Source organism: Lynx canadensis, chromosome A1, assembly GCF_007474595.2.
Source record: "Lynx canadensis isolate LIC74 chromosome A1, mLynCan4.pri.v2, whole genome shotgun sequence".
NCBI lineage: Eukaryota > Metazoa > Chordata > Mammalia > Carnivora > Felidae > Lynx > Lynx canadensis.
In genome coordinates, this window is record NC_044303.2 from 98,759,603 (window position 1) to 99,047,960 (window position 288,358).

A 288,358-nucleotide genomic window follows, 5' to 3' on the forward strand; every position below is an offset into this window, starting at 1 on the left:
TTTTTTTTTAATTTTTTTAATGTTTATTTATTTTTGAGAAAGATAGAGCATGAGAGGCAGAGGGGCAGAGAGAGAAAGAGACACAGAATCTGAAGCAGACTCCAGGCTCTGAGCTGTCATCACAGAGCCTGATGTGGGGCTCAAACTCATGGAGTGCAAGATCATGACCTGAGCCGAAGTCAGTGGCTCAATCGACTGAGCCACCCAGGCGCCCCCCCTTTTTTTTTTTTTTAGGAGCATCTTCTGGAGGAACGTTGCTTGGAACACACTTAGAGAATTGCTCTTCTAAATCCAATTTTCCATATTTGTCATTCTTCTCATCTAAGGATACTGAATACTTTGCCTTCTTCGAACCTTCTGGCACTACCAGTTTGCTTGGGATAACTCTGGGTCCGGTGTGGTTGCCTTAGGGTTCTGTGCTTAAAGAAGGGCCCAGCTACCTCCCTAGATTACACCAGGGCCAAAGATCTATTTAGGAAACATGGTGTTCTTCTGCTTTGAGCATTGGAGGCAATAGAGCCAAGTGACCTGCATTAACCCAAATCTCCTCTCATTGAGCTGACAAGGATCCTGCCTGGCACTAGAATTGATCCGTGGCATTAGGACCAAACCAAGAAAAAAATGGCAAAGCAGATGATTTATATTTTAGCAGCCTCTTTCGGTGTTTTTTCCTTCTTCTGTCATCCCCCAATCTGCCATGCTCTCTGGAACCCCTGGGCAGCCTACTTTCTTGTTCCGAGCCTTCCTCTGCAACACAGCACTTCTCTGCTGCTTTGAAATGACCTGCCTGATGAGCCACTGTGTTTATGTGCTGTCTCTTCAAATATTTAACTAAATGACAGTGAGTGAGTTGTTTTTTTTCTAATGGCTTTATCACATGAGAAGAAAAATAACTGGAACCGAGATGACATTACAGAAGGGAGAATCACAAAAGAACACAGAAAGTTAAAACCAAACTGCCTTCAGAGAGACATGATAAAGACAAGTAGGGAAGTTTGCCCTGTAGAACCTACACAAATCTCAAAACCTAGAGGTAGCCATATCTACCAGGAACCACATGGAGCTAAAACCAAGGGCGTTGGTCAAAACCAGAGTTCTGTAGACCTTCATAGTTCATTACTATCTCTACCCCAGAAATCTAGAAGTGGGCATGCACTGTCCCTTCCCCACAGGTGAAAGGATTATTCTCTAGAGAAATTTAAAGAGCTTCAGAGGGAAAATTCTTCCAGATATCCATAAATTAAATGGGGGTAATGAAAAGCCTGACTTATTTTATAAGTTGACTATAATGAAATCAGTGCTTCACAAACTTAAATGTGCATGTAAATCCCTCACATCTTATTACAATGTGGATGCTGATTCATTCATTCTGGGGTGTGGCCCAAGATTTTGCATTTCTAATACTTCTGCATTTCTGCCCATCGGTGAGCCATACTTCAAGTGACAAGGCACTGGATAACTAACTGCATATGTGCTCAGAGTAATCAGTGATTGCTGCATCAGTTTAAATATGGGTGGACAGAGGAGTTACCAGCTATTTGAAGGAAGCTTCTACCTAAACAACAGAGACCCCAGACCAGATAGATACTAGGATGAAGAAGAAGAAAAAGGAACATCAAGAATCTGGAGAAGAGATTGTTATGTAGAGAAGAAAATACTTTTCAAAAGAGTGAAAAATAGAAACCCCCTCTACATATTGTCATAGAAATACGAAGGTTATGAAACTAGAACAAGAGTCTAGGGAGAAATGGAAATCAGCAAGGAAGAAAGGAATTCTAGAAATTTAAAATATATGATAAAAATATCATTAGAAGTAGTGGAAAATAAAACCAAACAAGTCTCCTGGAAAGCAGTGTGTGTACACACAGGCACACGCACACACACAGATGCACACATACAGATGCATGCATGCACATGTGCACACACACACTCACGCAGATGCACACACATGCACACACACACACACACACACACACCAAAATATTGAAAGTAAGAAAGAATAGTTGAGAAATTAAGAATCAATCCAAGAGAGCTAACACCTGAAAAATGGTAGTTTTAGCAAAAGAAAAATGGAAAGAAGGACATTATGAAAGAGAATTCTATAAGCAAAATAATTGGAACTGAAGGGATGAGTCTCCAGACCGGAAACGCTCACTGAATAAGACGCACTTCAAGACACAGCAATAGGATGCACAGCAGGGATGCAAATTCAACCTCAGAATGTAAAAGATTGTGTCATAATGTAATAAAAATCCAGATAAAATATTATTTCCAGCCTAGAATTCTATGTCCAGATCAAACAGTAGTCACTTCTTATGAAGTATAAAGACATATTTAGATACCATGACTAAATAACGTATCTATGCATTTGTAGAAAGTTTCCAGAGGATATGCTATTGTTAAATGAGGTGTGAAACCAAGAAAGTAAAAAGACATGGGATCCAGGACAAAGGTAGCTCATTAAAGGATACGGACAAAGCTAATCCTCCGAGATCATGAGATTGAGAATCCCAAGTGGACACATGGGTGGCAAGTCCACCAAGCAATAGGTTGAATTAGATCCAAAGAATCAAGGACTCCAGATGATGGATCTCAAAGGGAGGAAATATAAGGAATGTAGTTGAAAATGTAAAAACTAGTAATAGGTGCGGTGAATATTTCATACTTCTGAGAAAAGTATAAAAAGCACATTTTGGAAAAACAGTGAAGTAGGTTCATGAATTGTAACAAATGTACCACTCGGGTGAGGGATATTGATAATGGGGGAGGCTGTGCATGTGTAGGGGAAAGCGGTAAATGGGAAATTTCTGTATCTTCCCCTCAGTTTTGCTTTGAACCTTCAACTATGTAAAAATAAATAGTCTTCACCTTAAAAAAATGAATGAAAACTTTGGCAATTATTAATTCTAGGAAAAGACGATGAGAGATACAGGTTTGGAGAAATATTCATAATGAACATTTGTAGTGGTTTAAACTGTGAGCAGCACCTTTTGTAAAGTCAGTCATAATGTTGTCACTGACTAGTAGTTTTGCAAAAAACAAATCTGTAACAATGTAGGAGGAAGGTGGAGAGATTATATGGGTGAGTGGAGCATTTTCAAGTTAAAACATCATCCACTAGGGCCAGAAATAAATAGATCATTCATAAGATCAATGAATCAAGAAATAACAGCATAAGCCTATTAATTAGAAATACAGAAATAAATACCATAAACAATAGATAGAAGAGTTGCTGGTTGTTAACTCCAGGAAGCAGAACTAATGGTTGAGAAGTTAGAAGGAAACTTTATTTTTCAATACAAGACTTTTAGAGGTATTTTTTAAAACTATATGCATTCATTACTATGATAATGTAGTTAATTTAAAAATAAACAAATAAAGCAGTAAGGTCCCTTTCTTTCTTTCTTTCTTTCTTTCTTTCTTTCTTTCTTTCTTTCTTTCTTTCTTTTCTTTCTTTCTTTCCTTCTTTCTTTCTTTCCTTCTTTATTTCTTTCTTTTTTAATTTAGAGAAAGAGCATGAGCAAGGGAGAGGGTCAGAGGGAAGGAGAGAGAGAATCTCAAGTGTGCTCCACGCTGAGCATGGAGCCCTACGTGGGGCTTGATCAAGCAACCCTGGGATCATAACCTGAGCTGAAATCAAGAGTCAGATACTCAATTGACTAAGCCACTCAGGTGCCCCAAGGACCTCTGTATTTCTGCTCTGATGAAGGTGGAGACTTCAATGGGGCTGGTTAGAAGGGAGCCACCATTTCTTGGACATACTTGCCAGAAGTTATCTGGGTGCAGGATGATAAATGCTGACAGACTTGCCCTCCAAGGAGAACATAGCCCTCTGATTGGTGGCTACAGGGAGAGGAGCTCTGTTCTTGTCTGTGCCCAAATGCAATGGAGTTCCCCTTTTTTCTCCCTGAGTTGGGAGGGAGGATGGAAGGAGTAGGTCTTAGTTCAAATAGTAGCTCATTTTTCTTATAAAGTGTAGTAGATTTTAAGAAATCTTTCTTCTTTTTTTTTGGTATTTATTCATTTATTATTTTTCAAATATAATTTATTGTCAAGTTAGCTAACATACATTGTATAGAGTGTGCTCTTGATTTTGGGAATAAATTCCCATGATTCATCGCTTACATACATCACCCAGTGCTCCTCCCAACAAGTGCCCTCCTCAATGCCCATCACCCATCTTCCCCTTCCCCCCCCCCCATCCACCCTCAGTTTGTTCTCTGTATCTAAGAGTCTCTTAAGGTTTGTCTCCCTCTCTGTTTGAAACTATTTTTTCCCCTTCCCTTCCCCCATGGTCTTCTGTTAAGTTTCTCAAGTTCTACATATGAGTGAAATCATATATCTTTCTCTGACTGACTTATTTCACTTAGCACAATACCCTCCAGTTCCATCCATATTGCTCCAAATGGCAGGATTTCATTCTTTCTCACTGCCAAGTAGTATATCATTGTATATATAAACCACATCTTCTTTATCTGTTCATCAGTTGATGGACATTTAGGCTCTTTCCATAATTTGGCTATTGTTGAAAGCACTGCTCTAAACATTGCGGTAAATGTGCCCCTATGAATCAGCACTTCTGTATCACTTGGATAAATTCCTAGTAGTGATATTTCTGGGTCATAGGGTAGTTCTGTTTGTAATTTTTTGAAGAACCTCCACATTGTTTTCCAGAGCAGCTGCACTAGTTTGCATTCCCACCAACAGTACAAGAGGGTTTCCATTTCTCCACATCCTCGCCAGCATCTATAGTCTCCTGATTTGTTCATTTTAGCCACTCTGACTGGCATGAGGTGGTATCTCATTATGGTTTTGATTTGTATTTCCCTGATGAGGAGTGATGTTGAGCATCTTTTCATGTGCCTTTTGGCCATCTGGATGTCTTCTTTGGAAGAGTGTCCATTCATGTCTTTTGCTCATTTCTTCACTGGATTTTTTTGGGTGTTGAGTTTGGTAAGTTCTTTGTAGATTTTGGAAACTAACCCTTTATCCAATATGTCATTTGCAAATATCAACAAAACTAAAAGGAAACCTTTCTTCTTTAATATGCTTTTAGAACAATTTCTCGACTTCCAAGGTTGTTTTTTAAAAATAATTTTCACCAGTTTCAATGGGGAGCAGGTCTGTAGAACTCCTCAGGCTGTTCTATCAGAAATGGTTCTCTAACCAGCTGTGATTTTATATCAGCAACTCAAGTTCTCTTTTCTTTTCTTTAAAAATGATAACAATAGAGTCTACTTTAAAAGGTTTCTGTCAGTGTTAAAAATAAAATGGTTTTTTTTTTAATGTAAAGTCTGCATATAAAGTACTTATTTAACATAATGTTTGTCTTATGGAATGCATTTTTTCAAATAATTGTTTTTATCTCTAGTCAATATGATCATGTGTTTTGCACTCATTCATTCACTCAAATATTCCTTGAGTAGAGCTATATATGTTATTCCAGATGGTAGGAATTTTGAGCAAATCAAAGGAGATGACTTCATAGAGCTCATAATCTAAGGGAGGAGATAACTAAGTAAACAAATTAATATATAAAATATCCTGAAGTCCTAAGCATTATATAGAACAATGAAACAGGTTAAGTAGCTAGAAAGTGTTGACACTACCAGATATAGGCAGTTCCAAGTACTCTTTTTTTCTCCATTAAAATGTCAAGCTAATCTAAAATTTACGAATTTTGGCATCTGAATGCCTTTTGAATTTTGACAAAAGTCTTTTGTCAATTCCTGATTCTCAGTCTTGGACTTAGAAAATATAAAGATACACACATACGTGGGGAGTCTGGGTGGCTCAGTAAGTTAAACATCCAACTTCGGCTCAGGTCATGATCTCGCGGTTTGTGGGTTCAAGCCCTGCATCAGGCTCTGTGCTAACAGGTCAGAGCCTGGAGTCTGCTTCAGATTCTATGTCTTCTTCTCTCTCTGCCCTGCCTTGGCTCATGCTCTGTCTCTGTTCCTCAATAATAAATAAATGTTAAACACACACACACACACACGCACACACACACACACACACACACACACACAATGCTTAGCATAATAACTGTTAGACATTACTTCTACTCTTACAAATTCAAACCTGCTTAAGAGTGGTGGACACAGGCTAATAGGCTCTTTTGGTCACTTCTAATTCTGTACTTGTATGACATAAAGACATCCTATATATATGAACAGAAATTCAGAGAGCGAGGGTGAGGGAGAGACATTACACTAGAGATCCTATAAATCCTATAAAATACTACTGGAGTTAATAGTATTGTAGATGTTGGAATTTATTATTCTAGTAAAAACTTTTAAAAAGAGAAGGAAATATAAAATGTAGTATAAATTACTACTTAAGAGAACTAATTACTAAATTGGTTTCTCTGCGTTAATACAATCTCAAAGGGGACAATATCTCTTGGACTATTCATTCTAAACCACAAACAGAGATTCTCTTAGTATCCAACATTATCAGAGGGTTGCAGTTATTATTAAGATATATGTCCTAATCTCAAGGAGTTTGTTTTATAGTTGAATGAATAAAAAATACAGAAAAAACTATGTAAAGTTCATATCCCCAGGCCAACAGCACAGGCATAGTGTTAAGACAGAGTAAGGACCATAGCAGTTCTAATGCCTAAACTGTTGCACATGCTTCCATCTCATAAGAAGGTGGGTGACTTAAGGGGCAAGGATGATTTGCTGGATGTCTCCTACAGTCTTGTCTTACTCCTGATTGCCCTGATAGCTCTCCGAGAATGAGGTGTTGCTGGAGTAGTCCACGATCTGCTGTTCTGACTACTAATTCCCCTGTGCATCAGTGGGATTGGGCGATGGGGAAGCGATGCTGCTCCAGGCAACCTTCCCTTGCCTTAGGCAGGAAGTTGTATGCTGAGAACTTGGGCAGAGAAAGTTGGCAAGTTTTTGCGTTACTGGAAAAAACTAGGGAGTTTCGTTGCAAGGCTGCCGTTCCCTCTGAGACAGCTGCTGTGTTCCACAAAGCCATTACCATCATCACAGCTGGCTACCGTCATGCATTGCCCTTTTGTTGCAACAGGCCCCTGACAAGTGCTCTTTTCACTGCTTGAAATAGCGTATTTTCTTCTCTCCGTACAGCTTCAGGAAGTTCTGGGCTGCGGGTTCCAATCTTACCTCTAATTCTTGAGAAATTATCAACCTTGTTGCCCCTTCAATTGCTGGCCATGGCTCACCTAAAATATCCACGCTCTCTCCCTTGTCTAGAATTTTCTTAGAAGTATATCCATTAAACACCCAAATTACTCTTTTGGAGTCTCACCTCTCCCTTGGGCAACTTTCAGTTCTAATCAACCAATCCCTTTCCCCAGTGCTACCAATAGACTTAATTTGAGAGGTTAAGAAAGGACAGAATTGATCTGGAATACATTTGGAAAGCACAAACGGCAGAATTTAGTGATCAATTGGATATGGGTAATGGAAGATTGGAAGTAGTTAAGGGCAGCTTCCTGGATGCTGGTATAGACCAGTGGTAGAACACAAATGATAGGATGTCAAGAAGGTGGGGAGCCAGAGAGTCAACAGGCTTCACTCAAACCCAAGATTATATTTGGAAACTCATGGCATCTGTCCAGCTTCCAAAGGGCAGGGTACAAGTAGAAAGAAATTTGAGTTCTCCCAGCACCATTTGTTAAAGAGGCTGTCTTTTTTCCATTGGATGTTCTTTCCTGCTTTGTCAAAGATGAGTTGGCCATACGTTTGTGGGTCTAGTTCTGGGGTTTCTATTCTATTCCATTGGTCTGTGTGTCTGTTTTTGTGCCAATACCATGCTGTCTTGATGATGACAGCTTTGTAGTAGAGGCTAAAGTCTGGGATTGTGATGCCTCCTGCTTTGGTCTTCTTCTTCAAAATTCCTTTGGCTATTCGGGGCCTTTTGTGGTTCCATATGAATTTTAGGATTGCTTGTTCTAATTTCGAGAAGAATGCTGGTGCATCAACTGATGAATGGATAAAGAAATTGTGGTATATATACACAATGGAATACTACGTGGCAATGAGAAAAAATGAAATATGGCCTTTTGTAGCAACGTGGATGGAAGTGGAGAGTGTGATGCTAAGTGAAATAAGCCATACAGAGAAAGACAGATACCATATGGTTTCACTCTTATGTGGATCCTGAGAAACTTAACAGAAACCCATGGGGGAGGGGAAGGAAAAAAAAAAAAGAGCTTAGAGTGGGAGAGAGCCAAAGCATAAGAGACTGTTAAAAACTGAGAACAAACTGAGGGTTGATGGGGGGTGGGAGGGAGGGGAGGGTGGGTGATGGGTATTGAGGAGGGCACGTTTTGGGATGAGCACTGGGTGTTGTATGGAAACCAATTTGTCAATAAATTTCATATATATAAAAAAAAATAAATGGAGTCATCTAGGAAAAAAAAAAAGAAAGAAATTTGAACAGGATATTGGCAGAAAGGAAGAAATCATAGGCAGTAAGAAAGATGACAATTGCTTTGATCAGCCCTGTCAGTTCATGCCACCCTAGACCTACGCCAGAGCTTTCCCTTAAGTGATAATAATCAAGAGTCCAGGCCAGGAGAGTCATCTTATGTTGATGTGGAAGTCTTACTTGGTAATAGGCCCATGGCGCCTCTCTCTTGAAAGGCTGAAGTAACATATAGAATGGAAATGAGAAGGTGGGAGCTATAGAAGTTGGAGATATGTGATCTGAGAATGAGGACATGAAGTTTAACATTTCAGAGATGGGGCTTCTCTGGATTGTGTACAGACTGGCCTGGAGGTAACGGACACTGGAAATACAGGACATCAAGGAATTGGGAGTCTAATATATTGATTGGGTAGGGCATTCTCATGGGGGTTTGTATTAAACAGAAAGAAATAGCCAAGAACTATGAATAAAGCAGGTGATTCAAAAATGCCAGTGGTAAGTAGGGTAAGTGGAGTGCAGTAAATTATGGTGAGGATAGAAAGAATGTGATATTCGACCCCAGCCCTGTCTGGTAGAACTGTTCGCGGTGCTCTGTGTCTGTACTAATCAAATAATCGCCAGCAACCACATGTGATATTGAGCACTTGAGTAGGACTAGTTTAACTGGGGAACTAAATTTTTAATGCTGTTTAATTTAGTTTTAACTAAGCTTAATTTACATGACCACATTAGGCTAATGGCTATCATGGGGCATTGCAGTAGCACAGATTTGGAAAAACAATGAATTGGAACCGTAAGGGCAAGGTAGTATATTGCTGATCTCACCGCCAAACTGGAGCACAGAATACAAGTGAAACCACAGTGTCCTCTGTCTTTCCAGGCATCTTACTATCTCTCCTACTCCTTTAGGTGTAGAGACCAAAAGAGAAAGTCATGTTTGGGGAGCAGAGAGTAATATGTTGTGGATAATTATAAGCTCTAGTTAACTAGGTGCTGTTGATAAATATGTGTTATTATAATCTTTCTATATGCTAAATTTTTCTGCAAGAGTGTCTTTTAAGTTTCTATATGTACAGCAGCAGTTCACAAAGCTTGGTCCATGAATGTGGGGTGTGGGGGACGTCCCAGGATCCTCTAAGGGTGTCTAGGTTATCAAGACCACTTCCAAAATACACTGTGACACCATTTGTCTTTCTTCACTGTGCTAACATTTGCAATAATATTACAAAAGATTTTATAAAATGGTAGATAAACTTGGTACCAATCAAAGCATTGGCACCAAAGTATATAAGTAATTACTGTATTTTTCACTGTCAGGCACTTGAAATTGAGAGAGAGGGAGAGAGAGAGAGAGAGAGAGGAATTTTACTTAACACTTTCTTTAATTAAGCATTAAGGTTATTATTTTTATTAAATCATTATTCCTCAGGGCACCTGGGTGGCTCAGTCAGTTAAGCATCCAACTTCAACTCAGGTTATGATCTCAAGGTTTGTGAGTTCGAGCCCTATGTCAGGCTTTCTGCTGACAGCTCAGAGCCTGGAGCTTGGTTCAGATTCTGTATCTTCCTCTCTCTCTGCCCCTCTCCCACTCATGCTCTGTATCTCTCTCTCTCTCAAAAATAAATAAACATTAATAAGCAAGCAAACAAATAAATAAATAAATCATGACTCCTCTTGATTCAACTTTTAAATAATCTCTGTGGCTAAAAGGGAAGTACACATAAAGCATTTATTCTGGACACTGAAATACAATGGTTTTCCCCAAAACATGGTGCAGTTCTGTAATTTTGAGGTGAACTGGCCACATTTTTCAATGAAAATGCATTTGAAAGAATAACTGAAAGTTAACATTTTTCAGAATTGGGTATATAGCAGACATACTCTGAAAAATGAGCAAACTGAGCTTCTCACTTCAAGAAAAAGAACTAATAGTGTGTGTTACCAATGCTAAAATTTGAAATTTGACATAACTGTTGGAATTCTCAAATGTTTTTTTGTTCCAAATTTTATTTAAATTCAAGTTATTAGCATACACTGTGGTATTGGTTTCAAGAGTAGAGTTTTGTGATTCATCACTTACAGATAACACCCAGGGCTCATCCCAGCAAGTGCCCTCCTTAGTGCCCATCACCCATTTAACCCATCCCTCACCCACCTCCCCTCCAGCAATCCTCAGTTTGTTGTCAGTAGTTAAGAGTTTCTTATGGTTTGCCTCCCTCTCTGTTTTTATCTTATTTTATTTTTCCTTCCCTTCCCCTATTGTTCATATGTTTTGTGTCTTAAATTCTACACGAGTGAAATCATAAGGTATTTGTCTTTCTCTGACTGTGGGAAATTCTGAGAAATTTTTATTTGCCACTGTCGACTTGAGCATTTTTCAATGCTTAAAGAAATTCTGATAATGACTGGGATTTTTTTTACAATGTATAATGGAAGGTGTCAAAAATGGAAAGTTCTGCATAAGTCTAGAATATTTTCAAATGACCAGTGTATAGTGTTTCATGGTAATTATCAAAGTGCAAGACAAGCCAGTGGCTTTTAATGAAACAGAGTAAGAATAATTCATTGATGTGGTTTCAGATTGCACATTACAACTAACTTGTAAGAGTTTACCACTTGTTGAGTGTTAGTGTAATATTAAAGAATGATATCCTCAATTATGTGATAGGGCCATTAAAATTATCTTTTCTTGGGGAGCCTGGGTCGCTCAGTTAGTTGAGCATCCAACTTCGGCTCAGTCATGATCTCAAGGTTTGTGGGTTTGAGCCCCACATTGGGCTTTGTGCTGACAGCTCAGAGCCTGGAGCCTGCTTTGGATTCTGTGTCTCTTGCTGTCTCTGCCCCTTCCCCACTCACGCTCTGTCTCTGTCTCTGTCTCTCTCTCTCTCTCTAAAAATTAAACATTAAAAAAATTAAAAATAAAATAAAATTATCTTTTCTTGTTTGAATATACATTTGTGAGGCAGGATTTTCTTCACATACTTCAATCAAAACAACATTCTGCAACCGACTTAATGCAGAGCAGATACAAGAAGCCAACAACATTCTATTAAGTCAGAGATGAGATTTGCAACATTGTAAAACAATGATATTCTGACTTTTTAAAATTTGGCTGTTTTCTGTAAAGTATATTTTTATGTGAACATCTAATGGGTTTTTATTATTTGAAAATTAATTTAAAAGTATAGTACTAAAATACTCAGAGATAAAACTCACGTGAACAAAAGCTCCTCAGGGTCCTCACTTACTTTTAAGAGCATAAAGTGGTCCTGAGATAAAAAAAAAAAAAAAAAAAAAAAAAAAAAGTTTGAGAAATGCTGACCTCGAAAAATCTCATTGATTCTTATAGAACCTAGCTCAAACCTGAGTTTTAAAAACCTTTTCTCTAGCTCCCCAGTCACCCTCTCCCTATTCTGTGTTTGTATAATCTTTGTATGATACATGCATAGAATACATGCCTTTCCATGTGTATATTTTATGTATGAAAGAAACAAAGACAGACAAACTCCTACACAGGCAGAATCAGGTAAAACTTTTTGTATAAAGTACAGACAATGGTACATGTGTGGGCAAAGACAAAAGAGCCAGTGGATAGGGAGAAGAAAAATTAAAAGAAAAACATAGGATAATGAAGCAAGAGCATTTGCTTGATTTTTTTAAAATACTGTTTGTGACAAAGAGCCAAGGTAAAAGAATTCACCTTAGAGAGCAGGAGCTATGTTTTTCTATCTATACTGAGAGAGTTTAGAAGTGATAAAAATTTAGTATTGGTGAAATGACAACTAAGAAGGATGAGAGAGATCATGTTGAATGGCCTCATCCTTTCAAAAAAAAAAAAAAAAAGGAAGCTCCCCCATTTACTAAAAGAAAAATAGAAAGGGGAGCTTAGAATCATGGCCACACGATCATCCTAGCTTGGAAACCAACAGAGATGAAATAAAAAATTTTACAGCATGTTAGAGGGAGTGTGGCCAAGGTTAGTGACTTCAGATGTTTGTTAATACCTCCCCGACCCTTCCCTAACTTTCTCTTGGGAAGTAGGACAGAGAAAGCTACTGAGAGTCAGAGTTAAGTTCAGAACCAACAGAGATAAAGCCATGCAAAGGGAACTAGTGAGCGCCCTGGACAACCATGGAACTGTCAGCTATGAAGGAGTTTTAAAGAGGGGTTGGTGCGTTGGCTTTATTTGGCACATTTGGCTGTCCTGTTTTGTTGCATTTTACATTTGGCTATACAATAAGCATAAGGCAAATTATATAAATAATTTACTCTGGCAAATAATTGGTGTGTCTTATAATTTTTGATGTCTAGCTAATGTCTAGTTTAATTAAGAATAATGAGCAACTTTACTAATTATGACCCTAATTATAATTCTTTTATGGGGATAAGGAGTCCTTAGGGTAAAACAAACCCTATGCTTTAGCTCTAAGAAAATGGTGTTTCAGGCTGGCACACTGTGGAATCTCTTTCAACAGCAATCACCCTTACGTGGCATTGGTGAGGGTAACAGAGCTAATGTAAATAACTTAAAGTCTTTTATAACAGCTATAAACTAGATCTCATAAATTAAGCACCATATTGTTTTTGCTTCTTTTGGAAATTGACCAGTGTTGGGTTTCCATCTTGTTACTCAAAAAGGAGTTAACATACAGGTTTATGTATGTCCACCAAAACAGACTTTTGATTCCTCTTCTAATTAGCTGTTAAACCTCCAGTGAGCATTCCTTGACTCCCAAGGCTAGCTAGATGCCTTTCTCCTGAGCTCCCATAACATACTACGTCGACCTCCTTCTTGTATCTTATGCTATTATAAGCAGACATTCACTTTTCTGCATCTCTCAGGCAAAAAAAAAAATTCCTAAAGGCCAAGATGTGTATTTTATTTATTATGTCACCATCAGGGCAAGACACAGTACCTGGGAAATACTAAATAATTTGCAAATATTTTTCATCAAACTGAACACACAAAAATATAAGAAAGGACTAAAATGAGTCTCAATAGCTTTCACCCAAGGTGGTCTTTCCAAGCTAAATAAAAGGCAAGGTGACACACAGGGACAGGTTTCAATGCTTCTATTTGCAGATGCAAACCCTATAGCTCTTTAGTGAGGCTGCAGGAGGTTTTGAATGAAGTATCACAGAGACAGCTAGTATATCAATGTTCCTTTATTATTTAAGCATTTGAGGTCACGTGTTATCTAACATACAGTCATATTTTTTGCTGAAATATTTGAAATGCTGTGCGTCACCTTCATCCTAAATGGGGACACTACTAGCCAGAGAATCTCTAAAACCATAGTTTTATAGGTAATATTTATAGGTAATTTTATTTTTTTAAGTTCATTTATTTATTTTGAGAGAGAGACAGCAGGGGAGGAGCAGAGAAAGAGGAAGAGAGAGAATCCCAAGCAGTCTATGTACTGTCAGCACAGAACTGGATGCTGGGCTCGGTCCCACAAACCGTGAGATCATGACCTGAGCCAAAATCAAGAGTCAGTCGCTTAACTGACTGAGCTACCCAGGTGCCCCTATAGGTAATTTTAAATGATGCTTTTGAATATACATTACATGCTGTTAACACATTATTCACTGGTTATAGTAGAATATATATAATAGGGAAATTCTCCTTCCCTTCCCCACTGCCCAGCCATATGGCTCAATACACTCAAGGCAAGCAATGATAAAAGATTTTATAGATCATTTGTAAACTGGGAAATTAAGTTAGGTAGAATATACTTTTAAAATATATTCTCTCTTCTCACCTTTCCCTCATAGTGCATACACCTGGCCCAGGCTGTGTCACATTTTAGATCTTGTTTGAAAAGTCTCGTACTTAGCAAGACCTTTCCCAACCTGTCATTTTGGCTTACTCTCTTTTATTATTTGATCCCATAATATCATATAATTTATCTTTACAATATGTATCATACCCACGGGTTAGTATACAATGTCTATCTTTTTTTTAAATTTTTTTACTATGTATTTAATTTTGAGAGAGAGAGAGAGAGAGAGAGAGAGAGACAAAGACAGAGCATGAGCAAGGGAGGGGCAAAGAGAGAGGGAGACACAGAATCCGAAGCAGGCTCTAAGGCTCTAATCTGCCAGCACAGAGCATGATGTAGGGCTTGACCCCACGAACTATGAGATCATGACCTGACCTGAAGTCACACACTTAACCAACTGAACCACCCAGGCTCCCCAATATCTGTCTTTTCTACTGGACTATAATTTTCATAAAAGATGGGGAAAAATGTGTACCTTACTTTCAGGTGTGCTCTTACCATTACACCTTACAGCAGTTTGATACATAATAAAGCCTTGGTGAATGAATGTGAAATGAGTAAGTGTGGGTTAATCTATAAGTCCAATCCAAAAAAGTGAAACAGTACTAGGTCTTTCAAAAAAAAGAGAATAAAATTCAAGGAATTGTTGACATAGTGATAGAGTTGCAGGTGAATCATTCAGGGATCATGAAGCAAACCAAAGATTAATAACAGCTGGAAACATGACTTGGCTGAGAGCAGATGGCACAGAGGGAGGAGGCAGTGATATCAGATTCAAAAGTTAAGCTATACAAGGGGATCTAGAACGATGGCCTGCAGTGGCTGGGGCCGAGAGGTATGGGCTGTTCTGCATGAGCTGAGGAGACCCAACCATTGCCAAAGACATTGCCACAGTGTCTAACCATCCCATAAGAGAGGAAAAAAGACTCCACTTTCTCTTATTCTCACCTTCCTGTTTTCACCTCTGCCTAAATCTACCGAGAAGCCATTTGACAAGAGGCAGAAAAATGGTGCTCCCTGTGTTGTAGAACAGAGTTAGGGGGAGAAGTATAGAAAAAGGGTTTAATTAGGTAACAAAATTACCCAGGACAAATGACCCTAAACTACCTGGCTGACTGATTTCCTACAGAGCCAGCTTGTGGCCAGTAGGACACAGAATACTTCACTGTAGATGAATTCAGTATAGATGTCTTTCCTGGCATTATTTATTTCAAGGGAACAAGGAGAAAAAGACTTCTCTTTGAAAATGAAAGTGTTACACAGGCATTGCATGTCTACCTACTCATAAGATGGCATGGTGTATGGGAAAACATATACTAAGTAATTAATAAAATGGATTTTATCCTTACACAAAAGAGAATCATGGTAAGAATAATCATTTCTGATGTGTAGAGTTTGTAAGGCTTCTAGAAACAAAAAAATAGAATAGCAAAAGTATTTTAATTCTTAGTGGGAAACATTTATAGCTTCTGTGATGTAAAAATGTGTGGGCATAAAAGATCCTATGTTTTTTTGACATCAACTTTATGGTCCAAGTAATAGATTTTAGCCATCAGAGAAAACATTCCAGACCCTTTTTTCATTGTTTCATTATTAAAGAGCTGGAAAGAAAATGAGAAAAATAGTTTGTCAATTACATAAATTTGGGGTGTTTTTAATAAGTAGTCTCTGTCTCTAGAATAAAAGAAAATATTGTTGGGGTAAGAAAGTTGGACCCCAACTATTGGTGAAAAAATTACGTGTCTGTGTGTCTGTAATATTGGCAGAAAGTATCCAGGGAAAGAAGCAAAAATCACAGATGATGACTTATTATTTTCTCCTGGTAGAACCTCCTATGGAAAAAAAAAGTAATGCAAGACAAGTAAATTATTTGAACTTACACTACACAGGTAATCGAGTGGTGTGCTTTAAATTTCTGGGCACCTGATGCAAGCTCACTAAGTAAATGATTGATAGGTTATACAAAATATTGCAGGTGGGAAATTTATTAGAGTTCATAAAATGAAATGTGTTCATTGTACAGATGAAAAATTGACACCAAGAAAGGACAGAAACATATTCAAATTTATAGGTTCATGACAGATAATAGTGTCTGCTTTTTGTTTTTGGTTTCGGTTCCAAGAGTAGTAGGTAAGGTATTGAATTTGCAGTTAGTCTTAGAATTAATTCAGAGCTGTGTGACACCATGCAGTTAAGTTCTTTCTGCCTCAGTGTTCTCATGTGTACACGGGATAAGCATTACAGAACTTAAGATGTTTATAAGGATGGAATGAGCTAATGCATATAGATCATTGAGCAGAGTGCATAGTAAGGACATGATAGACATTATCTTTTTCTTGTTCTGCCACGCCCAGACTCTCTGTCAAGCACATATTATCATCCTAGGATTTGAGTTGAAAAGATGGTCTAAATCTCTATCGTGATTCCTCAGGAGGGAGGGGGTACAGCAGTCATTCATACATTCCCGTGATATTTTCTTCAGAACCCATTCTAATATCTTCCCACTGTCATGGTGCTACCATTGTGGTTTTCTTGTCCCAACCCACAATCTAGATTTATTGTTTCCTGATTACTTGTATCATCTAAACTGAATAGGCTACTCAGCAGCAAACTGACCCCTGGAATCTTTAGTCTATTTGGGCTAAGAACTTTGTAATTAGGCCTTACTTAGGCCTTACTTAAGAGATGTGGAAGTAGGGAGAGTCAATGAGGACAGCACTTCTGGCTACATGGTTTTTACACCGGGGCATGGGTATGAGTGACAGTGGTTATCCTGTGCCACATTGGTTAACACAAAATATGCAAGAAAAGGAGGTGTTCAGTGAGAGGCTTTGTACATAATTGGTGCTCATAAATTTCTGTTATAATAAACTGGATTAAGGGATATAGAGTTGGAATATGTTCAAGGCATGGTTTTTTTCTCAAGGGCGTAGAAAACATATCAAGGACTTTGAAAATGCTTATTTCAATCAGATGTGGGTCCAAAAGACCTATATTTAGGTATAGGAAGTGGAAATATATGAACTCCCAGATTCTGCTGAGCCTTCTAGGCCTGTGGACTTAGTCTACTCTGCCTTATTAGAGAAAAATAGTCACCCTTGTTCAAAGGCATAACTGTGGCAAGTGCCTTTCGGAATAGTCTTCACCTATTCAGGATTATCCCTCCACAACCCTCCTTGCTACTATGCCAATAATTTTGTTAAATCTGAGCATGACTCGAAAAGGGAAGAGTTCATGATTTGAGGAGAAGAGAGGATTTTTTTTTTTACCAAAGGAATTATCAGACCTGGCTAATATGACATGCCTAATATGTGCCAAAAAGAATTGGAGAGTATGCCTGTGACTGGAGACTAAAGGTGCTGAACCAGAAGGAACAAGAATATAATTGTGGACAAGAGAAAGTTCTCAATTAGAGGCACTTGTTCCATGCCTCAGGAATAACACCTTGGCACAGGCCTTTGGAAATGATTTTAATATGCTTTTTAGATGACTCATAAACTTGCAAAAGGCAATGGCTCACCTTAAGTGAGTTAGAGATGGAAGAACAGCTTTGGGAGAGTGCGCAAAATGGATCTATGGGCTCAGAGAAGATCAAGTGCTAAAATGAATCTGGTATGTAAAATTAGAAAAGACCCCAGTTAAAAATGTCAAAGCAATAAGGGATGTGTTAGTGGATACCAGCATTCCTCATTACCTGAGTAATGGCTGTCCTCTGTAGGACAGGATTGACAGTGGGAAATTCTGTCATTCACCAAGGATGAGAAATTCCAGAGTAGCCAAGGTCAGGGAGCAGCACTTAACCATCAGAAGCCATATGGGTACAATGACCAGAAAGAGCATCCAGGTCAAAATGGCAGCCTTGAGACATCTGACAGCCGGCTCATCTTTGGAGGTGGCTCCTAAAACATGGTATACTTAGAAGCAACCAACAAGGATACATATGCCTTGACAATATGTATACATATGTAATTGCCTTGGTGGTGCAATTCATGTTTAAGAGCTCTTGATGGGACCAGAGTAGGTCATAGTAAGAGGCGATATTCTTCTGAAACTGTGTTATGGACTGACTGTGTACCCCCAAATTCACATGTTGAAGTCCTAACCCCCACTGTGATGGTATTTGGAGATGGGGCATTTGGGATATAGTTAGGGTTAGATGAGGTCATAAGGTGGATTAGTGACCTCACGATGTGATTACTGCCCTTATAAGAAGAGACTCTAGACAGGCTCACTCCCTTGCTCTCTGTCTCCCCTGTAAGGACATAGTGAGGTAGATGGAGGCCACCTACAAGCCAAAAGAGGAGGCTCAGTATGGCTATATCTTTCTGGCATCTTGATCTTGGACTTCCCAGCATCCATACTGAGAAATAAATGTCTCTTGTTTAATCCAGCAAATCTATGGTATTTTGTTATTGCCTATTTTCTTTGTACTCACCTGCGTTCCTCATATCCTTCCATGTTCCCTCTGAGAGTACTCTCACAGTCAAGAATCTCGGGGCGCCTGGGTGGCGCTGTCGCTGTCGGTTAAGCGTCCGACTTCAGCCAGGTCACGATCTCGCGGTCCGTGAGTTCGAGCCCCGCGTCGGGCTCTGGGCTGATGGCTCAGAGCCTGGAGCCTGTTTCCGATTCTGTGTCTCCCTCTCTCTCTGCCCCTCCCCCGTTCATGCTCTGTCTCTCTCTGTCCCAAAAATAAATAAACGTTGAAAAAAAAAAAAAAGAATCTCTATCTCAGACTCTGCTATGTCAACCCAATTTAGAATAGTAACGTTGATTCACATATTTATTGAGCATATACCAGTGCCAGACATGCCCACACTAGGTATGAAGTGGTGAATCAGACGAGCATTTTACCTGGCTTCACAGGGCTCAGAGGCTAGTGATCTCATTAGCATTATTTACTAAGTATCTTATTAATGGAATTTGATAGTAATTTATAAGAATACTTTTATTCATTTCATAATATATCTTAAAAGTTTCATTAAAGTTTCTGGATGTGTTTTGATCAGAGAATACACCATATAATATACTACTTATAGAAAATGTATTTAAATGTATTACTTATTAAAATATATTAATATGTATTATACATTTCCAGGAATATTCAAAGATCAAGTATATTACTTGACTTCTCAACCTGTTCTTGTCTTATACTTTTCTACTATTGTTCCGTAGGTGCCATACTCTCTTATTTCTCACTGATATTTCTTTTTTAAAGTCCATTTATTTTGAGAAAGAGAGAAAGTGTGTGTGTGTGTGTGTGTGTGTGTGTGTGTGTGTGTGAGCTGGGGAGGGGAAGAGAGAGGAAGAGAGAGAATCCCAAACTCTCTGCGCAGAGCCCTACTCAGTGCTCAGTCTCATGAACCCACGAGATCATGACCTGAGCAGAAATCAAGTCCGACGCTCAACCACAGGTGCCCCTCTCATTGATATTTCTAAACAGGCTTCTTTTAGAAAAGTATTTCCGCTAGTTTCTTTATTAAATTATTTCTCCAAGCATCCCCTTTATTATTTTTCAAGTTAATTCTTTTACGTGTTTTCAGTATTCAATCACAGTCCCCATATTCTTTGGTTCTCTCTCTCTTTCTGCCGCTCCCCATCCTTATTTAAGGAGATATGCTCCCCATCTCAGTGTTTGCTGATACTCATGGAATATCAGTTGCCCTGTTCTTTCCACATTCCTCTTGGGTACTATTGAGGATGTGAGTGCACGTATCAGGTATAACCATAAGGCACATTATTATGTATGAGTCCAGGCTAATTCTTGGCCTAAGTACTTAGTTGGTACTTAGTTGTAAGAGATGGTCTTATTTTGGGTGACTCGGTCAGTTAAGTGTCCATCTTGGGCTCAGGTCATGATCTCATGGTTTGTGGGTTTGAGCCCTGTGTTGGGCTCTGTGCTGACAGCTCAGAGCCTGGAGCCTGCTGCAGATTCTGTGTCTCCCTCTCTCTCTGACCCTCCTCCCTTGCACTCTGTCTCTCTCTCAAAAGTAAATACACATTTAAAAAAAAATTTTAGGGGCGCCTGGGTGGCTCAGTCAGTTGAGCGTCCGACTTCAGCTCAGGTCATGATCTCACGGTTCGTGGGTTCAAGCCCCACGTTGGGCTCTGTGCTGACAGCTCAGAGCCTGGAGCCTGCTGCACATTCTGTGTCTCCCTGTCTCTGCCCCTCCCCCACTCATGCCCTGTCTCTCAAAAATAAATAAACATTAAAAATTTAAAAAAAGAGACAGATGGTCATATTTTATACTCTGCTGTATTCTTATACATCAAACTTCTCTAAAGTCCTCTTTATGTGAAAGCATACAATTAATTTCTAGTGTGCAGGGCTGTGTCGTGGTCGTTTCCTTGCTTACTTAATTTTACATCTGAGGGCTCTACCCTCCCACCCGGGTTTCAGTTTTCCAGCACTTATATCCCCTCTCCCCAAGGCCGCCCTGTTGTTATCTGTCAGCCACAGCCTCTGTGTGGAGGCTGAGCTATGCAGGTGGACATTCACTTTATTCTGATCACATTAAGACGAAAGGCTCAGCAGTGGCTAAGATTGCTTTCACCTAATATTTTGGTTAGAGGTTAGGTATCTAATTTTGAAAAGAAAATTTAGGGAGGCAGTATCATCGAACCCCAGGAGGAAAAAAAAAACACCACAAAACACTTAAAACTACAATCAGCCAATTAAATCTTGAGATTTTTAAATACAGTGTTAACTTCTAGCTACATTTTTCCAGAGACAGACACAGGTCACCAGATACTCTGACAACCTTTCTTGGGAATATGGTGAACAACACCCCACCGTCTCCAAGCCCCAGTGAAAATCTGGCCAATGTGTCTTTTCATGTCTTCCATTTTCTAGTACTACCGCAGAGACTGGAGGAGTCCAAAAATATATAAGTCTATAGAAAAACATGGAAATGCTGTCAGATACTGCCCAGTGTAGAGTTGCATATGTAATTATAACATATTCGGATGAGAGCACTTACATGGGCAGAAGAAGCCAGCATAGCATGAAAAGAAACTTGAGCTTCTAATAGAGTTTCTAAAATAATTAACATATAAGACAATTTAACTATGTTCTTTTCAAGTTAATTAGCAGTGTGTTTGACTATTCTTACATGAAAGATATAACCACAGGAATTAAAAATAATTCAACTGCGCTTTAAAACTATTTATTTGCACCTATGATTGTGTTGTCTAATCTATTTTATTTGCCCGATAATGCTTATGGAAGAAATAATTGGCGCAACTTATACAAATTAAGAGTGTCCAAATATATCTAATAGCTTAGAAAAATAATCTGAACGAGGTATGTGTGATGGGAAAGTTATTTGCAAAATTTAAATGTGAGAGCTGAAGAAAGAAAGCCATAAGACAAATATAAAATTTTGTGCACTTGTAAACATATGTTACTTTGATCATTTAAATTTGCCAAAATTCTGTGCAGGACTAATATATAAGTTTTTACTAAATCAGCTGGTTATGAATGCACTCATATTCCACGGTATGCAAGTGGATGGGAGAATGAGCCAGGGGATACACCCTATATTGTAAACACACACACACACACACACACACACACACACACACATTATTTTCCTGCAATGACTATCAATTTAGGACTAAAGCTGGGACCCTAGGTCACTCTTCTCCTAGAGTGAAGGACTTCGTACACATTTCATTTATATTCTTGCAAGTAGGGCCCTAACTGGTTGGCCAGCCATACACAGGCAGACATGTTTTGAGTTCGTAGTGTATATAATAAGGCAGGGTGAGGTAAAGCATGGCACTTCCACATAGGGTAATTTGACAAAAGTTTGATGAAAAGGCAGTGGACATGTTTTCTCAGAGTGTAATAAAACCAAACAGTGGTGCAGAACGTGAGAAGTCGAGGTCTGAAGGAAAAATGGGAAGAATGGAATAAACAGAACCCAGGAAGGCTTTTATGAAAGGCTGTGACTTGGGGACACAGCCCACCCTGCAGGAAATATGCCAGAGTAATCTTCCCTTCGTCCCTCTCACCTGAACCAACGTGGAAGGCAGAGAACAAAGGACTGCATGGATGTCGTCCACACAGGCAAGTCTCCTGTGCACAGATCACTGTAAAAACTAGTGGACTTTTGTCTGGTTTCACTAATTCAAACTCTTGCTCTGGTGACTGACTGCCTCATCAGGCTCCGTTCATCACTTGTCTTAGCCCTTACCCACTGTCCAGCACACGTTTTGTGGTCTCAGAATCGATGCAGTAGAAAGTGGGGTGGGGGCTCCACTTTAATTTCATATCTTTCCTAGGAGTTATTCTTACAGAATTGACTGAAAAGGTTTTAATGTGTGTATTATGTCCAAATCAAAAGAATAATATTAAATTAATTTCAGAATATGCAATGTATGACTGGATTTTGTGAACCCCTATAGATTGCAATAACGTTTAAGCTTAGAAATATATATGTTGTCAGGTAGAAAAGAAGTAGCTTATACCTCTACTAGAATCAATAATACGTAAGTTATTGATTTGCATGGTGCAGCTCTTATTTTTTTTCAGGTTTATTTATTTATTTTTTGAGAGAGAGTGGGGGAGGGGCAGAGAGAAAGGGGGAGAGAGGATCCCATGCAGGCTCAGCACTATCAGCGTGGACCCCGATGTGGGGCTTGAACTCACGAACCGTGAGATCATGACCTGGTGGAAGTGGGATGCTTAACAGGTGAGCCACCCAGGTGAACCATTGCAGCTCTTAAAACAAAAAATAATAAAAATCCTAGGTCAGGAGCCAGTTGAATCCAGTGGTTACATTATTGCAGAATTTCGTTCACTGTGTGGTTTCCACACCATTCCAAACATCAAAGTTCACTTGGCTAAAAATTACCTGGCATTCAGCTTATCAAAGAGAAGTTGACTGAATTTTACCTTGTGCTGCAGCCTGGTGATGTGCCAGTGGAGTCTAAGTCACACTTTCTGTTCCTGTGCTGCTCTACGGAACAGCTTAGAAATGTCAAGAATGTTACTGAGCTGCCACTGTGTCAAATGCATGGTGGAAAGTACATGGAAAAAAGCTTTCCCTTTTGTTTTCCTGGTTGCATTAATGGATTCTGAGCTCTTTTATGGCTCCAGATGGGCAGCACTTGAACAACTGCTTTTGTTTCATATAAAAGATTGCCATGCCCTTATGGCAGGAAAAGTCCCATTTTTATAGTACATACTGTTCTGCTATAGAATTATTAACCCAAACCTTTGAGTGGATTCAGTCTTATGCTTCAAAAAATCTGACATAGCCACTGTCTTTGAGGTTTCTTGAATAAATCTTGGTCTGAATCTGAGAATGGGAGACTTTTCCTTAAGTAATTCAAATGAAATAGAACCTTCCCAACCTCTCCCTCTCCTAGTCCCAAATACCCTGTAGCGAATAAAGATTGAGCTCAGTCATCAGGGAGCTAAAAATAAGCAAGCAAATTCTATCCTGACCTAATGCAGAAAATACACTAGTTTTGGCTCGGAAAGCAAAGAATATTAGAGGTGCACAGTACGAAAGGCTAGGAGTTTGGAAGCTTTGCACCGTAGGAGAAAGCTCAATGAGCAAGGATGAGGACACCTGCATTCTGCTGCTGGTTGTCCCACAACAGTTGTGTGATCTCAGTGAAGACTCCTAACCCTAGGGGCGTCTGGCTGGTTCAGCTGGTTAAGCCTCAGATTCTTGGTTTTGCCTCAGGTCACTACCTCGAAGTTCGAAGGTTCAACCCTTGCGTCAGGCTTCTCACTGGCAGTGCAGAGGCTGCTTGGAATTCTCTCTCTCTCTCCTTCTTTCCCTGCCCCTTCCCTGTTCATGCTCCCTCTGTCTCTCTGTCTCTCAAAATAAATGAATAGACTTAAAAAAATTCTTAAAGAAAAGAAAAAAGAAAGAAAAACCAAAGACTCCTAACCTTAAATTGAGGATAACAGTACTTCCCCGTTCTAGTTTTATTGCTTGAGACCGAGCATCAAGGGAGATGTTGATGTGACATTGGGAAGTGGGTGGAAAATAGTAAAGGTCTATACAAATACAGCATGAATAAAAATAACAGAGGAGAATTTGTTACTTGGCAAAATACTACAGTGTAAAAATACTACAGAAACACGCACACAACACGACTTCCAATAAAGCCCTCCTATGCCAAATAATCCAGGTCCACAGAATCACTTCTAAGGAAAAGTGAAATATGATCAAGAAACTTTTGGAACACATGTTACTAAATTGTGTTCCATGACGTTCTTTAAGCAGAATACTTACAGGTGTCATGTTAAAAAGAGAAGGAAGGGAAGGAAAGGAAAGAGAGGGAAGGGAAGGGAAGCGAAGGGAAGGGAAGGGGGAAGGAAGGGAAGAGAAAAGAAGGGCGTAGAAAGTATGGGATTCCATGGTTAAATAGAATAAGTTTTGAGATTAAAATTTAACAGATAAGATTTTTCAAAGTTTAATATCCTGATTTTTAACTTTGTCATATGTAAGAGGGGTACGTTGTATGCAGTGTTTCCCAATTTTTTAAAAAAATTGACACTGCTGGAATATACTTTGAAAAATTGCTGTTGTAGAGGGGTTTACTTAATCAAGCAGTTCTGGAAAGCAGCCAAGTCCTGGAGCGCTGGAGGTAGCAGGTTCCTTGATGCACAGAGAACATCCATCAAAACAAACACACGAAGAATAACAGCGACTAACATTTGTTGAGTAATTCACAGATTACAAAACATTTCCACATAATTATCTCCTTTGATTCTCCATTCACTTTTGCAAATAGGTATGTAATCACACTGGCAGATACAGAAGCAAATGGTGGTGGAGTTTCAGTGTCGAAGATCACAGAGCCAGTGACAGAATATGAATTTCAAACCTAAGATGTCTAACGTCACATCTACTGAGTTTTCCCCGTTGCCTGCTGCTTGATTGTTTAGAAAGAATAAAACAGCGCTTTGTACTAGTCTTTAAAAACCCAAAATAAGGGATAGAGACTTTTCCTTCTGTTAGATCCTAAAAACCACACAGGGAAGTGGTTTTTAAAGGAAACACTCTGGGGGCTTTTTAGATATCTGGACAGTTGATATGAATGGCATTTAATGACACCATGCTGTCCCACTGTGCTGTGTGGGAAAGGGCTGAACCGTTTTCAAACTCCCTGCTTAAGTACTAGTTGAGCTGGTGCTCAGAGTGCTGAAAATATAGCCTAAGAGGACTTTATCCATGGTAATACTAAGCAGTTTTTACAAAAATTATGTGAAAAGCTAAGGAATGTAGAAGGCGTTATGATGGGGGTGCCACTGTGGAATAAAGGCACTGTCTTAAAATTGATCAACACTGAGCATTCTTGCCTATTAATTATAGCATTTACAGATACGTGTCGAGTTGAAAATAGTTTCAAGGAATTAGAAGTCATTGGAAAGGAAACAGCTTGCAAGTATGGAAAAGGATATTGAGAAAATTTTAGCAAAATTAGAGCCAAATATTATTAAAATAGCAGAGATATCAAGGCTTTGATCCAATTTCGATAGTGACAGGTGGTTAAAAATATTTTATATGTTGCCATCCGTTATACATATATTCAAGTTTGAAACCTAACACTCAGAAATCTGTTATGAAAAGTTACATACTATTTTTTTTTCTGTATTATCAAGTTAACAGTTGCTTTTCTATCTTATTCTGATACTGTCCTTGGAGGTCTTGCCAGCTTTTCTAGGCCCGCTCACATTACTGCTTCCTTTTTCTAATCTCTGCTGTCTTTCAAAGGATATTATCATCAAGACCTTTTAAAGTACTAGAGATTGCCCATGGGCCTCAAGATGTAGGGAGTGTTTAAGGTAGGAGAGATGGTTTTTATGATCCCTCATTATTATACAATGCTTTTTGAAAGAGCTAGTTTGGGGACAGCTACTGTTCTCTTGACCTATTTGTATCACTCGAGGGTTCATGTATGACCAAGTATCAGGTCTGATTCTAGTCACTCCTTGATTCTGTGATCTCTGACTAATCGTGTAATCTCTCTGAACTCAGTGTGTGTATCCGTAAGATTAAAAGATTTGATTCTATGGCTTCTAAGGTCATTTCCAATCCTGAAATCCTAAGATTTTCTACAATGCTATAAATGAGTGTTTTACATTAGGGTGTGGGCATCTGGTTATTTTGTGATGTTGACTATTCTTATGCATGAACTTTGATAATAATATCTAGTCTTTAAATAGTGTATCATTTACATACACACTTGAACTCTGGTTTCCTATTAGATGAAACATTCATTTCACTTATTTTTCTTTGAGTCCATGGAAATGCATCACTACCAGATTATGCACGGCTTTTTTTTTTAATGTTTATTTATTTTTGAGACAGAGAGAGACAAAGCATGAATGGGGGAGGGTCAGAGAGAGGGAGACACAGAATCTGAAACAGGCTCCAGGCTCTGAGCTGTCAGCACAGAGCCCAACTCGGGGCTCGAACTCACGGACCACGAGATCATGACCTGGGCCGAAGTCGGCCGCTTAACCAACTGAGCCACCCAGTTGCCCCTATGCATGGCTTTTAAGTACATTTCAAAACCTATTTGAATGAGCATTTGCAAATAACATATACTCAGAATCTTAAAATCAAAAGCTTGATGTATTTTGCACTGATGTATTGAATTAGTTGCCAGAGCCTGTGGCTGATGCCTCCTTCTCCTTCCTGAAAAACCTATGGATTATTTCCAATCTAGCCTCATTATTCTTCCCTGGTTTAGGCCCTGAGGCTGTATCTATTGCACACCCACAGCAACCAACCTAACTGGGCTAACTACCGTCTCTTTCTCCCTACTGCTTTCTGTCCATTTCAGAGGAATTTAACATTCAACTTTACAGCTTGTGTGTTGCAAAACCTCTGGAGAACGTTCTTCATGTATACGCTCTGTGCGTTAGCCAGACTCCACAGCTTACCTCAAACACTTTTTAAGAGATGACACCATCCTCATATAATTCTAGAACTCCTCTGAGATGGGTAATACCTGTCTCAGAGAACTCTGGCTGCCATCACAAAAAAACATGGATGGTGTGGCTTAAACAACAGAGATTTATTTTCTCATAGTTTTGGAGGCTGCAAAGTCGAAGATCAGGGTGCCAGCAGGTTTGGTTCCTAGTGAGAGTTTTCTTCCTGGCTTGTAGACAGCTGCCTTCTCACTGTGTCCTGACATGGCAGGGCAGGTCCTTGCTGCTTGCATGGAGAAAGAGAGGGAAAGGGACTGGGGGGGGGGTAGGGGTGGGGAGGGGGGAGAAAGAGATGGAGGGGGGAGGGAGAAGAGGAAGTGTGGGTGAGAGAGAGGTATTGACAGAAGGCTTCTTAGAGCATGGTCACGAATCCTGAGATGAAGGCCCATCCTCATGACCTCTTGTTCCCCCAGTTAGCTCCCAAAGGCCCCATCTCCAAATAACACTGGACTTAGGGCTTAAACATCTGAATTTTGAGCAAACACAAGCTTTCAGTCAATAACGTTTTGCTCCAGGCCCCCCAAATTCATCTCCTTCTCACGTGCAAAATACATTCATTCCATCCCAATAGCCCCCAAAATCATAACTTAGTCCAGCATCATCCTTAAAGCCTAAAGTCCAAAGTCTCATCTAAATATCATCAGAATCAGTGTGGGTGAAACTGGAAGTTTTAACTCATCATGAAGCAAAATTGCTGTTTCGCTATGAACCTATGAAACCAGACACATCGTTAATGTGCTTCCAACATACAGCGATGGGGCAAGCATAGGACAGACATTCCCATTCTAAAAGGGAGGAAGAGAAGGAAAGGGTGACGGGTCCCCAGCAAGTCCAATAAATAAATAAATAAATAAATAAATAAATAAATGAAGGCACGTTTCATCAGTTGTTAAAGCTTGTGAATAATCAGTCCTCTCTGGTTCAGGGCTCTGCCTTACTAGCTGACTGCGGCAGTGGTCCCACCTCTGTGGCTCTGCTGGACTGGGTTACACCCCCAAGGATGGGGACAGCCTGGCCCCATGGCTTTGAGGGATGGACTCATGCTCAGGTCTTTGGTGGAAGCCTATTGAGCCTGTTAAAGCCTCAGTGGTGGCCCGGATGCTCTCCGAATTGCCTTTGGGGTCATTTTCCCCCTTTCTTGAAGGAGAATGCATGTTCACATCCTAATAGCTCTGTGACCCAATGCTATAGGATCCAAGAATCTGACCGCCTCCCATCTCCAGTTCAACCCATTGCCCTCCCCTTCAGTTCAAGCCAACTGTGTTCAATTCCTATAATCTATAATCTCTTTGTTGATTGGCCAGCCACACACATGGTGTCCTCTTTTGAATGTGTTTGTTTGTTTATTTGTTTTTGCAAGACAAGGCTAATAGTTGTCTTAATGTTGAAGTTCTGGTTCCTTTTTATTTAACAATTCTTCTGTCTGTCTCTTCATCTGTCTCTTCAATTCATCTGTCTCTTCAATTCATCTGTCTCTTCTTGTCTTATACTGTAGGCAACCAGGAGGAGGCACACTGCTCCTTGGATCCTTTCCCCAAATCTCCTCTGTTAAATATCTAATTGCATCGCTCCCAAGATCTGCCTTCTAGGAAACAGGAGAATATCAAAATATTTCAGCCAAGTTCTTTGCCACCTTATAAAAAGAATCGCCTTTCCTCCAGTTTCCACCAACGTGTTCCTTATTTCCATCTGAGACCTCACTACAATGGCCTGTAATGTCCGTATTTCTACAGACATTCTGTTCTTGAGTTTTTATGCTTCCACTCCAGCATTGCTCTTTCTTGGTCCTCACCAGACTAGCCCTCATATCCGTAGTTCTAGCATGCACCTCAAAACTTCCTCACCAAGTTCCAAAACTGCTTCCACATTTTAACATATTTATTCTAGCAATGCCCCACTTCTCAGTATCAAAATCTGCCTTCAAACCACCATATGACTCAGTAACCCTGCTTCTGGAAATACATCCAAAGGAAATGAAATCAGGATCTCAAAGAGCTCTCTGTATTCCCATGTTTGCAGAAGTATTATTCACAATAGCTAAGACATGAAACAACTTATGAATTGGTTGGAAGACATTGGATGGAGACACGGAAACTCAACAAATGAGTGGGTAAGGAAGATCTTTCTCTCTCTCTCTCTCTCTCTCTCTCTCTCTCTCCCCTCTCTGAATAATGGAGTATTATTCAGCCATGATAAACAAACCCTGACATTTGTGACAAGTTGTATCAATCTTGAGAGCATGATGCTACGTCAAACAGAGAAAAACCAAAGTGCCATATCATTTAAAAGTGGAATCTTGGGGCGCCTGGGTGGCGCAGTCGGTTAAGCGTCCGACTTCAGCCAGGTCACGATCTCGCGGTCCGTGAGTTCGAGCCCCGCGTCGGGCTCTGGGCTGATGGCTCGGAGCCTGGAGCCTGTTTCCGATTCTGTGTCTCCCTCTCTTTCTGCGCCTCCCCCATTCATGCTCTGTCTCTCTCTGTCCCAAAAATAAATAAACGTTGAAAAAAATTTTAAAAAAGTGGAATCTTAAAAAGCTTAACTCATGGAAACAGACAGTATAGTGGTGGTTACCAGTGGTAGGGAATGGCAAAAAAAAAAAAAAAAAAAAAGGGAGATGTTGGTCAAAGGGTACAAACTCAGTTATGAGTAAGTTCTGGGGACCTAATGGTACAGCGTAGTGGTTGTAGCTAATAACTCTGTATTACATGAAAGTTCTCAAAAGAGAAGATCTTAAATGTCTTCACTGCAAGAAAGAAATGGTAATTATGTGACAGGATGAAGATGTTAGCTAATGCAAAGGTGGCAACCGTTTTACAATATACAAGTATTTCAAATCATCACATTGTACACCCTACACTTACACAATGTTATGTGTCAGTTACATGTCACTGAAGCTGGAAAAACAAAACAAAATCTGTCTTAGCTTTGGCTTCCATAACAGAATACTATAAACTAGGTGGCTTAAATAACTGGTATTTATTTTCTTACAGTTTTTGGAAGTTAGGAAATCCACGATCAGTGTGTCAGCCAATTCAGTTCCTGGTGAGGATTCTCTTCCTAGCGTGTCAGTCTTCCCCCAGTGGCCTCACATGGCCTTTCTTTGGTGCACACTCATAGAAGGAGACATCTCTCTCTCTCTCTCTCTCTCTCTCCATCCCTCCCTCCCTCCCTCCTTATAAAGCCATTAATGCTATTATAAGGCCCCACTTTCATGGACTAATTTAACTCTAGCTACCTCCCAAGGGCCCCGTCTCTAAATACCATCACACTGGGAATTAGGCCTTCAACATAGGAATGCTTTGGGCACCTAAACATTCAGACTATAACAATATATATTTGAAGTTTAGGTTGAGGCTTGGGCGAAAGCTCGTGGACTTTTGATGAGCAAGAGGGATAAAAAATGGAGGTAGTATGCGGATTAAATAGAGTAGTGGCTTCATTATGGATCCCAATGATTGTATCACGGTCCACTAGCTCAGAGTGGAAAGGTGTCTGAGTCCTTATTCTCAGCATTGTACAGAATGCTCTAGACTAGAGCATTGCAGAGTTAGGTCATTCCATCCCAGTTTTCAGATAAGGAACTAAAACTACATACTCTGTCTGGCCATACACAGTGGATGGCATTCCTGGCCACCTTATACCAGGCAGGACTTGGCTTTATATGCCTGAAGGCCAGAGTATTGCTTAAGCAGAGGGAGGGTACAACCACTGCCAACTTCTCCTCTCTGACGTTATCAAAACCAGTAATTGTTCTCGGTTCACCCTTACTTTCTTGGAAGGAACAAAACAAAAACTAAGACAAAAACTGAGGACCCTTAAACTTCTAAGAACAGCAATTTCCAAGTATCTATGAAAATTAATTGGACGCATGAATGAGAAGTTTCAGTGATCTTGGTACTAATAGGGTGTCTTGTTTTCTACTAAATGATCAAGTTTTCCTTGGTTGTGGCTGAATCGCCTTCCAGGGAAAGAGACTGCTAAGCTATTAAACTGTGCAGAGTGGCAAGTGGCCAAGTCTTAAAAACACCTCTTTGGCACGTCTGTAACAGTCCTGGAGTATTGAAAGTCTCGGGTGCTCTGTTCACTTGGCCCAGAAGTTTGAAGCTGAGAGGCAGAATGAGATGTCAGGCACAGGTCCCAGGGATTCAGGATGAGTGGAAACTCCTGAGTGGAGGAAAGAGGGTAATTGTTTCAGTATTGCTTCCACATGTGGTGGGGGCAGTTCAGCAGCTCTGGGCTGGGTCAGGTCTTCAAACCTGGGACCCTGAGATGGGAATGGATGAAGGGTTCTTGGCATGGGTGAACTGAATGTCCAATCTAAGACTTGAGTGAAGCTTGCTTTGGGAAGCAAGAACAATTTAAAAATGTCAGTCTTTAGGAGGGGCCTGGGTGGCTCAGTTGGTTGAGTGTCCGACTTCAGCTTAGGTCATGATTTCACCTTTTGTGAGTTTGAGCCCTGCACCAGGCTCGCTGCTGTCAGCCCTGAACCCTCTTCTGATCCTCTGTCCCTCTCTTTCTGTCCCTTCCCCACTTGTGCACACGTTCTCTCTCTCATTGTCAAAAATGAATGCACATTAAAAAATTTTTAAAGATAAAATGTCAACCTCTAAGTGTGAGAAAAAAATCAAGGTATGTGATCCAATTAAAGTCTGTATGGTGGATACCTATTTTTCCCCCCAGGGGCACACCTCCTCTTTTGGAGGAGAAATAGGGCACAGGTACAGATGACTTGATTGAAGTTGGGCCAGTCACTGTACTTTTTGCCATCAGTTTCCCCCCAAACAGTGCTGATTCATATGGGGTCTTTCTTTGTGTGAATCTGAAAATGATTTTACTTCCTGAAAACACTTTACTTCCATATAAGAAAATTATCATAATATACAGATTTTGTTAGAATAACTTGTTTTAGTGCCACCTGCTGGAAAATCATGGTAATAAGTATAAAAATGTAAGCATTTTCTATAAAAATGGCACAACTCTGGTAGCAGCTTTGCACCCAACTCAGTCGCAGTGATTGGCTCATGTGTCCATAGCCTAAGCTAGACCTATCAAAGTCGTCTCCTGGGCACTTGCCATGATGATCTTTTTCTTTTCTAGCTGCAAAAGTTGTGAAAATGTGAGCCTTGACTTACCGGTGACCATGTTTTAACTTTATGTAGGAATGAGCTTAAGAGAAAGAATGCACGAAAAGAGGGTGGGATACAGGGACAGAAAGACATAGTCCCAGTGGTCTCAGAATTTCTGACTCCAGTCCTACTCAAAGACATTTCTATCCATACTTTGCTTTGGCTATGAAATAATTTCCTTTGTTGAGTTAAGCAAAAGTTCAGTTTCTGTCACATGGATAAAAAAAAAAAAGCCAAGTATATATTGACTTTGGATGTCAAGTAAAATAAACTGACTACAGTTGGGAAAGAGGGCAAGATTAGATACTTTGAGTTAATCTCGGTTTTTATATTAGAGTCATGTGTGGAGTTAATCTAAAATTGTTCCTGCTAGGACTGTGTCATGCTAAACCTAGTCGTACATATCCTCCGTAGTGTAGAGTCGTGCCTAAAGTAGCCATTTAAAAAAAATTGTTGAATTAAAGTCCATTGACTTTAAAGACTTCCATTGAAACTTCCAGATCACGTTTGTTAAACCAGTATGCGTTTATCTATAGTAGGTAGACATCATGCCAAAAGCAGTTGATAAAAAGGAGACATTTCTCCAGACAAATGGAGACCACTCCACAAAATGTATGAGTCAACACAGAGTTCTAGCTCTTAATTTGTATTCCCTAGATATGAAACATTGATGTACCATTTAACTGCCCAAGGCCTTGTTTTTCTCACCTATAACATAAAAAGATAGAACTAGATGATCTTTAAGGCTTACTCTGGAAAAAAAAAAAAACAAACAAGTTTTCTTTTAATCTCTCCAACCAATGATTTTCGGAATGTGGTCCCTTTCCAGCTGCCTAGAAACATGTTAAAGGCAAATTTCAGACCCCACCCCAGACCTACTGGATCAGACACCCTGGAGGGAGGATCTAGTAATCAGTGCTTTAACCAGTTTGAGAACCACTGCCCAGACATATGCAATATACTTATTTAATAGTCAACATATATATGGAGAACTTTCCTAATTTCTCTCAGCTGTGTTTCAGTGACAACATTTTGTCCTTTAGACATCCGTGTCCTTCTCCACCAGACTCCTCCTCAGTCCCCCAGTGAAAACTGTTTTGGTCAGAGCAGTGTCGCCATTCTTTTTTTTTTTTTTTTACATTTTCAAATATCTCTAATAACTTTATTAGATTTTCCAAACAAAAAATAAGTTCCTGCAAAAGAAAAAGAAAAAGTCAAAGCATTAAAAGCGATGTTATATTATGCATATCATCCTTTTTTGAGAATCGATAAGCATTGTTAAGGTAATGAGAATCCATAAGAGCTACTGCCAACAAAATGGAACACGGTATTTTGGAATATTCTTGAACTCTTTGTGATTTAAAAATTATGTCAGTGTCATAACATTTCCTACAGGTTAATTATTAGGGACCCTTCGCAATAGATTACACACACACACACACACACACACACGCTCAAGAAAACTGATAACTGCTTGTAACTAAAAAAACAACCACTAGATGATCTCCTATAATTATCCAATCCTTCTTGCTGCAAATCCCAGAAAATATAGATAAAGAGACAGAAAGAATAAAATGCTGGGTACACGACCACTTCTGTGAATAAGGCTTTCCTTTTTTTGTGTGTGTATCTAAGTGATGAGGTTTGAGTTATGTACCCAATTGCAGCTAGTGCTAGTACATAAACAAATTTATGGACAGATTGATGGTAAATTTTACTATGTGTCACTTTGCGGTGTGGTCCCCATAATTTGGCTTTAAAACTTCATATATGAACCTCTGAGAGAGTCCAGGGTAAGCCAAAGGAATAAATTATGTTTTTTCCGTAAGTGTAAAAAAAAAAAAAAAGTAAATAGACTTTATGTGTCCTTTTCATTCTGCTTCCTTCTCTTCAATATTTTTAACTCTCTTTGTAAGAATTTCTTCTTTAGGCATATTTTACCCATACCTGTTTAATAACTGGAAGATCGTGGTAGCCACCCCTGGTGGGTCCTACCAGCTTTCTAGTTTGGATTTGGAAGTCCCCTTTCACTTGACTCTGTATTATATTCAAATACAGATCTAGACAGGTGACAGCCATTATTTAAGAATAAATTGTGCTATGGATATGGATGGTATGTTTTAGAGCGATAATTATGATTTGATTTTGAGCCAGAATAGTTTAGTTCATTAATACTAATGGATATCTTAGGACAACAGATTTATTTTTTTTTTATCTTTAGTGAAGGAGATTCAGAGTAGCCTGGATATATTCTTAAGTTGTAAGAGTATTCTTTTGTCAGTGGAAAGGAAAACATCCCTTCTTTTCCTCCTCTCCAATGTTCTTGACACTTTGAGTTTTGTGGGCTTCTGTATCTACCTGCCTACAACTGAGAGTCAACAATTCAAAGCTAGAGAAAAAGCATTTTTCCTTTTTTTTTTCTCATGCTCTCCTGCCATTTCTGACCATTTATCTTTATTCACATATAAAATAAAGCTATCATTAAAGATCAGAAATTTCCAGTAGGAGAGTTTGTAAACCTGATAAAATTATTTTTACTGTTACATCTTTATAAAATAAAGAACCTGCAGAGATAAAGGAACTTAGAAAAAAAAAATCTCTTCTCCCTACCTCAGAGACGTTGAGCATATTGCTTATTGAACACTTCTAATTATTTCTTCCTTTTTCTCCTCTCCAATTTTCTTACTGCACACTGGTTCTTTTATTCTTTCCTTATTTTAATTGTCTCCCAGCAGCTCCTGCTGAGACATCCTATCTAAATTTCTATTTTTTTCTTCCGGTGCGTCTTTTTTCCATATTCATATAAGACTTCCAATGATTTTGTCAAGGGAAGGTGTTCAGAATTAAGACAGTGATTGATTACGGAGGGCTTAAGGAAGTCAGAAGGGGAGAAGTGCCAAGATTTTTTTCATCTAAAGAGGCTTGTTGGGACAACCTAGGGTGTGAGAAGCAAAAAACAAGGGCCCTGCTAAGGCATGGCCAAAATGGGAAGCCTATTAAAATAATGATTTGGAGTAGTGTGCACTGAAGACAATAAAGTAAAACCATCCTGCGAGGTCAGTAGCTAATAGCCCATGGGTTTGTTACTAAGGAAATTAAAACTTTAGCTAATGAGAATGGGAGCCACCTACTGAGAATGAGACTGAAGGCTTCCTATTAGCTCTCCTCCCTGGATCCTTTTGGCAGAACAGTCAGAAAGTTATTTCCTATTTAGTAGCGAAAGGCTTGAAATGGAGATTAAAAAAAAAAAAATGATGGGGGAAAAAAAAAGTTGGAGGCAAACTCTTCTTATTCAGCTCTTTCAAGAGGAGATCCAGACAGCGTATCTACCCAAACATACATCAGCATAGGTCATGAAAACAGAAAGAATAGTTAGAGAGAGAGAGAGGACCTGTCCCAGATAAGTACAGCCAAGATGACTCAGTCTCCCTGAGGGATTTTTGGTGTGGGGACGTGAAATTAATACATCCGCTATTAGTTTTGTGGAATCAGCAGGACTAGGCAACCTCGTTCAAGAACTGTGGCTGCATTTCATTATTCCACGGGTGAGGGGTCTTTGTGCACATTTCTCTCTCTGTCTCTCTCTCTTTTCCTGCAGAAGTAGGAACACCTCTGTGTAACTCCCAGATCAACTAGGAGAATGAATGATTGGAGGCCTTCTGAACATACTTGGGTCCTCGATAAACACTTACGGTCGCTTTACTGCCCCTAAACGCAACTCCTGGCCCTACGGGGGGGAGGGGGGTTTCTTTCCATTTTGTCCTAAAGTGTGGTGGGGAACCAGGGCTCTGCTAGAGGGGGAGAAGGAAGTAAGCCGGCTAGGTGTGAGAAGATCCCCCCCCCCCCCCAGTCGGCTGCGGAGACGAGGGCATTTCGGGATGACGGCCAGGGCCGGGCAGGGCGCGGACTTGTGTCCCTGCTCGCGGACGCCCGCGTGCCGGGCGAGAGCTCCCGGAGCGCCGGGCAGCGGGGACTGCAGCTGACGGCCCGGGGCGCGGCGGCCGGGCGGCCGTCTCCGCGGGCGGGGAGCGAGCGCGTGTGTGCGCGAGAGCGGCGGGCGGCGGCGGGAGGAGGCGCAGGCGCGCTGCTCGCCCGTCTGCAGCCCCGCGCCCAGCGCCGCGTCTCGGGGAGTTGATGGCAGCACCACGGTGCGGCCGCCCTGCCGAGCGCCGAGCGCAGCCACCCGCCGCTGCCCGGGGAGCGTCCAAGATGCGGGGGGCTCGTGGCGGCAGCGGCCGCAGCAGCGCCAGGGACGGGGGCGCGCAGCAGCCTCCGCTCGCCCGCCTGTGCTGACCTGCCTCGCCTGCCCCCAGAGAATGTCAGCCAAGTCCAAGGGGACCCCCTCCTCGTCCTGTCCAGCCGAGGGACCGCCGGCAGCCTCCAAAACCAAGGTGAAGGAACAGATCAAGATCATCGTGGAGGATCTGGAATTAGTACTGGGCGACCTGAAGGACGTGGCCAAGGAACTTAAGGAGGTGAGAGGCGCGGGGGTGGGGAAGGAGTTCGTCACCTTTCGCCCCCTCGGGGTTCCGGTCCGGTTCTCAGTGGGGACCGCCAGATTTCTTAACTCCTAGCAAACTATAGAAGGACGCCTGCAGACGGACTTTCCTTGCTCCGGCGACTCCTGAAAAGAGTTGCTGCACTTTTTTTTTTTTTTTCCTTTTTAATCAGGAAGAAATCAACTAGTGTTTTTTTTAATCGATGGACCTGGGATCGTGGGAAGGGCGAACGCGTGCGTGTCTCTGTATCTGTGCCTGTATTTTCGGGGAAGGGGGGCTCACTGGGGGTGTGTCGACAGAGGAAGAAATGAGCAGCCCGGCCGGAGCGTGCAAAATGCTCCTGTCCTGCCCTCTTGCTCCCCCAGAGTCCTTTGGCAAGTCGCTCCTTGCCTGGCAGCCTCCCCAAGCCGGGGCTGGAGGGGGGCCGGGTTCCGGGCCCTGGGCCAGGCCGGGGAGGGCAGCCTGGGGGAAGCTCGGCTCTGGCTCCCCTCCCCGCCTCCCGAGCTGCGCTGGGTGGAAGGCGACCGGGGCTGCAGGCAGGGCAGCCCAGACTTGGGGATGGAGACGGGGGTCTGGGACTTTCTCACTTTCGCAGTTCCTGAAGCATCCCCTGCCCTCCTAACGTCGCTCCGCGTAACTCCGGGCCTTCCCGCCACCCCACCTCCTGCGTTGCTCCCATCTTGTAGCCGCTTGGCTTTGAACCGGGGGAGCGGGGCGCGTGGGTGAGCGTGTGCGCGTGTGTGGTGTGTGTGCACCGGGGTCCTGCCACTTGGCGTCCTGGCTCTTGCCAACCGGACTGTTTGGGTTCTTTCCCGCTGCCCCTTCACCCTCACCCTCTGTTCCACTTCTGGCCTCCCACACCTATCCCCTGTGATCAGGATTGAAAGCAGCCGGGGAGGTGTCGGGGCTGAGGCTGCGTAACTCCGGCGGCTGCTCCAGGCGAGGGGGGTGGGGGGAGGGGTGGGGTCGCCCGCGAGCCCGGCCGGGCGGCAGCTGGTGGCTTCGCGGAGCTGGTGGCCGAGTCCCAGTCCGCTGTTCATCTCCCTAAGGACGTCTGGTGCGGCTCTCGGTCCGGGCGTCCGCACCCGCAGTTGTGCCAGAGCTCAGACTGTAACTTCTAAGGTGGTGGCCGCGGCGGGAAGGGAAGGAGTGGGGCAGACGCGAGGTCCAAAATTGTATTCCTGTTCATGAGGCCAAGTGGGAGGAGACTGAGGGTTGTTTGGATGTCTGGCCTCCAGAGATTAACCTCCTGCATCCAATTTCCAATCCAAACGTGAGGAAAGAGACCCTCCCCTCTCCCCCACAGCCCAACTCCCTTTCTCCCCCGATTTCCCATTACCTCTAGGAACTGAACTCCGCGCGTTACCGAATGAAAATCTGTTAAAATGGCCCATTCATTGGCAGGGTTCGGTTTGCCGGTGGCACATGCCATTTCTATAGGTTGTTCCATAGAGCATAATTGCCACTGAGGTCCTGAGAGTGGAGATTGATACAGATGATCGGTGCAAGGATCTAACTTGTTCGTGTTTGCAGGGCTTTTCTGGGATCATTGCTTCACAACTGGTTGACAGATGGGGAGGTTATGCATTGACATTCAAGTCTAAAGATGCTGTTCGTTTCTTTGTTATTCTTTTATTTGACGTCTTTGTCAGGCTGTGTTTTCATCTGAAACATTATGGCGTTTTAAAAAATGAACAAATTTGAGCATGTTCCTTTTGGCAAAATTTTGTAGTAGTTGAGGTTTCTACGGTAGGAAGTGTGGGAAACCTTTATCAGCAAAGTCATGTGTTTACTGTCAAGGCAGGAGGCTGGAATTAAGAAAAAAGGCAGTCAAAAGTCTGCATTTATGGGCACATGCTTCCTTATGTTACGATGTGTCACTCCACTGTCTATTTTAGACAGAATAAATAAACAGGAACTGCACATGGGCCTGGTTCTGCTTTGCCTCATTATTCTATAGGCTTTTGGAGACCAGATAGATCTACATTGAAACTTTTAACCTCCCTAAGACTCTTGATTAGAATCCCAAAGAAGGAAATCAGAAAATTTGTGGGTCTCTCTTTCCCTCTTTCTGTGTCTTCATTTATTTGAGGCTTTATAAGGGAAAAAAAACCAAAAACAGGTCGTTTATTAAGAGTATGGGAAAACGTAAATAATGTACAACCAAGTAAATGAAAGGATCTATCTTCCAGACAGATCCAGAAATAAAATTTTGACTTAATGCTTTGGAATCTTTGATTGGCTGCCAGGGCCTTTTGTGTAAAAATCTTACCCTGAGAGTGAAATTTATGAATGATAAATGATGTCGTGGGATTGTTAATTACTTCTGTGAGGCTATCATCATCCTAGGTTTACGCACGGAGTTGTATATGCTAAGGCTGAATCTCAGAGCATTGGTCATTTATGTAATGTGAGTGATAGTTATTTTGAGAACAAATATTTATAGGGCATGTTTAACCTATGACATCTTGCAGTTGTCCAGCATTTATCTTTTGAAGATAATACTGCACATGTGATTGAACATATCTTTGATGTAGTTTTGTATGGAGGAGTAACTTAAAACTGTAAAATTGCAAACCTTGTTGGTCTCTAGATCTGTGACTTGTAAACATGAATTTCACTGTTCATCATTGGTTAGATTCAGTATTCTGGCAGTTTATCATTGGTATATATTGAACAAAAACTGTTATATTTAGAATCTAATTCTTTTATTGTCAATGGTATGCCTTTAGGCCATACTCTATCTTGATATAAATTAGCCATGAGTTCTTATTAACTCGGAACAGAAATTAGAAATAAAAAAAGTGATTATGACTAGATCACTTTACCAGTCACCATATGGTATTTGTTTTTCTTTTCTGCTTTTTCTATTCTAAAAGGCAATATTCTTTTTTGAATATTCCATTTTTATTCTTACATAAACTCTGCACCCATAATACTGGACCTGTGTTGGAGGTTATTTTGAAATTGCTTTTCTTTTCAGAAGTTTTCTGGACTTGAGTCATTTGAAAATTCAGGTATTGGAGTAGGTTCGAACATAGTAGTGACTGCTTGAAACACGTTACTAATTAGGACAAAACTATGATGAGTGTCTTCTATGATTAGTTATTTACTGATCATTGCTTCATCATTTATAATTGGATTATATCTTGGAAGAAAAGGAACAGGATTTCTGGAAACTCTAAGGGCAGTTTTATTCTACCCTCGGTATTCAGTAAAATCTTAAATGATTTTCAGAAATAATGAGGATCTTTTGATCTTCTATAGTATAATGGAAAAGCCTTATGCATAATTCAGTGTATTTACTGAGTACCTACTATGTGCCAAGTACTGTCTTATCTTTTCATGGCTACCAAGAAGAAGAATTTATAGTTTCTGGTCTCAGTGACCTCAAAACATCAGTTTGGGATGCATTTTAACTGTCTTTGAACATCACTAGTGTAAAAAGGCATTATTACTGCTTTTAGTGGCCACTCTCACTCTGATCTAATGGGCTTGAGAATAAAAAGCAGAATTGAGAATAAGAATTAGTGTGTGTAGATTTATACAATGATATTTGCTGTGTAGTTAGTAATGTAGCAAGACTTTGGTGAAGAATGTCAAAGCTTAAAAAGGATGATAAGACAGAATTTTAAGGACCTTACAATTTATTCAGATTGTCATGATTGACACAAATGGATCAATGCCACATACAGGAGATCACCTATCCAAGTCTTGAAACTGGATGTATTGAGTTTTTCATGAGGGATTAATCCTTTGGGAGGATGAAGAGTCAAAACAGAAGATTTTAGATCTTTGAGATGTGGTTACAATTTGAATAAGTAGAGAGGAGAAGAAATTAACAGGAAATAGCATTAGGATACAATATTAATTCATGATGCTTTTTTCTACACATTGGAAAAAAAGAAAATAGTGGTGAAACTGGAGTTTTAGGGATAAAATTAGCCATCATTGGTTTATTAGGTGTGGGCATATACTTTTTTTTATATTAAGAAAAATAGAAAAAACTACTTTTTAAAAATAGTTGTCAAATAATCTGACATCTTTGGGTATCGCTTTGCCTATTATTTTATGAAGATCTCACTGGTAAATTGTTTTTCATCAAATACTGTTGTTAATATGGTATCACAGATCTTGTTAGAAAGACACTGAAATACGTAGTAAAGAACCTTTTGATTTGGAAACAAAATTCGTTGCTGCTTTAGCTATATTCTCATTTAGTTTAGACTCATTATAATTTTGCACTTTTTTGCTGTGTTTCACTTTATAATGTGAAGTCATAAGGCTGCTAATAGGTTGAATATATGCATATGTTACATATTTGTTTAATGAGTATAATTTATTAAATTTAAATATTTGATAAATATGATTATATATGTGTATTTAGATACACACATTATATATATACATATATACATATGTATACATATATAATTTATCTATTTATCTATTTATTTGTTGCTAAGCCTTTTAAGCAGATATGTCTCTCATAGAGAACCCAGTTAAGATGAGTTATTCTTTCTGCACCCTGGAATCACTTAGTGACTGGACTACTTAGGTGGGAAGCTATGTCAGTAGTGTGACTGTGGACTGGAAAGCACTCATGATTTTTCTTATGAGGTCATAAAGAGAAATAAATTAAACAAGTTTAATTTTGAAAAGTTTGGAACCCCACTGGAAACGGTCCATTTGGACACTGAGGGAAACAGAATTGACAGAATTAACAATTACCTGCAAAATATTTTTGTTCTTTGGGGTACCTGGGTGGCTCAGTCGGTTAAGTACTCGACTTCTGTTCAGGTCATGATCTCCGGGTCTGTGGGTTTGAGCCCAGCGTCGGGCTCTGTGCTGACAGCTAGGAGCCTGGAGCCTACTTCAGATTCTGTCTCCCTCTCTCTTTCCTCTCCATCCCTGCTTGTGCTCTCTCTGTGTCTCTCAAAAATAAACACTAAAAAAAATTTTAAATATTTTGGTTTTTAAATGTTTTCCTCTTGGGGCGCCTGGGTGGCGCAGTCGGTTAAGCGTCCGACTTCAGCCAGGTCACGATCTCGCGGTCCGTGAGTTCGAGCCCCGCGTCAGGCTCTGGGCTGATGGCTCAGAGCCTGGAGCCTGTTTCCGATTCTGTGTCTCCCTCTCTCTCTGCCCCTCCCCCGTTCATGCTCTGTCTCTCTCTGTCCCAAAAATAAATAAACGTTGAAAAAAAAATTAAAAAAAAATGTTTTTCTCTTTTCAGATGGCTTATTCACATCAAGTTCTGTAGTTTATTGCTCTAGGAAATCCTACCAAATATTTTTTGGTTAATAAGTCCATGCATGTAAAATTCATTACTAGAACAAATTATAGAGAATGATCTCTGGAATATTTTCCAAGTTCCAAAGTTGTGAATGAATGGAATTTCACAGTTCAATCAATTGTACCAATAACTATACTTTTACAACACTATGCAACAGTCCGACTCCTTAAACTCAAGTATATTTACAAAATGCTAAAATGGTTTTTTATTTTTCTTGTCTTAAGCATGATGGCTTAGCATGTTACTGGAAGAACGAATGGTTCTGAGAAAATAAAGATAACCAATAACCATGTTTCACTGTCTCTATTTTCTATGCATTAAAACCATTCAACACTCAAGGAATTAGCTGATAAGAAACTCAAGCAACCTTAAACCAATAAATAGATAATGTGCCTTCAGGCAATAGTGAACTAAATAGATAATAAAACCAATGCAATAGGTTTCATGTTTACCTGGATTATGTTTTTTCTACCTTTGCTGTTTTGAGGATCTCAGGTATTTAAATCAAAATGTAGCAAAAGAGATAGAATTGCAAGTTTGAGTAAAACATATTTTATCAAACAAATTAAACTACAGATCCTTCTATGGAACTAGTTCATGAAAAATTTCGTGGGCAATTTTTGGGAATTAGAGGGCTCGAATTCTAATAGGCGCTAATTCAGTGCTGTTTGAAATGTGTGTAACCTACCTCATGCCGAAAATAGATTAGTAAACAACAAACAGTACTTTTTTTCTTTTAAAAAAGCTTAAAATTTATTTATGTATTTTATTAAGACTTTGTGGGTTTTTTTTTTAATCCAACTTAGGCTCACAGCAAAGTTGAGGTGAAGGCACAGATTTCTGGATACCTCCTGCCTCCACACAATGCATTGTGTCCCCCATTATCAACATCCCCCACTGGAGTGGTGAATTTCTTAACAACTGATGAAGCTCTACTGACACATCATAATCACCCAAAGTCCACAGTTCATAACATGGCTCTTTCTTGGTGTTGTGAAACTTTGGGTTCGGAAAAATGCGTAATGACGCGTATCCATCTTATGGTATCATACAGAGTATTTTTATGGCCCTAAAAATGTTCCGTGCTCTACTTATGCATCCCTCCCTTAAACCCAACCCCATGGGTACTTTGTTTTAAAGAACTAATTTCATTTGTTTTTCTCATTTCAGAAGCAATAGAGTATATGAATATCATAGAAAGTTTGGAAAAAACTAAAAATTACACAGAAAATTAAAATTATCTTTAATGTCAAATAGAAATAGATATGTTAAACATTTTGCTATATTTCCTTTCAGTCGTTTTGTATGCATATTTTTAACATAGATGAAGTCATAAAATTATGAAATTTTATGCAGTGATATTTTTTGCTTTCTTAAGGAGTATTAGATCATAATGATTATATAGATCTGCTGTAAACTACTGTATAAATCCTCTAATGTTGGACATTCTATCAATTTATGAATTTTTGTGATTGTTAAATATCACTAAAAATTTTTAAACTGCTTTGGCAATGAAAACTGCTAAGAGCTAGATTTTTACTCTCCGCCTTAGTACTCTTTAAGTATATTTAGTTATATTAAATCTTCTAATACTCAAAACAGGCATATGAGAAAGGTTCTACCGTTATGCCATTTTACAGATAAGAAAACAGAGGCCAGAGATAAGTCACTTGTCCAAGGTCACTTGGGAGACTTCACTGCCAGGCATTTTAGTGCTAGAGCCCCGACATTTAACCACTAAGCTCTATGACTTTTCCTAATTTGTTGTTGTTGTTGTTGTTGTTTACATTTTCTTAGAAGTCAAGAGTGTAAAAGTGTTTGAGCTTTTGATCCATATTAACAGTTTTCCGGGGAATTTTTACAAATTTTTACTCCCAGCAGCACTATATATAGACATTGTTTCTTTTCTTCTTTCTTTAGGTAAAATTAACATACAACGTTATATTAGTGCCAGATATACAATGTAATGATTCAACAGTTCTGTAAATTTCTCAGTGCTCATCAAGATAAATTTACTCTTTTTTTTTTATTTTTTATTTTTTTTTTTATTTTTTTAAATTTTTTTTTTTCAACGTTTATTTATTTTTGGGACAGAGAGAGACAGAGCATGAACGGGGGAGGGGCAGAGAGAGAGGGAGACACAGAATCGGAAACAGGCTCCAGGCTCTGAGCCATCAGCCCAGAGCCCGACGCGGGGCTCGAACTCACGGACCGCGAGATCGTGACCTGGCTGAAGTCGGACGCTCAACCGACTGTGCCACCCAGGCGCCCCAAGATAAATTTACTCTTAATCCCCTTCATCTATCTCACCTATCCCCTCACCCCTCTCCCCTCTGGCAACCACTGTGTATTTAAAGAGTGTGTTCTTTTGTTTGTCTTATTTGCTTTCTTTGTTTTTTCTTCTGTTTCTTAAATTCCACCTATGTGCAAAATCATACGGTATTTGTCTTTCTCTGACTTTTCACTTAGCATTATGGACCTCCAGGTCCGTCCATGTTGCAAAAGATTTCATTCTTTTTATGGCTGAATAGTATTCCACAGCATATATATCCCACATCTTCTTTATCCACTCATCTATCGGACACTGCTTTTTTAAATTTTATGTGAAGCTAATAAATCTTTTTATTTTTGTTTTGTAGTTAATTATTAATTTGTGGTAACAGTCATTGGTTTTGTGACTTGGCACTCAATTTTGGGCACCAGTCTCAAGTCAGAATTAACAGTGAGTTGATTAGACCTTGAAATTTGCATCATCCAAATAAATATGTGCTGCAGAATTAATCTTGGCTATTTAGTATTAAAAAATGTTGATAAAATACTACTTAGTTTTTTTATATTATGACAGCAAATAAAGGAGCTACTAATACGGGAGCTTACTGATATATAGTATTGTGTGCTGCTGTTTCAAATTAATTGGAAAACTTTTATTTTCTTTTGATGCTATCAAACGGTCTCAGAAGGGATGCAGTATCCTTAAGTTTTCTGAGATGTTTGGAGTTTCATAGCATTCTGCTATGACTGATGAAGAGAAAAGCTTGTTTAACTCTCTACCAGACACAAACTTATTGACCCGACTAAAAGGTCACGTGTATTTTTATAATTAGATTTCTCATGTTATTTTTGGTGATGTCGATTGTAAGCCACCCCTCTTCCCATGTACATAAGGGATACAAGAAATAACCTTATTCTAAAATCTTGTTTTTTTACCAATATAATATTAATAGAAATGTTTTCATTTTATGCAAAGTTAGTTTATTAGGAATAACTGCTTTAAGCTAAAATTCCCTGTAAGATCTGGGAACCTAGAGTAAGTGCTTCTTTGGCACTAAGTGCTAGAAAGTAACATTAATTAAAAGGAGGAAATAGACATATCTAGGTAATGTCCCAGCAAAGCACACTCACAAGGTGGCCTGTCAACTCAGGACAGATGTAGCTTTACATGGCATTTTTATTTTTGAGAATGAAAGAAGATGCAGATTCTAAAGGAAGTGAGCCTCTAGACCCCGCTCTAGGTAAAAACATTGCCAATTTGAAGACAGAACTTATATTTATGATTTTTGTCTTCTCTCTTGCTGCTTTGCAAATGCTACTTCAAATTGGCATTTGGGATAAATGCTTACTTGTAGAATAATTGAAGTGAGCCAAATTACATACCTGTGCCCAATGAGTCAGTTATTACCGTGTTTGGCACACTATAAACAGATTCTCAGCTACAGATAATGTGCGCCATACTTGCTTAGAGAAAACAAATTTAATGATTTCCAACGGGTTCCCTTCTCTAGTACTACACAAAAGCTAACAGGTATGTTGGCCTTTATTTGTCTCTTGCCTAGTATCAAATCTTATCCTAAGATTTCCAACTGTATTCATGCTGTGGAAAAATAACAAGTTAATATCTATATCTATCTATCTATCTATCTATAGGTATAGATATATATCAAACTAATTACCTTGTATCAGTGATTCTTAATTTTTCCTCCCGTATAACAGAGCCCTTTGAAAGTTTGACAAAATCATGGATATTTCTCCTGGAACAAAAGCTCACAAGAAAATAAGGTTTCACAGATACTGAGGGAATCTTGGGTAGGTGAGAACAACTCTGGTGATGAGACAAAACAAATGATTGCTTGTGTGTTTTGTTTTCATTTTTAATTTTCAGGTAGTTACTTGAAACCCAGCTCCGTAATTTTCAAGATCAAAAGTCCTGGGTATATAAAAAGAAAACAAAAGAAATACTGATGGCTGTAATCTGATGGTTTTTGTGCCAGGGAGCAAATGGGTAGTTTATCCACAATTTACTTCAGATACACACACACACACACACACACACACACACACACACACACACTTCACTACTCTCCCCAGAGTATAGAAAGCTTATGTGTCTAAAGGTTATGTGACAGATATATCATATGCAGGACAAAATGTTTCCAGAACTTATTGTAAATTAAGCATATTCTCTTAAAACTGGTCCCAAAAAAGTATTTTTTCCTTTCCTGCATGACATTATTTCATGAAGTAAGAAAGATTTATTGAATACTTGGTTTATGTAAGACACTATGCTGTAGACGATGAAGCATACAATCATGAATAAGCTTAAGGGACTGCACCTGAAGAAGGTCATCTATCATAGGGAACCACCTCTTCCAGTGTGAAAGAAGGCTCTCTAAAGCAATGTGGCAGTCAGAGTGGCCAAAATGAACAAATCAGGAGACTATAGATGCTGGAGAGGATGTGGAGAAACGGGAACCCTCTTGCACTGTTGGTGGGAATGCAAATTGGTGCAGCCGCTCTGGAAAGCAGTGTGGAGGTTCCTCAGAAAATTAAAAATAGACCTACCCTATGACCCAGCAATAGCACTGCTAGGAATTTATCCAAGGGATACAGGAGTACTGAGGCATAGGGGCACTTGTACCCCAATGTTCATAGCAGCACTCTCAACAATAGCCAAATTATGGAAAGAGCCTAAATGTCCATCAACTGATGAATGGATAAAGAAATTGTGGTTTATATACACAATGGAATACTATGTGGCAATGAGAAAAAATGAAATATGGCCCTTTGTAGCAACGTGGATGGAACTGGAGAGTGTAATGCTAAGTGAAATAAGCCATACAGAGAAAGACAGATACCATATGGTTTCACTCTTATGTGGATCCTGAGAAACTTAACAGGAACCCATGGGGGAGGGGAAGGAAAAAAAAAAAAAGAGGTTAGAGTGGGAGAGAGCCAAAGCATAAGAGACTGTTAAAAACTGAGAACAAACTGAGGGTTGATGGGGGGTGGGAGGGAGGGGAGGGTGGGTGATGGGTATTGAGGAGGGCACCTTTTGGGATGAGCACTGGGTGTTGTATGGAAACCAATTTGTCAATAAATTTCATAAAAATAAAATAAAATAAAATGATTGTTAAAAAGCTGTCAATAAAAATAAAAATAAAAAAAAAATAAAGCAATGTGGAATGTGTAAAGGGCCATAATGTTAATTCTAGAATGAAGAATGATGGGAGAAACATTCATGTCACTTACCATTTTAATTGATTTCTTTCTGCTTAGGACACTGCTTAGTAAAATGTGTGGTAACTCCTGTAATGATACCTAGTAATTTGGGGATATGAGCACAAGCCTTTCCAATTCATACATTTGTCGCTTGGTTATTCCATGTTAGAACAGTATTCTTGGATATGATGTTAATATATTATAACATCTCAATTCACATTACAAACACCAGAAATCTCTTTGTGAGACAAATCTCTCCCAGTGTTCTCCATTGCCAAGTAAACATGTATGTGGTTGGAAACAATCAGCAGCCAGTTATTGTTCTCTGTAAAATTTGTTAAAATAAATCATTAATATTTTACATACATTGGGGCAACCAAACTTATGTTAGTATATAATTTAAACATTTTAATTAAATTTCAGTAAAACAGCTAAAAACTGTGACCATGGCTGAAAAAGCTATCTGGGTAACCATTTCTTTTTTACTTTTGATGATAGTGATAAAACAATAATTGAAAACAACTTGTGATTTTTTTTATTAAACAAAATTGTTAATGTTTGTTTTTGAGAGAGGGAGAGAGAGAGAGAGAGAGAGAGAGAGAGCGAGCTAGCTAATGGGGGAGGGGCAGACAGAGAGGGAGACACAGAATCTAAAGCAGGCTCCAGGCTCTGAGCTGTCAGCACAGAGCCCAATGCAGGCCTTGAAGTCACGAACCATGAGATGATGACCTAAGCCGAAGTTGGGCACTCAACTGATGGAGCCACCCAGGTGTCCCAGAAAATAACTTGTGATCTTAAAACTTAAGTATCAGCAATAAGTTTATTCCATTATATAGAATAAAGTTTAAATTTTATTATCCTTTGCTTGGATAGCTGGATGTTTTTGACAAATATTTGGAATTACGTTTTTTTTTTTTTTTAATAATAGAAAATTTCTGAGGCTCTGTCATACAGGGAGGGTAACATCATGTAGACAGGGAAGTTCTCAGCCAGACCAGTTGATTTCATATTGCTCTGCTGTGCAGTATTGGACATGTTTCTTAATGTCACTCTGACTTCATTTCCTCTTTAAAACAGCAATGGTAATGATAATATTACCTACATTAAAGACTCGGTATAGAGATTGAAAAACTAATTATACATAAATCACTTTATGAAAACAGTTCTCATGAATACAGTGAGCACTGTATATGTATCTATAATTATTGTTACTATTCCTTGAATTTGTCTGAGCCTCTTTATCCATTTACTCAACAAACACTTGTTTGGAACCTACTGTATGCCAGGCACTTTTCTTGTTGCTGGGGATATAGTGACCTAGAAAAGAGACAAAATTCCTTCATGGAGCATACACAGAGGTTGGGGAGGGCATGAGGAAGACAGACCAACATAATTGTCAAGCCACGTCAAATACTCAAAATCCACAAGTCCTGTAAAACAAGAGAAGATTATAATGGGAAGAGCAGTCACAGAGACGAGGTACAGTTTTAAATAGGATGGTCCAGAATAAGCCTGGCTGAGAAACACACATGACGATGTCAGAGGAAAAGCTTGAAGGTGAAGGAATATCCTGTGTGTATATGTAGGGGAGCCCTTCTCCAGGTGGGGGGAACTGCAGTCCCAGGGCCTCACGGGAAGCATGTGTGCCGGGTATTTGCTGAAGAACAAGGACTCCACTGTGTCAGGAGCGTATGTGCAGGCATCAGAGGGACACAGGGCAACATGTCTAAGGATTAATACTCTTGTTGGAGTCCGATGGGGGCTTTGTAGTTTTGATCAGAAGAGTGACTGGATCTGATCTATTTTCATGTTTTCCTCTTTACCTTTAATCTCTAGTTCAGGCTTCCTCAAACAAGGCTTTATTGACATTTGGGGCAGAAAATTCTCTGGTGTTGAAGGCTGTCCTATGCATCGTAGGATATTTAGTAGCACCTCTGGCCTCTACTAACTAGATGCAACCAAACATGTCCGTGTGAGAACTAAAGATGTTCCTAGACTTTCCAAATGTCTCTTGAGGAGGTGGAGGAGGAGTCATTGTGGTTGAGAATGATTGCTTTAGCTCTGCCTTCTTATTCCCTGTTACTTAATATTGCTTTTTATTTATTTATGCTCTTACTTGGTGTTTATCCTTCAAGCATTGGGACTTTGTGTTTCTTTCCTATCTTGTATTCTCTTTCTCATCTTTTTAATGAACCATTATCTCTGGGGTTTTTTTCCCTAAATTTACCTGATTCTTTTTTCCTTCCCTGAACTTACTTTTATTTATTTATTTATTTATTTATTTATTTTTATAAAGTTTATTTATTTTGAGAGAGAGGGTATGAACAGGGGAGGGGCAGAGAGAGAATCTCAAGCAGACCCCCCACCGTCAGCATGGAGCCTGATGTGGGGCTCAAACCAATGAACTGTAAGATCATGACCTGAGCTGAAACCAAGAGCCAGACACTTAACCAACTGAACCACCCAGGCGCCCCTCACTGAACCTACTTTTAAAAGGCACATTCTCATTTCCATTCATCACTTCCCCTTATCTCATTTTCCATTCTTCACAAAGAAAAATTAACCTGATGAATTTGAAGCAATTGAACGGCATGTCTATTTTACAATTTGGGGAAAGGAAGAGAGACTCAGAAGGGACAATGGCAGTGGCCAAGGCTAAGTGCTCCTATTCTTGCCACTCATAGTTCCTGAGCAAGGTCAATAGCAACCTTGACTGGAAGGAGGGGCTCTTCACCTCAACTGTCAATGTGTTTAGACTTCTGCTGCCTGTTCCACTTCTATAGAAATAGGAGAGGTTTGAAAGGTGTCTCAGCTCTGGGGTATAGCACGGGTTACAGAATAAATACGGTGATGGTGATGATGATGATGGTGATGATGGTGAAGGAGGAGAAGGAAGAGAAGGAGGAGAATGAGAAGAACAAGAACAAGAACGTGACTGACATCTGTTCAGGTACCAGGAGCTGTTCTGAGTTAATTCATTGAATCACCCTCATTAGTTAACCTGTGAGGCTATTACAAGGTTATTATGAGGTTGCTCTATGTATGGAGAAGCTGAGACAGAGAGGTTCACTCATGGAGAGCAAATGGTGGAGTTGGACTTTGAATATTTCTCCCTTTAAACCATCGTCCATCATCAGCTCCTCACTTTCCAGCAGGAACACAATTTCTCTTCTGTGATCGGGTTTTTAACTTCAGTATCATCTCTTTTTCCTTTCCTTCCTCCTCTCCCTTCTCTACTTCATCTCTCGCTTTCCACTTTCTTGTTCTTCCCTTCTGTCTCCTCCTCTTTGCTTCCACATTTTTTTGTTCCCTTCTTTTTCCTTTGGTTTCTGACCAACTTCTTTGCTATAACCCAAGGTCTTACTCATTTATTCATCAGTTTTCTTTGAATGCCTACTCTAAGCAACGCAATGGAAATAACATAGTAAGCAACGTATGCATGACCCCTCCCATGTGGAACTTACATGTTAGTGGGGGGCCGTCATTTCAAATGAAGACAGAACTAATATTTATTAAGGAGCATCAAGGGCACAGAGAGAAAAGTACATGATGCAACAAGAGCATAACATCACTGATGAATCTTGTATATTTTTGCTAAACAGGGGATTTCACATTGGCTGCTGCCTTCCTTCCCACGGCCACCTCTCTAATCCCTTTGTGGTAAACTTCATGGATGATGTTTTAATAGCCCTACCACTAATCTCTCTCCTTTGTTCTCTGCCAATTCATCCTCTAAACACAGGCGAGATTAATCTTCTTAATGTGCTGCTTTCTTCAGGCCACTCCCCTGCTTAAAAGATCGTACACTATCCTCCTGATACTTAAAATGTCAAATGAACAAACCCAGCCTCCCAGCTTGACATCAGGGTCCCATGTTTCCTATTTGGCTTTATCTCTGGCTTCCCTTCAGTGAGTAACTGGGAGACCATCCCTGACAATCATGACACCATCTCAATTTTTTACCGGACTTGCATTCTATAGTCTTCATGTTTCGAGTCACTGTGTCACTGCTTTGCATCTGCTGGTGTTGTTAACGACTCTTCCTTATTTGTGCCTTTTTCAAAAGATCTAGTAATTTTTTTCTCTTTTAATTACTAACCATGTCATTTTCAGTAAAGCATTTTTAGGGGCATCTGGGTGGCTCAGTCAGTTAAGTGTCTGATTTCAGCCCAGGTCATGATCTCACGTTGTGGGTTTGAGCCCTGCATTGGACTCTGTGCTGACAGCTCAGAGCCTGGAGCCTGCTTCAGATTCTGTCTCTCTCTCACTCTCTGCCATTCCCCCTCATCTCAAAAATAAATAAAAATTAAAAATATTTTTAAATTAAAAAAAACATTTTTAAAGTCTCACTCTTGTTGTCTGTTGAGGAATTTGAACTTGAGGGTCCATTTCCCAGTAATACTTATTAAAGGTGTTGAGGGTTGAAAGCCAGTCATTCCACATATGCAGGAGAGCCTGCTTCTGATTATCTACTCAAGAAAATCATTAAGAATCTTCCACATCTCTTCTATACCTTCACTTTTTCACTCTGGTCCAGAGGATTCCCCTCGGCATACAAATGAAAATAAAGATGATAGTACAATCCTTTCCTGACCTGACTCGCCCTGAAAATTACCATCCTAATTCCTAGTTCCCCTTTACAAAACCTGAGGAGTCTTCTCTTCTTACTATCACCTCTTTGTCTAAACTCAGGCTGTTATTGTCTAAATTCAGGCTGATCAGACATATGCTGTAACCACTGGACCACACCTGCCTCTATCTAGGTTGTCAGTGAATCCTCATTTAATCATACTTGATTTCGAATCCTCACTTTATTTAATCTATTGGCAGCATTTGACAGTCTCTTTGTTTTTTTAAACTTTTTTTTTTTAACGTTTATTTATTTTTGGGATAGAGAGAGACAGAGCATGAATGGGGGAGGGGCAGAGAGAGAGGGAGACACAGAATCGGAAACAGGCTCCAGGCTCTGAGCCATCAGCCCAGAGCCTGACGCGGGGCTCGAACTCACGGACCGCGAGATCGTGACCTGGCTGAAGTCGGACGCTTAACCGACTGCGCCACCCAGGCGCCCGGACAGTCTCCTTAATATTCTGTCTTCACTTGGCTTGAAGAATGCTATGCTTTTCTCACCTGATTTTCCTTTTTCTGTTACCTTTACTTATTCCTCCTCTCAGATATCTGAATACAAATTTTGATCCTCTTTTGAAAAACAAACAAACAAAAAAAACTATTTACACTCTTCTTCTTGGTGTTTGTATTCACTCTTGTGGTTAAATTCCATGTACAGGTCCATGATTTCCAAATTCGTATTCCAAATTCCTGAAGCAATAGCTGTCATGTGAGCTGTGCTCATTTAGCAAATTAATGAATAACTGGATCCCTTCAGACTCTTTTTCCACCAAAGTTCTCACAGACCCAACCATTCCCTTTACTTTCCACTGCATATCTACTAGTTCCAAAGAAGCGAGTTTATAGTAGATGCTTATTAAACAACTTCTGCATGGATTTTTTCATCTTCCAATTACATGTGCTTATAGTTTGTAGGTTGGCTGGAGGGAGCTTTTGTTTCCCCTCCTTTGATTTCAGAATCTACTTAACCACACTAAATGCATCTCATTCAACTCAACCCACATTCTTAACTTTTGAAATGAACAAAGGACCTCCCAGTAATAGCACATACAGTGAATGCTTACTTTGTGTGAGGCAGGCTATTAAAAAAAATGTTTTTTAAGTTTCTTTATTTAGAGGAGGGTAGGGAGGGACAGAGAAGAGAGAGAATCCCAAGTAGGTTCCACACTGTCAGTGCAGAGCCTGACATGGGGCTCAATCCCACAAACCGTGACATCATGACCTGAGCCAAAATCAAGAGTTGGATGCTTAACTTACTGAGCCACCCAGGTACCCCGAGTGTTAAAAAAATATTAATTCCTCAAGTCTTCATGCTTCTAACCACCCAACCTTTGGTTCCATGTTATCCCTCCAAAACGGAAACTCTGGAGACACCTTGTCTCTATAAAACCCTAAATGAAGTGTAACCTCTGGGCTTCACCACCAGATAAAAGTCTGGCTCTGATTTGAAAGTGCCCATTATTCCCTTAGGCTCAGAGATGTCATTTTAAACTCTTTGAAGTGCTTCAGATATAATTCTGCTCTCTTCTAAAAGAATATGTAGATTAAAATGAGAAAGTATGTCTACTTTTTACAGCATTCACTGTGTTTTGCTGCTTTTTGAATATTGTATACCTTTCTTCCCAAGAGGCATTTATAAATTTTAAATTAACTGGAAAATGACATCGAAAAAGGGATAATTGATACTGTTTAAAAACATTTTAATCATTCCACCATGTCCATAAGAAATAACCCAGCAGTTTGTTGCAAAGACCCAATGTTATGTAAAACACCCAAGAACTAGGTAATATCAGTATTTGGCTTCTTCTTCTTCTTCTTTTTCTTTTATGTACTCCCTCTAGTGTTCAAAAGTATGAGTACTTAAAATTAGCCTATTGAGATACTGAAGGATGCACATTAATGTAGAAACAGGGCCTTCTTAACGTTGTTATTGTTGTTGTTGTTGTTGTTGTTGTTGTTGTTGTTGTTGTTTTGTGCAGGAGGTTATATTGTCCAGTTACTGAACTTTCAGTGTATTATATAAAAAACATATTCCCTCTTCCACTTTCCTGTGGCGATCTGGTCTTGTCTGTTTTTTCACGTGTGTATTTTCAGTCCATCTGCTTCAGTGAAGGGAGAATATTGAACTTCTTGGATTCCATCTTTAAAGACAAGACCATATTGAAAAATTGTCTTCAATTTTAAAACTAAACTCTAGGTTTCAGTTGGGCAATTTGGATATGAACAGAAACCTTTTCACATGCTAAATACAAAGTGAAAAAGAAAACCTATATGAACTAGAGAAATGTGTTTGTACATAGAAATTAAAATATTTAAATAGTTGACATCAGATTTCTTTAATATATTGAAATATTATGTAAATGCAATGGTTTTACACTACCTTAAGAAATAACCACAATATCCCTAGGAGTAACAAATGAGTGAAAAGAAGTGATATATATTATTGTCATTTACTATAAAATATTAATGATTTCTTAACACATATAGAAAATAAGATAATTAAATTATTACTATTTGTCAAGTTTTAAAAATCAGAGACTCTTGTTTGAAGTTAATTTTTTTTTCAATTTTTATTTTAATGTTTTTATTTATTTTTGAGACAGAGAGAGACAGAGCATGAGCAGGGGAGGGGCAAAAAGAGAGGGAGACAGAATCCAAAGCAGGCTTCAGACACTGAGCTGTCAGCACAGAGCCCAACACGGGGCTCAAACCCACAGACTGTGAGATTATGACCTGAGCTGAAGTCGGACGCTCAACTGACTGAGCCACCCAGGTGCCTCTAAAGTTAATCTTTCTAAATTACGTATAATTATGTCACTTATATTTGGTTAATGCCCTCCAGTCATTAAAGTACTTTGATACCTACTATTTCAGTTACTCATCATCATATGATATAAAAAATAGACTAAGTTACTTTTAGTGACTCTAGAGATACTGTTTTCTGTCTACTCTGTGGAATTTATGTTCAATACTTGAGCCTTGTTCATACCAGGCTATCTTGTATGCCCTCGAGGACTTAACTTTTTTTTTTTTTTTTAATATGTAGAATATCATGGCACAACATACCTCTTTGGGGTTGTTTCATTACAGACAGTGTGCACCACGTTGAGAGCTTAACATCTCCTTCCTGAAGTCACAAATACTTATAATGTCTAATGAATTCCATTGCTCACCAGTAAGTAGCCTTTTAGGTTACCTGGGTTCTCATAGTCTCCGTATTGAATACTGGGTTGGCCAATAACACTTCTAGGGTATTTTTTCGTAGGGGTTGGGGGGAGGGATAGTTATCAAAAAACTGTCCAAATTCTTATCCATAATGCCTTTATTTTTGTCATTTCACTAAAAAGTGGTCATATCTTGTATAGTGATTATTTATTTATTACCAAACACAGTAAACTCCTATGTTGTCATATTTAGCTCTTTCTTAGATTTGAAATGTTTCTGGGGTGCCTGGGTGGCTCGGTTGATTAAGTATCCTACTTCAGCTCAGGTCATGATCTCATGGTTTGTGAGTTCAAGCCCTGTGTCCGGCTTTGTGCTGACAGCTCAGAGCCTGGAGCCTGCTTGGGAGTCTGTGCCTCCCTCTTTCTCTGTCTATCCCCTGCTCGTGCTCTGTCGCTCTCTGTCTCTCAAAATTAAATATAAATGTTAAAATTAAAAAACAATTTGAAATGTTTCTAACAATATGATATTATTATTAGTTCTTGATCTTGTGACTTCTTTCCTCAGGAAAATTAATAAAGAAAAAGAAATTTAATGAAGAATTGATACCTGAACATAGTTGCGTAGTTGCATAGAGAAAAGAAAAACAGAGCAAGGGTTATCATTCAATGGAAAATATAACAAAAAACTTGTGATGTTTAGAGTTACGTAATTATTGTTATAATATTTAGTGAACTTGAAGGTAGACTGTTATTACTAAGTTGACACAGAATGATGATTGTTTTAAATTATGAAGAAATCTAAACCACTTGGGTATTTTTTAGTCATAAAACTGGATCTCATTTGCAATTATAATACGAAATTGTCTTATTTCATGCTATTACTAACAGTAAAGATATGAGGGCTGATTGAATTCATGTCTTCAAATTCCTCCTCTAAGCCACCCTGTATAGTACTCCTCAACTTAACATTGATCTCAAGTATGTTTCAGCCATAAAGTACATAGCAGACACCACTTTAGCTGACTTACTTTCCTTTGTTATTTGTTAATTTTCAAGATACTTTAAACACACTTTACCAGCCTTTTAAAATATATCATTATAGGGGCGCCTGGGTGGCTCAGTCGTTTGGGCGTCCGACTTCGGCTCAGGTCATGATCTCGCGGTCCGTGAGTTCCAGCCCCGCGTCGGGCTCTGTGCTGATGGCTCAGAGCCTGGAGCCTGTTTCAGATTCTGTGTCTCCCTCTCTCTCTGACCCTCCCCCGTTCATGCTCTTTCTCTGTCTCAAAAATAAATAAACGTTAAAAATGAATAAATAAATAAATAAATAAATAAAATATATCATTATAGATACTTTCCATTATTAGTATAGGAGAAGTATTTAGTACATATGTATGCATGATAACATTGTGTAGGAAGTCTTTGGGAGACTATTTTTTGAAAGTAGAGTTAAAAATGTTAATACAGGGGCGCCTGGGTGGCGCAGTCGGTTAAGCGTCCGACTTCAGCCAGGTCACGATCTCGTGGTCCGTGAGTTTGAGCCCCGCGTCAGGCTCTGGGCTGATGGCTCAGAGCCTGGAGCCTGTTTCCGATTCTGTGTCTCCCTCTCTCTCTGCCCCTCCCCTGTTCACGCTCTGTCTCTCTCTGTCCCAAAAATAAATAAACGTTGAAAAAAAAATTTAAAAATGTTAATACATTAATATTTTCCCTATAAATTATAGAAAGCATATTAATTTTATAATGTAGGTAGGAAGTGATGCATTAACATTGCTGGGAATATAATTAAAAAATAAGATGGTTCTGTAAATTTAAGAAAAGCTTCTTAATAGAAGTGTTACTTCCATGCACAGAATTTGGCTGGGGAAAAAAGGAGTTAAAATTTTGTATTCTTATGCAATTAAGTGAAATTTATACCAGTTTGCCTCGAATATTTCTTTTCCAAAATAAATTTTGAAATAGTCTAATGATTATTCAAATAGATTTTCCTACTCAAATAGGTTTTCATTACTAAAGAGAACAAAGAAATATCCATATTTGATTTAATATCTGATCTGTCATTCTAACAAAAAAGTGAGTAATGGCTCATTTTTTTGTGTATTGCTGTAACTGCCATAATTTTAGTATATTTTAAAATGAAATTTAGCAAGGGAACAGAAATTAGATATAATTATCTAATAAGAAAATTGCCATCCTTTTTTTAATGAGCAGATTCTCCACCAGGCATTTTCTTCTTTACAATACAGATGTATGCTCTATGAGAGTAAGAGCCTTGTATGGATTTTATATTACTTTACTTTATTGGTTTAAAAGAGCAGCTCCTATCAGGTAGTAGCCTAGCAAAGTATATTTAATGAATACCTATAAAAGTAAAGTGTAATAACAGTTGTTTCTTGATAAGTATATAGAGCTATAAAGAGTGAATAAGGAATTTTCAGTATCTTAACATCTATAATTTAAGTCTAATATCAAGTCTCTTTGCATTGCTGTATTTCAGAATCCAGCTATTGTATTGGCTAAGGTAGGCCAGATTATACTGCAATAATAAATGAACCCTGAAATATAGGTGTAACTCAACAAAAGTTTATTTGTCCAATACACTGTGCTCTCCTATGCAAGTTTAGTTTGGAATCTGATCCAAAGAGTCGCTCAGGGACCCAGGATCTTGTGTTCCTGCTATGTCAGCGTATGGTTCCCAGGCAAAAAATAATGCAAGGAGAATATATTGCATTTAATCTGCAAGTGACATAGATTGCCTATGCGTACAGAATCATAGTAACAACCTAAATCAAAGGAAGTGAACTCTTCTCATAAACCCATGTTGAAGAAAATCAGTTGGGATTTGATGAACCCATTGTTGTCTTGGCCACTAGACTCTTTCCAGATTCTTGTGTTTCAGAATAAGGTTTATGGAATGCTCATTTCATTGGATAGGTTTTACACACACACACACACACACACACACACACACGCACACATTCTTATATACACGGAGCATTTGTCAAACTCAATAAATTTGGCATTATTTCCTAAACTTATTGGAGTGAAGATTCTGCTTTTTGGGAGACCATCTGTCAGAATTAGTATTCCATGGCACAATTTGAGAAAACCCTCTTCTTGATCAAATTGGTTGAATAAATCACAAAATATGTCATAAAATAAGAAAGCTCATTTAATGGATCTTTAGCCTAGAGTAAATTTGTGGACACATCACTTGTGAGTGTATCTGTCAATAAAACCTAAATAGAAAAATAATGCACCATTTAGCTTATTGTGAAAGCAACTTTCTGACCATCTCAAGTGTCAGAGCACAACCACGGATCTGAAAATAAGAGAGAAAAGAAATGTAGGTCATGGACTTACGTGATTCTTTTTTTTTTTTTTTAAATTGTTTTTTTCAACGTTTATTTATTTTTGGGACAGAGAGAGACAGAGCATGAACGGGGGAGAGGCAGAGAGAGAGGGAGACACAGAATCGGAAACAGGCTCCAGGCTCTGAGCCATCAGCCCAGAGCCTGACGCGGGGCTCGAACTCACGGACCGCGAGATCGTGACCTGGCTGAAGTCGGACGCTTAACCGACTGCGCCACCCAGGCGCCCCGGACTTACGTGATTCTTAATTACTTTGTGTAGCGATCATGCACTGAAACAAATTTTTTTTTTTTATTCCAGTCAATTCCAGCTTCCTCTTGGTTGGCACAAAATACTAACATGAGATTGTTTTCAGTCCATAGCAAGTTATAGCTACCAAATTAGAAAGTTGCAGGTTTTCTTTTTCCTCCAGAGACTTGTAAACTGGCAGCAGTGTGAAACAAAAGCATCACAACCAACAATTAGGAAAAACCCAGAAGGCCCATTAAAAAGCAAGCAAACGCACAACGATGACTAACCATATTTTTAGTAGGAGAGGATATCTCTCTATTCCACAATTATTCAAGTTCTCCAAATAAAGTTAAATTACCAGTAGCATGCTCTGTTTTGAAAAGACAGGCAAATACATAAAACACTCTAAATGATTGCCATTTCAAGTACTGAAAGTAAAAAATAAGTAAGTTTCATTCCTTAAAACTGTAAGCTTCAGAAATAAGAGATGTTCAGAATGTATCTTTGCTTCTGTCGATGTAAATTAGAAGACAGTGCTATAATGCTGTTTTGAATTTATAGAATAAAATGTGTCATATAGATTTTTATTTCTCATTTTCTCTCTTAATAACATGGCAGTTATGCACTTCTAATTTGCAGTTACAGTGAAATCTTAATTAACTTGCTAAACTGTTACATTTTAGTATAATTTTTAGCCCATTTAGAAAAGTAGATTTTAAAATGTTTCTCTATATCTTGTGTAATAATTGCACTTCTGTATCAATTTGCATCACATTTTTCCTTAAATTGTTTTCCCATAGTTCCCGAAAAAGTATCAAGATAAATAGTGATTATCCTCACTTTGAGGCATTTTCTTTGTAAAAAAATTACAAAAGGACTGTACATATAATTAGGTATACTTTTCATCATATGTTTGTTGGAAATGCATTTTGGATGATGGCAAATGCCATCATAAAGCAGGCATTAATAGGATTATTTACGAGCTTGTAACATCTGCTGTATGTACCTGCTGTGGATTTCCTGAAGTACTATTAAATGAAAGCAATGATGTATCATGCAAAGTATAGACCAACTGCAGTGAAATTGTTCACCATGAGTTACTAGTGAATCTTTTGCATACGTTGGTGTAAACTATGTCTGGATTTAGTATTTAATGTTTTCTACTGTCATATTGAATTTAGCGTGATAAGTGACTTGAAAAGAGTGGAAAATGACTAACTAGGTCCAATGATTAATTTTCTTGGAAATCTCTTAGTTTGAAAATGCCTTAGAAATACTTTACCTTAGGAGTGCCTAGGTGGCTCAGTTGGTTAAACCTCTGACTCTTGATTTCAGCTCAGGTCATGATCTCATGGGTTCCTGAGTTTGAGTCCCTTGTTGGATTCTCTGCTGACATCATGGAGCCTACTTGGGATTGTCTGTCTCCTTCCCTCTCTGCTCTTCCCCCACTTATGTTCTCTCTCTCTCTCTCTCTCTCTCTCTGTCTCTCAAAAATAAATGTGAACACTAAAAAAAGAAATATTGTACCTTAATCATTTTTTTCTTTTCTATATATTTTTTAAGTTTATTATTTATTTTGAGAGAGAGAGAGAGAGAGAGAGAGAGAGAGAGAGAGTGCATTTGGCAAGCCAGCACGAGTAGGGAAGGGCCAGAGAGAGAGGGAGAGAGAGGGAATCCCAAGTGAGCTCCACACTGATAGTGCAGAGCCCGACTCGGGGCTCGAACCCCTGAACTATGAGTTGATTGCTCAACAAACAGCCACCCAGGGGACACTCTTCTTGCATATTCTATATTAGAAACAAGATCTAAGGGCACACACTTTTTATTTTTATTTTTATTCATTTTCTTTCTTTAGACTATCTACTGTATAAGGTAATGGTGTTTCTTTCAAGATCAGAAAGCCTTGATCGCAAAATCCCTTAGGAACATCTGATTCCAATCAGTGAGTTGGAAAGACAAATTATCAGAGTACATGGGACTACAAAAAGTGAAAATGGAGTCAACAAATAATAGCATTCAGTCTCTTTATTCAGCTTTATTTTCAATTCCTATGTGGAAAACACACAGTGTTCAGTTTTCAAACTTTAAGTTTTGGAACCGTTGCTGGTTTTGGTTTGTTGGGTTTTTAGTTGAAATAAACACACAAAAACCTACTGATCATGTGAAGACCACTTGGTACCTTAACTGTTACCCTTTTTCCTTATGTGTTGTTCTTCCAAAGTCTTAGGTAAGTGACATTTTTAAAAATCTAAAATGCGTTTACTGTGATGATTTCCCACTCTTGATTCAGGGTGCTTGTAGTGCCCCTTCTGAAGGAGCATCCTTCTGTGAGCCTTGCTTTGCCTCCTGTAAGTTGGCAGAGAGCAGTGGCGCAGTGAATACACAAAACTACACATCGCTAGTGACAGTTGTGACTTTATAGCGTCCTGGGCATTTCATACCGTGATGCAGGAATTGATGCTCCACTAGGTGCTGCTTCTTGTGTTTCCTCTTTCTTTCTTTCTCTCTTTCTTTCTTTCTTTCTTTCTTTCTTTCTTTCTTTCTTTCTTTCTTTCATTTTTTAAATTTTAAAAATTGTTTTAATTTTTATTTTTTTAATATGAAATTTGTTGTCACATTGGTTTCCATACAACACCCAGTGCTCATCCCAACAGGTGCCCTCCTCAGTGCCCATCACCTACCCTCCCCGCCCTCCCATTCCCCATCAACCCTCGGTTTATTCTCAGTTTTTAAGAGTCTCTTATGGTTTGGCTCTCTCTATATATAATGTTTTTTTTTTCCTTCCCCTCCTGCATGGTCTTCTGTTAAGTTTCTCAGGATCCACATTAAGAGTGAAAACATATGGTATCTGTCTTTCTCTCTCTGACTTATTTCACTTAGCATAACACTCTCTTTTTTTGAAAAAAAAGTTTTTTAATGTTTATTTATTCTTGAGACAGAGACAGCATATGAGCAGGGGAGGGGCAGAGAGAGAGGAAGACACAAAAACTGAAGCAGGCTCCAGGCTCTGAGCTGTCAACACAGAGCCCGAAGCAGGGCTCAAACTCACAAACCATGAGATCATGACCTGAGCCAAAGTTGGATACTTAACCGACTGAGCCAGGCACCCCTTGTGTTTCCTCTTATCCTCTTTTAGAGAAGAATGGAGGAAGTCCTTCTCAAGAGTATATTCTTTTTAAAAAATGTTTATTTATTTTTGAGAGAGAATGTACACAAGCAGGAGAGGGGCAGAGAGAGGGACACCACAGAGGCCAATGTGGGGCTCAAACTCATGAACCATGAGATCATGACCTGAGCCAGCCAGATGCTTAACCGACTGAGCCACCCAGGCTCCCCTTGAGAGAATATTCTTGTGGGGAGGTTGTCACCACCACAAAGCCATTTCAGATAATTTTAGGTTTGAATGCAATGTAAGAAAGCATACAGAGATATCCCATGTACTTTTACCCAGTTTGCTCCAGTGGTAGTATCTTGAAAACTCTAATGGAATATCATGACCAGTATATTGACATTGATATAGTCAAAATACAGAATAGTTCTCTCACCACAAAGATCTCTCATGTTGCCTTTTTATAGCCCCGCCTACTTCCCTCCTGCTCCCACCTGCCCTCTAACTCCTGCCAGTCACTAGTCTGTCCTCCCATTTCTCCTATTTACCATTGCACAGTTGTTATATAAATGGAATCACACAAAATACAACCTTTTGGGAATGGCATTTTTCCCTGTTCATCTTCATCCTCTGGAGACCATTAAAGTTTTTTATCAATACAGTTGATCCTTAACAACTAGTAGGTTAGGGATGCTGATCTTCCCCCAAGCCCCATGAGCTCAAAAATCTGCATATAACTTCTGGATTCACAAAAACTTAACTAGTAATAGCCTACTATTGACCTGAAGTCTTACTGATAAGATAAACAGTTAACTAACACAAATTTTGTATGTTATATGTATTCTATACTGTATTCTTACAACAAAGTAGCTAGAGAAAATAAAGTCACAAGGAAGAACAGATACATTTGTAGTACTGTACTATAAGAAATCTGTGTATAAGGGGACCCACACACTTCAAACCCTTATTTTTCAAGGGTCAACTGTAGTTTTTTTCTTTTTATTGCCCACTAGTATTCCATGGTGTAGATGTATCCACCATACCTCATTTAAGCACTCACCCATTGAAGGACATCTGGGTTGTTTCCAGTTTGAGCTATTGTAAAGAAAAAAAGCTGCTATAAATATGCATGTACAAGTTTTTGCATGAACATAAATTTTTACTGCTCTTAGATAAATGTTTGAGAGTGCAATTATTGCTGGACTATTTGGCAGTAACATGTTTAATTTTATAGGACCCATCAGTCTTCCTGAGTTGCTTTACCATTCATGGTTCCACCAGCAATGTATGAGTGATCCTGTTTCTCTGTGTCTTCACCAACATTTGATGTTGTCACAACTTTTATCTTTGCCATTCTGATAGGCGTTTAGTGACATTTATTGTAGTTTTAATCTGCATTTTCTCTGATGGCTTATTATGTTGAACATCTTTGCATTTGCTTTTTTGCTAGGCATATATTATCTTTGGTAAAATGTTATGTCAATATCTTTTGTCTCTCTTTGAATTGGATTGCTTATTTCTTAGTTTTAAGTTCTTTATATATTCTAGATACTTGTCCTTTGTCAGACATAAGGTTTGCTACTACATTTTCCCAGTTTGTAGCTTGTCTTTTCATCCTCTTCACAGGGCCTTTCTTAAGGCAAAAGTTTTAAAGTTTGATCAAGTTCACTTGAGCAGTTTTTCATTTTAGAGATCATGTTATTGATCTCTTTTCCTAGGGGCGCCCCTGCGTGGCTCAGTTGGTTAAGTGTCAGACTCTTAATTTTGGCTCAAATCATGATCTTAACATTCCTAAGATCGAGCCTCACATCAAGCCTTGCATAGAGCTCCGTGCTGACAGCATGGAGCCTGCTTGGGATTCTCTATCTCTCTGCCCCACCCTCCCCTTGCTCTCTCTCAAAAATAATTAAACATTAAAAACAAACAAACCTCTTTTCCTAGACCCAAATCCTAAAGGTTTCTCTTATTTTTTCTTAATATTTTATGTTCTTGCATTTTACATTTAAGTCTGTGATACATTTTGATTTAACTCTTGTATAAGAGGTAAGAGTTAAGTTGAGGTTCATTGCTTTATCTATGGCTATCTACTTGATCCAGCCCAATTTGGAAAGAAAGGCTAGCTTTCTCCCATTAAATTGCTTTTGCATATTTCCAGGAGATCATTTGGGCATATTTCTCTGGTACTATCTCTAGATTCTGTATTCTGTTCCAGTGACCTGTGTGTCTCTTCCTCCAGTGATATACAATATTGATTATTTGAACTATAATAATCCTTGAAGTTGGGTAGATGGATTCCTCCCACTTTGTTCTTTTTCCAAATTGTCTTAGAATAGCCAAATCATTCTAATTTCTTTGATTTCTATATAAATTTTAGAGTAATCTTGTCAATCTTTATTTTTAAAAGAGCTTTGCTGAGACTTTGATAGGAATTGTATTAAACTTGAATATCAGCTTGTGAAGAATTGACAACCTTTTAAGTGGAGTCTTCTAGTCAATGAACATGATATGTGTATTTATTTAAATCTACTTAATTTTTTCTAGTAGCTTTTTGTGGCTTTCTTGATATATTCATATACATGTTTGATTAGATTGCTACCTATTTTTGAGCTATTATAAATGATATCTATCATGTTTTAAGGGTTTTTTTTTAAATGTTTATTTATTTTTGAGAGAGACAGAGACAGAGTGTGAGTAGGGGAGGGGCAGAGTGTGAGTAGTAGGAGAGGCACAGAATCTGAAGCAGGCTCTAGGCTCTGAGCTGTCAGCACAGAGCCGGACACTGGGCTCGAACTCAAAGACCGCGAGACCATGACCCGAGCTGAGGTCGGATGCTCAAGTGACTGAGCCACCCAAGCGCCCCTATCATGTTTTAAATTTCAGTGTCCACCTGCTTATTGCTAGTATATAAAGATACAGTTGGCTTTTGTATGTGTATCTTAAATCCTATGATTTGATGAACACATTTTTTATTTCTAGGAGATTTAGTTTTTAGTTTATTTTTAGGTTCTCTGGGATTTTCTGACAATTATGTTTCTTGCAAATAAGGACATATTTCTGCCTTTTTTTATTTGTATACCTTTTCTTTCCTTTTATTGCCTTATTATACTGACTAGATCCTCCAATGTGTGCTACAAAAAAGTAGAGAGAGTGGCTGTCTTTTTTTGTGCCCACTGTTAGGGAGAATATACTCATTTTTTCACCAGTCAGTAAAATATTAGCTGTAGGATTTTGTAGGTGTCCTTTATCAACATAAGGAAATTTCCTTCTATTCCTATTTTTTTCTGAGAACTTACGTCATGAATGGATGTTGAATTTGTTTAAATTCTTTTTCTGCATTGATGGATATGATCATAAATGATAATTTTTTTTTCTTTTGCTTTTTAATATGGTGGTTTAAACCAGCCCTGCATTCCTGAAATAAACATCATTTGGTTATGGTGTATAACTTACATATACATGAATTTTATTTGCTAATAAACTGTTGAGGATTTTTGTTTCTGTAGTCATGAGGGATGTTGGTATGTAGTTTTAGCTTCTTGTACTGTCTTTGATTGATTTTTGCATCAGGGTGATAGTAGCTTTATAAAATGAATTGTGAAGTGTTCCCACACCTTATATTTTCTGGAAGAGATTGTGTTGCATTTATGTTAATTCTCTGAATGTTTGATAGAATTCTCCATTTGAGCTTGGAGATTTTTCTTTTTAGGAACTTTAAAATTATTATTTCAATTTCTTTAATGCTTATAGGATTAGTCAAATTATCTGGTTTATATTGAACAAGGTTAGGTAGTTCATGTTTTTCAAAGATGTGATCTATTTCATGTCATCTCTCAGCTGTTATGTCTGTAGAGCTATTTATGGTATTATTTTATTTTATTGTTTTGGTATCAGCAGGAGCTATGTTGATATCCCCATTCCATTCCTGATACAGGTAATTTGTACTCTCTGTCTTGTTTTCTTGGTTACTCTTTAGAGGTTTGTCAGTTTTGTTGTCCTTTTGAAAGATCAGTTCATTATTTCATTGGTTTTTTTTCTGTTTTTAATTTCATTGGTTTCTGCTTTTGTGTTTATTATTAACTTCTTTTACCTTGTTTGTTTGTTTGTTTTGTTTCTCTTTTTTTTTAGTTTCTTGAGGTAGGAATTTGGATTTATTGTTAGGCTTTTCATCTTCCCTAATGTAAGCTTGTAATAGTATATATTTCCCTTTTAGCTCTGCAATAGCTGTGTCCCACATATATTAACATTTTATATTTTTACTTTCATTCAGTTCAGTTTCCTTTTTAATTTCTCTTGAAACCTCTTCTTTGACCCATGGGTTATTTAGAAGTGTGCTGTTTAGTTGCTAAGTATTTGGAGATTTTCATGTTCTCTTTTTGTGATTGATTTCTAGTTTGATTTCCATTGAGGTCAGAGAATACACTCTGTATGATTTCAATTATGCTAATTAATTGAACCTTTTTTATGGCCCAAAATATGATATAGTCTGGCATATATTCCATATATAATTGAAAATAAATGTGCATTCAGCCATTTTGTAGAGTGTTCCATGAATGCTGGTTAAATCTTATTGGTTGATGGTATTGTTGAGTTCTATTATATCCTTCTGATTTTCTTTCTGGTTGTACTCTCAATTTCAAAAGAAAGGTTTTAAAGACTCCAACTACAGCTGTGGTTTTGTCTACTAGGTTTTGCTTAACTTGTTTATAGCTCTGTTTTGGGTGCATACTCAGGGTTGCTATGTCTTTTTGATGAATTGATCCTTTTATAATTGTATAGTATTTCTCTTTCTTTAATATATACATTTTACTTTGACTTCTATTTGATATGATATTAACATAACTACTCTTGCATTTTTTAAAATTAATGCCTGCATGCTTCATGTTTTTCCATGTTTTTCACCTGTCTGTATCATGTTAAAAGTGAGTTTCTGGTAGACAGTATATAATTGGGTCATTCACATTACTAATCTCTTTCTTTTAATTGATGTTTTTAGACCATTTACACTTAACATGATTATTGGTGTGTTAAGGCTTAAGTCTGTCATTTTAGTTTTGTTTTCTGTTTGTTTTCTTTCATTTTCATTTCTCTCTTTTTTCCTAACTTCTTGCATGTTACCTGAATGTATTTAAAATTTAATTTTGATTTATCTATAGTATTTTATGTTTATCTCTTTACATAGCTTTTTCGTGGTGGTTCTAGGTATTAAATTATATATGCATAGTTTATCACAGTCTACTGATGTTATCATTTTACAAATTTGAGTGCAGTGTAGACACCTTACCTCCCTTTATGTCTTCACTCTTCCTCATATATAGTACTTGTCTAAAATATCTTCTCTACATATATTTACAGTTTTATCAGTCTTACACTTTATTATTTTGCCACCAAACATGGGGCACCTGGGTGGCTCAGTCACTTGAGCATCCGACCTCAGCTCGGGTCATGGTCTCGCGGTCTGTGCGTTCAAGCCCGGCGTCGGGCTCTGTGCTGACAGCTCAGAGCCTGGGGCCTGCTTCGGATTCTGTGTCTCCCTCTCTCTCTGCCTCTCCCCCACTCATGCTCTGTCTCTCTCTCTCAAAAATAAATAAACATTAAAAAAAATTAAAAAAAGAAAAGAAAACTTAAGACCAAAGCAGTATCTGTTGTATTTACCCATGTTTTTGTTTCACTGTGTTTTTTCCTTCCAGATGTTTTAATTATCTTTTTAAATTACTTCCTTTTTGTTTATAGAACATCCTTTAGTCCTTTCAGAAGAGGTCTGCTCATGACTAATTCTCTTCACTTTCCTTCATCTGAGAATGTCTTGATTCACCTTTCATTCTGTAAGGGTATTTTCACTGGTTATAGGATTCTGGGTAAACAGTTCTTTCCTTTCAGCCCCTAAAAGGTGTTATTCTACTTCTTTTTTATATCCATGGTTTCTGATATGAAATTTGTTGTAATTCAAATTACTTTCTGCTATAGACAAGATGTTATTTCTCTCTTACTAATTTCATTATTTTTCTTTGTTTTCAGAGAGTTGCCTGTGATGTATCTTGGTTCGTATTTCTTATTGGATTTATGTTGTTTTGAATTTGCTCATTTTCCTGAACCCAAAGGTATATGTCTTGAAAAATAAGGGAAATGTTCAGCTGTTATTTCTTTGGGTATGTTTTTTGTAACCCTATCCTTTTCCTCTCCTTCTGTGACTTCAAGTTGTAATGAATGTTAGATCTTTGGGTAAGGTCTTATGGATCCCTGCAGGTCTTATTGTTGTTGTTGCTGTTTTCAGTCTATTTTCCTCTGTTTTTCAGATTGGATTATATCTATTCTGTCTAGTCCGTAATATTCAAATAAATTCACTGATTCTTTCTTCTGTCCCCTCCATTCTGTCATGGAGCCCATTCCATGAGTTTTAAATTTTGATTATTGTATTTTTCACTACTAAAACCTACATGTGGCTCTTCTTTATGTCTCTGATTTCTTTACTGAATATATTTCTACATTTTTTCAATGTTTTTGTTTGTTTCAGCATATTCACAATTATTTATTTAAGCTATTATTTTGTGATTTTCTTTAAAATCTTTATCTGATATTTTTTGTCATCAAGGTGTTCATATCTATTGATTATCTTTCTTTTTTTCATTCTCTTTGGAAATTTCTGGTTATTGGAATGATGAGTGATTCCCAACTGAAACCTGGACATTTTGGATATTATGTTATGAGTGTTTGTGAAGAGAATATAATACATCATTACTGCCAGAGTGGGTACAAGTCCAGTTTCCATACTCAGCTCTGTTGATACCCAAGGGCATGAAAGAAGGGTGTAGGAAGGGGAGGTAGACTTTAGTCTCCTTTGGGAATGAAAGTTCAGGTCCTCTCCAAACCTAAACTTTTCCAGCATGCCTCTTTATAGCCTCTCCAGGGTGGAAGTCTAGGCTCAACACTTGGCCTCTGCTTCTGCAGGTGGGAGTGGGTCCACAGTGTTTTCTGTGGTTGTTGGTTAGAGTAGAGCAGCTATTGTCCAAATTCTCTTTTCCTGTCAGGCTGTTCTTTTCCTGGTGATTTGGCTAGAGGAGAAAACTTTTTGCTGGGCCTTCTTAGTTTGTTTCCCTTTATAGTTCCAGCTTGCTGGTTCCTTCACCAAGAAGTCAAGGATATGTAATACAAAAGGAAAATTCAGGGAACTTACCACCTTTATTCCCCCTTGGATTTTGAGGTCCCTAGCTATTCTTCCTTCTCTCTTTCTTTTAGAGTCCTATTATGTTCATTTTGTATATAATATCCAGGGATTTTATTCTATTGTTTTATTAAAAAAATTTAATGTTTATTTCTGAGAGAAAGACAGAGTGTGAGCCGGGGAGGGGCAGAGAGAGAGTGGGAGACGTAGAATCCTAAATAGGTTCCAAGTTCCCATCTGTCAGCATAGAGCCCAATGCGGGGCTTGAACCCACAAACCATGAGACCATGAACAGAGCCAAAGTCAGTCGCTTAACCGACTGAGCCACCCAGGTGCCCCTGTAATGTCCAGGATTTTAGTTGTACTTCATGGGAGTTATAAAGTATATCTACTCCATGTTTCTGGAAGCTGAAGTCCTTGATACCATTTGCTTTTCAATGGGAACAGTAAACAAATTCTATATGTGATGGTGTAGACATATTGTAAAATTAAAATTTTTTGGCTAAAATGTTAAAATTTCAATTATGAATCTTAAAAAACATGTCATTCACCAAAGAAAAGCATTAATTCTTGATGTCTTGCCTGTTTGTAATTAGATAATAGAAATACCACATGGAGAACTGATTGCCTCTGAAGAAGTTTGTATTTTCTGTCAATCTCATTAAAGAAAATACAAATATAGAAATAAAGTGAAGGCCATGACTTATTCCTATTTTTTTTTTTATTAAAAGAAATGGTCTTTCAGAAGTGGTCTTACGATGGGCTATGCCAGATAAAATAAATCCATGACAAGAGAGTCTACATTATTTAAGTTAGGCTAGATTCTATACATTTTCTGTCCTTTTTGTTGTTTACCTTATAGGTTGATTAGAAATTAATGTTTGGATACCACTCTTTTGTATTTATATTTGATCTTACTATTTTGATCTTATGAGCTTAGTACTACATAATAACCAAGAAGTCTTAAAAATAAAGTGAGTGGAGCATCTGGGTGGCTCATTCTGTTAAGTGTCCGACTCTTGATTTCGGCTCAGGTCATGATTTCACAGTTCATGAGTTTGAGCCCGGCATGAGGCTCTGCACTGATAGTGCACTATCAGTGCAGAGCCTGATTGGGATTCTCTTTCTTCCTCTCTCTATGCCCCTCTCCACTCACCCACTCTTTCTTGGTCTCTCTCTCTCAAAATAAATAAATAAACTTTAAAATAAAAAGGCTATCTTTTAAAATAAATAAAGTCAGTAACTATAATATGAAAGTCAATGGAAATGCAAAACGAAAAGGTGAATTCCTTTCCTCAAGAATTCAGGGAAGAGGCGTTTAACTTCAAATGACAGAAGTCTTAAACTTGTTAATTTGAAATAATATGAAAGGTTCTGCATGAGTCGATAGGGTGAATGTGAAAGACCTTAGGACAGTAAAAATGTGTAGGATAAATTAATAAAGAAACCTTCAGAATTGGTTTTATTATTTGTGGGTGACACACTTCGTTTAATGGCATGAATGAAATTAAATGCACTTTGCTTTTGAATTCTACTGCTTCTCAGTGGAGATGGGTTTAAACATATATTGTGACAGAATTGAAGAGGGATATTATATCCATCATAAGTTTAATTAGATGCCAGATATTTCTTTTGTCTAGAAAAAAACGGATGGCTTGGAGATATTAAATCCACATCCATGTGTGCTCACACACACCAAACTGGATCTTGATAAGCAAAGATTAACTTCTAAAAATAAGTCTAGGGGCGCCTGGGTGGTTCAGTCAGTTGAGCGTCCGACTTCGGCTCGGGTCATGATCTCACGGTCCGTGAGTTTGAGCCCCGCATCGGGCTCTGTGCTGACCGCTCAGAGCCTGGAGCCTGTTTCGGATTCTGTGTCTCCCTCTCTCTCTGACCTTCCCCCGTTCATGCTCTGTCTCTCTCTGTCTCAAAAATAAATAAACGTTAAAAAAAAATTAAAAAAAATAAAAAATAAAAATAAGTCTAGTTCATGACTGTATGATGAAAAACTAGTTATATGCTACCCCCTGTTTTTTTGCACTTACTCTTTCAAGGGGACGTCATTAGTAAACAATATCTTCTCTGTGACTTAAAGGACTTTTATATTAAGATGGTGTTTTTTTATGTTGGTTCGGGTCTCATTCATAGAAATGAGTGGAAATCTCCAAATAAAAATATGTCAGAGAATCTGATCTAGTAGTTCATAAAATAAAAGAAGAAGAAAAGGGTAGTATACATATGAAAAATTGCTGTAGATAGCAGGAGGTAGTCAGACATTTTCAAAACAAAGCTAATGAAGATATAAATTGGAATAATAGTTCTAGAGGGCAGTTTGTCAGGATATGTCAGGATCCATGCAAACCCTTTGTCCCAGTAATTTCACTCCAAAGAATCTGTTCCAAGAAAAATAATCAGAGAAGCACAGAAAAATTTAAATAAGAGCATGCATCAAAATATCTCTATCAGTTTTCTGTTGTTTTCACTGTTTATTATTTTTCTTCCTAATCCTGGTACTATTTATCTTTTACATTTGACAGTTGTTTCATAGTATCAATTTCCAAATTGGTAAAGGAATATAATAAATACTATTTTCAAAAGCATATATTAAAATTGTCATAGTTAACCCATTTCAATCCCATACCGTGGTAGCCAGTTAAGAATTGAATATTCTTCTTATGGTCTTTGTTACTCTTTAGGCACAAAATCCCTTTAATTCTTTCTTGTGTCTGTGACCGAAATGTTTTAAATGGTAGACACCAGAAACTGTAATAAAAAGCCAACCGATAAGTAAGAGGCTCTGTGTGCTTAAAATGCAGGGCCACCTGGTGTGGAATCCACAGATCTTGTGTTAGATTCCGGCTCTGTTACTAACCTTTGGCAAGTCTGTTAATCCCTCTGGAGGCAATTTTCTTTTTATTACTTGAAACATATGATGTTGTTGTTTTTTTGGTTGAAACATTTCTATAGTGGCAATTTCTTGTTCAACACAATAAAGTGAATAATAGATTTTCTCCTAGCACCAGTGATCTGTAAGTGTATTGTAGAGTTAAGGCTGAATTGTCTTAAACAAATAGTTTCATCTTCAAAAAATCTGCTTCAAGAGGCAAAGGAGACTCTGGCCATTCACAAACATTCACATATTCACTAGTGAAATGGTTAGGTTATTCTTTCATTTAAAAAGTATTTTCCTGGTTCCCAATCCTGTGTTATGTTGAGGCACAAAAATAAAATACTAGCGGCCCACTAGGTTGAAAAGAGTTAATTGGTACATGTTCAATCTTGAAGACACCAAATTCCAATAGTCTAAGAAAGTTTAAGTATAAATTAGAAAATATCAGAATTGAGAATTTTTTTAAATGTCATAAAAATAATAGGTCAGACTCTAGGGACTAAAGTATTTTGTGTTTGATGAAATGAGGGAAAAGGAGAGAAAATGTAAATTAAAGAAAAATATTTACTTTAAAATAATGTAACTTATAAGAGTGTGAAGTTTTTTTAAAGAAATTATACAATTCTATTCTTTTACAGTTTCCATGAAGTGATGCAATCTTACATGGTCTCATTTTAAGGGGATGAAAAATGAGTTTGTTGATACAGTATGTATGCTCTAATAGAAATAACAATAGACATGGAGTCATTGCAGGGAAAATCTGGAATCTGATTGCTGTACTCCTAAGAGGGCAGAGAGATTCAGATAACCTCATGAGCTAAAGATATTTATTATCATTCTAGTAAGATTCATGCTTCTTTGGGAAAAGAAACTGTAAAATAATCCACCTGTTGGAAGCAGTGATATTTGGCAGAGCTTCAGGACCCCCCTCTCCCCGCCCCCCCACCAACACACTCTCTTCTTCCCTCTGCCCTGGCCGTGGTGCTGATTCTGCTGGAAGTAAACAGCCAATCATGGTGCATTATCTCACACTTGAAAAATGTCACCGGCAACACACCAGAATCAGAATCAGTAGACATGCATTCGGGGTCTTGCAACATATCATATTCTAGTGGAGACAAACCAAAAGGGATGGAGAGAATTTCTTTGAGTTCCTACCAGGCGTTTCTTATATACAAAGCTGTTGAGTTAGTAGAGAAATCATGTGGATATGTGCAGTCTTTTTCAGCTACTCCTTTGAGACTTCCTGTTTTGAAGAAGTCTGTCATGTCCTGGATGACATGTTGAAAAGAAACTCTTTTGCTCCAGTCTTTGCGAAGTACTTCAAATTAACAAAGAGAGCAGTGAGTCACTCCTCATAGGGTTCACATGGGCAATGAATATTTGGTCCAAGAAGGGCAGTCTCTGGAAGAAAATGATGATGTGGTCAGTAGGGAGGCACTCATGCAGGAATTCAGAAGAGGGCACTGACCCAGTTCCTTGTTGCACAGCCGTACAGTCCCCATTAGCCACAGGGAACCGCTCTGAAGCCAGGACTCTGAAGGGGATGACAGTGGCTGTGGCCTTTCCATGCTGCTTCTTAAGCATATCAGATGAGAATGCCAGAGAGTCACACACTCTGGAATTACCTGCGCCTTCACGTGAAATTCCTCAGGGCCTGTCATCACAAATCTAAGGCAAAGAAATGTTCTGCATTTTCAGGGGTTTAATCCCACTGACTAATAGAACTGGAAGACATTGTTGATGGTAGAGGGCAGGAGCACGTGTGCTTGATATTGGCAGCTTTCAATATAGCATGTCTCCAGGTTCTTAGAAATTCTCTCAGTTTGGTATTATTTTGTTTTTCTCTACACATTTGCAATGTCATCTGGAGAATCAAGCTGTGTTTCCGTAGTGTCAAGAATAATGCTAAAAAGAATTCCACCTGGTTAATTTAATCCTCTCTCTTTTCTCTTCTCCTGCTCTTTCTCTTCTGCCTTTCCAAATACTTTTCTGACTACTAGAGATGAGTTACAGGATAATAGAAACTTAATGAGGCTTCTCATAAGTGTTTGAATCGAAAACTCGAATGTCTAAAGAAATACTGATGGGCTCCTTAATAAAGGAACAATTTCTAATCCATTTGGTTATTAAGTGCTCCTAAGCAAGTGTAATAAAAACAGCCCAAGTCCTGGATAAGAACTCTAACAGGGGATTCGTTGCTTTCAGTGTATCTGAATACAGCCTCTGCTTCCTGTTTGGGCAGGTGTCCAGTCACAAATGGATTTCTCAAATGGGCTCCTTTGCACCTTGCTTACCAGATGGAGAGGGTTTGAGTAGGTGAAGCTGAAATTCCAAATGTGGTTCTCGAATTTTACTTTGAGATTGTTCATCCTAAGAATTATTAGTGTCCCCATCACTGGAGGATAAAGGTTACATGCATTTGGCAGTTGTATTAAGTGTCAATTATTTAAATGGAAAAAGTGGCATGGAATTTTCCATTTTTCTTTTACAACAGATCACTACGGAGTAAGTTTTAAACAGGTTGAAACCTTCTGTTGTCTTTTCTCTTTTAATAAATCTCAGAAGCTCTATGACATCAAAATTGCTCATGAATTATTTTCACATCTACCTGAAGCTAATATCTACTTTTTAAATTTACTACCTCTCTTCTGAAAGTGTGTATATTTGTGTTTTATGTATCTATGTATACATATATATGTACATATATATATATTAATAAAAATACACTTCATTTTTGTTAAGTCACACATAAGCTCATATTACATCCTGACAGAGTCATATCATGTAAAAAGAATAAAACTTTGCTTGCCTTGAAAACTTAAAAATACTGATTTCCTAGTAATGACACTTTAAAAACGATGAAGAAACAGGCAAACATATACTATGAGACCATACAGTATTTTCATATGAATTACCTATGAGTCATCCCCCGTGTGTCTCTGTTTCCACTTAGAATTTTGATAAAAATTACCTTTTAGGTTTATTTACAATTCTATTTTTTATTCCCTTTTATAAAGAAAGGACAAATATGATCTTATTTTATAAGAAATCCCTGCAAATAAAAATGGAAACATTGGAATATATATTTTGTTTAGATATTTCTAAATAATGTTTGAAATTTTCTCCCAGAGATATGGCTTCATGTTCACTGAGCACATACGTGCTGTAAGCTGACCTGGTTTGTGTGAATTAGGACTCTGTTAAAAATGCAGATTATAGAAAACCTGATTAAGAGTGGCTTAAGTTTATTGTGGTGATTTTTCTTATGTAACAGTTCTGAGGCAGGCAATCCAAGTCTAAAGCAACATATTCATAGTATCATGATGCACTTAGACATTTTCTGTCTTTCTGTTTCTCCACCCATGTCATGTGATTTTTTTTTTCCTGATGGTGATAAAATGACTGCTGCATGTCCAGCATCACATCAGTTTTCAGGCAGAAAGAAGCGAGGAGAGCAAGAGGCTAATGAGGACTCAGAAAAGCTTGCCAGCTGTCTATTCCTTTAAAAAAGTTTCCTATCTGTTCCATCTCATTGAACATAGTGGGTCCCATGACAGGAAAGGGGGCAAGAAAGGGGAGTAGTTTAGCTTTCTGGCCTCAGAAGAAGAAGGCAACTACAGTGGCTTTGGAGATGTCTGCCAGCCCATTCATTGCAACTGTCTGTCAGTGGTCACACCAGGCAAAGCAGTCTAGCTAAGCAGCTACTTCTTTTCATTCTGATCATTGAATGATTTGACTTACAAGTCAGTTTTTATTTTTGAGAGTGTATCCAGAAGCTCTGCAGAAATTGGATACCTAAAGATACCGTCTTTCTGAAGCCTGTCACAACTGCACTTCTATGAGATAATACTCCACATTTAGTCATAGAGATTTACACTCTCTGAGGCATTTTTATGTTATGTGTGTGTGTGTGTGTGTGTGTGTGTGTATGTATCTACATTTGTCAAAGCTAAAATGGGCATTAAGATTTATTTCTATTTTTGATGACATTATGCCTAGAGAATATTTACTTCAATTACAAAACAACCTTTTTATTGATTATCATTCCAAATTTATGGGTAGTGGTTTTCAATTTGAAAAATCTTGCAGTTAGCAAAAATGGCAATTGTATGCCTGCGTGCAGACAGATGGCATACCTCAGCAATTTAGTTTGTTCATCTTACAGAAAAGTATGAATTCCCTCAGGACCAACATGCCTAGTTCATATCAGCTATGGAGGCAGCAAGAGTAAAATGTGGGACTGACACAATGTGGACATAGTCTGTCTGTAAAGCCTGAAGAATGAAATTCAATATTTTGGTGATTTTTATGATTGTGTTTTGCTTTGTTTTATATATTTTAATTAAAAACATCTTTTTTCCATTAATAACTACATGCTCAAGTCTATTATTATGATATAACTTGAACTTTGTCAGAGAACACAGATTCAGAATATTTAAGACGTCCGACTTCGGTCAAGTTCCTGAGTGGGGAGTGTGAGCTTCTATTTTCTTCTTTGCAAATGGGGACATTACCACATGAATCACAGTCATGTTTCCGTGAGATAAAACATGGGATGTGCCTAGCACAGAGCCTGGGCAGAGCAAAGACTTAGTTTCTTTTCCTTCATTCCTCTTTATTTCTAGCTTTTTACCTTCATACCTGAAAGTGCCTAGCTCTTTTATAATCTTTATTTCAGATTGGGGCAGGGGCAGGTGTGTGCTGGGGAAAGAGAAAGGTACAATAGTGAACAGAGTTGCAGAGTCATTCTGGAGTGTCCCAGGAGCTTAGAGATTCAGAGGACAGCAGTCGCTGCCAGAGAAATCTTTTCCAGAACTCTTAAAACTATGTCCTGTTGGGTTTGTATGGAGACAACTGGACATCAAAGCCGTGCTTTCGTATCAGCAGCAGATACCACTGGTTGCCTGCCCCCTGCAGATTCCCTCTTCCTCCCTTCCTTCATGTCACAATCTTGCTTTGGTTTGAGGTGCTCACGTGTCCACGACATACATATAATTTTCAGCCTCTTTTGCTAAATTGTGATGCAGTCAGGTAGTGACTTCTAAATGTAAGGCATTGGTAGCACTTCTGGGAAACCTTTTAAAAGGGAGTAGATGGTGGCACATACAATTTCTCCTTTTCCTTCCTTTCCTCCCTTCCCATTGCCTGGCATAGGGAGACACAGTTGCCCTTCTAAACCATGAGGATGAAAGCCACACACAAAGATGGGTGATATCTGGAGTATTCTTTCTAGACTTCTTTGGTTGTGGTATATTCCCTGGAGGGCTTAATATTGGGCTTTCTATCGCATAAACCCCTATGTGCTAAGAGCAGTGTTATTTATTTATATTTTTTACATGCAGCTGTATCCAGTTTTCAGCTGTTGAAATAACTTAAAAGAGAATGTGTGGAGACTAATGACAATTCACCCTCCTAATAGCCCTCTGCTGCCATATGATAAAATCTGCTTCCTTCACTTGATAGTCCAGGAAGCCCCAACTACTTTAGAAATCACAGTAGAAAGGAAGGGCTTTAGAACAATGGTATTCTCTTTCCGTTCATCATTAAATTCCCATACTCATAGGCTCACACTTCTCTACTGTGTGCAGAATACACCTACGTTATAAAACCTGTTTTTACTTAGCAGCGCCTTAGTGGGTAACATCCTTCCGCAAACATTCTTTTCCTATATACAAGGATCATAGGTTTTATCTATCTATCTATCTATCTATCTATCTATCTATCTATCTATCTAGAGAGATAGCTTGAGCAGGGGAGAGGGGAAGGAGGGAGGAGAATCTCTGCATGGAGCCTGATGCAGGGCTCGATCACACAACCTTCAGATCATGACTTGAGCCGAAATCAAGAGTTGGATGCTCAACCAACTGAGCTACTCAGGCACCCCTCCTCTTAGGTTTTAAAGCATGAATTTGGGGACAGAGCTACTGTATGATTATGATCTGCTTTATCAAACAGTGAAAATGTTAAATATGTAAATGCTGCATATGAGTACATTAAACCATAATGTCATAAGAAGTACTAGGGTTGTCATTGTCTGAATTTAAACATTTCATTACTAAATGCTTTTATTCTGTATAACTTGTAAATTCTGTTGGGTGAGGTTGAATGGTGATGATAATTTGCTTAGTAAGATAAAATTTGTCAAACTGGAAATATATAGTGATGGGCCTAGCTTCCTCATAAATGGGCTGTCGATTATATAGCCCTATTTTCTGTTTACATTACCATGAATCTAGATAGTGAATTTCTAATTAGCTGACAAAACGCAGTAGTGTAGTAAATCCTTGTCCTATACATTCACGCGTGTTTTGTGTTTCTTGTATTCATCTTGTAAATACTTTAACTCACATGGTTTATGAGCAGCACAGGCCCACTATGGTGTAATCATACATCTGTGGGCCAGATTTTCCCACATTTGGCTTCTGTTGGAGTTTTCTGCCTCCATCTGTAGGACTGTTTACAACCATATGCTTTGGGGATCATGTGAGAGAAAAAAGGGCTGGTTAAGAACACCAGAAGATGGATGGCAAGCCATTCTGGGCTACTGAAATTTTTCAGTTGATGCAGCCGGGGAAAGTATGCTGCTTGCCAAGGCTCTGTTTTCTCAGCGTGGGGGTATAGGGAATAATGGCTGAGAAGCACCCTACCCCCAGGGTTTCTCTATCTATTGACAGTTCCTTTTGCCATTCTTCATAGTTAAATGCAGTAGTATCTAGACATTACTTGGGAGAGAGGGGGAGGATTGAAATTTGAGAAGGAGAGCTATCAATTTTATGCTACTCGTGGCTGTTGAATTTTTGTCATGTTTCAGTGTTAATGGAACTGCAGTTTTCCCCTAGAGTATTGAATTGGAGTGGGAGGAAATTCTTGTGAATTTCAGGCAAATGACAGGTGACTATCAGGGCAGTTCACTTTTCCTTGTGTCTGTTCAATCAGAAGTATGGACTAACAGGAAATGAATAACCTGAATGTGCTGCTTAATTTTGTGTCAGCATTAAGTCATATTTACTCCATAATAGATCATCAAGACTTTAAGTGCTTTTATCAGGATATTTCTCCAGCTTGACATGTTGGGCTTCTGGTGTATGGGGATTACTGACTCCCTGTTCAGTATACTGCCCTCTACAAGGGGGTGTTTGTACTAGTGTGTCAGTAAGGCTTCTTTAACCAAAAAGAGTTTCCAGAAGAGCCAGTGCATGAAAGGTTAAAAGATCCTTATGGTAAAATGTCCCAAACTGGATAAATACCTGTTTTATCCTAGCCAGGCTTACTAAGGTGTATTGTCATTAACTTACTCTGACTTAGTGTTCGTTTCTCAACTGTTGAAGTGGGAGAATGATTTATGCCTGCTTCCCAAGAGATGGAGTTACAAGCAAAGTACTCATGATTGGCACAACACTTGGGGTTTTCAGAAGGCTACTTAAATACTAAATGGTAGCATTCAATGCGTTACATAGGAGCTTGTTAATGTATGTTAGAATACAGTTCATAATGGGAATATGAGAAATGGATAGGTCTTGACAGTCAAAACCGCTCCTCAGTTGAAACCGCTAAGATGTAAAATTACTCTCTGGCATTGCTTATCATTGTGCAACAGAGCCTGCTATCTTTGAGGGATTATTTTGAACTTCCTATCATTTGTAGAAAAGGATCATGTCCCATGAAATGCCATCTGTACCCACATATTGGATGTCAGACATGGTATGATGCCACTATTTATTTATTTATTTATTTTTAACTATCATAAACAACCTTATAACATGGCTGATAAAGGGGATAGGATGCACTGGGTGATAGTGAGGGGGGATTTGAAAATCACCTTATTAGATAAATGAATTCTACTTAGTGTGGTCCCCAAATTGGAATACCTAGAGGATTCCTATGTATCCCAAACCCTAGAATTTAGACAGATTTAATAGACAATTAGCATGTCATCTATATCTCTGATGCAGCGTGGACAAGGAATCAGGAGACCCAAATTGCACTCCTGGCCCTGCCTGGTATTGTACCATGGGCCTTTAGTTATCTCATCAGTGAAATACGTGGGGTGCCTCTTTTTACTTACTTGGAAACACTAATGTCATGTGTTTAAGAGTACAGTATGATATTATGAGATATGGTCTGGTGTTCAGCCTTATGGTTTCAGAAACCTGATTTATTGGCATACTGAATGTGACTCTGTCTCTTAGGATCCCCCACACAAGCTCCCATAAACTAATGAATAAAAGCAGAATGCCAATGTATTAATATATAATGAGAAATAACACTACCAGAGGGGCCATCAGCTTTTGGCTAGCTGATTTTCTTCCTAAAGGCAGGCTACTTGGGAAACCAGAATATAATTAAAAGCCTATACAGGTTGAATGAAATCAGTTTAGATTAAATGGCATCAATCTAAAGTAACTTAATTTGTGCATATAAGGCTTTATTTATCCCTGGGACCAGAGAGAATATATCTTTGGGCCAAAGCATTCCCTCCCTGGGACCATGCCTCTGAGAATGTTCCCTTTCTACATCTTTCTAAATTTCCATTGCCAGCTCTTCTGACTGGTTTATTATTATTGATGATAGCCAGGTTTCCATGTCTGGGAGCCATTTCTGTCTCTTCAAAATGACTTACCTTATCTCTCTCTAACCCATTATGTACTAATTTTATAATTCAATTTTCAGAAGGAAACCTTATCTCTCTTATTTCTAAGTTCTTGGTGGAATTTCTCTCCATAGCCCTGGCCCTCTCCTCACTGCCTATGTTAGGTTAATTCAATATTGAGAGAAGTCAGGTCTAGGGTAACTTTCTACTCACTTAATGCATTTATTTGGGAAGTTCTTGGTGTTTAAGAGGCAGTTAGACTTTTCAGGTTTACTCTTATCCTATAGAAAATAATCAGATTCCTTCGATTTTGACAACAGAGAAGAAAGAATATTACATTTTGGTCCCAGTTTAGTGTCCAATAAAAAGACAAGCACACAAACAAAAACCTAGAAGAACCCCTGCGGATGTGTCATTTCCACTGATTTATCTTAGGAAAGTAAAGGATAGGGGAGCCTGGGTGGCTCAGTTGGCTGAGTCTCTGACTTTGGCTCAGGTCATGATCTCACAGTTCATAGGTTTGAGCCCTGTGTCGGGCTCTGTGCTTACAGCTCAAAGCCTGGAGCCTATTTTGGATTCTGTGTCTCCTTCTCACTTTGCCCCTCCCCCGCTTGTGCACACTCGCTCTCTCGCTCTCTCTATAACATAAACATTAAAGAAAAGAAAGTAAAAGAAAAAAAAAAAACCCTGCCCTTACTGGAGGTCTTCTAGGAAAATGAACAACCATTGTTTTTGGAAGCTTTGGTGTAAGAGAAATCTGTTTGAAGTCCCTAAGACCCACAGTTAAATTATTCAGTTTTATTCACCGCACCAATTAGGTCACGCTTTATTAGTGTGGTTAAGGAACCCTGAGAGGAAAGATGCTAATGGAGTTTCAAAAATTTTCCCCCTCACAGCTGTGCTGAATTTCAGCCCTGCCCCAGATTTAGGCACCTACCTGCTTTGTATGCTACCAGCACGACCCAGAACTCTTGATATTGCTGGACTCCCCTTGTGTTGACTTGTTCTCCCTGCTCCCCATGCAGGGGCTAGTGTTTAGGGTGTAAGTCTCCTTCCCTCATGCAACTGCTGTCTTTTGCTTTTCCAGGAGGCATAACTTCCTGTTTCTGGCAGGTTTCTGAGCAGCCGGCTTGTGAGGGCTCCAGGGGATCAAATCCATAAAAGATCCCAATTTTTTCAAACTCCATGAGTATCTTTCCTGTCAGGGTTCCTGGCTGTGGCTTCTATACTTAGTTAACAAAATGAGCAGTCATGAGGATGGGGTGGAGGAGTGCCAGGAAGGCTGGAGTACCTCTGGTGAAACTTGGTATATGGAAATCCCTTCCTCGGGGACTCTTGTTCCTGGCCATTCTTCCCACACATTTGGAAGGGATGCATGAATGTTATCTTACAGGAGGTTGGATTATGGCAGCAGAGAAAAATGAGGATGACACTGAGGAGGTATTGCCTATAGGCACTCTCTAAAGAGCCGGCTTTAAAACTTAAATCAAGGGCGCCTGGGTGGCTCAGTCAGTGAAATGTCAAACTCTTGATTTCGGCTCCCGTCATGAGTTCACACCCCCAATATGGTTCTGCACTGACAGTGGCGTGGAGCCTGCTTGGTATTCTCTCTCTTCCCCTCCCCTGCTCTCTCTGACCCCCACCCCCACCCCCTCTCTCAAAATAAATAAATAAACTTTTTTTTTTAAAGACTGAGGTCATTCTGCTTATATCTTTTCAGTGACTTCCTAGTAAATTTAAATTTTGACATCTCATCATGGCCATCTGTCGTAGCCTACCTTTCCAGGCTTACCTCAGACCTCATTCTCCTTTGCTCTTTATACCGTAGCCGCGCTGCTCCCCTTCTGGGTCTCAAAACCTCATACTCTATGGGCTCAAAGGCTTCACATCTGCTTCTTGAGACCTGACCCTCCTGTTCTTCAGCTGATTCCTTCTCATTCATGGTGAGATCCTGATTGCTGGCCCTGTCCTGTGTTCCCATTTTTCATAGAACTTCTCATAGGACTTGTCACAGTTTGGACTTTTATATTTACGTGTGTGTGTGTGTGTGTGTGTGTGTGTGTGTGTGTGTTTAATTGACAGGCTTACAAGGCTAGCAAGAACATCCGTCTCATATGTTATCATATGCTTAGCCTTTAGCACCACCTCTAGCATATAGTAGGCGCTCAATAAGTATTTTATAAGTGAATGGTGAATAGATGAATCTTAAGCTTCCAGTCTAATGATGTGCAAGTGGCATCCACAATGCTGGCACAGTCGCTAAATCCAAGGATTCAAAATTAGTTCTGTATAGAACTAATATTAAGATTTGTGATAAAGGAATATTGATGCATTTTCTTTAACTTCCACAGATATGTATACGGAGTGTATCATCTGTCCCCTAATATCTTCCAGGGACTCCTTAATTCTTACTTTTTTTTTAATGTTTATTTTTGAGAGAGAGAGAGACAGAATGAGAGGGGGGAGGGGCAGAGAGAGAGAGGGAGACCCAGAATCCGAAGCAGGCTCTAGGCTCCAAGCTGTCAACACAGAGCCTGACGCGGGGCTCAAACCCACGGGTCCTGAGATCATGACCTGATCCGAAGTCAGACACTTAACCCACTGAGCCACCCAGGCACCCCTCCTTTGTTTTTTTTAATAGAGAGATAAATGTTAAATGTCCTGTTCAGATGAAGTGCCATTCTAACATAATCTCTTTGGTAAATTAATGAAAGAGTGATACGTGATTGATAATACCGGGGATGTAATACCGATGATGATCTGGATGGCAGGAACTTTGTGTAATGTAGCTGATCTTGGCACCTGTCTTTGGAAATTCCTTGGCTTAAACAGCATCAGGGATGCCCTCCCTATGGATCATTGTTCTTTTAAAATCTTTATCTACTCAGTCACTCTAAAAAAACAAACAAACAAACAGGTTAATAGTATGTTGTACTCACACATGTATGTGCATATTCATTTGCACGGTAAACATGTGTTTCTCACAAAAAGCAATGTGTTACAGAACGTTCATCCCTGGAAAGAGAAATATACGGTGTACCTTGTGTGGATTGGGATTATGCAAAGATCCCACATCCATTTCCTTTATAGCATCTATATATTCTGATATTATTTTGATTTTATTCAGTTGGAAGTGCAGTAGTCTACCTCATCCATGGGGAGTACGCTCCAGGACCTCCAGTGGAGGCTCGAAACCATGCATAGTACCAAACACATATACTATGCGTTTTTCTATACGTACATACTTTACGATGAAGTTTATTAATTGGACACAGTGAGAGATTAATAATAATAATAATAAAATAGAACAATTGTAGTAATATACTGTAGTAAAAGTTATGTGAATGTGGTCTCTCTCAAAATACCGTAGTGTATTGTACTCACCCTTCTCCTGGTGATGATGTGAGATGATAAAATGCCTGTGTGATGAGACCGAGCGAGGTGAATGTCGCAAGCATTGTGACGTAGCTAATGTAGTCTTAGGCTGCTGTTGACCTTCAGATCATACGTCAGGAGGCTCATCTTCAGACCACAGCTCACTGCAGGTAACTGAACTCTGGGAAGTAAAACTATGGCTCATGGGGAACTTCAGCATTTTCCACATATTATGTTGATACAACTTCTTTCTTCAGTGCTCTCTTGAGACACCCTGACCTAAAACACCTGTCAAATTTGAATTGATGCTGTTTTTGTTCTTATTGAGGATATTCTGGTAGGTGATTTTTACGTTTCTGATTGGCCTCTCTTATTAAGACAGCTGTTTCCCTACATTGTCTCCACATTACAATTTGAATTTGAAAATTTTTATGTTAGAAAGTAAAAAAAAAAAAGTCTCTTGACGTTATCTCTCAGAAGGGAAGTAGTACACATACTCTGGCAATTAGAAGACATTTACATTGCACTTCAAAATTATCCTATCACAATGTCTGTAGGCCATCACTTGTGCTGAGCCAAGTATGGCCTACATAGGTTCTTGTCTTTTTATACTTTCTTCTTTCAAAATGTGGTTGTTTCAGGCACCAATCAAAGAAGCAAAAAGGAAATCGGCAGAATATATTGAGATGCCATTTGGTATGTGGCCATGGATTGGTGATACCCCATGGATAGGGGGCATTTCAGAGGCAGGAATGCTTTGCATCATAGACTGATGCTAATTCTACCATGGCAAGGGAAGCTGGTGACTTCAGAGCCTGCTGCTTTATTTCCCATTTTAGCAATTACCATATGGCTCATATGGTACCTACCAGCAGGCTTTGCCAAGCAGGGCCACTGAGTAGCCTGTGGCATTTTGAACATCCCGCTGGGTCTGTATCATAACCAAGAATGATTTCTATTGTTAGCAAAATCTGTGAGCAATCCTCCTGAGGTGAATAGAACCCAGAGAGATGGCTTCTTTGGGGTTTCCCTGAGTCAGAGTCAAAAATTGGTGGAAAGAAATCTTTGGCAGCAGATATTTTTACATCACTGTACTGGAAAAGTCTTGGAGAAAACTGGTATGATGGAGAACATAGGCTGATTTGCTTAACCTAAATCCTTTTAGAAAGTCTACTTTGTTTGTTTCAAAACATCAATTTTGGTGTTTTATTTTTCTTATTATAGTTATACAAACAATGGATGAATTCAATTAATTCCCCTTTAAGAGAAATTGGAACATTATTGATGGAGCAGAAATCTGCCCCACCATCCACCAGTGTGGGCCCCCCCTTCTCCCTCTGCTCCCCACCCCCACAGACTTTTCTCCATAACTCCTTTTTTTTTAGTAATCAATACTTTATTTTTTTTATTTATTTTTTTATTTTTTTAAATTTATATCCAAGTTAGCATATAGTGCAACAATGATTTCAGGAGCAGATTACTAAATGCCCCTTGCCCATTTAGCCCATCCCCCCTCCCACAACCCCTCCAGTAGCCCTCTGTTTGTTCTCTATATTTAAGAGTCTCTTGTATTTTGTCCCTTCCCTGTTTTTATATTATTTTTGCTTCCCTTCCCTTGCGTTCATCTGTTTTGTGTTTTAAAGTGCTCACGTGAGTGAAGTAATATATTTGTCTTTCTCTAATTTCGCTTAGCATAATACCCTCTAGTTTATCCATGTAGTTGCAAATGGCAAGATTTCATTCTTTTTGATTGCTGAGTAATACTTCATTGTGTATATATATACATCTTCTTTATTCATTCATCCATCGATAGACATTTGGGCTCTTTCCATACTTTGGCTATTGTTGATAGTGCTGCTGTAAACATGGGGGTGTGTGTGTCCCTTCGAAACAGCACACCTGTATCCCACGGATAAATGCCTAGTAGTGCAATTGCTGAGTCGTAGGGTAGTTGTATTTTTAGTTTCTTGAGGAGCTTCCATAATGTTTTCCAGAGTGGCTGTGCCAGTTTGCATTCCCACCAGCAGTGCAAAAGAGCATCTCCATAACCCTTAAGACTTAAGATTCTTAAGACTTTTGGGGTGCCTTTGGTGGCTCAGTTGGTTAAGTGTCTGACTCCTTGTTTTGGCCCAGGTCATGGTGTCATGGTTCATGGGTTCGAGCCCTGTATTGGGCTCTGTGCTGACAGCGTGGAGCCTGCTTAGGATTCTCTCTCTCTCCACGCCCCCCTCCCCTTCCCCCCCCAACCCTCTCACTCACTCTCCCTCAAACTAAATAAATAAACTTAAAAAAAAGACTTACAACTGTTGTTTATACTTTCATACACTTCTTTAAAAATCTTCTATATATATATATATATATATATATATATATATATATATATATATGGGCTCCCATAGAAAAATACAGCTTTCTTTCTTTATAAAACATAAATGAAGGGGGAAAAACTTTCTATGTTGAAAATATACCTTAAAAAACCTCCAGGGTCTTTAAAAATATTGCAATTTCACAGTTTGCCTTTCCTTTAAAAAGTAGCTACATTTTTTTTAAGATTGCTCTTTTTTTTTTTTAAGAGAAGTACTGTAGAGTATTCATGGTTAATATTTTGTAGATAATGAGTGTTTATAGTTTTAACTTGGTTTTCTGTCTGTCTCCCTTATTTCCAAAGAGAAGGGCCAGTGTGCAGTGTTTGACTTTTGTTTTGAGGACTGGGAGAACTGAATTCTAGCGTCTTATCTGCAACTGTTCTCTCTGTGACCCTTCTGGGTGTGATCTCTCTGAGATCTACAAGGGCTTAGCTCTGAAGTTCTAAGATTCCCCATAATGGAGCAGTGTGGTTGCAAATGGATCAGTATGCTTGAATTGAGTACCTTGGCTGGGGAAAATGTTGTATGTCCATACAGTGAAAGATGGGTAGTTTTATTGAGTTATTGGATCTTGAGTCAAGTTGCCTGGATTTGAATTTTTCTCGTCTGTTTGTGGGTGTGCATGATCCAGGAATGTGGTAATAAAAAGCCTAGTTATCTTTTCTGATATTAACTTTAGCAAAAGTTAAAGATGATGCTCTCATTTATATACTTAAATCTCTTAGTACCTGTTGGATTTCTCACCTAAACCATCTCTTGTACCAACAGTGAAATAGCAGCTGTTTGATTGCTTGTTCTAGGTCCTATTTATTTTATTTTTTTTTAATTTTAATGTTTATTTTTGAGAAAGAGAGAGACAGAGTGTGAACAGGGGAGGGGCAGAGAGAGAGAGAGGGAAACACAGAATCTGAAGCAGGCTCCAGTCTACATGCTCTGAGCTGTTAGCACAGAGCCCAATGTGGGGCTCGAACTCACAAACCGCGAGATCATGACCTGAGCCAAAGTCAGATGCTTAACCAACTGAGCCACCCAGGCACCCTGGTCCTATTTATTTCAAAGAGAAAACTGTGCCAGTTATTTTATTGGGCCTTTAAGATCTGGGAAGATGACATAATAAGCAGGATTCTTAACTTCCCGGAGCCCTCGACAAACAGACACACACAGCAGCTTCGTAATTACAGATTACAGTTATTATGGAAGGAAAGAGTTGGATGCAGTGGAGGAAGAGGACATAACTATTGGGATAGGAATCCTGTCTCAGGGCGAGTTTCTGAGGACCTGACATGGCAGCTGTTTTAGGGATGGGCTAGCTGGGGCAAACCTAAGAGGAGGGAGGAATGCAGATGAACGCATTGAGATAGGAAGACCTCCTCATAATCTAAGAAGTGGAGACAAGGTACCTGCAGCAACATAGTGATACTTGGAAAGAATCATGCAAGGTAACCTAGAGAGCGTGTAATGGACTCTGTGAGAGTAGGGGCTACGTCTGGTATCGCTCACTGTTGTATCTCCAGACTCCATTCTGCCGAATGAATGAGCAAACGAACGAAGAAAAGTGTGCCTGAGGTGACTGAAAGGAGCTGCCAACAGGTTAGCAAGAAAGCCATTTGGTATGACAGAAGCACAACATTTTTCAGGAAGAAAGGGATGTTCCTCCATTGCCGCTGAGAAGTGAAGTGAGGTGGCATGAAAGGACCCCAGGTTCTAGTAGCCCTGAAGGGACAGGTAACTCGTGGGAGAGGTTTCATTTGGGCAGTAGACTTAGCAGTCAAACTTGATTGGATTGTTAGGGATAGCAGTGGAGAATGGAGGTGGGATGTATTATAATTCTCTTTTAGGAGCTGAAGGAAATCGTTTCAGATGAAAGAAGAGAGACACCAGAGCGTTTTAGTGCTCTAGGATAGGATCCAACTGAAAACAATATGCAGATGTAAGAGGTTGTAACATAGTAGGGGAATTGGTATCTTGAGGAATTGCTGAGAAGCAACACATTTTAGATTTTGGGTTTTTATTTTTTAATACCTGGTGACCTCATATCCAGCTTCCCCTTTTTATAGGAGGATATCTAAACTTTTTTTTTTTTTTTTTTTAGAGAGAACATGAGTGGGAGAGGGGCAGAGGGAAAGAGAGAGAGTGTCAAGCAGGCTCCACACTCAGCAAAGAGCCAACTGTGGGGCTCAATCTCATGGCCCCGGGATCATGACCTGAGCCAAAACCAAGAACTGGGGACTCAACTGACCGAGCCACCCAGGCACCCCAATACTTCATCTTTTTGATTCACTCTTCTATATCTATATCCCTGAACTAATATTTTCTATTGTTCTTTTCTAAACCTTTTCTAGATACAGTTAATCCAGGACATTATTATTAAAAAGCTTATGAAAGGGTAGAATCAAATTTTCTATTTTTATATGATGATGTCCAATATCTTATTAGAATATTTACCCACAGAATTTGATCCTGTTCCTGAACTTATAGTAAACTCAGAATAAAACAGAAGCAAGGCAGAGGGCCTCTACAGATTGATAACCTCTTCCCTTGGAAAGAACTTAGGTTGAACCTGAACTCAGTTCATGTTGGTCCCCTATTCTAACGATAACTGAAACATGCAGTATTTTACTGTCTGTGGTGCCTTAACACTGGGTTTCCTTTGATATGGGTAAATATTTCATCATTTCAGTTTATTGTTCTCCTCAACTGAACATCTTTTGTGAGTTGTCATGTATGTGTTACATTTGAAAAGCAGTCATAAACTAAAAACATGTCTAAGTGAAAATGGTAATCCTTTGTTTAAAACCTTGAAGGTCTTGGGGCACTTGTGTGGCTCGGTTGGTTAACCATCAGACTCCTGATTTCGGCTCAGGTCTTGACCTTGAGGTTTGTGAGATCAAGCACCAAGTCAGACTCTGTGCTGACAGCATGGAGCCTGCTTGGATTCTCTCTCTGCCCCTCCCGTGCTTGCGCACATACACATGTACTCTCTCTCTGAAAATAAATAAATATTTTTTAAAAATGAAACTTTGATGGTCTTATTTCTCCACTCAAAATTGCGTGTCTTCCTCCCCTTCCTCCATCTCACATTCTTACAGATTTTATTACACTTTTGTTAATTTCTTTGTTTTCTTTTATTTTTTTGTCTCTTTTTTAAAAAAATAATGTTTATTTATTTTTGAAAGAGAGAGAGAGAGAGAGGACAAGTTGGGGAGATGGACACAGAATCTGAAGCAGCTTCCAGATTCTGAGCTGTTAGCACAGAGCCTGACATAGGGCTTGAACCCAGGAGCCATGAGATCATGACTTGAACTAAAGTCGGACACTTAGCTGACTGATCCACCTAGGTGCCCCTCTTTTCTTTTCTCTTTTTTTTTTATTTTTTATTTTTTATTTTAGAGAGAGAGAGCACCAGAGAAAGGGGCAGTGGGAGAGAGAGAATCTCAAGCAGGCTCCACCCTCAGTGTGGAGCCCAATGTGGGGCTCGATCCCATGACCTTGGGGTCATGACCTGAGCCAAAATCAAGACTCAGACACTCAACTGACTGAGCCACCCAGGCACCCCTTATTTAATTTTTCTTAAAGTGAGCTATAGCAACTTTTCTTTTTTTAAAGCACAGTTTCATAGATCACGTTCCTTGGGAGATGGAGGTTTGCCTTCAAGGGGCTTATTTGGAAGTGCCTCTGGAAACACCTCTAAGGGAAGAACAGAAACAGGGTTAGGCCAAGGGAGAAGTTAAAACGTGCTATCATTGCAGCAGTGGGTTTACCTAGTTCCAGAGGAAGTACTGAACTCACCATGATTCTTCAGAGAGGTCTGATGTGAAGCCAGGGCCTTTGTTATCTCCCCTTCAACCAGACCTTGAGTAGGCGGTGCTTCCCGAATGGAATGTCACCATGGATGGGACAGCTCCCTTGGTTCAGGGAGATTCCTGGAAAGGACTCAGTTATAAATTGTCAGCAGGCATCTGGTGGTATTATTCTTCTGTTCTGAATAGAGAAAGTAGGCAGCACCCAGAATTGAATTTACAACAATTGTAGTGAGGGAAAGAAGGAAAAACCTGCAATAATTCAGAAATGTGTTTAAGGACAGAGGAAACAAATAATAGGTTTTCAAAGAGTCTTCATTTTCTGTCTTCAAAGTATGTTAAGATCTATACTATATAAAATGTGTGTGGCCTGGGATCATTCACTTTTCTTAGAATAATCAGAGAGAACATATCTTTAGGTTTGTTTTTTTTTTTAATTTTTTTTTCAATGTTTATTTATTTTTGGGACAGAGAGAGACAGAGCATGAACGGGGGAGGGGCAGAGAGAGAGGGAGACACAGAATCGGAAACAGGCTCCAGGCTCTGAGCCATCAGCCCAGAGCCCGACGCGGGGCTCGAACTCCCGGACCGCGAGATCGTGACCTGGCTGAAGTCGGACGCTTAACCGACTGCGCCACCCAGGCACCCCTCTTTAGGTTTTAATATTCTATAGATTTCTGGATTTGTTGTTGTTATCGCAATAGCTGTAATGGAATGTGCACACTGTGTTTCTGCATGTTACATGTGCACACTCACACACCCTAGATCATAATCACAAATTACAGTCTGCCTGTCTTTATGAGACTTATTTTTCTGGTGGAACGTTGAGCCTGTTGTCTGCCTTTTGACTTAATTTAGAATCAGAAAGCATGAATCCCAACCTCTCTTATTCTAAATTAACTTCAAAGGAGTGACTTGAGTGATTTACTTTTTAAGTCTTTTCATTTATTTGTTTCTATTTTAAACGGGTGGACTTCATAACTTGTGTGTTTCTAGAAAATAATGCATCTGATCATTTCACTTATTTATGACTCTGGTCTAATTAACCATTAGCTCTGTGTTGGGGTGATAAAAACATATGGAACTTTTTTAAGTGTGTTTGCCTCTATGATAGTTAGATTTCAATAGAATAACTCAACTATAGCCTGTAATACTGAATGTGTTATTTAATAGCCAACATTATTTTAATATTTATTTACTAATGGGGCAAATGCTGCTTTGAATTTCATATATTAACTTTGCCGTAGCACAGATCCATATAATAAATTCATTTGTATTTGGGAATATTATAGTTAAACACCATTTAGTATTGACATCAGTGAATATGGTTTATTCACTTCATACTGTTTAATTTCTTTTCATTTGTAGCAGTGATTTTGAATATAAAAATTATTAATATTTTATGATTTAATGTTTATTTTCAATTGGATTTTTTCTTAGAGCTTTGTAATTTACTGTAGTTATAACCCTCTACAGTGAGTGCTTTATCATGCTTGAATTTATATGCCTTTTAAATTAATAAACATATATTTCCTGGTGGAACTCACACTCCATCAACGTTTTCAGAGTGAGAGTGTATTCTTCCTGTGACTCATTTATTGATTATTTTGTAACCCAACTCATACCACAAAGATTTGAGATACTATTAAAAAAGCTATCTCCTAAAAGTGGAATAAAGAAGAAATAGATGATTAAAATCAAGAGAAATATAAACAAGTAATAACTGAAGACCAGACAAGAGAATATTCATATGTAGACCACAGGGATCAAAGTGGTTCCTGAAGTTAAGCTTCCAACTTGGCTCTGTGTTTTTCAGAAGTCAAAATAGAAAGGATACAATTTCTCAGTTATGTAGATTCACCAATAGAGAAAGCGATGACATTATTTTCAACTTGCAGAGAAGGAAATTGAGACACAGACATTTATGTAATCTGCCTAATATAGCCTGTCCAGTGTGAATCAGGATTCCAGGAGTTAAGCTGAGTTCTGTGCCGCATTCTTTCTTTACCTTTCTCTATGGAATAGTTTTCAACAGCCACCCCTAAAAAAATCTGTACATAACACATAGTACCAGAATCTAGAGTTTCTTGTTGCTGAATTATTGTTCTGAAAAAGATCTTACAAGGATAGTGTGTCTTTGTTTATACGTCTTCCTTAGTAAAGACATGGCATGTCTCATGTGCAAGCTACAAAATGAAGTGAGCATGAAAAAATTTGGATACTTGAGAAGATACCACACTTGATTTTCATTGACATCCAAACTATGAGGTTGAACATCTGAAACGGCTGATGTTTAACCAATTTTTAACCCACAAAATGGCAATTCCATTATGGTTTAACTTAATATCAAAAGTGATATCTTAAAGATATGATAATATAGAAATGTGTTGTCAGTAGGGTACTGTGGAGACTTCCTTTAAAAGATTCTATAATTCTGCTTTTCCAGTCTGTAAGTATCCTTGAAAATTTTCCATATTATTGTCTGTATAAGGCAACTTGTCATGGCGACACACTGTTTCTTGTGAGACTTAATTTCCTCATTTCTAATGTGGACTTACAGAGATAAGGAAATAAATATGTTTGATGGTCTTTGTTTACTGCAAAGTGATCGGTAAATGTGAGAGGGCTCTATTATATATTTAAATACACTAAATGACGTTGCCTTCAAGTTCACGCACTTAATAACTCAAGCTATACCACAAGGCCCTATTATAGCTCCTTATTCCAGACACTTCTTGAACTGTATCTAAACTTAACCTTAATAAATTAAATACAAATTGTAACTCCACCACTGTTTTTCTTTTTTCTTCCCCACTTTTAATGTATGCTGCCTTGCTACACTTTAAGAATCTTTATTTTTTTTTATATTTTTTTAAATTTTTTTAACATTTATTCATTTTTGAGAGACAGAGACAGAGCACGAGTAGGGGAGGAGCAGAGAGAGAGGGAGACACAGAATCCAAAGCAGGCTGCAGGCTCTGAGCTGTCAGCACAGAGCCTGATGGGGGGGCTCGAACCCACGAACTGTGAGATCATGACAGGAACTGAAGTCGGATGCTTAACTGACGGAGCCACCTGGGAGCCCCTTTAAGAATCTTTCTAAGCCATCTCAGTTTTTTTCCAGAACATGACTGATTATAAATAAATACATTATTAAGTAGATGTGCCACTTCAAACCATTCATTTGGATGCTCCACTCCGGATATGCAGTAGTGACTTAATTTAAGATCACATGACTTTCCTTAGCGGCAACAGCAATAATGCATTATTTTATTTTATTCTTTTTTATTATTTTTTAAAGATTTACTTATTTATTTTGAGAGAGGAGGAAGTGAAGGGGCAGAGAGAGAGAGAATCCCAAGCAGGCTCTGCACTGCACACACACACAAACACAATATATATAGTAACTTGTTCTGCAACTGTTCCACAAGATGAGCAAACATTTCTAATAAATTCTAACTGGATAAACGAGTGATGTCTTGCAATATGAGTAGTATGTGATGCCGAATGTCACATGATCAAAACTGAGTCAATGGTTCTTGAAATTTGCTTTGATATAAGGTGCTTTGGATTTCAAGCATGTCTCTGGATTGAATTATGCTTACAAAATAAGGTTTAATTGTAGACTGAAACTTCCAGAGTTCTTGCATTAATTAACTACTGTGGAGGTTTTCCTTTGCATTCCATGGAATGTCTCCAGCTGTGTTCCCTTAAAGCGGGGTCAGCAAACCTTTTCTGTAAAGGGCCAGATAGCAACTATTTTAGGTTCTGTGGGCTCACAGTCCAAATCAAGAGCATAATGTGGATGCTTATATAACAAACACATTTCCACGAATTTTATTGATGAAATTCAAAATAGAATCATAATTGAGTACAAGTTTTTGTAACAAATCTACTGATAAGAAGTTGAACTCTTTTTTGGGAGGAAACAACATTTTCCTTAATCATAGTTCAAAGTTGTCACCCCGTATCATCAAAGTGATTGCTAACATTCATTGGTAAAAACCATTCTTAGCTAATGGGCTGTATAAACAGGCGGTGGGCTGGATTTGGCTCTCAGGCTGGATTTGGCTCATGGGTTGCAATTTGCTGACCCCCATCTTAAAGGATTAAAGAAGCAGAAGATCCATGAGAGATTCTGATCAAATTAACATATTAGCAAGGAACAGTTTGAGTCACCTCTGGCTAATTTTGGGTCATGAAGTGAAAAGTAAAGCTATAATAGTGTCTGAACTTATTTAGATGTAGAGTGCATTTGGAAACAAAACTTGGGACTATGCCATAGGTTCTCTGGTTTCTGGAAGGCTCTAGAATCTACAACTGAGTATTCTTTCTTTTTTTATGTTTTCTTGAACTTTCTGCTCAGAGGGTAGGACAGGGTTGACACATACCTTCTTATGTGCATGTTCTCAGATGTTGGGGCCATTTTAGAAGAAGAGAGAAAAAAGACATCAAAGTCAGTGCTGAGGGATGTTTGTTTTGTTTTCTGTATTAGAGCAACACGTAGCCTGGAAGTGAAAACAGACAAGAATAAAAATTACCTTTCCCCTTTATGCCTAATGGAGAAACAGTATGAAGAAATGAAGGGAAATCCACAGCTATTTCATATAACTCTTTGTTAAATCATTTTTAAAAAATGCCAAATTAAGTTAATGAATATTATTTTAGATAAAAATCAGACAGGAAAGGCATGCAGAAGCCCTAATAGTGATAGAAACCTAGCTGTTCCTGCTGTGCCTTGATGAGTATCTTGTGCACCTGGACTGGTATCTCTTACCTGCTGCTGCTGCTGTAGAAAATTCTAGAATTTAGGTATAATGGTGACATGATATCAGAAGAAAGAATCCAAATATGACACCAATAGGGACAAAAATACCCAAAGCTTTTTGCACTAAGTCAGCACTGTGGAGAGCCACAAGGGTGATTTCAGAGAACAGTGGTTGAGGAGAGCCAGTTGGAGTATAGTAGGGTTGATGCTGCTCTGAACTGGCCCTCATTTGAGTGCAGCTGAATGGTGATTGCTGGACACATTGCTTTATAGGAATCAGGACATCAACCATCTGTGGCAACTTTGCCATATTCTGGGGATGGAGTAGAGAAAAGAGCCTGGAGTGTCAGAGAGCCTGTGGAAAAGCAGACAGCGGGAAAACTGTGGTACCTCAGAGGAAATACAAAGAGTCCCTCAGTCAGTTAGGGATTTGGGCTCAGTGAAGGCATCTGGGGTTATAGCTCAGCCTTAGAGATCTAATGCAGAATGGGATCCCCTTCAATGCAGAGATGGATGCAGACTGAGAAGGACGGAGGTACAAAGAGGATGGGGTAGAGATGCTGGATCTAGAGGTGACTTACAAAGAATTCATTCGAGCAGGGTAGGGGACACCGTTCTTTCCTCAGAAGTTTGAGAGTGTCAGGAAAATAATGGAGGCAGGTGGAGGCTGCCGTCTGGCGAGAGTTGACAAGTCTCCCCACCGACCGCCCACGTGCTGGATGACAATGGGAATGTCCGTGAGGAATCCAGGAAAGTGAAGAGTAGGAGTATGGGTTTCCCCAAATTCCTGAAGAGTTGTGATGTTCTTCAAAGGCTGGCAAAAACAATGAGGCCTTGTGGAAAGAGGTAGGGTTGACCCTGTGTCTCATTTACCTGGAGGATGCTGTGGCTTGAACAGAAAATCATTTTTTTGCTATTTTGCTAACATATTTTTTTATTATTTAAGTGTTCTCTCCTCCCTGAAATGCAATTTAATCTCAAACCAGCAGATATTAGTTCTTAATGTGTATTAGGCCAATACACTTGATTTCTGAAAAAAAGAGTTGGTGTTTACTGTAATAACTTTCCTCATATCAGCATTTATTGACAGCCTACTAAGTGGTGCTGTGCTAGTATTATAAAGATGAATTTGATATGCTTTCTGGAGAGGATAGTTTAACAATTATATTATTTCTAACATCACAGTCACTGTTAATGAAGAGAAACATAAAATGGCTGCAGAAACATGGAGGAGGTGGTAAGTTTGTAAATTGCTCACAGTGTTTAGTTTTAACAGTGGCTTATTGACCACCCAAATCATCTCTAAGGTTATATATGCTCTGAAATAATGTATAGTGAGGCTGTATCATATGCTGCCTTGAATTTAAAATTATCTGTCTCTAAGACAAAAATCCAGATTTTTCTCTCTTAAATTGGCAAGCACACTAAAATAACCTTCTGGGTTATGTAACAAACTCTTGGCGATATTTATCCATTTGAATTAAGTGGAGAAATTCCTGTTGGGAGTTTACTATCACGAAGTGCCTCAGCTTTCGTGGTTTAAGAACTACTCCTGTTCACATCATTCTGATGTGAGGGGAAATAGGATGGAGAGCAATTCTTAAGCATTCTCTTGAAAATGAAAAGGGAGGAAAGGATAAACTTTAAGAGTGAATGCAAATCTCAGGATTCAAGACTGAGGTATTTTTAACCCCTTTGTATTGGTTTGCACTAAAATAGAATAATTGTCAAAGGATCTAGTTACCATGGTGATACATCTTTTTAGAGCATGTAACTAGATAAAATCACTCAATTATAATCCCAGAAAATATTGCACGTGGTATTATAGGATTTCTTTCTTTTTAATATTAACCTTTTTAACTAAATGAAACTAATACAAAATTGGGTTTTGTGTGCTTGAATGAAATGAGAAGAAAAGAATACATTACGCATCATGACATATTTATTTCATTTTTTAGGAAGCTTACTTTTCTTAAAATATTTTTTTCCTGCCATATATCGAGCTAACAGGAACTGACCATCTGAAGACCAAATACAAGCAATTTTTAAGCCTTAAGCAAAAAAAAAAGTTATCTCTGTGAATATGCCATATATACATATATATATATCATATATATACATATATATGTCATATATACCATACATATGACATATATATATCATCATATGGCCATCATATATGGCATATATATATATGATGTATATGTATATACATCATATATATATATGGCGTAAACATATATATATATATATATATATATATATATATATATATATATTAACTTAAATACTGCATGGAAAGCAATTAGCACAATGTCTGCTCCAGCCCTAGGTATTTTTGAACCATGGAAATTCTTTGCTGGCTGTGTTTCCTTTTTCCTCTGGTTTCTCCTGTCTGCATTTTTTCTTTCCTTTACTTTCATTGTGTCTTTGGCACTTTTTCTTTTGTAACTCCTCTCATTTTCTTAATTCCTTCTTCCTTTACATTCCTGTTTTTTTTCCTTCCATTTTTTTAAACTAATAATATTTAAAAAAAAATAAGTATGTGAGAGTAGCGTAAGACTAGTTCCAGGATAACCCCATAGTAGTGAAATGGTGTATTGTTGCAAGGTTGAGTAGCATTGGATTTTGGAAGCAGTAAAGTGCAGGGGGTATGGGAGAGGTGGGTTTGAGAAATGGATGGCAGGGTGGAATTTGAAGGAACGGGAAAGGAGCAACCTTAGTAGAAGAGAGACTTGAAAAATGAGTGAGTCTCCTTGGTAGGACTCAGGGTGAAAGCTCTTGTTTTCCCATCTGTGCCAGAGAGCTTCATAGAATCTATATACTAAAATTGTAGAAGATTTCAGCAAACATTCTGCACATTGAAATCCCAGTTGTGGGGGTAGGGCACCTAGGTGTCTCAGTCACATAAGCGACCAACTCTTGGTTTTGGCTCAGGTCATGATCTCGTGGTTTTGTGAGTTCAAGCCCTGGGGTGGGCCTCAGTGCTGACAGTGCAGAGCCTGTTTGGGCTTCTCTCTCTTTCCCTCTCTCTCTGCCCCTTCCCCACTTGCACTGTCTCTGTCTCTCTCAAAATAATAACAACTAAAAATAATAATAATAAAAAGAATAAAAAGAAATCCCAGTTAGAATTTTACCTACCTAATTCCATGCAGTGCATAGGTTAGTGCAACAGAAGATAGAAACAGTAATAGACATACATTTGGTGAAAAATAATTAAAGATGAACAGAAATGCACAGACAGCCTCCTCCTTCTCCTCCATCAGACATTCTTAGTGCTCGGCTCCCTTTTCTCTGTATCCCCAGTATATTGGCTAAAATAACTAGGAGGTTTGAAAACTCAGAGTCCAAGTTTTCTTTTCTCATTTAAAGGAAGGAAAACTGTCAGGTAAGAACCTTCCTTGAATATAAAGTATCTTTTCATCTTGAGCAGTGGTAGTTTGGTAGCAAATGCTAGGTTGCCATATTTGATCTCAGTTTCACTGTGGAAGCAGTTGTTCAGAGGGAGTGGTTTGGACCTTTAGGGTTTTTTTTAATGTTTATTTTTGAGAGAGGGAGACAGAGTGTGAGCACAGGAGGGGCAGAGAGAGAGTGGGAGACACAGAATCGGAAGCAGGCTCCAGGCTCTGAGCTGTCGGCACAGAGCCCGAGTTGGGGCTTGAACTCCTGAACTGAGAGATCATGACCTGAGACGAAGTAGGATGCTAACTGACTGAGCCACTCAGGCGCCCCTTGGACCTTTTAAAGAATAGTTCTGGGAGGCTCCTTGACTTCTCCCTCCCTCTACAGTGCTCTAGGGAGCTTGTGCCATTATGACCAGAATGTAGTATGGAGAATGGGTTGTAGTGAGTGTCCACCTTTCATCCATAATACCAGTAAGCCAATCATTGAATACATGCACTCACTAGCAGGTCATTCCCATATAAGCTTCACTTGGAGTATTTTCCTGTGTGAAGAAGTTTGAATCTTTTGATTTCTGCCTTCTTGTTCATATCTTTATTTACTTAGGCACCTTGCTTGGTGCCACTGTCTAAATACTGCTTCAGAACTCTCTAAACTGACACTCATTTGGTAAAGAACCCAAGAGAAAACGCAAAAACAGAAGTAGTATCTTCTGAGCATAGTGCTAAATTATTAATTGTTAATTTATACATACATACTAAATATGTAAATATGGTACAAAGCATAATTAATTTACTGAAATGACTGCTGAGCTATTGTACAATAAGTTGACAAGTCAATGGTGGAAGTTGTTAACAGCATCTAATGAGTTGAAGACATCCACAGTCAACTTGTTAACAGGGAGCTAATTGAAGAGATAAAATAATCTATTAAAACTTTCCTTTTTGAATACCTTGTGTTCTCTCATATTTCGAAAAATAAGAATGGAGTGAATTTTATATCAACAGAGAAGATGAGAATAAAATGTATTTGATGATTGTATAATGTGGTCTCCAAATCATAAAACCCTATTGGTTGGGATCCAGAGACCCCGTCTTACCCAGTCCCCTCACTCTGGGCAAGATTACACGTAAATCTCATTATAATTATCCAGATATGTCATTTTGGGCAAAGGTAATACACCATTGTTCAGAAATATTTTTCTATATTTATTACTTACATACAAGTTCTTCAGAAAATCTATTCATAGTTCCTTTGAAGTACATTTATGGCTTTCTTTAATAGATACAATAAAAATGGATTTGAATATTCTTTGTTCATTCTTATACGAGATCAGATTTCAGAGGAATGGCTAATAATGCTGGTTTGCTCTGGTATTCAGAGTTTTTATACATTCATCATCCAAGTTATTGTGCCTGAAAGGTTAAAAACTTTATAATATGTAATGTTGTATTCAAGGAACTTAGAAAAAAATATATGCAACTTTATATTTCAAGAATGTTGACTTATTTTTTATAAGGAAATGTATATAGGATTTTGGAAGAACTCTTATTTTCTGTAGGAGTTAACTTTTAATTTTATAAGAATTTTTAGGATGAAAATCCACATACTAGAGAAATGACAGGCAAAAACCCATTCCAGAGCCTGTTCTCCAGGAAAAAAGTTATTGTTACATTTTGCAAAGGTCATTCCAAAAACTTTCCTGTGTAAAAATAAAATCTGTAGAATGAGTGGGCTGGGGCAATGTCTCCCCAACATTTTTGGTGTTTCCAGGTCATTCTAACTCAGAGCAATGTCCCTTATGTCTCAGGTACATGGTTGCATTCCTGATCTTCTACTTCCTTTCCTCTCTGCTGTCTACCTCAGGCGTCTGCTGTTGCTGGAACTTAGGGTCCTGGATAATAGTCACTAGACTAATTTGACCAAAAGTTTACTACTCCTGTGCATGTGGAGTAATCTACTGGATTTCTCTGCAGTGATCTTACATATATGCCTTTCATCCACCTGGATACAATGCCAAGGCATCAAATTCAGTAATTCCAAAAACAACCTAATCATCTATACCCCTACTAAGTTTTCTTTTCAGTTTGATTTAATTCAACAACTATTTATCAAGCACCTATGATGTGCAGGGCATTGTTGCAGGGACTTGGTGATATATTAGTAAATGAAGCAAAGATCTTTGCTCTTTTGGAGCTCAAGTTTTAAAAAAGGAGATAGATATTAAACAATAAGACGTGATAAATTAGTAAGTTTCATAATATGTTAGAAAGTGATAAGTTCTGTGGAAAAAGAAAAGGTCAGCTGTTATAAAGGGATTCTGAAGTGTCAGGTTGGAGGTAGGGATAGGTTGCTATTCTGAATAGGATGGTTATTGTGAGAGTGGCATTTGAACCAAGACTTCTAGGGGGTGGAGGAATTGGCCATGTGAATATATTTGTGGAAAACATTTCAGTTGGTATATACATAAGCCAGGGAAATTTCCCAGCCAGAACCATGCTTGCCTGGTACATTCAAGGAAGCATTTGTGGCTGGGACAGAGGGAGCAAAAGAAAGGGCACCAGGAAGTGAAATTGGAAAGGCGTTTAAAACCTGGCCATTGAGTGTTGTCATTCTTGTCTCTGAGTGAAATAGGAGATTAGTGTGGACTGTTGAGCAAAGAAGCACATGATCTGTGAGCTATGTTTTTTAAAGGATTGTCCTAATGTGTGTGCTGAGAATAGTCTATAGAGTGGAATTGGGCAGAAAGAAAAAATCAGGCTGTCACAGCAGTGTGGGTGACAGATGATGTGATGGCATGGACCAGAAAGGTAGCCGTGGAGATAGTAGCAAGTGGATGGATGTTGGGTATGTTTTGAAAGTAAAACTAACAAGGTATTCTGGCAGATCAGATGTGGGTTATCATAGCAAGAGAGTAGTCATGAATGAATTCAGGCTGTTTTTTTCTTTGTTTTGTTTTTGTTTTTGTTTCTGGTCGGTGGGCGATGCTAATTATTTGGGGTTATCTCCACTGAGATTTGGAAGGCTTTGAGAGACACAAGTGTAGGCAGATATCAGGAGTTAAGTTTTTGACAAATGGAGCTCAGTGTGATTTTTAGAAATCCAGACAGATTTTTAATAAGCAATTTTGTAAATCATTTGTGAGTTTGTGCCAGGAGACCACCCTGAAGATACAAATTTGGTTGCTTTTGGGCCATAGGTGGTATTTAAAGCCATGAGACTGATTAACTCAATCAGTAAGTGATACGGAGAAGAGGTTCAAGGACTGTGTCCAGAGGCACTCAGTGTTAGAAGAATGAATTCCGCACCCCACATATGTCTGCTGGCTCATGTTTCTGAATTTTTTTTCTTATATTTTATGCTCTTTTACATTAAACTCTAATATTCCTTTTTGAGAACATATACATAGAAGGCATTTTTATGTGCTTTTCACAGTCCCTAATAGAGATGGGCAAATACAACTTAAGCCCAGCTGTCATTGACTATTTTGCCCTTAAAATAATTTGTTGTATCTTTTTTTGGTATCTATCATTTTATTGATGAAATTATGTATCAGCCTCTTTGTACTTAAAAATATATTGTTTCTCACCTCTTTCTATGTATCATTTTTCCCCTTTCCCTAAAGACTGCATACAAAAGGGTCCATAATTCTGTGTGTTTCAATGTGTTTCCAAAGATTATCTTAAAATAAATCTTTTTAATCCTAGCATGTTTGTTGCTTTTATTTAATTAGATGTGAGCCCCAACTGGTCAAGTTAGAAAGGCGAGAGATATAGTTTTTTAAATAAGCTATTATGAGCATGTGTATTATGAAAGATTCTTGCATGAACAATTTTTATTTTATTGGTAGTTGAACTCCTTTGCCGTTCTGTAATAACCTTGTAAATGAACCAACATTTTTATCAGAACTTTGTAGTGCTAATTATTTTTAAAGGTTTCTATTGTGATGAGTAACAGACATGGATCTAGATAATGTAACGAAGCAGACTGTATTGAATTTGGGATTCAGAGTGATTGTGTCTATTTATTTTACATTGCCTGTGTTTCATTTGTGTGGCACACACATACATACACTTCATGTACACGTGTATATAATGAACATAGATAAAAGCTACAATAGAGTGCCATATCTGTTAGTTTGCTTCTCTTTTCACAGTCGAGAGTAACATTGCAGATCTCTGCATTAAGTCCTTTGAGTATCCTCATGAAAGAAAATATGCTTTGTAAGATGGTTGTAAAACATTGTTTTGTTTTGAAAGAATTTCAGTCACAGAGAGTGTGCACAAATGGTACTCGGAATTCTTCTGTACCCAGATTCCCCAACTCTTAACATTTTACCATGCTTGCTTTATTATTCCTTCTCTTACCTTACAATTGTTTCCTGAAATCATTGAAAGTAATTTGCATACATGGTGCCCGCTTATTTCTCAATACCTTGTGTTTATTTCCTATAAAACAAGAATGATCACTTAGGTAAACACAGTACAGGTATCAAGACTAAGAAATTTATACTCATAAAGGGCTGTTATCTAGCCTGTAGACTTTTGTCACATTTCATCAATTGTCCCATGCTTAGTTGCTCATGTTAGGTCATTTACTCTCATTAAGTGATGTACCTTCATGTATAAAATATCACATCAACCGCTGCCAGTGTTTCTGCTATAAAGTTGTGACAGTTGGCAGAAACAAATGACTTTATGTGTGTGACCTTCCTGTGATCAGAAGAGAATTCTGTTTGAATCTCCTTAATGGCCTTTTGGTTTAATGTCAGTGATACACTCATTCCCATAATACTGCCTGTGGTCATCTCTTTTCTAGTGGCATAGTATTACACTTTGTACTTTACAAAGTAACTTTTTTTTTTCCAGTTAAATATGTGACTATCTTATCCAAAGGGTTCTGCAAATGACAGGTCCCAAAACGTGTCCTTTTTGGAAAAAAATGTCGTTAAATTAGTATACGTATACACGTTTCACTTAAGCAAAACACACCTGAATCAATAGAAAGAAACATGCCCATGTAAAAGGTTGCAATTTTAAAGTGTGTGCAAGGTTTTTATGTTTACATTTTAGAGGATCTACCTCCGTCCGTATTGGCCACTGATTAAATAAGTCATAATGTTCGGACTAGCTGTTGTCTGCCTCAACCAAATATCAGCCAACATACTTCCCTTATCTCTTAAGATTTATTTAGACTATTGGTTTTTTGACTATGTTCCTAGCACCATAGTATTCTTTAAGAAGAAATAATTACTTGATTCAAATTTAATTTTATGAAATTAATCATTTAAAAGCTCTAGGATAACACGCATTGATTCATTAACATACTTAAATGTGCTGAAGTTCACCAAGATAGTTAATTTGTTTTACCAAATTGACTCTGGAAATTGACTCCCCACCATCTCTGGACATCTCTGGCGTTTTTGGAAAATGTATTAGTGCCTAGAAGGATATAGTGCTGTCTGTATGTGGTTCACTTGCAGTCCTATCAGATTTCCCAATTCCTGCAGCATATGCATCGCATTTCAGGGGAAACTCAGGGGCTGCTCTGGCAAGTATTACACAAACATCACCCATCCCGTCATAAATGCAATTTTATCCACAATACTAGTGGATATTGTTAAACTGGGAGGTCCCCTTGCCTCACCCCTACCGTTATAAACAACATGAGCTGAATTTGGCCAAGCAAGATCATGTTTTAGTTTCTTTACTGACTCTTTAACTGTAGTTACATGCAAGTGACTGCACTTAAAAAAAAAATCAGTAATGGAACTGAAATAAAATGTGGAGTCAGGCTGAAATGAATTGGTTTTGAAATTTTGTATGATTTTCTAACCATAAACAGTTGCCTCTAGATCTTGGATTTTTTTAATGATATTTCTAACATCATAATTTTAAAATATACTTTAAAGCATACTTTTTGCTAAACAAAGGACATTAAGATGGATTGGGTTGTCTGTTGGCACCATCCATGTTGAATATTTACTGTTTAGGAAATGCAAGAAAGCTGTTAGTAATGTTCCATTTCTAATCTGAACGAAGAAATTTCTACTACCCCTCTTTCAAGCTACCGAATTGGTTTAATTGATAAATAGTCTGAGATTTTAAGAGGCGCTCTTGAGAAAACATGGCAATTTCAGCTCTATTTCTACGTGAATTAGGGTTTTTTCATTGCTCTGCAACTGAAATGAAATCCCCAAGTAATGTGTTTACAAAAGCAGCAGTTGTATATCAACCTCACCTGCAAGATTTTGTGTTGTTAAATATACATCAGTTCGGTTTATGGGGTATACATATGACAATTTTGAACTCGTAAACATTAATATATACTATTAAAATGCCACTTTTAGTGGAGATTTAATGGATTGAATAAAGTCTTCCACTACTAAAAGTTTGATAACCCCATGGTGGTTTGAATTCTGTAGGAAAAAAAAAAAAAAAAAGAAAGAAAGTACAGATCCATAGGGTGCTTTTGAAAGCAGAAAGGATCTTCAGCCTTGGCATTAATACAAAAGAACATTGTCCTTGCTTCTCAGACTTTACTCAAAGCTCCCAAATAAGCTGGTTCCTCTGAAACCTCCATCCTCTGAGTGAGCTCACCATTCTTTTCCAAGAGATTTTAGCCTTGCTTGGAGCCTGGCGAATTTGTACCACCTGCTTAGGACCACTGCTGGGAGAAAGCGTTGGCTGCTGACTTAGCAATTGTAATGTGAGTTTGTTCCCTGGAGGAAGATTGAGAAAAAGTGAGGGAAGTGGAATAAAGAGAAGGAAAATTGGTATGCAGGAAAATGACTAAATCAGGAGCAGTTGACCCCAAAGGCAGGGAAGGCTTTCCCCCCGCCCCACAATACCTGCGCTCCTGAGAAAACAGGAAAGAACAGCTCAATATGCCTTTTAGAATCTTGTGCAATTTCTGGCAGGCAGCTCCGAGGCCATTTCTACAACACGAAGAGAAGAATGGATGCAGGTTCTCATGAATATTTCCTAATGACAGAAAAAAGGTTTTAAAAAATCATGATTTTGGTAAAACAAAGCAACTATATGTGTTTTTACACAGTATTTTTTTTTCCTGGTAGTTTCAAAATTTCTAAGTCAGGACCAGATATTTAAGATTACAATAATAACAGAAGAACTGAGAAATAAGAAACAATGACCATATGTTACTCGAAATGATTTTAATTTAGGTTTTATTCTGAAATTTATAAGATTAATACTAAATAATATTGTGAATAACTGTCTAAGAATCTTACAGCTTTAAATGTTTTTCTGTCACAAAACTTAAATATTTGTTGGCAAAAAGTGTATAGAATAGCATTATGAAGGGGCACCTGGGTGGCTCAGTCAGTTGAACATCTGACTTCAGCTCAGGTCATGATCTCACTGTTCGTGAGTTCGAGCCCTGCATGGGGCTCTGTGCTGACAGCTCAGAGCCTGGAGCCTGTTTCAGATTCAGATTCTGTTTCAGTTTCTCTCCCTCTCTCTGCCCCTGTCCTATTCATACTCTGTCTCTCTCCCTCTCTCGAAAATAAATAAACATTAAAAAATTTTTCCAAAAAAAATATAAAAAAGAATAGCATTATGAGGCATAAGATTCTTGTATCATTCATTGATTGAGTGTTTAAGTGATCAGTTCAATATAATGTAATTAGATGCTTAATTTTTTTAAGAACAATTAATATATCAGCCTCAAGCAGATAAAGTATCTAGATTATTTTGTTTTTGCTGTTGCTTGCAAAGATTGTTATGAAAAGTTTTTACATGTATTAAGCTTTATTTTTATTTTTATGTTTTTTTGATGAGTGGTTAGCATATATAGTGGTAGGAGAGATGACTGGATCATTTGTAGAGTTCATTGTCTTTATATTTTAGGTTCTTTTTGTTTCAAAATGTCTCTTTGGTCGATATTTGTGCCTGTCACTCGTAAAGCCTGGGAACGTAGCTGTTTCTACAGAAACTCATACTTGTGTATACCTGGCCATGGTTTTTGTTTTTTGTTTGTTTTCTGTTTTGTTTTTGTTTTTGTTTTTGTTTTCCATTTTGGTGAACCTTAACAGGGTTGCATATTGTGATGGTTCATTAGGCAAGGAAGACATTAATTAAAAGTGTTGCCTTCTTGAATGAGCCAAGCGTATTCACCCACTATTTCTCCTTTGAGAACTTTTCTTTAGGTCAGGACAGGAAGTCTTAGTAGGGCCACAACAGAGCCCTCTAAGGAGCCACTCTTATCTGCTTGCACACACCAGCCAGTTTGATCTTTTTTGAACACAAATATGAAACTGGAAAGAGACACAGAGAGGGAGAGAGAGAGAGAGAGAGAGAGAGAGAGAGAGAGAGAGAGAGAGAGAGAATCCTAAGTAGTTTCCATGCTCAGCTGGACAAGAGGCTAAATCCCCCAAGCCTAGGATCATGACCTGAGCCAAAATTGAGTCAGATGCTCAACTGACTGAGCCACCCAGGTGCCCCTGTTGCTTTCCTTGTTAACATACTTTTTATAGGCATGGACTTGCCTTTACCAGAAAATTCAGGGCTCTTAGGATCACAGCCAGATTTCTGTCTCAGTCCTGTGAGACCCTGTGTGACCTGGCCCACCTCTTTCTCTGGGTTCACTGCACACCTTGTGCCCCTGAACAGCCAGTGTTCAGGTCACATAGGCCTCTTTTCTGCCACTTGAAAATGTCATGCCCCTTCTTGGACCTTGGACATACTGCAACCCCCACTCCCTTCCTCTGTCCTTTTGTGTTCCCTAACCAATCCTTTTCTGTCCTTCAGAACTCTGCTTATAGGCTTTAGTCATTTGCTGACCCCAGGATAGATTAACACCCTTTGTTTGCTGTTTTTCAACACCGTGTACTATTCTTTTGTAGCATTTATCAACTCTAAATTATTAATTTTGTTATTGGTGCTAAGTTGTCTCCAGGCCCAGATAGAATGTACCTTCCATGTAGGCATGTGGTACAGAGCCATGAATACAGGGTGTGTGTCATAAATATTATTCAGACAAATATAAATGTAATATATAGTTATGTTTTTGTGAATTTATAAAGGGAATCATTTGACGTCTTCTAAGTTGCTTTAGTATTTGAGGTAGAGCAGAAGTAGCACAATTTAGACACAAAGACACAGCAATAGGTAACTATTTTTTGAAAGCCTGAATGTTTTCATCTACTTCCCAGCTCGCCATTATTTCTCCTCACAAGCACAGGGTTTTGTTGAGCAGTGTAGATCAAAATGCACGTAGGACTGCATTCTTCTCCTAAGAATTGATGGTAATAAATTAAATAGTGTCTTCTACCAAAGCAGATATGGGACTTTAAAATGACTCCTTGAGGACAATTTGAAGAATTGCCTGTTTCCTAGGATTCTAGTGCCAAGATACCCTCATATCCACATCATTTTTTTTTATAACCAACATCTGTCTTTGGTAATAATTGATCTAGACATAGGAGAGTTCCTCCCAGGATAATTGGGGTCACGTAACTTTCAGGGCCCAGATGGGCTATTTTGGAAATGAACATTGTCCATCAACTGAAAAGACATTTCCCCCAGGATGTCTCAGCCTCTTCATATTCTCCTGATTGTTCTCTGAATCAGCTAGCAAATTTTTGTCACCCTTTGTTCTTTTTTTTTAAATACTCTTAAGTATTCATTGAAGCCATGGATTAAAAATAAGCAAATACATCTTCTCAGGTGTACCCCTTTAAAAGCAAACCTGGTATTTCTTCTCTCTGGGGTGTTACAAAGAATGTCTGGAAAGGACATGTCTTTATTAGTTAAAACTGTGTGTGTGTGTGTGTGTGTGTGTGTGTGTGTGTGTGTGTATGTGTGTGTGTGTGTTGTATGTCTTAGGGGAACACCGTAGTTCAGCATTGGGGCAACTTCTGGGCCTCGTTGGAGACATGACCTTGTTATAAGCCTTGAGTCAGTCTGTTGCAAGGTTTTGAGTGGTGACAGTTACGCTGATGTAGTTTTTGTTTTGTTTTGTTTTGTTTTGGATAAAGGAATGTTTTCTTCAAGAAAAATGTATCCTTTTCTGATTTTACCGCTAAGGAATATGGAAGCCCCATCACATCTTTATTCATGGTTTCTCAATATTTTTAAACAAAGCCTTTATTTTGGAAATGATTTTTGATGTACAGAAAAGTTGCAAGAGATTGTGTGAAGAGTTCCACATACCTTTCAACTCATTTCCTCCAATGTTAACATCTTTGATTATAACCCTGATACATTTGTCCAAATTAAGAAATTAACCTGCCTGGGTTGTTCATATTTTAAAATGTACGTGGTATGCAGTGTTTGACCAACCCCAGCTGTGTGTCTTCAGGTGATATACACTTGGATGCTATAGGTGAGAAAGGCAATGGATGTGAACAGAACCTGATGCCAGTGTGACTCCAGTGTCGATCGCCAGTACTTTATTTCCACCAGCAATGTCTTTTTTACTGATAGACCATTTCCACATCACATCTGTATGCCTCCGTGGCATCAAAACTGCCTTTCATTCCTGCAAATTATGCAACTGAAGGCAGCCATGGGTAGCTGAAAGGGCATCAAGATAGAAGTGAGAACTTGGGCCACCTGGGTGGCTCAGTTGGTTAATTGTCCACCTTTGGCTCAAGTCATGATCTCACGATTCATGAGTTTGAGCCCTGTGTCAGGCTCTGTGCTGACAGCTCAGAGCCTGGAGCCTGCTTTGGATTGTGGCTCTTTCTGTCTCTCTTCCCCTCATAGCTCGTCATGCTCAGTCTCTCTGTCTCTCAAAAATAAATTAAAAAGAGACATTAAAGAATTAAAAAAAAATAGGAGAACTTATTTCTGACCATGGAGCTATTAACTCTGTGACGTTTGGCATTTCACTTGCTGTCTTTGGGTCTCAGTCTTCTCATCTGTGAAATGAAAGGGTTAGAACTCTGTTGATCTTTACTGTTGGTCTTTTGCCCTAGAGGTAGATAATTTTAGACTTATTTCTTTCATGATCCTGTACATTCTAGACTCTGTGTCTTTAACATGAGTTTCCTTAACAGTCCCTGGACCTCTGTGATCATTGCCAGAGCACAAGTGTAGACAAGTAGGGACACATTAAAATGCCTGAAGTTATCAGGCAAGTATATAACACAGAGTGCAAAAGGAAAATGAGGGTTCCTGATGACCGGAGAGCTCCTGCCCTTTCTAGTGATACAGATACTTCTCAGCTCCTGGGGCCTGTGTGTCAGATGGATGCTAGATCTTCTGACCTTCCGAAAGAACCCACATAAACAGCTTTTTATGTGAGCTCTTGCAATCTTTATATATTAGCAACTAATTCAGTGTCAAGGAAGCCACTCTGTGGGCTAAATTAAATATTCAGCTTACTGGAACTTAGCTGTTGCATGCCAGTTTGTGATTTCTGCTTCATTTTAGTGGCTTTCGAACACTGCCCATTGAAACAGTAAGAAGTGACTTTTTCATCACAACATAGTATATACACCTATGTGTGTGATGTATGCAGGTGCATGTGTGTGTATATTAAACTGAAGCAAAATATAATGAAATACAATGTATGATACAATTATGTTTTCCATTTTATTCTATGTAGCATCTTTACTGTTCTGTAATTTCATATTTAATTTCTTTAAAATAGCAGTCCCATTCAAATTAGATCATTTTTATGACCCATCAGTGGACTGACTTCCTAGTTACTGCTCCTCTGAAAAGTTTGGAGGGCAGTACTCTTGATGCCTACATGTGATTTTTCCACCTACATTTCTGAGATCTGAAATATCTTAGACATGGTTTCCTCAATTTGATATCTTCAGAATCATTCCATAGCTAATGTGGAAGATGTGTTGCCTGTTGAGAATGTAGACTTTCTATGGCTCAAATTATCAGCGTAATAGGAGATAATAGTGCCTCTAAGAAAAAAAGGACAAGTAGAGAGGGTAGAAGAGAAGGGACAGAGGTAGGCTATTCAATTTGAACATCACAACTCTTTTTGGGAAAAAAGATCATTTTCTTCCTTTCAGTTGCCTACAGAGGACATGTCTTCATGCTTATCCACATGCACATAGCTGTGTCCATAAGCATCCTTGCCTCTTTTAAATGTTTTAGTTGTTTCCTGGCAAATAAAAATCTATTCCTAATGAAAAGTAAAATGTTCTAATGAAGGGGCACTTGGATGGCTCAGTTGGTTAAGTGTCTGACTCTTGATTTTAGCTCAAGTCATGATCTCATGGTTTGTAAGTTAGAGCCCCACATCTCTGTCAGCACAGCCTACTTGTGATTTTCTCTCCCTCTCTCTGATCCTCCCCTACTCATGCTCTCTTTCTCTCAAAATAAATGAATACACATTTAAGAAATATGAAATGTTATGATAATTAGAAATTATTGATGATTATTATAGGTAGTTTTATATATTGGATTCTCTCTATGAGGTTGATATTTTTATTAGACATTATATTTGAAATTAATCCGTGCTCTCCACTTAATGTCAAGCTCATTGACAAGGTTTCTTTCAAATCTAATAACTTATAGTTTTATAATAGGCAAGTCGTATATGGCAATGACTTTCATGATGTCATAAAGAAGGCTGAGAAGTATTACCATATGCTTTTTTATCCTTTAAGTCATTGGGGCTTATTTTTAGTTATTGGCAAGGAAATTATTAAAACTTCCTTATAAAAATAAGATGTCATATAGTGCTTCCCAAATGAAATTCTTTTAAAAAGTGCCACATGACGTATAAAAAGTTTTTATTCATATCTGTGGAGAAATATCCTAAAACCATATATTTTGTCAATGAATCATGGAATATCACAGCCGTATCGCACCACTCATAATAAGTAATTTCCCTCATTAAAAATAAAATGAAAAGACGTTGGGTACCACTTTTTTGAACTCTTTAAAGTTTAGACCTCACAAAAATACATTTGTCCCTCAATTCCCAAACTTAATCTGAAGGAATACATCATACCCCAACAGCTTGAAAAGGAAGATATATTCATGCCAATTTCTTTTTAAGTAACCTAAAATAGCCTGGAGTCTCTATTTTCTACTGATCGTGACAGTGTAGTTAGATGAAGATACGTTCCGCTATTGAGGTAGACATATACCAGCATTTATTGAGCACCTGCCATGCAAAGTCCTTTTTATACATCACTCCATTAATTCTCAAAGCACTACAAGGAATATTTTTATCATTTCCATTTTATGAATGAGGAAGCTGGAGTTAGTAACAGTGTTGTACAGTTAGTGGCACAGCCCTGCTCTTCACCCGCTGTGTTACATTGTCTCCATATTTAACTAAAAAAGATTTACTTGCAAGCCTGCCAACAATTAATTTTCCACACTCCCTAGAATATAGAGGAGATGCTTATGCATGTAATTATGGCTAATTTCAGTACACAGTGGTAAAGATGGATCAGTAGGACTGAAAATACTGAAATATTTTTGTGTTGTTTGAAAGATAGTTACTGACCCGACCTGGCCTCTCTTGCCTCTCCTCAAGTAGCACCCAGGTTTTCTCCCAGAGCATCAATAGATCTTCCATAATTTAGAAATGACCAGACTAGTGCTTGGCACAGCAGAAACCTGTTGAGGGCTGCCTCAGTGCTCAGGCCCCTGCTCTTCCTGCTTGGTTGGTATGACTACTGATTGTGTAATACTTTAGAATCATCCCTACATATCAATACTTAACCTGAGGAAACTGGTGAGGTGCTGTGACTAGTCAGTGACCACAGCCTGATCTGTTGAACTGAAAGTCCTCAGTGGGGAAGTGACTAAGGGTTTGGCTACAGATTTCTTCTCTCCTCTCAGGTGTCTTGAAGGTGAACATATAATCCAGTCATCCCAGTGAAGGGGTCTGGTAGTGTCTAAGGAGCTCACACTATAGTCATTTTCCAAGACTGGCAAAAAATTTCCAGATCCTTGGATATTTCTTTATTCCTGGGAAAATAGGCAAGACAAAGAAAGGTAGGGGCAATATGGAAGTTCTTGGGAAGTAATAGTTACTAACTGAGGCAGTAAATGGGATAGCCCATCAAATCCCATCCCCTGTAGCCTACCTAGGCAGGTGGCTGCATCTGTCTGAGCTCAGAGGCTCCGTTGGCCTGTCCTGAGAGGAAAAATAAAATATCTGGTGACTCTTCTTTCTATGGCTTTCCTCTGTAAACCTTTGATATTCTTAGATGTATTTCGGAGGAAGGCAAATCATCCTCATTATGATGCAATTTTCATTTTTTGTAATATTAATTATCTCTTGGCGTTATCTACAAGAACATAATGGATAAAAACAAAATTTAATCTTTGTTATCTGGCACAGTATTTTAAAGAGGAGAATGTAAGTCACAAGCAAAGCGCTCATCTATTTGAAGCTATTTAAAAATTTCTGCAACAAGTGTTTATTCCCTTCATGCTGTGAGACTTGCAAACATTCACAAAAGGGTAAACGGGTCTCAGTGTCTATATGGATATAATAACGTATTCTCTTTCTTTAAAAATCAATTAAAATTCACAGTGAGTGAATCTACCAATTTTTACAAAAGCATGCGTGCATACAGACAATAGATGAGAAATTTTATTTCGTTTAATTTTCATAGGACCTTATTTCAGTGATATGGGAAAAAAAATACCAGCTAATGAGGATAAAAACACCAGAGCTTTGGATGAGTGAATATGATAAATCACTGATTTGTCCTGGGTCTCCTTCACTTCTGTGTGCTGATTATGATGGCAATAAGTGTAAAGAGATACTGAGGAAGGTAGAGGGTGTTTGTCAAGTTGCGAATCTTGATTTCAGAAAAGGAAGCTAGGATTGTGTTTCCACATTTTGCAGATATACATGCATGATTGATGTTCCTATTCACTTTCTTTCCTAAATTGCACCTGTGTCTTTTTCTTTTCTTTTTCAATGTTTATTTTTGAAGGAGAGAGAGACAGAGCATGATCCCATAAGGGGGAGAGAGAGAAAGGGAGACACAGAATCTGAAACAGGCTCCAGGATCCAAGCTGTCAGCACAGAGCCTGATGTGGGGCTTGAGCTCACGAACCTTAAGAGCATGACCTGAGCCAAAGTCAGAAGCTTAACTGACTGAGCCACCCAGGTGCCCCTAAACTGCACCTGTAAACACATGAGCTTTCTTTGTGTTCAGCAATGCTTACCTGAGCCAGATGTAGCCACTATTTCACAGATATAGATACAAGGAGAGAGAGAGGGAGACCGAGAATCCCAAGGGGGCTCCAGGCTGCCAGCACAGAGCCTCAGAAGGGGCTTGATCTCTCACAAACTGCAAGATCATGACTTGAGCCCAAACCAAGAGTTGCACGCTTCACCGACTGAGCCACCCAGGTGCCCTGACAAATGATTGTTTTCCATTCACTTTTTTTATATTAAGTTACTAGTCTTTTATATTTTTTCCCTAAAGCTTAGCTAGCCCTCAGTTATAGCTTTTTATGCAAATTCAATGAAGAAGGCTTGGAAATTCAGACAGTTAATAAATAGGAAAAAGTCTTTAAACTAGTCAATAATAAAGAGAAAATATTTAAAGTATTGCTGGTCAAAGGAGAATGTGTCATTTGAATCAGAGTTGCTTTAAATTCTTTTTAACATTTCATTATTTTTTTTTTTAATTTTTTTTCAACGTTTATTTTTTTTATTTTTGGGACAGAGAGAGACAGAACATGAACGGGGGAGGGGCAGAGAGAGAGGGAGACACAGAATCGGAAACAGGCTCCAGGCTCTGAGCCATCAGCCCAGAGCCTGACGCGGGGCTCGAACTCACAGACTGCGAGATCGTGACCTGGCTGAAGTCGGACGCTTAACCGACTGCGCCACCCAGGCGCCCCAACATTTCATTATTTTTGAGAGGCAGAGACAGAGTGCAGGTGGGGGAGGGTCAGAGATAGAGGGAGACACAGAATCTGAAGCAGGCTTCAGGCTCTGAGCTGTCAGCACAGAGCCCAATGTGGGGTTCAAACCCATGAACTGTGACGTCATGACCTGAGCTGAAGTCAGACATCCAAACAGCTGAGCCCCCGGGTGCCCCGAATCAGAGTTGTTTTAAAGAAAAATTGTGAAGTTTATAGAAAAATAATGGGTCATTCATTTCAGGCTGTCTGTGCTGGTTGACAGAGTAACTTCAATTTAAAGGGTCAAATGTTATAATTGACCTTCAGGCCTTATGCTTTTTCTTTTCCTGTTGTCCTGGAATTATCTTTTATTGATAGAGCTGGAAATAAGCAAGGACTTGACACATGTTATCTTTTCGTGGACTGACTGCAATGTCACACTGTGTACATCTGACTTGCCATTGGCCAAGAGGTGACTAAAGAATTAGGAAACAGACAGTGATATGAACTGTTGCCCGACTGCCATGCTTTCTACTTTTGGTTAGATTCCACAAATTAGATTTCGATGCACTCAACTGAGTTTAAATGTGTTGATATCTGACTGCTGAAAACGTTGAGATTTGATGTTAAAAAAAAAATAAAACAAAACGAACAAGAAACAAAACAAAACTAGGCCCTTGCTCCATCTGTACACACATACACACATGCACATACCACCCCCCTGTATACATATCTGCTGCTTCTTCCGTAATAAAGCCTAGTTACCATTCTAGAAGAGTGTATTGACTATTTTCCTTATACCTCCAAGTTTCCTATCCTTGCATGGTTTTCTACTTTTATTCCTTAAAAGATAAACTTGTTAGAATAATTTCCTGAAACATGAATTCCAACATGTCCTTTGACTGTTAAGAATTGGAAGGGGCTGGGGTTCTTGGATGGTTCAGTTGGTTAAGCATCTGACTCTTGATTTTGGCTCAGGTCATGTCCCAGGGTCGTGGGATCGAGCCCCATGTCGGGTTCTGTGCTGAGCTTGGAGCCTGCTTAAGATTTTCTGTCTCTGTCTCTATCTCTGTCTCTCTCCTCTCTCTCTCACTCTCCCTCTACTCCTTTGCCCCACTCGCACTCTCTCTCTCTCTCTCTCTCTCAAATTAAAGAAGAAAAAAAAAAGGCAAAACATAAAAGGATTAGAAGCAGTACTTTGTGGTCTACCCCATCACCTGAAGTCTTAGGCCTGGTTGGAAGACATTCTTTATTCTCTGGTCTCCCTGCATATGAAAATATTCTCACTGTTTTTCCACCCTCTGCAGGAGTCAAGCAGGCTTCCTTCCCTCCCTTCAGAATAGCTTATGTTTTCCCGTTTCTCTAGTCTGGAAGCATCTCCTCTTCTGTTTTAATCTACATTCTGTGTGTTTCAGGCTGAGCACAAGACTCGGAGCCCCTGGTCTGCCATGGGTCCTCTCTGACTCTGGTGGCCTTCAGTGATCTCCCTCTTGGTTACTCTTATTTCATGCTGTCACTTTTTCACTTCCTCAAATTCCTCACAACATATTAGTCAAATACATTATAAATTTTTTGAGAGGAAGAACCACAATCTAGATTTCTTTATACTTCTGTAGCATGTGTTGGAAGATTCTGAATATATACCTATTGATTCTTTAAAATATACCTTTGTAGTCTTGGTATTGGGAAAAAATGACATACTGCTAAGGACTTAGGAGCCAAGGCAGGCCCCGGCTAACAGAGCTGTGGATGGGACATTGTCCCAATTAACTGTTTCGAATCTGGTAGGCTTTATTGTGTTCCATGGCTACAGATCTGCCTAACCTTAAACCTAGGCGGTTAACCTGCAAATGAGTCAACTCAACAAATACTTATAGAGCACCTACTACTCATAGGAATGTGACAAGCCATTTAGTGATATAGTGTTGATTAAAAGCAGATAAATCCCCATCCTCTGTGTAGTTTATGTTCTTCCCCTAGGACTAGATTTATCTAATCTCTCATCAAAATGTACAAATGCAACATTCATCTAGGGGCACCTGGGTGGCTCATTAGGTTAAGTGTCCGACTTCGGCTCAGGTCATGATCTCATGTTCATGAGTTCAAGCCCTGCATCAGGCTCTGTGCTGACAGCTCAGAGCCTGGAGCCTGCCTGGGATTCTGTGTCTCCCTCTCTCTCTGACCACCCCCCCCCCCTGCACGCGCTCTCTCTTTCTCTCTCTCAAAAATAAATAAACATTAAAAAAAACACACAAAAAACAAATGTAGCACTCATCAGCCCTGTAAAGGACCCAAAAGGGGGATTTGGCAAAAGTCAGGAAAATCAGACAAATTTTCCTATGAGAAGAAACTGAAAAATGAATCCCAATTAACCACCCGATGAGAGGAAGTGTATCAGCACTGGACAGATGGAATGCCCTTCAAATGTTATCAGGAAAACAAAGTATTGCACAGAATGTTCCCCAGCACCTGCTTGTCATGATCACTAGAAGAGCATCTTCAAGAATATAGTCTTCTTTCACTGCGTGATGCCAACTTCAAAAATGAAGCTTAACAGATTCCAGAATTTCTTGAGAAATAATAGACTTGGTCATTAGGTTTGAACAGCTCACCGCATAGGTTTTCTAAGAGGTCCCTTAGTACCGATATGATTTGGCTGCTCTGAAAATGGGAAAGAAAAACGAAGACAAAGGAAAAGTGAGTGGCACATGGTGGGTTTGATTCTTTTCCTGGCACCAGATAGAGGAAGGCTCTGGCTTTGGTGGTGAATAAATGTGAAATAAAGAAATTTTAGAAAGCAGTAATGCTTCCCTTCCACTCTGATCAGAAGTGCTCCTGTGTCCCTTATGCTGGTTGGTGTGACAGAAGGTGTGAGCGGATCTCACTGTATGCAGCAAACAAAACTGAAGATGCATCGTGTTTGAATCTAACAGCTATAGATTTATATCCTGGTGCTGCTATTCAGATACTGATTTCTGCACCTGTGGAAATAGGAACACTATTAGGAGGATTAATTGAGTTAATATTTGTGGATGTACCCAACAAAATATTTTGCACATAGATGTTTCCTCCATTGTTTTTCCTCTTTCTTCATGACACTTATTCCTTTTCTTCCTTGCTGTTCACATTACATTTGACCTTGAAACACATGGGTTTGAACTGTTCAGGTCCACATATGGGCTTTTTTTTTTTATATGTACACTACAGTACTGTGTTTTTTTTCCTTATGATTTTCTTAGAAACTTTCTCTTTTCCTTGGCTTACTTTATTGCAAGAATATGTAGTGCATGTAACATACAAAATATATGTTAATCGACTGTTTGTTATCAGTAAGACTTCTTGTCAACAATAAGCTATTAGTAGTTAAGTTTTGGGGGGAGTCAAAAGTAATATGTATATTTTTGGCTGCTTAGGGGTGACAGCCCTGACTTCCCCATTATTCAAAGGTCAACTGTATTTTTTATGTGGTATAGCTTTAAGAAGGGAAGGACAGAACTTGGCAGGTGCTCTGATTATTTCAGTATCTTCATTATTCCTTACCAGCCCTCCATACTGTGTTTCCTCTTTATAAAAGGAAGGTTAATTAGCACATGACTTTTAGAGTCAGGATATCTTGGGTTAAAGTGCTGGCTCTTTGACTATGTAAGCTGTGTGAGTGTTAACTCATTCTTAAATTTTGCTTTAGATTCAGATTCAGATTCATCATCTCTTAAATGTGGATATTAGGAACTCCCTCATCAAGCTGTTGTTGGTTTAGCATATACCTGGTATATAATCAATATACAACAAACGCATGTTAGTTTCTTCTGTATGCCAGAAATAAGTCCTACTTAAGTTTAAACTCTATAAAACATCACTGTATGTTAAGTCCAAGAGTTTTCTGCCAACTTCCAATGCTTTCTTTGGTCAACAAGCAAGACCTGTGCATTCATGTAAAGGTGGGCTATAATAAATATATGAGAAATTATTTTTAATGTGGAAATAATGCCAGTGGGGGGTACAGAAAAAGACATTAGCCATAATGGAAGGGCTGGTCGGCTCACTGGAGGGAAAGTACTAGTGCATTCTCTGACTTGGTAGAACATGTTCTCTTGTGGTAGTGTCATGCCTTATGTACATAATAAATATTCAAATGTATTTGATTAGATTAGTGGCTATGTCCAACAGGAGTTCAGTGAAGGGTGTGTAGAATATCTGCTGGAAGTGAGTCTCAGGCATCCTCTTAGATCCTAATTCATAGTCACCTATGGCATTTGGGGACTAAAAGTGACATGTAGCTTCCACAGTAGCAGTAGGCTATAATGCACTAAGTAGACCACTTCAGTAAGACCTCAGGAGCTTCTAAAGATTATACTGACTTGAAATTCAGTTTGTGTCTTTCACAAACTTCCAGTGGCTTCTCTGTCATTGTACGACTGAAGATGTTGTCAGTAGGGACTAATGGTAAACACTTCTTTCCTCCATGCCATTCTTCCTTCAAGTGACTGCATTGAGAACTAGATGCTTTATTCTTTCTTATAGATAGTCACTGGTTGTAACATTAATATGACCTATTAAATGCCAAATAATTATAAAGAGAACCAAAACAGTATGGCATATGTATTATTTTGGGCAGTGGTATTGACGCTTGAAATATAGCTGAGGTCAAATGGGAATTGTAAGACACGTACTTAAACACAAACACAGAATTAATTTATCTTTTTACCACTCAGAGCCCATGCCATTTATATCTCTTAAAATGAACTTGCAAATAAGAAATATATTTTCTAATTGCATGTGGATTCAAAATAGCTAGCAATAGCCTGTTTTGCAAAATTGGAGTTGGTGTTTTGTTTTGTTTTGTTTTAAGTTAGAAATAGTTTTGGGAAACTCTTGTCATTCAAGAACTATTATTCTGGGGCACCTGGATGGCTCAGTTGGTTGAGTGCCTGACTTTGGCTCAGGTTATGATCTCACTGTTTATGAGTTCGAGCCCCACATTGGGCTTTGTGCTGACAGCTAAGAGCCTGCAGCCTGCTTCAGATTCTCTGTCTCCCTGTCTCTCTGCCCCTCCCCCGCTTGTGCTCTGTCTCTCTATCTCTCAAAAGTAAATAAAAATGTAAAAAAAAATTTTTAGGGGTGCCTGGGTGGCTCAGTCGGTTAAGCATCCGACTTGAGCTCAGGTCATGATCTCACGGTCCATGAGTTCGAGCCCCGCATCGGGCTCTGTGCTGACAGTGCAGAGCCTGGAGCCTGTTTCAGGTTCTGTGTCTCCCTCTCTCTCTCTGACCCTCCCCCACTCATGCTCTGTCTCTCTCTGTCTCAAAAATAAATAAACGTTAAAAAAATTAAAAAATATTTTTTAAAGAGCTATTATTTTTTATATGCAAACTAAAACCATGTTTCTTGATCTTGGACCATCCTTGTAGAAATAAATTGTGTGCGAATCTCTTCTGCAACTTTCTCTGTCTACGCAAATTGGATCTTAGGGCCATGTCAGTTTTGCAGAAGAATGTTAAAGAAATTATCGTTGTAAGTATAGCTCTTATTTCCATCAGATGTCATGCCTTAGGCAGTTCTTTAGCACTTATTTCTTATTGATTTTTAGAGTCTTCTATTGCATGTTGATGATGAATGAAAGATTAGAATTCAGATAAGGAAATCTGAGTTCTGAGTCTGCCTCCTCAACTAACCAGTTTCATCACCTTGTCTTCATATATTCAACCTTCTAGGATCGCACAGTTGAATGGGTCAGGTTAATGCTGCACTCAGACTACTTCCCTCACTTTACAGTGTAGAGATTTTAGCTGGTTGGTCCAAGACAGATTTGTTCAGTTAATGTTAACTAAAAAATATAATGCAGTCCCTCTACTCATTTTTGTGCTTTTTCCACAACATCTTCAGATTCCATGAAGAATGAAGAAGATAACAGATTCCAAAGTGGTAAATCATTGTCTTTCATTTAGCAGACAAATAAAATATCACATGAAATGCTTACACAGATTTTTATCCTTGCACAATTCTGTGTGGACTTACTATTAAGCTATGATCTGAGGCCATTAAAAAAGAGCAGTGATAACCAAAGTGTAGTGTATATGCCCTAAAAACCAATTTCATCACACTTGTTTAAAATCTGGTAGACTTACTAAATGGTAAATTCATTGCTCCTTCCTCTGTACCATAGCTTGATTTTAGTAAGGCATCATCTAAACCTAACTGTTTCTGAAAGGTTCCACTCCAAATACCATCACTTTGGAAGTTAAGGGCTCAATATATGAATTCGATGGAGAGGCAAACCTTCAGCCCACAAACATTCATAACAGGGCTTATCTATAAAATGAATAACTTTCTGGGTTTCCCAAATTATAGATGTAATTGGGTAGATAAACTGTTAAGGTTTTATCAGTTTCACTTTCTCAGTCCTTTTTTTTTTCCTATGTGGGGCGGTAAAATTTTAGCTTCTGAAACGTAATTCTGACCATTGTCACAATTATTTTCCCATCTAGAAAATTGATTTTTTTTTTTTTTTAATGATAAGCTCTTACTTTCCTGGGCAGGAATTGTATGTCAGCCAAGTCGTATTCTTTGAATATTATCACCAGACTTTTCACCAGTACCACTCTAAGACTAAAATGGAAAATCCATTTTAAATGGCATAAAATAGAAATGTGTCTTAATTTCCATTTTTGTGTGTCTCCTCCTATAGCATACAGAAAAACATGTGTTTTGAAGGCCGAAGAGAAAATTGAGTATCTGCCTCACCTACAGTCAGTAGAGTTTTAGAGCTATATATGTACATGCATGTATCTATATAAGACATACATACTTTCCAAACCTTCCTTACACTGCTTTATTCTACTTATATGATATTTGATTTTATTGTATCTGCACTTTTTTTTATTTTTTGCATATTGCTTTACGTGATCATTATTGTTATACTGATAATGATGAGAAGAGATACCAACTGCGTTTCAGGAGACCTGGCTGCAAATAATTGACCCTGTTGTTTGTTAGCTTTTTTTCCCACCAGCTTCACTGAGGTATTATTGACAAATAAAAATGCATGTATTTAAGATGTACAGTGCAATGATTGGATACATATATTCGTTGTGAAATGGCTACCACAGTTAAGCTGATTACATATCCATCATCTCACATAGTTACCCCTTTGTGTATTTGTGGTGAGGACATTTGAGATTGATGTCAGCAAAGTTTATGTATACAGGACATTTTTAAAACTAATGGTCATGATGCTATACTTTCAGTTTCTAGAACTTCTTTATATGGTAACTAGAAGTTTATACCATCTGACCAATATCTCTCTTTTTCCCAACCCCACCAACCACCAGCCCTTGTCAACTACCCTTCTATTCTCTGATTTTATTTTTATTTATTTATGTATTTATGTATGTATGTATGTATGTATGTATTTGGATCCGTATATAAGTGAAATTATGTAGTGTTTGTCTTTCTGTGTCTGGTTTATTTTACTTAGCCTAACATCTTCCAGATTCATCTATATTGTCACACATGGCAGGATCTCCTTTTTAGAGGGTAATATTTCAGTGTGTGTGTGTGTGTGTGTGTGTGTGTGTGTGTGTGTGTGTGACATTTTCTTTATCAATTCATTTGTTGATGGACACTTACCATGTTTACATATTTTGGCTACTACAAATAAGGCTGCGGTACACATGGGAGTGCAAATATCTGTTCAAAATACTGATTTTATTTCCTTTCATAGACCCAGAAATGAGATTGCTCAATCAAATGGTAGTTCTATTTTTAATTTGCTTAGGAATCATGATACTGTTTTCCATAACTGTTGCACCAGTTTACGTTCTAACAAGTACATGGATTGCCTTTTTTCCACAGTTTTGCCAACACTTGTTAGTTTTAGACTTTTTGATACTGGTCATCCTAATAAGTGTGAGGGAGTACTTTATTATGGTTTTGATTTGCTTTTACCTGATGATTAGTCATGTTCAGCATTTTTTCATATCCCTTTTGGCCATTTTTGTCCTTTCAAGGGAATGTCTAGCCAGGTTGTTGGCCCGTTTTCTAATACAGTTATTTGTTTATTTGTTATTGAATTGTATAAGTTCTGTGTATATTGTAGGTATTAGCACCTTATCAGAAACAGGGTTTGCAAATATTTTCTCCTGTTTCACATATCGCTTTTACATTTTGTTCACTGTTTTCTTTGCAGAAACATTTTAGTTTGATGTAGTTCCACTAGCTCATTTTTTTGCTTTTGTTGCCTGTGCTTTTTTAAAAAAAATTTTATTTAAATAGTTTTTTTTATTTAATTTTTTATTTTTTTAAATTTACATCCAAATTAGCATATAGTGCAACAGTGATTTCAGGAGTAAATTCCTTAGTGCCACTTACTCAGCCCATCCCCCCTCCCACAACCCCTCTAGTAACCCTCAGTTTGTTCTCCATATTTATGAGTCTCTTCTGTTTTGTCCCCCTCCCTGTTTTTATATTATTTTTGTTTCCCTTCCCTTATGTTCATCTGTTTTGTCTCTTAAAGTCCTCATATGAATGAAGTCATATGATTTTTGTCTTTCTCTGACTGACTAATTTCACTTAGCATAATACCCTCCTGTTCCATCCACATAGCTGCAAATAGCAGGATTTCATTCTTTTTGATTGCCAAGTAATACTCCATTGTGTGTGTGTGTGTGTATATATATATATATATATATACACACACACACACACCACATCTTCTTTATCCATTCATCCATCGATGGACATTTGGGCTCTTTCCATACTTTGGCTATTGTTGATAGTGCTGCTATAAGCATGGGGGTGCATGTGTCCCTTTGAAACAGCATCCCTATATCCCTTGGATAAATGCCTAGTAGTGCAGTTGATGGGTGGTAGGGTAGTTCTATTTTTAGTTTTTTGAAGAACCTCCATACTGTTTTCCAGAGTGGCTGCACCAGCTTGTATTCCCATGTTGCCTGTGCTTTTGATGTCAAAACCAAAAGAAAAAAAAAATCACTTTCAAAACTAATACTTTGGGTAACTCTCTGGCAGTCCTGGATATTCATTTTCTTATGCAAAATAAAGGGTTTGATTATGTATCATTAAAATTCTTGTGGTTTCTCTTGCATTCTTGAATGGGATTGTAATATATAATTATATTTAAATTCATTCGATATTTAGTAGAAGAAATATGAACCATATCTGATAATTAGGTTATTGACAATTTGAAATTATTTAGCAGCCCTTGAAATACGTAACATGGTTTTCAAACTTAGAATCCTTACATACAGGCACCTCAGAAGAATCATTTTGGAATTCATTCTATGTGAAACCTGTTAATATTAGAAAATATTTCAAATTTGAAAGGATCAGGGCTATGGTCATTGATTAAAATAAACTACAAAGTATGGGAGATTTTTGTTAGAAATGAGGCATTTTATCATATTCAAGTTTTTAAGCTATTTAAGCATTTCCATGTAAACTGTTGTTTAAAACAATCCATTCTCTATGTTAATTAACTCAATTGTGTAAGTCTTTTCACAGTGTGTACTTATATCAAACTATCATGTTGTACACTTAAATATGTTACAATTTTATTTGTCAATTACACTTCAGTAAAGCTGAAAATAAAATAACATAAAATCATCCATTCTTCCCACAAAACAGAATAAAGGCCCTGAGATTTTGCCAACTAAAAGGCTGAAAGACCATTAAGAAGTAAGTTGGTATAATGACTTGGAGGTAAATTCTTTATTTATATACATGATATGTAGTATAGAAAGATAACAGATATTTGGAAGGATTATAAATAGGCTATTAACTCTACTTCTCTGTGCTTGATGTAGGAAATTTTGAAACAAAATCAGTATCTTGTCACTAGGCTCTAATGTCAGTTATATACATACCTTTGAATACGATCTTATGTATTTATTATTTTAGGTAACGATTAGTCATATCATTCTGGGAAACAATTGAGTGATGATGTTATTTTTAAAACCCCTATTATATAAATTCCTTTAACAAATAATACTATCTTCATTTCACTCTCTTCCAACCATTTTTATACACTTCCTGTAAGGCACTTTACTGGTTACTCTTTATGAATGAGATACAGCTTGTATACTCTATTATGACATCAATAAAATATGCAGGCTTCATTTGATACTTTAGTAATTTTGGTTTTGGTTATTTTTAGATTACAGCACACAACAGTACAAATTAAAGTAAAAATTGTATTGTCATGTATTAGTAATCCACAATGCCCAGATATATCTAATAGCATAATGGGTTGTAACAGTTTCTGGAAAGTATACCAGTGATCCTTTATATGCATGTGTTTTGTGCTTGTGCTAGAATGCTGGCTCTTTTTTAATTTCTTCATATGTGATATATTAGAAGTTAACTAGAGGCAAAAGAATTTTTAAAAAAATATTAAAGGGAGGTATAACCTTGAAATACAAAGTGATACCTTGATATAATTATACATGTCCTTGAGATGAAATGAGACTTTGAGGTTCTATACTCTTAAATGTGGAAACTAGCCTATTCAGACTAGATAATCAGATGAACCTTGCCTAAATGCAGAGAAACATTTCAAAACCAGTAGTTTCAAGAAGAACTTGTTCTGCTCTGTTTGATTGGATATCTAATTCATCAACCTGTGATCTGGAAAGATAATAGGTGTTTGAAATAAAGCTGGATTGTGACTCCTTTCTCTACCCTTTCCTTCTTGTAAGATCCCTAGCCACTTTCTGGCCTTACACATAAAATAAAAAGTAGTGCTCTCCACTTAAGGGTTTGTGGGATGGAAGAGTGCTGGATAAGAAATATTTTTAATTCTAGCATGCATTATTTTTCTAAATGTTTCTTTACTTTTGAGAGAGAGAGAGAGAGAGAGAGAGAGAGAGAGCACTATCCTGAGAGGGGCAGAGAGAAAGGGAGATGCAGAATCTGAAGCAAGCTCCAGGCTCCGTGCTGTCAGCACAGAGCCCAATGTGGGGCTCGAACTCATGAACTGTGAGATCATGACCTGAGCTGAAGTTGGATGCTTAACCAACTGAGCCACCCTGGCACCCCTAATTTTATATTGCATTGTAATAAGCCTTATGCGTTAGCCTCTTAAAACCCGATACCTGTAAAATATCTTTCTATTTCCTTGTTTTGAGTACTGAGCTTATTATAAGTGCAATTAACTTTGCAATTGCATCACAAATGGATTTCTTTCACAGTATTTTGACATTTCAATTTATCCTGAATCGTTTTTCCCCCGAATTTTGACAGGGCTGATTTAGCTTCTTCACACATGGATCATGGCATATTCTGTGTTAAATGTATAAACAGGTCATGGTTGGCTGTGTGGGTGACTTTACCCTGCCCCTTCCAGTGGATGTCACCAAAACAATACCTTGACTGGCATGTACTGCTTTTGTATCCTACTGGGTTTTATGTATTTTTCTTTTTTTGGCGTTTGTTTTCACTAACAATCTAGGCTTTCTTCACCCTACAACCATTTGGAAAAATGACTTTTGCTGAGGTATGCTGTCTTCTGAGGGAAGGGTTTTTTTTTTTTGTTTTTTTTTTTTATCACTAATGTCAAAATATGGCTCTATCCATGTATATGAAAAACAAAGGGAGAAATTGAAACACTCATCTCTGGTTGTAAAATTCATTAACTATTAAATAGTTTCTGGCTCCACATTCTATAAAATTTAAGTTTCAAAAGGGCATTCACTTTACAGCGAGTCTCTTCTCTGTCTCCCTGCCTCTCGCTTCCTTCTCCCGGGAAGCAAAGGCTGTTAACAGTTTCTTGAACTGCTTCCCATACATATTCCAGAAGTAATTCTCTATGAATTCAATCACAAAAGCACTTTTACCCTAACTTAGCCAGCATCATGCTGTGCTTGGGCTTGACTCTAGTCTTTGATATATTACTCTTAAACTGTAAAAAAAAAATAAAAAATAAAAAATAAGTGATTTTCTTACAAGTGTGGTGAAGTTCTATCATTATTTTTTGTTTCTGTTCCTAAGGCAAACTCAGCTTCTGCAAAATTTTTAAGTAAACTGCTTTTCTGTGGTTTGTATTTTGTCTTCTATACTTATCAGATCAGTGTATGTTATGTTTTTATGGTTCTCATATCTTATAAATTGGTGTAGAGAAATAAATCTGCTATCCTAAGCCAGATATCTCATGCATGCCATTACATCTATAAAGCCTCTCTTGTGTCTACCCATGGGCCATATAGGCTCTTAATTTCAAAATTCATACTCATTCTGTGTTGCTGGCTTACTGGACTAATTTCTTTTTTTCTGAGATATAATGTACTTGCCTAGGGCCCTGTTATGGATTAAATGTCTGTATAACTCCAAATTCTTTTTTTTTTTAATGTTTGTTTACTATTTTGAGAGACAGACAGAGTGTAAACAGGGGAGGGGCAGAGAGAGAGGGAGACACAGAATCTGAAGCAGGCTCCAGGCTCTGAGCTGTCAGCACAGAGCCCAACGCGGGTCTCAAACCCACAGACTCTAAGATCATGACCTGAGCTGAAGTTGGCCGCTTAATAACCAACTGAGCCAGCCAGGCGCCCCCTATATACCTCCAAATTCTTATGTCGAAGCCCTAACTCCCAATGTAACAGTATCAGGAGATGGGGCCTTTGAAAGGGAGTTTGGTTTAGATGAGGTCATGAGGGGGTGGGGTCCTCATGATGAGATTAGTGCCCCTAGAACGAGGGACCAGAGAGCCTATTGTTCCTCCCCAACAACAGGCCTTGTGCCTTGTAGAAGGTAGAAGGTCGAAGGCCATCTACAAAGCAGAAAGAGAGCTCTCAACACACATTAGATCTGCTGGCCCTGATCTGGGCTGGCCATCTGAGTTTCCGGGACTGTGAGATACAAATGGTTTTTGCTGTTTAAGTTACCCGAGCTGCGGTATTTTGTAATAGCAGTCCAAACTGTCTAAGGTAGGCCCAGGCAACCTGTTCAGTAGAGCCTCTTACCTGAGGGACTAGACCTTACTTTGCTTTTTCAGTTAACCTTCTTACCACTTTGCTTTTCCCATCCCATTTGCCTGGAGTAGACAGTGTTCATAGAGTCTGGTGGGAAATTACCCTTAAGATAAGTGACTACCTTTTAGAGGACAGTCCTGTGTAACAAATGATCTGTCTTGTTGGACAAGGCCCTATCTAGTCCAAGCCCTGTCTCCTTTCCGCCCATCTCCCCTGTGATTCACAATGTCTTTTGGATGAGGCTACAGACTGTATGACATTTGTATGGATTTCATGTGGTTGCAAGGTAGATTTCTAACATGATATGACACAAGCTTTAGTGTACGTGAATTTACTAGAGCCTTGCATGTTTCCTGTGGTTCTTTGTATGTCACCAGTACTGCTGGACAAGTGATTATAAGCTTTGTGCTGTGAGATAATTTCTTCTTTGAGTATTAGTCATTTTTTTAAATTTTTTCAACGTTTTTTATTTATTTTTGAGACAGAGAGAGACAGAGCATGAACGGGGGAGGGGCAGAGAGAGAGGGAGACACAGAATCGGAAACAGGCTCCAGGCTCTGAGCCATCAGCCCAGAGCCTGACGCGGGGCTCGAACTCACGGACCGCGAGATCGTGACCTGGCTGAAGTCGGACGCTTAACCGACTGCGCCACCCACGTGCCCCTGCGTATTAGTCATTTTTTAGGAGACCTGGGGAATCCAGAAAAATGGATGTGCATGGAGCCAGGCAGTGTGCAGGCGTCACTGGAACTGCAGAGGGCGACACATTACCCTAATCGGCCTGGCTTCCCAGAAGTCTAGGTCTTCAGGTCCATGCAGGGAGATTCTGCATCAATGGGGCTGAGCTAAAACCCAGACAGTATGTACTTTTTAATGCTCCTTGGGTGGCCCAGCTGTGCAGCTAGTGGGGAATCACAGCTCCCAAGAGCCAGAGATGAACTTTATAAGAAAGATCTTTTTTTTATTTAAATCTTTTTTATAAATTTTTTAAAATTTATTTTGAGAGTGAGAGAGAGAGAGAGAGAGAGAGCACACAAACAGGGGAGGGGAAGAGTGAGAGCGGGAGAGAGAGAATTCTAAGCAGTCTCTGCATTGTCAGCACAGTGGTTTGTGAGTTCCAGCCCCGTGTCAGACTCTGTGCTGACAGCTTGGAGCCTGAAGCCTGCTTCTGATGCTGTGTCTCCTTCTCTCTCTGCCCCTCTCCTGCTAGTACTCTGTCTCTCTCTCTCTCAAAAGTAAATAAACATTTTTAAAAAATAATGCATATTAAAATTAATATGTGCAGAGCCTGATGCAGGGCTCGAACCCATGCACCGTGAGATTGTGACCTGAGCCGAAACCAAGAGTCAGATGCTTAACTGATTGATCCACCCAGGTGCCCCAAGAAAGACCTTTCTAAAAAAAAAAGAAAAAACAACCAGAGTCAAATCACCTGGGGGGGGCGGGGGAGGGGGGCGGAAATGACTTTTTAAGGTTTATGTAAAAAAAGAAAAAAAGAATATAAAGAAACTCATCATTTCCCTCCATCTCCTCACTTTCTCTACCACCTAATCCTAATCCAGGGAACCAATTTAAAACAGAAATTCCTGTTTAATATTTGTGGATTTATTGTCTGTGTTGTATAGCGTGGCATACAGGCTACAGCACTTTTCATGTTCGTAGCATACAGGGTAATATAAAAGTGAGAATTAACACATTGTTCGGTAGTGATTGATCCTATAATACCACCAGCTTTTTCTTTGTAAAGCGATTTTGATACTTTTTTGGCACACAGGATTTACACACTAACTGTCTTGATACACTGGGTTAAGTTGTCAGAACCATCTGAGTAGAAGTTTTGTGAAATGAATTTAGCTAATTTTATAACAACTGTGAAATGTTTCTGTAACACTGTCATCACCGGCTCCTGACAAACACACTATAGAATCACCAGCCACTTCTCAGAGCTTCGATACCAGCTCGCCTGTCTGGTTTATCAACTCGTGGGGTTTCTTTGTGGTTTTTTTTTCTTCCTTTTTTTTTTTATATCTTCCCCTCACTCAAGTGAGAGTGTTTCATTTCACTCATGTTTTGACAGCACTGTTCCATACATCCTTCTCATCACTGTCCTGCTTTAAAGGTTGTTTTTCTTTCCATTTATAAATGTTTATAAACATGTGTTAGATGGTCTCAGATTTTCTGTTGTATACTCGTGAAAGACTTTTTAAAATTGATTGTTTACTGTATCCTCCATGAGCATTGGGATGCTTTATTTAAAAACAAACAAACAAACAAACAAAGAAACAAACAAACAAAAAAACATGTGCTCTCAGGGCACATGGGTCTGACTTCAGCTCAGGTCATAATCTCATGGTTCATGAATTCAAGCCCTGCATTGGGCTGTCTGTTGTCAGCATGGCGCCCTCTTCAGATGCTCTGTCCCCCTTTCTTTCTGAGTCTCCCCTGCTCCTGTACGCACGCACTCTCTCTCTCTCTCTCAAAAATAAACATTAAAACACTTTTTAAAAAACAAAGTATTGGGGCGCCTGGATGGCGCAGTCGGTTAAGCGTCCGACTTCAGCCAGGTCACGATCTCGCGGTCCGTGAGTTCGAGCCCCGCCCGCGTCAGGCTCTGGGCTGATGGCTCAGAGCCTGGAGCCTGTTTCAGATTCTGTGTCTCCCTCTCTCTCTGCCCCTCCCCCGTTCATGCTCTGTCTCTCTCTGTCCCAAAAATAAATAAAAAAGGTTGAAAAAAAATTAAAAAACAAAGTATAAAAAATGTATTCTCTTATGCGCTTGAAAATACGTGTAAAAACTCTTAAGTGTGCACAAACTGTTAGAGCATCCCATGTAATGCTCTGGGGAGAGACATTTGGTAGGCAAGGGTTAAGGCAAATTCATGGCTTCAGTTTGAAGAGTGATGAGTTTTGGGGGTTTTCCATTCAACCTGGAATCTTGTGTCTTGGAAACAGAGCAGCTCCACTAAGAATTTGGCTACCACCCTGAGACATCATGGACATGCTTTACAGAGTGTGTTCGCTTAATAAGGATTTACTGTCTTGGAAGAGATAGTAAAGTACAAATCATGGTTCCTGAACGCAGCAAGCTTATGAGTTGAACAAGGCAAGAAGCATCCCACAGCACAGCAGAAGACATCCGTCGGAACAGAAAACGCTCAAAGAGATGGCGAAAACAGAACATTTCCCCCGAAGGACAGCAGAAAAGTGCCATAGTGTCCTGTGAAGTCCCAGCATGATCAGGGAAGTGTTCATAAAGACATGGCACTGAAGTATGGGCAGGAGTTTGCTAGATGGAAGGTGGACATAATAAATACCAGGAAGGGGCGGGGGGAGGCGGTGTTTGGAAGCAAGGGACGTGGCTGGCAAGAGCTGGGTGAAAGGTTCGTAGTGTAAGGAACTCTTGGAGATAAAATGAGGGATGTTTTACAACTTTTATGAGACACGTAACAGAAACTCTACTTAAAGAAACAATGAAGTAGTAGGGATTATTGGATCAGACAGCATAAAATTCCAGGGATAGGATTCAGTTTAGATATGGCTGATTGGGGTCTGAAGGTGTGACCAGGACCTGGATTCTCTGTTGTTATTTCTTGACCTTGTGTTCCCAGGGTTTATTCCTTTTCAAGTTTACAAGGATTATATTGTTCATCCAGATGAGTACATCCCAGTCATTTCCATGGACGAGAAATAAAAGCTCCAGCAAACCTCTCTCAATGGTTTCCCTGGCTCCCTTTGAAGGCTTTACTGTGGGTTGAGAGGATGGGGTGTATTGAATGGTTCCTGCCAGTCACTTTCATTCCTAGAGCTGACTTTGTCCCAGCCGCCTGAACTGCTGAAAATGGAAAAATGCGTTCATCAAGGGAACTGTTGGTGGAAGAAAAGGAGTGTAAATGTTGAAAAGGCAAACACTGGCTGTGCTGCTTAGCCAAATATATGGGTCCAGATGTGTAATGTAGGGAGTGAAGAAGCTCAGGTGGTTCATGTTCATTTTCAGTAGAAACATGAAACGTGGCCTGGTACAAAGAATAATGGGAAAGCCCAACATTCGAATAACCTACCGCCTGGGCTTTATACTGCTAGGTATTTTACCAATGGAAACGCTTGCACATGTGCATAGAGACATGTACAGGCATATTCATAGTAGCTCTATGCAAAGTAGCAAATTTGAAAACAACCTAAATGTGAATCACTACAAGAGTGGAGGAGTCTTTTGTTGTGTATTCATAAAATAACACCATAGGCAAAATGAATAACCAGTAGCAAAATGTGTTGACATGGATTAATCTTAGTAATAAGTCTTTCAGTGAAAAAAAAAAAAAGGATTCCCAAAGATTACACACATGATCATCTTTTTGCAAGTTTAAAACCAACTGAGTTTTAAAAATATGTAGTTTTTAAGAATCATGCAAATGCAATAGAATTATACACAAAGGGAGGAGACAGAAAAGAAATAAACAAGTGAATGGGTAATATACATGGCAGTGTCATGTGGCTCGGGAAAACAATCCATGTAAGATAATAGAGGATGCTGAAGGGGAAATGTTGGGATGTTATTTAATATGTGATGGTCATCGATGTCTTCTCTTAGAAGATAGCGTTGAAGCAGAGAATGGATGGAAGTGAAGGAGGGGGCCGTGTGGTTGACACAGGAAGAAATCTCTTCTGTGAAGCGGGGGGGAGTAAGTGCAAATGCAGTAGTTACTGTAGTGGAAGTGTGCTTAGGGTGTGCCAGCAGCTTCAGAGAAGCCAGTCTGGATGAAGAACAGCGGTATGGGGTAACATGGTAGGGTGCAAAGTCAGGACGGCAGAGGGGGTTCAGATCACGTAGGGTTCTCAAAGCCATTATAAAGACCTGGCAATTGACCTCCATTAGATAGGAATCCTTTGGAGGGTATTGAGGAAGGGAGTGATACAGTAATTTTAAAAGAGTTACTATGGCTTCTTTGTAAAGAAAAAAAAAAATGGGAAGGCCAAGCTTGAAATTGGGGAGATCAGAGATCACTTAAAAGGCTTTGAAGTCATCCAAGAGAAGGGTGATGGTTCCTTGGGAAAACATGATTGTTCTGGTTATCTATTACTTTGGAATAAATGACCCCGAACTTAGTGGCTTGTAACAACAGCCAGTGTATAATACATCACATTTTTGTGGGTCGCACATTGAAAATAACGCCCTCAACTGGAAGTTGTGCTTCATGAGGAGTAAACAAGGATCATTTTGAGGTGTATGGCTGGTGGCTTATCTGGAGGATCCAACACCACTTCAGACACATACTTGATGCCTTGGAAGGGAGATCAAGAAGGCTGGGTTTCCTTGAATCCCTCTCTCCTTCCATGCAGTTTCAGAACCTCTCCACATGGTCTTTTCCAGTGTGTTATTCAGACTACTTACATAGTGCTTTACAGCTCCAAGAGGAAGTATCGTAGTAGACCAGAAGTGATAGCTGCCAGTGTCTTAAGGCCTGGATCCAGAAAGTGGGGCAACATCACTGGTGTCATATTCTATTTGTCATAGCTGCCACAGGACCCACCAAAATTCCAGGGACTGGGATTTAAGCGTTATGTCTTGATGGGAGGACTCTCAAAGAATTTGTGGGCATATATAACCTGCCATAGTGCAAGAGGTGCAGATTGTGAGAAAAGGTTGAATTCTAGTTAAGTTTTAAGGGCTTAGCCTGTAGGTTTGGCTAATGGATTAGATGTGCCTTTGAAAGAAAAAAGAAGAATCACGTTTGGCAGTATGATTTTATTTTTATCTAGACACCTGGAGGAATGCGGTTGCCGTTTACTGATACAGGGAAAATTGTGGAAAGCAAAAGCAGAAGTTCCATTTTGCACATGGTAAATTTGAGCTGCCTGGTAGACATCTGAATGGACATATCAAGTAGGTTGCCAGATATATGACTGTGGAGTTCAAGAGAGAGGTTTGAGCAGAGGCTATTTGCATATAGATGGTATTTAAATTAATGGGACTGGATGAGCTTCATTTAGGGAGGAGAGTAGGTGGAGAAGAGGAGAAATCTAATTACGGAGCCTAAGGGAATTTTAAATATTAGCAATTACTGAAAGGAGGAAGAACTAGCAAAGAAGCCAAGAGAGAGTGGGTCATGAAGAACCAAGGGAAAATGATGTCTTAGAAGCCTTGTGAAACTTTCTGAAGGACTAGGAATGATCAAATTAGTTACACATGGCTGATTACGTAGGTGAGGACTACAACTTGAATATTATCTTGGCACCTAGAATCCATTGGTGAACCTTATGGGAGCTATTTGAGTCCTAGGAACAAAAACCTATCTGAGTGGCCCCAGAAAACAAGTAGAGAAAGCGAGCATGGACAAAATCCATATATTATATGGATCCATATATTATATTCCTCTTGTTGGCCCACATGAAATGTCTCTATTTTCAGTCTTGGCCTCTGTGTCTGAACAGAGGGGACACCAAGGGCTCCGGGGATTTGTCTCAACTTAAGGGCACTTGCTAAATTAACGCCTATGACTTTAAGTCTGTGACTTAAAGAATGTTGGCTAGAATTGTTTTTGGCCATTGAGTATGTTTCTATCTGTTTCCCTCTCACGCTGTTAAATATCCAGAAGTCTTCTCCACTTTGAGTTTAAATGCTTGTTTGGAAATGCCTTGTTACTACTATGTCAAAATGGCAAGAGGAGTAAATTCTGATTTCAAATCTGTGAGGAAAAAAATGGAATTTGAAAGCCTTTGGGCTTAAACTTCTCAGCTGGCCACAGGTCACACCATTATATGCTGTCTTCTTATTATTTCCCTCTTTGTCTCTGAAGGCATTGGTATGTGAACCGGTGTTTTCACTGTGGCAAGGCTACAACCTTCTTTTGGATTAATTTGGTAAAAGTTTAGGAGCACAGTGAGCCTGGAGGACATTGACCCCACTGGTAGGAACTCACTGCTACTCATTGGATGATTTTGACAGCAGTGATGTTAATGATGGCACCATCGCCTCTGCAACACTACTGCAAGAGAAAGAGGTGCTGTGGTAATTATGTTATACATCCTGTGCCATAGAATCGTTCCTATACATTGGGGTAGCAATTACTATTGTTGCCATTTACAGATGAGAAATTGAGATTTAATAAGGTTCAATAACTTGTTTAGTGTCATATATCCAGTCTGTGCTGTCAACACACAAAGGTAGGGAGAATGGAAAGCTTTTAAGGTTTGAGTGCTATTTCCCCTTTGCCAGCTTTAATTCAAATTAGTGAAATAGGATAGCAACTAACCTACTTATGCTTTATTGCGAGAAACTATCTATCTATCTATCTATCTATCTATATGTGAATACTTTTAATCGATAAAACATTATATGATTTTGAGATACATTTCTACAATAAAGGTTGGAACACATTGTTTTAACCCTTTGGCTGACCCATTCTTTAAGGTTGACAATTTGTAGTACTTTTACTTTGGTCTTTTCTTTAAGTTTTCTGGATTGCTAATTTCAATGAAATAGAGTTTTGTGTTAAATGATTGCCTTTCATATTTTTCTACCTGAAGCCAAATGATTTATATGTGCCTTTTTCTGCAAAAATAAGTCATATTTTAATAGTAAATATATTTGTTTTTTGGGTGTGGAATTTTGTAGGTTCTTTATAGATTTTGGATACCAACGCTTTATCCAGTATGTCATTGTGTGTATGTGTGTGTGTGTGTCTGTGTGTGTGTGTGTGTATAGTAACATACATAATATATAATAATATATATAATGAAATACTCCTCAGCAATGAAAAAGTATGAAATCTTGCCATTTGCAGCAATGCAAATGGAATTAGAAGATATTATGCTAAGTGAAATAAGTCAGAGAATTAGATATCATATGATTTCAGTCATATGTGGAATTTTAGAAACTCAGATAGATGAACATAGGGAAAGGGAAGGAAAAATAAGATAAAAATAGGCATGGAGGCAAACCATAAGAGACTCTTAAATACGGAGAACAAACCAAGGGTTGCTGGGGGCGGTAGAGGGGTGGGTGGGGGGGTGTATTAAAATGTTGACAGGCATTAAGGAGGGAACTTTTCAGGATGAGCACTGGATGTCATATATAAGAGATGAATCACTGGGTTCTACTACAGTGTATGTTAACTAACTTAAAAATAAAATTTAAAAATAGCAAATATAACTTTTATAGCATTTTTAATAGTATTGATTCGCCTAGTTTTTGTGATTATTCTCAATTCAAATAAAAGTCTTTGTTTTTAAGCTGAAAACAGCAAAGCTTAGAGAAGCATAAATAGGACTTAAAGAAATAAAAAGTGTTACCTGATTTTTAAAACATATTTGTATTTATGTTAAACTTACAGGTAAATTACAAGAAGAGAAATCCTGAAACTTTTTAAAAAATAAAATGTTAAGTTCTCTCTTCTTTCTCTGTTAAGTTATGAAAGACAATTTTCTTTCCATTTATTTTCATTTTGATATTATTTCACCCAGGGGAATACAAGTAGAAAGCTATTTATACTTGGTATCTACCAATTTATAAATTCCATGAAACTAATTAATTCATATATCAAAAGGTATGCTGAAACAATACTGCAAAGCATGTTGTCTGTTTTCTCTTTTTTTCAAATAATTATAAATATAAGCTTAACATTGGGATTGTTTAGTTTGAAAAATTCAGAAAGGACTGGATTTAACACAGTTATTCAGTGGCCCAGATTACTCCAGATTAATCTAGAGGGAAAACATGACACAGAATTTGATTTAGGCAATCTTGAGATACTCCAAATTCAGGATTTAGTCTGTTCTGAAATGTCTCCCAAACTGCCAAGATCCTAGCATTCCATGGAGTGGAATCCATCATACCATCCTCTCTGTCGCCATCTCTGTCTAGTCAATGGTACTGCATCTGTATGGTCACCACATTTGCCAAGAGAAAGCGTTTACTTTTCTGGCCAAGTGAATGTATATGCACAAAAAAATTAAGAAATTTATGGAAGGAATTAACTTGAGAGAAGTTTTGGATTTTTTTTTTGTTTTTCTACTTTTCTAATTCTAGCTTTATAATTAACAACAGATAGAAGAGGGCATCCCAGCTTTTGCCCCTACAGAGTATTCAAAACGTCTTCTTTTTGAAAACTCTGATAGAAACACTTCTCTTGGAAAACCAGAGGTTTTGATACAAGTTAGACCTTTTGAAAATAACATTTTTTTTCTTATGTGTAAAAACACCATAGACTCGTTGTCATAAGTTCAGCTAATATACTGAAATGTAAAGAAGAAAGTATGGCATACCACAGAAATACTGCATATTCAGTTCCAGACCATGACAATAAAGCTAGTCAAATGAATTTTTTTTGTTTCCCACTGTCTATGAAAATCATGCTTACAGATACTGTATCTGTTAAGTGTGCAGTAGTTATTATGTCTAAAAAACAACATGCATACCTTAATTAAAAAACACTTTATTGCCAGGGCGCCTAGGTGGCTCAGTTGGTTAAGCATCTGACTTCAGCTCAGGTCTTGACCTCATGGTTCAGGAATTCAAGCCCCACATCTGGCTCTCTGCTGTCAGCACAGAGCCATCTTTGGATCCTCTGTCCCCCCTTCTCTCTGCTGCTCCTCTGTTCACGCGGACACTTTGTCGTTTTCTCTCAGAAATGAATAAACATTAAAAAAAATAGAAATTTAAAAAAAGCACTTGATTGTTTAAAAATGCTAATCATCATCTGAGCTTTCAACAAGTCATAATCACTAATCAAAGACCACAAAAAATATAGTAATAATCAAAACGTTTGAAATATTGGGAGAATTACCAAAATGTGACACAGGAAAACAAAGTGAGCCCTGTGGGAAAAATGGCACTGGTAGACTTGCTCAACACAGGGTTGCTACAAACCTTCAATCTATAAAAAACATAAGAGCTGCAAAGTTCAATAAAGTAAAGTATAAAAAAACAAGGTATGCCTTAAAACATAATTCCAGGACAAAAATTGGTGCTCTCACATGGAAATTCTTGTAGTTAATTTCTTCCATGGGACCAGTTTAAAAAAATTTTTTTAGGGGCGCCTGGGTGGCGCAGTCGGTTAAGCGTCCGACTTCAGCCAGGTCACGATCTCGCGGTCTGTGAGTTCGAGCCCCGCTTCAGGCTCTGGGCGGATGGCTCGGAGCCTGGAGCCTGTTTCCGATTCTGTGTCTCCCTCTCTCTCTGCCCCTCCCCCGTTCATGCTCTGTCTCTCTCTGTCCCAAAAATAAATAAACACGTTGAGAAAAAATTAAAAAAAAAATGTTTTTTAATGTTTATTTATTTTTGAGAGAGACAGAGCGTGAACGGGGGAGGGGCAGAGAGAAAGGGAGACACAGAACTTGAAGCTGGCTCCAGGCTCTGAGCCATCAGCACAGAACCCAATGTGGGGCTGGAACTCATGAGCCGTGAGATCATGACCTGAGCTGAAGTCGGATGCTTGACCAACTGAGCCACCCAGGCACCCTGTATGAGACCAGTTTTAAATGTTAAAGTTGTAAGGTAAAGAAAATTTGTTAGTGTTATGGAATTATCAGATTTTGGAATTCTTCTTTCATGGAGATACTATGTGTATCTTTTTAAGTTAAAGCACATTGATATGCATAGCTATTTTGAATATGGGTATATATTATGAAAAGCCATACTTACTGGATTTTTTTTTAAAATAAATGAAGCATTCTGTACTGTTAGGAAAATGTGAAGCGACTTCACTCAAGAAACATTTACTGAGCACCTACATGCCAGTTACTATTGTTGATGCTATAAGATCTCCAACTCCTCGTTCTCTAAGAAACTAGTAAAGTAGTAGAATTAGGAATATGATGAGATTATAAGCATTAATTTTTATTTTGTTCCCAGACCACTTTTAAAAAGCAACTGAGTTATCTATAATACTTGCTGATTCATGCTTGTGTATTAACAAAGCTAAATTTAGTACTCAAAATGTCTGTAGCTTGGGGCATCTGGGTGCCTCAGTCTGTTGAGCATCCAAGTCTTGGGTTTTGGCTCAAGTCATGATTTCATGGCTTAAGTCATGATTTCATGGTTCATGAGTTTGAGCCCTGCATTGGGCTCTGTGCTGGCAGCCAGCACAGAACCTGCTCTCTCCCTTTCTTTCTGCCCCTCCCCTGCACTCTCTGTCTCTGTCTCTCTCTCTCTTTCTCAAAATAAATAAAGAAGCATTAAAAAAAATGTCTACAGCTGTGGAGAAAGAATTTTTTTTTTGCAGTAAATAATGCTATTTCAATTGAATATATAGACTGGAAATAATAAATGAATTTTGAACCTTCCTGTCATTAAGAAAATCACTGTTAGCATGACTGTAGCTCTAACACTGAAAGAGAAAACAATATAACTTTTGTGAAAAAATAGAATATCTTTATTACCTTTTAGTAAGCAAAGAATTTTTTAAGAAACACAGGAAGTTCTATCTGTAATGGAAAAATATCAATAGACTGGGCTAAATGCAGTTGAGCTACTATTTATGAAAAAATCACAAAGAGAGTGAAAGGGGAAAACACAAGGAGGAGAATTTTAATATGTATATTTGATAAAGAACTTAATTCCAGAATATACAACTCATTCCAACAAATCAGCAGCAGTAAGAAAAGACAACCCCATGCAAAAAAAAAAAAAAATGCACAAATGGTGGGAATGTCCATTTTACAGAAGCATTTATGTAAATGACCAAAAAACATATGAGAATCTACCCAATTTCTTTAATCAAAGAGAAATGCAAATAAAACCCACTCTATGATATTTATAAACATGCATCACAATGATTAAAATGAAAAAAAAATAGTATGAAAAGCTGATGAGGACAAGGAACAACTGGAACTCTTATGTCATTATGTCATTGGTAGACACATAAATTGGTTTGGCTGCTTTGAAAACCATGTCTGGAGTCTTCTGAAGCTGAACATAACATATACAGTAAAAGACAGAAATTCCATTTCTAGGTATATACCAAAGGAACTTGTTCATATGTTTACTGAAAGACATGTAAAGTAATGGTATAGCAGGAATATTTAAAATAGCTCCAAAGTAGAAGTAACCCAATTGCACATCAATAATGAAATGGACAGTGTGATATTTTCATACGATGAAAACTACATAGCAAACAGAGTGAAGTTTATGCAACACCATGGATTAATTGTATGAGTTCATAGCATTTCACTTACTACGTTGAGCAAAAGAATCCTGACACAGGGGCACCTGGGTGGATCCATCGGTGAAGCATTCGAGTATTGAGCTCGGATAAGGTCATGATCTCTCAGTTTGTGAGATGGAGCCCCACACTGTGCTCTGTCTGCACTGGAGGCGTGGAGCCTACTTGGAATTTTCTCTCTATCCCTCCCCCGCTCTCTCTCAAAATAAATAAATAAACTTAAAAAAAGAAGCCTGACACAAAAGATTATTTATGCAATTTTAAAAACCAGTAAAATGAATCTGTGGAATTAGAAATAAGGATTGTTTTTCTGGGGATGTAGTAAATGAAAGGGGAGCAGTTCTGGAGTGCTTGTTCATAGTCTGCTTCTTGAGTTATCTGTTGATGTCGTAGGTGTGTTCTCTTGTGAATTCTTTTTTTTTTTTTTTTTAATGTTTATTTTTGAGAGAGGCAGAGACAGAATGTGAGTGGCTTAGGGGCAGAGAGAGAGGGAGACAGAATCCGAAGGAGGCTCCAGGCTCCAAGCTGTCAGCACAGAGCCCGACGTGGGGCTCGAACTCACGAGCTGTGAGATTATGACCTGAACCGAAGTCGGACGCTCAACCAACTGAGCCACCCAGGCACCCCAATTCTCTTGTGAATTCTAAATAGTCTCAGTATGCATGCTACACTACAATGAAATGTATTCATTGAGAAGAGCTTCCCGGTCCCAAAAAAATGTGTCTCTCTCTGTCTCAAAAATAAATAAATGTTTAAAAAAAAATTAAAAAAAAAAAAAAAAGAAATGTATTCATAAACACTAGAGAAATTGATGAAGGGAAATCTATTTGAAGCTAGTATATTGCTTGGGGTTGACTGCTCCAAGACAAAAACCTTAACCTTGTTAAAAAATCACTTCTGGGGGCGCCTGAGTGGCACAGTCAGTTAAGCGTCCGACTTCATCCAGGTCACGATCTCGCGGTCCGTGAGTTCGAGCCCCGCGTCGGGCTCTGGGCTGATGGCTCAGAGCCTGGAGCCTGTTTCCGATTCTGTGTCTCCCTCTCTCTCTGCCCCTCGCCCGTTCATGCTCTGTCTCTCTCTGTCCCAAAAATAAATAAACGTTGAAAAAAAAAATTAAAAAAAAATCACTTCTGGTAGTAAGGAAATGTTCACCCACCCCTCTACATGAGAGTTATCATGCTAAATTGAGCTATAATTCCTTATTCATGCTACTGTTCTTGTATTTTTGCCTGGGAAAATCAGAAAACTATCACTAAATTTAAAAAATAGTGACTGTAGCTGGGATATTTTTTTTTCTTCCTGCCTTCAAACTTCAACTGAAATACTGACTTTCCTTGGGTCTTGACCCCACCAGCTTTTGAACTTGAGTCTCTGCCATTGGTTCTCCTGGTTCTCAGGCCTTTGGACTGGGAATAGACGAACCCTGTCGGATTTCGTGGATCACCAGCTTGCTGACCACAGCTCTTGGGACTTTTTGGCTTCTATCAACTCCTAAGCCAACCCCTTATAATCTATCTCTTTGTTTCTGTCTTTCTATGCATCCATTTGTTCCATTTCCCTAGAGAACCCTGACTAATACAGAAATGAATTTTTTAAATATTTGGTTTTCTCATACTGACAGCTTTTTTTAAAGCATGGGTGAATTCCAGGAAATGGTTCAGAACAGGTGAATAATTGCATATCCTTGTGGGTTCACACTAATATGATTCATGTATAACTATATATAGCAATGTGTACAGACAAAAGCAATATGTGTTCCAAGAATTTACTTTGAAATTTTAACAAAGAAATCCAAACCAGAACATTCTTATATTTTCATCTCAAATGTCCTGTTTAAAGCCCTGCGGTGTTCATATTGAGAAGGCAGTAGCATATGAAACCTCAGTAAGCAAAGGCTATAAACTCTGAAAAATGTAGAAGCTTAAGAGGCACTGTTTTATTGAGGTCTAGAGGATGACCTTAGCCCATCCATCCTCCCTGTGGACAGTAACTTGATTAGCACATTAGTTCAGCTTTGAGGAAATAAAATGGGAGCAAAGAAATAACACCAATGTGTTCTCCAAGATAATTTTTAGTTGTGTGTGTTTCTTCTGTTTTGCAACATTGACATCTTCCTGGGATTTTTGGGAAATACCATTGCATGATCATTGCTTTCTGGGACTTTTGCAAACCTTGCACAAGCCAGTGCAACATTAAACAACACACAGATGTTTAGTTTGGTAATGTTTGCTGTGTTTCTTCCTCTGTTAACAATGCTGGATTTCTGTTAAGGGGGTAAAGAAGGACACACAAGGGGGAGTGGCAGGCCATACAGTACAAAGTAGCAACCCTCATTTATTGAGTAATGGCCATGTGGCAGGAACAATGCTGAGAGCTATATTTCTCTTATTTAATTCTCCAGCAGCAGTGGAGATGCTATTATTATACAAATTTTTACAGATGCAGAAACTTAAGGAGTTACTAACTCACAGAAATTTACACTATTATAAAGTGGCTGGGATGTAACTTTTAAAAAATTTTTTTTAATGTTTTTATGTATTTTTAAGACAGACAGAGCATGAGTGGGGAGGGGCAGAGGGGGGGGGGGACACAGAATCTGAAGCAGGCTCCAGGCTCTGAGCTGTCAGCACAGAGCCTAACGCGGGGCTCGAACTCACGAGTTGTGAGATTGTGACCTGAGCTGAAGTTGGGCTCTTAACCACCTGAGCCACCCAAGTGCCCCTGGGATGTAACTTAAAGCCAGTTCTTTTGGAATCTGGAGACCAAACCCTTAAATGGTATGCTAATTTGTGAATGAAAAAAAGAAAGAATGAGGAGAAAGGAAGAAGACAGGATAATAAAGACCAGCTTAATTTAACAATATTTCATTATTGGGGTGCCTGGGTGTCGTAGTCAGTGAAGTGTCCGAGTCTTAATTTCGGCTCAGGTCCTGATCCCATGGTTGTGGGATGGTGCCCCGTGTCATGCTCCATGCTGGGCAAGGAGCCTGCTTAATTCTCTCTGTCTCTTCCTCTGTCTGTCTCCCCCACTCACACACTCTTTCTCTCTAGAATAAAAATGAATAAATAAAATATTCTATTATGAAAGATATTATCTTCCATTATCATATATTAGGTAAAATAACAGGAAATGTGAAAGAAAAAAGTCAGCTAGACACCCACATCTAAGGAACCTCTTCTGTTGCCCATACCAGTTCTTATGCTGTGCATACATTTGCTTGATTGTGGTCCTTTGATATATGTGCTTTCATTATTTTCTCACTAAACATTATGCTTTCAGTATTTTCTGTGGTGCTATAAATCTTTGTAAGCAATTTAGTGTTGTATAATACCACATTAAGAAAATGAGCCATAATTTAATTAACTGTATTTCTATCTGGGGACATTCATTTGTTTGCTGTGATACATAATACAAGTATGAACATCAGTATTCATAGACCTTTTTCCCAATTTGGGATTAATAGCCTCCTCTGAATATCCATTTTATAGGAAACTTTTTAAATAGTTGGTCCTTGACAGAATATTTATTTTAGAGATGGTGTATTATACCCTTTTCCGCCTGACACTGTGACTTTCCTTGCAATAAATTGTATATCATTGTTTTAATTTAAGTATAATTGACATACAGTATTATATTAGCTTCAGGCATACAACATAATGATTCAGATTCAGTATTTGTATATATTGCTAAATGATTACCAAAATAAGTCTAGTTAACATCCATCACCACACAGAGTTACAGAATTTTTTTTTTTCTCGTGATGAAAACTTCTAACATCTACTCTCTTGGTAACTTTTAAATATGTGATACAGTATTATTAACTATTGCTGCTGTGCTGTGTATCACTGATTTTTAAGATAAAGCACCTCAGTGTTATTTTTTTCCTAAAATCTTAGAAAGCTAATGAGCTTCTTTTCCACAACTATAATACCTGTTTTATTTTTTTTAAACTCTTCCTTAATCTTCCTTTTAACAATACAAATCAGAAATATTCAAATGGAGATTTACTTTTTCCACAAAGGGCATGCTGTGTTCATCACCTTTTTATTTTAAGTTATCCCTTATCACCTTCAGGCTACTTAGGCTTCTGTCAGAGCATTTATTACTCTATTCTAAATCCCAAGCTGGACCTGATTATCAAAATTATTCATTGACATCAGTCCTTTTGCATGGAGAAAGAGAGATGGCCAAAGCTTTCTGGGGGTGGGGTAGGGGTGGGGCGGGGAGGTGCCTTGTACCTCTTTAAACTGAGAGAAAGGGCCACAACTTTTTTGGGAAAGAGACTGTTCAATGAAATTCTGTCTTAGCAGATGAAGTTCTGGTCATAACTTGGCTTCCTGAATTTGCATGTGTTTTGTCAAAATTAGTAAATTCTACACGAAATATTAGAAGAGGATCATTTTTCTGCTTTTATGTCTATGTTGTAAATTGTGGGCACCCCTAAAATTTGAATACGATTAATGTCAGTAAGAAATTTCAAGGTTTAATATCCTGACCTACTGCAAGTACAGATTATCACGTACAATGAATATGATGTAATTGGCTGGACACAGTGACAGTGTGAGACAAAGAACCTGCTGTAAATGTCTTGAATACCATTGTGAAAAGAAGATGTATATATCATAATAATTATGTGTAAACCTGGACCTAGTAAACACTTATATTTTTAATGAATTCTCACAGCAACCTTAGGAGCTAGATGAAACTTTTAGCCTCATTTCAATGGATAGGAACACTGCATTATGTATGAAAAAGCACATGATAGTCCAGGAAGGAGATGGGCTTATTTTGATGTGAGCAGTGTGTTATTTAGCAGATTGGAGTGAGATCTTCCAAGGGGGAGTGTTCTGTGAACACCTGTAGAATATCTGTAGATGGTGGGTGACTGGGTTGCAAAGGGCTTAAGATGAGCCATAGGTTTAAGGAGAAGTGGGAGAGAATTCTAAGAACAAAAACTGAGTGAATGAAAGCTTATTTCAGAGGAGTATTTTTATGAGTCAATTTTAATAGAGGCAAGGGTTTATATAGGTAAACGTAAATTCAAACAAATGCATGAAGACTTCATTGTGAGAAACTATGGAGTAGAGGTGTCTGGAGTTTACAGTGTTGTACATTTTCTGCCAAAGAGAATTCACATGTCATTTCACACAAAAAGAAATACGTTTACAAAAAAACAACAGTAACAAAACTATGCTCTTCGGGGCACCTGGGTGGCTCAGTCAGTTAAGCATCTGACTTTGGCTCAGGTCATGATCTCGTGGTTCATGAGTTCAAGCCCCGCATCGGGCTCTGTGCTGATGGCTCAGAGCCTGGAGCCTGCTTCAGATTCCGTATCTCCCTCTCTCTCTGCTCCTCCCCTGCCCCCACACTCACTCGCTCCCTTTCTCTTGCTCCCTCTCTCTCTCTGCCTCTCTCTCAAAGATAAATATTAATAAAATTAAAAAAAACATAAAACCTTTACTCTGCAAACCTTGTTGGAGAAATAGAGTTAAAAACATAGGGAAAGATTGTAGATGGCTTTAAAAAGCAATCTGGAATCTTCTATCACTTAAGTTAGCATTTTCTGAATGATTTTCTTATGTCTTCCATAATGGTAATATCTGTTACAGGAATGTGAAACTCAGAATGGTTATTTGCAGATAGTCTTTCAATAAAAAAAGAAAAGAAAAAGTGCCCAAAGAGTATGAGGTCTCAGACTGACTTAAATCTAGTTCCAAATTGATTTTCCAAAGACTAGGCAGCCTGCCAAGTCTATTTTGATTATTCATTGCCTCATAACAAATCATTCCAAAACTTGGTGGCTTCAAACAGCAATAATCATCCATTATCTGTCATGGTTTCTGTGGGTCTCAGCTAGAAGACTCAAATGCTGGAGGTTGGGATTATGTTTACATTCAGTCACAGATCTGGTGGTAGCTTTTGCTATGGCTATTGATTGGAATGTCCACATGGGGCCTCTTCATCTAGCCAGGGATTCCTCACAACATAGTGGCTGTGTTCCAGGAGCAAGTGTCTCAAGTTAGAAGGTGGGCCTATCTGAGGTCATTTTGCTTTTTATTACTCAGCCTCCGAAGTCACATAGCCTTGCTTCTTCTAAAAAATTATTGATTGAGGCAGTTATAAAGGTCCACCCAGAGTTTAGGAGGAGAGAACATAGACCTCACCTCATTTCATTGGAGGATTGCCATCACATTTTAATGGAAGTGTGTGGGAAGGTGTGTGTGTGTGTGTGTGTGTGTGAGTGTGTGTGTGTGTGTCTGCCTTTGCAGAAAATACAATCTGCCACTCCATCTGAGGGTTCTAAAAATTGCCACAGCCTGGCAAACCAGGTAGGAAGCAATGAGTCACGTTTGTCTCCTGGAGGTATTTTATGAAACATGGCACGGGTTAGGACAACTCACAAGAAGAGACTTTTATACTGTCCCTCTTAAGTGCATACATTTTGGTATTTGTATTGAGGAATTGGGAATTTTCCTTGTGAATATGACCAGAAACAGAGCTAAAAATAAAACAACCAGGTCCAGGATGAAGTAACTGTGTCAAGAATGGCATTGAAATTGTTTGTAAACCTCATGAGATTTGGTCCTGTTGTTCTGCCAAAGCTAAGATGAGCTGCCTGACACAAAGGAAACCCCAGACATTGGTAGATGCTTCAGAATTATGCGGTTTGTTGCTTGGTGACTGCCTCCTAAACGCCAGGCACCCTGACTCTAGGCCTACCCTCTGGTCGTCAGTGTTAGGGCACATTCTCAGCTGCCCTGATGCAGCAGTTGTAAACACGTAGGCATTTGATTCAGGATGTCCCAGGTATTTGAGGGATTTGTTGGAAGTTTCAGAAATTGTCTTGACTCTTTTTTATTGGCCAAGTGTAACACATTAAATATCTGTTGTGGGTCAAGCACTGTTTGCTACAATGGAGATGCTAAAATGTACCAGGTCCTCCCTGTTCAGTAACATACCTAAGGGAAAGAAGGCATGCAAATAGGCCTTTTCACACAGTAAGTGCAGTGCCCTGATACAAGGTCATAGAAAGGGAGGTCTTCTAGGCAGAGGGAAAAGCCCTTGAATAGAGACACAATGTCCCAAGCAATTAATTATAAATTATAGGATAACGTAGAATGTGATAGGAGTTGAGGCTAGCGAATTAAGGAGCATCTAGGACATAGATAAAGAGTTTATTCATTTTTTTTTCTTTTTGAGAGAGAGAGAGAGAGAGAGAGGAAATCCTAAGCAGGCTTCATGCTCACTGAAGAGCCCGATGTGGTGCTCAATTCTATGAACCTGGGATCATGACCTGAGCCAAATCAAGAGTCAGACACTCAACGATAGAGCCACCCAGGTGCTGAAGATTTTATTTTTGAGGGGCATTGCCTGAATTCCACACATACAATGTCTTCACTTTTTTGAGTTCTGATTTAGAGTCTGGGTAAGCAGTTTTTACAGGATGATATCAAAAATTATAAAATTCAAGAATCAGAAAGAATCTTAGAGGTCATGCAATAGCTTTAAAATTCTAATTAAATGCACAGTAATAATTTGCTCCTTGAAATGTATCATAGTTGATTAATAGAAAAGTTAATTGCTGAATTTTTTTTCTTACTCTTACTCTTGAGTTTTTAAAAAGTATTTTATGAATGCTATTTGGAATTTGTTTTACTGTGTTTATATTGCTTTTTCTACTCAACATGTAGTGTCTGATTTGATGGTTGTGCAATTTTGTTTAGACAGTCACATAATAAATTCTCTGCATTTTACAATGGAGTAAAATGTCTTTTTGATGAGTTATGAATAGCCTATGATCAAAATTTAGCAATTACACAACCAGGAGCAATAGTTCTGACTTCTGATTCAAATCACATGTTTAGAATGAAGCTACTTTTGGGGCACCTGGGTGGCTCAGTCAGCTAAGTGTCCCACTTCAAGCTCGGGCCATGATCTGACAGTTCATGTGTTTGAGCTCTGTGTCAGGCTCTGTGCTGACAGCTCAGAGCCTGGAGCCTGCTTTGGATTCTCTGTCTCCCTTTCTCTCTGCCCCTCCCCTGCTTTCAGTCTGTGTGTGTGTCTCTCCTTCAAAAAATAATAATAATAAAATGAAGGTACTTTCTTCCAAAATAGCAGCCATCAGTGTTTGTTAAGAGCATACTTTTTAGAAGGTCCTCTGGAAGCAACTGTCATGTTATATTATTTAATCCTCCCAGTGATCCTGTGAGACAGATAGTATGCTACAGGAACCAAGACTCAGAGACATGAGGTCATGTCCATCGTGATCAGGACAGGGTGGGACTGAAACAGGTCTCCTTGGAATCCATGTTCCTAGCTTTTCCACCTCACCAGATTGGCTCCCCTGTTGTCCTCAGTCTTTCAAAAGTATTTTGTAAAATAAAACAGCCATGTATTTACCTTCCCCCCATGGGAAATGAAAAGTTCAACTGTTAAAACAGTCTAAAAATCAATTGACTTCCAAAAGCTAAATAAGAACAAGGCAGACATGTCAATTTTACTTCTGGGCTTGAGGGAAGTACATTTTCTTAGTGAAGTGAGCCTAATTTTTTATTAATCAAATTTTAAGTCAATAAAAAAAGCACCACACATCACTACACAATAGTGTAAGAAAATTGCGCTGATTTAGGAGAATGAAGGAAGAGGATTTTTCTGTTCAGTTAAAAATAAAGCTTAATTTTTGTTTCTCTCCCCTAATATTTACATTCCATTAAGAATGTCAGCTGTGTTATTCAACACATCAAGGTAGTGTTTCCAGCTGAGCATATGTGTTTCGGGTACTTGTTAACAGATTACCTTCAGTTCTGGGATCCCTATTATCCTGGAATTTACTCTCTACATAGAGAAATAAAATACAGAAGTAGATTTTCTTTTTTATTTTTATTTATTTATTTTTAATATGAAATTTATTGTCAAATTGGTTTCCATACAGCACCCAGTGCTCATCCCAACAGGTGCCCTCCTCAATCCCCATCACCCACTTTCCCCTCCCTCCCACCCCCATCAACCCTCAGTTTATTCTCAGTCTTTAAGAGTCTCTTAAGGTTTGCCACCCTTCCTCTCTGTAACTTTTTCCCCCCTTCCCCTCCCCCATGGTCTTCTGTTAAGTTTCTCAGGATCCACATTAAGAGTGAAAACATACGGTATTTGTCTTTCTCTGTATGGCTTATTTCACTTAGCATCACACTCTCCAGTTCCATCCACGTTGCGACAAAAGGCCATATTTCATTCTTTCTCATTGCCACGTAGTATTCCATTGCTAATACGCCAGAACCCATTGAAGCAGCACCACAAGCCTGGCAGTGTGTTATTTATTTATTTATATAATTTATTGTCAACTTGGTTTCCATAAAACACCCAGTGCTCATCCCAACAGGTGCCCCCCTCAGTGCCCATCACCCAGTTTCCCCTCTCTCCTGCCCCCCATCACCCCTCAGATTGTTCTCATTATTTAAGAGTATCTTATGGTTTGCCTTCTTCCCTCTCTGTAACTTTATTTTCCCCCTTTCCCTCCCCCATGGTCTTCTGTTAAGTTTCTCAGGGTTCACATATGAGTGAAAACATATGGTGTCTGTCCTTCTCTGCCTGACTTATTTCACTCAGCATAATACCCTCCAGTTCCATCCGCGTTGCTGCCAATGGCAACATTTCATTCTTTCTTGTTGCCAAGTAGTATTCCATTGTATGTATAAACCACATCTGTATCCTTTCGTCAGCTGATGGACAGTTAGGCTCGTTCCATAATTCGACACATCTCCAAAGGTAAGGGAATTAAAAACAAAAATGAACTTTTGGGACCTCATCAAGATAAAAAGCTTCTGCACCACCGTAATCTTGAACTATAATACGTGTAATGACTCTTGATCTGGGATTAAGGTATCCATCTCTCATTCTCCCTTATTTCTTTGTTTTAAATATGTTTTTTAGTATTTATTTACATTTGGGAGCCAGAGAGACAGAGTGCAAGCAGGGGAGGGGCAAAGAGAGAGGGAGGCACAGAATCTGAAGCAGGCTCCAGGCTCTGAGCTTTCAGCATAGAGCCTGACATGGGGCTTGAACCCATAAAGTGCGGGATCATGAACTGGGACACTGTCTGACACCTAACCGACTGAACCACTCAGGCACCCCTTTATTTCTTTGTTTTAAAAAAATAATAGGAGAAAAGTCCTAGTAAACTTCCTAGATTAGATTCCTGGCTCTACCATTTTCTGGCAATGTGACCTTAGATTACTTAGCCTCTCTGGGCTTCAGCTTTATCTTCAGTAAAATAGGGATGATAATAATAAAACCCACTTTAGATGAGTATTATAAGGATTACATGAGTAAGCTTTTTATTTTAATAAAGAATAAAAATTAAGCTCATTAGCCTGGTTTTTAAGGGTTTTTTCTATTTAATTTAAAGACACTTCGTGAAATGTATATTAAAAATGTGTATTCCTCTTAACCTGGATGAAGCCTAATTTTCTGAGTGTTCCTTATTGGCTCCTACTTTAACACCTTTCCAGAAGTGATTGTCTTTAACCAGAACACCTCCACCTACTTCCCCGAGATTAGGATCTAATAATTTTTGGTATAACCTAGCCCACCACAATGATCGTACCTATAAATTCTCAATGTATAGAAATGTCCAACTCGATGCACACTTTGTTGCCTTTTCTCACAGGCTTAATCTGAGGCTGTGGATTTTGGCCAGTGATCTTTAGACTATCTGGTCAAAAGGCCACAACTCAAAAGAGACTGGGCTTTGAATTTGCCTGCCAAGAAAGGAACTTAGAACAGAGAATAGCTTCGCTTTATATGTATGATGGTCACCCTCCCTGCCTTCCTTTTCTACTGAAAGCATTTCTGTGGTTCATAGTTGATTTATTTAATTTTTTTAATCCTTTTATCTAGAATCTTCAGCTCATATGTGGGTTTTTTTTTTAACATTTCATGGAGATATGATTAGCATACAGAAAGCTGCACATGTTTATTTTATCCTCCTTGTTGATTTAGGGTTTTCTCCACACCTCTGAGGTAATCATCACAAGCAGTGCCGTAAACATATCCATCACCTCTGAAAGTTTTCTCCTGCCCTCTTTTTATACCATTATTTTTTGTGATAAGAACACTTAATAGAATATCTACACTTGTGGCAACATTTTAAGAGATACCTGCACTCCTATTTCAGCTTGTGTTTTGTTCCCCATCTAAGACATGATTTTCAGAAAGCACTGTAAGAATATGTACCCCCCTCAGCAGAAAAGAAACAAAAGATAAGTGATGCTATCAGATGCTCTCTTACCAGGGCCTCATTCCTCAACCTCTTCTCAGCTGGATCCCTCCAGATCCAGCTCAGATTCTTGATTCTTTCTCTTTTACTCCTCTGCCTCTGAGAGCCTGTGGCAAGTTGTGCCCAGCTGCATCCTTGCAGACTTGTGTACTGAAGTCACTTGTGCGCTTGACTTGTCCCCCTAAGAAATAGCCTCTTGAGAGCGGTTTGCCTTGTTTACCTGTTTTCTGTAAGTCTTTTGCCAGTAAGAGTTTCTTACTAAAGATTTCAGTTTATACTTAATCTCTAATTACTGTTAGTATTTTTCGGTGTTTATTTTTGAGAGGGGAGGGGCAGAAGGGGAGAGAGAGAGAGAATGAAAGAGAGAATCTTAAGCAGACTCTGTGCTCAGCACAGAGCCCCACGCGGGGCTCTGTCTTACAACCCTGGGATCATGACCTAAGATGAAGTCAAAAGTCAGGCCCTTAACTGACCGAGCCATCCAGGAGGATGGCTTATGGATATTTTATGTTCATTTTGTAAAGACTGGTTCTACATTAAAGTTTTAGAAAATGTTGCTTTCTTCAGAAAGCTGCTGACTTATAAGAAGTAGCTACATGTATAGAATCCTTAGCAACTAACAATGATACTAGAACTGTGATGGGGAACTTGAGATCAGATCGATCTGGGTTTATACCACTGTGAGGTTGCTTCTAGATATGTGACCTCCCCAAGTTCCAGTTTATGTAAGTGTGAAATGGAGAAGGAAAAATTTTTAAATAGTTTAGTGAAAGTCCAAGGAGACCTTGACTGTGAATTCAAGTGCCAGACTCACCAGGAACATCCAATAAAGTTTAGGCATTATTATTATTACTGTGAACAAATATGAATATAAATAAATGCATATTCATAATTATTCATCACCATTCTGGTTTATAGTAGTGCACCACAAAGAAAGCTTCTCTGGGGTACCTGGGTGGGTCAGTCATTTGAGCATCCGACTTCAGCGCAGGTCATGATCTCACAGTTCATGGGTTTAAGGCCCACACTGGGGCTTTGCACAGACTGCACGGAACCTGCTTCAGATTCTGTGTCTCCCTCTCTCCCTGCCCCTTCCTTCCCCATTCACACTTTCTCTCTCAAAAATAAAAACTTAAAAAATATATTAAAAAAAGGAAAAAGCTTCTCTGATCTTCATCTGTTACCTATTTTGTATTCTTTAGATTTAATCTGATAGTATTTCAAACTATTCTCACTTATAGTATTATATTTTTTTATAGTAAGTTCTTCATTAGCAGAGAATATATCTCTTCTTCTCCTGCCACAATCATTGTATTAAAGGCTGTATAAATATTTTTATAAATGGTTATAGCCCAGGATTGATTTATAACAAGTAGACAATATATCTCTTTTTTACAGTATTCTGAGAATTTTCTGCACATTATAGAGTAAAATATGAATTTCATTTAGTTAATTTAATAAATACAGTACTTGTTTTGGGAGATACAGTGAAGTAGTTTGTGTATGCATTTGTTTTCTTTTGTTTTTTAATTATCTGTACAATGACTCCCTCTCTCCCTTTTGTGCTATAATCCCATGGATGGTCTAAGTGTCTTGGGTTTATAAGTTATGTTGGATGCTTTTAATTTTCAGGATTATAGAAATTGCTATATAATATCAGGGTAAAAGTGATTTTAAAATAGTAAAGTTGGGGCACCTGGGTGCCTCAGTAAATTAAGCATCCAATTCCTGATTTCGGCTCAGGTCATGATCTCCTGATTGTGAGACCAAGCCCTGCAACAGGCTCCATGCTGGGTGTGGAGCCTGCCTAAGATTCTCTCTCTCTCTCTGTCCCTCTGCCCCTCCCCCTGTTTACACCCTCTCCCTCCCTCTCTCTCTCTAACTAAAATAAAATAAAGTAAAAATAGTAAACCCATAGAGATGAATAGTGTGGTAAATATACTTGCATGGAAGGATTTGGAATTTCTTACCTTGAATCTTTAAAAGGAAAAATAAAGTGTGAGTTTTAGAATGGTGTATTTCCCAAACGACACTGTAAAACAGCTTTGCAAGTACAGCTTATGTCCCCATTTGATGTGTAAAAGAGAAAAATCCCAGGATTGCCATCAGAGCCTTTGTTTCTTATGCAGTACCATAGCTTAAATCTTTATATGGTGTTTTGGACAACCAAGAAGATACACCAGCATCATCCAAGCATTATACTTTGTTATCATTTTGTCATATGTAATGATGATGTCATACCATTCTTCCATAAATTTTGGTAGCATTCACTTTCCTTGGTTGAAGTTTATATGCTGCTTCCAAAGCACTCTCTTTCAAACATAAATTTTGTATAAAAAATAGTCTACTTATTAATGTGAAAAATATATTTGTAGGCCCGGGCAATGGAATGCAGAATAACTCTTAGAGCAGTATTCTGTGTGGTGAATGCTTGGTAAATAGTCTTGACTAAATTGACAGTTGAAGTGACCAAGTTGTAAAATGCTATATTCAGGACCAGCCAATTTGTTTCTGTTTTGTTTTGACATATATTGCATCCACTGATATATTACATCTATATGAAGCATATGAATCAGAATAAAGAAGATTTTTTTTTTTTTACTATTTGTGACATTAAGAAGACAGGCTTTTGTGAATAATGGAACTATGATCTTTTGCAGTGGTTTATTTCAGAAGCAATTTGACATAAAACAGGTCTGCACATTATTTCTTTCCTTTTTCTTTGCTGCCCACTCTCTACGTGATTCATCCTTAGAGGAGCATTTTTTTTTTAATGACACTGTAAATTCTCTATCTCAGCCAATAATTAACTTTGGATTTTCGCAATAATGGTTATTATTTTATGACACATGAAAATATTTTGTTACACTCAAAATATTAGTATTTTTTTTTAAATTTTTTTTTCAACGTTTATTTATTTTTGGGACAGAGAGAGACAGAGCATGAACGGGGGAGGGGCAGAGAGAGAGGGAGACACAGAATCGGAAACAGGCTCCAGGCTCTGAGCCATCAGCCCAGAGCCTGACGCGGGGCTTGAACTCCCGGACCGCGAGATCGTGACCTGGCTGAAGTCGGATGCCCAACCGACTGCGCCACCCAGGCGCCCCCTCAAAATATTAGTATTTTATTAACATGTCTCCCATGTAACTTCTAGATGTCTGTATTTTCTGGAATAGCATGAAGTAATTAACGATAACCTCTTTGACACCAAAACCTTAAGATACCTCCTTGGGAATTTCCTTCTTTAATTACTAACTTGAGAAGTCACTTTATTCTCAGAGTCTTCACATGAACTTGGGATTCTCCTTTAAGCACTTTTTTTTCCATCAATTAATGTCTTTCTTTCATATGAATACTTAAAAAGGTTCTGGGTCCCTAATATTGCTTTATCTTAATGGTAGTCCTAATTAGAAGAATTTAGCTTTGTAACTTAAATCAACTCTTACTGTTTCCATCTTTAAAAACCACCCAATGTATTTCCTGTCAAAATGTTATCTTTTGTAAGCACTTTTTCTGGTTGAGAGCCCCATTGCAGGGCACTGGTAGCTACTGTGAAAATTTAAGAGGTGTCTCATCACAGTTAAGGATAGCTTTGTTCTCAAGTGTCAGCAATTACTTGGCTTGGCTTTGACTCCTTAGAACTGGCCATTGAAATACAGAAAAGCCTTCTCATGACTTGTACTTTTATTTATCAGTCTATCCATCATAGAACATTCCTAACAGATCCCACTTCTTCATCCCTTGTCTTTTTTTTTTTTTCCAACCCGTTGTCCATTGTGATTGGTTAATGCACACGGTCTGGCTTGTGCTCATGAGACCTGAGAAGGCATATCCTGAAGCCTGTGGGAAAGTCTCTTCTCTCTGCCTGCATAATGCACCTGAACTTTATCTGGGTGTGGTGAAGAGTGTGAGCCCTCCCTTTAACTTTTCCTTCTTGTGACCTAATGGAATATTTCAATCATACTCAAATTGCAGATGGTGAGATAACTCACACCTTTCTATCCCTTGCCTGACTTTAACAAAGCAAATATTTTACTGTATCTGATCTAAAATTTTTATAAAACTTTTGCTAATAGAATGTCACAAATACAATTTACAACCGCTGTCCAAATCTGACTAGTCCCACTCTCCTTTGTCTCGTCCTCGGTACCTGGACATAAACAAAATCGTTAATTTGATGTTTATTTTTGTAATGTATTTTCTATATTTTCTGCATATGTATACATTTGTACATAATGGACATAACTGATTTGAATGCTGCCTGATTAGAGTCATACGCATTGATTGTGCAAAATAGTTTTTCTTACAACATTATGCATTATAGAACTTCTGGTTAAAGTTCATACATTTTTACTGCTGGAAAGTACTCCATTATAGAATATAAAGGGCATCCCATTATAAAGACATAGAACAACTTATTTGTATATTCACTCATTGGTGGTTACGGTTTTTCTAGTATTGTTACTAAGGATATTAAAGTGGTATGTAAGTAATGGTTTTTCTTTTTAATTTTTTAAAAATGTTTATTTACTTTTGAGAGAAAAAGGGAGAGAGACAGAGACAGAGGCTTGAGCAGGGGAGGGGCAGAGAGAGACACAGAGTCTGAAGCAGGCTCCAGGCTCTGAGCTGTCAGCACAGAGCCAGACAGATGCATGGTTCCAACATACAGACTGCAAAATTGTGACCTGAGCTTAACCAGCTGAGTCAACGAGGCACCCCAGTAGTGTTTTTTATTTTTAATGTTTATTTATTTTTGAGAGAGAGAGTGTGTGTGCAAGAGCAGAGGAGGGGCAGAGAGAGAGAAGGAGACAGAGAATCTTAAGCTGGCTCAGCACTGACAGCGGAGCCTGATGCCTGATGTGGGGCTTGAATTTAGGAACCATGAGATCATGACCTGAGCTAAAGCAGGGCATTTAACTGACTGAGCCACTCAGACGCCCCTCTAAGTAATGTTATAATCACTATTTCCATGATTACAAATACTCATTGGCCTTTAGGTTTTCTCATTAACTAAACTTATTTACATAACTTACATTTCTCTACTGGGTTATTAGTCTCTTATATATTGATTTATATTAGATTTTGTTTATTATATTTGAATACTTGTATTTTATAAGATATAAACTTTGAAAATATTTCTGTTTGTTCTTTTGGTTGTTTTTAACATTGTTCATGTAGTAAATCTTGTAACTTTTAGTAGAATTTATCAGCATTTTACTTTAGGCTTTGTGTTTTTGAGTCTTGTTAGAGAATTTCACTTATATTGCAAAGTCATAAAATGATACCATGTTCTTCTAAAATTGCTCAAGTTTTGCTGTTTGTATTTAACATATGTTTTCCACCCCAGTATATTTTACCCTATTTTTTTCTAGAAGTGTTAAAGACTTTCACATTTAAAATTTTAATTAGTAAAAATTTACTTTTGTCTGTCATACAAAGTAAGGATTAACTATTCTGATTTTTCCATATTGATAGCAAATTATCAAAAACCATTCATTCTTTGCCCTTACTGATTTATCATGTCAAATCCCCAGAAGTATATTTCTGGGCATTTGTTCTTTCACTTAGTCTATGTGACATTACCACAGACCATGTAGCAGTATTGCATTTCTGAGTTGCTATAACTTTATAATAGTCTAAAAACAGGAGGAGGATCCTCCCAAAAGTGTGAAGCTCATTGCTCTTTCTTCTTTTCTTCCTCCATATTCACCTTCTATTTTTTGTAGCGAATATTCTTGGCAAAGCAAAAAAGCAAAAAATAAGTAAGACTATATCAAACTAAAAAACTTCTGCATACCAAAGGAAACCATCAACAAGATGAAAAAGCAACTTACGGAATGGAAGAAAATATTTTCCAATTACATAACCAGTGAAGTATATTCAAAATATACAAGAAACTCATACAGCTTAATAACAAAAATAAAATAACCAAATTAAAAAATGATCAAAGGAGGGGCACCTGGGTGGCTCAGTTGGTTAAGTGTTCAACTCTTGATTTTGGCTCAGGTCATGATCTCACAGTTCATGGGTACAAGCCCTACTTTGGGCTCTGTGTTGAGCCTTTGGACTCTGTGTACAGAGCCTGCTTGGGATTCTCTATCCCCACTTCTCTCTCTGCCCCTCCCTCCACTTGTGTGTTCTCTCTCTCTCTCTCAAAATAAACTTAAAATTTTTTTTCTAAAAAAAAAAATGAGCAAAGGACCCAATTAAACTGTTCCGTGGAGAAGACATACCAATGGCCAACAAGCCTATGAAAAGATGCTCAACATCACTAATTATCAGGAAAATGCAAATAAAAACCACAAAGAGAGTCATCTCACACCTGTTAGAATTATCAAAAAGAAAAGAATTAACAAGTGTTGGTGAGGATGTGGAGAAAAGGACCCCTTGCATGCTGTTGGTGGGAATGTAAATTGGTGCAGCCACTGTGGAAAACAGTATGGAGGTTCCTCAAGAAATTAAAAATAGAACTACCATTTGAACCTGCAATCCCAACTCTGAGTATATGTCCAAAGTAAACTAAATCATTAGATCAAGGAGATATCTGTATTCCCATGTTCTTTGCAGCATTGTTCGTCATAGCCCTGAAAGTAAACTTCCAATAGGAGATGAATGTATAAAGAAGACGTAATGTTTTCTAAAATGTAAAAGTACATATTCTCCTTGTATTTATATTAATAATGAAATCTTCAGCCTTAAAAAAAAGATGAAATCTTGTCATTTGCTCCCTATGGATAAAACAAGGGCACATTATGCTAAGTGAAATAAACCAGGCAAAGACAAATACAGTGTGGTATTAATTCCATGTGGAATTAAAACAAACAAACAAGGAACAAAGAAAAGTCAGACTTATAGAAAAAGAGAGTAGAATGGTGGTTGCCAGTGGGCTGAGGGAGTGGGGGAAATTCAAAGAGGCAAGTAAAAGGATTCAGTTTTTTAGTTACAAGATGAATAAGGTCAGAAGATCTCATGTAAAATGTCGGGTGAGAGTTGATAACACTGCATTGTATAATTGAAATTGGTTGTGAAACTAGAACTTCAGTATTCACAAGGAAAAGAAAGAAAGAAAGAAAGAAAGAAAGAAAGAAAGAAAGAAAGAAAGAAAGAAAGAAAGAAAGAAGAAAGGAAAAGAAAAAGGTAATATGTGAAATGACAGATGTGTTAATTAACTTGGTAGAAATCCTTTCACAGTGTGTATGTAGATTAAATCATCATGTTGTATACTTTAATTGTATTACAATTTTACTTATCAATTATACCTCAATAAAAGTGAAGCAGCATACTTTATTTTTTTTTAAGTTTATTTATTTTGAGAGAGAGAGAAAGAGAGAGAAGAAACACATGCATGTGAGCAGGAGAGGGCAGAGAGGAAAAGAGAGAATTCCAAACAGGCTCTGCACTGTCAGCACAGAGTCCAATATGGGGCTTAAACTCATGAGCTGTAAAATCATGACCTGAGTCAAATTCAAGAGTCAGACACTTTACCAACCGAGCCACACAAGCTCCCTGAATTGCATTGACTATTAACTTTAATTTTTTTTTTTATTTACCACCTGCAATCACTTTATTGACCACCAGTGTGATTCTCTTAGGATAAAGTGTTGTAAACCATATCACATTCTTTACCTAAGATCATGTATCATTGGCCCTAAGAATTTAGTCAAGGAAATATACAAAGCTCTGTTAAATAATTTCAAAAATGGAGGAAATGCATTGAAGGATTCCATCAGAAGGGAAGGCCTTTTTATTCCATTTTTCAGTATAGGAATTTCATGTATTAATAAATTATATTTTATTGCTGCCTCATTAAAACCTGAAAATAGTGGTGCTTGGTTCAGTTGTTTCAAAAATGTATTTGCAGCAGCACAACCTTCCCATGATTTATAACAAATTTGTTCATGGGGCCAGTCGTGAAATGTAGATCTTAGCTTATTCACTTTGCAAAGACAGACCTCTCTTCTCACCTTCAAACAAAAAGTGAAAAGTTCTGGGGTGCCTGGTTGGTTAAGCGTTCAATTTCAGCTCAGGTCATGACCTCACAGTTTGTGGGTTTGAGCCCCACACCGCATGCTCTCTGCTGTCAGCACAGAACCTGCTTCGGATCTTCTGTCTCCCTCTCTCTCTGCCCCTCCCCTGGTCTCTCTCTCTTTCTCAGAAATAAATTAAAAAAAAAATTTTTAAATCTGAAAACTTCTCAATTTTTTATAACATACTATATCCCAGACCCAATGATGTATGAAATGTGATAATTATTACACTATAATAATATAATAAATGTATTAATACATAATATACTATAATAATCAGAACAATCACAATTAATAAAAATAAACTATTACACAAGGTAATAATAAATATTTTTGTCTTGAGGCACCTGGCTGGCTCAGTTGGTTAAGGATCTGGCTTAGACTCAGGTCATGATCTCCCAATGCAGGAGTTCACTCTCTGCTGTCAGCTCAGAGCCTGCCTTGGATCCTGTCTCCCTGTCACTCTGCCGCACCCCCGCTCGAGCACACTTGCGCTCTCTCTCTCTCTTTCTTTCTCTCAAGAAGAAATAAAACATTAAAAAATACTAAAAAAAAAAATATCATCTTGTTAACACTGCAAGGAAGAAACTAAAACAAACCTTAGATTCTTTTCACTTTTAGAAATCAATGGGTCATTTCTTCTACAAAGATATTTTGTACAAAGAGATATCTCTTCTACAAAGGAATTTTCATTGGGGATTTACAGAGATTTGTCCACATAGGTGAGCTGGGGACAGTAACTGTGCCCCCACTGTGGATGCTGCTCTAGGGACGCTTGCCCTGTGATTCCTCAGAGTCTAGTACTGTGTTCACTACCTGTGTTAGTTTCAAAGGCCTTTTTTAGTCTGTTTCACAAAGATAGCAGTTTTTCCCTGCACTTCCCCACTTCCCAAGGCATATTAAAGAAGATTTTCACTAACCCCTTTAAATCGTGCCAACAGGGAATTTTCTTTCGGTGTTTGTTTTGTTTCCTTCCGTTTGCCTTGTTTTCCTGGAGCTTATTACCATATCTGTATTTCTCCCCACCCCCCACCCCCAGAAAATTCACTTTATAAAAAAACAAGGAAAATCTTGTAAGTTTCACACATTCTGATATTTTCCTAATCAGTCCTCTCATGAAAATAAAGACATAAGTAAACAGTAACACACCTTACAGGTAGAGACCTACCTTTTAACGTCTTTGAATCACTCATTCTTTTCCTTCCTTGGAAGGAACTCATCCTTCCATTGGGTAGCACATCTTGGAGCACCTTGGGCAGCATCACTGACATGCTGGCCTGCTTTGGTTGAAGCTCTTCCCTTATGTTTCCTTGAAAAATGTCTACTTGTTTCCTTTTGAACCTAAATGGATCAGATGTAATGACTAGAGGCCTTTGCTAGCACAGGATGGAGTAAGATTTAGCCTTCCTTCTATAATCTCCATGTCACCTTACCCTCACCCCCTGGGATGGAACCTATGCTTTAAATAAAAATAGTTTTCTTGGGGTGCCTGCGTGCCTCAGTTGGTTAAGTGTCCCGACTCTGGGTCGGACGTACATGATCTCAGTGTGTGAGTTTGATCCCCATGTTAATCCTCTGTGCTGACAGCTCGGAGACAGGTTGGAATCTTCTCTCTCCCTGTCTCTCTGCCCCTACCCTACTCTCTCTCTTTCTCTCCAACTAAATAAGCTTAAAGAATTTTTTTTTTGTAATAGTAGTTTTGGTACGCCAAACAAATTTCTTAGCCCAAGTAGCTTCGACCCTGGCTACAGTTTCCAATTAGATTGCTGCCTCTGAGCCCTTTTCATGCAGAAATATTGAAACCAGTACTGATACTCAGAATTGGAGGGAAGGGTAGATGGTGGCGTAGGAGGACACTGGGCTCACCTCGTCCTGCTGATAGCTTAGATTCCACCCACATTGGCCTAGAAAACCGCTGGAAGACTAGCAGAACGGACTCTCTGGAGCCAAGAGTAGACGAGAGGCCCATGGAAGAGGGCAGGAAGGGCAGAGAGGCGGTGCACGCTACACAGACTGGTGGCTGGGAGCCTGGGCGGTGGAGGGGCAGCCCACCCAGCAAGGCAGAGCTCCTGAGTCTGGCTTGCAAAAGTGGAGGGGTCGGACTGCGTGAGTTCTGAGGCCAATGGGACTTAACATCTGGAAAGTTATAGGTCAACAGCTCTGCTCCGAGAGCAGGAGGGTGAGAGGACACCAGGAGAGAGAGATGTTGAGCCCTGGAAGACAGAGCTCAGCTGGGCAGGGAACAAAGGCACTGGGAAGTGCCATCTCCCTCTCCCATCCCCCAGCTGAAACCCCAAAGGGAACCAGTTCACTGAACTTGTTTGCACCACTCAAACACCCAGTGCTTCCTCTGACCCATCTGCCTCCCTCCCTTCCTCCCTCCCGGTGCTGCAGAGCCCCTCCCGCAGGGGACCACCGAGGGCAAAGTGAGCTAAGTCTGCCCCTCCCACCCCCGTGCACCTTGAGGGTCCACCCCCGCTAATATGTCAGATCCCATAGAAGCAGCACCACAAGCCTGGCTATGCAAGCAGCCCAGACAGGGGCCACACCACTCCACACTGAGTCCTGCCCCTGGGAGGGGGGAAGATAAGGTACACACCAGTCTGACTGTGGCCCCGCCCACCAAGACAAATTTCTCTGGACAGCACAGGGGAAGTGCCCTGCAGTTTGGAGCTACCGCAGGGACTAGCCAAAATGATGAAATAGAAGAATTCTCCTCAAAAGAAACTCCAGGAAGTAGCAACAGCTAAATAATTGATCAAAACAGATTTAAGCAATATAATGGAACAAGAATTTAGAATAATAGTCATAAAATTAATCGCTGGGCTTGAAAAAAGCATAGAGGACAGCAGAGAATCTATTGCTACAGAGATCAAGGGACTATAAAATAGTCATGAGGAATTAAAAAATGCTATAAATGAGGTGCAAAATAAAATGGAGGTAGCCATGGCACAGATTGAAGAGGCAGAGGAGAGAATAGGTGAATTAGAAGATAAAATTATGGAAAAAGAGGAAGCTGAGAAAAAGAGAGATAAAAAAATCCAGGAGTTTGAGGGGAGAATTAGAGAACTAAGTGATACAATCAAACGGAACAATATCCGTATCATAGGAATCCAGAAGAGGAAGAGAGAGAGAAAGGGGCTGAAGGTGTACTTGAACAAATCATAGCTAAGAACTTCCCTGATCTGGGGAAGGAAAAAGGCATTGAAATCCAAGAGGCACAGAGAACTCATTTCAGACGTAACTTGAATCAATCTTCTGCATGACATATCATAGGGAAATTAGCAAAATACAAGGATAAAGAGAGAATTCTGAAAGCAGCTAGGGATAAAAGGGCCCTAACATACACAGGTAGACACATAAGGGTAGGAGCAGACCTATCTACTGAAACTTGGCAGGCCAGAAGGGAATGGCAGGAAGTCTTCAAAGTGATGAACAGAAAAAATATGCAGCCAAGAATCCTTTATCCAGCAAGTCTGTCATTCAGAATAGAAGGAGAGATAAAGGTTTTCCTAAAACACAGTAACTGAAGGAATTCATCACCACTAAACCAGCCCTACAAGAGATCCCAAGGGGGACTCTCTGAGTGAAATGTTGCAAGGACCACAAAGTACGAGAGACATCACTGCAAGCATGAAACCAACAGACATCACAATGACTCTAAACCCATATCTTGCAATAATAACAATGAATGTAAATGGAATAAATGCTCCAAACAAAAGACATAGGGTATCAGAATGGATTAAAAAAAATGACACCCATCTATTTGTTGTCTACAAGAGACTCATTTTAAACCTGAGGATACCTTCAGATTGAAAGTGAGGGGATGGAAGTATCATGCTACTGGAAGTTAAAAGAAAGCTAGAGTAGCCATACTTATATCAGACAAACTAGACTTTAAATTAAAGGCTGTAACAAGAGATGAAGAAGGGCATTATATAATAATTACAGGGTCTATCCATCAGGAAGAGCTAACAATTATAAATGTCTATGCGCCGAATACAGGAGTCCCAAATATATAAAACAATCACAAACATAAGCAACTTTATTGATAAGAATGTGGTAATTGCAGAGGACTTTTATACCCCACTTACAACAATGGATGGATCATCTAGACACAGGATCAATAAAGAAACAAGGGCCCTGAATGATACATTGGATCAGATGGACTTGACAGATATATTTAGAACTCTGCATCCCAAAGAAACAGAATATTCTTTCTTCTTTAGTGCACATGGGACATTCTCCAATTTAGATCACATACTGAATCATAAAACAGCCCTTCATAAGTATGAAAGAAGTGGGATCATAACATGCACACTTTCATACCACAATGCTATGAAACGTGAAATCAACCACAGGGAAAAGTCTGGAAAACCTCCAAAAGCATGGAGGTTAAAGAACACCCTACTAAAGAATGAATGGGTCAACCAGGCAATTAGAGAAGAAATTTAAAAATATATGGAAATAAATGAAAATGACAATACAGTAATCCAAATGCTTTGGGGTGCAGCGAAGGCACTCCTGAGAGGAAAATACATTGCAATCCAGGCCTATCTCAAGAAACAAGAAAAATCCCAAATACAAAATCTAACAGCACACCTAAAAGAAATAGAAGCAGAACAGCTAAGACACCCCAGACACAGCAGAAGAAGAGAAATAATAAATATCAGAGCAGAAATAAACAATGTAGAATCTAAAAAAACAGTAGAGCAGATCAATGAAACCAAAAGTTTGTTTTTTGAAAAAATAAACAAAATTGATAAACCTCTAGCCAGGCTTCTCAAAAAGAAAAGGGAGAGGACCCAAAGAGATAAAATCATGAATTAAAATGGAATTATTACAACCAATCCCTCAGAAATGCAAGCAATTATCAGGGAATACTGTGAAAAATTATATGCCAACAAGCTGGACAACCTGGAAGAAATGGACAAATTCCTAAGCCCTCACACACTTCCAAAACTCAAACAGGAAAAAATAGAAAACTTGAACAGACCCATAACCAGTGAAGACATTGAATCAGTTATCAAAAATCTCCCAACAAATAAGAGTCCAGAACAAGACGGCTGCCTTGGGGAATTCTACCAGACATTTAAAGAAGAGATAATACCTATCCTTCTCAAGCTGTTCCAAAAAAAAAGAAAAAAAAGGGAAGGAAAACTTCCAGACTCATTCTATGAAGCCAGCATTACTTTGATTGCCAAACCAGAGAGCCAGCCAAAAAACAGAACTACAGGCCAATATATCTGATGAACATGGATGCAAAAATTCTCAACAAGATACTAGCAAATTGAATTCACCAGCATATAAAAAGAATTATTCACCCTGATCAAGTGGGATTCATTCCGGGGTTGCAGGGCTGGTTCAACATTTGCAAATCAATCAATGTGATACATCACATTAATAAAAGAAAAGATAAGCATCATATGATCCTGTCAATCAATGCAGAAAAAGCATTTGACAAAATTCAGCATCCGTTCTTAATGAAAACCCTTGAGAAAGTCGGGATAGAAGGAACATACTTAAACATCATAAAAGCCATTTATGAAAAGCCCACAGCTAATAACATCCTTAATGGGGAAAAACTGACAGTTTTCCCCCTGAGATCAGGAACACGACAGGGATGTCCACTCTCACTACTGTTGTTTAACATAGTGTTGGAGGTTCTAGCATCAGCAATCAGACAACAAAAGTTAATCAAAGGCATCAAAATTGGCAGATGACATATTATACATGGAAAACCCGACAGACTCCACCAAAAGTCTGCTACAACTGATACATGAATTCAGCAAAGTTGCCGGATACAAAATTAATGTACAGAAATCAATTGCATTCTTATACACTAATAGTGAAGCAACAGAAAGACAGAAAAAGAAACTGATCCCATTCACAATTGCACCAAGAAGCATAAAATACCTAGGAATAAACCTAACCAAAGATGTACAAGATCTGTATGCTGAAAACTATGGAAAGCTTATGAAGGAAATTGAAGAAGATACAAAGAAATGGAAAAACATTCTGTGCTCATGGATTGGAAGAATAAATATTGTTTAAATGTCAATACTACCCAGAGCAACCTACACATTCAATGCAATCACAATCAAAATGGCACCAGCATTCTTCTCAAAGCTAGAACAAGCAATCATAAAATTTGTATGGAACCACAAAAGACCCTGAATAGCCAAAGTAATATTGAAGGGGAAGACCAAAGCAGGAGGCATCACAATCCTAGACTTTAGCCTCTACTACAAAGCTGTCGTCATGAAGACAGCATGGTATTGGCACAAAAACAGACACATAGACCAATGGAATAGAATAGAGACTCCAGAATTGGACCCACAAAAGTGTGGCCAACTAATCTTTGACAAGGCAAGAAAGAATATCCAATGGAACAAAAGGCAGTCTGTTTAACAAATGGTGCTGGAAGAACTGGACAGCAACATGCAGAAGGATGAAACTAGAGCACCTTCTTACACCATTCACAAAAATAAACTCAAAATGGGTAAAGGACCTGAATGTGAGACAGGAAACCATCAAAACCCTAGAGGAGAAAGCAGGAAAAACCTCTGATCTCAGCTGCAGCAGTTTCTTACTCAACACATCTCCAAAGGCAAGGGAATGAAAAGCAAAAATGAACTATTGGGACCTCATGAAGATAAAAAGCTTCTGCACTGCAAAGGAAACAATAAACAAAACTAAAAGGCAACCGATGGAATGGGAAAAGATATTTGCAAATGACATATTGGACAAAGGACTAGTATCCAAAATCTATAAAGAACTCACTAAACTCCACACCGGAAAAACAAATAATCCAGTGAAGAAATGGACAGAAGACATGAGTAGACATTTCTCTAAAGAAGACATCCAGGGGGCACCTGGGTGGCTCAGTCAGTTAAGCGTCCGACTTCGTCTCAGGTCATGATCTCGCGGTCCGTGAGTTCGAGTCCCGCGTCGGGCTCTGTGCTGACAGCTCAGAGCCTGGAGCCTGTTTCGGATTCTGTGTCTCCCTCTCTCTCTGACCCTCCCCTGTTTATGCTCTGTCTCTCTCTATCTCAAAAATAAATAAACGTCAAAAAAATTTTTTTTAAATAAAGAAGACATCCAGATGGCCAACAGGCACATGAAAAGATGCTCAACGTCGCTCCTCATCAGGGAAATACAAATCAAAACCACACTGAGATATCACCTCACTCCAGTCAGAGTGGCTAAAATGAACAAATCAGGAGACTATAGATGCTGGAGAGAATGTGGAGAAACGGGAACCCTCTTGCACTGTTGGTGGGAATGCAAACTGGTGCAGCCGCTCTGGAAAACAGTGTGGAGGTTCCTCAAAAAATTAAAAATAGACCTACCCTATGACCCAGCAATAGCACTGCTAGGGATTTACCCAAGGGATACAGGAGTGCTGATGCATAGGGCCACTTGTACCTCAATGTTGATAGCAGCACTTTCAACAATAGCCAAATTGTGGAAAAAGCCTAAATGTCCATCAACTGATGAATGGATAAAGAAATTGTGGCTTATATACACAATGGAATACTACGTGGCAATGAGAAAGAATGAAATATGGCCTTTTGTAGCAACGTGGATGGAAGTGGAGAGTGTTATGCTATGTGAAATAAGCCATACAGAGAAATATAGATACCTTATGTTTTCACTCTTATGTGGATCCTGAGAAACTTAACAGAAGGCCATGGGGGGAGGGGAAGGGGGGAAAAAGTTACAGAGATGGAAGGAGGCAAATCATAAGATACTGTTAAAAACTGAGAATAAACTGAGGGTTCATGGGGGGGAGGAGGGAGGGGAAAGTGGATGATGGGCATTGAGTAGGGCACCCGTTGGAATGAGCACTGGGTGTTGTATGGAAACCAATTTGACAGTAAATTTCATATTAAAAAAAAAGAATTGATGATGATTACATTAGCATTCAAAATAGGAGGCAGAAGTGAACAGTACTTGGTGCAAATCTGTCCAACAAGTAGAAACACAAAACTGTAGACATGTCTTCAAGGTGAAGATTTGTTTACTGCTTGAACAGTTCAAATTTTATACACAGTTTAGTAGTTAGAAAAAAAGGCTAGCATACTAATTCATGGTTTTATATCCTGAAAAAAGGCATTTTAATCTATTAATTATAGGGCTGTTTCTATTAGGCTAGATTTTACTAATCTATTTTTAATGATAAAACTACAATTCTTGGGGTGCCTGAGTGGCTCAATTGGTTAAGCGTACAACTCTTGATTTTGGCTCAGGTCATGATCTCACAGTTTGTGGGATCAAACCCTCCATCAGGCTCTGCACTGACAACGTGGACCCTGCTTGAGATTCTCTCTCTCCCTATCTGCCTCTCCCCTACTGCTGTGCTTTCTCTCTCTCTCTCTCTCTCTCTCTCTTTGTGTCTCTTTCTCTCAAAATGAATAAACTTAAAAAAATTACATTTCTTGGGGCGCCTGGGTGACTCAGTCGGTTAAGCGTCCAATTTTGGCTCAGGTCAGGATCTCACAGTTCATGGGTTCAAGCCCTGCGCTGGGCTCTGTGCTGACAGCTCAGAGCCTGGAGCCTGCTTTGGGTTCTGTGCCTCCCTCTCTCTCTGCCCCTTCTGCCCTCACTCTCTGTCTCTGTCTCTCAAATATCAATAAACATTAAAAAAATTATATTTCTTTCAAAAGTATACTGTGATAATTATTAAGCTTTCCTAAACTTCTAGATGGTATTTCATCTGTTTTTTGTTAATTTTAATTTAATTCAATTTATTTTTTTATTTTTAATTCTGCTGTGATCCAAGGTTCTGTGGTTGTGTTTGACCCATACAAAATAAAATGAGATTAACCCATTTTTGGTTGGAGTTTTGGAGTGTAAACTGAGATCTTCATTCTCATTATCGTCCTGGAATCAGAAAGTTGTCAAAAAGAAGATGTCTGCTGCTGGTCTCGGTATTCTGTGAGGCAAATTAATCCTCAAAACTGCTTATATTCAGAATAGAGCTGACTCTTCATCTTGGGAAGATCATATCTCCCAAAAATATGTGCTTTCCTTTTATAAGAATGGATATTCTTCATCAATTTACATCCCTTGGCTTCCCTTTTCAAACTATTCAGGGATATTTGTCAAATCATGTGGAAACTGATAATGATAATCTCAGGATGAGGAGTCATTCATCTAGGCTTTTAGACCATGAAAAGTTTCAAGATTAAAATAATAGGAATACAGGCATGAAAGTAGACTGGAAACAATATAAATTTTATCAAATCATTCCTGTGTTTCTCTTAGAAAAGCAGTTCCTTACCATTTAGTGTATAGATTTGTAGCCGAGAAGGTAATGGGTTGTGTCCATCATTCTCCATATGTCTGCTAGCCAGGTCAATAAATTCCCTTGCACAACGAAGGTAACTGGTTCAAAATTCACCTGCCTCGAAATACTCTATTTCAATGCTGAACTCTTATTTAAACTCTGAATATCTGATGTGGCAACATGAGTTCTTAATTTTGAGATCAATATTAACTACAGTCAAATATACTTTAAAGCTAAAAAAGCTTCCATACATACATTATTTAATTTGATAATCTTAAAAATATGTTATTTTGGGTTCTAAAATGCTAATACGTGCAATTCTTTTATTGCATTATTCAGTGAAGCATGTATATATTACTCACATCCTCCTTCCACAAAACCTTGAAGTCCTTTTCAGCATGGGTATTAATGCCTGTGTTTGTTTGTTTGTTTGTTTGTTTTTTTAATTGAGCACTTAGGTGATTTGATCATACTTTGATTCTGAAAAGTCACATTTTCATTTTACTGAAGTGAGGGATTAGTGATTATATCGCTTTCCTTTCTGCAACTGAGATTCTTACTGGATAAAAATATGAGCGTTGTGCATACTTCATGAAGATTTTAGGCAAAAGCATCCAGTTAGGAGTTCAGCAGTAATTAAGGGACACATAATGCTGTTATTTACCCATGAATTTATACATGGATCATGGATATAGTGCATCTTGCACGAATCTAAATACAGTGAGAGAAACGTGGTAGTTAAACTTGAATTTTAAAATAAGGATCGCATCTTGTGTAATTGCTGGTTTTCTGAATAATCATAGAATGTGCAATCATAGCTCGTGTTGGTATACTATAAATGAGGTATGCTAGATTTTACAGTCAGATTTCACCATTGTCTTTTTGGTAGCACTTAAGTTGCAATTGGTTTCAATTTGAAGTTTGTAAACTTTTTTGTTACTTTCTTCTTTCTCTTAAATCTTGAGAAAAAAATCTTTCCAATTGCCCTATGGAAGATCATGCTCTATATTTTTCAATAATTCTATAAGCCTTTTATTACTAAAATTCATGACTTAAATCCCCTAAAGGTATTTCCATATCATTTACATGAAATCCAAACCATCATTTTACTTTCCATTTGGACAAAGTAACTAACACATTATCCAAAATTTGAATATTGCTATTATATTTATAATAGTCCTGTTATAAATAGGATTGCTTTACACATATGATCTATCACATAATTAAATTCAGTTTTTAAAATGTATTTTTACTGAAGGCTTTTCTGGGTTTCTTGTTGCAATTTCAACAGCATAGTGATATGATGATATGCTGAAAAATTACTTTTTTCTTTAAGGCAGTCATAGATCCTATAGATGATGGCCACTAAAATGAGACTGAACCCCTGCCACCCCATTTTAATTCTTTGTATCCAGACACATGATTCACTTAAGAAATCTGGACCAAAAGTCCAATAGTGCCCTGAAGCTTAGCCTAAGAGCTGAGTATTAATTAAGTTTGTTTGGCCATGAACAAATCTCCTTTGATCCTCAGATGCTAATGTTCTAAACATGAGTAAGGGGTTATCACTTTCCCTCAGGAACTTTCATTGCAGCCAGTTGGATACTGATTAGAATTTGAATGGAGCTTTCCTTAGTAAAGCACACTAGCACACATGGATTCCATTGATGGTTTTTGGGGCTTGTGGGTATGCGTGTGTGTTTGATTCCTAGAGAAATGTGATAGCTTAAGACAGAGACATCTTTTTCTTCGATTACCAGACCATGACCCGGTGCATGTGACACATTTTACAAATGTGTGTGGTTGATCAGAAAGAGACTAGATAATGGGGCCTGCTCAGTGTAAAACCTATCATGCTTTTTGAAAAACCTCTTCGACATTCACTTTTTATCCTGTGGGCTTTTGTCTGCCCCTTGTTGTTGGAAAAATAAGCAAATCCTCAGGACGGAGTTATTAAAACAGATTGTGGATGTTGATTAGTTCTGCAAAAGCCAAAAATGTAAATGCACATTTGTCAAGAATTCAGGTTTGCTGCTTTCCCCCTCTAACAAACCCAGATCATATTCTGTTGTTTCACAGTAGCTGCTTCCAAGCATAGAGTTCAGATGTTTTCCTTCTAGAATGGGAACTGATACTCCGGATAATTGAAACGCGATTTCATGATTTCCTTCGAATGTTTACCAGATAATTTTGAAACCTTTTTCCATTTTGGTTTTAGCCTAGTATGAGACTCTTTCAGAAATACATGGTGGGGGTTGGGAATGAAGGAAGACATTGTTTAGCTTGTAGTTGGCCAAAAAGTTCTGTTGCTGAATAAGATCACAAATTATGGCTAGAATGGTTTGGTAAGTTTTTTTTTTTTTTTCCACTGTGCAAAGCCAGACAGTCTCTGCCAGACAGAAGAACGGAATCTATACTGTCAGAATGGAAAACATGAATAAAAGTGGTAGCCTTTATGAAGCTGGTGAGCTCTGGCAGTGAACTTAGAGGCTGGCACTTGTACTTTGCTGTGAGGGGGAACATATGGAGACTCAACTATGGCAGCATGGTCTGCTGCTAGATTGCCCAGAGAATATTTGACACTGAGATTAATGACAAGGTTAAAGTGTTAAGTTCCAAATTGTTTATTTGAAGTGTTCTGGCAACTTCTGTCGGTGAAGATTCTGATGTGTATTGTTTCTGCCGTGCTCTTCGGATTTAATAACAGAAGTGAGGGTAAACACTAATGTGCTTCAAAGAGTATTAAATCCTGTCCATGTATTAGCTCATTTAATTCTTACATTGATCATCTGATGCATGTGTGGTTTGTTTTTTTTTGTTTGTTTGTTTTTTGTGGGTTTTTTTTTGTTTGTTTTCTAGGGTTTTTTGTTTGTTTTGTTTTGTTTTTGTTTTTGTTTTTTTTTAATACCTCCCTCTCAGAGATAAGAAAAGAGAAGCAAATTAGTATCTTCACTGGGCCCATAGTTTAGAGAGTCTGGCCGTGGATGCCTTACTTCTACAACCCATCTCCCGTGTGTCTTAATGTGCAGAATGAAACAGTAGTGTTCCATGGGAAAAATCGACATTCCCTTCCTTAGGCCTTTGTTTTAGTGGCCTTTTCATATAAAAGATTTTGGGCACGGGACACCTGGGTGGTTCAGTCTGTTAAATATCCTACTCTTGATTTCTGCTCAGGTCATGATCTCTGGGTTCCTGAGTTTGAGCCCCACGTTGGGCTCCGCACTGACAGTGCACAGCCTGCTTGGGATTCTCTCTCCCTCTCTCTCTCTGCCCCTCCCCTGCTTGCAATGTCTCTGTTTCCCTCTCAAAATAAATAAATAAACTTAAAAAACGATTTTGGGGGAAAGGAGGGGAAAACAAAAGTGCATAAATTCCATCAGAGGTATTAATATAGATAGCCTAATTTTTGACCCTTTCTTTGCTTTTCTATTTCAGCATTATAAGTTTATGAATCTCTGATTATTTTTTAAATTAGTAATTTTTACATTCAAATTTTATAATTATAATTCATTATTAACAGAAATGTTTCCTGTAATCCACATGTATATAATAAAAGTGTGGTCAGGGATTCTGGGTGTTTTATTCCCCAGAATTAGAAGGGCTCCTGGCACATAATTGGTGTTCAGTGAGTATTTCATGAATGAGTGAGTATTCATCATAAGCAGACAAGTGATAAAGTTAACTGCCTTGAGCTTATTCCAAAGTATGATTTTGCATTTCCTCTACTATTAAATATTCAAAGTTATTTTGTAGATAAAGAAAATCAAGACTTGAACGGGAAGAAGCTAGATAATGAGAACATTGTGCCCTTTCTCTTTACCAGTACTGACAAAGCACGGGGCTCTGTAGGTAGTTAGTGACAGAATGAGTGAATGATTGGGCAGACTGAATGACATAGCTCATGTCCTTTTGTGGATACCTAGTTTGAACAAGGTACAAATATAGCAACTTCAGTATTTGAAGAACCTGCTACTGGAGGTTTAAGGCAGGGACTGAGGACTCCATATTTCGGGAGCAGTGGTCTAGCATCTCTGGATTGGGTGCAACCTTATGGACCATCAACTCTGTATTTAGACCTCACAGGCCATGGGCTCTGTATTCACTACCCTCTGGTACTTGGAGATTTTACAATAGCACTGCCAAACTTAGCCTCTGCTCTAAGTTCATCTGTCGCTCAGATTTAGTGTAGTCTTTTGTTAACAGGCTCTAGGGGATGTTTCTCTGAGGTTGGTTCAGTCCATTAGCCCCTCACACAGCCAGTCTTGGTTTCCTAAGAAAAGGCATCCTTTCAAATATTTGAGGATTGCTCTCTGGTTTCCAGATGCTACTCAACACCACCACACTGCTTGTGGGGTATTTATATTGGTTTCTGGCACTTGACCGAATGCCCCTCCTCTTCCTGATCACTGTCTCTAGAGCTGGTCCTTATTTTTGTACATTAATGACTCATTGGGCAGCAATACTAAAACAGCATCGATTAATGTGTGCAGAACAAAACCGGTTATGTGTTAGTCTCAGGAAAACTTCCAGTGACTTGCTATATAGCAAGCTTTTGTTAGAAAGACCAGGTAGTCAGTGAAAAGTTCCTGGACATTTTATTGATTGATCTCTATACCACCATTCTTATGTTTTCAGCCACATGATGCAGCCCCCTGCATGTGCATTTGCTCCTTGCACACACTTCATATGTGAACTTCTCCTCTCTCTCATCTGTGTGCGCATCTCCATTGCTACAGCCAGTTCCTTCATCCTGACTCATGCTTCCCCCTCCTCCCTTCATAATCTCCTGCACCTGTTCAGTTCAGTGTGTTTGGAAAAGTCTAAAGTCAATATGCTATTTTTAAAAGTTCTCTAATTTTTTTAACAGAAGCTCCATAACCTACTCCCACCTCCCCACATGATGAAACAGGGAAACAGTGCTGCAGGCAGACAACAGGATACCAGGAAATGTCCGAGAAGGTCAGCCCCACCCTGACATGACGCTCGCAGGGAATTGGACAACACATACCAGCATTTCTAAGAAACATGCAAGTCCAGTATATCATTTGTTATTCTAAATGTATACAGAAATGGTAATTAACAATTAGATATTTGGATATTCAAGTTATTAAATAATGACCTTGAAAACAGGTAACAATCACAACACTAGTTATCACCATATAGGTTGTCATATGTCATTTTCACAACATAGAAGTTATGTTTTATGTTTAAATTCCATAGAGGAAAATATCTATGATAATACCATGAAATTAAGCATTGTTTGCTCTGTGGAGCTCCAAAGTATTTTAAGGAATACTTATACTGTTTATTTAATTGTAGGATTTAACTTTCAAGGTGCCAGGATTAATGGGTTCATGTTAGCATACCTATGCTTTTTATGAACAAAACTAGTTTACATTTCCATAACTTCCCTTTATAATATTGACTACAGACAACTAGTCATTTGGGCCATTAAAAAAACAAAAATTACATACAATATATGATTATTTAGAACCAATATTGAATTATGCTCATTTTTTCCCCTTAAAAGTTGATTTGTGTTGTTTAGAACTCATTCATAATTCAGGGATAGTCGGCCACACCATATGTGACCATAAGAAGGATCATTACCTTTAACAGCTGTGAATCCTTAATGAAGTGAAAACACGTACAGTCAAGGTCAACAATGTTCGTTTGTTGCAAATTTTTATTTTCCCACGATCAAAGGGTAACAATAAAGATTTCGTTGGTATCAGTACTTTTCTATATATGAAAGAATACGGGCTTATTACTTATTAAGCTGTGATGCTTCTGGAGTAATAATTTTATTTCAGTGTTCCTATCTATGCAGGACTCCAGTTATCCTTTGTGTTAAATATGAATACTAAATTTTTCCACACTAGATAAAATCTGAAAGATGCCATGGTCAGTTAACTATCGAATTTGAAGAGAAAATTTATTAAATGTAAAACCAAAAGTAAAAGATGTCTGGATAATGTCAAATATTGGGAATATTTTGACCTGTTTTCAAACAGGTCTATTCAGGTCTAATTCAGACCTATATTCAGGTCTAATATTTTTCTATTTTTCTTTAATCAGTTACATCCTTTGGTTGTGTGTTTGGAAATGCCCTATTTGAAATGAATTCCTCTGAGAGTATCAATTTTGTAGTTGAGAGCCTGTTAATTCACCTGTACAGCGAATTCAATAATGTAATTAGTAAACATTTTTTTCAGATATGGAGTTGTAATAATCACACTGGTTTTTAACAGTTAGGACTCACACCATGAATTGTCTTCATTTTAATATGTCCTACTTGTAAAACAAGAAGGAATGCTAGTTGCAATTTAGCTATACCTATCTTCTCAAATTCCACTTTTCAGATAAATAAAATACAAGTTATTGAGGTCTATGTAAATATAAAAACATACCCAGTGGAAAGTAAAGGTAAGTTTTTGACTAAATCAGGAGAAAGAGATTAGAAAAACTGTCTATATTTATATTGATAGGCAATACTCATGTAGAGATATTTAGAATTGCTTTTTATTTTACTTTTCTTTTTAATAAATAATGTGATTTCACCATAAAACTAAATGACACAACTAAGATCAAATCACATGGTGAAGATAAGACTAGAAATGAAGATTTCTTAAATTCATATTCTAGCTCTTATATTAACTGATGATTAATATTTTGCAAGTCACTTATTCAATATGAGTTCCTAAGACCTTCAGCTGACCTAGTGAGCCAGAGAATTCAGGGCCTCATTTCCATGTATTCTGTTTGATATGACTTTTACAGAAAAAGCAGAGCACTGCAGGCTTAGCATTTTCCATCAGAATAAAGTCTTGGTAATCTCCAACCAGACAGTGTATCTCCTCTCCAGTGAAGTATTTTGTACCTTTAAGATTTCTGTTGTACTTAACAGACAGTGATAGAACCTCTCCAACTCATTTATAATTTTTCTAGGAAAAACATTCAGGTCTAATATTTAACTCTTTTAGCTGAGGATAGTTCGTTGAAAACAGAGAATTCACTGTTGAAATAATTATAAAGTTGACTAGTAGAAATAGTGATATAGAATTTATGGTAACTTTTCATAATGCTTATAAGAACTATAAATTTTACTTTATTTTACTTTAATGTTTTTATTTTTGAGATAGAGAGAGAGAGAGAATGGAGAAAGGGCAGAGAGAGAGGGGGATAGAGGATCTGAAGCAGATTCTGTGCTGACAGCAAAGAGCCCAATGTGGGGCTAGAACTCATGAACCATGAGATCATGACCTGAGCCAAAGTCAGATGCTTAATTGACTGAGCCATCCAGGCACCCCAGGACTCTAAATTTTAAAATACTTCTTCAGAAGTATTTGCCACACTGAACAAAAGAAAAAATCCAACATTTAATGATGCTATTGAGTTCAACCACATTGCTAGTTCCTAAGGCTAAGAAAAAAAAAAGTCTAATGTCAATTGAATAGCAGTTGTCACTCAAAATGGTTTATTATACCAGCACACTGATGAAAATTACATATCCAAATTAAAGTTGGGACAGTTTGGAAGACTGATAAATCTCAGCAATAGGAAAATTGAAAATTTCTCTTAAGTGTGTAATTTAAATATAATAAAGCAGTCCTTTGATAGCTTTATCATTTTTGTCAAACTAAAAAAGAACAGTTTGAACTAATTTAGTAGATTACTTAATTCACGCATTCACTCAACACTTGGTGAAAATGTGCTTTGTACTGGGCACTTTGTTAGAAGTGAGAGATGTGAAGATTACCAAAACATGGTTTTGCCCTTGATAGGTTCAGAGTATGGCAATGTGTGTGTGTGTGTGTGTGTGTGTGTGTGTATACATATACATACATACATGTATATACATATATATGTGTATATATATATTTGTATATGTATATACGTACATATATATATATATATATATATATGTATAAAAGCAATGTAAGTGAAGGGAGTTGGAAGTAAATCAGAGAGAAGATACGAAGTAGTAATTCGAGTACAGGAAATAAGGATGAATAGTGATGGTAGAGAGGAACTAAAACAAGTGTGGCTCAAAACATAACATAAGTATTGTTCAGTAGTCCTCAGAATTTTTAAACATGGGATGTGCAACGAACTTTCCAGCCACAGTGGAGTCTCCTTTTTCAGTTAGTGAAGTGAAAAGAAGAATATGAGGACTATGTAGCAGAACTTTTGCAGTATTGTGCAGTTCCCTAACAAAACAGTGAATGAAATTGATCTTAAATTTATTCATCCATGTGAATGACCTTGAACATGGTAAGAGTGAAACCTTGTAGAGCATAATGGCAGCAACGTCCGCAGGTGCAATGATGAAGCAGCTCTGTGGCCATGTTGCATTTCTTCACAGATGTGTGCAGTGATTGATAACCTGCAGGAAAGTGTGCTTCTGAGACGGGCTTGTTTGATTTTATTGTTAAATCAAAACACCGTGGAAGTTATTCTGGACAAGTATTGTGTACATTCAACCTTAGGCGGCACACAAGTACTTCTAATGATGTCGGCCAGTGACCTTGGTATAAACGCAAAGCTGTAAGTGAAATAAAGCCAGAATGCTCTCCTCTTTGGTTATTGTTGTGGTACCTGCCAAGGTTCTAGGTGCTGAACTGGTCAATTCACGTTTCCCCTCTGACTGGCCACCCCTCCGTAGTGCTGTTGGCTGAATCTTTCTGGCTTCCTCCACCACTGGATGTTGCTGGGCCCACATATTCAATCTGAGAGCTCTCTTCCTTCCTCCCCTCCATGCTAACCTCATCTAGTCCTTCAAAGCTCCATCAGCAGCTGTGAGTAACTCCCAGATTCACAGCCCTGACCCTGACCTCTCCCCAGAGCCCACGCATCATCTCTGTTGGACGTTTGATTGGTGTTGCGAAATAAACATGTCAAAAGAAGAACTTAAGAATCAATGCCTAGATCTGCCACTCTTCTTTCTCTTTCTTCAGTTTCCTCACTGTCAGTAAATCACTCCATAATCGCACCAGCTGCCAGGGCCCAAAGTCTTGGGATCGTTCTTGCTTCCTCCTTTGGACTCACCGTGCGTGTCTTATCCACTAGGAAGTTTTGTCAAATCTGACTGAAGAACATATCCTGACTCCTGTTTACCATCTTCACTCCCCTCATCCTTTAAGTAGACCATCCTTACATGAATTCCTAAGCGGACCCTGCTTCCTCCCTTGCCATCCTACAATCCATTTTCCTCAGAGCACCCAAAGTAGGGGGTGAAGCAGAAAAGAACGATGGGGTGCCTGAGCGGCTCAGTCGGTTAAGCATCCATCTTTGGCTCAGGTCATGATTTCACAGTTCGTGAGTTCGAGACCCGCGTAGGGCTCTGTGCAGACAGCTCGGAGCCTGGAGCCTGCTTTGGATTCTGTGTCTCCCTCTCTCTCTGCCCCTCCCCTGCTCTCTCTGTCTCTCTCAAAAATAAACATTAAAAAAAGAGAGAGAGAGAAGGAGTGTCAGCCCATTTTGAAAACTGTGGCCTCCTATTGTCACCAGGGCTCCTTCAGTTTCCTTACCGTGTTTGTGTACCTTGTGGTCAGTCTGCTGTGGCCCATTGACCCTAGAACTCACCTATCAGTCAGATGCCTCTACCTTCTTCTCTACCAATGCAAACTATTCTTTGGGTTCTTTGGGCTTCCCAGACTCATTCGTGCTTCCAGGCCTTTGCTACTAGTATGCACATGACTGGCCCCTTCTACTCTTTTAGCCCCCAGTGGCTATGGTACCTCTTTCAGACCATCAGCCTGAGCTGTCACTGTCCATATGTGTCTCTGTCACTCCCTATCACACACTCAGCCACTTGGCACACAGTTGTCTCTCTGTAGCTTTTCTCGTGGCAGTTACCAACCACTCTGTGATTTCTCATTTATGCGTTTGTTTTTTTTTTAATTTCTGACCGTCTCCTCCCTGCCAAATGGAAGTTCCTTAAGGGTACGGACCTTATCATTTCTTTTCACTACAGAATCCTCAACATCTAGGAAAGTAATGGCTCAAGAAGTATGTATGGAGTGAAAGAAAAAGATTCTTTCTACAGATAGGTTTTTTGTCCCCCCCCCCCCATTTTCAGATGCTCTAAAGAGGTCACCAGGGAATGAAGACGCTACGGAGAGCTGCAGAAGTGCCTTACTCATTACTTCTATATTGTCTTCTGAGAACAAAACATGAAAAGTGTGCATTTTTTAGAAGTTGGCATTCCATATTTTAGTAACTTTTTCCGGTCTTTAAATCAAGTGCTTTTTGCATGACTTTCTTTTCACTTCTTAAAAGTCTATATGGCAAAATAGAATTTGATTTGCAGAAACTTAATGTTAGCACTTTGAAAAGTATGCAGTAGGGAGAAAATGATAAAAAAATTCACACTATTCACTCACAAACACAACATATTTTGTATTTTGGAATTAGGGATTAATGTATGAATAATCCTTCCAAAGAAAAATGAAAAGTAATATGAAATAATTCTTTGACTGCAGATACATTTTTTTTTTATTTTCAGCTATGTGTAGAATATACCACCATTTGAAAATGTGCTGTCACTGCAGTTATTTTTGGATGAGGAAGAAGAAAATAAAAATGTTCCAATCATCGGGCTCCTTCATAAAGCGAAAGGAGACACACACAAATGGAAAGGTTTTATGGTAACAAAGGTATCCAGACTTGACATAAATTATGGTGAATAAACCCTATTATTTTTCCTAGATTTTCCTTGGTAGTTCTGCATAACAATTACCTATTCCCGAGTTTATTCCTGTGACTTGGGATTCTGCATGTGTAAGTGATAGGATTGCCTAGGACACAGTGGAAGGCAGTTCGCTTTAATTACTGGAAGATGAATTCTGGGTTTAAAATGCATGTATCTAAAGTCCAGCTTTGCCTCTTTCTAAGTGCATGCCTTGAGCTATTACTCAGTTTCTTCTCTATGAAACAAGAATCAATAAATAAATGCTTGCCTTTTATGGTTGTTTTGAACGTTAAATGAGGTAATCCACGTAGAACATTCAGTGTCTGGAGCGCGATAAGCCTCTAATGATGTTAGCGAATATTACTCTCTTTATTTTCGTCTTGACAGTTAACTCATGTTGCCATATATTATTAACTGTCATCTGTCTCATGCAGGCTTCAAAGATTGCATTCGATTAACTTTTCATTATGGGGCGCCTGAGTGGCTCAGTCTGTTAAGCGTCCGACTCTTGATGTCGACTCAGGTCATGATCTCATGGTTTGTGGGTTCAAGCCTCACATCAGGCTTTGCGCTGACGGTGCAGAGCCTGCTTGGGATTCTCTCTCTCTCTCTCTCTCTCTCTCTCTCTCTCTCCCCCTCTCTCTCTCTCCTTTCTGCCCCTCCCCTGTGCTTTCTCTCTCTTTCTTTCTCTCAAAAATAAATAAATAAGCCTAAAAAATGAAGAAGAAATAATTGCATCGATCTGTTATAGACTGGTTAGCCACCTAGGGCATTGTTTTCCAATATAGATCAATAGGTGTTTCATAGGAGAAATGCAAACTGCATTATCTTAACATTTTGAGAAATGCTGCACTAAACAAATTTAGTCAGGTTTCTACATATCAAGACTCTTCAGAGCCTTTATCATGTTAATTAATGTAGGGCTGCATTTCGTTTTTCTGTAGGTTTTAAATTTTACACATATGTACTTAATGCTTATGTAATTAAAAAGTCAAAAGTGTTAATGTGCACCACGATCTTCCAGGGAGGGCGTAAATTGTGCAACATTTTTCAAAATTGGGAATGTTTTTCCTCAGAGGGTCTATTGCTGTCTCAATTCACGGATAGTGAAAAAGTGATTGGTAAGAGGGAAAATGTTCTTATGGTCAGGATTGGGATCCTTTCTGGCATGTGAAGAATCACATCTTTGAACTTGCAAAGCTTGGCTTTTTCAGTATTACATTTATACAGAATGGATAACAGAATTTAAGATGAAACTGAAAGTAGGGTATAATTTAGACCTTTCTTATTTCACTCATCTTTGAAAGAAGCCTTTTCCTGTGGCTTAAAGTAAATCAAATAGTATGATGAAAGGAAATTGGTCTGTGTGCAGAACAAACTGATGATGCTTCTACTTGTCTTTTCTGGGAATATGTCTTGCTTCAGTCACATGTGTCTGTCTCCCAGTAAAATCAATAGCAAAGTACAATGGTGTGAACTACACCCTGGAGCTCTGTTTTCTGGTCTGTTACTGGCTTGCAGTGTGACACTGGCCAAATTACCCTACCTCTCTGTGCCTTACTGATCTCATCTGAAATTGGAGGTAATAAATAGATACACTTTATAGGGTTGTGATGAAGATTAAATTACTATCTTTGAAGGATTAAGAATTATTCCCAGCCCATAGTATGCACTCTATATTTGTTAAATAAACTAATTAAGCTGAGAAAGCTATGTCATTGCCTTTTCTGTTTATTGTCATTCATTCTCTTCTGTGGCGTGTCTAGTGTCCTATTCAACAGGACTGATGTGTTAGCAGGAAGCATGTTCACGGTAGAAATCTAGTTCTGCTACATTGTCTCTGCACCCAGGATGTTCTGGGTTGGTTTTTGGTGTTGTTGTGTTGTTTTGTTTTGTTGTTGTTTTGGGGGGTTTTTTTGAGTATAGTTGACACACAATGTCACATCAGTTTCAGGCGTACAACATAGTGATTTGACACGGTTCTGTTTTCTGCTATATACACCACAAGTGTAGTTACCATCTGTCCTGTTACACTGCTATCCCAATATCATTAGCCGTATTCCTTATGCTGTCCCTTTTTTCCCCCTGTTTCATCCTGCACCCAGAAGCCTGTATCTCCCTCTCTCTCACCCATTTTGCACATCCCGCAACCCTCCCCCCACTGGCACCCATGAGTTTGTTCTCTATATTTCTAGGTCTGATTCGGCTTTTCGTTTGTTTGCTTATTCATTTGTTTTGTTCATTTGTTTTAATTCCACTTATGAGCTGAATCCTATGGTTTTTGTGTTTCTCAGTCTGAGTTATTTCACTTAGTTAGCATAATACGCTCTAGGTCCATCCGTGTTGTTGCACATGCACAATCTCATCCCTTTAATGAGTGTGGAATATGGAACATCTATAGAATATCCCTCCCCACACACACATATATATATGATTATGTTTCATTTTCCTCATCCATTCATCTGTTGAAAGATACTTAGCTTGTTTCCAAATCTTAGCTGTTGTAAATAATGCTGCAATATATGTTAGTGATACATGTATCTTTTCAAAACAGTGTTTTCGTTTTCTTTGGGTAAACACCCAGTGGTGCAATTACTGGATCTTATGGTAGTTCCGTTTTTAATTTTCTGAGAAGCCTCCATACCGTTTTCTACAGTGGCCGCACCAGTTTGCATTCCCACCAACACTGCACGAGGGACTGTTTTCCTCTACATCCTTGCGAGCCTTTGTTATTTCTTGTCATTGTGATTTTAGCCATTCCAACTGGTGTTTGATGATATCTCACTGTGGTTTTGATTTGCATTTCCCTGATGATTAGCAGTGTTGAACGTCTTCTCATGTGTCTGTTGGCCATCTGTATTTCTTTTTTGAAAAATTATCTATTCAGGTCTTCTGCCCATTTTTTAATCAGATTTTTTTTTTTTTGGTGTTCTGTTGTATTCTTCATATATTTTGGATATTCACCCCTTATCAGATATATCAGTTGCAGATACCTCCAGTAGATTGTCCTTTTGTTTTATTGATCATTTCCTTTGCTGTGCAAAAGCTTTTTTATTTTGATGTAATCCCAATAGTTTATTTGCCTAGTGGTTACTAGATATTCTTCCCCAGGCCATCACTGTGGGGGTGGCCAGACAGGAAAATAGTTATTTGCCTGCTCTCTGTATGAAAACATATGGTGTTCGTGCTTGATAGTGTATTCTATTAAGCAAAAGCGATAGTTGTGTCTCTTAGTGTGAAAATAGATTGAGAAATCTAAACATCTTATTTTACTAGCAGTACTAACCTCTTAAAAATTATTTCCATGATGATTTGGTGCACAGCAGTAATGATAATAGTTAATATCTAGTGAGCACTGCGCAAAGCCTGTTTATCATCTAACCTTCACTATAAGCTTATAAAAGAGACATCGTCAGGGACGCCTGGGTGGTTCAGCCAGTTAAGCGTCTGACTCTTGATTTTAGCTCAGGTCACAATCTCTTGGTTTGTGAGTTTGAGCCTCACATCAGGCTCTGTGCCAACTGTGCAGAGCCTGCTTGGGATTCTCTCTCTCCCTCTCTCTCTCAGCCCCTCCCCTCCTCGTGTTCTCTCTCTCTCTCTCTCTCTCTCTCTCTCTCTCTCTCTCTCAAAATAAGTAAATAAACTTAAAAAAAGAAATAAAAAAAATAAAAGAGGCATTGTCATTATCCCCATTTTGCAGTCAAGAAAATCAAAGACACTAATGACTTGTCTAACATAGAATTAATACAATGTTAAACTGGTTTACAAACCTAAGAAGTCCACCTCTAGACTATGTACTCCTAACCACTTTACACTCCTGTTTCTCTTCACATCAAAACTTTAAAACAATCACAGAGCACTTAGAAAGTCTAAATCAATGGTTTATATATCTCAACACCAACTTCCCCAAGGCTGAATAAACACTATGGGTATTTGGAACCGTGCACGTGAGCATGGGCGTATGATGAGTATAATTCAGTACATACCATGGACTATGATATCCATAGAAGTATTAATAATAGCCCAAAACTGGAAACAATCCAAATATCTATCATATGAAATATGATAGATAAATATAGATATTAAATATCCATGCAAGAGACTGTTACTCAGCAATAAAAAGTAACCAACTCCTGATACATGCTACAACAATCAAGAACCTCAAAAACATTCTGTGAAGTGAAAGAAGCCAGATATGAAAGACCACATAGTATAGGTTTCGGTTTATATGAAATATCCATAAAAAAACAGTCTCTAGAGTTGGAAAGTAGAGTATTGGTGGCCTGGGACTAGGGGTTGACTGCACATAACCTTGAGACGTCTTTTTAAGGGGTGATGCAAATCTGAAAGCTAGATTACATCAAAAGTTGCACACATCTGTCAATTTACTGAAAATGATTTACCAGAAAAGAATTGTACACTTAAGTGGGTGAATTTATCATTCATGTTCTTCTGTGATGTGTCTAGTGTCCTATTCAAGAGGACTGACGTGTTAGCAGCAAGAGTGTTGATGGTAGTAATCTAGTTCTGCTACTTTGTCTCTGCATCCAGGATGTTCTGGGTTGATTTTTGTTGTTGTTTTGTTTTGTTTCGTTGGTGTTTGTTTGTTTGAGTACAGTTGACACACAATGTCACATCAGTTTCAGCTGTACAATGTAGTGATTTGACAGGGTTCTGTTTTCTGCTGTATACACCACAAGTGTAGTTACCATCTATCCTGTTACACTGCTCTTCCGATATCATTAACCGTATTCTGTCAATTTACTGAAAATCATTTACCAGAAAAGAATTGTACACTTAAGTGGGTGAATTTTGTCACATGCAAATTATTCCTCAATAAAGATGTTAAAAAAAAAAAAAAGATAAACCTAATGATAGCCCAGAGATTGAGTATTTTGGTCCGTAGTAAGTGATAAAGATAAGGCAGACTGAAAATCAAGTTCAAAAGTTGATAATACATTGTAATTTTTGTATTCATCTGGCCTCTCTCCATAATTTGTAGAGTAAAAGCTAAAAAAGTCATTTTTTTACAGTTAGCATCAAAATAAGTTGGCAATGAAATAGGAAGTTTTATTTATTTAGAATTCAGTCATACATAATTTCCCTTTGATGTGATAATCTGAGTATCTGACTTTGGAAATAAATTAGGTTTCTGTACCTCATTTAAAGCTCATCACTTGAAATAAAAATGTTTAAGTGGAAGTTGCATTATGGTATTAAGTTTATGTCTGGAGGAATTTCTGCAAAGTGTAGAAGAAACTCTCTATTTTAGCCTGGATGGCTAATTAATATACTTCTTCAGTCAGTGGCCCAATTTCATTATATTCTGTCCTTTTATTTTCACTCATTTCTACTTTGTGAGATATGCAGGGTGTTCATTTATCATTTCCCCTATTGTGCACATTAGGCAACAGAGGCATATAGGGATTTAACTTGGCCTCGTACTCAGTGGCCCTGAATACTAGTCGCATATAATCCATATATGATCCCAATACTGTGAACTCATTGTTTCAACTAGCAGATACTTAATAAGTGCCATTTGATGAATTTGGTAGAGCCATGTAGATATCATAACTAGGTTCTTTCTTTTTAAAGTTTCCTTAATTTATTTAAGTACACCCAGCGTGGGGCTCAAACTCACAACCCTGAGATCAAGAGTCACATGCTGGGATGCAGGGGTGGCTCAGTCGATTAAACATCCAACTTCAGCTCAGGCCATGGTCTCATGGTTCATGAGTTCGAGCCCCGCGTTGGGCTCTGAGCTGACAGCTTGGAGCCGGGACCCTGCTTTGGCTTCTGTGTCTCCCTCTTTCTCGCTCTTCCCTCCCCCTCTCAAAAATAAATAAAATGTGAAAAAAATGTAAAAAAAAAAAAGTCACATGCTTTTCCTACTGAGTCAGCCCCTTATAGCTAGGTTCTTAAGCAAGTTCATGACTGTCATCTTAAAGTATTCTCTGAACATCTTATAGTAAGTTGGAACTGCAAGCAGTAAGGATTTAAAATATGACTCAGTACCGATGCATTACAATAGTCTTTGTTGTGCATTATCAGGCATCTTACATGGGCAGATGGAGAAAAGTATGATCCCACACAAACTCTGCCCATTTAAAAATAATTTTCCCGAGTGCATCATTTCTCATTCCTGGGCTTCAGGCTTTGTGAAAAAAAATTAGGGAGGTATTATAGATTACTTAACTATTGTACTGGCTCTCCATGCATCAAAACAAAAGAAGAGCGACAGACTACTGGTTTTACAAGTTATTCTTCCCCCAGAAGCATCTTGAATGGCATATTCCCTGACGCTTAAAAGCCTCTGATCTCAGTCTATTTCTTTGGAACTCAAGAATTTACTGTTAGAGACAGATTTGTCAAAAGCTCACACATCATTCTCCCCCTCCTTAGGCCCTTTCTTAAAGAAATAAAAGAACCCTTAGTGTGTTTTCTTGTTTTGTTTTAAACAATATCTCTTGACCTGTTCTTAGTTACAATTACATTTCTTAATTGCATTCTCTTTCTGTTGCCTTTATCCCGCTGAGTGCATTTTTTCTTCTAGCAGCAACGTGGATCCTATAACCATTTCTTCAATTGTTCTGTTATCTCGTGAATTTATACTCCTTACATGCGAAGGTGGATTGTTCCCTGGAAGGCTGAACATCAAGCCTGGATGCTTTGTTTGGTATTTGTGGCCCTCCTGTTTTCACTTGATAGTTTTTGTATTCAGAAACTCAGATGCTAACAGCAAGGGAACAAAGATGGGTATCTTTTTCAGAGAGCAGTAAGCATGGGAGCTATGTAAATGTTTTTCTGGTTACACTCACTTTGTTTTTAAGACACTTGTCTTTTAGATATAAGTGAGTCTGAGTGGGGTGGCCATACCTAAAGCACATGTATTGGCAAGTTTGCAGACATTTGTTCGAGCTCTCTGAGCACATGTTGAATAATAGATTCTGTTTTTGTTTATATGTTTTTGGCAGCGCCCAGCACTGTGCTTTCTAAAGTTTAGGAAACATGTAAGTTTATGGGAACTCTTTGCCTCTACTAAGGCTGTAAAGGGGAGAAGATACAAAACGTAGGACAGAGAGGATGAAGCAGATTTTTGTTTCTTTTTTGTTGTAGGAAATTGTAGCTATGTCTTTCCCATGCAAAATTCAGCATCTTAAAGGTGGGAGTCTCTGATTTTCCTTGTGGAATCCCCTTACCTTGTTTGAAACACACACACATTGTTCTACTTTTTAGAGACTACATTCAGTTGTTAACACGCCTGCTTGATTTCTCCCAGTGCATGTTTCTAAAATGCAGGTTTTACATGCATACACGGTATTCCTAGATGTCTCTTGACCAATAAAAGGATCCTAGCATGTTTTAACTCTGTTCAGTACCTAACTGTCCAATATTTTAGACTCGTCTTGGCTTATATGCCTTACAGTAGTCATTTCTATACTGTTTTATGCTAACGACGCTTATTTAGATTAACTGATAACGTTTTCCGTTTTTTGCTCACCTTTATTTCCCACTCCTTTCTGCCTACATTTCCATATTCCCAAAGTACATCCTTGAGTTTTTTAGGTAAGAACAGCTAGTAGAAGCCTCTCTTTGTTTTTGCTTTGAAAAATATGTATTTGATTCTCCATTTTAGATTTACTGGGCAGAGGATTCTAAGCAAACAGTTATTTCCTCTCAGCCTTTTAATAATATCATTCCATGATCTTCTGGTGTCTGCTGTAGCACTGAGTCCTCTAAATTCAGCTGTTGGCATAAGTATTAGTATTTAGCAGCTCATGTGCTCTTCATCCTGCTTGCTTTCAGGAGCTTCTCTCTTCTTTGGTCATTAGCTGTTCCATTATGACGGCCCCCAGCTGTGGATTTTTCCTTGTTAATCACACTCACCTCGCCTTTTATCCAAGGACTCCTGTTTTTCGTCAATTCTGGGAAATTCTCGGCCGTTCTTTTTTTAAAATATTAACATATTCCCATTGTCCTTACTTTCATTCTCTCACCCCTCCTCCCTCCCTCCCTCTCTGTCTCAGAACTTATGTTTGATTTTTGTTGTTGTTGTTGTTGTTGTTGTTTTTAAGTTTGTTTATTTATTTATTTATTTGGAGAGAGTGTGTGCATGTGAGTAGAGGGGCAGAAAGAGAGAATCCCAAGCAGACTCTGCACTGTCAGCACAGAGCCAGATGTGGGGCTCCCTCTCACGAACTCTGTAATCATGACTGATGAGGGAGCATAAGGTAAGCTGACACTCACAAACACACCACCCCCCCAGCCGGGTGGGATATGTGTGACATTCCTCAGGCACTCCTGGCTGCCCAAGAACACAGGAAAGGGGAAAACAAATGGTTAACTGATAAGAAATCACAGTCATGCAGGACATGAGTCTCCATCAGTTTACAAACGTCTTAGTAAGTTACAAGAAGAAGGCAATCTTATCAACCTAATCTCCAGAAACCTACTGACTTAGTTTCTTGGAGCCCCAACATCATCCTTCCCTCCATTGTAATGTGGGGAACAAAGGCAAGAAGGAAATGGCAGGTAAAATTAAATTCCTTTATAAGCTGCAGCCCATTGACAAATACTGGAGGCAAATACAGAGTAGAACATTTCTCCAGGAACCCCCTGCTGTCCTCACTATAGGAAAAATAATCTTAGCTTGACAATAGCAAGGCCTCCTATCTTGTGAGTCCTCTTTAGCATATCAAAGTCCTTCTGGAGGCCTCCTTTTGTCTTTACGTCCCCCAACTCCATATAATATCATCAGTCACTCTTCACAACCCCAGTGCAGCTCCTGCTCATGGGTCCTGTCCCCCTGCTTTAATAAAATCACCTTTTTGATTTTAGACATCTCAAGAATTCTTTCTCAGCATCAGCTTCGGACCCCCACTACTCCAAAAACCATCAGTGACCTGACTTGGAATTAAAAGTTGGACACTTAACCACCTGAGCCACTCAGGTGCTCCCTCAGAACTTCTGTTAACTGTTGTTCCTTCTTATTGTATCATCTACATCCCCTAGCCACTTGCTAGTATTTTCAAAATCTTTCTATTACTCCATTCTGTTTCCTTGTCTGTTTTCTAGTTCACTGGTTTTCTCTTCAACTGTGTCTAATTTGAATTTAGCTTTGTTATATGTTTACTTACATGTATATGCAGTATCTTATTCAGTGTTTATTTTTTAATTTATGTCTTTCATCACTTTAAACCTACTTATTTTACAGTTTATCTTTTTTTTTTATTATTTTTAAGCTCTTGGCTTTCTATTCCTGTTGTGTGTTTTCTGTGCTGACACTCAGTCATAGTGGGTTGCTTTCTTATACATTTTGTCATTGCTTATTATAAAGTTATCTAAATCTTCAAAATATTGTAAGAGTGACCTGCCTCTACTTCTTCCAGATGCTTCTGTGCTATTACTAGCCTACCGCTAGATACACTTTCATAATTTCCTGGCTTGGGACTGCCATGGTGTGCAGATTCTGACATTTGAATCCCAAATCAGGTAAAGATTTTTAAAAGTTACCAAAAACAAACAAACAAACAGAACACCATTTTCCTCGAACCCACAGTGAACAATGTCCTTAATGCTCTACGTTAAGTGGATATATTTATTTGTTTTCTTGGTTGACCCTTCACAGAGGGTGGAGCTCTTCTAGAGCTCTTTTCTGTTACAGGTATTGCTACCTTATTGTCTGTGGTCCACGATGAATGTCAAACCTCAAGCTCCTTGATCACCTAGACCGGCAGTCACCTTCCTCTTCACAAGTTTTGTCTCTGTACTAGCTCGTTGGCTTCCATGTCCGTTCCTGGAACCTAGATGGCCCCTTTCCTTTTTAAGCAAATCTAAATAGGCATTTTAGAGAAGTTTCAGGCTCTCTGGTCTGTCTAATCTAGTCTGTTGTGGGACACAGAAGTTTCCAAAATTTCTTAGTGGTGTATCTGTTCTCTCTAAAAGTTGACAACTCGCCCACAAATAAACAGATTTTTTAATGTTTGGACTCAACTCTAATCATAAGGAAACAAATGATGATAGGATAAGCTAATAGTGAAGATTTATTTAAAACCTAAAACTTAAGAGGGAATCCAAGGAACTTAAAATAGATATGACCTCCTCTTTGTACATCACCAAAGTAAAATAAGAGCTGATATTTTAACGTTCATGATTCTAAGGCAGATTAAGAGCCCTAATTTTATATGCACATGCATAATAGGAGCCTGGAACCCTCCTTTTCTGCTGAGCCTGGAAAGAAATAGATTGGAAGGAAAATAATTTACCATTTGAGTATTACTTTCTTGATTTTTTTTTTCTCATTAGATGGATCTCCTTCCTCTGTCTTTATGTTTTCCTATTTTTTGCTGCTTGCAGCTCATTCTCTCCCACACACTTTAAAAAAAGATCTCTCTTGAAAGGAACCCTGATTTAGCAGTTTTGTTGTTGGTTTGCTTTGAAACTCATGCAAAGTAACACATAAAGGCAAAGAAATATTAAGGTGCCATAATATTACTGTGTCATCCTCCTTGTTAGAAACTTGAGCCAGATTCATTCATTCCTTGTGATCTCCTCCTCCAGTGTTGGCAGGCATCATAGCCACCTTTTTTAAAATGTGGAAGTGACTTCACACATAGCTTATTTCCCCAAGGTCATTCATGGAGGCATTAGTAATTATGATATTTTTAAGCAGAAATAGATCCAAAAGCTCTCTAAACAATGTATTTGACCCAGTATTTTTAGGATAATTTATGACAGGTAGAGGCTAGAAGAACTTCGATAATGGTAATCCATAAGGTAATAAGGCTGTGAACCAGGCACTGTTTCAAGGCTTTCCATTTATTTATTCATTGAATTCTAACAGTCCATGAAATTCTTTTCTGATCCTGTTTTAAGGCCAGGCTTTCTGAGAAGTTAAGCCCCTCCTTAAAGTTATGTAGCCAGGATTTAGTGAAGCTAGGATTTACAATCAGGTCATCCGCAGTGTGGCTCCCACAGTCTATCTGTCTCTTGCTTCACACACACACACACACACACACACACACACACACACACACACACCCTAGTATATACATACAGGAACATACACACATTCTAACACACACACTCCAACACATACAGCCTGTGGTGTGGTAATTATCTTAGAAATATCTCTACCTTCGTCTGTCTTTTTCTCTCTCTGTTTATCTGTGTAGGAAGAAACAGGAAAAGAAAAAACCTTTCACTATTCAGTTTATATTATGACCCTAATATACTGGATTGTCTGATCACTGGCAAATGCTCCAATCCTATTGGAAAGATGTTATTTTAAAGGCACATATTTCATAGGAGTGAGGCTAAGATCTTGTCCTGTGCACTTAAACGAGCTCTGAAATCATTAGAACTCTTATTTTCTTATTATTGAAAAACAAAAGGTTTTCTTTTGAATTTTGGTATCTAGTGACTTAATTCAGAATATGTGCCTTCTACTAACTCAGAACAAGCAAATGAGTGACACTTATCATTAGTAGGTAACTTATTTTTTGATGTTTACCTATATTATACACAATGATAAACCATTAACTAAGATTAGATATTTAAATGTGATGTTGGATTCAATTAATATATTTTTATTGTTTTAATATTTAAGGACTTTCTATACTATGGTTTGTTTAAATCATATAATTGTTTAGAAAAAAATAAACCTTAATATTATCAGTTTTACAGCACAAAGATTAATAAAATGGAAATAAAGTTCTGATTAATTGGAAGAGCATTTTGCTTCCTTCCATGATTTATCAGTGTAGATTACATTCTGTTTTCTTCTCTAGTTTGACCGACTGGGCTAAACTTAGTGAAAAATGGTATAGAAATGCTTTGTGTGGCCTCAGAATTCAAAGCCCCAAAAGGGCGGTCGCTTTCCCAATTCTCCTTCTTCTTCACCTAAAAAGAGTCTCACTGTCATTTTAAATCAATATCACTGAATTAAAATGTATGATATGTGAAAGCTACAAGGATTTTTACATTGATGGTACTAACATATTTGATGCCCTGCAGAAAGAAAACATGAGACAGGCACACATAAAGGTTTCATGATGAAAGTCATTGTCATGCTGCACTAAGACCTTCTGATTCACTGTCAGCACAGTATCAGCTTTGAAGGCAGTCTGTTCTTCGGAGACATGGTGTTTTCTTTATACACTAGCCATTCCTACATTAACAGAGAACTGGGATTAAATTTAAAAGGTTGCATGTGCCTGTCAGTGGAGCATTACGTATGGGCCAGAGGTAGAGCATAATTTCCTGCTCTTTTCTTCACAGGATAACTTTTGGCCAACTCTCTCATCTTTATTAAAAAGTAGACGGATAATACTGTCAAATGGCCTTACTACTCTCAAAAACAAAATAAAACAAAACAAGACAAAACAAGACAAAACAGAATAAAACCCAGCTCTTCTCTGCTCCTGTGTCTGAGTGTCTGACCCACAGGACTACGACGAAGGCTTTAACCCTTAGGCTGAGCTAGCTTACTCTTTAGGCAGTTTTTGCCTTGCCCTTCTGTGAATTGGCAGTCCTGAACTGGCCGTCAGTGATTTGGCTGACTTGCTGCAGAGCCTGGAGGCAGCGAGTGAGAGAAGTATGCACTGCCTACAATTTTAAAAAAAGAGACCCTTGTAGGGCTAGAGGAGTAGAGCAAGTAGGGGTGGAGCTGAACAAGGAATACGAGCAGAGAAACAAACAAGCCGACAAGGCAAACATCAAGGATTTAAACAAAACGTGCACCCAGTTTAAAATTATCCTGAGGCCGAGCAGATTATGACCAGTCTTCTCTAAGATGCAAGGAAAAAAACCTTCTTCCTGATAGATCCATCTAGCAAGTGTCTACTGCAAACTCTGTGCCATGTAGAGTGAAACATGTGGAGAAGTCAACCCTTAAAAATCCCCATACCTGGTCTAGCAGAGCTAACAGAATAATGGCTGAGGCAGACAAGACCAGTAAGTGTAATGCAATTTAATAAGCAGCAGCAGAATATGTAAGTACTATGTAGATTTAAAGAAAGGCATAGGATAGAAAGCAAACGGTTTTTTTCCCTCCTTTTCTTTCACTAGCTCTCCAACCTTTTATGATGAAGGAGAACTCCACTTTCAGATAGCATGGTCACACTTTCACACTGTTTGCATGAAGTCTGGAATGGTCCTCAGGCAGTGTTCCTGCCCGTAAGCACACCCTTCATGCTCACAGAGAGGAAATAGAATACTACCTACGCCTCTAGATGGCCATCCATTTGCCCTTCTTATGTAGGACCACGTCAGGCTTTCTTCTGTTCAAGCTGACCTTCATTCCTTCAAATGAAAACAGCAATTAAGAGAAAATAGTACTGTTTTCTCTGAAACACATGCCAGGGACGAATCATCCATATGTAGCTTCACTCTCCATTACTAAACTGAGCAGAGCATTCACCTGAATCTGCAAGGATGACATCCTTTTGCCTGTTGATTATATTTATCTGCTTGTCCCCAGAACCTTAAACCCAGTATGTGAACACTGACCTCATATGGTTCTCCACCCTCCCTGCCACCAGCCTTGTCAGTTCTTCCCTTGTTAGGTATGCCTTGTATTGTCCATCCATATTCTCCAGCCAGAAATGTTGGTGCCATTCTAAACTTTCCTTTTCTGGGGGCACCTGGATGGCCCAGTCAGTTGAGTGTCTGACTTCGACTCAGGTCATGATCTCACAGTTTGTGAGTTCAAGCCCCACGTCAGGCTCTGTGCTGACAGCTCGGAGCCTAGATAGAGCCTGCTTCACATTCTGTGTCTCCCCATCTCTCGGCCCTCCCCTGCTCTTGCTCTGTTTCTCTCTGTCTCTCAATAATAAATAAATGTACAAAAAAAAATTAAACTTTCCTTTTCCTCTTTACCCTTCACGAATAATCAACCACCAAATCCCGACTGTCCTACCTCCCAAATGTCTCTACTGTTTATCCCTTACTTTGTTCCTTAATTTCTTCATACCATCGCCATGTCTCCCATGTCTCATGTGCGTTTGGGACCACATCCTTACTAATTAGCCTCAGGCTTGTCTGCTACCAAATGGTCCTTCCGGTTTTTTTATCTGCAAATCTGAACTTGCAATTTCCCTGTTAAAAGTTCTTCACTGTTTGCTTACTTCCCATAACGGCAGTTTTCAAACCTGTTTTTACTGGGCAAACAAGACCATCTCAACGGCATGGAGCTGATTCTATGTGAAGTATAATGTGGGGGACAGAGACAGAATAGAGCAGTGATCCCAGAAAGGTCCCTACTATCATGGCTTGCTGAGTGGCCTCAGGTACCTAGGTGTGTCTGCAGGGCAGAACAGCAGCTTGAAAATCATCAACCTATAGAAAAAAAATAGAAGCTCCCTTTGGGTTACCTGTAGACCATGAATGATCTTCCTGTCTAGGCTCCTTTCCTGCACTCAGTGTCTTCAGGCTACATCCCCAGTGAACGATTGCTACTTCACAGAAGCGCTGAACACCCGTCTCTCTGTCCAGAGCGTGAACTCCTGATGAGAACTCCAAACCGGCGACTCTGTTACTTAGCCCACATCATCCGTTCTTTGTCACGCTCCCCCCCTTGCCAGTCACACTAAACTTTCCCTTTTCTGTAGTTTCCTGCTGCATTACACTTTCACCTCTACAGCATATTGCTTTGTGACTCATGTCTTACCATCTCTTTCTCCAAGATACTTGTGGTCCATAACCAGGCCTCCATTCTTGATTTCCTAATACCTGGCATAGTCTTTAAGCCTGTAGTGGGTCACTAAGAAATACTGGCATCGCAAAGAAGTGGATAACTTGCTTCTTGTATTATTATAATTGGAATTGAAATAATTTCAAAGGTAAATAAACATACTCTTGAAACATTTGGTATGGGGATATGTACCTTTATTTTTTTTTAATGGAATAAAAATTCAGATGTCATTTTGTTGATAAATGTTTGAAAGCAAGAATAGATATATAGGTAAATAATAATAATAATAGTAGTAGTAGTAGTAGTAGTAATAAACAAGAAAGAACTTAAATTGTCCTATATTGGATGTAAAACTCTCTCTTTTGACTACTTTAATTTATTAGTAGTAAATTTAAGGCATTTGAACAGACCTTGCCAAATCCCCAGCCCATTCACAGTTTCTCTTCTCTATATGATTGTACTGGAAACAATACTGGCAGTCAGAAGTCACCGCTCCGGATTGTGTTTTGTCCAGGTTACATTCAGGTAATATGCTGGAAAATGGAAACATGGTTAAAAAAACAATCACTCGTTCTTTTGTTTTGGTCAAAATACTAGAAAAATATCTAGGAAAGTGAATTGTAAAATATACCTTATCATGGTTTATCTTTTTTTTTGCCTTAAATTATTAAAATTCATTTTAAATATTCAGTTTGAGAACCTGATGAATATTGCATGGTACGTCCTAAAAATGTAAAACCGACCAGTGAAACCTCACTGTGAGCTGAGCAGGTGATCTCTCTTCCAGGTGTGCCTTTGGTAGACCTGGATGAAGTGTGGGCAGGGGGAGTAGCCTTGGGACTAAAGCATTTAGCTGAGGCCATGGAAAGCTCTGGAAGAACTCAGAGAGCTGGGTTCCAAATCTGTACATTCTCTTATGAGCTGTTCAGATACTAGAACCAGTCACCTAACTTCCCTCTCGTTTCCACTTCTGAGAAGTAAGAATGAGGACTACCTTATAGTGAATGTCCGCTGCAATAATATACTTAAAGTGCCTAATTTAAGTCCAGGCATACAGTAGGCATCCAATAAATGCTGGCTATTATTTTTATTTGACTCCAATATGTGGAACATTGGTCTTCTGAAAAGCTCTAATGTTTGTAGCAGGGCTACTGAGAGAAAAAGGCAAAAGGAAATGTCCAAGTTTGCCAAGTACAAAGAGCTTAGCAAATGTCAAGCACTGATATTTTAACAAATAATGTTTAATTTTGTTCATTTTCTTAATACAAGGGCCCAGTGGGAGTTAACAACGTATAGGGCAGGTAGATGTGCAGGTTAACGTCGACAGGGAGTGCAAACAGGGATTCCCAGTATGTCTGACAGCAAGCCATTGCATTTACAGCTAAGTCAACAGAAAATTGAATCACATTTATATTTTCATTTAATATTGCCTCTTGGGTCAGAATATTTCATACACTTTTGAGCTGAGGGCCAGGCCTACCTCATTTTTTATGATACCTAGTCATATTCTTCATTTGACCTGGCATTTTGAAAGGCATTCCAGAACCTTTCTTCTAGTAATGGATGATGCCTGTTTTCTTACATAGAACATTGTCATTGAGGGTATTTCATACAGTGAAATAACACTTCTGGTTTATATACTTCAGTTGGTTCATATTGTGAGTTCATAAACCATAATGGGAATTTAAATAACTTGAAATGAGACCTTTGATAGAAAGCCTTCTTACCTGACTTTCATTTACAGTTAAAAGATTCATCTCGACAACCTATTCATCTAAAGCCAGCTGTTGACTAAAATAAAATATTTATTCCTGTGGCTCTCTCCTGACTAGATGCCTTGCCAACATTTGTACGTCTTGTCATCTCTGAAGAGTGTTCGGTATTTTCAACTTTTCTGACAGCTGTACCTTTTCTATGCTCTTTAAAATTGTAGATTACCTGGCTGTGTTTATGACCTTATTATGTAGACAAGACATGAATCCTTTATTTAGTAAAGGAAAGATTAATGAAATTGAATACTCTTTGTCTTTTTCTATCATTATAAGTATCAACCTGTGTATTACAGCATCATAGCAAGCACATTCTAATGGAGCTTGGAATTTAAGGCCACTAATGTTGAAAAGCATGGATACACACACACATACACACACAGTGAGAAAAAGGGAGGGAAGAGGAAGGGGGGGAATATAAGTGAAAAATACTTTAGTTGAAATGCAACTTTAATTGTCCCTACTATTTTTGACCAGTTAATATGAGCAAAAGTCATGCCAGATACTATAGGAAAAATGGAGAGAAAAAGACATACATGCCATCATGAGTGTTTGCAATCTAGTAATGAAATATATCAGTATTTGCTGCTAATAACTGGCTTAAACAGAAAGGAAAATTCTTGTCAACTTAATAAGGGGTGTACAGATAGGTATGTCTGTGGGTACCACAGGATTGGTGAAATCAGTAGCCCGGTGATATCATCAAGAACTGGGTTTCTATTATTGCCCTCATTGTGTCATCCTTGGTTTTGGTATTATGCTCCCTCTGATGGCTAATTATCTGCAATACTTCCAGGCGTTACATCTTGAATATCAATGACCAGAAGAGGAGGAAGAAAACCATGCCATGTAATCTTGTGGTTATCTTTCTTAAGACAGAGGATTTTTTTTTTTTTTCCTGGAAATAGTTCATCAATCTCTCCTCTTACGTCTTTCCGTCCAGTATGGGGACCATGAATGATATAAACTGGTCATCTGAGAGGAATAGGTCTTCAGGAGTTACATCCCCCCAAATAGGAAGATAAGTTAAGATTTCAAATAAGTATTTTACAGGCCAGAGAGTGATACATACTACAGAAATATTACTGAGATATTACTGAAAGGTGGTAATTATATGGGGGTTAGCCACATGGGAAAAATGAGCACGATCTCTTTGTGGTTGTCAGGGACAGATGAAGAAAGTGGCAAAAATATTCAGTCACATTATTTAAAGATGTTACTACTAACTCTCCCATCATGGCACCTATCACAGTTGCAAGCAATAATTTATAAGATTATTTGTTTATTTTCTGTTGTTGCTTCTGTACTGAAACTTCATGAGGACAGAAAAAATGACCATCATACTCATCAACGTGTCCCTCTCTATTGAATGAAGCAAAGAATGAATGCATTGCCATGGGGAATGCATAGAATTTTTAGCTGGTGCAAGGAGGCCATTCCAGATCAAGGGAACATCATTAGCAAAGTCCTCAGTCCGGAAAGCTCAGCCACCGGCCTGAAACTTAGGGTGAGTGTCGTAGAAAAGTGAGACACTTTCCAGGGATGATAATCGGAGGATGAAATCCATGGATTCTTCTTAGCAGTCATGAAGAAGAACGGAACGTTTCAGAGTTGGCTGATGGTATCATAAGAGGTCTGCTTTCGGAAGAGACACTTGGCAATGGTATGTTATAGATTGACCATAAAGGGGACAGAGTGGGCAAGGGGCTGACCAGAGGCTGTACTGGGTGGTCAGGAAGCTATTGAGATCCTGATTTGGGCTTAACAGAGGAACAAAAAGGTAGCAAATGCATTTCTAGCAACATTAAAGATGAGAATTGAGATGACTTATTAACATGTAAGAGAAAAATGAACAAAGGGAAAACCAAGAGAAAGATAACACCACAACTATAGACATCAGACTAGGCATTACATTTTGTTCTGTTTCTGTTTGTAGGGATATGAGGTACCGAGGCAGAATGTGTGGTAAGAACAGGCAGTCACTCCACTAGGGGGATGACTCAGTTACAGACCCCTGAGGCTGCCACGTAGGAGATGTTCAATACCGGACATTGTATAGAATGACAATAACAATAAAAAAGATGCCATGAAATGCTTTCTGAAATAAATTAGAAATAATCCGCTGGAATCTCCAGAGAAATTTCAAGTTAAGCGTTAGAATTAGACTATGACAGAAAAGGCCTAGGATGAGAAATTTTAGAAAGAAATATTGACTGTGTTGACAAGCTTTGCCTGAGTCGTTCAGCTATTGACTAATATGTGTCTTGGCTTTAACCATGTATTTGTAGAACAGAAAGGAACTTTGTGGTATCTTCCAGTCTTCCTTCTTGCTTTCAAGTAGATGACAATTAAACATTCCAGATACATGGAAATCTTAATTTTTGAAGAGAGTTCACCCCAAAAAAAGAGGTTTTTAGAAACTGAGTCACTTTATATTTGGGTGATAAATGTCAGTGTCTGCCAGGAGATTTTTCTTGGTGTAATTATCCTTTGATATAATCAGTCACTTCTACCAGATGCCTTTTGTTGTTTGGTTTGGGTTGTTTTTTTTGTTCTGTGGATTCATAGACTGCATTTGACCCCGTCATATTGAAGTCTATTATAATTTCAGCCCTTCAGCTTATTTCTTTAATAATTCCAGTCTCGGGGCGCCTGGGTGGCACAGTCGGTTAAGCGTCCGACTTCAGCCAGGTCACGATCTCGCGGTCCGTGAGTTCAAGCCCCGCGTCGGGCTCGGGGCTGATGGCTCAGAGCCTGGAGCCTGTTTCCGATTCTGTGTCTCCCTCTCTCTCTGCCCCTCCCCCGTTCATGCTCTGTCTCTCTCTGTCCCAAAAATAAATAAAAAAACGTTGAAAAAAAATTAATAATTCCAGTCTCTTGGGGCACCGGGGTGGCTCAGTCAGTTAGGCCTCCAACTTTGGCTCAGGTCATGATCTCACACTCCGTGAGTTCGAGCCCCGCATCGGGCTCTGTGCTGTCAGCTCAGAACCTGGAGCCTGCTTCAAATTCTGTGTCTCCCTCTATCTTTGCCCCTCCCTACTCGTGCTCTCTCTCTCTGCCTCTCTCTGAGAAATAAACATTTTAAAACATTAAAAAAATTCCAATCTCTTAAGAGTTATTCGTAAGTACAGTTTTTAAAATCTGTAATTGCTTTTGGATGACCTCTGAACATTTTTTAAAATTTCTTTTATTATTATTATTTTTCTTATTTTTAAAGTGAGTGAGTGTGAGCAGAGCAAAGGGGCAGGGTGGGGAGGGAGAGGGAATCTCAAGCAGGCTCCACATCCCACCATCTTGGGGTCATGACCTGAGCCAAAACCAAGAGTCAGATGCTCAATTGACTGAGCCACCCAGGTTCCCCATCTGAACCTGCTTTGAAAGCTTATATAATCCTTCTAAATTCTGTACAGCCTAGAATAGGTCTTTGTCAAATTATCTGAAAGTCAGACTTTGTTTTAACTTTATTTTCTCAAGCACTTTGCAGACAACTAGTGTTTATAGGTAATATGAGGAAATTACCAGGTTACATACTTTTATTTGTAGGGGAACAGTGTGGGTTTCCTGATTTAGGGGCTACCAGAGGAATGAAACAGCAGTAAATGCATATTTAGATGTCCTACGGAAGTAGAAGCAAGAGGACTTATTACATTATTAGATCTAGCATTTTGGAGAGGCATGGCTTGCCAAGTCACTGAAATGGGAAGCTCGGGTAAAATATGAAAAGGTTTAGGAACACTGCGAAATGTATTTATTCACGTTCCTTATATGCAGTTCTTTTCTGAGCTTTACAATGTTCATACTCAGTGTATCTATACAAGCAGGGTTTAGAAAAGGCTCATCTACATTGTGTTTGTTGGGCATTTATGAATCAAAGCTTCACAGCCAGGGGCACCTGAGTGGCTCATTCAGTTAAGTATCTGCCTTTGGCATCAGGTCATGATCTCACCATTGGATTCTTGGGTTTGAGCCCCACATGGGACTGTGTGTGGACAGCTCAGAGCCTGGAACCCGCTTCGGCTTCTGTGTCTCCCTCTCTCTCTCTGCCCCTCCCCCACTCGCACTCTGTCTCTCTCTCTCTCTCTCTCTCAAAAATAGATAAACGTTAAAAAAATTACATAAAAAAAGCATCATATCGGGGATGCCTTGCTGAACGTAAATGTATGCCATGAAAACAGCTAGAATTTACAGAGAATCTGTGGTAACTTCACATTTATTATCTCACTTTACTCTTCGAAACAAGTCTGTAACATAGGGCATTACATTAAAACAACAACAACAACAACAACAACAACAACAACGAGGGGCAACTAGGTGGCTCAGTTGGTTGAGCGTATGACTTAATTTCAGCTCAGGTCATGATCCCAGGGTCGTGGGATTGAGCCCCCATGGGTTCTGTGCTGAGTGTGGAGCCTTTTTAAGACTCTGTCTTGAAACGGGAACCCTCTTGCACTGTTGGAGGGAATGCAAATTGGTGCAGCTACTCTGGAAAACAGTGTGGAGGTTCCTCAGAAAATTAAAAATAGACCTACCCTATGACCCAGCAGTAGCACTGCTAGGAATTTACCCAAGGGATACAGGAGTACTGATGCATAGGCGCACTTGTACCCCAATGTTTATAGCAGCACTCTCAACAATAGCCAAATTATGGAAAGAGCCTAAATGTCCATCAACTGATGAATGGATAAAGAAATTGTGGTTTATATACACAATGGAGTACTACATGGCAATGAGAAAGAACGAAATATGGCCCTTTGTAGCAACGTGGATGGAACTGGAGAGTGTGATGCTAAGTGAAATAAGCCATACAGAGAAAGACAGATACCATATGTTTTCACTCTTATGTGGATCCTGAGAAACTTAACAGAAACCCGTGGGGGAGGGGAAGGAAAAAAAAAAAGAGGTTAGAGTGGGAGAGAGCCAAAGCATAAGAGACTGTTAAAAACTGAGAACAAACTGAGGGTTGATGGGGGGTGGGAGGGAGGGGAGGGTGGGTGATGGGTATTGAGGAGGGCACCTTTTGGGATGAGCACTGGGTGTTGTATGGAAACCAATTTGACAATAAATTTCGTATACTGAAAAAAAAATAAAAAAATAAAAAAAAACTCTGTCTCTCTCTCCTTCCCTCTGCCCCTCTCCCCTGCTCACTCTGTCTTTCTCCCTCTCCCTCCATCCCTCCCTCTCTCTCTCTCTCTCTCTCTCTCTCTGTCTCAAAAAGTAAATTAATAAAATAAAGACTTTGAAAGAAATTTAAAAATTAAAAAAGATGATTCAAGTCTTAGAGATATTAAGTAGGTTTCTAGTGTAAGAAATGGTGATGTCAAGATTAAACCCATTTCTGTCTATCACCAGTAGGTTCTACTACCTTCTCTGACATTTAGAACTTAGAAAAGTTGCATAGAAGCTTCGGAATTTGTTAAACTCACATGGTAGTTTTCTCCCTGCAAGAGGGTTTCTTGGTCACACTGACTTTGCTTTTCAATTTTTCTGTCCAAATAATTAAAATCTTCATTATTTTTAAACGAATTAGTGTTATAGGTACAGCTGAAAGTTTCCCCAGAACAAGTATCCTTAAAGAGAACCAATACTTGGGCACCTCGGTGTCTTAGTCCGTTATTCATCCAACTTTGGCTCAGGTCATGATCTCACGGTTCGTGGGTTCAGGCCCCTCATCAGGCTGTGTGCTGACAGGCCAGAGTCTGAAGCCTGCTTTGGATTCTGTTTCTCCCCCACTCTCTGTGCCCCCCCTCCCCCACACTTATCACATTCTGTCTCTTTCTGTCTCTCAAAACTGAATAAATGTTAAAAAAGTATTTTAAAAAATTAAACACCAAAATGCATTTTATGGGAATGATTTAAAAGGGCATCACGGGTCATCTGGGTGGCTCAGTCAGTTCAGTGTTCAACTTCAGCTCAGGTCATGATCTCATGGTTCATGAGTTTGAGCCCTGCATGGGGCTCTGTGCTGACAGCTCAGAGCCTGGAGCCTGCTTTGGATTCTGTGTCTCCCTCTCTTTGTCCTTCCCCCATTTGCACTCTCTCTCTCTCTCTCTCTCTCTCTATCTCTCTCTCTCTCAGGTAAAAAAAAAAATAAACATTAAAAAAACTGCAGTGTTAACCCAAAAATGTAGCATGTAAGTATTGTGTTGTAAAATTCCAAATCGGGTCTAGACTGGATTAGTTATCCCTCCTGTACTCTTACTCAGCTCTTAGAAACTTTTAGTGTTGTCCTTAATGTCATTTTATTGTAATTACCATTTTATATGGCTGTTTGCCTCGATAGAATAAGGTCATGGAGAGCAGAAACATTATCTTACTGATCTTTTGGTCGCTAGCAGGTGACATATGTTCTGACAGGTAGCATGTAGTTAGTAGTTATGACTGGTATACAACGAGTGACAGAATGAATACAGACATACTTAGGTAAGTTCGTCATGAGTATCATCTACTGTTTTGAGATGTGTTCGTGTGTAATGTCTCTGATAATTCTCCTCATTCCTTTCTCCTCTCTGAAATCCACTTTCCTGGAAGCGGATTACAGAATGTCTCAGGTTGATGGCATGATATTTTTTATATTTTCTTACTTATTTTCCACTTCAGTCATTTTGTCCTGCTTTCTGGGACTTTCTCTTCTGTCCCTTTTACTGGATTTTTAAGTAAGGTAATAAAATGTTAAATATGTGGGAGCTCTTTCTTATTTTTATTGCATATTTTCATAGGACAATATCCTTTTTTAGGGGATGCAGTATATTCTGTCTCCCTCTGAAGATATTTATATTTGAGGTTCACTTTTTCTCTCCATTCTGTTTTTTTCTAGATCCTTTTATCTCTGTTTTTCCCTTCCTTTGAGCCAGTGGGGGTAGGCGTAGGCTAAGAAGATTTTCTTCAGCTCTAAAATTTTTCTGAACTTTTCTGCAGCAACTATTACGTGTCGAACAACGTGTTAGGTACTAGGGGGATACAAAGACTATCTTTGCCTTCTAATGAGTCCATTGTCCAGTTTTCCTTGCAGAGGAGTAGAGGGTTGAGTAGAGGTGGGAGCAGAATATTTCAGACTGATGAGCCATCTTTGAGTAATACATAGAAGTAAGAAACAACGTGTGAGGTTGCTCAGGGAAGTGCCAGTCAGATAGAGCTGCCATGTAGAGGGCAACTGTGGGAGTGGAAAAAAAAATGAACTTAAAACGATAGGCAGAGAGATCAGATCCTATAGCATGTTTTGTGTTCTTTCAGATTAGGATTAACTCTGAGGAAATAACTCTCAAAATAACAGGAGTTTAAATGAGTTGGAAGTCTATTTTTCTTTCGTATAAAATGGGTAGTCCAGGCGTGCCAGGGTGGCTCAGTCGGTTAAGCATTCAACTTTGACCTAGGTCATGATCTCACGGTTCGTGAGTTCAAGCCCTGTATAGGGCTGTGTGCTGATAGCTCAGAGCCTCCTTCAGATTCTGTCTCTCTCCCTCTCTCTCTCTCTCTCTCTGCCCCTCACCTGCTTGCTCTCTGTCTCCCTCTCAAAAGTAAATAAACATTGAAAAAAATTTTAATTAAAAATAATAAATAAAGGAGGTATTCCAGTGCCTCTGCCATACTGTGATCCAAAATGGCTGTTCTGGCCATCATGTCACCATTACAGGCAGGAGACAGGAGAGAACATCAAAATCTCCTCCCTTAGGGATGTTTCCCGGAAGTTGTACACATTACCTTCCATCAGTTAAGCCTACATAGTACCTCACATCTACTAGTTACACAAGAGCCCAGGAAGTGTAGACTTTTGGCAGAGGGTGGCCATTTTCCCTGTTAACATTCTTTTAGCTAGGTATTCTTTGGCTGAGGAAGAAAAGGGAAGCTGTTAGGGGACAATGCACAGTCTTGTTTAAGAGTTTAGATTTTACCTAGACAGTGGGGAGGGGCACTGAAGAGGTTTAGGTCAAGGAAATCTCACTTTAGAAAGGTCACTCTGGCTGGGGGCGCCTGGGTAGCTCAGTTGGATGAGCATCAGACTTCAGCTCAGGTCATGATCTCAGGGTTGGTAAGTGAGTTCCACCCCACATCGGACTCATTACTGTCACCTTTGAGCCTGCTTCAGATCCTCTGTCCCACTGTCTTGCTCTGCCCCTCTGCCCCCTCATAAATAAATAAACATTTAAGAACAAAAAAGAAAGGTCACTCTGGCTGTGACATCAAGGATAAAGTGACATGAAATTAGTGGCTCTCTGAGCAATTAGGCAACCATGAGAAGTATGAGAAGTCTAACATGTCACAGCTGTCCTTAGGGACTGGAGAGAGAACATCAGTGCTAGTGACATTAAATGACTGAATTGATTTTGTTTTTTTTATCCTCAGGGTTGCACATTTGATTCATAATCATTTATGGCAGTATGGTCACCGTAAACCTAAGCCTAAGTTAAACAGAGGGTGAGAAATACTCTTAACTCCAGATGCCCCTCTGAATCTTAGAGGATTGTTGTCTTATTTGATTTTTTTTTTTTAATTTTTTTTTTTCAACGTTTATTTATTTTTGGGACAGAGAGAGACAGAGCATGAACGGGGGAGGGGCAGAGAGAGAGGGAGACACAGAATCGGAAACAGGCTCCAGGCTCTGAGCCATCAGCCCAGAGCCCGACGCGGGGCTTGAACTCACGGACCGCGAGATCGTGACCTGGCTGAAGTCGGACGCTTAACCGACTGCGCCACCCAGGCGCCCCAATTGTTGTCTTATTTGTAGAGAAGCTTTGTTTGTCTAACACTGTGTACTTTGATCTTTTTTTCATGGCATATACAATATGGTAAAAGTTTAAATACAAAAGGATATGCCAATAAAGTATATTTTTATTTACATTCCAAAATCTGAGAACATTATACGTCCTACTGTGTCACAGGTATTTTTTATTCTTCTAGGAAACCTCTGTGTACACACACACATACACATAGACACCCCTTCTTTCTTTAAAACCTATGAGTATTATATGTAGAGGATTTCCAGCATAAATTGAAAGTTCTTCAACTTACAGGATTTAGCTAGGTGTGAAGATTCAGCATAATAAAGGATACTGGGAGGTGGGTTTAACTATGCAATCTGTTCAAAGTCCACACGTTTAAGAATGGGGACATAAATATTCTTCTCTAAATCAAGTCTCAGTGACCCCTAATGCCAACATTGTATAATATAAACATCCCTTTGAATTGAGTGTGATTCTAGTATTTATAAATGTACACATGTGCATTATTCTCGTTTTATATATATCATGGGGACTTTAAATGCAAGCTAATTACTTCATCTGGTGCGGAATCAAGTGGTGAATCTGTCCAAAGGCTGGAGGAAAACCTCACTGTGTTAGAATTATGGAAAAAAGTATATATCGGTCTCGAACTTAGAATCTTCCTAAGGGCATTTCAGAACCTTGACCTCACTGTGTGCATTGCACCATATTTTTGATATTTTTTAAAAATACAACTTCTCGGGGCGCCTGGGTGGCGCAGTCGGTTAAGCGTCCGACTTCAGCCAGGTCACGATCTCGCGGTCCGTGAGTTCGAGCCCCGCGTCGGGCTCTGGGCTGATGGCTCAGAGCCTGGAGCCTGTTTCCGATTCTGTGTCTCCCTCTCTCTCTGCCCCTCCCCCGTTCATGCTCTGTCTCTCTCTGTCCCAAAAATAAATAAACGTTGAAAAAAAAAATTAAAAAAAAAAATACAACTTCTCAGAGCACCTGCTTGGCTCGTTTGGTTAAGCGTCTGACTCTTGTTTTTGGCTCAGGTCACGGTCTCCTGGTTCATGAGATGGAGTCCTGTGTCGGACTCCACGCTGAGAGCACAGAGCCTGCTTGGGATTCTCTCTCTCCCTTTCTCTCTACCCCTCTCTTTCTCTACCTCAAAATAAATAAATAAACTTAAAAAAAGATATGTCCTCTTAATCTTTCCATGTCAGCCATGTCAGCCCCTGCAGAGCTTTGTACATTAGTGTTTGAAGGAGCTGCACTGTGTCAGTTCCTTACTGACAAAATTTTGTTTTGAACTTTTGTTTTTATTTGTGAGAATTTGCTTTTGTTCTTGCTTTTTTTTTTTTTACAAATAGCTCTTTAACAAATGGTGTCGAAATTAGCATTCTTATATTCATGATGACAGTGTAACTCTGTTTATACACATGTCCCTATATAACAAATACTACTTTAGTGAACATGAGAAAAAAAATACATATGTATAAATACATACACGCAGATAATGTGAATTCCTAGGTATAGAATTGAGGACCAAGTAGTATGATTATTTTTCATTTTAATTAATTTAAAATTATCCATCAGGACTAGTATGCCACGTGCTCCCGCACAAAGATTTTCATAATGCCCCAGCTAGGTAACATAAATGCACTGAGCAGCCTGTCTGTAAGTTATTTGTACTGACACCAAGCACCCTCTTTATATTCTCTCCTTTTTTAAAAATGTTGTTTATTTTTGAGAGAGTGCAAGCAGGGGAGGGGCAGGGAGAGGGGGATAGAGGATCTGAAGCTGGCTCTGTGCTGAAAGCAGAGCCTGATGTGCAACTCGAACTCACGAACCGTAAGATCATGACCTGAGCCAAACTTGGACATTCAGCCAACTGAGCCACTCAGGTGCCCCTCTTTATATTCTCATTTAAAACGTTGCCCACCAGACTTTCTAAATCAAATAGCCCATTTAGGTTACATGCTTGCCAGGGCTATTATATTGTAAAAATTTTCACTATTGCTATTTTCTCATTGAAAGATGGTACTTATTAATGATAAGGTTGAGCAGTATTTATATTTATAAACAATATGCCTGGCTTTGTGAACTTTTATTTTATTCCCTTTGTGAGCCATGACAGTAATGGTGATGAGGCCATAGCTGTTAACTGTTAGGAAAAGAATTGTGGTGAAAATTATACCAAGATATATTGAGTTATCAGTGGAACCTGAGTGTAGACAAAGAGCCGGTCGAAGGACAGAAAGCTTCAGAAGCTTCATAAGGCAAAAGAGATGTGCTCCTCTCATTGTTCACGTTTCCCCGATTCTTCATTAATATCCAACCCTCCAGCCTTTCCCCATAACATGCTTATATATTGCTCATGTTAACTGGCCCGTGGCAATGATGAGTGCTTAATAATGTGATACCTAATGACATAAATGCTCAGTTTCCACTGGTGATTGTGTATGTTGTCTTGCTGACGTTAAGTCCATAAAATTGAATGGTTAGAATCAAGTGGTTAGAAATGTATTGTGTTGACAGGAATTTTCAATGGATGGTTTTTCTTGAGTTTAATCACTGAACTTTTTAAAAAGAGATTTTTATGGTACTTAATAGTTTAGTGTATAAAGGAAAGTATAGAAGGAGATGGACATATATGGAAGGTTTCATATAAATAAGCAAAAAGACAGGAAAGAGGAGTAGAAGTAGTAATTTAGTAATACTTGAGGGTCCAATTTATTGCTTCATATTTTCCTCTAACGTCACTTAATTTAATTTATAATCTAAAAACTCGGGGAAATGGTCTGTGGGATTATCCATTAAAATACCCTAGGGGGCGCCTGGGTGGCTCAGTCAGTTGAGTGTCCGACTTTGGCTCAGGTCATGATCTCACGGCTCCTGAGTGTGTGCCCTGCGTCGGGCACTGTGCTGATAGCTCAGAGCCTGGAGCCTGCTTCGGACTCTGTGTCTCCCTCTCTCTCTCTGCCCCTAACCCACTCGCATTCTGTCTCTGTCTCTCTCAAAAATAAATAAACATTAAACAAAATTAGAAAAAATACCCTAGAATCAGACATAATACAATAAAGGCATGCAATTACATGCACCATCATAATGCGCATTTGGGTGGTAGTGATTGAAGGTTGGTTTTCATCCTTAGCCCAACTGATATATTTAAGTGAAGGTGATCAAATGAGAAGGCTGGATATGGAAGGAAGAATGAAACCCCCCCTTGGGGAGGCAGGCAAGTTGAGGAAGGTCCTCATCGTCTTGGTATTGATCCTTCCCAACTCCCTGGATGCGGGATAGGACAGGTGCCAGCTAATTTTAGATGGTACCTCATAGATTTGGGTTGCACATCCAGACCCATAGCATCCCAACTCCGCTAACTAGTAAGACTTGTCCAGTTTGTTTCATTATTCTTACAGTGTCATTACCGCCTTTTACATGAATGAATCTCTTGGACCCTACTTACCACATCATTACAGTTTTATTGTCCTTTAATTTCTGCTGACTGGATATCTGCTATTATACTACCTCAGCATCATGGAGGAAGAAGTCAACTGAGGAAACTTAATTGTGTAACCAATTTAAAGTTATGTGTTTGCTTCTCTTTGGCTCCATTGTCTGTTCACATCCTATAGCTGTGAAGTTGAAGGGTGGTAGTGATTATGTGAAAAAAAATGTGTTTTTTTTTCATAATCTCTTATCACATTGAGCTCCAAAGAAAGTAGAAAGACTTTCTAATGGTAGTAATGGTTCTGAAAAAAAAATGTTTAGATACATATCAAACATACCAGAATAGGGGAAAAATAATTGTGAGTACAGAAGTCAACATCTAAAATCCAGTAATTAACTGTAACTGCAAATAAGCTCTGAAAGGCACATATTTAAGTTGACATAGTTATACACCTTGCCAAAGCAGCTTTGTACCGTTTTTTAAGAGAGTCATTTATATAATTTTTGTGTCTAATATAAATAAATAGAATCAATTTAAATAGTCATTCACTTGACTTACATCCTACATTTGTGATATTTTTGTGCTTAATGTTTCAATACTAAACTATTTAGGAATTTATTTCATTCAGTCTGCATTTATTATGGGATTACCATATGTTTATGAAGAAAGCACATGTAAATGCTTTCAGTAGAAATATTTGAGTTAATAATAAAAGGACCTAATATTTTTATTCCCCAGGGCTTTAGAATGAGCATCATCTACATTGACCTTTGTAGTAGCCAAATGATTTTTTTAATATGAGAGTCTAGATTATTTGCATAAAGGTTGCATAACATGCTATTTTGTATATATGGCAATATCTCTGTACCCTCATAAAATCAAATGTATTCATTCATTTTCATTTTCGAAGTGTTTCATAGGGTTCAGTTACCCTTTTCCTCATGGAGCTATAAGGGTAAATTAGAAATGGTCTCTGTATTGGATCTCTGTATATTTTGGTTGAGGGAGACAAATAATTAGCAGTCCTCTTGCCAACCCAGGCTTTAAACCAATTGAAAAATTCAGCATAAGCAGTTTGAAGCTAAAATATCACCTAAGTTACTGATAAAAGGCAGCTTGAAGACTGTTACTGACATACCCTGGTGGCTGGAGCCAGCTCATAGGGGCCATGAGAGCCCAGTGTTCACACACCTTCCCAGCTCGGTGTTCAGTGACACCATGTTGACATATAGGAGTGACTTTTTTCCTCCTGGAGATCTGGTTGTTAACCCTTTAACAGCATACTGCTGTCCGAAAGCATAAATTAGTGTAACTACTGAATCCCAGGGCTACTCACTCAACGCCATGCAGGGGAGGCCAGGAGATGCCCTCCTGGCAGCTAGAGCTGAATACGTGTCTTGGGTACATATAGCTAACTCACCAGGGGAAGTGAAGAGGAACAATGTTACGTTTGGTCTTTGTAAACCATTCATTCCACATTCCCAAGGGCAGAAGCAGTGAGGATATGAACATCCAGGACTCCACTCGGAAGGAAACATTAGAGGTATTAATGTTCCTCCACCCTCCATAAATTGCCCCCAATCCTCTGCTTTTTGCTCTTTTTCCTGTTGAATTTAACTATTAAGAATTAACTATTAAGGAATACTGCTGTTCTCTGTGGGGAAGAAATTTCCATTCCATGAGGAGAGTTTTCTTCCTATCTTTATGAGCCTGCTACCTCAATAACCAACCATTGTTTCTTGAGTACCCTCTGGGAAATCCTGGTCCTCAGTTATCTTTTGTTTCCAGAAAGGCCTACCTATCGACCCACATATGAAAATGAAGTATTAATAGATTTAAATTCCATTGTTCTGACTACAGATTGAACTACAGAATTTTCTTGCGCAGTTTTTGTTTTCTGGAACAATACGTGATTTCACAACAGAAGGCATTCCTCACACTATGCTGGGAAGGCAATGGCTGTGGCATTTTCTGGCATAATATATCCCTATGTAGTATATCAACTTTAGCCATGCTTAGGTTTGTAGGATTTGGGCATTTCTGCAGCTGTTGTAACAGTTTTCCATGGGAGGCCAAGGACCTGCTCTGAGGTTCGTTTCTCCCTGAGGCCCACAACCTGTGCCAAGCCAAGATGGAACCAGGCAGAAGATGAGAAGAAGAAATACCTATGTCCATCACTCCAGTGTCTCCAGAAAGTACTGAGATTGCTCACATAGGTACAACAATTACATCAATTTCTGAAGCTTTCCTACTCAGTCTGAAGATTTATTTGCTTGTCTCTTTCTCCTCCCACAGTACGTCCAAGCACAATGTGTAGCAGAAGCTTTGCAGTTTGGTTAACAGAGAGATCATTCAATGTTAAGGATATGACAGATTTCAGAGCCAAAGTGTCTTCACAGGCTGTTGAGTTGGTCAGTGATGGAGCTGAGATAACATGCATATAATCCAGTCACTGTGTCTGTGTTATCACACACATGTTCTCAAGTCAAATTCTTCTTACTCACGTTTTAGATTGCCTCCTCAGCGATCTTGAGTGTAAAGTTTGGGTCACAGATGAACACTCCATTACTAAACTTCAAATTATGAAACTAGCATAAAGACAGTACAAATACATCCATTGCTTTAGCAAAACAAACATTTTAGAGTAAATGTATCAACTTTCTTCGGATCCTCAAACATAAATATTATAGTTATTTTTAAATTTGGAATCATAGATCTTCTGAACAGTTTTTGTTGTTTGCAACACATTTTACGTAGCAGCAAGATATTTTGTAACTTTTTTTCATTGACAGACATCACTGCAAAAGAAGCTTGCCATGATGCTCTGTTTGTTTTCTTAACATATAATCTACATTTTGATAACTTCACATACTATAGATTAAAAATATTCAGAGCTTCTACATGGTAAAATAAACTAATATACTTCACAGGATTTGCATTTTTAAACATTTTTTTTTGAGAGAGGAAGAGAGAGAGAATGAGTGGGGGAGGAGCAGAGAGAAAGGGAGAGAGAGAATCTCAAGCAGGCTCTACACTGTCAGTGCAGAGACCAACGTGGGGCTCGAACTCTCCAACAGTGAGATCATTACCTGAGCCAAAATCAAGAGTTGGATGCTCAACCGATCGAGCCACCCAGGCCCCCCTGTATGTTTACTTTTAAAGATGTGTTTAAGACATCTTGTAGTCTTTTGTGTTCCTATATACTTGAGATTTTCTGTCAGTTCTCTCTGTACTTGAAGGATCATTTTTTAAATGCTCTGGTAGTGAATTTTCTCCTTCAGCATGCGTAGACATGGCCAATGAATATTGATCTAATCCTTTCTTCACAGCTCTTCCTGTGATCTTTCAGGTTGGGGAATTTTGGTGTTTGGTAGTTTGTTACTGGAGATTTGAGACTATTATGTTGGTTGTCCTTATATTGCACAGCAGTTTTTCTGGGGAGGACATTCTTGGATCACACTTTCTTCCTCCCAGAACTTTATACACATTGCCATTCCATCTTCTGTGATTTGATATTGCTCTGGGAAAGTTCTTTTTTACATTTTATTTCTTTTGAGAGAGAGAGAGAGAGAGAGAGAGAGAGAGAGAATCCCAAGTAGACTCCGTGCCATGAGCACAGAGCCCACTGTGGAGCTGGATCACGAGCCATAGGTCATGACCTGAGCCAAGAGCAGGAGTTGGACACTTAACCAGCTGAACCACCCAGGTGCCCCTGCTCTGGGGAAGTTCTGATACTAATTTGATTTGTCTCCCTTGAACTTGCCCTTTCTGCTTGGATGCCTATCCTTACATTGTTGTTTATTTCTTAGAGGCGATTGTGTAGTTTTAATAATCAAGTTAACTAGTTCCTTCCTTTCAGATAAATTAGCCTTTTGAATATATTATTTATTTTATTTTACAATAATGGAGTCTATTTACTAAGAAAACCAACATTTCTTATGATGGATATCCTCTATGATTTCCTCTATAATTTCTGCAATCATTAATGCCTTGAGGGGTGCCTGGATGGCTCAGTCAGTTGAGCACCTGACTTGGGCTCAGGTCATGATTTTGCAGTTGGTGAGTTTGAGCCCTGCATCCGGCTCTTTGCTGTCACTGCAGGACCCACTTCAGAGCCTCTGTCCCCCTCTCTCTCTGTCCTTCCCCTGCTCATGCTCTCTCTCTCTCTCAAAAAAAGAAAATTTTGCCTTGAGATGTAATCAGGATAGACCTTTGCCTTAAACACTGTATTTGAGAGCACCGCACTCTGCCTCCTGTTTCTAACATAGGGGACACAGCACACATGTCCACCTGGAGTCTGTATCTCCCATCTAGATTGCAGTCCAATATCCTAGATCCTGGAATTCCCCAAGTGTCAGCTCCAAACACAGTTCAAGGACTTGTAGTAGCTCCCTGTCATGATCTTTCTTTCTGAGAGCCGACCAAATTCATGGTATGTTGAGACCCGAGGAGTGCCCAAAAGATGACTGTTAGCAGAGACTATGGACGGAGCTTGGAAGTATGGGCTGGGTTATACACATGTGTCCTTTGAGGCCCCTCGTGGGGGAAGAGGATCAGGTTGGGAAAAGGAGAATGATGTGTTGTGGTTGAGGCTGGGAGGCCAGGAGCTTGTCCTTTTTTTTTTCTTTTTAAAAATTTTAATGATTATTTATTTTTGAGAGAGAGAGACAGAGCATGAGAGGGGGAGGTACAGAGAGAGAGGGAGACACAGAATTGGAAGCAGGCTCCAGGCTCCGAGCTGTCAGCACAGAGCCCAATGTGGCACTCTAACCCACGAACCTTGAGATCGTGACCAGAGCCGAAGTCAGACGCTCAACCGACTGAGCCATCCGGGCGCCCCACTTGTCCTACTCACTGCCACACCCTGACACAGAATCCTGAGTTGTCAAAGAATTCTGCATTCACACCTGGACTCCAAGTCTTTTTATCAAGGTCCATAGTTCAGTTTTGGTAATGTCTCTTCTCTGCCTTGCCGTTTGCATTGTATTGATTAGTTGAGTTAATGATGGTACGTTAGAACTCAGTTTGTTTCTTTGGCTCTTCAGTTTCTCTTTTCTTCTGTGTGTGTGAATATATTTATACACACACAAGATGTCTATATATCATGTGTCTGTGTATCTATAGATACAGACGTAGATATTCTTAAGATAATGGGATAAGTGTATCATATTAAGTATTTCTCGAGCACGGAGCCTTCAGGACACATTTTCTTCTGTTTCCCCCAAATGGAATCCATCACCTTTTTGGCATGTGTTCCACGTGTCTGTTTTTCTTCCCCCTGCCCTTGCCACAATAGTGTTTATAGAGTCTCTGTGCCAGTTCTTTTCATCTTGCCTAGCTTGAACATGCTCTGCTTGGAACTTGCCCTGGGCATCAGGCAGTGTGGGTGACTTTTCTCTACTGTGTTCCTATCGTGTTCCAGTCTGATTTATTTTCCCAGGCAAGCCCCGAGGTGAAGACAGAATTGTTTCATGTCCTAGCCACAGTCCCATAGCTTGAAGGCGTGGGGGAAATGGAGCGGAGTGAGCAGAGGCAGGGACGGAGAGGTATCATGAATTACTGCTCTCGTCGTGTAGAATAGACAAATGTCGCGTTCTGGTTCATTCTCCGACCGCATTCGGGGGTTTGTCACAGGCGTGCGGGGAAAGGCCTTCTGGGTTGTGTTGTTGCTTGAGTTAAGCCTGGCCCCAAGGCTTCTGCTACCAACTCCCTGCCCCTTTTGCTCACTTCCCTTGTTTTACCATCCATTCCTCTTCAGTCCTGCCCCAACACAGTCACGGTCCACAAGTTGTTTTCCTATTTGGTGTTATTTGTGAGAATGTGAGGACTTTCATTACTTCACTCGTATCATACCGAGGCATTAAGGCAAATCTGAGAGTCTGTACTGAAATCAAGCTAAAACCCTCTTTTTCTTTAGCTGAATGTATTTAAAGTTCACCACTTAAAAAAAAAAAAAAGTTTAGTTATTTATCTTGAGACAGAGCACAAGCAGGGTAGGGGCAGAGAGAGAGTGAGAGAGAGAATCTCATGCAGGCTCCACACCATCAGCACAGAGCCCGATGGCAGGGCTCAAACTCATGAGCTGTGGGATCATTGATCCTGAGCTGAAACCAAGAGTCAGACACTTAACCGACTGAGCCACCCAGGCGCCCCTAGCTGATAGTATTTCTAATTTAAGACCATGAATTGCACCTCTTTTGTTCTGCAGTGTCTGCTCTCAAGAGTTTTTCCTATTTGTTGTTTTATTTGTTACTGCAGAAGGGGATTCTCCTTTGGTAAGTTTTCACTGCGACTTCCCTTTGTATGAGTAAAAGTAATGCATGCATGCGCTAAAAAAGGTTGAAAAGGTTGAACAGGGTTTAAAAAGTAAAACAATGAATGGTCTTCTCATTTACATTTTCATTCAGTGCACACCTCCTACCCCCATTTGTTATCACCCAGAAAATTTTCCTTTGTATTGCTTCCGGGAAATGCTGTCTATCTGTCTTGCTGTCTTAAGTAAGTAGACTTTGTTCTTTACCTAGCTCTCATACAGGGGCATTTGAAGGTTAGGAAAAGAAGCATTCTGAGGAGTTTAGAAAGATACACATTAATTAGAAAATCATATATTACGACGTTTCAAGTTAAACCTTCACTCTTTCCTATCTTGAAAACTCTGCTTTTTTTTTTTTTAATGTTTATTTACTTTTGAAAGAGAGAGACAGAGTGTGAGTGGGCAAGGGGCAGAGAGAGGGAGACACAGAATCTGAATCAGGCTCCAGGCTCTGAGCTGTCAGCACAGAGTCTGACGTGGGGCTAGAACCCATGAACTGTGAGACCATGACCTGAGCCGACATTATATCCTGTTCTGAGATGGACTGAAGGTAACTTTTGTTTACCAATTGCAAATATGGAAGTTGGAAAATTGACTTACTTTAAACAGTAATGGTATTCAGTAGTATATCTATTAGAACAGCAAATGTATCAAGAAGGCAAATCCTTGTGTCATAAAATATTCCTGCAACAGTCCTGGTAAGAAAGCCTATATGTGCACATCTTTCTACATGTGATAAGGCCATAACAAGGTTGAATAAAAATGTTTTAAGAGATATGCCCTATGTTAATTTATTGTTTGAGAAAGGCTAATTTGGGTATTTTAAATTTTTTAATGTTTTTCTTTGTTTTTGAGAGAGAGAGAGAGTACGAGCAGGGGAGGGGCAGAAAGAGAGGGAGGCAGAGGATCTGACGCAGGCTTTACACTGAGAGTGGAGAGCCTGATGTAGGGCTCGAAGTCACAAACTGCAAGATGGTGATCTAAGCCAAAACTAAGAGTCAGCTGCATAACCGACTTAGCCGCTCAGGCACTGCTCGGGTATTTCAATTTTGAGAAAGGTTTGTCCAAAATATTTTTTCAATTGTGTAGAAAAAGACTAATTCTGGGGTATATCCATGTAATGACACTGAGTCTGTTAAGCCAGAGGTCCCCAAATGATGATGTGTCAGCTGGATAATGCCTGAATACGGGGGATTGGCCTGAACAATTATTTTTTCATTGCACCATTGCTTGAAAAATCTGTCAATTGCACATAAAAATCAATCTTTCTAGCTTCTCTTGAAATCTTTCAAAACGGGCAAGACAGGACTGTCTTTCTCTGTTCCCTTTCCACAGTGGTATTCACTGCTACTCACTATATTTATTGCAGTATATGCATATGCCTTCCTCCTGTAGGATCCGACCACTCGACTTTGTGGGATGCTTGAAAATGCTGTATTACTTTCTGAACATTCCTCATATATTTCTCATGTTAATGTTTAACCCTAGTCTTCTGCAAAAGAAAATAAAAGTTGAATGGCTAGATCTTTTTTTGTTGTTGTTGTTATTGTTGTTAACTTTCTTAGTGTTTATTTTTGAGAGAGAGAGACAGAGAGAGAGAGAAAGAGAGAGAGAGACCGGACACCAGTGGGGGAGGGGCAGAAAAACGGAGACAGAATCTGAAACAGGCTCCAGGCTCTGAGCTGTCAGCACAGAGCCTGATGCGGGGCTCCAACTCACAAACTGTGAAATCATGACCTGAGTCGAAGTCTGACAGTTAATCGACCGAGTCATCCAGGCACCCCTGAATGGCTAGATCTTACAAATCTCCAGGAATATTTAGTCACCATTCCCTACCTATTGGTTAACATACATGAAAATAGTATGTTCTAAAATCCATATACATAATTATGATTAATTCAAGATCCATGTATTAGATCTTGAAATTACAGAACATATGGTTTACACTCTCATAATTTCATACTACATGGAACATTCTTAAAAATCCCTTTCTTAATGAAATTAACTTACATAGCACAATTGTTCCATCTTTTCATTAAATTAGACCTCAGGAGAAGAGAGAATCTTACTTTGACAAAACTGCATTTTATAATAACAATGTAACAAATAAGCTAATTAATTTTTTTAATAGTAATAGGGAATTTGGTGACTTACAGAACTACAGTAAAGCCTTGGATTGTGTGTAACTTGTTCTGCCAGCGTTCCACAAGAAGGGCAAACATTTCAAATACATTGTAACTTGATAAACAAGAAATGTCCTGCAATATGAGACACCAAATGTGACACGATCACAACTGAGCTAATGGTTCCTGAGATTCGCTTTGATTACAAGCATGTTTTTTGAACAAGTTAATGCTCCCAAACCAAGGTTTTACTATAAATATAATTTTGGCCACTAGGGGGCTTTGCTTTTTTTTTTTTTTTAAACCAATGATACTATAATTGTGAAGATAAACAAGGTTTTATGGCTTCCAAAAGTTTAACTGCGTAATTGCAAAGTTTTAAATGTAGTTATATAAAGAATGCAAGAATCTTATCCTAACTATAAGCAAAATATGTAATATTTGAAACTGGATGTGGGGAAGGCAAGGTTATTGTGAAAAGTAAAAAGTAGTCAGTAATGCAAATTCACAGTAATGCAAATTCACAGTAATGCAAATTTCATGTATTCATTGTCTTAATATTTTAAAAGTGTTAGAAAAATATTCTACATTTTGCTTATCCAAATACCATATGCAGAACATGTAGATGTATAGTACCTTTGCCAACAGTGTTGTTAGAACTAACCCATAGGAATAGCTTTTGCCATGAAAACTATGAAATCTCTGTTTTTGTGAAGAAAAAAATTCACATTGAAGTCTTTCAGGGAATTTTCAACAGAACGGGAACCCTGAAAGATAACTTTCCAAAGTCCTAGCACATTTAAGTGGCTGCTGGTTCTCTTTGGTGAAAATTTTCATTGTTTTTCAAGTTATGTGTAATTTATTTTTATAAAGTATCTCCAGAGTCGTGTGACAATGAAGACAGATGCTCAGAAAGCTAATTCTAAAAGAATTCCAAATTTTAAATTCCTTCTTTCTCTTCCATCTTGTATATTCTGGTTCATTACATTAGACATGCAGGTGTTATATTTCCAAATACAACTCACCTTATTCCATTAAGAGTGCTCAGGCTCAGGCACAGAGGGGACTCTCAGAATGCTCGCACACCTTTATTAAACCACAGATAATGTCCCTGTGTACATTCATGCTACGCATGCTCTCATCATAATTGAGTTAGACCGGGTAGTTTCTAGTTAGGAAAGATTTCTTCAGAGATGAGATTTTCACATGTTTTCACTAATGCAAAAATAATGTAATATAACCTTCCCATTTGCATCATTTTCTGTAATTATCCCTAGGTTTGCTTATGACGAGAGTAATCTTTTTTAATGACTTACTTTATAGCAACGTCTTTCTACTTCCTCAGGGGTCTGTGAAATCATAGATGCTCGCATCACTTTTCTGTTCAAATCTTGCTTTTTTTTTTTTTTTCCAGATAAAAGCCAAACTCATGGTATTTAGCATGATATTGAAGGCACTTTAACACATTTTACCACTTCTTCACCTCCATCATCTTCCCTTTCTGTCTTTACCCATGTTCTCCCTTCCTGTCTTGACCCTTCATGTGTCCCCAGTGCACGCACCCTCCCCCACCACACACACACACACACACACACACACACACACACACACCCAGCCACTCACGCTTCCAGGACCTTCCCTGACATGTTTTCTCCCACTCTGGTAGAATTCATTGTTCTTCCCTCTCTCCTCTCAAATTATTTTATCCCTACTTATATTACAGCACTTATCACAGATGGCACAGACACGTCTCCTTCTTTCTTTCTTCTTTTCTCTTTTTTTTTTTAATTGACAAAGTTGGGAACTAACATCAGAAAGGAAAGACTCACTTTCACCATTGCATTAATTAGTGAGTCTGCATTAAAATCACATCCAAATGACCTCCCTTCAAATCAAATAGTGGTATCAACATCAACATTTCTAGTACCATTATTTTGAGTGTTTGATACATGCTATTATTTCTGTAGTGTAATTATGTGCTTGAGATACCATGGAAAGGAGTACCAGAGTTTTCCTGATGTTTTTGACAAATAATTTCATATTCCACATGGATTCTAGGGGAATTGAGACAAAAAATGATCTAATTTGCTAACTTCTTCTTCCTTTGTGTTATATACTAAACATCTAGCTTAGTATCTGAGATGTGCAAAATGAAAACATATGTCAAAATGTCACTTTAATGTATATGTAGATATTTCTTTAGAAGTGTCAATAAATGAATTGTTTCAGTAATCTTACAAGTTTATTAATTTTTTTTATGTTTATTTATTTTGAGAGAGAGAGAGACAGAGCAGGAGCAGGGGAGGGGCAGAGAGAGAAGGAGACACAGAATCCGAAGTAGGATCCAGACTCCAGGCTCTGAGCTGTCAGCACAGACGCAGCGGTTGAACTCACCAACCATGAAATCATGACCTGAGCCGCAGTTGGACACTTAACCGACTGAGCCATCCAGGCACCCCACAAGTTTATTTTAATGTGTTCTCTTAGTGTCTTCTCTCCAAGAGAGCTGTGTCTGAAAGTATCATATTTTTAAGATATGCATATATATGTGTATGTGCTTTTATTATTTTTTACATTTAAATATATATTTATTTTTATCATTTTATTATTAATTTATTTTTAAATTATTTTAAATATATATTTTATTTTTTATTAATTTTATTATTATTTTATTTTATTTATGTCAGTTTTAGTTTTTATTTTATTTTAAAATATATTATTTTAAATATTTTATTTTTATTATTTTTAAATTTTATCTTTTTAATATATTATTTTTAATTTTTTAAAACTTTAAAATGATTATTTGTTTTATTATTTATATATATATAATATATTAGGAGAGGTAAGTGAGAAATCTCATGAATATCATTTTTTTTTACAGTCCAAGTTCATCACCCCAAAACTTTATAAATATGCACCAAACTGCAAGCAGTACCTATGTAAAAATGTTTTGTTCTGGTATTTTTCATTTGATTTTTAAAGTATTTGTTATTTATTCATTCAATAAAATGTCTGTTCCAGACAAAGGCATGGGATGCCCTGCCCTCTGGGAGCTTATATTCTCACCAAGGAGACAGGCATTAAACAGCTAAATGCACAGTTAATCACTATATTCGTGTGTGGTGTGTGCTGGGAAGCACAGATATCGGAGCTCTAGGACTGTGGTATAAGACTTGAGAACATTCTGGAAGGGCTCCTTGAAGAGGAGAAATGTGGGCTAATGTTTTAAGGGTAGGCAAAGTGTGTGAGACTGTGTGTGTGTATTTGGTGTGTGTTTTGTGGAAGGAAACAATGGGGAATGCCTCTGTCTTGGTAGACTTCTATGCCGATTCCTGGATTCTCCCTCAATGACTTCTGCAAAGATCCAGAGATCGGAGCTTAACATCTTTGAAGCACTGGATGAAATTAAAAGAGAAAAGAGTGAGGAAAGTAGCATTGGGGCATGCTGGTGTGGAAGACAGGACCCTGATCTGAGGGATATTATGACCTTACTAAGTATTTGTCCTGCATCTTAACAATAGGATACCACGTAAGGTTTATTTATGTTGTATAAATGTATGTAAGAAATATATATATACATTTTTAAAAGCTCTGCCTGACTGCAGTGCAGGGAATAGATTAAATGGAAGGGTGAATTGGGTAGAGAGGGGGTTTTGCTCATATAACCTTACTCATGATGTTTACAGAATATTTTTATTGAGCTAGTTTAACATCAGTAGGTAGCATAATGCACAACCTGAGGTTTATTTCATTCACACTTTTACAAATGCAAAAAGAGAGATTTAGAGCTGTATGCTTGTGCTAACATGTACACTTCCATTAACATGAGTTACAACCTCATCTTGAATATTGTTAACATAATGGAATCTTATCGAAGTGTATACTCACAAAGTGCAAGGAGATGAGTCTTTTACATCTATAAAGTTGCTAAAGCAATTATAATGAGGAATGTTTCCTTTTCCACACTTTACAAGCAGTCTCTGTGGAAGCATGTTGCCTGTTAAAATAACATGATACCTTATGAAAGTTAGTAAAGGCATTTCAGCCATTATAATCTGCGGATAATGTTTGTTACAGGGGAAAGAAAAGTCATAAATACATCGCTTGCTGAAACTGATAGACAAGTAAATGTGGGACTTACATCATGTGTAGTACATTTTAATTATAGGAAGCTAAGCTATGTTTTAATGGCACTTTGTCTCCCCTAATTGTTTTACATTTATTCTAAAGAGTAAGCATTTAGCTGGCATGTGACCATGAGAAATTGTGTATAGGCATACCTCGGAGATATTGTGGGGTCAGTTCCAGAACACTGCAATCAAGTAAATATCCCAATAAAGCAAGTCAAATGAGTTGTTTTTTTTTTTTCTTTTTGGTTTCCCAGTGCATATAAAAGTTATGTTTACATTATACTGTAGTCAGTGAAGTGTGCAATAGCATTATGTCTTAAAAAAACAATGTCCATACCTTAATTTAAAACAATTTTATTGCTAAAAAATGCTAGCCATCATCTGAGCTTTCAGCTGGTTATCATGTCTTTGCTGATGGAATATCTTGCCTTGATATTGATGGCTGCTGATGGGTCAGGGTGGTCACAGGGGTGGTTGCTAAAGGGAGGGGTGGCTGTGGCAGTTTCTTAAAGTGAGGCCACAGTGTCATTTGCCACATTGACTTTTCCTTTCATGAATGATTTCTCTGTAGCATGTGATGTTGTTTGATAGCATTTTACCTACACTCTTGACTTTGGAGTCAATCTTCTCAAACCCTGCCCCTGCCGTATCAATTAAGTGTACGTCATGTTCTCAATCCTTTGTTGTATTTCAGTAACCTTCACAGCATCTTCCTGAGGAGTAGATTCCATCTCAAGAAACCACTTTCTTTGTTCATCCATCAAAAGCATCTCATAATCCATTCAAGTTTTATCATGAGGCATGCCTGGGTGGCTCAGTCGGTTGAGCATCCAACTCTTGATTTTGGCTCAGGTCATGATCTCACGGCTCAGGAGTTCAAGCCCCATGTTGGGATCTGCACTGACAGTGTAGAGCCTGCTTGGGATTCTCTTTCTCCCTCTCGCTCTGCCCTTCGCTCACTTGCGTGCTCACTCGTGTGTGCGCACATGCTCTCTCTCTCTCTCTCTCTCAAAAGTTTTGTTAAAAAGTTTCATCATGAGACTGCACCAGTTCAGTTACATCTTCAGGCTCCACTTGTAATGCTAGTTCTCTTGCTGTTTCTACCATAATGTGGTGACTTCCTCCACTGAAGCCTCGAACCCCTCACAGTTTCCCATGAGAGTAGAAATCAACTTCTTCCAGACTCCTGTGAATGTTGATATTTTGACTTTTTCCCAGTGAATCACAGATGTTCTTCGTGGCATCTAGAATGATGAATCCTTTCCAGAAGATTTTTTATTCACTTTGCCCAGATATGTCAGAGGAATCATTGTCTATGGCAGCTATAGCCTTGTGCAGTGTGTTTCTTCAATAACGAAGACTTGATCCATGGGCTGCAGAATGGTTTTGTGTTAGCAGGAATGAAAACAGTGTCAGTCTCATTGTATCTTTCCATCAGAGCTTTTAAGTGACCAGGTGCAGTCATATTTTGAAAGGGATCCTGAGTTTTTTTTGTTGTTATTTTTGTTTTGTCTTTTCCTGGGCAGTAGTTCTCAACAGTGGGCTTAAAATATTCAGTAAATCATGTTGTAAACATATGTGCTGTCATCCTGTCTTTGTTGTTCCATTTATAGAGCACAGGCATTTAGCATAATTCTTAAAGGCCCTAGGATTTTTGAAAATGGTAAATGAGCCTGGCTTCAACTTAAAGTCACCAGCTGCATTAGCCCCTAACAAGACAGTTAGCCTGTCGTTTGATGCTTTGAAGCCAGGTACCAACTTCTCTTCTCTGTGAAAGTCCTAGATGGCGTCTTCTTACAAAATCAGGGCTGTTTCATCTACAGTGAAAATACGTTGTTGAGTGTGGCCACCTTCATGAATGATTTTAGCTAGATCTTCTGGATAACTTGCTCCGGCTTCTACACCAGCCCTTCCTGCTTCTTGTTGCTGTTTTATGTTGGAGAGCTGGCTTCTTTGCTTAAACCTCATGAGCCTACACCTGCTAGCTTCAGACTTTTCTTCTGTAACTTCTTCACCTCTGTCAGCCTTCATAGACTTGATGAGAGTTTTGGCTTAAGGGAATGTCGTGGCTGGTTTGATCTCCTATCCAGACCAGTAAGACTTTCCCTGAAGACTGTTTTGCTTTCTTATCATTCATGTGTTTAGCGGAGTAGCACTTTTAGTTTCCTTCAAGAACTTTCCCTTTGTGTTCACAATTGGCTGTTCCATGCAAGAGGCCTAGGTTTCAGCCTTTCTCAGCATTTGATGTGCCTTCCTCACCGAGCTTGATCATCTCTAGCTTTTGATTTCAAGTGACATGTGTGTGGCTTTCTCTTTCACTTACACACCTCCAGGCCATTGTTGGGTTATTACTTGGCCTAATTTCAATATTGTTGTGTCTCAGGGAATAGGGGGGCCCAAGGAGAGGGAGAGAGATGGGGGAACAGCAGGTCAGTAGAGCCATCAGAACATACACACTATTTTTTTTTAATTTTTTTTTAACGTTTATTTATTTTTGAGACAGAGAGAGACAGAGCATGAACGGGGGAGGGTCAGAGAGAGAGAGGGAGACACAGAATCTGAAACAGGCTCCAGGCTCTGAGCTGTCAGCACAGAGCCCAACGTGGGGCTTGAACTCATGGGCCACAATATCATGACCTGAGCCGAAGTCGGCTGCTTAACCGACTGAGCCACCCAGGTGCCCCTACATACACACTATTTATTGATTAATTTTATAATCTTTTATGAGCATGGTTTATGGTGCCCCAAAACAATTACAATAGAAATATCAAAGATACTTTGTCACAGATCAACCTAACAAATATAACAGCAATGAAACTGTAATACAGTGAAAATTACCAAAATGTACACCAGAGGCATGACGTGAGCAAATGCTGCTGGAAAAATGATGCCAGCAGGGGCATCTGGGTGGCTCACTTAGTTGAGTATCTGAGTTTGGCTCAGGTCATGATCTCGCAGTTCATGAGTTAGAGCCCCTCATTGGGCTCTCTGCTCTCAACACACAGCCTACCTCAGATCCTCTGTCTCCCTTTCTCTCTGTCCCTACCCTGCTTGAGGTCTCTCTCTCAAAATAAATAAATAAACTTAAAAAAAATGATGCCAACAGACTTGCTCGATTCAGGTTGCCACAGACCTTCAATTTGTACAAATTGCAATATCTGCAAAGTGCAGTAAAGCAAATCACAATAATAAAATGAAGTATGCCTATATAATCATCGGAAAGATTTCTACTTCCTTCGGGAGCATCTCAGAAATGCTTACAGTTCTATGCGGAAGTGATTTAAATGAAATCAGGTACTTTCGTGTTATGGGCTTAAAAAAAATCAAACTTCTTGGTATTGAAAATTATAGAGTTAAAAATTTTGGATGATTTAATGGTTCGAGTAACATGACCTGTTGAAATGTGTGATTTTCCAAGGCTACCAGGGTCCATTAACATTTTTGGACAAATAATGTATGGAATTAAATTTTGTAGTTAGATACAGGCTCTCTACATACTATCAATACTCTGGCTGTAAAGTAAGTTATAACTTAAAGGAAATGAACCTACTGAAACGTGTGTCTGTCTGTATTTCTCCCTCAAAGCACTAACTTCATGCTTTTTTGTTTTGTTTTGTTTTGTTTTGTTTTTGACGGTGCCATAAACCTCAACCTTCTGAGGACTCACCTTTAATGTTGCAATTTATGGCATTTAAACTCCTTAATGTGGCCTACCGCCCCACCCCCACCCAACCTGGCCTTTATCTGTTTTCACCCTTGTGTCATGTTCTCTTGCCATTTCCTACTTCATTCTTTAGGAACACATGAAAACTTGTACTTCACAGGTGCCTGGGTACCTCCATTGGTTAAGCGTCCGACTCTTGATTTGGGCTCAGGTCATGATCTCATGGTTCATGAGTTTGAGCCCCATACTGACAGTACAGAGGCTGCTTGGGATTCTCTCTCTCTGCCTCTCCGACCCCCCCTTTCTAAAAATAAATAAATAAACTTAAAAAAAAAAAAAACATGTACTTCATACCTTCATGCTGTTGCCTCTGCCAAGAAATTCCTTTTCCTCCAAATTTTATTTTATCATTCGAGTCTTCTCCCAGGTGTCATCTGACTTGAAACTATCTCTGACCAATGCTGCCAATTGACCTGCTTGGAAAGAGTAAATCACTCCTGCTTTTCTATACTTGCAAATCCTGTTAACGTGCAATGTATCATAAAGATTCGCCTCTATGGGCAAGAAGTAGGACTCGTTCATCCTTTATCTTAGATTTTCTTGGGTCTGATTTTAACCATTATCAAGCTAGTTACATGCACTCATATCCTCATCTCCAAATCAGGTTCTTCATAAGGATGTACCAAGGCACTTTATCATCTTTACCCAATATCTAGTCCTTTTCCCCAGACATAACCCCTTTTAGCTATTTGTCTTTATTTTCTACCTAGGTAATATGCTCAAGCACTTAAAAAAAATTTTTTTTACATTTATTTATTTTTTGAGAGTCAGAGAGAGACAGAGCATGAGCGGGGGAAGAGTAGAGAGAGAAGGAGACACAGAATTGGAAGCAGGCTTCAGGCTCCGAGCTGTCAGCACAGAGCCCCACGCGGGGCTCAAACCCACAAATGGGGAGATCATGACCTGAGCCGAAGTCAGATGTCCAACCGACTGAGACACCCAGGCGCCCCTCAGACACTTTTATTTTAACCTCAACTCATATTAGTTGGCTTATTTTTATGGAATATGAAGGATTGATCCTTTGTTTTTTCCATACGTTGGAGAGATCAATCAATAACCAATAATCTTAATAGTAAAAATAGAATGAAGCAGTGTTAATGAACTTGTAAGGAAATGATTTTAAACATATGTTTCTAAACTGAAGCCTCCCAGAAGGAAATTCAATTCACGATTCAAATGAATTCTCTTCTTACACAATTGTAACCAACCACACTGCCCCATATCACTGCTGTGTTACCAATTTCCAATTATATGACCTGTTGAATATAATCCATTATTATTTTTTCTTGGAGCTTTCTGGTTCCCTGTTTTCATTTAAAATAATTGGTTTTTAGGTCTGTGGCACAAGTCATTCTTAAATTGTTTGCTTTCACGTTTCTGTGTTATAATGTTTCTTGGTTCTAATGAGGTGTTCCTTTCTTGGATTCCATTTTACTGTGTTACTGTAGGTTATTCATGTTTGAAGAGCAGACAGAAGGGATGTAAACTGGCCTTGTTCCTAATATCTAAAAATATTTTAATTTTCACTTACAGTGAGTTATTAATTTAGCCAGTTGTGGAATTGGGGCTGAAATCGCTCTAACCAGAACTTTTGAAGTTACTGGTAAAAATATTTTTCATCATTCATTCATCCTAAGGAACTGTGGTGATCTCATTTTCTTTTTTTTTCTAATGTTTATTATTTATTGAGAGACAGAGCACAAGTGAGGCAGAAGTGTTAGAGGGAGACACGGAATCTGAAGCAGGCTCCAGGCTCCGAGCTCTCAGCACAGAGCCTGATGGGGGGTTCGAACTTGTGAAATGTGAGATCATAACATGAGCTGAAGTTGGATGCTTAACTGACTGAACCACACAGGCGCCCTGGTTATCTCACTTTTGTTTCTTTCTGCATGTCCTGGGTTAGTTTTGTAGATGATCGAATTTGTTTTCTTTTTCATTTATCCTGATGAGCCCTCAGTTGATGCTTTCCTACTGAAGGTCCAGTTGTATAATCAACTATGAATTTCTTTTCTGTTATTAATACTTTGACCATTGCCATATCACATATCCCTCACCACCGCCTTTTTCTGGAACTTCCCAACCAGTTGGAGCCCCAGGATAGATTTTTTTGCTCTCCATGTCTTTTAACTTTTTTCTTGTATTTTCCTTTCATTAAAAAAAAAAAAATTCTTGTTTTATGGTTGCAAATATTTCTTAGATTGTATCTATCAGGCTTTCTATGAATCTTTTTCAATTTAGCATTTATGTTTTATATTCCCAGTATTTCTCTTATGTCTGCTGTATTCTTTTATAACTGTGTGTTCTTATTTTATAGCTGCAAGACATTCTCAAATCTCTGTAGCCCATTAATTAGAGTGACTGTAAAGTTCTCTTTGGCTCATTAATAATGGCAGTTTCATCTTCAGTATTGATCTATACATTCATCCTGATTTTTCTCTTTTGTGCTATTGTTTACCCCAAATTATCTTATGATCCTCAGGCGTATATTTACAGTATATAGATGTCTTGTAGTCTTTCCCATAATAGGATGGCACAGTGATGATTGAATGTTCTGAATATGTCACTTGGGTGTCCACTACTTCAGAGTATGTGGATAGAGAGAAACTAGCTGTCCTTACCTCAGTTCCAGCATGTTCCCAACTAAAACATAATGGAGAAGAGTTCTGCTCTGAGTTACCAACTACACTCAGCCTACTTATCCAGACACATTGTTCAATTTCCTTATAGCTAGAATCTCAGGTTTTCTTTGGGGTATGGACTATTACCATGTTGCTAACCTTGCTGCCCTTAAAAGAGCATGAGGCCATTCGACACAGTGTTTTCCACTGTGAATTACAGCCACTCAATAGCTTCACACTCTACTTTTTACGTTACTTCTCACTCTCGCTCTGTCTATATCCCACTTGCAGATCTGAAATTCTTCTGAGGCTCCATCAGTGCTTTTTCCACCTTTTTATTAATTCATCCATGTATTTATAAAAATCTCTGATCCATATATATACCCCACTTTGAGAAAATTTTCTGAATTTGTTGCTTTTTTCCCCCTGTACTCTCATTTAAATATGATTTGGAGAGGAAGATACTAAGTACAGAATATCAGTCCCTATTAAACAAAAAGCCTTTTTTTTTTTAGTCCTCAGTGCCTCATGTAATAACAGATGAATAGTATTTGCCTAAGAAATATTTGTTGAACCCAACTGAACACACAGAAAATAAGACACATTGCATTCTAGCTTTATCTTGCTTTTCTATCGATCAGGGTTGACAGGAATGATGGTGTTGTTTTTGTTTTCAATCTTGTTTACTTCTTTACTTCTGCTTGCAACTTATTTTTCCTTTCCTTCCCCTACGGTCTTCTGTTCAGTTTCTCAAATTCCACCATTGAGCATGGTCTATAGCTATGGGGAGGGAATGTTTTCAGCTCTCTCTTTCTCTTGGTAGAAATTCCTATGACTCCCATTCATTTCTCTTTTTAGATCTTTGCTTCTGATGCCACATATTTAAAATGTGGTTATTTTGACAAATCAACATCAAAGACCTTAGAAGAATGCATAAATTTTCTTGTATAGACTCAAGTTGGGGTTAAATTCTTTCTTTCCTCTCATTAACTTTGTAATTGAAATGCTTATAGTTGAGAGTTGTTACTGAAGAGACCCTAGAGAAAGATTCACTCAAATTTAAAGATCATTTTCTTTGTTTTTGAGGCAATTGAACTATGTATTATGTGGTTTTTATTTAAACAAGATAAGTAGGATTTAGAAAAGTTCTAAATACATCTAGAGCAATATAGACAGATATTTAAAGATACACATAACACTTAAAGTATCCTCATTGTTTGGGAGAGTGACTGAAATGTTCTCTGTGCCAAACTGTGGAGCTAGGCTTGAAGAGTCAACAACATAGGAGGAGAGGTTGTCACGTGTCACCAATGCTTTATTTCTGCCTTCCTTTTTCTCTGCCTAATCCACTCCTTTGTGCCTTCCTGAAACCATCTGAAATTGGTGAGTTTGAAGACCTTGAAAACCAGACCCCAGCTGGGAAAGCTAGGAAGGAGGGATGGAAAGGAGGTCAAGACATGACTTTTCTCCCAGAGACTACTTTTGTCCAGTTCTCTCACCCAGCATATTACCTATTCTGTGCAATCAGTTCTCTCTGCCAGGGAAACAAAGATGGAAATCCATGCTTCCATGGTCTGAGTGGAACACATATAAATAGATAATTCCAATCTGTTAATAAAATAATGAAAGGATATAATAAAAAGGAATTAACAAAAGGATAAAGCCACATGAGAACATAGGTAAAGGATCTCCTAATTCCTTTTTTCATTCTGGGTAAATCTGTTTCTCCCAAATTTCACTCTAATGATTACTCTACATCGTCTTTATTTTTATTCTTCGTAGTTTAGTATTTATAGAATTAATAGAAATGACTTTTGGATTTCCACAAATAACTTAGATCACATGATCACTTCATTTCTGCCAAATCTGCTTCTCTTTTACGAAGATATTTAGGGCTATTCCCCAGACATGAAAACCTTGAGCTTATGCGATTCCTAAATCACAGTTACCATTATTCTTAATTATTCTACAATCAAACCATAGCTTCCTTGTATGTGATGTTAACCAGAACCTGCTAGAATCATCAAGCACATCACCTGCCCTTGTCCTTTCTTTAGCTCTCTCTGCCAATGCCATTAGCAGATTCCTCTCTCGACCTGAGTAGCCACAATTAGACAGATGGCTCAGTTTCATGTTTGAGGCACACGTTTGTCCTTTGCGTCTAACGGTTAGGTGTGCCTGTTCTTCGACTGATGACCAATGTCTTGTTTCTTCTCACCTCCCAATATCTGCCAATAATCTGTCCCTCTAGTCCTACTTTCTCTCATTTTGTTTTCTCTTTAATTCCATCGTGCCTGTGATTATGATTCCTTTCGTTGCAATATGATACTTTAAAAGAGTTTCAGGAAACACTGAAGCATAATTATAAGGACACAGTGTATTCCTTGTCTAGCTAATTTATTCCTCTCTCGCTTGGCTGCCATAGAATCTAACCAGCCAAGCAAATAAACCTCAGCACCTTTCAATATGTTCTCCACATGGCAGCTCTAAGAATTACTTATATTCTTTCTTTCTAACTTTATTTAACCAGTGTTAAATATTTATTTTATTTTCAAGTTGTAAAATGTTTCACACGTGACAGAAAATAAATAAATTAATGTAATGAATGTAACCCAGGCTTAAGAAATGTTAACCCTTTATCAAAATTACTTGGCATCAAGTTTTAAATTATATTTTTCACGTTTATTCATTTTTGGGGGAGACAGAGAGCGAGCGGGGGAAGGACAGAGAGAGAGACACACACACACACAGAATACCAAGCAGGCTGCAGGCTCTGAGCTGTCAGTACAGAGCTGGGTGCGGGGCTCGAGCTCACAAGTGGTGAGATTAGGACCTGAGCCGAAGTTGGAGCCTTTACCCACTGAGCCACCCAGGCACCTTGACTTTACATTAAGTTTTAAAAGAAATAAAGTGTTTTAGCTGTAGGGCTGCTGCCTCTTGATATCCATTCCCGTTTCTCTTTGCCTAAACTTGACGTGTATTATTTATTTTCACATTATATAAATGAAACCACCCTTCTCTATATAAACAAGACAGACATACTGAGTATGTATATTTTAACTTTTTTACATTCAACATTAGTTTTTTGGGATTGACCCCTGCTGATACATATAGTTCTAGTTACTTCCTTTGAACCACTTTATGTTTTCATACCCAGTCACTCGCTAACAGATATTTAGACTGTTTCCAGTCTTATGCTATGAGAAAACAAACAGCCTGCAAGGAACTATGCTTCTTCAACCCTATGCACATCTCTTCAAGTTCCTCTGGAGTGGTGTAGGCTTTGTTCATAAAAGACCTATGTTGTAGGATATGGACCTTACCCACTTTATAGGATGTTGTCAAACATTTTCCCAACAGACTGAATTAATATAGGCATTAGCAATGTATGAAGTTCCCGTTTATCCACCACATCATCATCATCGGTTGGAATTATCAGATTATTTTGTTTTCACAAACTATTGAGTAAGAAAGGCTATTGCATTTGTCTTCAGTTTGCCCTCCCTTGATTACTTGTGAGGTCATTCGCATTTTCATGATTTGTGGAAATTTGGCATTTGCCTTGTGTCAGTTACTTTTTCATATCATTTTTTCCAGTTTTCATGTGTACATAAGCTCTACAGTTTGCTTCATTTTTTTTTTTTGCCTAAATTAGTACAATAGTGTTTTAAGAAAAATTTAGATTGTTTTGGCTTAGTGTTTGTAGAGCGGTATCAGGTTTCATGAGACTATTTGCCTGATGTATCTTATGGGTGTCACTTTATGTCAATCCATGTCCCTTTTTGAATAAATTATTGTAATCTACTTATATTTATTATGATTACTAATATATTTGAAGTTTTTCTATCTTCTGCAGATTTTTGTTTGCTGTGCTTTTTTTTCCTGCCTTTTTAGAATTTGCTAATTTTTTCTTACTCGCGTTTTCAGCCTTACATTATTTAAAAAAAATTTTTTTAATATTTATTTATTTTTGAGACAGAGAGAGACAGAGCATCAACAGGGGAGGGACAGAGAGAGAGGGAGACACAGAATCTGAAACAGGCTCCAGGCTCTGAGCTGTCAGCCCAGAGCCCGACGCGGGGCTCGAACTCACGGACCGCGAGATCATGACCTGAGCCGAAGTCGGAGGCTTAACCGACCAAGCCACCCAGGCGTCCCCAGCCTTACATTATTTTAGAAAGTATACATTTGTCTATTATTTCAGTAGTGTCCCTAAAATTTTTTCATATGCGTTCTTGATTTAATGAATCATAATCAGTATCAGATAGCTAGTGATTCCTTATACACACACAAATACTGTGAGCTGAAAATGCTTTCACTCTTGATTGTTCTCCAATCAGATGTCACTTTCCCTAGTATTTTACCTACACATTTTTCTCCTCTCTCAAACTAGTCATTAGTATATTATTGTTTTGTAATAAATGCACACTTTTATTATTTTACAATGTCTCTGCTCATCTATGCTGCTTGTATTCCAGCCCTTTCTTCTGGTTTTTTACTTATTTCTGAATTGTCCTTTATCAGTACTTTCAACACTGAGCTGTGGAAAGCACACTCTCTCAGTCTTCATTGTCTAACAATGTCGATTTCACCCTCACTTTTACAAAAGAGTTCAGCTATATTTCCGATGGCTTTCTTTCATTATGAAACATATTCCTAAATTTTCCTTGACTTCTCTTGCTTGTTTGAAAATCAGTCAGCCTGATTTTTGTTACTCAATACATATTTGGTGCCTCTTGCTTTATTGTTGTAAAATTTTTTATCATTACTTTCTTAGGAGAAGGAGACATTTCCTCCTTTTCTCACAGGGTTTTTCTAGCTGATTGAGGAATGAAATTGATGTGCGATAGATTAACAAGAAAACAAACAAAAAAATGTTTATTATGTGTACATGGAAGTCCAGTAATGAAATATACCCAAATAGATGACTAAGGCAGGCAGTTTTTATACATTTTAGACAAAGAGAAATGAATTCTTTAAGAATCGACAGGATAAAAAAAGCAGATGTTTGAGAACTTTAATTAGTTAAGGAATTCTAAGCAGAATTTGGGCTCAGGTGATAAACTGGTAAAAAAGTAACAAGATTTTTTTTTTCTTCCAAGATTTTATTTAAATTCGGGTTAGTTAATGTGTAGTGTAGTCTTGGTTCTAGGAGTAGAATTTAGTGATTCAGGTTTGTTTCTACAGTTTTCTTGTCTTTGAAGTTCCTATCTCTGGGGATAAGGTTGCCTTTTTACTTCTTAGTACAGGGAGGGTGCTTTTGATACAAAAGATTTATTTTCTGCTTTCATGGGACATAGGAGGGTTTGAGTGTCCTTGTGGCCTGGTTCCCAAGTAACCACTGGGCTAGTTCCCAAGTAGCTTCGATGCAAAATAATTAATTTGCCATTGTGGTTCCTTTTGGGCAGCCTGCCCTTGACTCCACCCTTCTGTGTTCTGTGTTTTCATTATGGTATGTCTGACTGTAGGTTTGTTTCTATTGTCCTGTTGAAACTCTTTCAGTTTGTGTACTTCTTGAATCAGGTGATGCTTCCATTCTTGAAAAGTAGCCATTCATTGTCTCTTGGAACATCGCTTCTCTCACTTCTGGAACCCTTGAAAAATATGATACTTGATCAGCACTTGGCAAGGACTCTCCCACCTGACTGCTAGCTAGCTCTCGGGCCTCACACGGTGCTCTTCAGCCTAGAGTATTCTTTTTTTGCTCACCCTCAGGCGCTGTCTTCTGTCGAAGGACCTCTGTCAGGCTCTTTCCTGAGTGGACTTCTGGAATCACGCCTCTCCTACTAGTTAACAGCCACTCATCCTTCAGGAGGCCTTGCTGATTTTTCTGATGAGGTGTTTTTATTCTCCTCTTGTAGTATCTTGATTTGTCATTCAGAACTCCTGGGGCATTTGTACTGTGACCGTTGTTTGTTTGAGTATCTAATTAAAGCCAGGCCCTTGCACTAGATTCCCTGCTCCCTGAGAGCAGTAAGGGTGACGCTTGAACCACACAGGTTTGAGTCATGTGGGTCCACTTATATGCTGATTTTTTTTCAATAAGTACAGTACAATAGTGTAAATGTATTTCCTTTTCCTTAGGATTTCCTTAATAAACTCTTTTCTTCAGGTTACTTTGTTCTAAGAATACAGTATATAATGTATATACCATAGAGACTGTATGTTAATCAACTGTTAATGTTATCAGTAAGGCTTCCAGTCAATGGTGGGTGCAAAAAAGCACCCCTAAGACCTGTGTTGTTCAAGGGTCAACTACATTTTGTCGGTTTTAGTTTTTTATTCTGTTGACATTTTGTAGGCACTCAGGAAATAACAATGTAGAGACTAAAACCAGGCAGGAGCTACGAAACTACAGTAAAATCTTGGTTTGTGAGCATTATTTGTTCCGGAAACATGCTTGTAACCTAAAGCACTCGTCTATCAAAGCGAATTTCAAAAACCATTGGCTCAGCTGTGATCATGTGACATTCGGCATCATATACTGCTCGTATTGCAAGGCATCACTCGTTTACCAAGTTAAAATTTATTAGAAATGTTTGCTCGTCTTGAGGAACATTCGCAGAACAGGTTACTCTCAATCAAGGTTTCACTTGTATCAGAGACCCGGGCAGTACTAATTCATCTTTGACTATGAGCTTCACTTCCTTCAGAGTAGACCAGCTTTCCCTCCTTCTCTGCAGATATTTAATGCGATAAAAGGCTCAGGGTCAGTAGTCTCCCCATGTTAAATAGCATACAGTGCCTGTGAGCCGAAACTGTCCCTCTATCTCTCACATTGTTTAGCAGCCCTGCCCCTTGAATTTCCAGGGTGTCTGGGCTAGAGCTGCAGAATGTGGAACCAGCTCTGGATCATTTCTGAATAGATCCCTTGTCCCCTCTTTTATTCTAGAATAACTGAGCAGATGTGTCTTTTAAAAATAACAACTTCAGGAATCAAATAAGATATAACATGTTTTCATTCACTGTTAAACTAAAGAAATAACCCTCGATACATTTATTTAACAAGTATTTATTGAGCCCCTTTTGAGTGCCATTCACTATGTTAGGCCTTTAGGTTACAGGAGTAAAAACAAACAAGGTCTCTGATCTCACTGAAATTAGAGTCTAGAGAGGGAAGACTCTTCCAACACTCTTCCTACTACTAAACAATCAAAAAGTATGTGAATGCTTTGAATGAAAGAAATAGGGTTTCCTGGGAATATTTAACAAATTAACATGACCTCTATGGGAAATTGCAGTCAGATGGTAGTAGTTGTAGTAGGAAATTGCAGTAGTATTGTTACAAAGACTTATTGCGACTTGACACAGCATCTCAAGAAGAAAAATTAGTATGTGCTAATGTCCTGTGGCAGGAAGCAGACTGGCAATGATGAGGGTCTAAAAGAAGACCTGACAGGTTTGAGAACAGAAAGGAAAAGGGAAATTTAGGGGCACCTGGGTGGCTCAGTTGATTAAGCGTCCAACTTTTGATTTTGGCTCAAGTCATAATTTCATGGTTCATGAGATCAAGCCCCTCACACTGGGCTCTGCATTGACTGTACAGAGCCTGCTTGGGGTTCTCACTCTCCTCTCTCTGTCTGCCCCTCCCCCTGCTCGTGCATGCGCATACTCTGTCTCTCTCCCAAAATAAATATTTTTTTAAAAAAGGGGGATTTATTAGAGTTGAGATAGTCATTTGAAGAGGAGAGATGGTGGTGATGTGTTATCTCTGTACAGTACAATTGCGACTTGTACTGGCTAAAAAGGACCAGGGTTATATTTTCAGAAATTTTGTGTGAGCCACCTGCTAAATACCCATTATTAAAAATAGAAGTATATAAACTCATATTAAATAAATTACATTAAAAATAAAGGTTTTCTAATTATCCCAAGTCATTTGTAATTATTTTACTATATTTTAGTGTTATTTGTGTTCCTGGGGTTATCTATTCTTTTTTTAATTATTTTTTTTAATGTTTATTTATTTTTCGAGAGAGAGATTGACAGAGCATGAGCAGGGGAGGGGCAGAGAGAGAGGGAGACACAGAATCCGAAGCAGGCTCCAGGCTCTGAGCTGTCAGCACAGAGCCTGACATGGGGCTCACACCTACAAACCGTGAGATCATGACCTGAGCCAAAGTCGGACGCTCAACTGACTGAGCCACCCAGGCACCCCTCTCCTGAGTTTGTTTTTGCCTATTCTGTCCACATGGTAGAAACATCTTATAATGATGTGCAACTGTGCATTGCTTTCCAACCTCACACACAGTGATGTCACATTTACTGACTTGAAATTGACCACAGTGGGAGTTTACACCAAGGAAATTGGCACACTTTTCAAATCAGAACTCCCTTATACCTTTAAAAACCAGCTGTTAAACATTGACCAGCACAACACCGAAGTGAGACTATACAAGACCTTGGAGACAGTGTTAAGAATTGATCTTTCTCACAGGAGAAATAAAGAGGCACTGAAAGGTTTTAAGCAGGGAGTTGACAAGAGCGCATTTCTATTTTTAAAAAATCCACTGACGCTACAGAAATGAAAAGGGGAAGCAAGGTGACTTTGGAGAGCCCATATGGTAAATAATGGTGGCTCAGACTAGGACCAAAGAAATGAAAATGCAGAGAAGTGGATTTAACATATACAGTACTTAGGAGCTAAAATAGAAGGCTGAGCTCTGGCAGCAGTAGCAAGAAGCAGTCACTTCAGACCCTCATGAGGAAGAAGTGAAATCTCTACCTCTTCCCTAAATTCTGGATGCTTTGGATGTTTTCATTTTGAGCCCAATTCTGCCACCATGTGTCAAAGAGCCAACTTCACAGTTGAACAAACCTAGGCCCAAATAAGGAGAGAAAAATCTGCATATGGAGATGTGAGATAAAAAAGACTATCTCCCTACAAAAATGAATTATTTAAAAAGTAATCTGTAACCTTTCCATCCTCATTGATGGCAACCCTGAGAATGGACTCGGAGATCTCTGACCCAGGGAGTATAAATGACTGTGTTCTGATACCCAGCATTTGAGCACATGCTTTGCTTCCCATGAGCTGCCCCCCAGACAATGACTGGACAGGACTGAGACCCTAAGGCAAGCCTGTTATGGGTGATGCTAGATTCCTTCCATGAGTGGCTTTAACACCATGACCCCCCGGTGACCTTGCCAAACATCCTTAGAACTGCATTGCCTTAGGTGCTCCCTCCGACTTCTCTGTCTTCACATCAATTCTCCTTCATTAGGTAGGGGCATGCATCATGGTCTGATGGTTCTGCAAGACTCATTGATGCTCCTGACTCTGCTTTGTGTCTAGGGCAGGTCTCGAGATTCTGTGACTTGAGTCCCTCCTCAAAGTGATAGCACACATCTGTAGCCTAAGTTCCCGGGTCCAAGAGAAGTTCCTGCCCCCTTCCCCAAAGTCAAACAGCTGCGGTTCCTACCCCTTCTCAGAAGCAGGAGACTGTTGCCTGTGTCTTAGATGTTACAGGTGTTTTTGTTTTTTTTTTTTTTTTAAACCTCTTCCTTTAATGCTTAAGTGATCTGTTTTATAAGGGACAGAGATCTGGGAAATACCTGGGGTTTTATGCCTGTGTGCCCAGGAGGGAGTCATTCATTCTATTCTCACCCTCATCACCCCATGTGAGAGGCCCATGGAATGAGTGAAGACAGACTGTTTTGTGTCTGAGCTCCTGGGGATTCTAAATTGTCATGATAGCACATACGCCACCTTTAATTATTCATTCAAGTTCTAGCTGTTTCCTCGCTTTCATGGAGGCTGCCTGTTTCCTGTGACTTGCCAGAGGTGAAGCAGTCATTGTGTCCTTTCTCTCCATAGAGGGCTGGAGACTCTTTCCGGTTCAGTTCATTGGGAATCCTTGTGATCTCAGTTCTGTGATGGTCTCAAGAAAAGTGATGATTTTGCAGAGTAGCTGGCTTTTCTCATTTTTAGCACGAGATTAGTGTTTGTCCCATAGGTTTCTACATGCTGAGCCGGGAGAAAGTCCCTGCCCCTTGATATTAAAAATAAGTTATGTTTGTGCATCAGTTATGTTTTTATCTTTGGTGGGTTCAGCAGAGTCGGGAATAGAATGTGTACGTAAGTCATATATTATATGGCAGGCATGTGAAATCCTTAGGTTATCAAACAGTCGACGCTCCTATGGTAACCATTCTATAAATTTCTTTAATGGTAACATTGAGCAACAGTGGAATCCACAATCCAGTATTCATTAAGACTCACATAGCCGATTACAGCTAGACAGGGAGACATCGTTTCTAGGATGTTTTGCTTCGGGTCATTCTTCACCACAGTTACCTTGTCCTTTCCACCAGGTGGTTGACCAGATTGATACCCTGACCTCTGACCTACAGCTGGAGGATGAGATGACCGACAGCTCCAAGACGGACACCCTGAATAGTAGCTCCAGCGGCACGACGGCCTCGAGCATAGAGAAGATCAAAGTGCAGGCCAATGCCCCTCTCATTAAACCCCCCGCACACCCCTCTGCTATCCTCACCGTCCTGAGAAAGCCAAACCCTCCGCCGCCTCCCCCACGGTTGACACCTGTGAAGTGTGACGACCCCCAAAGAGTGGTGCCAGCCGTCAATCCTCTAAAGACCAATGGAACCCTTCTGCGAAACGGAGGCTTGCCAGGGCCGCCGAACAAAATTCCCAACGGAGATGTCTGCTGCATCCCCCCCGGTACCTTGGACAAGGCTCCAGCACAGCCTCTGATGCACAGACCTGAAAAAGACAGGTGTCTCCAGCCAGGACCTCGGGAACGAGTTCGGTTTAATGAGAAAGTGCAGTACCATGGCTACTGTCCGGACTGCGACCCCCGGTATAACATAAAAAACAGGGAGGTCCACTTACACAGCGAACCTGTCCACCCACTGGGAAAGCTTCCTCACCCAGGCCCCCCGCTTCCTCCTCCACCCCACCTCCCTCCTTTCCCCCTAGAGAATGGGGGACTGGGAATAAGCCACAGTCACAGCTTCCCCCCTCTCAGACCTGCAACTGTGCCTCCTTCCACTGCACCAAAACCACAGAAGACGATCTTGAGGAAATCAACCACTACCACAGTGTGATGTATGCCATTTCAAAAACTTTTTGTGCTTTTTTTTTAATTTCTATATTATAAACATAAAATAATAAGTAAGGAGCACTTTCTACTCAAGCAATAAAAAGCCCAAATATATTAATTCTGCATTCAGCAAAGTGGCATAAAAAAACCACCTGGTAAGTATGCCGTGTGTTGTTTCTATCCCAGGTTTACGTTATTTAGAAAGTTGCATCACCAGAAACCACAGAACCATGAAAAGGCAGAATATGGTGTGTGTGTGTGTGTGTGTGTGTGTGTGTGTGTGTGTGTTTAACTGACCTGTGATAAACAGTGACCTGCAGGTTTCAAATAGTTTGGTTTACTATAAGAGATGGAATTAGATTCATTTTATTCATGCCTAACTCATCTATGCATTAATAACATATCACCCCCCCCCCAACTTTGACCCGATGCTTTTTAGGAAGAAATTTTAATACTGAAGGACTATTTTGTTATTTTTTTCTAAAGATGTTTGTCACTAGTTTTACATTATTAAATGCTGAGAACAATACCAAAAAGTTTATTTTCTATACTATACAATTATATGTTCAAGCTATCTATGTAATGAAAGATTTTGTCTGTGGAAATGTCATGTGTCAATAAACAACAGTACATAATGGCAAAATCAGATGTTCCTCAGAATTAAAATGCAACAGTGGTTCATTTCATCCCTACTCATTTCACCGAAATGGGTAGCTATTCTGACAGAGTGTGGAGAAGATTACAGTGAGCATATGCCAGAATTTTCCAAGTTCACTATCATAGGTCATAAATAGTACTTCACGCATTTTCATAGGATGTATTGTGGTCCCCCCAAGACCGTATATGGAGTGTCCCGTTGACCCAGTACATGGCCAAGCCCTTTAAGGCCCTCCTCACACTGAGCATTCCTCCAGGACATACCATAAACCAGTATGTTGAAGCAGTGGGATGGTTTGCCTCCTGCATCAGCAAGCTCTCTACCTTCCAAGGAAATCCCTATTTATCAGAACTACAGCGGAAAATAAAGACGCTTCTGGAATAGGATGTTTTTAGTATCAGCCTTAACGCTGTTTCCCCTCAGAGGTGAAATATGTCAGGGGTCTTTGTCATATTTTAGGAGGAAGAGAAGAAATCCTTCCCTCCTAACATCTTACAAAAGCCCTCTCTTAAGTCTGACTTGCCAGCTTACGTCACTTACCCATCCATGGACCACGTTAACTTCCCAACTACTGTGATGTGGACTGATCGGATATTTTGTGAACTAGAAATGAGCTTATCTGTCCTAGAATTATGAAAACAGGTGCATACCTGAACAAAAGTTGTCCATGACGTGGCAAGAGTAGAGGGATTCATCTTTGGTGGAAATTCGTTTATTGTGCAGCTTAATAAAGAATGCTTTAATCTTTTAGACTATCTGGCTTTTGATCTCAAAACTTTAATTTTTTGTTGCTACAGGGAGATAGTCATATTTCTTTGTCGCCGTTTTCAAGCCGTATTATGGTAATTTGGAATCCTTTTTTTCACAACTTCCTTTTAAAAGATGATAGCATACCTTAGGCAGATTAACAGAAAAAAATAGGCATTACTTTTTGAAGGAACAATTTCATGAGTAAAAAAATAGAGGATGTCATGTTGCATATTTACTCAGCATGATTTTCTTTCCTGTGTGTGTTGGCGATGAAGATAATGCAAGCAGAATAAATCCAGTGTTGTTTTTTTTTTTCCAGAAAGTTACAGAACATAAGACCAATTATAAAGACAGGCCATCATCTAAAATTTATTAATTGTTTGATAAGTATATTTAATAAATCTGACCCAAGTAAACAAAGAATTGACTCACCAAATACCAAAATATTATATTCTTAACATTTTCATGCATCCATTGAGGCTTGATATGAATAAATCCAAGATTTCATCATCTTTCTAGGTTTTAATAATTACTCTCTTTCCAATGTGTATCCATTGTTAGACCATGTAGTGTTATAAGCAGTCTTTGAATACATGCAGCTTTCTCCCTTCAGCCCATCTTCCTTCCACAGCCAGTTATGTGTGACCTAATAATTAGCTTTTAGTTCGAAACACTGACACCTGTCGATGTCTGGGAGCCAATATGGATCTCAACGTAGAGCTTCTTAGCAGCCACAAATCATGCACAGAGTAGATAACTCCATTGCAATAAAGCAGATTGAATAAGCTGAATAATTCATGCTGATCCAGTAAGGACATTGAGCCAGATGCTTAGATACAACCAGTGAGGTTCAAATTCACATCTCTTCTTCCAAGTGTAGACCAAAGGTACCCCATGGGAAATCATCTTTTTAAGTGTGATTGGTGACATATGCCAAAACGACAATACCTGCTTTTGTTCAACACATTTACAAGTAAATTTTGGCCTGGAAAGCTGAATTAAATCCCAACCTAAAAAAAGATAAGAGGTATTGACCTTCTTCTCTTATTACACTTTATTATATAATCAGCATTAATGTTAGATCATATGAGTGTTGTGACTTTCTTTTGAGTTTATTTCCATATGTTATTTCATTTTTTTTTCATTAAGGTATGGAATATATTGGGGGTGCCTGGGTGGCTCAGTCAGCTAAGTGTCTGACTTCAGCTCAGGTCATGATCTCTTGGTTCATGTGTTCGAGCCTTGGGTGATGCTGTGCTGACAGCTTGGAGCCTGGAGCCTGATTCGGATTCTGTGTCTCCCTCTCTCCCTGCTCCTCCCCAACTTATGCTCACTCTCTCTCTCTCTCAAAAATAAACATTTTTTTAAAAAAAGGTATGGAGTATATTGGGCCAATGTATTTTTTCCCAACTGGTAATTTTGAAACATTCCCTGGAACTTAGGTCTTTAAATATATATAAACTTCTAAAACATGAAAAGCAATGAACATAGGGCATCATAATATTTGCCTGGAAACTTCTAATTAAAGTGTCATAAGTGGCAATGCCATTTCTATCATCAGAAAACATTGCTTTCCAAATTTAAATTCTGCCCATCATCCATTAAATCATCATAAAACAGGGCAAATAGTTGCTTTTCCTGGAGATTCCAAAGCAAAAATTCCTATTTCATACCCCTCAGGACAGTTCTTTTTCCCAGTGTGCATTCGGAGCCTTTCATTTCCCTGAGGAGTATATACCCCCAAGTTAGCCTCCGTCCTCTTTTGAAGGGGATGTTCCTACAAAAGGTGTGAGGGGATTGCTGCTTATGGCAACACTCATTCAGAGTGAAACATATGTTTTTGTTTGCTTGTTTGTTTGTTTTTAAAGTAGTATCTAGGGGCGCCTGGGTAGCTCAGTCTGTTAAGCTTCCGAATTTGGCTCAGGTCATGATCTCATGGTTCATGAGTTCTAGCCCCGCATTGGGCTCTGTGCTGAAAGAGGTTGGTGCCTGCTTCGGATTCTGTGTCTCCCTCTCACTCTGCCCGTCCCCTGCTGGCACTCTGTCTCTGTCTCTCTCAGAAATAAATAAACATTTTAAAAAATGTTTTTGAAAGTACTATCTTTTAATTAAATTGGCCTAGGCAAGAGTTTGTCTTGCTAGTTTAAACAACGATTATCCCAATTTGGACTTAGGAGGTTATTGTATCTTATCTGAGAAAGGCAAAGAGAACGTAAACAATTGACCAGAGTTCCCTTCCGTCTCTACGTAGTTAGAGCAGTTATAAAAGGAGATAAAACTGATTGTTTTTTTTTTAGGTCATGCTTAAGCTAAATTTAAAGTATCTGCTCAAAAATACAGGGCATGCCAAAAGAGAAATGTGCCACTCTTCCAGTTTGTTATTATATTCCTACCTTCCCTCATTAGCTTAACTTTATTCTAGAAAAAAGGAAAATGAGCCTGGTATTAACTGAAGTGGTTTAATTAACCTAAAAAGTCTTGCATTTGAATATTTGCCTGCATCTAATTATTTAATGAATAAAGGTCTAAGGCATGGTATTATTTGACTTTCTTTGGACACATCAGTAGTTGCTTGCTTTTGGCATTACGAGGAACAGCGGCTATATACTGTCTATGCAAAACCTTTTATCTACAGATTCTAATTATAGCAAATTAGAATTAATATTTATTAATATTAATAAATTCTACAAAATCTAATTTTTAGATGCTCCATGAAGAAAAGCTTGAGTAGTCCATGTTTAATTGCACTGGGAATGATGTAATCAAGTCACAAATTGGTGCCTTCCTTGACCAAACTTTTTTCCATGGAAAATACGCAGTAATGCAATGTCAAGTCTGGCAGTTGTCCTGATTCAGTTTCTTTCCCCTGATTCTCTATTGGTAGCACATTTTGCTGCCCTTGAATTTGTAGCAGATTGCAGTGCGATGTACTTTGGTACATACTGATGATTTCTAAGTGAGGGAATGATTTATGAGCAATAAAGCTCTGTGAAAAGCCTGCATCTCATAATTAGATAAAATGCACAGAATCTCACAGTTACTAGACGCTGTCACCAAATCACACGACATTTTCCAGGTCGATTTGCTTTTTAGGTCGATTTAAGTTTTCAGACCAAACATTTTGGAGTTTTAGAATCGTTCAAGTTGCCTGATTCTGAAATAATGACAGATGGGTTACTTCCATGAGGGCACACAGTGGTGGTGAACATGAAACTGGAGGTAGGCACGTCTCGTGGGGCAGCAATTATGTAGGGTGTCATTATGTTGGAAGCCCTTGGATTTATCATTCTGGTCTTTTTGAGGAAAAAACTAAAGTGGAACATAAAGACGCTCTGCCAATAACCCTCTCTCAAATATTGCTTATAACTCTGACTTCTTAATCAAGGATAGGTAAGCTAATATTATTAACTGTTTTCTCAAACTTTACGTACATTAGAGTTTCTCTAAGTTCTCATAGGAATGTATAAGGCAGATGATATTACTCTGATTTTACAAGTGAAGAAATCCAGGACCTCAGTTTCAGTATTTTGCCAAAATCAACCCCTTAGTCAGTGACTGAGCTGGCATTTTATGCCAGCTTGACTCCCCATAATTTCTCCCCCATCACATCACCATTTAATTATGTTCTTCATTGCGCTGAACTTTGCAAATCTTTCCTTTATTCTGAGCAGCTATTTTGACGCTTGGAAGGGGTTACCTAATGCTATTTTGACATTCTTAATATGTTTGATCTTTGCAGAATATAAAAGGGATTTCAGGCAATTTAGCAACCGTCTAAAATGAATGAGCTGCTGAATAATGCCAGCCTCATTTTCTCGTGTATTATATCAGCAGCCTCACCTTTCAGGGTTTTTTTTCCCCTAAGTTCAAAGACTGTCTATTATTTTGGTTTCTTTCCCTAAGAAGTTTTGATTTCTTAGTATGAATGCCTTTTGACCATGAACATGTCACTTCCATTACCTGTATTTCATTTGTAAATTTCATCTATTTGACATTGACCCGTGCACTAAAAATAGCAACTGATCCATTCCATGGAACCACTAAAGAACGAGCGCATTAGAGCTCTCTTTACTAAAAACTTTTCATCCTTTTGCTACTAGACTATAGATGTGATTTTCCATTGTTTGATAGTGTAGTTATCAATTCTCCCAACCACCAAAGGGAAATTTGGACCAACTAAATAAAACAGTGGAGTGCCCTGGAGTAGGTTTGGGTTGATATTGACAAAACATGTGATATCTAACCCTCATCAAGGACTTCCTGTATGCCAAACATTCTTCTACGTGTTTTGTATGTTGTATTTTCCCCTTGTAACACCATTTTCCCTCATAGCAACCCAATGTATTAGACACTATCATTATCTACATTTTACAAATGAGGAAACTATGGCACCGGCATCAGGCTGCCCAAGATTATAGAGCCAAGAAGTGGCCAAGCCAGAATTGCAAGACTGCCTAAAGCCTAGCCTCTGCATTGTGCACAGGTGACCTGTGCAGCTGAAGGTCCCTATTTCACTGGAACTTGTCTGAAGCTGTCAAAAGACATACCATGAGAGGAGAACAGTCTCTCTTTATAAGTCAAGATAGTCTAGGTATGGTAGCAAACAACCATAATATCTCAGGAGGATCTGAGTTATTTCTTGTTCACTCAAAGTTCATCTTAAGTCCAGGAGGCTCTCCAGGCAGCCATTCAGCAGTCCGGGCTCTACAGGTTTTGTAGGGACACCATCTGGTCAAGTGTCTGCTTCCAGGACCACCACAACAGAGGATGGAGCTACTTGTGCACTCATCTCAGCCTCTGTACATGTCACTGGCCAAAGCTAGTCACTGTAGTCCCCATATGCCCAAGAAAGGAAAGGAGATCTGCACATCCATGAGTACAAGTCGTACCTACCACTGTTCCTAAAGGAGTAATTTTTTGGTGTGTGTGTAATTCGAGTATATTATAGACTATTATAGACCCCTTCCCATCCTTTCCTTTTCATATTACTTGATATTCATTTAATCTCATCATAAATTAGGATGACATCGTATTTTAAACAAAGATAGAGAGGAAAGAAATGGACTTAACAGCAGCCCTGCTAAAAACTTAGTGGAGGGAATTGACAGCATTTACTAAGATGAGGGACAAGTTGTATTACAGCCTTTAGCTACCATATTTACATTCTTTCTGAGGATACTCACCAACCTACATGTGATAGTTCAGCATTTTAGAATCGCGTACTAAATTTTCAGTAGTCGGGGTGCCTGGGTGGCTCAGTTAGTTGTCCATCAGACTTTGGCTTAGGTCATGATCTCACTGTTAGTGCATTAGAACCCTACAGCAGGCTCACTGCTGTCAGCACGGAGCCCACTTGGGATCCTCCGTCTCCCTCTCTCTCTCTCTGCCCCTACCCCGGTGGCACTATCTCAAAAATAAATAAACATTAAAATAAATAAAAATAAATAAATTTTCAGTAGTCAAATCTCTACAGATCCTTTTATAGGACATTAGGTGACTATATGAATAATTATCTTTAGAAGAATAGATAAACCTAATTTGAAGACACTTATTTATCCAGTATAGTCCAAAGAAGTATGAAACACCACTATAGAAATTTAGGTCATTGATGATATAAATTATGTCGTGTGTTTATAATATTCACTTAGGCAGCAGTGTGTTATGATAAAAATGTAAATTTGAAAACAGAATGCTTGGATTTGAGTCTCAGTTTTTCCAACTCCCACGTGTTCCTGGTCAAATTGCTAAACCAAGTCTAGGGCTTGCTTTAAAATGAAGATAAAAATGCCCCTCTTTTCTACCTAATAAGGCTCTTGAATCACTATCCTCCCCTGCTGTATATTCTGGGATCACCCAACCCTCTTTATTTTTACATGTCAGGGGCGAGGACAGTAATATCAACAGGAGGATGTTGCAATTTCTGCACAAACCCTAAATGAACTTCTAAGGCATCAGGACCATACACAGAAGCTCTTTGGTAGGCAGAAAGGCTGGAAGGGAAATCAGACAAAGCCACATCAATAGGCAACTTCAGGATTCAACAAGTCTGCAGAGCTACCGAATAGGCAGGATCACCAATGCATTCCACCTCATTCTTTCCAGATATCATTTATTGGTTCCAACTCCAACTTCTTTTCAGTTCATGTCTCTCTTGTGGTCACAAAATTAGAGATGATCTGCATTTCCCTTGCTTAATTTTGTCTCTTACTTTGCAAAGTCTTAGATCTGTACTTGTTGCCCACACTGCCCCTTTCACACATCTTAGTTCTACTATAGTCACCTTGACACACTTAACCATCCCCCACTGCTACCCAATTCGCTAACATTTTTCTGTTTCTCCTTAAAGTATACCACCTTCCAACATATTGTCATAAGGCCCCAATCATTTAATGAATGTGAAATACCTTACGAACCTCAAACTTCAAACAAATGCCAATCATTGCTATGATTTTGCCATGTTTCTTGTCAAATTACCCTGCTCCTTGTTAATCTGGTGGATTGATTTGTATTTGCCTAAATTCATGCAAATGGTATTTTATTCATGTCACTTATAAAGTAATTATTTTACTTGGATGTTTTTATACTTATACGATCAAGTAAACTTATGATTTTCTTAGAACTTTCCAGTTCATATGTAGAAGTCTCATTTTTGGTTTATTAAATTTTATTAATTTATAAATTAGCTAATTTTATGAATTAGTAAGTCAGAAAAGGCACATGAGAGAAATCCTAGGTGACTACAACAGAAAGCACAGCTCATTAAACTGTTTTGACAAGTGTAACTTAGTTTTAATTTTTTATGATAATATTTAATAGTACATGAATAAATTCATTTAGAATTTAATTTGTCAAACTAATTAAAGTCTAATACCATTAGGCCTTTATAAATCTTCGAAAAGTGTTTGTTTGAATAAGAGATTAAGTCATCAGGTTTTTGTTTAAAAAGAAAATGTCTATGTTTGTGATTAAAAACATCATTTATCAATGATATTATTAAAATCTGACAAAGCATTAACCATCGTTTTGCTTTAAGCAAAGTCTGTCATGTATTTGATTACATGTTTCAGTGAGGTATCTTTCACAAGGACTAAGGACTAAAATTTTTGATCATACTAATTTATGGATTAAGTATAAATAAATAAATAAATAAATATGGCTAATAACAGTCCAGAGTTATCATCCAGAACTTTTTCTACCAATTCCAACACTTCAAGACAAAAACAAGATATTTGGATTTACTTTACCTCCTTTTTAAAACTTCACAATTGTACCAATTGACGACTGTATTTTCCTTGCTATTTGAGATACACTACTGACATTCTGATTTTTTAATAGATTTCTAAGTGGATTTAATTATCATTACAGAGAATTAATATTAAAAATAGCTCCTCCAGGGGTACGTGGAGGTCCATTAAGTGTTGGACTCTTGATCTCAGTTCAGGTCTTGATCTCAGGGACTTGAGTTCGAACCCAGTGTTGGGCTTCGTGCCGAACTTAAAAAAAAAAAAAATAGTTCCTCCATATGACATCCTAATAAATCTGATCATCAAAAATCCAATTTGCAGCTGTATTTAATTTCTGCCTCTCCCTGGTGCCTTTTACCCAAGTAATTTGGATTTTTTCCCAACTGTCTTTCCTTTTTGTAATTTATTCCCAGTGACACTCTACTCAGAGAGGCTTTTAGCTCATTTTCAATGTTTCGTTTGCTACCTTCCTGGTCACTTGACCTCTTGCCTGAATTTCCACTTGATTCTGCAGATATCCAACAAAGAAATTTTTCTTTCATCATTTCAGCTCAGTCCAGAAATTTCGAAGGCTCAGGTCAATCTATTTAAAATTCTTAACTGGGTCTGGCAGTTCTAGCAAAAACCCTCCCAAGGCTGCTTTTACAACCTCCCCATCTAGGGAGCCCAACACTGGTAAGACTGTTCCGGCCACATGGTCTCAGTGACCCCCTGACCTGAATTACTCGCTTTCATTACTGCACCTTCTCTTGGACATGTGCCACGGGCCTGAAATAACTTCTCCTTCCTGTTGTGGTTTTGTAAATCTTGCTGTGCAGATTCCCACCATTTATTCAAATCCTTTCCTAATCAATCAGTCAACCAATGAATGAAGTAAAACATTTTTAAGAATGTAAAAACACCACAGTGGTAAAATAGTTACAACATCGGTAAAAATTTTAAAAACAGGAAACATAAAGATGTATGTGGAAAACATAGTAAATAAATTAGTAATAAACTAGTAATTAAATAAATGCAAATTACTGTTTGTCTTCTTTTCACAAAATTGTGTAAAGGGACACTTGCTTTCACTGGGAAACAAAACATACAGTATTAAATTAGAAGGGACTTATAGACCCATCACTTACTAGGTTAGAAAATTGACCTCCTACTAGGACAAATAAACTCATGCAAATGCATGTGCAGAAATGTAAGTTTCTTTGATGTAAAATGTATTCCTATTCACTTAAGACAAACGGTCCCTAGGAGAAGAAAGATTGCTACATATCGGTGTGTGAGAATCAGAATCTGGGCGGAGAAGAAGAAATAAGCTAGAAAATTTGAGCTAACAATGTAAGGTACTGTCACATATGCAGAAAGTGCTAGGCGAAAGGAAGGAAAGGAAGTGAAAAGGAAACTGAAAGGAAGAGCAATTGAAATCTTATACTTAACGATTAACCTGAATACAATGGAAGAAAATGAAGGTTACACACTTAACATGTGAAAGTTTAGTTGTATTTTGGACCATTTAAACCAAGGTTATTATAACGCACCACTCGTATTTCACATTTTTATTTTTTTTTAATTTGAAGATAACTCTACTTTGACTACTAACAACATGGGGAAAAGCCACTTTTTCCTCTCCAGATGTATACAGCTGATAAGAAGGATTTCAAAGAGACAATTCTGCCTATAAATGTTCCCATGAGAGTAAGACTTTCAGTTTTATATTTAGTCTTTCTATTGCATGTGCTTAAGATCCGTCTCACCCTGGGGCGCCCGGGTGGCTCAGCCAGTTGAGCATCCAACTTTGACTCAGATCATGCATGTGCGGTTCGTGACTTTCAGCCCCAGGTGGGCTCTGTGCTGACAGCTCTGAGCCTGGAGCCCGGTTCAGATTCTGTGTCTCCCTCTTTCTCTGCCCCTCCCCTGCTCACGCTCTGTCTCTCTGTCTTTCAAAAATAAATAAAGATTTAAAAAAATTCAAAAGAAAGATCAATCTCACGCCAAGCTCTGTCCAAGTCCCTAGGATGACATAATGGGGACAGGAATGAGTGCTCCCCGCATTTTGGCAAGGACCACAGTGCCAGATTCAGAGACAAAAGAGGTAAGTAACAATTTGCAACTGAAATTGTGTCTGGGACATTTTCATTACACTACCCTAAACCTGTCTCCACTTACTGGAATCAATATGCAAAATTACATGAGTCTTCTTCCCGTTGAGAACATTCAAATAGTCCTTTTTTGCTGTGTTTAGGAAACACACCAAATGTGTTTCCTAAAACTAGTGAAACAAATCCTTATGTTTTATTTCCGGGAGAGTACCTATCATGTGAGTAAGAGTGTGCAATATTCTTTCTATAGAGCGTGATAAAATTGCTTTGATAAAGACACAGCAGCCATCTCGATGTGTGTCTGTGGACTGAATCCATAGAATGAACAACAAGGTTAGAGTGTTTTATTGGTTATTTTCTATTTTCTCATAGGTTTTTCTATGGCTTTTATTTAATGTGTTATTCCTTATAATGTTTGGGCAAATGGCAGAGATATCTGAAAAGACTCTTTTTATATATTTGGTTCAGTTGTGAGTTTTCTCATTGATAGTTTTGAAGTGTGACATTTACTTAGCTTACATTTATAAAGGTTAGTCGTAATAAGTTTCCTAATCCAAGAAATGAGGGCAGATACTCTGGATTTCTTATGACGTATGGGCTGATATAAAAAGCAGCTGATAGTACACTCCTCTTTTAGAAAACAGGGCAATGGGGTTGGATTTGAAAGTATATATTACCTCAAGGTGTCTTAGAAACTGTCTTCTTCTCTTTCAAAATATTCTGTATTCCCTCAGAGGTTTTTTTTTTTTTTTTTTAATTATACTGTTATGGTTACCATGTTATAGTAACAATTAGTTTTTAGATGGCTGTTTCCTCTACTAGAGGTGAGCCTCTCTAGGACATGGACAGTAACTTAATCCTTCCTTCCCTCCTTTTTCTTTTCTTTCCTTTCCTTTTCTTTTCTTCCGTTCCTTTCCCTTTTCTTTCCCTTCCTTCCTTCCTTCCTTTTTCCTTCCTTCCTTCACTTCTTTCTTTCTTTTTCTTTATTTAAAAATTATTTATTTATTTATTTATTTACTTGTTTATTTATTTTACCTTTTGACCCCCTTCACCTCTTTCTCCACAGCCCCTGCCTCTAGCAGCCACCCATCTGTTCTCTGTATCCCTGAGCTTGGGTGTTTGTTTATTTTTTAATATTCCACTTAGATCCTACCTCAAGATGTCCTAGAACTTTTTTTTTAAATAATGAATTAGATACTAACAATGCATCAAAGTTTATCTAAGCAAAGAATTAATTTTTTTTCTATCAAAATTTAAACACAGTGTTATAAGAACACAAGCTCTTACAGTCCTCTCTAAAATTCCTAGGAAAAAAAGGTCCTTTGAAAAAAAATTAAGTTTATTTACTTATTTTGAGAGAGACAGAGACAGCAAGTGGGCAGGTGGAGGGGCAGAGAGAGGCAAGGGAGGGGGAAGAGAATCTCAAGCAGGCTCCACACTGTCAATACAGAGCCCATTGTGGGTCTGGAACTCACGAACCATGAGATCACGACCTGAGCTGAAATCAAGAGTGAGACACTTAACCAACTGAGCCACCCAGGCACCCCAGAAAAAAGCTTCTTAAAGAAGGAGGAGAGGTAGCAAACCCCTATAAAGGTGGTGGCACTTGTAGGTTCTGGGGGGATTGTGCTGTGGAAAACAGAATTTTCATCTGACCTTGGATCTTGGAAATGGGTGGTGATGGGGGCAAGGTTTCTATGAGCATAGGCAATGGACTTTGTTGGCATGAGTTCCTTTTTTTCCCCCTTTTTGGCCTAGGGGTGGGTTGCAAGTCTGAAAGAGTGCAGGGTCCCTATAAAAGAGTGGTACTGATTGTACCCAAGAGAACCTGTCTTTCTTTTCCAGATGGAGAGATGAAGAAATCTGAGAATATATGTTCTAAAAATTCTTAGCATTTTATGGTATAGAAACTAGAGCACCACTGTGCTGAGGAATATTTTAGATCTCAGGATACTCATTTGCTTGGCCGGATATGCCAGTGTGGATGTCAGTGCTGACTAGACATCATAATCACCCGGGAAGTTTTACTCCCTGAGCCCCATCCTGGACCAATTAAATCAGAATCTCCTCCTGGTGGGCCCAAACATCAGTAGATTGTAAGATTTTAAAATTACCCATGTGATTCCAGAACGTCATCATGATTAAAAACCTCTGAATAATAGTGAACAATAAAATGGTACATCTGGTATTAATTATTGTATCCTAATGGCAATAGTATGAAATCAGTACTTAGGGAGCCTATTTACATCTTTATTTTGCATAGGAGGAAGAGACAGGAATATATTTAGAAATCTACATTTTAAAAAGTTTAAGTGGAGCATTAAAATCTCGTTTCAGTGAATGCAGTGTTAAAAAAAGGTAATTAATCCCTCAGCTAGAGATCCCTTTAAGGTAAATTTAAAGTGGCCAATATATGGTTTCTGTGAATTCTCTTACCACTCAAAGTTTCTGTGATTCCCTGGGTTAACATCTATTTCAAGAAGTTAAAAGTAAAATTTAACATTAAATTATGACAAAAACCAAAAGTTTAGTTGTGTCAGTTTTAAGAATCTGCTTAAGTATTAGTAATATACTTAGGTATCAGAAATTCTAAACCTATTATGACTATAGACCATTACTCTAATTTTATGACAATAATTCATTATCAGTCAGCTGTTATTCATATTGTTAATGGTAACTTTAATGTAAAGTATCCAATATAATGTTCTGACATTGTCAGAAATCTTATATTCTTATGACCTCCCTCAGTTTCTACTTTTCCACAACTCATGTCCATTGTAATAAATTATCTTGGTATTTTCCACACGTGCTTTAAACAAATTTCAAGTGTCTATCACTCTCATTTATTTGTTGTTTATTTTGAGGGAGAGCACGTGCGAGTAGGGGAGGGGCAGAGAGGGAGAGAGAGAATCCCAAGCAGGCTCCTTGCTGTCCAAGCTCGACATGGGGCTCGAACCCACAAACTTTGAGATCATGATCTGGGCCAAGATCAAGAGCTGGACACTCAATTACCCAGGCTCCCCTCTTTCATTTTTATGTAAAGAAAGTAGAAGTCAATTTTCAAAGTTTAGAAAACATTCTTCATAACCTCCCCCAAATTATATATTCTAGTAATCGTGTTTATCTTTTATAATCAGCTTATATTTTTCACACTAGCTTTAACAAACATGAAATTTGTCTTTATTTCTTTGTGTGTGTGTGTGTGTGTGTGTGTGTGGTGCTCTTTGGCTAAGGAAGTAAGTCTCCTTTTTTGACACTCAGGACATAAGTAAGAACATATAATCATTACACATATTCAAATTCTGTATTAAGTATCAAAGTTAGCAGCGACTATAAATAATTTGCAATGCCCTTTTCTGACCCTGTGATAATTAATTACTCTTAGAAATAAATATTTCCAGGTAATAAATTTGAACTGAAGCCTGTCATAAGATGTTGTGGATAGAAAAAAGGAGTAAAGCATCTCAATCTAAAAAAATCATTAAATATTCCAACAGAGAAGATCTCAGTATGTCATTGATTGCTTATTGCCTAACAGAAGAGGCATCTTTGAAAAAGCACTTTGATTTTAAAATTCTCATTGTATCTTTTATCATTCCCCTTTAACAGTCATGTGGCAAAGTTCAGAGAAATGCAACTAATTGAAGTGGAGATAGAAATGGCTCTAAACAGGCTTAGGGGGTGATCCCACTAGAGAATAAAAAGAGAGGAGACTGTTTTTAAATTTATGAAAACTGAACCGCAAGTGACTTGGACTTTATTCTTTTCTAACTCAGAGAGCAACTGGCAAGAAGGGTTTCTTTGGTTTAACTCTGGAGCACGTCTAGAATAGTGATCGGTACTTGGAGATTTTACATTTAATGTTGGTGAGCGTGTCAGCCACAAGCCTTCGAGGTGTGAGGACACTCCTGTGTTCTTGCTTTGTGATCTTAGTTCCTGAAGATGAAACTTGCTGTTTGGATTTGGGAACATAGGTGTCCTCTCTACTTGGATTCTGGTATTGGTGGCAGTGCACTGAGGCTGGAGACCTTTCGGGTGCTCTGATCAGTATGCACCTGTCAAAGCCCAATCATCGTTATTGGTGCTAATGTGTGGGCCCTTCAAGCCCGCTGAGCAGATACTGCAAGTGGAACTTGCTTGTTTGATTCCTTGAATCTGTTCTTCCATAAACACACACACACACTCAGGACTTTTTTTTTTCTTCAGTTGTTTAACTGCACTATCATAACACTATACCTGATCTTTGAAAAGAGCTATTTGGGATTTTCAGGGACCTCTAGTCAGAGAAGAATGGTGAGCTTTGAAAGAGAGGAAGACAGAGAGAAGGTAACGTTTAATAAGCAACCACTTTGGGGATCTTACATATGCTGTTTTATTTCATCTTTATAACAACTCTTGGCAAAGAAAAAATTGCACTGTAGAGGTTTAATAGACAGGGAGGACTTTGTTCAAGACTACCACAGTAGGGGTCAAGACTCTAACAGAGGAAAAGTCTGAAATGTTATGAACTGAAAAGGCAGATGAGTTTTCAGCACTCTGATGAGCTAGTGGAGGACCTTCACCTGGGAACACTGGTCAGTGTGGTGAGACCTCATGTTTTTGCTATTTGGTGCTTATTGAAACTAGGTTCCCCCCTCCCCATCCCCCTCCACGTCCAGAGAACTGAAAGATAGGGGCACAGGTGGTTTCTTTCTTGATGGTTATTGTTCAGAAGGATGCCTCTAGGTTGAGAAAGATATGCCTGAGTTGTAAAACCAGCAAGAGACTGAGAGAGGTTTTGCACCTCAAAGGGTTTGTAACTGCAAGTTGTTGTGGAAAGTAAATGCTCTTCTAAGAGGGAGGTCTGTGTCCTGTGGTCAGGAAGAAACCTGTGAAAAGTTGAGGGGAAGTTGAGCCTATCTTGATCCTCTTTCAGGTAAATGTGTATTCCTCTTGCTACAAAGACACTGGGGCTTGCAGGTGTTTATTTACCCTCAGTCTCCCAGCTGTTAAGCTGTGAAGTTTTGACTTGACCATAATCCTGATCTGCTCCCAAACCGGTGTTATTTCCCAACATAATTTTTTTAATGTTTATTTATTTTGGAGACAGAGAGAGACAGAGCATGATTGGGGGAGGGGCAGAGAGGGAGGGAGACACAGAATCCGAAGCAGGCTCCAGGCTCTGACCTGTCAGCACAGAGCCCCATGTGGGGCTTGAGCTCAAGAACTGCGACATGATGCCCTGCTCCGAAGTTGGACGCTCAACTGACGGAGCCACCCAGACAACCCTTCCCAATACACTCTTCAGCCTTGTCAAAATCCCAGCAAAGGGAGGACCCTGGGCACACGGGAATTGTCAAAGCTTGCATTCTTAAATAATTTCCTGAAGCTCTCCAGCCCCTTAAGGGAAACGATCATGTCTAAAGAAGTTTTGTTTGTCTAAAACTATCATATGCCCCACGTTCTCTAGTTTTCACCAATCTGAGTATTTCATGGACTTAAAAGCAGATGCAACTATAAGGCAAGAGCCATGTCATGTGCCTGCCTGTCGTGTTCTACATTTCTAATAAAGACTTCTTATGGGCTGCACATGATTCTCTTGGAGTGTTTGTAAAACAGCTTGAAGAGTTTTCCCTTTTTGCCTCTTACATGACAATCATGTGTGGTACTTAGGAGTTAGGCACCATTTGTGATAAGGGGAAGAAGAAAAGAAGGCAAGTTCAGGAAAACACCTATTAATAAAGGGAGATTACTTCACTCAAATCTTGAAAGCAACAAGGTTGTCAGGGGCCCACAAGGGTTAGGGGCCGTTCTGTTGCAGATCCTAATAAGGCTCTGCAGCTGGAAAAGCATCATCTGAGCCCGAAAATTCACATTCTTGTGGCAGGTTGTAAGCCAACAGCCCAGGGAGACTCAAGTCTTCTTCCCAATTGGCTACTGATTAGGTTTTTCCTTCTTTAAAAAAAAAATTAATGTTTATTTATTTTTGAGAGAGAGAGAGCATGAGCTCGGGAAGGGCAGAGAGAGAGGGAGACAGAATCCAAAGCAGGCTGTGAGTTGTCAGCACAGAGCCAGATGCGGGGCTCGAACTCAAAAACCGTGAGATCATGACCTGAGCCAAAGTTGGATGCTTAACTGAGGCACACCTTGCTTTTCACTTCTAAGAATGGAAGGAAACATTGAAGTTTGTCGGCACAGGATTAGCATCCCTGAAAATATTTAACGGTTTTCACTTTAATAACATTACTCTTGATTTATAGTTTGTCAAAAGACAACCATGTTTCTTTCAGGGTTTTTGATGACAGGGAAAGACACCTCTTACCCCCTCAGTGAAATCTCTTTTTGAATTAAGTGCCAGGGCTGTTGACACCTTCATCTTTCCCAGTCCATAAGAAAAGTTTTCCCAGTACTGTAAGAAAAGTTGCTCATTCTTCCTAGGTTTTGATCTTAGGATAGATGAAAGACAAAACAATCCCCCCCCACCTTTTTTTGGACAATAAATGCATCAAAAGCATAGAAAATTACAGCCAAGTACTCTAATCATGGCTATCAGTTATTTATCTCAACTCTTCCAGAGAATTGTGATTACCAGCTTTTCTTCTGTGAAAAAGGGGTCATTTTCTTTTATAATAGTAGTTATGAACTCCTGGTTGGATTTTAAGTGTCAGGCAATGGTTTCCTTAGGATTAGCTTCAGAACATTTTTACTTGAATATGCCAAGATTCTGGTAATCCTCAGACAGGAGAAATTAAAAATGCTATTATTTAAGAAATTTTATTATTATTATTGAGCAGGTAGAGTGGAAAATGGAAAGGAAACACTTGGAATTTTATGAGCTACAAGCAACCATTTTCAAGGACTTTGAACCCAAGGAGGAAGATTATTGTGGGTATGTAGGAAACATGTCTATTTCAAAAGGATACCAGAATTAGGCAACATGTACAAGCACCGTTTCAATTTTTTAAGAGTTTGGGGGAAATAGCAGAGTTAAAGAAGGTACATGGGCCTATCAAACACATTTAGTGTGAATTAACCTTTAGTTATTGGTATCCACAGGCCCTTCTTAATTGATCATCTGCAAATGATGCTCCTACTTTGCAGTGAGATTCTTCAGGGGAGAATTGGATGATTGGTCCAAATATCTTCTGCTTTTATTTTCAGTCTTTGGCATTCCTTGTAAAGATGCTCATAATTGTATCTAATATTACACATGATCATCTCTTTCTGGAAAAGTGTTTACTCAAAAGAAACAACTTTTATAAACACAAACTATCCACATAGAACCCTTTGATTATAACCCTTTGACCTCACAAGCAGAGTGGCCTGATTTAAACAACATTAGTTTTGGTGATAGTATGTTTTCAATTTCACAATGGTGTGCTATAAATTGATACATTGAAAGGTTTTGAACCTGTACTGTTTTTGTCCTCTAGAAGCAAGTAGAAATTAAGAAATACCACAGATATCTTGATGTAAGGATACTTTTTCTCTGGTGATAGTAGAGGGTGAATTACAGGTTCTTCCAGAGATCATGGTATAAATAACAAGATCTTTGCAATGAAGTTTTCCAGTGCGTGTTTTGGAAGGAGGATTTATAGTTTACATTTCCTTGTACAGCTTTGTTCTTGGAGGTGATTGCTTCAAATGAGCTACAGAATTTGAGTTTTTGAGAAAAATAAACTTATTTATTTATTTTTATTTTTAAAATATAATTTATTATCAAATTGTAGAAGAATAAACTTTTAAAAGTAAACAGACTACAGAGGGATGGGATATCACTTACTTGGATACATAGCTCAATTCCTTGAACCTTGATTAGTTCTCCCCAATGTCTTCGTAATCATATAAACATCATAATGACAGGAAATGCATGATAGCTCGCCCATCTTCTCCCAGGTATGCTCAGTCTCATTAAGAGTACACGTGTCTCGGGGTGCCGGAGTGGCTCTGTCGGTTGGGTGTCTGACTCCAGCTCAGGTCATGATCTTGCAGTCAGTGGGTTCGAACCCTGCACCGGGCTCTGTGCTGACAGCTTGGAGCCTGGAGCCTGCTTCGGATTCTGTGTCTCCCTTTCTGTCTGCTCCTCCCCCGATTGCGCTCTTCCTCACTCTGTCTCCCAAAAATGAATAAAGGTTTAAAAAAAAGCAAAAAAGGTACAGATGTCTCCAGAGCACTTAGTATGAGTATATTTATTTCCATGCTGCCACAGCACGTGACCCTAAACTTACTGGCTTAAAACAGCACACATGTATTCTATCTCTAGTAATCACAAATCTGAAATGGGCTTCATTGGTCTAAAATCAAGGAGTCAGCAGCGCTGTGTTCCTTTGTGGAGGCTCTAGAGACAGATTCCTTTGCCTTTCTCAGCTTCTAGAAGCAGCCTACATTCCTTGGCTCATGACCCATTCATCCGCAAAGCGAGCCATGGCCAGGTATGTCTGTCCTACATGGTGTGACCATGCCCGTGGCCACATGGACATTGGCTTTTCTGTCTCCTGTTTCCCCATTTAATAAACTCTCATGATTACAGGGAGCCCATCTGGACAATGCGAAGTGATTTCCCATCTCTAGGTTGGTTGATGAGCAATTTGTTTTTCGTCTGCAATCGTAATTCCCCTTTTCTGTGTAACCTAACCTATTCATAGATTCCTGCAATCAGGATGTGGACATTTTTGGAAGGCTGTTATTTCAGCCCACCACAACTACAATAATTTTATGTACTTGTTTACCTGTTTTTAGCTGTTTCCTCCCACTGGAATATTAACTCAGTGAGAATAGTAATCATGTCTGTCTTTTTCACTTGCTCGTGCTCAAATACTGGTTGAGTGAAGACTGAATACATGAATGGAAAAGTATAATATATCAAACATGCTGTTGGTCAGGGTTTAGGGCACACAACACATATTTCTCCTCTTTGCCCCTGTGTTAGGGACCATTTGAGATTTCCACACAGGTTCAACTTAAGGATATCGACAGGTCACCGTGATTAGTGCTCCAAAGGGAGGTTGGGGGTCTGAGCCTGTGGTCCTGCAGGTATATCTGTTTTGCATTCAAAAGACTCCACTCCCAAGTCTGAAGCAGTGCCGGACAAAGCCTGGCTTGTGTTTCAGGTGCAAACCCTGTAGTGCTCAGGAGAGAATCTGTGAGAATCCTGTCTACAGCAGAAACACCTGCAAAGAGGACTGGGCTGAGCCAAGTGCAATCCCTGCTTACAAATTCACCTCAAGATCATTGAAGTTTCTGCGGGGAGAATGAGGGGCCAGCAGACAGGGGCCAGCACTGTCACTCCATGGAGTCCCTCCTGGGGCTGAAGCGAGAGAAAAGGGTGCTGAGTGGTCAACTTTCATTCAACCACATGTATGGTCTTATGCTTTTGCTTTTTTTTTTTCTTATTGATAAGCTTCTTAATCTATATCAGTGCTCCGTGGATAAGTCCTGGCTGGGATACTTTCAGTCTCTCGAAAATATATTCTTGGGGCACCTGGGTGGCTCACTTGGTTAAGCGTCTGACTTTTGGTTTTGGCTCATATCATGATCTCGTGGTTGTGAGATAGAGCCCCAAGGCAGGCTCTGCGCTAAGTGTGGAATTTGTTTAAAATTCTCTCTCTACCTTTCCTTCTTCCCCTTCTTCGCTCGTGCTCTCTCAAAAAAGAAGCAATTGAAAGAAAATATATTCTTTAACCCAGTTACAAAAATATACCTACAATCTATGAATACTCCATACTTTATAACGTGCCTTTCATGGGCCAGAAAACGAATGTCCTGACCAATCTAGAAATGCTTTCAGGTATATAGGGTAATTATCTTTTTGTAGCATAAACAAGAAATACTAAATACAAAAAGATTCAGCATTAATAGGGTGCCAGGGTGGCTCAGTTGGTTAAGCGTCTGACTCTTGATTCTGGTTCAGGTCATGATGTCACGGGTTGTGGGATGGAGTCCTGGGTCTGGCTCCTTGCTGGGCATGAAGACTGCTTAAGATTCTTTCTCTCTTTTATCTCTGCCCCTCCCCGATGGTGCACACATTTACGTGATCTCTCTCTCTCAAAAAAAAAAAAAAAAAAAAGACTCAGCATTAATTTCATGACGTTTCTAGCTCCCCATTTAAAAATTATAAAATCAATACATAAAATAATTATAATATGATACTGTAATAATCCTGGAATTAGAATATGGACATCTTTATGGAGACATTATTCTACCTGCCACAATTACAATTCTTTTAATTACTTGTTTACTTGTTTTAATCTATTTCCTCCCACTATGGTATCAACTCAGAAATAGTATGTAAGTGGGAAATGGGAATTCAGAATCTTAAATCTTGGAATATCTGAATTTAAAGCCCATGTAATTAAACCATTGATATTATGGATGAAAAATCTGAATGCAAAAGATATCGATTCAGTGGCTTACCCACATTCTCACAGCCCCACAGTGGGTCACACCTGTAAGTTGGGCTTTCTATTGAGTATTTTCTTTCCCCTCAACTGTGTTGGTAGTGTGTGTTCTTTCTGTCTTGCTTCCTTCCTTTTTTCCAGTCTTCCTTTCATTTTCTTCCTTTCCTTCTTTTGTTCCCTTTATTTCCTTCTTTCTTTCTTTCTGGCATGTGTTAAAATTTTGAGATAAATAGTTGGTTGAATTAATAGAATATGGTAAGTATGAAAACTGTAACACTTAAGTATATAACTCTACAATAAATAAGAACACATTTAGAAAAATATAAAACCACTCAAACACACCTTGACTATAGCAACTAATCTTTTTCTACAGAGTTTTCCTATATTAAAGCCCAGATTACATGAGAATACTGTCCTTTGGCCAAAAATGTGATACATTTTCAAGACCTATGGTCTTTCCAGTGCCCCCATGGATTGGCTTTACATATGTTATGATTAGAACACAATTATAAAAAGTAACTTTCTGACTGATTATCTTGTTTCTTCAGGCAATCAATTTTTTTCTTTGTGCTAAATATGCATAATATTACATGAAATACAAATATTAAGTCCACTAAAATAAATTCCCAAATAAATAAATGGCATGCGTTATTATATTTGATGATAAATGTTGAACAACTTGTTAGAATTTTTTTTTTAATTAATTTTATTTTAGAGACAGCATGAGTGGGAGAAAGGGGTAGAGGGAGAGAAGGAGAAAATCTTTAAAAAAATTTTGTTTAATGTTTGTTTATTTTTGAGAGACAGAGAGAGACAGCATGACCGGGGAAGGGGCAGAGAGAGAGAGAGAGAGAGAGCAAGAGAAAGAATCTGAAGCAGGATCCAGGCTCTGAGCTGTCAGCACAGAGCCTGACTTGGGGCTCGAACCCACCAACAGCAAGATCATGACCTGAGCCAAAGTCGGTTGCTTATCCAACTGAACCACCCAGGCACCCCAAGAGAGAGAAAATCTTAGGTGGCAGCCTGAAGCCCGACATGGGGCTCAATCCCACGATCCTGGGATCATGACCTGAGCTCAAATCAAGAGTCAGCTGACTGAGCCACCCAGGTGTCCCTAGAAGTTTTATTAAAATCGAACATAGAAGTACAGAGTATAACAAATGTAACTGGAACTGATTTAGTCTCTGAGAAGGCAAATGTTTTGATAAAAATACTTAGTTTTGCCTGAATTGGCCTGTGCTGTGGGATAGAGCAGTTGGTTTCCTGTGTCTAATCTGAAAGCACCAATCTTGTTAAACTATTGAATGCTGAATGCCTTGCCTTTAAAATAAATTATAGGGCTTTATTATGAGTAAACAAAATACTGAGGGAGAGCCCATGGAAGCTGCTTTGATTTCACTATTTCATCTTTATATCTTTTGTGACTCACTGTAAAATACATAAACATCCACCTGCATATATTCTATTTATGACATAATTGAGTAATAAGTAAGCTATAAGTGAGTGTTTCTCAAAGGCATTCATAAGTGAAAATTAAATGAGTATATTCATATTTATGATAATACTTCATAGAATATTTAATATGATTTCCATTGAGGAATGTTGTATGTTAATATGTTCTAAATTCTACACTTTCAATTTCTACATGGTATGTAGACATGTTCTACGATTTCATTTCTGAGCCAGTACCAGATCATCTTGTGCTATCCTATTCTTATCATGTTAAAAACAAAACAAAGCAAAAAAAAATGTGAAAGCAGAGGTGATGTATGAAAACCAAAGTACATGAAACTGTTTGGTTTTTTCTTTATTATTCTTTACCTGTGAACGTTCCAGAAAATGCACTATTTTTTTTTTTAATTGACTCCTGTTGCCCCTTTCCAACCCCCTTTCAGATGAAGAGTAAAGAGAATAGCAGGGGAGTGTTTCTATAATGCTGCTTTACTCACATAGACCTTCTTTCCTTCTGGAGTGTAGACCCCGGAGCCATCTTGCTTCCCTCCAACCTGCCATGCCCCTGGCATGGTTCTTAACAGTGAACTGGCTCTAGGTGTTAGCAGCAGCAGCTATCAGCCAGCCCCAAAGACCGTTCATCTGCATCTCTATCACAAACTAAAAAGAAAAAGCAGGAGAGAGGCGCCTGAGTGACTGAGTAGGTGGAGCGTCCAACTTCAGCTCAGGTCACGGTCTCGCAGTTTGTGGATTCGAGTCCCGTGTCGGGCTCTGTGCCCACAGTTCGGAGACTAGCGCCTGCTTCAGATTCTCTGTCTCTGTCTCACTCTGCCCCTCTCAGCTCATGCTCTCTCTCTCTCTCTCAAAAATAAATAAACATTAAAAAAATTTAAAGAAGAAGAAAAAGCAGGAGTACCTAGTAACAAGCATATCAGGAAGTATTCCGACGCGAGGAAATGGCAATGCCACATGGGCCGCTCTAGAAGCCTCTTCTCCATCATCATCCTCTCCCCCGTTCTTGCTCCATTTATTCAACGAGTGTTTGTTGGGCTCCTTTTTCATCCAACTCCTCAAATCCTTCAACTTTGCTGACTTTGTGACCAGCAGGGATCTGTCTTCTCACCTATGTGGCCCGTCCTGGCAGGCAGCATCAGTGACTTCCTTTTATCTTTGAAGTTAAGTGAATTCTACCCTTCTTTTTTTTTTTACTTTAACTTTTAATACTTTTCTGTTTATTTCCATTGGTAAAACTAAACAAAAAACATGTTTTTCACTACTCCATAAACAACCAGCAGACACCTGCAGAGCAGGAGCATTCAATCTCAGTATTTACGTGTCTTGTTTTTCTTCCCCAACTCCCTCACCAACAATAATCCCTTGAAGACACAATTGCTTCTTCCTTGTATCCCCAGTGGCTGGTGTGATTCATGGGAGGAATGGAAGGCTTGATACCTGGTTGTTGGATGAGTAAGTAGAATGTACAAGTGAGTGAATGGATCATGATTCCTGAGAATTTTCTCCGTACCAGGCAATGTGCTAAGAGCAGGAGGTGGGGAATATGGAAATGGTTCTTGTACTCAGCAAATTTACAGTCTCACAAGAATTTCTGGGCCCTATCACTCACCATTTGACAAGTATTTTGATGGTAAAGTGTTTTTATTATAATGTAGTAATGAACATCTTACTAAAAATGGTTTTTCTGCACTAATAATTTTGAATTGCTTTCCTGTCATAGAATCCATGGGTCAAAATATATGAACACTTGAAGCTTTAATTATTCATTAGCTCCTTCCTTTTCATGCAAAATAAGAGACTTATAAGTATTGACAGATTTTTGTTTTTATCTTTAGCCAGAGGAAAATGTTGTCTTTAGGGGAATATTGTAGTCCTATATATTTTATTTCTGGTCAAATCATTCTACCCGACTTTTTTTTTTTCTGGTTATCTTTGATCATTTGTTTTTGAAAACTTCGAGGGAACTCATGGGGGACCTGACAAAAATAATGATTTGATTAATAAACTCATGTAGGATAGACAGATTTGCATAGAAATCACAAAGCTGTTTCTTACACCTGTGTATTGTCAATTTCCTACTTAGCCTCTGGCTGCAAACAACATTTCAATGCTGTCTGTCACATCAACAGGCTCTTTTTGCTTGGTAATAATCTAGAAAGATGATGACATTTGACAGTAAAAAAAAGCTGATATGAGCAGTGTGCAATATTTCCTTTGTGAAGAACTTGGTGTAATATCCTTCCTCACCTGGTGCTCTCTATGACTCCGGGCTCTTTATTTGAAAAATGAACCACACTATTAAGAATCAAGAGAGTATTCATTAAATCTGAATGTCAAGAAGGGAACTTTATAAGGAACTTTTAATGTTTTATACTTTCGTATCTAAATCAAGATAGAAATAGTAAGTTAGGTTTCTTTTTACATTTAACTTGTGCCTTACATTCAGTACTGCAAATATGAAGGAACAGAAATTGAATATTCTGCTATTTTCTTTCCCTACTCTAAAAATATATTGTTAATAAGGCAAAAGCCTTGGAGATTCAACCCATCATCTTTGTCATACATTAGACCTGCTAGACCCTTGAATATTGAAAGTTGATATGGCAGTTGCTTTTTCAGAAATCCTACAAAGTGGTTGTATTATGCATCAGATGATACTTTTGTAAATTTTTTCTGTTTGGTATTTACCTTCTGCATTGAAACCAGAGTTAATTATTCATTTAAAATATTTGAGGGGCACCTCAGTGGTTCAGTTGATTCAGCATCTGACTTCAACTCAGGTCATGATCTCACAGTTGATGAGTTTAAGCCCCGCATCGGGCTCTGTTCCAACAGTGCAGAGCCTGCTTCGGATCCTCTCTCTCTCTCTCTCTCTCTCTCTCTCTCTCTGTACTCCTCCCTTGCTCACTCTCTCTCTTTCAAAAATAAACATTTAAAAAGTTTTTAAAAAGTGTATATGAGGAGACCTTGGATTGCAAATGTCAGAAAACTCCAACCAATCAGGCTTTAACAACCAAAAAACATCAATTATCTTACATGCCAAGAAGACATGTAACTCCAGAAATGGTGGTTCAACAGATATAATTAATATCATAATGAATATAAGCAAGAAACCAGTTTTTATCCTGTCCTTAGCATCTCTAGGAAACTCTCTTTACGGTTACAAAATCATTTCCGCAGTTAGAGACATGACATGTAGAGTCCAAAGTTCCTGAAAAAGGACAGTGGTCACCTCCTCCCTGATTCTTTTTTAAAAGTTTAATAAACCTTTTCCAGAAGCCACCCAAAAGGTTTCCCCTCACTTCTCATTGGCCAGTGCTGTGTCTAACACCTATGCCTAAAGCAATCACTGGAAACACAAGGGAATTAAAATGTTTAGCTATAATCCATGGTTCACCCTCGACCAGGAGAACTATTACCCTTCCCTAGATAACACAGCATATAATGTCACACCTGAAATATAATCAAGACTCTGGAATTAAGTAGTTACAGGGATTCAGCTTTTGGTGGGCAACACAGAGGATGTCACGAATTTAACTAGGTTCTGGCCCTGAAAGATTAGACAGTCTAGTGTGGGAAACGGATAAGACAATAAAGGATTGTAAACAGCACTACTTAACATCTATTGTGTGTAGCCCCAATAGATGCATGTAAGCGATGTCACGAAGGTGATGAAGAGAAACATCTAAGAAGGGATAGCTTATAATTTTACTCATTTTTTAGTTTATTTGTTGTGCAAGAAAGAGAGAGAGAGAGAGAGAGCTAGTGGAGGAGAGGTAGAAAAAAAGGGAGAGAGAGAATCTGAAGCAGGCTCCACACTGCCAGCACAGAACCCGACATGGGGCTCAAACCCACAAACCGTGAAATTATGACCTGAGCTGAAATCAAGAGTCAGACACTTAACTGACTGAGCCACTCAGGCATCCCTGGAGAGTTTATGATTTCAGATTGAGGGGAGAAAATGAAGATAGTACAACTGAGAAGACCCGAGGACAAATATTACTTCCGTGTGATTATGCTTGACAGATTGTGAAAGGTATCTTTCAAAATTATTTTTCATCACTCCAGTCATGTTATCATTTAGATTTTCAAATAACTTACCATTATACTTTTTCTTGGACTATATATATCGACAAGTAAGGTAAATTGAAAGCTTTCTTATAGGGGTAGACTTTGTTATTTCAGACCTGGTGAATTTGATTGACCGGAGTCATGATGACAGTAATGACAGATGACCATGATGTTGATGTGATGGCACTGCTAGTCTGACTGTACGTGACGTCAGATGAGTTGTAGAAACTTTTTGTTCTGGATTTTGAATTGGTACACTGAGCATCATTAAGCCTTATGCAGTAAATTAACTCCATTAACGTAATTGTCAATTATGTGTCATATGAATACCAGAAAATTTGTTGCCTGTTTCGTTTTTCTGTTAAAGTTATCATAAAAGGAGAAAGGGTAGATATGATGACATTTTGAATATGTAGCTGATGGGAATAGTTCTTACGCTCATTAAATGCAAGTGCAAGTAGTATTATGATTTGAGACGTATTATGCAACAATAGCCAAAAAAGCCAATTACTGTCTCATGCGATGCATCTTCTCAGTTCCAGGTGAGGCTAGGAAAACAGCATGACAGTTCAAAGAGAAGAAATTTACATAGTTTCAATTAATCACACAGCTTCAGTAAGTTGGTTTAAAAAACTATTTTATCTTTATCTTCCATGTGAATTTATGTTAGGTGAGGATCACCTACCCACTTTCTAATTGATTTGAAATCCTTAGAAACTATATACAATTCATGCACAATGAAGTATTGATCAATTCTGATATTGATTTGGAAGAAGTCATGGCATGTGGTGACTAAAATGTAAAGAACTCTATACAGAGCCTTGTATTTGGTAGAGGGGATATGGGCCCCAAAGGAATATTTGTTTATTTATTTACCTCCTTCCTTATTGATTTTTTAAATGTTTATTTTTTGAAAGGTAGAGAGTAGGGACAGAAAGAGGCAGAGAGTGAGCTGGAGAGGGGCTGAGAGAGAGGGAGACAGAGGATCCCAAGAGGGCTCTGCACTGACAGCAGAGAGCTTGATGTGGGGCCCAAACCCATGAACTGTGAGATCATGACCTGAGCCGAAACCAAAAGTCAGATTCTTAACTGACTGAGCCACCCAGTGCCCCAAAAGGAATATTTACTATATATTATTGGTATTTCATTTTGCCATATGGGGGTGAGAATAAAGTAGAGATTTATAGCTATAAGATGACTACTCTTGCCTCTATCTCTGCATCTGTGAACTGGGGCCTCTATCTCTATGAATGTGTGACATCAGAGTCAGGACATGAACCCTAGCTTTATCTCCTTGTTTTTCATTTCCCTCTTCTCTCTCTGTTGTATTTGCACCATTCTTCCTTTTCTTTTCTTCACCTTTATTCTGCCATTTTCTTAGCCCAAATTAGCAAATTTCCTTTTGATCTTTTACCATCTTCTTTATCTCTTCCAAATGAAAAGGCATTAAATTCTCCCAAGCCTCTCAGATGCTTCGATTCATGAATCAATACATGAATCATGTAGTCCTCACATTCAGATAATAGCAATGGTTCTAATATCATATAACTATCTCATTGTGCCTGGTTTTATCAATTTCTAGGAGAAACAGTATTTGGTGGGAAGGAAGGAAATCCGCTCTCATTTCTCTTTTTGACTTTTTGATCAAGAGTTAGTAAATAATAGGCATTTGAAGAATAAGAAATGAGGTTCCTGAATAATTGATTCCATCTCTCTCTCTCTCTCTCTCACACACACACACACACACACACACACACTGAACATAGTGGCTGACACAGTATTTTCCATATCAATCAGCTATAAAGTTGTACTAAAAATAACATTTAAAGAAATGTTTAATATGTACAATCTGGTTATATCATGGGGCATACAGTTTCAGACTCTACAGAAAACACATTTGAATTGTCACTTTTTTTTTTTTTTTTTTTGCAACACTATCCTTCCTTGTACTTCACCCTTCAAAAGAGTTTTTACTGAGGAACATAATAATCTCAGGACACAGAATATAAACCTAATCTGTAATTTTGAATGTTCTACTGAAGGTAGGCTAAATTATTAGATGGTAGTGCCTCCCACTGAGCTCAGCACCTGGCAGGTTGTAAGCCCTCAGGTTTTATTTGTTGATGCTGTAAGGCACTTCAGAGCAATTTGATTTGTGCTGTGTTCTTTCTTTCCTTCCTTCCTTCCTTCTTTCTTTCTTTCTTTCTTTCTTTCTTTCTTTCTTTCTTTCTTTCTTCTTTCTTAATGTTGATTAATTTTTGAGGGACACAGAGAGTGTGAGCATAGGAGGGACAGGGAGACACACAATTGACTCAGGGCTCGAACCCACAAACGCAAGATCATGACCTGAGCCAAAGTCAGATGCTTAACCGACTGAGCCACCCAGGCGCCCCTGAAATCCGCTTTTATGGAACATAATATTGGATTAATTTCTATGCCTCTGATAAGTAATTCTACACAGGGGTAGATGGAGTAAACCCTTGTATTCTTTATGAGAAGTAGTTCTCTTTAGTAAATTAATAATGTAAATAAGCTTTAAAGAGGTTAATCACGAAAGAAACAGTTACTTGAAACTCGTTAATTTCTCTGTGCTTTTTATTTCCATAATTTTTCAGGTTATATGATTCTTCATTTAATTTTCCCCTGTGCTGTATATAGCTGAACCTTGGACGTCACGGGTTTAATGTGCACAGATCCATTTCTACATGCTTTATATTTTTTGAGAAATACAGTGCAATACTGCAAATGCATTCTTCTTAGTATTTTCTTAATAACATTTTCTTTTCTCTACTTTATTTTCAGAATACAGTATAAAATACATAAAAGAAACAAAATATGTGTTAACTGAATGTTATGTTATCAGTAGGCTATCTTGTCAACAGTAGGCTTTTAGTAGTTAAGTTTTTGGGGTGTCAAAGTTCCATACAGGTTTTCAATCGCCCTTCACTGTGGTATTGTCAAGGGTCAACTCTACGTTTATCTGGCTAGAACTTTGTCTTTTTATTAAGTTGTCATCTGTAAATGTTCAAAATAGTCTCTTTTTCAAAGTGGAATTATTTCAAGCTATTAATTTTACTGTTTCTTTGAGAGTGTACATTGATGATATTAATTCATTCATTGATTTTTACATCTTTTTTGAGTGTAAAATAAGATAATTGGGAAATATATAAAAGTGTGATATAAAGAAGGGCAGGAGCTGAGTTCCTGCTAAGGTCATGACTATAGGATGAATGTCACTATTGGCTTCAAGATGGTGAGCTCCTTGACCGTTGCAGTGTTGCACTTGGAGTGCAAGTGATTTGTGTTTTTGTTTGTTTGTTTTGTTTTATTTCCAAGACTTATCCCAGAATCTGGCACATACTAGGTCTTCAGTAAATATTTGTTGGATAATGATAATGACAATGACAATAATAATAAAAGGAATGACCCAAAAGCAGGGGTAAATGCCATTTAAATAGCTGGTCAGTCAAAGCAGAATGAACAAAGCAGCCATAATGTTCAGAAACCTCCAGCATGTTGATGTGGCTGAAAGGGGGCAGGGGAGGGAGTTGGGCAGGAAGTACTAGGAGAAAGAAGCAAGAGAATTGAGTGGCACCAGACCATGAGGGCTCTTGGTACCAATGGGAAGAGCTAAGATTGTATTCCATAGGTAAGTGCAGACTTACTGGCAGGACATATTATCACGATTTAATTTGGGGGGTAAAAAAAAATCAGTCTCCTGGTAAGGTAAATGATGAAAAAAGGATGTAAGTGGAAGGAGAAGTCAGATATAAAAGGTATACCAACATGGTAGAAACTATAGGATTTCCAATGCATCATATACTTGGGTTAAGGAAATGAAGCCAACTTTGCAGCACCTAATACTCTGATTTAGGACCTGATGTGAAAGGCCATTCATTGCCCTGGCATCAGAGCAAGAAGATCAGAGTCTGTGGATAGGAAATAACATTAGCCTTTATTGTTTGAATGGTTACTTGTGTGTCTGGCCAACCAAATTTAACCAAGTAAGAAAAGGACTGTGTATGATATCACCCTGCCATCATTTCCTCTGGCATTATGGCTTACACCTATAGTTCTTCATTAAATATTTGTTTAGGATTTTACGTACCAGCACATTTTATTAGATGTGCATTAGAAGCTTGAGGAAAGGAGAAAAAACTGTGTGACTGAAGTGGTATATAATTTCCTCTCAGTTTTCTCTGGGAGTAAACAGATGATTACAGCCAAGAGTCTGAGCAGAGAGAAATAAATGGAGTTAAGTGTTATCTTTGCCATATTGTCTGTGAAACAAGATGATACAAAAATCCCCAAGTTCACTCAAGGGTTTATGGCACCAACAGATGGAAAAATCTTGAAAAAAAAAAGAATTAAGACATGTTGCATTAATTATAATAGAAATCAAAACCCCAGTGCAGTGTTTTAAACTTTTCAAAGTATTAAAAAGAATCAAATAATTTTATTTTGTTAAAGAGGGTGATTTTTATCAGCAACCTCTTTGGAAACATCACTTGATTCCCTAGGCTTGTCTAAAATCATATAATGAGCATTTAGTTGCAGTTTTTCTGACTGGTTTATTAAATAAGTCCCTTGTACTCATGCCAAATATCTCCCTTCTGGGAAATTTGTCTTGACGTCTAGGTTATTTCTCCACACTCATGTTGTTATTGTGCTCTATTTCACATAGCTGTGAAATGAAAACAGAGAATTGGGAAGTTAAAATGGCCACTATTATGCTTTTTTAATGTCATCGTGTAGCTAATGCATAGATATAACAACTCTTGTACCAAAAAGCGCTGTATTCTTCCATCGTGCAATTGAGGGAAATATATACTAACCTGAAATTTTATGAGATACACAAAATCCTGGACATTTAGTTGCCTGAGAACTCCCAGCACTTTCTCAGCCTTCAACAAACTTGAACCAGAGAAGTTTACAGCCTGACGTCCGTATCAGGCAATATGCACGCCCTAGAGAAAGCAAAACAAATTATTATGTGGTTGCATGGTTGCTGCCCTTCAGAGGCTATGTTAAAAAAGTATTTTAATATTTGGGGCACCTGGCTGGCTCAGTCTAGCGTCTGACTCTTGATTGGCTCAAGTCTCGATCTCACCGTTTGTGAGTTCAAAGTCTGTGTTGAGCTCTGTGCTGACAGTATGGAGCCTGCTTGGTATTCTCTCTCAGTCTGTCTGTCTGTCTCTCTCTCTCTGCTCCTCCCCCCATGCTCATGCTCTCTCTCCCTCTCTCAAAATAAACATTAAAAATTTATTTTAATATTTAAAACTTAATTACATTTCAAAATTGTCAATATTTTTTTAAAGCTAGCGATTTATACATTCACTTTAAAATTTACATTAATTGAGGGGCGCCTGGGTGGCTCAGTTGGTTAAGTGTCCGACTTCGGCTCAGGTCATGATATCACAGTTCATGAGTTACAAACCCCACATCGGTGTCCATGCTGATAGCTCAGAGCCTGGAGCCTACTTCAAATTCTGCATCTCCCTCTCTGCCCCTCCCCTGACCACATTCTGTCTCTCTCTCTCTCTCAAAAATAAATAAGCATTAAAAAAATTAAAATTTATATTAATTGAGAGTTCACCCTCTGGTAAAAGAAAACACATTTGTCATATTTTTATTAATATTTTTCAGTATCAATTTATTTGATATCACCATTAATTTTATACGTCTAAATATAGGTCTAGATACACATATAGAGGTTATCTTTCCTCATCGATCTGTGTGGGTTTGGTTAGTGACTTTTGCACCTTCAAGAAGAAATGTTCCTTTTTTATTTTCCCCTGTGATCAGACTTGTGTCTTGCTGGTAGAAAGTTATACGGAATAAGTTTATAATCAGAAATATCTCAAGACGCAAGCTGCAGCAAACTCCAGCCCCAGCCCCCCCATCAGTCTTCTGGGAGCACACAGGAATGCTCCCATGCACCCATCACCTGCAGCCTGGATGGCAAAAGTACCTTCTGTCCAGACTGTGGAATTCTCAAGTTGCCGTGATCACCTTCTCCCACTGGACTGTGATCTCCTTCGTGGCAAGAATTATTTTCACTCTTCTGAATGTTCAAGGTCTTAACACAATGGGCAAAACTGGTGTTCAGTTATTTATTTCTAGAATGGAGGCATGACTGGATACTACAGTAAATAGGCAGAGGAGCTCCTGTCATCCAAGGAAGGGGTTCAACTAACTCCGCCTGTAGGGTATCCGTCCTGCAGCCTCTTGGAGAGTCCAAAGTTAGGGATGCCATCTAGTAATCCAACATTCTGGATTGTCTTGGGAAGGAGGGGTGGTTTATTATGCTAAACACATGTCCTTGTACTTGGTACTAAATTTGTTCATTCCATGGAATTAAAAGTGTTTTTAGTCAGTGCAGTATTGAAGACAGTGTATAAGAAAATGCCATGGGCTTCCCATGATCTTGGTAGTTCTGATAACGCTTTGAATATAAAACATAAGGGAAGTTGAGATACAAATAGTTCTTTTTCGTCAAACAAAAGAAAGTCGGAACAAAGAGTTATCTCCTTCAGATTCAGACAGCAGTAGTAATTATCTGTGGGTGTCAAGAAATCACAGTTGCATTTTTCCTTTGAAAGCCTTATGTGGTGGCACAGCTGGAGGTGAACAATGAGGCCTTAGCTATTTAAAGGTCATGGGATGGGGGGCAGTCACGTGTGCACAATGTTCCTTAATACTCGACAATTTGTGGATTTTTTTTAAGTTTGTTCATTTTGAGAGAGACAAAGATAGCACAACTTGGGGAGGAAGCAGAGAGAGGGAGAGGGAGAGAATCCCAAGCAGGCTCTGCACTGCCAGCACAGAGCCCGGTGCAGGGTTCTGAGAACCCATGAAGCCCTGAGATCGTGACCTGAGCCGAAACTAAGAGTTGGATGCTTAACTGACTGAGCCACCCAGGTGTCCCATATGGATATTTAAAAAAAAAAAAAAAAAAGGTGTATAAAAAGGATGTAAGCTAACAATTGTCAAGTGCTCAGAACCAGAATCCTACCATTTTCTCTTGACTCTTGGCAAGTAGAAATGGCGTGCCAAGGGAACTCAGGCCTCTGTCATTATCATGAGTTCTTACTGTGTTGCTTGTATTCCTTAACCATTCTTATTTTAGTATGTTTAACATTTTACAGTATAGTATGTTTTAATAGTTAATAATGGCTTGGACAGGATAGAAAGTATGGGAGCCCTTGCTGTTGGTTTTAGTCTTTGGGAGGAGGGTAATGGAGAGGTCGTATCTGTTGCCCTTCCTGACTGACATATCTGCTCTGCAGGACAGAAACTACCTGTGCCAAGTTCCCATACAGCAGAGCTAAATCCAGGGCTCTACATAGTCCGAGGGCTCCTTTGAGAATGTCCATGACAAGCTACCTAGTCCTCCTGCCCACCTGTGCAGGAACTTTACCACCGTGGTTTATAGGAGAGCAGCAAAATGTCTTTTCCATTTTCCACGTTTGTCCCCTAGATTGTTCCTGTAGTTAGGACAGCAGCTAATCAATCCACTAAAAGCCCTCTTTCGTCCCAGAACACCAGTGAAATTTCTCTTAGTCAAGATCACCAGTGGCATCTTTATCGTTATATGATCAATGTCCTATCTTGAAATTGACTCCTTCCTTGATTTCTAAAATGTCACCCACCATTCTTTAACTTGAGTCCTTTCTTTCTTCACTTTGCTTTCTTCTTGCCAAATATATCTGCAACTCCAAGATTCTCCACTTGCCCCCTATGCCATACACTGAGGACTTCAAAACTGGTGTCTTCAGAAGAATACTGTCTTCAAAGCTCCACATCTCTGTTCACCTTCCTACCATATAACTGCATCTGGGTATCCTGCAGGCAACGCAAAATCCCAATGTGTCTAAGAAAGGAATTCAGTCTCCTCTCCACAAACCTGTACTGTTCCTCTTCTTTGTTAGCTGTCATTCATAACACCTTGTAGACACCCTTTGTACTCTTTTTAAAAAAATTTTTAATGTTTATTTTTGAGAGAGAGAGAGAGAGAGAGAGAGAGAGTGAGTGGAGGAGGGGCAGAGGGAAAGGGAGGCACAGAATCCAAAGCAGGCTTCAGGCTCTGAGTTGTCAGCACAGAGCCCAACACAGAGCTCGAACTCACGAACTGTGAGATCATGACCTGAACCAAAGTCTAACTGACTGAGCCATCCAGTCACCCTTGCAGACACCCTTTGTAACAAGATGGGAGAGTATCGCTTAAGTGCTTGAAATAGTTTATCTGTAAAACGAGAACAGTGTTTGCCTTGAAGAATCGCTGTGAAGATAGGTAGTCGACTTGACAAATGCCGTTGTTTTAAAAATATTTATTGCTCTATGTTTAATGGATTCAGATTAAATGAAGATTTTATAGAGACAAATAATTGAATAAGTTGACTAGTAGACTCTTCTATAAGTTTATTTTTAGAACCATTAAGAAAACTTGTAAATACGTAAAATGCAGGAAGTCTCTGATTAAAGATTAGACTAAAAGGTAAGAATAATACAAAAAAAAAAAAACCCTCTAGAAACTAAATGTCCTAAAACAAGTTTAAGTAAACTATAGAATATCATTTCAGTGGACTATTAGGCATATATTAAATATGGTAGAAATACGCTTATAATTTAAAATCACATGAAGAAATTATGGTATAAAAGTACACGTATTGTTTGGTCAAATTATGCATAAAAAGAGCATTGCATAAAAAATAAATTTCAAAATGCATATTGTAACTATATATGATAGCTGAGCTAACTTTTAAAAGTCTTTTTATTGTTCCTCACTTTTATAATTTAGAAAATCAAATCAAACTGCTAAAGCAGCAGTCTCTGATCTAGAAACAAAATAAGTATAAATATTTAAACAGGTTACAATATTTTGAGATAGTAACAGTGAAAATCTTATTTTTTTTCAAAATGACTTTTTTACACAGTTGCCTAGAAACATTTCCATATATATATATATATATATATATATATACACATTCATATATATATACACATACATATATATATATATATATATATATATATATATATATAAACACAAAAACAGCAAATGACTTTTCCTCTATTGTCCTACAAAGAGGCAGATTTTAAGTTATTACATTTTAATGAAACAATTAGGAAGTGATCGTAGAGGATAGTTTTCCAGTGATGGCAAATCATACCTGTCGGATTATACTAAATTCCCAGATGGTCTCCCTCTTTAAACAGTAAACGAAAGGGGATAGTTTGGAATCAGCTGTGATCTTGAGCTTTTCTGGTTTTGTTTACTCTTGGGAATTCATGTTGGCAGGTTCATGAAGAGCATGTATTCAGACTCTACAGGGAAACACTTTGTCTGTCAAACTGAACGGAGTATTTCTCCACATCTGGGCAAAGTAACCTATCCATATGCTCAAATACCTCGTGTTAACATGTTTATTTATTCTCACCAAATTGTTACCACAACCGTGTATTACTATTGAATCATTTTTTAGTGATTATGTTTGGAGCCCACATGTATTTGATGATCTTTACTGCAAAGTTATAAACATTTTCAGAATGAATAACCCAAGCTTTAATATGGTGCTTATATAGCCAAGAATGCCTTGACTACCAGGTGTTCAGTGCATTTATGCTTTTCCTCTACCTCCTCAAAGTCATTTCATTTTAACAGATGCTGCGGGAGACTGTTCTCTCCTATGGCTCGAATCGGTGGGGCTCCAAGAGCATATTTTGCAGATGCACTGCTCATGATTAAATCCTTTTGAATTCTAAATTGCCACAGTGTAAAGCTTCCTCTGAGTTTCTAGACTATGGAGAAATCCATCTAGGACTGGGAGATTTGAACATGTAAATTGACTTCGGGCAAGGATGCACCCTTTCGTTTGCTGGTATAGCATCAGAAAACAAATGTTATCATGAACATAAATGGTTTCGGAAATGAGATATTTGTGGGTTTGTGTTTAGATTTTGACACACTCTGGCTTTGTGGCTACGTAGGTAAATTGGTATATCTCTCTGAGCCCTTGTCTCCCCATCTTCTGAAGTGGCAGAATAACATTTATTTCTTAACATAATTTTGATAATTAAAATGAGCAGACACATGAAGACATTTAGCACTGTGTACGACAATTTTAAGATCCTCCCTAATGTTTTTTTGTGTGTCTAGTACAAGGCTAATATGGCACCAGTAGGTGATTCAAGCAGTTCTCCTTTCACTGGGTTTGTGTGTCTGTTTGCTTATTGTCTGTCTCCCCTCCGTAAAATTACGAGTTTCATGAGACCAAATATTTTGCTCAAACATTGATGTTTGACTGAATAAATAAATGAATGAAATGTCATCTGATTTAAGTCTTACAGCTGCTTAGTAAGTGGCTACATGATATGAGTGGAGAGGCTCAAGGGCGTCCTTTGTGATGGGGTAGCATAAGCAAAGGCAGGAAATGAGAAACAGCATGGTTTCAGGAGAAACCGCCATGGGTTTCATATGCCTGGGTTGTGAACAGTAAGGTGGGGAGGAGCAATGTGTTATGGACCCTGCCAAGAAATGAACTTTATTCTGTAGTTCAGCGGCTTTCAGTACCTGCTGTGCAGACCCACATGAGTTCCTCAGAGTACCTCACAACTGGCAAGGAAGTGAAGAGGAACCCATGTGGACAGGGCTTTATCCTAGAAGATTCACTTTCCCCCCAAATCCCAGGATAGGGTGCCAACCAGAACTGTTTTTATTTCTTTAACATATTTTGAGTAATATTTTTAGGGTTTTGAGTTATGGTTTATTTTTATGAATAATTCTACTACATTATAATAGGTAGAAAAATACGATTTTAATGGCAACTCTGGAGTGTTTGATGCAGAGGAATGGAATGGAAACCTCTGTATTTTTGTTAGCTCACCATAGCAGCTCTCTGAAGGGTACATTTTCGGGCTTCTAAAGTAGGTATCATAGTGAGTCAGTACAATCATAGGTGGAAAACACCAGAGGCACCCGTAGATTTTAGTACGAAGATATGGAACATTTAAAGTCCTACAAACTTGGAACAGCTTGTGGAATGTTCTGTGGTGGGTGTTCAACTAAAAGTTGGGTAGATGAATCCAAAGCTCAGGGAAACTTCTGGGCTGAATTTCAAATTTCATAGATGTGAGTGTGTTTTACATAAAGGCAAAATTACAAGAGTAACTAAAAATAACCAATAAGGTTCACTTAGAAGACAGCAGTGGACCAAGGGTGGATCCTTGAAAGTAATTGTCTTTTCAGAGATCAGGGTAGGATAAAGAGCCCAGCAAGGAGGTACAGAAGTAATTGTAACTGACGTACAAAGGAAACTATGACAGTTTCATCAACATCAATGGAAGCCAAGGGCATGTGGAGTTTAAGAAAAGATGAGTGAGTGTGAAATGTTAAATGTCTAGTGGATTTATCAAACAGGGAGTCAAAATTATAAATCGTACATATGAGAAATAAAATTATTGTTTACCCTGAGATGTTTTTCTAGTGCTCCTATATCCTCTGAATTTGACTTTTCCTTATGCTTAGCAGAGAATCTTTTGTTCTTTTATTGGCTCCGGACTCATTCATGCCCTTACCCAGACTGAAAAGTGTACATATGGTGATCAGAATTAATCCTTTTCTCTTCTGTGAAGGGTGAATGTATCATTAAAACATAAATTATGCGCCAGAACAAAGTAGCGTTAAGCATGAGCCCTTTAGGCAAATGTTTAGAGCATGGTGTTTGGATTTCATAACGTTGGTGGAAAAGTTGAGATAAAAGGCATACTTCATAATTCACCAGATCTGAGGAGTGAGCAAGAATTCCTTGTGCTTGGATCTGATAGAAAATTTCCCTTGAAAAGATAGAGACCTGTGTTGACATCAGACATTTGTATCTACGAGTGTACAGTAGGTTAAAATGTGTTATAAATTCTGGGTCCGTAGTGAAGAATTATGCAATCTATCAGCAATCTTCAGAAATGTTCTTCAGTCATACCAGAAGCTCTGAGAATAATGATTTGGGCTGCCCATGTTATGGAGTTGGGGAGGATGCTGTTTCAGTGGTGTGTCTGATCTGGCTCACACCTACTCGTAAAAGCCGATGATTCACACACACCTTTTCTCAGCTCCCCATCCAGTGATGTCATGTTGATAGCTTGAAATCAACCATGGTGGGAGTGTTTACCCCTTCGAAGTTGGCAAAGACCACACATCTTTCTTTTTCTTTTTTTCTTTTTTTTCCTTTTTTCTGGAGAGCTAGTTGTTACAATGTCACTGGTACTTCTCTGACAGTAGAGACAGGTCGATGTGATTGGCATTTATCTGATCCTTTTATACGGTTCTCTTCACGCTCTGCTGCACTGAAACACAGTTGCTCAATGCAAGTGTGTCCCTTCTTAATTCCAATGAGATGGAAATGAAAGCACATTATGCAGTGAGTAGGTAGACCCAATTCTGCAGAATGCCCACCCATTCATTACTGTACCATATTGATGTGTGCAGGCTCATAATCACCTTTGATTTCATTGTTCCACTCAACTTGTTCTTTCCATTATAGAGTTTGTGCCAAATTTTTTGCCTGTATTACTAAAAATTATTGACATTTTTCTTGCATTGGCTCGAGCAGGTCTGTAATCATGAACAGAATTGGACCTATGCTCAGCTTTGTAAGAAGTGATCTCCTCCAGTAGCTTTGTACACAACTGGGAAGCACCTATGACTTTCGTAGCATAATGACTCCAAAACCTTTTGCATACAGATTACATAGTTTTCCCATAGTTTTCCCGAACTGGTAAAAGGGCTCTGACAATGTGTCCTTTAGCTTGGGAAAAAAAAAAATGAAGACATTACCAAGTAAAATGTTTTTATTCTAGCTTGAATGTTAAAGTGTACTTATAAGTTACATGTATTTCATGTCAACTTATATCATCCTTTAATTAAAATTATAAGTGTGTGTAGCAGGGATAGATCATATTAATCCATTGATAAAGTTGTCTGACTGATTTCCTTTCATCTTCCAATCTTTTCTTGATTTATTGAATTTCAAAATTACTTATTTATACTTAAGACTCTTTGTGTGAACTTCTAAGTAATGTGTTAGCTACTCAGTGACTTTGCTCCTACATTTTGAATTCAAAGGATTTAATTTTCCTTTTTCAGCCACCCCTGCCTCAGTTTCCCCTTTTATAAAAGTACTCTCCTTTAAATAATGTTAAGTGTTTGAGTTGTGAATCTTCTAAGCACATGTATACCGATTTTTAGAATACAAATTAAGGACTTAATTGGGAAAATTAGAATTAAAAAAAATTAGTTATTTGAGAAAAATGAAGAATGTTTTCTCAAAGTAGCTTGGCAAATTTCTTGGCAATTCGTTTGTAACTAACTCATAGAAATCTCCAAATTTTAAATGTTAGAAACTTCAGAAAAGTAATTATTCAGTGATAAGGCATGGGTTTATAACCTTCACTTTTCTCTCCCATCATCTCAAATCTACTAGTTCTTTAAGAATTTTGTGTTTTGGGGCATCTGAGTGGCTCAGTCTGTTGAGTGCCTGACTCTTGATTTCGGCTCAGGTCATGATCCCAGGGTCATGAGATCACGTTTGGTTCCGTGCTGAGTGTGAGCCTGCTTGGGATTCTCTCCCTCTCCTCTTCTCCTCCTCTCTCCCACTTATGGTCTCTCGAATGAATGAATGAATGAATGAATGAATTTTGTGTTTGTTTAGATTCTGAGACACACAGAAGAGGAAAAAAAAGAAAAAATGGCTTCTTTTACACTTGAAAGATAGCATGATTAACATGCATTGAATTTTAATATTGGTCTGTCTTTGTGCTTTAAAAATAAACCTCTTATGCTTCCAGCTACCCTTGTCTGCTTGAGCCTGGTTCCACAGGCTGTAGCGCAGAACATCATAATTTTAAGGAGTTTAGAAGGAGAAGGGTAGGCACAAGTAAAGACATTGGTTTTGTTTTATTTCTTTTGCAAACCAGAATTTTAAAATGATTAAAATACATCCAACCAAATGTCTGAATCACATTGTTTGGGGCAATTTGAGAAAGAAAGCGCTCAAGGGCTGTGTTTTTGTCTGGCTCCTGATGGTTACACGCTTACATCTGAAAGGATAAAATATGCTTTAGAAAGTATGTAGTTGAAGCAGTTTTGAATACCCAGGATAATTCTAATGTGTGTTTTTAAAAGTTTCACCTTCAGAATATCTAGACAAATAATGATATTATACACATGTATACTAACTTAATACTGATGTCGGGCATTATATTCTAAAAAATTTTTAAAAACCTGTTGGCAAATGATTCAGGAATTAGGAAATATATGAAAGGGGGAAAAAAAGCCAGGGAAAATGCCTTTGGGGGCAAAAGGTGTAGGAATTGGATATTAGGGAAGTAGAGAGAATCCCTGAGAGGGGAAAAAAATGACTGGACAGAAATAAAACATTTTCTATATAGAAAATATAATATTTATAGTAATTACAATGAAGAATGATTGACATTACTTTTTAAAGCTTTGGGCATATCAGTCATGCATCTACAGGAGCTCCTGGGTATAACTGTGTGCTGATCTTTCATTTAATAAACCAGTTAACTCTGCCATTAAGTTGGAGAGTGGATGTAGAAATGAGGTTGAACTTGCCAGCCTGGTCTTTAGATTCTTTCAACCCAGATAGTATATCCTCGTAATATTTAAAGATCTATTCTCTTTATAAATGGGTTTAATATTGTGATTTTACACATTCTTGTCTTTAATTATCTGAGGTTTGCTGTTGACTTTTCAGGTCATAATACTGACATGATTGTCCCCCACCTTTGTCCACCTGACAAGCTTGACAACATCATCATTGTGACTAAAAGCAAAGGAATGATTTTACATAGGTTAAAAGATCCTTTCAAACTGATCTTTTAGGTCTACATCTAAACCAAACCATTTTCAAACACATGGGCTTGCAGCTTCTCTTAGATCTTACTTCTTTAGCACAAAGCTCAGAATTCGGCATACAATCTCGGTGGCTGCATTGGGGTACCAATTTGATTTGACTTTATCAGAGGGTGACTGACTGACTTGTGTTCAGTGTCAGTAATTACTGCTTTTAGCAGATACTTCCTTCCTGTAAAAGGCTATTTAGCAAACAACACAGAGCAGAGAGACAGGGCCACCTACTTAAGACCAGCTAAGATAAAGTAAAAGGCACAGAATTGATTAAATACTGACCTTTGCAGAGGAGATCCACTTCCCTGAATCTTTGTGCAACTTCATTAATACCTGCATATAAAAGTGGTATTTCCATATTACAAGAACACTCTTCTGGGTGCTTGGCAAAAATAGACTAATAAGGCATCTTTCATGTTCTCAGGGAACATAAATAGAAATAAATAGTGGTAAGCAGTAGCAAGTGGTATAATTAGGCAGGTAAAATTTTGGTAAGCCATTCTTACAGAAGGTAGCAAAAGACATTGAAAACTGAAGTTTCTCTTTGAAGGGTTAGGCTAAGTATGCATCACAGAGAGCAATACTTTAGTAAGATGCTTATAAAAAACATGCTTTGTTTATTATGAGTTGTTAGATACCTTTATAAAAATTTGTAGTGTTGAAATTTTGCTCTCCTAAAATCATGTACATCCAAATTTGGATCATCAAGGTGTGTGCTGCCCTTAAAAGGCAGGACTGGGGTGCCTGGGTGACTCAGCCAGTTTAGCGTCTGACTGTTGGTTTTGGCACAGCTCACGATTTCACAGTTTGTGAGTTTGAGCCCTGCATCCAGCTCTGAGCTGACAGAGTGGAGCCTGCTTGGGACTCTTCCTCTCCTTCTCTATCTGCCCCTCCCCCTTCTCCCTCTCTCTCTCTCTCTCAACAATAAATAAATAACATTTAAAAAAAAAAAAAAAGGCAGGGCTGAAATTGCAAATCTCAAGCCCTTATCCAGTTAGAAGAGAAAAGAATGGGTTACTTTTCTTTGTCCAACTCAACTCTGAGACTAAGTTGAAAAAAATACAGTTGTCAGGTCTGAGTTTTATATATAAAAATCAACTTCTTTGAACACTTAACTATGAATTTGGGACCAAAACCAAGTTTACAAGTAACTGAGAGTCTGTTTAGATTATCTTTACAGACGGATCTATTTCACATCATATGTACAATATCATACAGTGAGTTTAAGTGTGTCCTTGGAATACTTGCTAAAAAATCTTTTCTGTATTCTATTTTGGCCATAGGATACAGAGATCTTTGTCCTCTCATTAGGAAAAAAAAACATTCTAAAAGTAGATAATTTTATAAGACAGTAGCATCTTAATTATGTTTTAAAATATTGGGATGTTTCATGTTGGTCAACCTTCCAGAAAGTTTGAAATTTCTTTGAGTTTTGAGAAAACAGTATTCTGCAAGTAGTTTTTCAGTAAGCCTCAAATGAATTACTGGAAAATCTAAAACATATTTTAAAATCTGTGTAATAAATTAATCAAATTGGAAGGGGAAAACTCTTGATGTACTAAACTGTTCTATGGCAAATATACTCACATGCTTAAATGGCCATATTATACTTCATAGGATTCTAGAATAATATCAATCTTGGGTGCTTTCATCCTAAACCTTGTTAACCCATTGGTGCAAACTCAGGGAATTCTTAAACTTATTCCCCACACTGCCTCCTGACCAAGCACGTGAGTCTGTTTTTGGCCTATCTTGTGCATTTGTCCTATTTTGTAACCCTGTACCAGTACCACAGTATCTTAATTAAAATTGATCTGTAAAATGGGTTTATATATGGTAGCATAAGTCCTTGGTTCCCTTCTTATCTTGAATTAGACATTCTTAATCTTTTTCATTTCTATATAAATATTATAACCAGGTATTTACTTATTTATTTATTTCCTCAAAAAAAAAAGACTCAGGATTTTGAAGAATTTTTTTCAATATATAGAATGATTTTAGGAAAAGTGACACTTTTAATATGTAGTATTCTAATCCAAAGCACCATAACCCCTCCATTTATTTAGTTGTTCTTTAATTTCTTTTATAATAGCATGTAGTTTTCTATGTAGAAGCCTTGAAAGTGTTTCTATACATAGATTCCTCCACATTGGATATACTCTGCTGGTATTAGAAATTACTTATTTTGTTATTATTTTTATTTCTCATTTGTTATTTCTTATATAGAGAATTATACTCATTTTACATGTTGACAAATTGTCTTCTTGCTAAATTCACTTATTTTTAATAATTTTTATGTAGATATTCTCATTTTTCTAAAGTCATGAAAGTTTCATTTCTTCACTCCCCATCCCTACAACTTTTATTTCTTCTTCAGTTATTGCAAAAGTTTGGCCCTTCAGGACAATGAGAATAGCAGTGGTGATAGTAAATATTTTTGTCTTCTTCCAGATCCCAGAGGGAACATTTTCAGTATCTCACCATTAAGTGTGATGTTTCCTTGTTTTTTTTATTTTTGTTTTTATTTTGCTAAAAGTTTATGTTTGTAATCATCAATGAGTGTTATTTCTTTTTTCAAGTGAGCTTTCTTTATCTATTGAGATGATCCCCCTTCCCCTGATAGCATTGGTCTGTTTTGTCTACATTCATTTACATTTATGCTTTCTCAATTATGCATTTTTAAAGATTTTTTAAAGATGTTTTATATTTATTTTGAAAGAGAGAGAGAGACATCGTGAGTGGGGGAGGGGTGGAGAGAGAGGGAGAGAGAATCCCAAGAAGGCTCCACACTGTCAGTACAGAGCCTGATAAGGGGCTTGATCTCACAAACGGAGATCATGACCTGATCAGAAATCAAGAGTTGGATGCTCAACCAACTGAGCTACCCAGGAAACCCTCAATTACTACATTTTTAATGCATTGCTTTCAAAAAAATGTATTGAACTTGAATGTTTTTGATACAATGCATGTTTTTTTAACCAATGAATAAACTAATTTACATTTATTGATTCAGTGTATATATTAGTTTGTGATTCTGTTGTCTTCTCTGTTTTTTTTTTTTTTAATTTTTTTTTTCAACTTTTTAATTTATTTTTGGGACAGAGAGAGACAGAGCATGAATGGGGGAGGGGCAGAGAGAGAGGGAGACACAGAATCGGAAACAGGCTCCAGGCTCTGAGCCATCAGCCCAGAGCCCGACGCGGGGCTCGAACTCACGGACCGCGAGATTGTGACCTGGCTGAAGTCGGACGCTTAACCGACTGCGCCACCCAGGCGCCCCTGTCTTCTCTGTTTTTAATGCTTCTTATATTTTCAATGTTTTGTTATTTTTGTTTTATTTTCCCCATGAGTGCCTTTTTATAGTTTAGGGACTATACTGTCTGTTTTGCCTCAGGTAATTAATATTAAAAACTTTTTGTTTTATATTATACACAATATTCTTGTGTAAGTTCCTTTAATTTTTAATGCTGGCTACCACTTTGACCACTGGAGTTGCTAGTTTTAATTTTAAAGTTTTCGTAGTTGTCTTTTATAATTTGACAAAATAGATTGAAACCATATTTTTGTCATATATTCATGTAGTCAATACTTCTTGGTTTGCTTTAAAGGAAGATTAAAAAATGAATACATTCAAACTGTTTTCCATCTGTATTCATTTCCTATTGCTGTTTTCACAAATTATCACAAACTTACTAGCTTAAAACAGTGCAAAGTCATATCAGAGCTCTGGAATCTGCAAGTCAAAAATCAGTCTCACTGAGCTAAAGTCAAGGTATGAACAGGGCTGGTTCCCTATGGTCTTTAAGAGAGATACCATTTCCTTACCTTTTTAAGCTTACCAAGAGTGTCCATAATCCTTAGGATATGAGCCCCTCCCAGCCAGCAATGGCATCTGTCCAGTCTCTGCTAACATCAAACCTGAGTGAATCCCCAGAATAATCTCATTGCAAGACCCTTAATTTAAACACATCTGCAAATCCTCTCTTCTAATTGTTGTCACATAATGTAACAGATCTATAAGTTCCTCGGATTAGAACACAGATATTTTTTTGCCATTTATGTATTCTTTTTGAGAGAGAGAGAGAAAACAGGGGAGGGGCAGAGAGAGAGGGAGACAGAGAATCCCAAGCAGGCTCTGCAGTGTCCGTGCAGAGCCCAATGTGGGGCTCAATCCCATGAACCGTGAGATCATGACCTGAGCTGAGATCAACAGTTGGATACTTAACTGACTGAATCATCCAGGCACCCCAGAACATAGACATTTTGGGGAGAGAAGGCAGGATTATTATATCTACCACACCTACTTTCCTTTTTTCTTCCTTTAATATTTTCTTCTCAAATATTCTTATATGGTTTATTTTCAAACATTTATCTCTTTTGGAGGAAGTCATGGAGAGGGCTTGACCTAAGAGCTGGACTGGGCAATCAGAGGGACTCCTCACCCTATCCCCAGTCTTTGGAATGTACATTCTGCCACTATTCCGATAATGGGAGCCCTTTTGAAGGACACATACTCGAGAGAGCAGTATGTTGTTGATACCACATGGATATTACATGTGAGTGAACCCAGTTAAGGCTTCTGTATAAAATTTTAAGATTCTGGTTGGCAGGTGCAAAGAGTTACTTGTCTTGTGGCCTCTCAAGATAAGCCTGCTAAGTAAGTTCCATTGCTTATTAAACCTGCTTTCTACCAGTCTGTAGTGGTTGGATTCTCTTTTCATTCTCTCCTTACCCTCTGTGCACAGAGGTTAGTTTCAGATTTCACCCGGAGAAACTCCCCAGGTTGTGAACCAACAATCTCCTGTAATCCTGTTTCCCAATTGTTCCATCTTATACTTCAGTTAAACAACAACTACGACGATGATATTGTTTCTTTTATTTGTAATTAGTGAAATTCAGTTTTGAGAAGTTTTTGTTGTTTCATCCAAGCCTATCTCACTAGTGCTCTGTTTCCTAGGTGATTTTTTTTTTGGGGGGGGGGGGGAATGTGGACTATAGCTTTTATTGTGATGGTCAGCTTGGTTGGTATAGTAGTATTGGGTCAAATTTTCTTTCCTTCAGAATTTTAGAGTTTAATGTGTTCTGCATTTGAATTAGTGGAGAAGTTTGAAGATAGCCTCATCTTTTTACAGCTGCAAATGTCTTTGCAAAATTCCTTCCTCCTTGAACTTCAATTATTTAATCAAGTTATATTTCATTGTTAATGGTTCTATATCACAGTTCTTCCCTAGACAGTGTTACTTGGGCTGCCTGGGTGGCTCAGTTGGTTAAGTGTCTGACACTTGATCTCAGTTCAGGTCATGATCTCATGGTTCATGGGTTCAAGCCCCACATTGGCTCTGGGTTGACAGCATGGAGCATGCTTGGAATTCTCCCTCTCACTCTCTCTGTCCCTCCCCAGCTTATGCTCTCTCTCTCTCTCTCAAAATAAATAAATAAACTTATTTTTTAAAAAAGACAAGAAGGGGCGCCTGGGTGGCGCAGTCGGTTAAGCGTCCAACTTCAGCCAGGTCACGATCTCGCGGTCCGTGAGTTCGAGCCCCGTGTCGGGCTCTGGGCTGATGGCTCAGAGCCTGGAGCCTGTTTCTGATTCTGTGTCTCCCTCTCTCTCTGCCCCTCCCCCGTTCATGCTCTGTCTCTCTCTGTCCCAAAAATAAATAAACGCTAAAAAAATATATATATAAAAAAAAAAAAAGAAAAAAAAAGACAAGAAAATGTTATGTGCTTTCATTTTCATTTTCAACTTTTCTAAAATTTCAGGAAATTTTTCCTCAGTTTCTGAAAGCATTTACATTTATTTTTTAATTTTTTTTTCAACGTTTTTTTATTTATTTTTGGGACAGAGAGAGACAGAGCATGAACGGGGGAGGGGCAGAGAGAGAGGGAGACACAGAATCGGAAACAGGCTCCAGGCTCCGAGCCACCAGCCCGGAGCCTGACGCGGGGCTCGAACTCATGGACCGCGAGATCGTGACCTGGCTGAAGTCGGACGCTTAACCGACTGCGCCACCCAGGCGCCCCAAGCATTTACATTTTTTGAATGGATTTGCTTCTTCTGGAAGACCCGTTATCCTTGGGTTGATCATGTTTGACAACTTTCCATACCTATAGGCTTTAATTACTTTTTCTTATCTTTTGCCATCATTCTGAACATACTAAGTTTTCCTATTTGTCAGTAAAGTGTTTTTCCCTTATATGTTCTTTTTCTTTCTGCATCAAAGGCATTTACTAATTCGGTAATACTGAAACATTGGCCCTATATTTGTTCCCTGACTCCTCAAATTTCGTTTTCATCCCGTCCTTTTGTTTTATGTTTTTATCTTTGAGATATTAAGTAGAATCATGTTTTCTATTACAATTTTACATGTAGATTGCTCATTCTTTTTCTTCTAAAATAAAGCTTATGATATTTTTCACTTGGCTCATTTTTAACATGAACAGTTTGGCCCACACTTTTTCATCCCACTGATGTTGTTTGTGTAACTTCATTAAAAATGTTTGCTATCTCCTCTTACCTGACTTCTCCTTCTCTCCGAGCTGCAGATACCCTCAGTGCATGTTCTCTGAATGTTTGAGAGAAGGGGATTACAAGTTGTGCTGAAACAGGAATCTGCTGGGATTAGGTAAAACCTAATCACGTGCACTTACTTGTACCTTGTATATCATCTTCTATAACCCAAGTGACTAGGGGTCACTTGGGCTATGGGATATCCATGCCATAGTGTATTCAGGCTTTTAATAGCACCTATGGATTTGGTGCAGAATTTAGAGTCTTGGCATTTGTCCAAGAGAGGCTGCCTAAGTAGCTTTAACCCTAATCCTCCCTGGCTTTTCTTTTCTCTTCTTTTCTTTTCATTTCTTTTCTTCCTTCCTTCCTTCCTTCCTTCCTTCCTTCCTTCCTTCCTTCCTTCCTTTGATCTTCCTATCTTTCTGTCTTTATTTCTTAATTTATTCTTTTTTTATTTTTTTAAATTTATTTTATTTATTTTAAAATATTTATTTTAAAACATATTTATCTATCTATCTATCTATCTATCTATTTTGAGAGAGAGACCGAGAGAGCATGAATGGGAAGGGGGAGAGAGAGAATCCCAAGCAGGCTCTACTCTGTTGGTGCAGAGCCTGACGTAGCGCTTGAACCCACAAATGGTGAGGTCATGACCTGAACTGAATTCAAGATTCAGATGTTTAACTGGCTGTGCCACTGAGGCACCCCCACTCTGGCTTTTCTAGAAGTCTTTTCAAATCCTCCATCAGCATAAATGGATGATGAGATTGGCAATTTGATTCTAGCCCCAGGTGTTGAGTCTATAGTGGGTTGGAGATATTTTAGCAGGTTCCTCTCCTTACCACCACAGAAATCTCTTTCTTTTTCTAACTAAATTCTTGTTTATGCATTGGATCTTACCTCTGGGTAAGATCTGTTTGGAATGTTTCTGCTTTTTCTCTCTGCTTTTCTCCTGGCCGGAAAACCAAAACCAGAATGTCAACTGTGTTTGCTTTTTTCTGAGGTTCTGGGTCCTCTTTGAGCTGGCTCCACACTTTCTCATTATGCTCTTGCCAACCGTGCATTTCTAGTTGGATTTTTTTTTTAAGGATTTTGTGAAATCACATATCTCCCCCGTGTTTCTTACTGGTCTGTCAGAAGTAGCTAAACCAAGGTGCGCCTTGGAGAATATTTTTAAAAGCCTTCTCTTTCTCTATCACCTCTTGGCTTGATCGCTTCTGTTGCTTTTGTGAAATTGTTTTTTGTTTGTCTGTTGGCTGGTAGGTTTCCTTTTGTGTTCAGCCTATTTGGGCTCATATGTTTAGGTTTGGAGGCAGTGATATGTTAAGGTTTATCATAACTGTATTATCTTGGAGATTTGTATTTAGTCTTGCTCAGTCTTTTCTAAAGTAGTTGTTCTTCCACTCAGTTATATTACTTTTTTGTTCTTTTGGATCATTTCCACATATATTTGGTCCAGAACGATGTTGGTGGTTGTGATTTGCATGGCCTGGGCAACCGTGACTATAATTGACTTTGGCATGAAGGTAATGTTAGTGAGGTGCCTGAGATCTGCTTCCAAGCCCTGGTGCTGTTCTAGTTGAGCATGATTTGAATCTGGGGAAGAGCTCTTCTGTGAAGTTAAAATTGCTTTTCTGAAATATACCCTCTTTCTTTGAGTCAATAAGAAATGTGGAGCCACAACAAAAGTTCAGGAACATTGTTTGGTGAAGCATATCTTTTTTTTTTAAGTTTATTTATTTTTGAGAGAGAGAGCTCAAACTGAGGAGGAACAGAGAGAGAAAGAGAGAGAGAAAGAGAGAGAGAAAGAGAGAGAGAGAGAGAGAGAGAGAGAGAGAATCTGAAGCAGGCTCCAGGCTCTGAGCTGTCAGCACAGAGCCCGAAATGGGGCTTGAACTCCTGAGCTGTTGAAATCATGACCTGAGCTGAAGTTGGACACTTAACTGACTGAGCCACCCAGGTGCCCCAAGGTGCTTACCTTAAAAGGACTTCTTAAACAAGCTGAGAGCTACATCCAGAACCTCCCAATTTTGTCAACCATTTTTTCTTAACTCTTCAGCATTTGTCTTTGACTCACTTCTTTCAGATGTAATGTGGGATTCATGGTTGGCAGCCTTCACTGTAGACTGGAATCACCCGGGAAGTTTTAAAAACAATAGGTGCCCAGATCCTAGCACCAGAAATGTGGTTTCAATTTGTCTGGGGTGGAACTCTGACAGTGGTATTTTTAAAAGCTCCTAGGGGTGTTTCATGTGCAGTCAGAGTTGAGAACCATTGTAACAGAAAATCAATCAGGAAGAATACCCATTTTTAAGGAGTGAAACTATGGGAATACCAGCTTAACACTATAACACTTCAGGATAAATGAAAGTAAATTATTTTCCCTTCACCTGGAGCCACATGAGACATTACATTGATCTAAACTATTGTCCAATGTAGTAATTGGATAAAAGCACCTACTTCTGGGGAAAGGAAAGCAAGCTGTCCTTCGAAATTTGAATGGAAAATATTAAAATCTTATTTTTACAGTCAGCTCTATTTAAAGTAATTTACTCTCTCAGAATTCCTGAAAGGTAAAGTTCTTCACTGACTGTTGAACAGAAAGCTTGGTTTCAGATTTGCTTGAAATTTGCTATCACTATGAAGAAAGAGTTCAAAGTTAAATGCATATTTTAAATCCCTAACATTACAAAAAAAACCAACAAAGACATTTAGATTTATGTTCAGAGATTATCCATTTGTGTGAGGCTAGAGAGAAGGATATGGTCTACATTTATCAGTTAACCTGATGTGCTACTAGAAAGTTTACCCTGGGAATGCTTTATCCATTTGAGGTTTTGTTTGTTTGCTTGTTTGTTTTAATCCGAGCAGCAAATTAAGTATTCCAACTTTTGTTCTGCTGAGACCCATTGCCCTTTACCAGACTAGAACAAAAAGGATGGATTTTCAGTCAGGTTCAGTCTCACTCATGTGGAAAGCTTCATCTTTTAGAAATATTCCAGTGCCGGTGGACCTGATCAGATCGGTGACTC

General features: G+C 38.5%; 1 protein-coding gene across 2 annotated transcripts; it reads left to right on the top strand.

The window, feature by feature from the left end:
* The first annotated feature begins 36,541 nt into the window (after positions 1-36,541).
* PRR16 (proline rich 16) lies at positions 36,542-238,644 on the top strand. 2 transcript variants are annotated; one of them, XM_032592718.1, is made up of 2 exons: positions 36,542-36,751; positions 236,485-238,644. In XM_032592718.1, exons 1-2 carry the CDS (start codon positions 36,593-36,595, stop codon positions 237,238-237,240), a joined length of 915 nt encoding a protein of 304 aa, XP_032448609.1. In that variant the 5' UTR covers positions 36,542-36,592; the 3' UTR covers positions 237,241-238,644. The 2 variants fall into 2 exon arrangements, with proteins under 2 accessions (XP_032448609.1, XP_032448611.1); XM_032592720.1 differs by lacking the exon at positions 36,542-36,751 and adding an exon at positions 178,495-178,616.
* Positions 238,645-288,358: the final 49,714 nt, after the last annotated feature.

Coding starts and splice junctions, on each gene's coding strand:
- PRR16 (XM_032592718.1), top strand. CDS start 36,593: ATGTCAGCCAAGTCCAAGGGGACCCCCTCCTCGTCCTGTCCAGCCGAG. Junction 36,752..236,484: donor TGGCCAAGGAACTTAAGGAG/GTGAGAGGCGCG, acceptor CCTTTCCACCAG/GTGGTTGACCAGATTGATAC.